Raw genomic sequence first — 262,567 nt, 5'->3', positions numbered from 1 at the left:
CTGCTGCATGCTACACACAGACTGCCCACACTGCAGGATGGCCACCCTTGGTCTAGACTAGAGTAACACAACTGATATTAACATTTCCCCATACACATATTTGTGAGCAGGGCACCAGCATAGAACTAATGCTGGAAAACCTTGTGACTTTATTTTTATCACCCAGCGCGGTCATGGAACAGAAAAATGCTAAGGATGAGATGAACTTTTTCTCCACACCTCTGCATCTATTCTGCTAACCACTTCAGATCCACAGGAGGCATGATAAAGAGGCTCACACCAGCTTCTTTTTCTTTAAGTTCTGTTACAATACAAATCAGTGAACAACTGTGCAATTGAATCACTATGGCACTGACTTGCACTTTCTCCTAGCATTGTTACATATTATAGGTCTTGTTCTTCCTACATACAAAGTTTAGCAGGAAAAAAGCATCTATATGTTGGATACTCTTAAGTACAATTTAAAGATTTGTTTGATGTTTTCAATTTGCACGTAGGGTTATGCTCCTTATCTATGGCCAATAGTCTTTATACAGCACTTTCCAAATAATACAACTAAAACATCCCAGCCTGAAGATTTGAGAGTGGCCACGTCTACACAAGCAGTTGTTACTGCACACTTATTTAGTACCTGCTTAACCAAGTACTAAATGACTGTGCAGTAACCGTCATTACTGCGCAGTACTGTTGCCACACATTTTTTTAGAGGCTATTGCACAGCAGCAACAATCTACTGCACACTAACTTGTTAATACCGCGCAGTAGCATCACCATCACGGTTCATGCCCAGCGATGCTATGATGCTGTAGCAATCATCGCTACTGTGCTGTAGTGTCGCATGTAGTAGATGCACCTGGTTTCCCATAAATTAGACCTGTTTGTTCCACTTATAGCCCTCCAAAGCCCTAGTGGGATTTATCTCCCCTTAGGGCGCAATTGAAGGACTGCAGCCCAAAGATCTGATCCTGCAGATGCACAAATGAGTAATGCTACTCAGGTGAATAGTTGTACTGGGTTATAACTTTCCATGTGTCTAACATTATGTGTGCAAGCATCTGCAAGTCTTTAGTATTTATTTTACTACCTCACTCTGGTGGGACTATTCGCAGTACCATTTATAGGTTCTGGCCCTATACCTTTAGAGTTTGGAACAAAATCTGCCCTCATTTATACTGGTGTCAATCAGGACTAATACCACATCAATATACCTTAATAACTAAGACAGAATCTGACCCTTAACGTTTATACTTCTTTGTCCAGGTTAAGATGTTATATTTTGACATTGTTTTGTCCTGAACTATTAACACTCAGCGTTGCTGACTACACAAAGAGCGTATTACTACTTTACACTGGGAACAGACTGATTCTCATTCCCAGTTTTGATAGGCCTTGATCTCCCGATATACTCAGCTTCTTTGCTTTTGCTAATCGTGTATCTGCTATACCTGAGAATTTCTTAGCTGCTCCCCTACGCCGCGCTTAGCTTGCTGTGCCTAGTTTCCTGTAGTCAGAGACCTGAGGAGCAGGTTTCACATTTGAAAGCTTGTCAAACTTCATCCCAACTACAGAGTTGGCCTAATAAAAAGAGATCCTCCTAAGAAATCCTTGCCCCTTGCACAAGTTATTTCTGAAATCCTTTAGTATGGGAAGCTGAATAAAAGGTCCCAAAGCTGAGCAGCAATGTAAATACTTTGCCATAATACATTTAGCAAATATTAAAGCAAACCACAGAAAGAATAAATGAATTTCCCAGTGGCAAAGCTGCTGGGGAACAAAAGAGTTTCGAGAGGGGAATTTTCCTGGCTCTTGGTAAATAAACATAACATTTTTTTTAAAACCACCATAAAATGAAACTAGTAAATCATAGGTTTAAAACAAGAGGCTTTGGACACAGCGTGCAATTAAAGGGTGATGCTCATTGCCACCAGATGCGGTGGAAGCTGGCAGGAAGAAAAAGGGACTGGCCAGATTCTTGGAGGAAAGGGCTTAAATCCCCGTAGGGAAAACAAATCACCCCCTGGCACCCCGTTCACCCTCTGCTCCCTGGCCCTGCAGACAGGGACCCGTGGGGCAGTCCCCAGGCTGTCTGCACACACCAATGCTTGCAGCCCAGAAGCAAATGTCAAAGCCCCGCTGCCCTGCACCCTCCCAGCCAGGGATAACAGGGCCCTGCAGGCAAGGGCTTTCCCAGCTGTTCTTCAGAGCAGCCTCGCCCAGCGGGACAAAAGCAGCCCGGCCCCCCGTGCGCGGGGAGGGGGCAAAAGGCGGCTCGAAGCGCGCAGGCACCGCTGGGATTCGAACCCAGGATCTCCTGTTTACTAGACAGGCGCTTTAACCAACTAAGCCACGGCGCCGGCCGCTACGCCCTGGCGCGGCGCGGCCCCAAGACACCGCAGCCGGCGGGGAGGGAGCGGACTCCGGACTCCGGGCTCGGCCCACGTGTGCGCGCGCCCGGCGCGGGGCGGACAGCTAGAGCGCGACGAGCCCCCGGAGGAAGGCAGCTGAGGACACGACACGCAAGGCGCTGCGGCTGGGGCACGGTGAAGGCTGCAGCCCCCGTACAGAAGTTTCCTGCGGCACGAGAGCGTGCTCCTGAATCCTTAGCAGCTCCCTCCTCCCCGGACGAGCCCGGCGCTGCCTGTGCCGGACTCCTGCAGCTAGCTGCGGCCCGGCAGCCGCAAATCCTCCTTTCTGCCAGAGCCGGGCCCATCCGGCCCGCCGCTGATCCCTGCATCGTGCGGTCACCGCATGGCAGGGATGAGCGTAGCCGGGCACGGCCCCAGCTCGGCGCGGCCACAAGGCCACACAAAGCTGTCAGCTGAATGCTGAGGTTAGCGATCCGGGGCTGCTGGCACAAGGGAGCGCTCCGCAAAAGGGGAAACTTTGTCTTAATAAAATGGAAAACTTCCTTTGCCCAAGACAACACGAACTCCGCGAGACCTAAAACCATCAAAACCTGCTCCCCTTCCAAGTGCAAGGCACATTTCTTTGACTCTCTCTCTCCAACTTAAAATACACCCGTGTATATCTATAGATAGATAGATAGATCTATATCTATATAGATATAGGGGAGAAGGATGTGGAGTGAAGTATCTTGTGGTAGTGTTGTGGTAGTCTAGAGATATAGATCTATAGACTACCACAACACTACCTCCACAGGACCTCCATCTAACCCAGGAGGTGCACAGCCCCACCAGTAGAGACGCCTTGCTGGTTCTGGTCTTGGCCATGGGCAACGACCTGGTGGGGGGACTACGGGTGCTCGGCCACCTGGATCATCGCCTGCTGGAATTCACTGTCCAGCGCAAGGTGGCGAAGCCCTGCAGCTGCCCTGGACTTCAGGAGGGCGGATTTCAATGAGGTAAGGAGATTAGTGGGGGAGACACTGAGGTCCCGGGGCGGGGAGGGGGAGCTGGGTGTCCAAGAAGAGTGGTCGTTCCTTAAGGAGACAATACTCCAAGCCCAAAGGGAGGTAATCCCAACATGGATCAAAGGGGGCAAGAGGGCACAAAGGCCCCCATGGCTCACCAAAAGCATCCGGGAACATCTCCAAGCTAAAAAGGAGGTGTACACCCAATGGAAGGGAGGGGCCATCACCAGGGAGGACTATACCTCTGTTGCTCAGGGCTGTAGCAGGGCGATCAGGAAGGCCAAGGCAGAGATGGAACTGGGACTAGCAACCCAGATCAAGGACAACAAGAAGTCCTTTTTTAAATACATAGGGAGTAAAAAGAAGGTACCGGGTAACATGGGGTTTCTGCAGGACACGCTAGGAAATCTGGTCATCGCACCAGACAGCAAAGCTAACCTATTTAACAATTTCTTTGCCTCCATTTTTCTGAGCAAGGATCAGGTCATCTCCCACACCAGGACCTCCCGTAGGCCCCAAGGGAGGCACACCCAGGCCTAGGGTCAGCGAGGACCTAGTCAGAGAACTTCTGGAGGGACTGGATGTATTTAAATCAGCAGGTCCTGATGATCTCCACCCCAGAGCGCTGAGGGAATTAGCAGAGGTCATTGCTGGACCTCTGGCACGGCGTTACGAGCTCTTGTGGTGCTCTGGTGATGTGCCGGAGGACTGGAAAAGGGCCAATGTCGTTCTCATTTTCAAAAAAGGGAGGAAGGAGAACCCAGGAAACTATAAGCCAGTTAGTCTTACCTCGGTCCTGGGGAAGCTTTTTGAGAGAATTATCCTGGCGCATGTCCGCAAGGAGCCAGCAGGGGAGATTATGCTTAAGGGCAGCCAACATGGGTTCATTACAGGCAGGTCCTGTCAGACCAACCTGGTGGCCTTCTATGACCAGGTCACCAAATCCTTGGACGCAGGTGTCGTGGTGGACATAGTCTTTCTGGACTTTAGGAAGGCCTTCGACACTGTCTCTCACCCCATTCTCATTAAAAACTAGGAGACTGTGGCGTCGACACCTACACAGTCAGACGGGTCACTAATTCACTGGAGGGCCGCACCCAGGGAGTGGTGGTGGACGGGTCTTATTCGACCTGGAGGGATGCAGGCAGTGGGGTCCCCCAGGGCTCGGTCCTCAGGCCCGCACTGTTCAACATCTTCATCAGCGACTTGGACGAGGTGGTAAAAAGCACCCTGTTCAAATTCACAGATGACACTAAGATGCGGGGGGAAGTGGGCACACTAGAAGGGAGGAGTAGGCTGCAGTCAGACCTAGACAGGTTACAGGGGTGGGCAGATGAGAACAGGATGGGTTTCAACACTGACAAATGCAGGGTACTGCACCTGGGGAGGAAGAACCAGCAGCATACCTACAGGCTGGGGAACACCCTTCTTGTCAGTGCAGAAACAGAAAAGGATCTTGGAGTCATTATTGATGCCAAAATGAACATGGACCAACAGTGTGGGGACGCGGTCAGGAAGGCCAACCACACCTTGTCATGCATCCACAGATGCATCTCAAGCAGGTCCAAGGAGGTGATCCTCCCCCTCTATGCGGCACTGATCAGGCCACAGCTGGAGTACTGCGTCCAGTTCTGGGCGCTGCACTTCAGGAGGGATGTGGACAGCATGGAGAGGGTCTAGAGGAGGGCCACTCGTATGATGCAGGGACAGCAGGGCAGACCCTTCGAGGAGAGGCTAAGGGACCTTAACCTGTTCAGCCTCCACGAGAGACTGCTGAGGGAGGATCTAGTGGCTGTTTACAAACTAGTCAGGGGGGACCAGCAGGCATTGGGGAAGTCCCTGTTCCCTCGAGCACTACCAGGAATGACAAGAAATAAGGGTCACAAGCTGGCAGAGGGTAGATTCAAGCTAGACATCAAGAGGCGCTACTTCACTGTCAGGGCGGCTAGGAACTGGAACCAACTTCCAAGAGAAGTGGTGCTGGCTCCTACCCTGGGGGTCTTTAAAAGGAGGCTAGATGAACACCTTGTTGGGGTTGTTTGACCCCAGTGCTCTTTTCTGGCGTGGCAGGGGGTTGGACTTGATGATCTGCTTAGGTCCCTTCTGACCCTACCAACTATGAAATTACCCTTCTGACTCTACCAACTATGAAACTATGAAAATAGCACAACAAGATATCTATATCTATATACTACCACAACACTACCACAACAAGATACTTCACTGCACATCCTTCTCCCCTATGTCTATATAGCTATAGACCTGTCTCTCTCTCTCTATATATATATACATACTACTACAACACTATAGATCTATCTATACATATATATACTACCACAGCACTCCCTCTATATATATAGGGGAGAAGGATGTGCAGTGAAGTATCTTGTGGTAGTGTTGTTTTTTAGGGTATTTTGTTTCATTTTGATATACATACAGATATCAAAATGGCTTAGCTGTATCAACTAATCTCCCCCACCCCGTGCTTAGTTGATACATACATATCTGTATGTATATCAAAATGAAACAAAATACCCTAAAAAAAACAACACTACCACAACAAGATACTTCACTGCACATCCTTCTCCCCTTGGGACAGAAGAGAACAAACAACATCATGTGACATATTAGTCACAGATTAATGTGCAGGGAAAGCAGCTGGATACTGTAATGGTGAGTACAGAGTATGAACTTTGATAGAGCAGAAGCGGGTGGGACAACAGGACAGGCAGTGCCACTAACCCGACAGGAAATGGCTGTAGGTAAAAGCAGACACTTCTGAGAATAAGGGGGAATATGGCAGACAGTCTTCGGAAGCTCTTAAAGCCATGAAACAAGCATGTGATCCAGTTCCTGAATTGCTTAATTTTATTATATGGTTAGGAATGTATTTTGCAAAATTAGTCTCCAAACAGGCTGTTTATTCACAAGTACTAAATTGGCTGAAATCCCATTATGATGTAGCTGCAGAATTTCCTTTTCTCTTTATTCTTTGTCCTATTTTAGAAAATCAATTCTGTTAAATAAGCAGCTATAATACACACTGGCTTTATAAAACTTGTATTTGCTACCACAAAGAAAGAATGTTTGATTTATTTTTCTTATTTTGGGAACTAAAAATACCCTTTCAAAGAAAATTTCTAACTATTCATATCTGAATGTCACACTATTCATGCACAAAACTCTCTATACTTAGCAATTGGTCTCACTATCTCAATTGAAAAACTGAAGAGCTTTGATTTCTTATCTGAAAGGGCCAAGAAGAACAAAAGGCATCATAAGTTCTAAAATAAAAGTACTACTTAATTAAACTAACCATTTTCAAATGTGTAGAAATTAGTCCAGAATTCCTATTCACATTTAAGACTACTTATTCCAACAAGGAAATGTGCATATACCATATTATATATTTTGAAAAAAACAACTCCAGTACACATCACACTGCATTTTCCTCAACCTTGTACAATAATGTAATGATATTTTAAAAGAAAAGGAAGAGAGTGTCTTGAATTTTACTGCAACTTGTCACCTAATATTTTATACAATATTTTATCCAGTAAAGCTGGATGAAACATGCCGTTTCTTAAACAGTAACTTGGATTTAACCTCAGGATCAATTTGTAGGGTCAAAATCAATGCCTACTGCTTGAAGGCACAATGAAAAACCATTTGCAAAGATCTTCCAAAGTACAATGAACAAAGCACAAGCATGTGTAATAAAATGGTCAAATGTGGTGTAGACATGAGAAGAAGATGACTTTGGGATTCCAGCTGTTGTTTCAAAGGCTCTACGAGAAACACATTCAAAAAGGAAGAAATCTACATATGTATAATGGATTCCCCTTTGTTTCTCAGCTTAATTACATTCCAGGCTGCTACATGCTACTTACTAAGGTAAAAGTTACTTTTTTTCCTAATAAATTCCTCTTAAGAGGACACAGTCTGACTACAGCTCATTCTCATATAATTACTGAATAGGGGTGGTCTTTAGAGGCCAACCCTGGGAAGTGCTGGAATTGTTCTGTACATGGCAAGAGCAGGTCTGTATTATACAGAACTTATACAGACCTCTCCTAGAACTATTTAATGAAGGGTAAGGAGGTAATTTTCTAGTACAGGACAGCATGAATTGTTTTCAGAAATTACGGCTTGATCTTGTCATGTTATATTAGGAAAATACTGCACACCTGATCAGTGAATCAAAATAATTTTTTAATGTAAAGGTCAATGTACGGCACAGGGGTTTAAAGGAAGTTCTTAGTTTTCTGTGTGCATAAAATATATACAGGAGTGTTGGGTATAACAGTGGTGGTCTAACGACATAGGCAGACAAGGCTCTTTGGGTAAATATGATAATTTTTGTTAGACCAACTAAATACAGTAGTTGGAAAAATAGTTCTTTGCAAGCTTAACATTTTTCCAACTATTTAATTGGTCCAATAAAAGATATCACATTTACGCAAAGAATCTTGTCTGCCTAAAATACATACAGGTATTCACAAATACGAACAGACATATGCTTAATATACCCCAAGTATTAACAAATAGACATTTCTGGGATGAATTTAGAGATCAGGAGAACATGTAGGTGGCAATGGCATAATATTTCTTGTTGGCATAGCCAGTCGACAAAATACACACTTTGTTACCACAACAGAATCATTGCATTGTAGAAGCGAGAAAGGCTTCTCACAGTCTTCACACTGATGTAAAAATGCAAAAAAAAAAAAAAAAAAAGAGGCTATTTCAGTTAATTGATTACACATGACAGACAGTATCAAGTTCTATTATTCATGCACAAACCTGATTTTTGAGCTTCATGTGCTTTAACTTCAATTGGAGCTCAGGCTCAGTCAGTCCTTGCACATAAAACTTTCTTAAATATGCATTTATCTTTTCTGTGGTTTGTAATATTGCATTAGCAAATAAAATATTATTTCTATAGCACTGGAAGTATGATGGGATTTTAGAAAACAAAGATGGGCTCTCTGCTCCAATCTAACAATGATTAGAATTACATTTTTATTTGAAATTAAAACTGAAAGCTGTTAAAATAGCTCTTTAGTCCCTCCTTTTGCTCTTTTAACTCCATTCCTCTGCTAAAGCACCTGATCCTTTGGATTACAGAAGCTATGAAACAGAAATAAATAAGCAGACCACAAAAATTGCCTTTTCCCCAATTCCTATCATATCATAAAACTACTGTTGGTGAAATCCCAACCCCACTGAAATTAATGGGAGTGTCTACACATTCATTAAAGTACTTTAGGTACTGCACATTAAATGTAGTACCTTCCATTGTGAGGTACTAGAAAAAGTCTATTTTAAAAAGCCTATTTTAACACTCATTACCTAAAGAGAATGTTTTTTGACTCTTTCATGAACATTAAAATAGGCTAATGCACATTAAAGCACATGTGTAGAGTGCCCAATGGAAAGGAGGCTTCAGTCCTTTTCTTACTGGCTTCAGTCAGACAAGGTTTTCACACAGCTGTATTCATGATTGTTGAATTAATTTCTAATGGATCAACATAGTACTATTTTGCAATTTATTATGCATAAAACTTCAAAAAATAAAGATAATGAAGCAGGTGTTATCTTTTGCCCCTAGGTGCTGAAATATTTCCAGTACTTCTAAAGACTAATAGTCTTTGTACAGACCTTAACTACATTTGCAAATCTCCATCAATTGATACTGTTATATGACTGTATGGAATATATTTTTACTGCTGTCACATTAGCAACAGATATATTTAAAGTTTAGAAAAATTGCTTTGGCTGGTTTTGAGGACTTTAAATTCAACAGGAAACTTTGATAAAAAGTAACAGATAAAAAATTAAATTAAGGATTATTTTCCATATTATCTTTTCATTTAGTTTTACTTGCTTCATAAAAAAGCATATAGGAACCAGCAAAATTGATATCAGAAATAATTGGCAGGGGACCTGGTAACTGGTTTATTTTGATGGAATTGAGGCTATTAATGTTAATTCTTTCTAAGTGTAATCTACTTTATAATCCACTTTACAAAATCACAGAAGACACACACACAAACCCAGGAGTTAATATATGTTGATTTATATTAATTAATATTACTGCCTGAGGTCAGCAATACTGGTAAATAACCAGTTAGTTACTTCAAAGAGTATCAGGCACAGGAAGCCATTTTTTTTTATTTGAAAAGCACATCAGATGGTTTACTGTTGTTTCTAAAAATGCAGCAACATTGGCACACACAAAATTTTGTCCAAATTCTATTTTTAAACAAAGATGAAGACTGGCAAGATTATTTTGAAACTTTCCCATCCCATTTTTTGAAATTCCCACAATCAAGTACATGATCTCTGCAAAGGCAAGAAAAAAATAAGGTAAAATCCATGTTTAATCCCAGCATCTTGATAGCATCTCTCCAGCCTTCATATTTTGTTTTTGAATAAAGAGTGAAAGGAAAAGGTAAAACCTGAACTATTTGTGAGCCTCTTTTCCTATTTTCTATCACTGCAGGTATATGATCAGCCTTTTCAATGTTCCATAATCTCAAAGTAGAATCCTAAAACACGGAAATAACAGCTGTTTAAGGGGGAAAAGCTTTATAAAGTAAACAAAGAACAAGTAATTCTGTATGTATCTTACAAATATTTCTTGAATAAGAAAAACATGTTTTTAAGCCTGTCATAATTTTGAAAACATAATCAGTCTATAGCAATCAAACTGGGTTTTTGGGTCATGCCAAAAATACATACCTCCATGTAACATTTATTTTAGTATTTTCTGTAATTAAAGTAGTCGTAGAACTACAACAGAAACATTATCTGGGCCAATTCTGTACTAAGCTATATTTTTCTCACATAAATGTTGAAACATATAGTGATATCCATTTTCCAGTTAGTTTCCTAAACCACATGTAGATTAACTGCTACCTTTGAGGAAGAGAGAATCCATTTCTTGTTGCTGCTAACTGCAACATCCATCACCCAGTCTCCATGACCCTGCAAGTAAAGCAAATTGCAACCATAACCCAAAGTAAGAGCTTCATTACTTTTATAGGTAAATAACTACCTTCACCATAGATTCAGTCTAGCATACTGTATGACGTACATTCTCTGTGCAAGCTCATTCATCCTCATAGTCAAGAGAACAGACACAGGCAGTCTCATCTTTTCTGCACACACTTGACACTGGCTATTTCTCATCTGTGGTCTCTGAAGGAGTAGAGTCCCAGCTAGTGCTAAGAGATGCAGTGTTGGCAACACACACACACACACACTGGCTCACTGTCTAGGAGACTAGGCTGCCAGTGATATCAGCAATTTGAGCTGGGGCAAAGCAGGCCTGGGCTGGCAATAGGCATGGTGGGGGTCCGGAAGAAGGCAGTCCTGGGCTCTGGGTGGTGGTATCAGGCAGCAGAGGAGCTGCCTGGGGCACAAGGGTGCAGAACCTGCAGAGCTGTGTTCTTAGGTGACAGCCAGGAGTCTGGCCCCCGCCCAATCACCACCTCTACGTGCATTTCAGCACAGTTAATTACTCCACTGTAAAATAGTACTGTCCTTAACAGTACTACCTTATGGCGGAGTTCATTAGTTTGCTGTGCCCTAATGCCAGGGCATGTGTAGATGGTGATGCAATAGTGATACTCTATGGTGGAGTTAATCAGTCTACTCTTCAGTAAACCACATGTGTACCTGCACCTAAAGTGTAGGAGAATGTTCAAGGCAGCCACCAGCAGCTTCTCCTAATTTCAGGTATAGGAAGTCAATTCAGAAGGCAGGCCGGGACAAAGAACTGCAATGAGTGGGTCAGACCAGGTAAGAGGTTCACACCTAATCACTAAGCACACAGAGATTTATAGTAGCATCCTCAGGTATCTTATCATAAGAACAGAAATCTAAAATGAAGAAGTGACTCAAATTGTGAAGTTATTCAAACATGAAAGGAAATACCAACAAAACTCCTATTGTTCAAACCAATTTTCGTTGAAATATGGGAAGTCTTAATTTATAGGTGTTTATAAAAAATGAAGGAATTAATACTCTTCTGACATGAATCAAGGGAAAGATACATTTAAAATGATGCACACAAGTTTGGCATTTAGAAAGAGCATTTAAAAAGTGCTTTTATTTTTAGTAACTAGTGTAGAATTTGTTTATATAGACACATGGATACTAAACTGGAATTCTCCATAGCTGCAGAGACATTAGCATTTAAACAGATGTCTTCTAATTTTACAGGAAATTGAGTTACAGATGGTGACTGCTGAGAACTGGGAAATTACAAGTGGCTGTTATGTGAAAAACCTGTACTGCAAGAAAATGTGTAGCTTGATAATAATGTTTCTCAGAGTCTGAACTGAAAGCCATTAAAGAACCCCAAACTGGATGGGGTATGATTGCTCAAAAACTTTAATTTGAATAGCCATAATTCAGAAAAGCACTTAAGCATGCGCTTAATTAAGCTAATGGGGCCTTGACCAATTATTGATAGTTCCTGAATAGAGAAATGTTCCTGAATAAGGAGTTACGTGATTTTCTGAAAAGGTAGCAAGCTATGTGTTTTCTTCAGGAAGCTACTTTCTGAGGTATTTTCAAAAGACTAGCCTTTTCAGAAGTCTTCCAAATGGTATTTTTGGCACACACAGAACTTGATAAGGGTAGGCTTGATTCTCCTTTCACTTAACAAGGCCCTTATAGCAATGTAAGTCAGGACTAAATAATTTAAAATCAACAGATTCACATTTGCACGGAATTAGCGTAAGAAAAAGAATCATACCAAAAGTTTCTCTTGAACCACAAAAGTCTACTCAAAGTAATGAAATGGAGATGACTCACTATTCAATTTGGGTAAAGTTTGTAACTGAACCTAGAACATACAAGCAAAAAAGTCAACCAGATTCTTTTGTGCAAAAAAGCCATAGACGTTTTCAAAAGACAGTTAAGCATAGCAATTGCAAATTTTATCTTCTCATCAATCCTCCCAGTTCTCATCAAATCTCCTGGTCGGCGATTGTGGTCAGCATCACAACACCTGCATTAGAGAAGTCAACCTGCAACTCTGGAGTTGGTGTCATCAGGTGGGTTTTGGCTTCTTTGACTACAACTCACACTTCCATGAAAGGAGCACCCTGGGATGGGATGGTCTTCATCTCTCTTCAAAAGGTAAGAGTCTGTTCTCTTACAGATTGGCTGATCTCCTACACAGGGCTTTAAACTAGGTTCATCATGGGACAGGGATGCAGACAACAGTGAGAACCTCAGATCAACAAACCACAAGCCATGCATTGGAACAGCCCATGTAAGTACTAAGGGACCCAATGGCCATCAGGACAGGGGGGCACCAAGAGCACCCATCAGGGGGCTCAAATACTAATGCTAGGAGCATGGGGAACAAGCAGGAGGAACTTACGCTTCTGCTTGCAAACAAAGACTTCGATCTAGTTGGGCTAACTGAAACTTGGTGGGACCCTACCCACAATTGGGCAATAAACATTGAGGGCTATAGGCTGTACAGACGAGATAGAGTAGGGAGAAAAGGGGGAGGTGCGGCTCTCTACATGAAGAAGCAATATACATCTTCCATAATCAAGATGGGATCAGAGGAGAGGCAAATTGAGGTATTGTGGGTCAGAATGCATGGGTGTCCAGGGGAAAGGGACTTGGCAGTGAGGTTCTACTACAAACCACCACATCAGGAGGAGGAGTTGGACATGAAATTCTCCAGACAGCACTCAGCGGCTGTATGGTCAAGGGACATGGTTATCAGGGGTGACCTAAGCTACCCAGACATCTGCTGGGAGGAGCAGTCAGCTAGACCCAACCATTCACGTAGGTTCTTAACCTGCATACAGGACCTCCACCTAACACAGGAGGTATACAGTTCCACAAGGGGAAACACTTTACTTGACTTGGTCCCGGCTACAGGGGATGATTTGGTGGGGGATCTACTAATACGAGGTAACCTAGGGGATAGTGACCATCACTTGACTGAATTCACTATCTGGCATAGGGTGGGAAAGATAACCAGTAGGGTAGAAGTGCTAGACTTCAGAAAGGCTAACTTCAGTGTGCCCAGGAGTTTAGTTAGCAAAGCAATGAAGAACAGGAGAATTGGTGAGATCAGAGTCCAGGAAGAGTGGTCATTCCTAAAGGGAGCAGTCCTAAGAGCACAGAAGGAGACAATCCCCTTGCATACAAAAGGGGGCAAAGGGGCCAAGAAACCCTCTTGGCTGAACAGGGAAACCCAGGAAAGCCTTGGGGCAAAAAAAGAGGAATACAGGCTGTGGAAGCAGGGGGTAGTTACCAAGGCAGAGTATACCTACTTGGCCCACACCTGCAGGAAGGCAGTCAGAAAGGCCAAAGCATAAATGGAACTTAGGCTGGCAACCAAAATCAAAGACAACAAAAAGTCCTTCTTCAGGTATATAGGGAGCAAAAAGAAGGTGCAGGGTACCATAGGCCCCCTACAAGACTAGGGCAACTAGGGACGGATGGGGGGGACAAAGCTGAGCTCTTCAATGAGTTTTTTGCCTCTGTATTCCTGAACTCGGATCAGGACAAATCTCCCAACTGGATCATAGACAGGCATAAAGAGGGAACCAGCCCACCAACTGTTAGCACCAACTTAGTGAAGAGACACTTGGAGGGGCTGGATGTGTTTAAGTCAGCAGGCCCAGATGATCTTCATCTAAGGGCGCTGAAGGAATTGGCCGGTGGCATAGCAGAGCCATTGGCACCTCTGTTTGAGCACTCTTGGTGCTCAGGTCAGGTCCCAGGGGACTGGAAAAGGGCCAATATGGTCCCTATTTTCAAGAAGGGGAGGAAGGAGGATCCAGGTAACTATAGACCAGTTAGTCTCACCTTTATCCTTGAGAAAACCTTTGAAAAAATTATTAAGGATCACATTTGTGAGAGTCCAGAGGGGAAAGCAATGCTAAAGGGCAACCAGCATGGATTCATAGCAGGTAGATTCTGCCTGACTAACCTTGTTTCTTTTTACGACCAGGTCACAAAATGCATAAACGCAGGAATAGAAGTGGATGTCATCTACTTGGATTTTAAGAAGGTTTTCAATATGGTATCTCATTATATTCTTATAGATAAACTGAGTGACTGTGACATAGATGATTACATGGTCAGGTGGGTGGTAAATTGGCTTAGGCGTCACACCCAGAAAGTGGTGGTGGAGGGGTCAGTAGTGACCTGGAAAGGTGTCAGCAGTGGAGTCCCACAAGGCTCGGTCCTTGGACTGGTGCTGTTCAATGTCTTCATCAGTGACTTGGATGAGGGCATGGAAAGCATTCTGTCCAGATTCACAGACGATACCAAATTATGGGGTAAGGTTAACATACCAGAGGGTAGGGAATGAATCCAGGCGGACCTGGACAGGTTGGAAAAGTGGGCGGAACAGAATAGGATGCAGTTCAATATGGACAAATGCAAGGTGCTGCACCTGGGGTGAAGGAATCACCAACATGCTTACAGGCTGGGGGAGGACCTTCTCAGCAGGACAGCAGCAGAAAGATCTTGGAGTCACTGTTGACTCCAAGATGAACATGAGTCATCAATGTGACAAAGTGATCAGTAAAGCTAACCACGCTTTATCATGGTACATGATAGCAGGTGCAGGTACATAACAAACAGGTCCAGGGAGGTGATACTTCCCCTTTATGCAGCATTGGTCAGGCCGCAGTTGGAGTACTGTGTCCAGTTTTGGGCGCTGCACTTCAAGAGGGATGTAGACAACCTCGAGAGGGTTCAGAGGAGGGCCACTCGTATAGTTAGGGGCCTACAGGCAAAGCCCTACGAGGAGAGATTGACGACTCTAGATCTCTTCAGCTTCCGGAAAAGGCTGAGAGGTGATCTTGTGGCCGTCTACAAATTCATGGGGTGGGGACAGCAAGGAATAGGAGATGCTCTGTTTACCAGGGCACCCCTTGGGGTAACTAGGATCAACAGCCACAAACTGACAAAGAGAAGATTTAGGTTAGACATCAGGAAGAACTTCTTTACAGTAAGGGTTGCCAAAATCTGGAATGGGCTTCCAAGGGAGAGCAGCACCTCCCCTACCTTGGGAGTCTTCAAGACGAAGCTAGATATACACCTGGCTGGGGTCATCTGACCCCAGCGCTCTTTCCTAACCAGGGCAGGGGGTCGGACTTGATGATCTGCTAAGGTCTGTTTCAGCCCAAATATCTATGAATCTGTGAAAACTCTGAACTTCTTGAAATTCATTAATTGTTTGGGTTCTTGGATATTTTCTGTTAGGAAGATAAACTGATAGAATCAGAGACATCCTTGATACAATCCAGTTTAATTACAAAGAATATACACTACATTTTGTTTGCTTGAACACTGTCAAAATCAAACAAGAGGCAGTTTCTTTGCTCAAAACTCCAACCTTCTTTGTACGCAGCATTCTGCACAAAATGATCCCCCGCTTTTACTGTCTCTCCAGTCCCCATTGCTTTCTCTTGCTGTCCGCTCAGCTTTCTGTTTGCCCCTCTGCCTGTTCTTTGGCTGCCTGCAGTGCTTCTGCCGAGTGATCCACACAACTCCATCAAACAATGCCCAGGACAACCCCCTCTGTTCATGTGTCTCAGTTTTATGCTTGCTTTAAATGTATCTATGTTCTGAAGGGTGGTAATTTCTATTACTTTAGTTGTCTTATTCCAGAAAGAGAGGAACTGCTTCTTAAATTTATCTGGATTAAGAGGTAGCTATCATATACCAGCTTCAACCTCCGCCAAAACAATGTTACTGCACAACTTTACAAAACTGTTTAAAATTACTGCTCTTGTGCACAAAGCCATAACAATTGCATCTATAAATAAAATGAACACATTTTCAAAAACAAAGTTTTAAAATTCTAGAGTAAGCTGTGCTACTACCACTGGAGTTAAAATTTTACTGCCAATATCATAATATACTAAATTCACTACGGCTGCTAGATTATATTGACACTCTTTACAACCCATATGCACAAGTTACTAACATTAGATACCTGAAGAGCATTTCAAGTGACTGACTTTTTATATTAAAAGTCATAGAGTTTATTCTTAAGCATCACAGCTGCCAGAGCAAAATCATGATGTAATAATAATGATCAGTACTCTCAAGCTCCGTTCAACAATTTTTCACTTAAAATAAGAATTTTTTTTTATTTAGACTCTGGTTTCAGAATGCGATTTCTTTAAAGTCTCAATAGCCAGTGTCTATGGGCACCCGTACACATGACAGAGCTCTGCTCCAACACGTGCTAATTAGTACACTCCAGCAGCCTCCATGTCACATATATTCAGTATCCCCACATTTCAAAATGGTGGTGGGGGTGCTTCAACTACAGTTTGTCAAACAAGCTTTAGTTAAAGCGCCCCCATCGCCATTTTGAAGTGTGGGACACCGAACACATGTAGCACTGCGGGCGCTTTAATTAGAGTAGCTCTCAGAGCCGCTCTAATTAAAGCACCCCCCCCTCCACACCGGAGCACATGTATAGACACACCCATGATATTACCATAGAGCAGTACTAAAGAAATTCAGTTCCATAAATAAATGCTTAAACTAATGTCTTTTCTACTTTAAAAGATGTAAAGCTAAAAAATTCAAATGAAACCATTAACTTGGTTTTTGCACTATGGTTCTACTTTTAGTATTCAAAGCAACCGATAAACTAAATCCTTCTGCCCTTTCATGGTAAAAGCCACTGTATTCTTCACAGTCTAAAAGTAATAAGTTTGTTTCTGTGGCAGTCCAATGTACAGCACAAGGTAATAGACCAGTCCTAATGTCACCAAAGTTGGATAATGCCTGAGCATTCTACATTTACCTCATGGGCAGATCCTTTTATTCAGGATAAGAGGATTTGCACATATTGTTAATCTGGAATAGCTACTTAAATTTGCATTCCATTTTATTACAGATTAACATATGTGGACAAGCCATTCCTCTTAAATAAGATGACCTACCCTGTTCATTTCTGATCATATACAATCAGTACTCAAACTTTAATGGGCCTTTCTTGAAGGTCTTTTCAAATTCCTAAGTAGGTAACTCCAAACACTAACTTAATGATGACATTTCCTGACTTTTGAGGGCTTTCCTTCGCAACCTTAACATTATTTTAATGTATTGTTTTGTGTCGATAAGTACACATATTAATACACAAATTAGCCATACTCTTGCTTTCTTGATGGAAGAAATAATCTCTCAAGAGAAACATGCAGTTCCAGTCAACACTATTGAACTGGTGGAACAAAAGAGAAATCCAGCAGTATGTTAATAATAGCTCTGACAAAGCAATAATTTTGCTAGTCATTATAACTGAATATGTTATCCCAAGAAATTAAAATTACACAAGTATATGGCATACTCCTATCTATAAGTATGAAGGGAGTAACCAAAAAGATACAGAGATCTATACATTAGTTAATATCAAATATACACAAGTGCTGCACCTTCTTACTAAAACGAGCAATCAAATAAGAACTGAATCAATACCTGTAAAGTTAGTTTTTTATATCCTGTTCTTATATCCCATACAGCTATATTTTTGTCATATGCTCCAGACACCACAAGAGATGCTGAAAGACAAGATTAGCATACCATATTAATTTGCTTTCTCATACAGACAAAAAATTTGACTCCTTCCAACAGTGAGTCAGACTATGTTAATAAAATTTAAATAATATACTGGTATTAGTCATGCTTTAACAAGATAGTGGAAGTCCTTTCTGCGGTTTTTAATGAGTACAGAAACCAGCATGAGATTAAATTTATCAAATATATAACTGAGCTTTGAGAAAAAAAGGATTTAAAAAAGCTGTTGACTTTGAAATTTGAGGAGGCATTGTAAAATAACAAAAGTTATTTTTAGGATTCCTATACTCTAGCTACCAAAAAAAAATCACATGCTTATCACTACAGGTTTTCTTGTAATGATAAGTTTTGTGCTTTCAACAGTTTATGTATATTCACGTACTAGGAGGTTTTCCAAACTTTTCCTGAGGCAAATCTATGTCTTTGACTGCAAAATAATAGTATATTCCTAATTTATGGAGTAGATAGTCAAATAAATGTATTATAGTAATCTAGTTAATTTTGAACTGTTGAACCATAATGATTTCAAGGTAGAAGTGATAATTTTAAACACCAGTGGTGTTAGAGACCTATCTGCAATTCAGATACTGCCCATCTAGTTGGTGCTATCGTGTTGTATGTTCTCAGTCTGATTTCCTTCCACAGATTCTGTACCTAACTCATTTAACTTAGAAGATTTGGTTCTGAGGTGAAACAGCCAAACAGAGCTTAAGCACTTGCAGTAGTCAAGCAAAGCAAAGTGGTAAGAGGATATTTAGCATAACAATAACTTAAAGTTATTTCCTTCAACTCTGGAATAAAATATCACAGACTAAATCAGGGGTGTCCAACCTTCTTGAATGTGGGGCCGGATCACGAACTTTTTATCACCCAGTGGGCCGGCGAGCCATATTCAAAGATGTCACAGGAAGTGGTATCATATCAGGAAGTGATGTCATGTGACCTTTGACACCAATGAAGTTGCAGGGGTTGACATGGTCCTGGTTGACATGGCATGCATGCCCAGGTTGACATGGTGTTGCAGGAGCCACTTGGCTACAACCGGGTTAACCTTGTGCTGAGAAGCCACGGGGCAAGGCCAGGGTTAACCTGGGGCCTGCCCAGCCTGCCAGTGCCATGCCCAAGTTGACATGGTGCTGCAGGACCCGCCTGGGCAGAACTGGGTCGGCACCAGGAGGAAAAGCAGTTTGTAGCTGAAGCCGGCTTCCCATGTGCTGCTGGGGAAGGAACGAGGCTGGCCAGGTCTGCACCGGCCAGCAGAAGCGGCGGTGGAGCCGTGTGCCACTCGGGACTGACCGGTGCAGGCTCGTCCCGTCCCGAGTGGCAAATGGCTCCACCGCCGCTTCTGCTGGCCGGTGCAGACCCAGCCGGGCTCCTCCTCCCATCCCCAGAAGCACATGAGAAGTGGCCCCCTCTGGGCCTCGTGACCGGGCCCGGAGAGCTGCAGCACCCAGGGGGAGACTGGCCGGGGGAGCAGGCACCACCTTGCTGTGGGGCCGGGCAGGGCAGGGCAGCAGGGCTAGCTTGAAGTGGGCAGGTGATGAGGCAGGCGCGGGCCAGCAGTGCCAGCGGCCGCTGCTTGGCCTCCCACGTGGGGCCGCTTACCCATGGGGGTAAGCAGCTCCCCTCCCCTCCCTGCCGGCTGGGGCCCATGGGCCAGCCCTGCCTGCCTCACCGAAGCCCTGCTGCCACCACCGTGGCTCCACCGTCGCCACGGCTCTGCACTCCGCAGCAGCGGCTCCACACTCCGCGGCTTCGCACTCCGTGGCAGCAGCTCCACACTCCACGCTGCCGCAGCTCCATGCTCCGCACCGCCACCATGGCCCTGCGCTCCGCAGCTCCGTGCCGCCGCAGCCCTGCGCTCTGCAGCTCCGCACTGCTGCCGCCACGGACCAGATAAAATGGCTTGGCGGGCCGCATGGCAGCCCGCGGGCCATATGTTGGACAAGCCTGGACTAAATGAACATTTAATTCTTCAGCTTCAAAGTTTATTTCATTCAGGATACAGTTACTACCTTGCAGCCAAGATTATCTAAGTTTGAAGCTCATAAGCCACATGTCCCACAAGGTGTTAATATGCAGGCCCCAGGCTCCTACCCAGCCACTGCTTCCCACCATCACTCCAGGTGCAGCAGCAGTTGAGGTCCCTGGGCTCCCCATCCATCCTCCCTTCAGCTTCCACTTCCTGTCCTCATACGAGGGGGCAGGGTGGAATCAGTGTTGCCAAGTCCACTTATCAAAAGTGGAACTGGTCTTTTTTTTTTAAATGTTATTGCAATTTTTTGAGAGTTGTGGGTTAATAAGAACCCCCTCTCTTTGAAATGGGTTGGACTTGTTTGGGGCTTGTTTTTAAAAGCAGTGCCATGTTATTTTTTTCTTGCAAGACTTGACAACACTGGGTGGGATAGGGCAGCAAGGTGCAGCCGAGGGCTGCAGGGGAGCCCGCAGCACTGTGCAGTAACTAGCTGGGAAGCAGAGATGGGGTGGTCAGTGTACCTGTGTGGTGTGGTGCAGTGCAGGGAGCTTGAGAGCCATGCTGGTGCAGGCTGTGCAACATGCAGCCCACATGGCATGTGACCACCTAGAAATTGGACAGCCCTCATCTAAGTTTTCTGAATATTAACCACTTAACACCTAGTAGGGTTAGTGTGCCGCTACAACATCTTACAAAGTCCATGAAGGTTTTCCAAAATATCAAAGTTCTTTTGGGCCTAGAAGGTACTGTCAAAAGATGTACCATGGTCTATCCCATTCACTATGCTTAACAATACTTAGTAGTTACTCTATATAGTGCTTTAAAATGCAATAACTTGTACTGGGATAATATCAATAAGCACTCCATTTCTAAGGTAGTGCAGTATTTTGTTTCTACCATATTATTTTCATCATGATCTTTTTACAGTAAATCTTGATGATTATACCAATTAAGCAGTGTTTCAGATGTCTGATTAAAGCAGAACATAAGATCATCAATTTCAATTTACATAGATTACGTGGGTAGCTATTTAATCAGAATTAAAAACATTTAATTTTGAAAGTGACAACTGAATTAGTCATATTGTTGGCATGCAACCATTGTGACTCATCTGAAATTTCCTACTAGTACATATTTCAAGATGTTCTATTATGGTCTTTAACATAACTCACCATCTTTGCTAAAAAGACAGGAACTAACAGAACCTTGATGACCTTCTTTCAAGACAATAGGTCCATGATGACGAAAGTCCCCTGTTTTTATATCCCAGATTTTTAAGGTTCTATCCCAAGATGCTGTGCACAAGTAACGGCCATCTAAGGAAAAGCAGCAGTCTGAGATGACATTGCTGTGTCCCCTGAAATATATAAGAAAACCACTGCAATAGGGTATTGTGATTTTTAAAACTATTTTGATATTTTAAGGGCCTAATCCTGCAACCACTAGCTAGTCTAAAAATCTAGAGGAACATTAAAGAATATTAACTTTAAGCATTTAATTAGTGCTGTAAAAGTCACTGGGACTAATTACATGCCAAAATCAAATACATCCTTATGCACTGGACCATGGGTGACTTGTACCTCCTGAGTCAGGGGTTGGGGGGCACTTACCCCCCAGTGGCCAATCAGTGACCAGGGGAGTGTCCCCCCTCCCCCTCCTGCGGCCAATCATGCCAACTGGGGTGGGGGTCCCCCTGCAGCCAATTGCACCGAACGGGGGTGGGGGGGTCATACCAACCCTGAAGTGCCAGTAGTGTGCCTGGAAGTGCCAGCAGTCCTCCTGGTGCTCCCACTCCCTGGCCGGTGCTCTCAGGGGGGACACCAGCACTCCTGCCTGCTCCCCCTGCCCATCGCCTAAGCGGGGAATGCTGGCTGTCACGGGGTGCACCAGCGCTCTCAGGGGGTGCACGTGCACCCCCTACGCATCACCACTGCACTGGACTGAAAAGTGCTCAACATCTTGCAGGATTGAATCCTAACTGATTTTTGGTGAGATTTTGTTACCTTGCTTCTTTTCACAGCAATATAGTAATAAATCCTCTAAATACTATAACATACTCCAGTTTCATTAGAAACAAAGGAATCCTATTGAAGTGTAGGGAGCTTGAGCAGACTCAATTAATCAAGTCTGCTGGAGCATGGAAATAAACACACTCCAGCAGACTGGCATCATGTACATCAGTGTCTCCATGCCAAAAAATGGCAGTGGGGCACTTTGAACTAAAGCTTTAGTTCAAAGTGCCCCGCCGCCATTTTTCAGCACAGGGGATGCTGATACATGTGACACTCTTGTATACTTCCTCAAAAGCATCCTTTGATCATTCAGATAAACAGCATCTATCATCACATTTCATGAAACTACACAGAAATTTGAACCTAACTAAACTAAACACAGTCAAGGGAAAAGGTTACCATTAAATTCCAATTCTGGAACCAGTGAGACCCAAGAAAGACATCTGGAAGTTCTAGAACCTGATAAAGCCTTTGCGATTCCCACAGTGTGCAATGGGGAAAGGGTTACAGGCATCTCTACAGGAAATTCATTGCAAACTGATTAAGAGGCTTATTAAAATGCTCCAGATTTGAGTTTCCTATTCTAAGTAAATTCCTAATCCTTCAAAGGGCCATGTTATTGGTCATTTTTATCCAGAAGATTTATGATTAATGTTTTTATTATACAAAATGTAAATGGATGAGTTCATTTAAAGCCATTGTTAATGTTTTTAATAGCAGATTTTATATCTTCATTTTTGTATACTTGTTTCTTACAAGAATTATAAAATTTTATATTTAGATAATGATTTTCATATAATATTGATTTCAGTTAGAGTTGTGGGGGAATCAGAACCTTTCAGGTTTGGGTTCTATACATGTATTCCAATGAAATGAAGCAACATCCTCCAGAACAAAGTGACGTGGATACTAAGACAGAGAGCCAATGGTAGAAAAGCCCTGTAATAACTTTATGGTAAGGATGAGCAGGATGGATTTCAGGTGTTATGGTTTCATCTGAAAGAGTCCTTACAATACATGCAATTTAACAACCTGTTTAACACAGAATGATGAAGGGCTAGTTTGAACCTGTTAAAAACTGATCTTTTGGTTGAAGGAGGTATACACATTTAAAACCTGACATTCAGACTTTGAAGTTTCATTTCTTACACACACTGCTATCCCATTGAAACTCTTCACCACTCCCTGTGATATTTTACCTTCTTCTCATTTGTTAATTGTTAGCCTATAATATTTCTAATCATTAGGAAACATCAGTAGCTCACTTATACTACAAAACATTACTGTACAATGATGGCAATTTTGGCACTCTGGGCAAAGGTGCTTTTGATGCTGGATAACAGGGGGGTGGATATGCTGAGCACCAAGAACTAGAGGTGTCCATCCCTGCAGAATGCTGCTGGCACCCCCTCTAAATCAGGATGTGAGGGGCTTTCTTACTTTCCCCACCCTACTTATACAACCAAATGCTATCATTTGCCTTTTCCATTATCCACCTTTTTATTTTAGTACCTAGAAACTCTGACTATTCTCTTTAGAAATGCTTATAGCTCTACAGATGTACCTCATATCTTATCCATGGCGCGAAGTATACACGGAACATCATGCTCAACCTTTCTTTGTATATTGTTTGCATATTTTTCACTTTATGTGTTGCCCTGTTTGGTTAAATAATTGGCCTGTTTGATTTTCATTTTCTCTATTACAAACTGTATCACAAATCTCTCTGGTACTTTTAAAAGGTATGCATGGCCCTTGATTTAGTTATACTACTGTTTCTTACTCATTAATTGTGATTGTGGTAGATTGTGCCACAGTATCCCAAAGCTTTATGGTCTTATCATATGAGACTGAAGCCACTCTCTGGTTATCAGGATCAAAGCAGCATCTTGTGACTGTGCTTCTGTGATGATCTACAACAAATAACACCAACAAGAGAATCTCAGAATTCTGCTTCTCTGAAAGCACTGTTTTGCAGGATTCTCAGATGTAGGCTTCAGAGTCCTACTTTGAGATGGGCCAAACTCCCAAGGGCTAAACCCATAAAAGGACTTATTAATTGCAGTGCATAGTGTTTTGGCCTCTACTTTTCAGATATAGCGGGTGTGTCTACATGCACTATGAATGTGCATTAGGCGTACCACGCAGTAAAACACTGCACAGTAAGACAGCCCTGGGAAAGCATACACATGTGCAGCCTCTTGGGAGCAAATTTGTTCCTTATGGGAATAGGCTGATCCTGGCCTCTTCCTGCCATGCTCTACCCCTGTAAAGGCTCTGGCCATAGCTGCCTTCGTGCCAGGGCACTCTTAAAAAGGCAGCCTTGCATGTTGTTCTCTGACCACATGCTTCTCCGTCCCAAAGTAGTCTGCAGCCTGCTGGCACAGCCGTCTACAACAATATCTGTGAAGCCTGTGCCCAGCATGCAATGGATGCTCCACAACCAGGCCACCGCATCAACGACCAGTGCCATGGGCTTCTGTTTGCCATTGCAATGACCGCCACCTTGCTCGAGTCAGCCTCAACCTTGTTTGCCCCCCACATGTTGTGTGGCCACATGCCCAGGCTCAGGCCCTGCCAGTGGCCTGCCCCCCCTGGCTGTCACCTACCAGCCTCTTAGCTGCCCCATAGACTGTGGCAGGGATGCTGATGACACCCAAATGGACACCACCGCAGGTGCTATCCATGGGGCTCCACCTCTGCCACTTATGGGCCTGCCCTGCCAGCCAGGACTGGTGGCTCCATGTCATCCAATGCCCAGGCAGAGTGGGTAACCCAGGAAGGGGGGAGGGAGCAGTTGCTGGAGGACCTGGCCACTGCAGGTGGCACTGCACCTTGGCACAAGGCCACTAGTGGGTGGGGGGTTGCTGCTGGGCTGTGGTGGCTGCTGGAGATAGATGGGACCAGACCTGGGGGCTGGACAGCAGATAGCACAAAGTTGGCCACTAGGACCAGGATGGTGTGCAGAACCCAACAGTCCTCCTCTGTGCCCTCCACTGCTCAGGCCACCGCAATGGCCTGCCACTCCTGCACCTCCAGCATCTTCCCAAGGGCAGTATGCCTCTCCTCAAGGGCCAGGAGCCTATCCCAGAACACACAGTCCTCCCTGTCCCTCTCTCACTTGCTAACGATGTCCTGGATGTACCAGGCCCACAAATCTGCCAGCTGTTCCTCTGCCGAGTGACCAGCCAGTCATGGCACAGGGCGCTGAGCTTCAGCAGCACCCCAGGCAAGCCCATGCTTCCCTATGTGCCCCATGCAACATGCACCGCCCCCTGGAGAGGTGTCTCTGTCTACACTATGAGTGCCTGACCCCTGTGGCCAAGGAGGAGATCACTGCTGCCATCAAGTTTCTCTGCATGTGACAGGACCCTGGCTGCCTACCTGGGAGGGTGCTGGTTGCTCAGTAAAGTTCTGCACTGCCTCCCACTTCCCTGCGTGTTGTGGGGGAGGCCTCCGGGGCCTACTGCACACAGTACCTACCATGTAGTTAGTTTACTATCTGTATTTACAGGTAGCAAACTAACCATGCAGTAGTCTAATTTACTGCACAGTAACTGCCTGCATGTGTAGATGGTGAGGCTTTACTGCAAAGTAAATTAGTCTACTGGGCAGTAAACCATCTTGTGTAGACACACCCAGTGTCCCTTTATAGTGGAATCCGCAGACCAAATTTAGACATCTAGGCTCACTATAAAATGCAAGGACAAAGTAAGGTAAATTGAACAGGACACACAAAGCCAGTATGTTGAGCAGAAAGCCATTTAACACTGCCAGTATGCTGGCAATGCTAATGACAGGATATGTTTAAACTTCCATCCCTCTCTCAGACTTAGGCACCTTACTCTGAGCTGTGAGGAGAATCCTTCTTCTGCTTGGGATTCACAGCCCTGATCCCTCTCCAGAAACACAGCAGGGAGCTGTTTTTCTTAGAAATATTATTGTCATCCTGCACAATAATGAATCACTAATACAAGCAGCACCAAGCTGATCCTGAAAAATCTAATTAAAATTCAAGAGCCTCAGAAGAGTCTATTACAGAAAACACTTGTAAAGGAAAGGAAAGAGATATGAGAAAATAGAAAACAAGTAACAGAAAGCAAAACATAAAGTTAAGACTCTGACCTGGACCCATTTGAATCCACATTGGCAAAAGGGTAAATGGATAAATATATCTTATATGAAAATCCAGATGTTCTGTAAACATTGCCACAAAGAGGACACTATTGTGCTATATCTTTTGTGAAATACTCTTACACATACAATTATCTCCCAACCACAAGTAAGGTTATTTGAATTTGATCTTGGGATAATATTAATCTAGCTTCTCATTTTTGCAAGCAATTAAAAATTCAACAATTGAACAAAAGTATAGCTAATTTTTAAGACTTACCTTGGATATACATCACCATTGTAGCACTTACTGCATCAGTAATACATACAGCATTTTCTTTGTCCAAGCCAGATACCACATACTTACCATCATAAGAAATATTGCATGAAGTTACAAGGCCTTCATGCTCTATTGTCCACTGAAGAAGAAAACAAGACATTTTGAAAGTTATTCTTAGGGACTTGTAATGAAATAATTTCCTATTATTTCTACTACAACCACTAAACAGGTTCAGGCAGAACAATTTTTATCACTGTTGTTTTATTTTAAATTACTTGTGATAAGTGTTTTCCTCCCTTATTTTAACCAACTTCCAATTTTGCTTTAACAAGAAATTTATAAACAGATAATGCCTCCCAATTTAGGTACTAAAATTCTCACAAATATTAAATGAAATAAACCTCAAAGTAGCTTTGAGGTAGGAAATCACCATTAGACCCGATTCACAGATGAAATAATTGAGATACATCAATTGTGGCTTGCCCAAAAATCACAGTTAATCACCTTTAAAGCTAAGAGTAGAATTCTAACATACCAATTTCTGCTACACCACATTAACCCGCAAAGTAACAATTCTGTACATTCTAATCTTCAGAAGCGTGATATTTCTGCTGTACATACTTTAATATCAATACGTACAAGCATTTTTCCAGTTTCCATATCCCAAGCTTTTACTGTTTTATCATATGATGAAGTTATCACCCTAAAAAACAGATGTAATTAAAATGATAAACAACATATCAATCCAAAAAGAAAACTTAAAATGCTATAAGGTAATAAACAAGAAAAGTCATCAATGGTGGAAAAAATGCCAGCAGTTTTAATTCTCTATTAAATCAATTGCACTCCTCACTCTCCAGTAATTTAAAATAGATTGATTTTTTTAATATACTACTTTACCTAAGAACTATACAGTTTTTGCTGAAGTTTGTTAAATTGCAAATAAAAGTTGGGATTTTTCCTACTAGAAATTAACACACAAAAATCATATCCTAATCTTTGTAGACAGACAGCCAACTCAATTTTATTTCTCATTATAACTTAGGCAGGCAAGGTTCTTTGGGTAAATCCAATATCTTTTATTAAACCAACTCAAAAAGTTGGAAAAATTCTTCTTTGAAAGCTTTCGGGTATAGATACCCCTTGTCAGGCTGAGGAAGCATCTGCAGTTGGTCTGTGCTCTTCCTGGATGGAATAGTAAAGCAACCAGAGGCCAATACATATACAAGAAAAACAGTCAATGCAAAGAAGATTTTTTCCAACTATTTGAGTTGGTCTAATAAAAGATATTGGACTTACCCAAAGAACCTTTTCTGCCCATGTCCTTAGACCAACACAGCTACACCCTACACCTCATTATAACTTATGTATTTATCACTAACTTTAAAATAGTTTTAAGGTAATCAAGATATGCTTGCTGTTATGATTCATAAGTGTCCTTGTCATTACTTGGTGGAGGTCTTATGGGTTGGGGTTTTTTGGGGGGGGTTGCATTTTCAGTAGTTGCTGTTGCTGGGTAAACCTTCTGTTATACATTGTTGTGCACAAACACAAAGCCACATTACATAAAAAAGCCATTCAATAAAGTTTACTAGAAACTTACAGGTTTCAAATAAATGGGAGCTTGTATAATTTTTTATCTCCCACAGCTTTCTTAAATATTCCTAGTTGTTTAAATAGGCATTTACACTGAATATTATGGAACATGATCATTATTCCTTATTAACATGAAAACGTCATTTTTCAGCTTTTGAACAACTTCCTATGTCACTGAATACCACTGTTCTGCATGAAAATGGATTTTAAATCCATTACAAGAATAAAAAAAACAGGAAGTCAAACTTCATATATTAATCTTCTGATTACCTAAAAATGCAATTTTATTTTTAAGGTCTTTTATTTGCATTGTACTTGTACTTACTTGTTATCAAATAATCTATTTTCTATTCTTAAATACAGACTCTATAGCACAAAAGGGCACATCCAGACTGTATACTGATTGTACTTTGAATTAGAAAGTGGTTTAAAGGACATTATATTATGAAACTGCCATTTTCAAGATCTTAGGCAAAAAGTTATTTTGCAGCTCTGCTGTTGGGGTTGCCAAGAGGGCTTGGTCAACTTTTCAACCTGACTGAAATTCAACTAAGGTATGAGCTCATGATAGCAATGTGCCAGAAATTATCCTCTTGCTTGACCTATTTAATGTCAATGTTAATGTATGCTGCAGTTGCTTTTGGTTATCAAATGTCCATGACTGGATAAAATGCAGCTCCTCTTTAAATAGCAGAATGACAATACTTCGATTATAAAACTACAGAATGTTAATAAGCAAGAGACAGGAGAGAATTTAAATGAAGATGAAGTTTCAGTGTCAGATTGTACCAATGAAGCAAGGCTAATTCATAATTATTAAAAATGTATTAAATGGTAAACATTTGCATAGACCTTTAAGAACAAAGAATAAAAGACATATTCCTTGCCCTGTGGACCTTACAATCAAAGATAGACAAGCTGTGTGCCACAAAAAAACCCTCATTGTAGACAGCAGTGCTCAACCTTCTGCCTACAGGGCTGTGCCACCCAGCCCACACAGCTTTACATGGGTCTGTAAATTTGGCAGAAGTGACAACCAGACTGCTACTCTGGAACCTGTGGCAATTGACACTGCCACTGCTCCTACACTGCCAAATTTCCAGATCTGTGGGGATCCCTGCAGGCTATATGACACAGCCCCACGCACTACACTGTACTGGTCAATAATAACTTTACTTCGTGATTGTTATTTCTGTCTGTGCTTATTTAATCGCCTTTAATACATCTGTCCCTGTGTAATTAGTAAGGGAATCCAACCATTCTTTCCTAACAGCTCTCTCTACCAATACTCAACTCATTTATTTTGAGTTTTATATAGGAATTTTTCCACTTGCTGTAAAAATGTAACATTCAGTCAAATAGCAGTATTTTTTGTTCTTTGATACAACTGAAACATCACCTTTTGTTATCAGGAGTCAAGCTGCACTCAGAAATAGGAGCTGTGTGTTCTTCTTCAAACACCTGAACAAGAATACCTTTGGCAACATCCTTGAATAAATCCAGAAGAGTTTGATTAATAAGTGCTTTGTTAGGATCCTGAAAGGTTAAATTGCAATATATAAACAATGAGAAGGAAAGCACGTGAAATCATTAAAGTTGGTCCCAGCTATAGGATCTGATCTAAGAATTAGAATGATTGCTATACCCATCCCTGTAAGGAAATAGTCTTTCATTTCTCCCACGCATCAGCCATCAATAAAGGTCACTGCTGGTCATACTGCCCGTCATTGTGATTGTTTCTTTATGTGCTCCCTGTGTCTGTCTGTACCCAGCTTTCTAGTCTTTGAAATAGGAACTGTTTTTTTGTTCTGTTAGTACAACATCTAGCACAATGGTAGCTCTTATGACTAAGCTTCCTGGGTGCTACTGCAACACAAATAATAAAGTGATACCAGCAAAATAACAAAAGCAATGGTGAGTATTAACTCACTCCTGATGTCAACTTCCTCTGCTCCTGTTATCATGCTGCAGAGCTTCTCAAGTATAAATTCTGAGATCAGGTTGATTCAGGCCACTGATTACATACCCCCCACTCCACTATCTTCTCTCATTCAATATAAAATCCCCTGGTTAGCTCTGATGCCAGCCTCTGTTAAAAATTTCCAGACACCTTTGTCCTTTCACTCATTCCTCATGCTTGGGAGAAGCTGCCATAAACATCTGCAAAACCACCTCATTATTCTCCTTCAAAACCTGTCTAAAAACTTGCCTTTGATAGGATACCTAACGGAAATGGCTACTTGAACACATTCTAAATACAGAAATTATACTCCGACACATAGTAATAATTTCAGGTTAAAATACCAAGGGAAATTCACACATGAGCAATCCTTTATTTGTCTGATTATTCCTGCTTTTAATGGGATTTTTAAAATCTGAATCAAGTCTTCAGGGTCAGGCCCTACTTGACCCACTGCATATTGCCTTTATTGCAAATGAACTTTTAGCACACTCCAATAGCAGCTGTGCAGTTTAATTTTTTTAATTTTTTTAACCCTCTCCCATTTGTACTTTGCACTATGGACTGGAGTCTAGATTATAAAGCAGCTACCCCTGTCAGAGCCCCTCATCTGAAAGAGCTATTGGGTTAAAATAACAGCTATTATACACATAATTGGAACTAAAGTAAATTCATTTTGCTCTGATGTTTATTTTCTGAATGGTTTAGTGGTCCAAATGCTGCAATAACTGACATTAGAGGCATCAGACATAACTGACATTTTCTCTAAGGCTGAACAAAAAAACCCATGATCAAACCTAAAATCTTGTTCTATTTTTCTGTTAGTGAAGGAAAGTCTTGCAATTAAATTTGTCCTTCTAGTTTTATCTAGTATGTGTATACTGTGTACCTTATTAATCTTAGTTTTCTAAAAGATGTGTGCGCTGCCAGTGAAGTATTTTCTACTCACAAGAGAAACTACAAACACTCCCTAAGAGGCAATCAATCATTTGATACCTACTCTTTCAAAAGAAACAGAGAAACTCTAAAGTGTAATTAAGAGTGTTCCTAGCTCTTTGTAATCAATCCTGAGCTCTCTTCTATGATGCTTATTAGGAAGCTCTCAATGTTAAGGGGGGGGGGGGGGGAATGCTCTTGGATGGATCCTGACAAGTCTGCATCATGCAGGATGTGTTGTATTAAAACACTTTTACATACATATGCTCCAAATAAGCAAGTATTATCAGACAGACTAATCTTGCACACCCCAGAAGAAAATGGGTATGGTTTTTTCTCTTTTAGGGGAATACTTATGGATCCCCTCTATCCATTTTATTTGAGAAAGATTCTTGGGTGATCTTAGCATTTTCTTGCTTTGATTTAAATATTTTACATGCAAATTGGGTTGCATAGGTTTTAATTAAAAATAGGAAAAAGATTCCACTTTAATAAATTCCTATTCCATGATGGGACGAGGCAGGTTCTGACAATTTGAGAGTGTTATTAAAATCTAACTATGAATCTCATAACCCATTGGGCTGTATTTACTTAGTTTCTATGACAAGTATTATTTTAAAAGTCTCCATGATTGCCTACTTTAGAGCCTTCTTACTTGCTTTACAAGATGGATGAAAAGTTGTCACACAGCCTAACTTTTGGATACCCAGGACAACAATACGGGCTACTATAAATTTTAGTAAAGCTTTTTTTTTTTTTGTCTGCTTCCAAATGTTCTGTCTTAAGATAAAATCCTGTGATAGAATTCAAGTACACTACGTTAGTAAGGAGGCACATCTCTTTGTAGCCATATCTGCTCTAGCTGTTAAGGCACTGCTCTGCTTTACTATCAGTATTTGAACTGAATTACAAACCAGCTCATATACAATAGACATCAGTACATGCAAAGTATTCAGCACAGCTAAATGGTGCACTGTTCATAAAAAGTCAAATACTTATGTAAGCTTAAATCTCTGGGCCATCTTGTAAAACAGGATTCTTGTGCATCTCAGCCAGGGAACCTTGGTTGCTGTGCCTGACATGGTTGGAATTTTAAGGAAACATTAGGTAGCTTCACAAAACTGACCAAGGGAATCAGAGGAGAAAGAAAGAAAAAGAACAGACAACTTTAGGCTTTAAGGAAAACAAAAATCAGCATATGAAAAGTATGCTGCATCATGGCCTTGCTGCTAGTTAAATTTATTGCCTATTCCAGTGTACAATCGCTAACCTCCACCATTCAGAGAACATGATGGAAATTATTTCATTACAAGCACTAAGGCACTAATCTAACAAAACACTTAAGTAAGTGCTTAGGGCCATAGCTATTCAGGAATGCTCTCAACCTCCTCATTAACAGTATAGAAGCTGCTCAACGACACCCACATTGAAAAGAGTTGTATCTTAACAATGATGTCAGTTTAATTGTTTTCCAGAAAATTAGTTAGCATTTGGGATATTTTAGTAGCTCGCTCTCTCACTGGCGTAGAAGAACCTTCCCCTCTATCTGCTTACAAAGAGTGCCCTTGGAAAGGCAAAGCCTATATTCAAAGTATGAAAGAGGAGTCTTATCATTTAATTGAGCCAGGGAAACAGTTTTGTTACTTTAAAATTCAATAATAACTGTTTAGATAGTCTACTGGTGATTCCTCATTTATGTTTATACATGACAATGCAAGCTTGAATTAGGCTTTCAGTGGCACTGAAATGTATTCATAACCTACCCAGAGTTTCACTGATCTGTCAAAAGAAGAGGAAAGGATTTTTGTGTCTTCGCAGCAGAAATGGCAGGAGCTCACAGCATCCTTGTGTCCTTGAAGGATTTTAAAGGGAATCTGTAAAAAAAAAAAAAGAGTTTAAACACATTTTTTTCCCTAAGGGGATACAGACCATTGGCATAGCTTGTAAATCCACAAGGGGGAGCCTGGAAATAAAAACCTGAGCAGAAACCCAGTTTCTATTTGCTTATGGGAGGAGATCAACTTCAAACCCACCTGCCTCTTCCACTAGACTGCAACGGACGTGGGACACCCCCGGGGGCTTTTCACACCTCCCCCTCGTGCAGGGCACGGCTTTCTCCAAAGCAGCTTTGTACCCTGGCATTTCAAACAGTCTGTCTTGATACCTTCAAGGAGGTGAAACCCTCCCCTGCCTGGGTTTACTCTGCAGCTTTTTATGCGGGCTTGTGCACGTCCTTCTCCAGCAAGGCCCCTGCTGCCACCTCCCGCCGGCGCTCGCTCCCGCGGAGCCCGAGGGGTTTCGGGCCCGGCACCCCCTGCCCTCACTGTGCTTCGTGCCCTGCCTGGGGGAAGCCTGGCCCGCTCCACCGGCCATGCGGGACAGGCTGAGGGGCCCTCTCGGCCCGCCCCACCTGTGCAATCTCCTCATGGTCGCCCCAGCGGCTCCCTCGCGAGGAGGAGGCAGGTGGCGGTGGGGGCGGCAGCAGCTCGCCCAAGGCCAGTGGGTCACCTGGGCCCGTCACTGCAGCCATCGCCTGGCCCTGGCCTCCGCCCTGCCCTGATCACGGCCCCGGGGCTCCAAGCTCAAAGGACTGAGGGGTCGGGGCAGGCGAGGCCTGGAGCCGCAACCAGGCTGTGGAGTCAGGGAGGCGAAGCCCGAACCCGCGGGCTCCCGGCTCGAGAGCCTCGCCCCTCCCGCAGGGCAGGGCAGGGGCACTGGCGTTTTGCTGAGAGGTTGCACAACGGATCTGTGTAGGGCGGTGTGGATGAGGGGGATCCCAATCCTGCCCCCGGCAAGGGCAGGACTAGATGAGCTCTGGAGGTCTCGTCCAGCCCCACTTCTCCAGGCCCCCAAATCCAAGGCACCCTCCTCCTTTTCTGTTGGGACGTCTCAGCCTCCTAGTCCCCAGCCCAAGGCAAGGGAATCGCACTTAAAATCCCTCCTCCCCCGACTCCAAAACGTAGCCCTCTGCCTGGCTTCTAAATCTTCAGCAGAGCGAAAACTCAAGGAAAAGGAAGCTTTTTCCATGCTTCCCCGTCTCCGCCAGGGCTTCTCCGGTGCTGCCTTGGTGAAGCTCAACTCGCTGCCTACACCAGGGTGGGCAAAAGGATTTAATCTGGCCCCTGGTGGGTGCCTCAGCCCCACCCAGCCCAGGCCCAGGGGCCAGTCCTGCCACCCCCGGGCACAGGGCAGGACAGGGTCAGCGCAGCAACCCGACTTTCCGCCCAGCTGCCGCTGCCAGTCCACCCCCTCCGCACCGCTGGGGGTGCCTGATGGAAAGGGTGGGCAGGTGGGGTCTCTATGGAGTCCGGCCCGGGCCGACCCCAGCAGGCAGGGCATGCTCAGCTGGGGGGATGGGATGGGGCTATGGGTAGGCGGGGAGCAGCATATCACAGCTCTGCCCCAGCCATAAGCTGGCACGGTCCCGTGATCCTGGACCCAGCCCCAACCACCTGCCCTGCTCCCAGATGCCGCTCCCTGCCCACCCACAACCCATCCGAGCATGCCCTGCCTACAGGGGTCCCAGCTGGTCCATGGACACCCTGCCCACCCAGTCACTCCATCCAGTGCCCCTTGCAGTGGGTACAGGGTGGATGGCCTGGGGCCAGATAGGACTACTTGCATCTCCCCAAAAGTCAGCAACCCCCTCCCCACTTGCAATAGCTCACTGAACATAAGTGGCCCTCCAGTCCAAATAATTGCCCACCCCTGACCTAGACTGCCTGCTGCCTGACATCCTTAAGTGATGCTTTTCCAGACATGAGGGAAGAGGAGCATTTAACTACTTTTTTATTAGCTCCTTTCACTTTCCAGCATCCTATCTCCTTGCCCTGGAGTATTTCTTATACTTAATACAATATAAACAATAAGGTGTAGGACTGGACTGAGGGCAGGAACCTGTAGTTGATCAGCAGATCATGGGAGAAGAAAGGTTTGAGACTCCTTGGTCTGTTCTTGGAGCGTTGAAAATGACCTGCTTAATTTACAAACTAGCTGCTAACAAGTGTAATAGCTGGTTTGGTAAGAATTTAAATGGATATAATCAATTATACATCTAGCAAAAAAAAAAAAAGTTACAAATTCTATGCCCACCTCAATTGTACCTGAAAGTTTGCAAAGAAGAATTTTTCCAACTATTTGAGTTGGTCTAATAAAGGATGTCAGATTTACCCGAAGAACCTTGTCTGCCTACACCTTACTTGAATGTTTCTACGAATTTTTGTATTCTAAAACTTTTCTCTTTTAAAATCCTCTTCTACTTTTGTATGAAGAGCCACACAAACAAAAATCAGGAAAACTGACTAATCAGAGAAAATGGCTCCTAAATGTTGTCCAAGGTACTGTAAACTGAAAATACAGAAAATATTTTCAGTCTAATCCTTCCAATTTGTATCTCGCTGAAAAAATATTGGTGTCACTAGTAGATTTTTAAAAAATCAGAAGCAGTGATTTTTATACTGCTGGCAACCTTTTAATAAGCAGTGGGATATAAAGGAAATTGTATGAGATTTATGGCTGCAATGACTTTTTAAACACTGTATTAGCATTCTAGCAAGAACACTTTAATTTTAATGTGCTTAACTAATTGGGTTTTGCACTGCTTTAAAATTAAGGTTTTTATTCTGCTGCTTCTTCGTTCTACCATTCTTGTAATGTAGATAGAATTCTAATTCACATGTACTCCTTATCCCCCCACTTTAAATCTTTAAAGTGCCTTTTTGATTTCTAAAGTTAAATGACAGCCTAAGTATCAACATCAGACCACAGCACTTTAAGTGGCCTGAATCCTGAAAATTTATTTTACTTTTAAAACTAGCCACAAAATATACTACCTTGAGATTGGATTTTTTTCTTTTAATTGCAACTGCAAATAGAGAATATTATTTTAGTCTCCTAATAGAGTAAAATAATGCAAGAATGTTCATTTTGTATGATCTGCTTTAAAAAATGCTTTATTCATGGAATTCAATCACATATCTTAGCATTATTTCATAGTTTGTATTATAAACAACCCTACGAGTTCAGTCTTCTTTGTACTTTAACACATAATTTCAACTTTCTTTAAAGTGCTACTGTACGCAGCAAGGAAAGATATAAACTTGTAAAGAGAAGATCATTGTTTCCCAAGACATTTTGGGGTTTTCAACATTGTCATCTTGTTAAATAAAACAAAAAATGTAGAATATGGTAGAAATACCGTGGTTGCATACTCTACACCCTTGGTGTCAAGCACCCCTGGGGCCCTAGGCCAGATCTGGACCACAGGGATCCTTGTGGGCTGGATCTAACCTAGGGCATGAGGTCTTCTGTAGTGGCCACTGTGGTGGGAACATGGACTCCCACAGTTGCAGCAGATGTGCAGGGTCCAGCAGCAGCACAAGCAGAGGTAGTGCAGAGTCCAATGGAAGCAGAGGCAGTGCAGGGTACAGATGGGGCAGGGGCAGCAGGAGTGTGGGATCTGGTGGCAGCAAGCCAAGCTGTCTGCTGATGGCCATGCCCAATGGAGCCAAAGGCCCAACTTTCAGTGCCCTCTGATAGCCCAACAGTCCAGATTAGAGAGACTGTGGGCCAAATCTGGCCTGCAGGCCATATGTTGGACAATCCAGTACTATAATCCTATTTTAAAATGTGTATCATGCAGAATGACAGGTCACATTTATTTACTTAAGAAATCATATTATGATCTACTACACAAAATTCTAAAACACATGGACAATTTTTGAAAAGCTGAGGAATACAATATCTAAGTGATAGGAAATGTTGCATTCTGAGTATCTGCAATATGGATAGAGAATGGAGTATATTTCTCTCTATAAATTCTGCCTACCTCACTTTCTAGTTTCACTTATTTCAGAAGTCAATTATGTTTATGTTTGCAGTAGGTAATTGGAGCTTTGAGACAATGATTAAAGTACCAGAAACACCGTTTGTAATGCACAGTTTATTAAAATACCTTAAGTCCCATTTAATTAAAATGTAGACACTTCATTATTCCTGTTGATAATGCAGTCACAAAAAAATCTAAGGGTCTTTCCAGCATTCCATAATTTATATGGATTAAAACTGCAAAGCATCACACAAACAGGTATAAATTTATGCTTTCAAACCAATTCAACATAAATACAATATTTACAGTGCATCAAACTATACACTACATATACATATTTGATCTACCATCATGGAGGAGATCAAGTCATACAGCGACTTCAGCAAACTACCTCTTCGTTATTGGCAGGTCTTTCAGCCTGAAAGAAAGACCATTTTGATTAGTTATAAAGAAAAAAATCAGAAAATGTATTACAGAGTTACAGAGTTTCTCAAACATCACATTTAAACAAAAAATGAAAAAATTGTAATAAAGATGCAAGATTTTTAGACAAATCTGAGGGCCTACAAAATGTCAGTTTGCCCAAGGAAGCCCAAATTCTAGTGCAAAAAATCAGACACAGCAGCAAATTTTAGCTGCTTATTTAGAAAATAACATTTAAAATACTTTTTTAAAATAAAAATACATTTTCTCATTTAAAATACTAACAAATTAATAAAGCTTTCACATGTTCCTAATATATTTTGGGAGGGAAGATGAGCAAAAGAAAGGAAGAGAATTCCAGTTTTTATTTGTATCCCTTTGTTCCAAATAAGGACCTATACCACAGTGAGCTCCCTATACCAAAGGAGGGTGAAGGTGGTACTCTGTACAACATGTTCTTTGGTCAGATGGATTACCTCCACTGAGCAAATCTCTGGAGTACAGTACATTCAGTTCAAGACCAACTTCCATTTTGAGTTGTTTTAGAACTGTATTTTATGGCTTAATTTCTACGCTACTGGTACTACTGTATTCAAAGCCTATAGTGTATAAAAATATTTGAGAGCAGAGATGTCTGAAGTTAGACCAACCAATTTAAATTTTGGTTTTGCTGAACAGGCATGCAAATGATACGAGAAGTTCTCACTGTCTGTGTAGCTGTTTCATATTTGAACCAGCAGATACCAAGTTACAAAAATCTTCTATTGAAGCATGATTTTCTCTGAAGTTTTGGTAACTTGCCAGGTCACAAGAACAGAACTAGCAAGCAGGGGGGTATAACACTGACCACCTCTGACAAACTGGATGCACTGGATTGCAGTTATTCAGTTGAGTGGACAGGATTTCAGCAAGATTGCAGCAGCAGACTCAGATACTGAGAACATATTCTATTGGGCACCAGGGAGAGATAGGTTTTGAGGCTGTTAATCTCGATTACATCCTCTGAAAAAACATGCTAGCAATAGGCTCAGCTGCTCAATTTCTACTCCGTTTATAGTACAAGGATATAAAAATCATCTCGTCCAAAATGACCTTCTTTAACTCAGAAGAAACTAGTTATCTGTTCAAGAACCCTTTTCCCTAGAGAACTTTATCTGAAAATTAGTTTTTATCAGGCACATCTAGATCCTGAAACCAAACATAATTTATCTTTACTGACCTGATTAGCCAAACTTGAGCCATTTTCTACACAAACACACAGTGCCTGATCCACACGTAGTACAAACTGATGTAAATTCTACTGCCTTCAGTGAAGCCACATCTATTTACATCAGGTAAAGATTCTACCTAGCGTTGTTGCTGGATTTGCAAGACTTTCAGTAAGTTATCTATTACCTCCTTAGAAGTTCGTGGGGTGATAAATCCACGTTCATCTCTGCATCACTAAGGCTGTCACTGCTTTCAGCAGTGTCAGAGCTACTGTTTTTCTCTGATTTTTTATTCTTGTGTTTTCCTTTGTGTCTGTGCTTCTTATGTTTCTTTTTCTGTTAAAAAAGAAGAATTGAGACCCTGTTAGTCATATATTTCTTAAGAAAATGGGACAAATTAAAATGGAAGTGCAAAAAGAGCAATTGCATTTTCAAGAAAGCTATTCCAGTAACTTCAGAAAGTAATCCCAAATTTAACTGAAACACACGAAATACTGGTTCTTGCACATCTTCAGCTGTGCAAACTTTAAACAATACAAGCACAAGTTCTCTGGAAGGCAAAGACCAAATACAACAAAATAAACAGATTAAGAAGCATAATTCTGCAGATTCAGCAGACTGCACACAAAGTGAAGATTTATTTCTTATTAATCTAAATAGGAGTACAGAAACAAATTTGAAAGCAAATTAAATAACATCAACATCCTGAAAAAGAACAAAGACAAGCACTAGAAAAAAAGCAAGAACACTATTTAAAATCCTACCACATTGGCTTTTGTTACCCCAATTTCCAAGGTGCTTCCCTTGGTTCACCTCTCATATGCTAATTTGGGGTGACTAATTTTCATAGATGTACATTTTCCCCTTTGGCCACTATCTGCAGCAAGTTAATCCAATGATGGATACCAGTGCTATTTTTGCTTTGACTTTTAAACTTCATCTTTCAACCAGTACTTCACAGCAAATACATAACAATCAACACAACAGCAAGCAAGAAAAGAAGTTCTAAATGTGCATTAATCACTGAGTAAAATACTGCAAATGTGGAAAAAAAAAATCAAAACATTTTTTATTTTCACACTGCTTTGATCATGATACTATTAAATGAGATGTCATGCCCAGTTTCCATAAAACAAACAGCTACTTTGAAAGCAGAATCCCTTTTCTCCCTCCTCCTCCCTCAGTAAGAAAGGGGAACTTGATTATTCCTTGTCTATCTTCAAATCGTGGATTATTTTAATTATGATATTGTATCTCAAAGTCTTCAGCACATATCTCTGTAGCATACAATACACTTAAGCCTATGATGCCTAAACTTCTAAAGGGAAAGAAGCACCCTGATTACAAAATGTTTTGTGTTTGAAGCTAGAGATTTCAAAAAGGCATCTAGGAGTGCTCCAAAATCCCACCTCAGCGTAAATTATAGAATTTTGTTTTGCTCAACTGAGAAAACCAGTTCAAAGAACTAAAAATATTGATCACCTTCTCCTTTTTGTGCTTGTGCTCTCTCTTGGTCTTGTGTTTTTCTTTGTTCTTTTTACGTTTTTCTTTTTGATTCACTTCAGAAAACCTTGTTAGCTGTACTGGCTCATGCTGTTGTACAGTATCTAAAGCGAAAATCAAATGTAAAGAACGAAGAACATTACCCAGTAAAAGACAAGAACAACCTGGATGTTAACTAAAATCATGTGCCACAAGAATACCTACAACTTGTGTGCAGAGTTTACAGATTAACTACCACACTCTTAAGGGAGATTTAAACAGTCTCTTATCTATTCCATATTTAAACAGGTAAGAACAGAGGCATACACCACCATAATCACAAAAATCTAAAAAGGTATAAAAAGACAAGTTGAAAATAATAGCTACACACTGGGTGCTGACAGAGATGGGGAAAAAAAACAAACAAAATCCAACAACACCCCCCCCCAGCATTTTACCAGAAGAGGAATTGCACCAGTTTGATTCAGCTCCGTGGCATTTGTATAACTCACATGCTTCAGCAGGGCTTTTTGGCACTTTCATCTAATAGATGATTGATAAATAATAGCTAAAATCTAATAGCTGATCATATAGCTAAAATTTAATTAACTGATTGAATCAGCTATTGCTGAAATCAGGGGTGGGCAAAATACAACCCACAAGGCCATTCTATTCAGCCTGCGGGGTCCTTAAAAAAAATATAGAAAATTAATATTTCTCTGTAGGACCCAGGGGAAGCCTGGTGGGCTCCAACAGCAGTGGGGCCTGCCTGGCCCTGCCCCCCAGCTGGAAGACCCAGGCAGGGTTTTTGGGCTGGGAGGACATGGCTGCCCCGTGCCAGAACCGCAGGTAAGGTGGGGGGGGGACCACACACACACACGACAACCCCGGGCAAGGAAGGAGCACGGGGGGGGGGGGGGGGAGGAGGAGGATATGACGGCCCCTCCCCACCCACACCCGGTGCCTGGCGCTGCAGCTGCTCATAGCCCGCATGTACCTACTCCAGACAGCCCCATGTGGGTTGCAAGCGCCTGCAGGGCGGGGCAACATGTGTGGTGGGGCCGCTTCCCCCTTCCCCCCCCGCTCAGCTTTTCCCTGGGCTCCTTCCTGGTTCCAAGACATTTGGACATTGGTCCCAAGATGGTGACCAGGGGGCGGGGCACCTGTCAAGGGGTGCGACCCCCATCACACATGGTTTTTTGTTTTTTTTCATATCTGTAAGCAGCCACTATGTTTATAGCAATTTATAAGTAAAATTATAGTTAGGTTAAATATGAATTCTGAATGAAAGGTCACAGCCATTATTTTACTACCACCATTATTTTACATTACTTTACTCTCCACCAGTTCACAACAAGAACTACGCAAGCTCAAGCCTTTTCACAGATATCAGCACACACAAGCCCACACTATGAATTTCCAAAAAAAAAACCCCAAACAAAATATTCTGCCAAAATATTCTAAGGCTTAAAAAACAGGTTTCAACCCTGTAACATTCAGTTGTATCTGTCTGTGCAACACCTAAATGAAGATGCAATCTGTACTTGGAAATACAGCTTTAAAAACTTAAATAAAATATATCTTGTAAATGTTTTCAGCATACAGAATTTATATGTTCAAGGTCTTCAGTACTCACCAGAAGAGAAAACTGGAGGCAATCTCGGGCCAAATTCCCTTTCATCTAGCTTCTCCTTTAAAGCAGATGGCATAGGAAGATCTGGCTCAGGTGTAACCACTGCATGGTCTAAAAAAATAACACATCTACCTTAATTCCAAAATTCCAGTGCTAAATTCCATCTATGCCTGGTCAGATCCTAAATGATAACTTTGTACTTGTCTGTGCAGGAAATTTACACTTAAAAAAAATAAATGAATCAGTCTTTTTTGTATGGAACTAAAACTAATTAAAGTTTATGGGGTACAACTTTTTAGTTAGCAATTTGTCATTTCATTTGTACTAATTAGATTGTTGACACTAATGGCTGAGACCTAGTGCATAGTAACAAATTTTTCAAATCAGCAAATAGACAGACGTCAGTAAAAATTGCTGAAATACAGCATCCCAACATGTCCAGAACAACAAACAAGCCGATACTAAACTTCAAGCTACTTCATGGTAAGCTATTCAATATACTGTAATACATTCTGTCAATGTCAACCTTAAAAACCGGAAAAAAAAACTCACTACAATATTCCACTATTCATTTTTACTCATTAGCAAGGGAGAACATTACTTTCTCCTTCACCTCCATTTGTTTTTGGTGCTATATGTATGGACCAGTAATAAAAAATAGCAAGAGATGTATTTTTAAACAACCGGGCAAAATATATTTTGCCATTATATTAAGTGAATATATTTTTCAAATGAATTCAACTTCTACTTATTTTCAATCCTGTCAAAGTTCCATCACTAAATAGTTATACTTTACCATTTATTTTGCACCTTACTTCAGAGTCACTGATGTTGACATTCCTTACAGAGAAATAAGGGAAATGAGGTCATCTATCACTCTGTTTAGGAAACAGAGGTCTTTGATAATGTCTCTCTAAAAACTATACAGAGCCTATGGTAAAGTAGGTAATGTCTATATAGATAAGGCATGATTCAGCATGGATTTATCTTGGACTGACTCCCTGCACACTGGTGGGATTATGCCAGTCAATTTAAAATTGAAGAAAATCATATTTCAACCAGACCAAATTTTATTAATGTCTAAATAAAATTACTAGAGGTTCATGCATGAATGTTACTTAATGAATTTCATAATTCTGAAGCAAACTATTAAGTACCACCTTGTACAGCAGACGAGTTATCTGGTGGATCAGCACACTTAGTACTTTCTGAGTCTGGCCCTGCAGCAGCTGTTTGATGCTCTTCTTCATCACTTTCTTCCTCAGAAGAGGATGATTTTTCATCTGAGGAACTGGCAAAGACAGCTTTAAATAAATCCATGGATGGTCTGCTTTCTTCTTCTTCTTCTTTCTGATCCACACTTTCATTAACTACCTGCATAACAGTACCATAATGAAAGGATTTAAGCACTCAGGAGAGGAAAAAAAAGTCCATCTCTATTAAATTAAACAAATGATTTCAACATCTTTAACAGAAGCTTTATTAGGATATTAGAACCATCACATTTCACTGTGAAACTGAAGTCCATAAACTCAAAAACTCTTGACCCAACATTTTAAAACCCAGAGTTAAACTCCTTTCCAATAAAAAACAAACAATATAAAGTATGCTTTTCTATATAGTTTGAACAGATCACTTGCAGTAAAGTGGAATACTAATACATTTTATTTTCAAGTCAGACTCTAAATGTAATTGCTTATGGTGAACTTAAATGAAAGAAAAAACCCTCTTCAGAATGCGCCTCTTTCCCCATTCAAAGCAGAGTAAAAGCAAATTCTATCCATGGAACTCAGCGGGGAAACCAGATGGAATTCAACCCCACCTGCTGGACTCATTCAGCCCCACCTGCTGGCATCATAGGTTTTACTATTCCACACTATACTTGCTGTCCTTGGGCGCATCCACATGTGCATATTAATACAATGCAATAACCTCTGGCACATAAACTGCTGTGCTTACACGTGCGCCTGGGACCACAATATGCTAAGCTGGGTCAGCGCAGCCCAGACTTGCAGAGGGCCCAGGGGTCAGCTTACCAGCCTGGGGCTGCTCTGACCTCGCTCAATATACTATGGAAGGGCTGGGGCATATGTGTACTCCAGTGCGGGGCTAGCCAGCAGGCAGCCCCTATGCTGAAGCACCCTCAGCCAGCCACATCAGTGTCTACATGTGGTGCTGCAGGGTGAAAAACTACACAGTAGGGTAGTATTTGCATTTACAGGTACTACCCTGCTGTGGAGTTTATTAGTTTACTCCAGCCTAATAGCCTTGCATGTGTAGATGCCAAGATGTTTACTGCAGAGCTAATTAGTCTACTCCGCAGTAATCATCTCACATAGACATGCCACTTGTATACGAGTAATAAACCACAATTCAGGTAAGTGCAAATTCTACACTTCCTCCTGCACCAAAGTGTGTTGAGTCAATGTAGTCTTCATAACAATTCAACACAGAAAAATCTATATGACCTCTCCACCTCTCTTCTAGTTTGCTCCAAGTTCATTGCTGGGATGGAGCAGAGGGACTTGCATAGATTCCCCAAATGGTGCTCACCCATAAAAATTTGGGCTAGGTCTAACAAGGTGTAACGTAAGTACATAAACTAAGATTTTATTTGATATTTGTTAATCCATTTTAGCTAAAGAAAACAAAATAACTAAACCAAAAACAGTAACTTTTCACTACTGAAGCTATTTCACTAACAGGGTCAACTTTTCAAACGGCTTCCATTGGAATGTCTGATTTTATATAATTCAAATAAAAGGGATAATAATCTCTTGTCTCACACTTTAAATTGGGTAGTTTGATACAAACCTGGGAAGCTCTAGGGGTTATCTACAGAAAGCCTCCACAAATAGTTACTGAATATAGCAGCAATTTATCAAACAATAGCTAGAGTTCAAATTAATTTCCTAATTCATATTTAGACCACATTCAAGCAAAATTTCACATTGATCAGATTACTCTGTCTGCCTTTTCAATAAAACAAAATGAATTACTTCAACAACATTTATCTCAACACGAGCTTTGAATTTTTCCCATATAGGACAAAGATTACCAAAACCTCACAACTTGTACCACTTCTACTCTTATTTCCAGTTGTCAAGACTACCCTCCAACTCATTATTCAATTAAGAGTCTTTGTGGCAACTAGGTAGACAAAGTTCTTTGAGTAAATCTGATATCTTTTATTAGACCAACTGGAATAGCCAGAAAAATTCTTTGCAAGCTTTAAGGTACAAACACCCTTTCTTTAGACAGAGGGAGCATCTGCAGTTATGTGCTCTCCTGGATGGGACGGAAGCCTATATTGTGGCACCTATATATCTTCCATGAAATGTGTTATGTTTTTAGTCGTCTAGAAATTAGCCTCATCTTTACAAATTGGCAGTCCATGGATCACAGCTGAGAATCACGAATACTGAAATAATCATTTATCTAGAGCAAAGAGAAAGTAAAAAATGCGAAGTTTCAACACTCTGTACTTTCAAGTCAATTTCCCAGAATCTCTAATAATCTCAAATTTGCTTCTCCCATAAGGGAATGGAAACTTAGAGTTTCTTTTTCATTGTTCTAGGGGGAACTATGCAACTGTACTTTCCCCAATTTCCTGCTGGTCAGAGGGAAAGTGCAGTTCACCTTCTATTTATCCATGACCAGAAAATGGATTCCTAGAATTCCAAGATCCACAGGATGTCAATCAGAAAAGCCTGGTTCCTTGACTTTGTTTTCTGACTTTCCCTTCTTGATAACATGATGCTACATGAACAATGTTGAGCAGAACTTTGCATGCCACTATCCCTGGCCCATCAGTGCTTAAGCTCAGAAAACATGAACCTGAGTAAGTCTGTTACAGCCCCAGGAACTGGTGTGTATTTGTGTATATATAAGCTGTTATGAAGTGAGGTCTATGTATTTGTAGCGCCTGAAACATGTGGAGTCCCAAGGACGTACTATGTAGGTAAAATACAAAGGAATGTACTATATGCACTTCCATATAGTTGCACCCAAATATAGACCTATCATCCTTCTTCTCCGTGTTGCTTGTGTGGCACTACTATTTTAATATCATTGGCTCTCAAAATGAAGGGTACTTCAGAACATAAAGCACAGCTATAGGAAAAGATGTCAACAACAAGAAGGATAAATATAAACATAACTGAAAATGTCAAACTTTGTGAAAATTTGCTACCTTATTAGGAAGAGCTTCATTTGTTCTGCTTTTGTCTTTCTCTGTTGCTGGTTCTTGTTGCTGCTGAACATCAACTTTTGATCTAGCAAGACTAATAAACTCACTGATGGAATCCTTTTTCTTTTTCTCTTTGTCAGATACATCCCATCTTGATGGTTTCTTTGGCTCTAAAATAGAGAAGTTTACCAGCATCCAGGTTAGTTCCATATTAAAAATGCTGCTTCATTTTGTGGTCTGTTTAATCATTTCATAGTACTTGGTCCCTCATTACCACTTATATTTTTTTTTTAATTAAAAACAAAAAGATCTATATTAACCTTTATATCCAGATGATTTAAATTAATACAATCCCAACTCAAGTCATTGATCTGGCCCTATGGTTACATCTAAATTAGGAAGCTTTTGAAAAGATTTTTTTCTTTGTTTATTGGAAATTAATCTTGGTATGGATAGTCCACAATGAAAATTTCAGTATTTATATTATTAAGTATTAGAGTTATAGGAATAAAATATCTCACTTACTGTTAGGATTGGTAGTCTGTTGCATTTTTTCATTTGTTGTTTGAGTTACAGTTGTTGTAGCGGTCTCCGGTAGAGTTAAGAAATTGAATATAGAATACTTGTCACGCTTCACTTTGGGCAACCCAACAATAGATGAACTGGAGGAAAATTAAACGTTTTGTTAGTCATTATTTTAATGAATGGATCAATGGACAACTCTGGAATCTCCAATTATCCACAGAACAAATAGAGCACATACATGTTACCCTGTCTGTTGGGATTATTTAAAACAATTTAAAATAATTCTCCCTAATAGGCTTGTCCCCAGAGGAGTCCCTCTAGTTTAGTTAAAAAGAATGCTTTGCAGCATCTAATCTGAGAACAAAGAAAGGAATATAGTCTCCAGAAATGTCAATCCAACATTTCCCTCAAAAATTATGAATTAAAAAAAAAAAAAAAAAGTATTTTGAAAGCATTAAGATCTTTGATTTATCATCTTACTCAGAATAGGGATCAGGAACATTAAATCTTTTACACAGCAGCTTCTCAGGATGCCACTCAAACTTATCTCTTGTAAGCTTGCCAAACATCTTCATTTTCACAGCAGATTCTTTGTCATCAATATCATTCTGTAAAAATTAGATATTTTTATTTTCTAGAGGAATATGAGCTTCTTGAAGTGCTTGCTATTGCTGTTGGTTTGCTGTAATTCTAGCAAGATAAAAGCACGCCCAAAAAATAAATGCTTAACTACTGTTATCAGAACATTGCTTTATATACAATATTTTGTTTCTAAATACCAAAAGAAATGCAGGGCAACAGAAGAGTATTTACATTGTTTATCCTACAAAAGATGCTTTAAAGAAACCGTATGTTTCTGGCAGTATTAAATGACTCAGGATTACTGCAAGTCATAAATAGCACATACCTCTTGGTCTCGAGGAACTTCTACTTTTTCAGTGTCATCTTCATACTTGGCTCGGGTAAACCTAGATGACAGGGTTGAGTTGGAGGATTTGTAGAACACTGCTGCACGAAAGAATTCTTCCTGCTCCCTTCCTTGCTCCCATTCTGTCATGCTTGGGTCTAAACAACTCACCAGAGTATCTACTACAAGTTAAGAAAGAGAAATGCTTAGCAGCCCTTTAGAATTACTTTAAAATACAATAAATTTTATGTGTGTTTAATTCATTTTGTGATTCTTTCAAACGATTCCAAAACTTAGATTAATATCTAATCTAATCCCATCTCTGTAAGTGTCCAATTAATGTGTACTTGAGTATTAAAAATGCTATGAACTTAGGAAGCGCGAGTAGTCCCTGGTTAATTCCATTCTCCACAGAGACGAGGAATGATTGTCCAAAACGATAATATTCGCATTCTATTTACCTAATTAATCTCTGTACTATTGATGTCTTTTTCTTGCCCTTTAAAACACATGGCAACAAACTCCGAAGAAAAAAAAAAAAGAAAAAAAAAAAGAAAAAGAAAAAAAATCCTGAAAACAATCTACAAATCTGTTAGAAGGTTTAGATTTCCATTTGGGTTCTCAAATTGACATTTTGGTCTCTAAAATATGTACAGTAATAAATACAGAAAAACTCTTAAAGTAAACTGTTTCTTTCCCTGGTTCCACAGTGTTTACAAGGAACATATTTTGGCTCCCATTTGCTTCTAGAGGAAAGACAAGCCAGTCAAAAAGCCAGATGATTTTCCAATGTGAGGTTGTTGACCTTTGAAGTTATTTTAAGATTTCCTACATTTTCATCTTATTCTACCAATAATGTATTTAAGAGGAGAGTTCTATTTTACAAAGTAATAGCCATGCTCCGAGTAGATAAACTAAAGATTAAAAGACAGATCCATTTATCCCAACAAGATAATTAAACTAGAAAATTGTCTGGAACATTGGTTCTTAGTTGAGGTATTGCAGCAGCCCATGGTACTGTAATGCAGGTGCTGCAGCAATGGCATCCAGGTAAAACTGCCCCACACACAGGGCTGCAGCACACAATACAAGACAAATGCAATAATCCTAAAGCAGGCATGACAGCTGGCTTGGACTACAGCTCTTCCCGGTCCAGCCCCCACAACCACACTCCTCCCAGAAACAGAGGCACATAGGACAGTTCCACCTGTCCCAGACACCTCTCTCCATAAGACACTATATATGGGGTTGGACCAGAAAGGTCTACAGCTGAGCTTCCCCTCCTGCCCACTTTAGGCTTATTATCAGAGAAGCATAATGCAAGAGGAATATATGCACATGCTTCCCAGTCTGGCTGTACATACCACACACGGGGCAACTTCATCTGGAGGCAACATCACCAAATTAAGAAGAACTGAGATAAGTCAAGCACAACTTTGGTTCTCAACCAAAGGTACCACCACATTCAGAAAAGTTAGGGAGGGTGACCTGACTCTGAAAAGGTTGAGAACCACTGAACTAGAAAAACAGTGCACCACACTGTCGGCATCTACCATTTGTTTGGTTTCTCTCTGCTTTGTTGGAATCTGCCTCTTACTCTCCAGGACCCCACCAAAGGAAGCCAATTTGATTAAAGTACCAGCTCAATGAATGAATACAGATAACCATACAGGGTTGAAATCAAGACTGTAAAAGGGAAGCAAGAGAACCCAAATATGTTGGCTGTTTAGCTGAGTTTCCTGGAAAACTTCACAGATGTTGAGGTCCACAGACATGGAGATTAATTGCTAAAGCCAAATACAACTGCTCCATTTTCCTGATACACTTGCACAGTAGGAGGGAAGATGTCATTAATTGCCTGAACATCACAGAAGAAAAAGAAATCCTTGAAAATAATCAAGAAATTTTTGTAACTGAGAATTCTCTGTGGTTGTAAGGAACAAAACATATTCCAACAAAAGGCTAATGCAACACTCCTGTGGAATTTGATCCCTTTGTGCTCAGAACAACAAGGTCTGATTACAAAAGAAAGGTTAGTATTAAAAAACAGTTAGGACACAAAGCTAGAAAGAGAACAAGAGGCATGTAATTTAAAAGACTGTAAGAGCATTGTATGGCCTATGAAGTTGTGAACTACATTAAGATACGATAAGAGAAACTCCGATGCATATCAGCAAGGCTCTTCACGCACCTAAATTTGTAGCTGTCCCACAGATGGAATTTCACATACACCAATTTGTAAAGTAGACAAAAGGAAAGTGTCATGGCATTCAGTAAGCAGAATTTGTTTGTTAGGGCCCTAACACAGTTGAAAATTTTAGAAATATTCCCCACAAAAAATTGTGCAGAAAGGTCATGACCATTTGTTAGTTACCTTTTTGTCCTTTTTTAAGGCTCTCTACATAGTTTTCATAGCGCTTCTGTTTTTCTGGATTTTTTGCAAATGGTTTGAAGTCACTAGAGCCAGCAGTTGCTAACGGCTCCCCCAATGCCATATGCCATTTCTGATGAGGGCTTTCTCGGGAAGCTGACTGAAATCTACTATGTATGGACTGCTGAGGCAATGGTTTTGTTTTCAGCTGTTGTTCAGATGCTTGTTTCGCTTCTTTGATTCTCTCTCTGTCTTTCTCTGACAAATACTCTAAAACAGAAGGAGCTGGACCTGAACAAAGAAAGAGCAATGGAAAATAAATGGAAAGGAGAAGTATTTGAAACTCTACCATCATGAATAAAAATATACTACACATTGGTATTATTCCCTGTCTAAACAAAACCATTCGTATGTAGAGGATTTTTGTATAGACATTCACAGAAAACACAAATAATCAGTGAAAAATCAATGGTCTAATCGTTAATATTATATGCTAATATTATGCAGAAAATCTCAAAGGGATGTTTTAAATGACCTTTTAAATACAGGAAGTGGCTTACTTGAAAAGTAACCTTTACTGCAAAGTTTTACTTTGTATATTATATATATTCACATTAAACTGTAAAAAGAAAATAAAAAAATAATCTAATATTACAAAAGCTTAAGCCTGTCAGTCTGTCTGTAATGCTTTATTTGCACTCTGATTGGCTGACAGAAACAGCCAGAGTGCTCCAAGCATGGGGGAGTGCTGCCATTATTCCGAAGCCATGTCAAGGATCGGACAAGGCGTGGGGGAGCCAAGGCAAGCGCTCCCACCCCACTCCCTGTAAGAGGCAGAACAGTGGCAGCATGGGGCGTTAGGTGGCGGCACTCTATCCCAGCCCCTCCACCCCGTCATTCTTGATGGACAATTGGCTAGTGTGTGTGTATGTTACACACACACACACGGTTGCATCTTGAGCACATGCACAATAAATTATATTTGGGAGTTAAATCTGCCAGATTGTGAAAGGTATTTTGGTTAATACAATCTGTGTCTTTAATTTCATTTTTAATTAAAATACATGTTCAAGACCATACGAAGTATATTCAAACTTGCAGTCTAGTCAGAGGTAAGAAAATCTAAAATTACTGTGATGAAACAGCAATTGTATCATCACATATGTACCTTTTAGAGCAGTTTCTCCTAACAAGTCCCTCCTCTGAGATGCATTCAGCGTATGCCTGCTTTGCTGTGCTGTATCACTCTCAAGCTTTCCAGTAGATTCCACCAATGCCTTCAGTAAGGAGGAGTTTTCACTGCAAGCTGTTATCACAGGTCGAAAGTAATGGACTGGTCTGTAACCCCTTGGCAGGTCAGGTGGTGGATAAGTCTTCCAGAACAAATAGAAAACATACTGACCACTGTCAGTTTATCTTATATAATTTAACAATAGAAAGGAAAGATGTAGAGTATCAGTTTTATACATGTACAGTATTAACTGTACAGTATCAGTTAATCTGAGTCAATAAATCAATTGTATTGTAATATACAAACATGTTTAAATTTGGAAAAAATAGTTACTGAATTGTCAACGTATAAAAATTACACCAAATCAAAAATTAACAGGAGTTAAGAGAGGTAGTCAGCCATGTTAGTCTGAAATCAGGTAGAAGTCATGGCAGGGTAACACCTTAAAGATTAACAGGAGTTGTAAGAAGTTAGCAATCATGTGCAGCTTTCAACTTTAATTCAAGAAAAATATTTTGAATATTGCATAATAGCTATTTCACCTTCTTTAATCGTGTGCATTTTGATATATTTAAAAATGCAATAGGTATCTTCTGGCTTCTCAAACACCTTCAGTTGCTCCACTTAAACCCTATTTTTCTTTCTCCCATAGTAATATCCTTGAATAAGAAGATACCTCCAACTGCAAAACTATATTCAATAGATTTTTCTTGTCCTCTGTTCTTTAGGAAAAATATTACATTCTTTATGCCTGAACTAGCCCATTCTACACTTATATCAATATAGCTTGCATTTAAAATGAAGTCCCAAAAGCAGGGTTTAAGCACTAAATTAATTTGTTACTGGCAGAATAAGTTGATTGTGGGGGGAGGAGGAGAAGGGGGGGAAAGGTGTCTTGACTACTGAGAAAACATGACGCTATGTTTGAAAGACATAGAAATAGAATATGTAAACTGTTCCTTTAGGTTAAATCAACCCAACTGTAAAAATAGCTGTCAGGCTCAGGGAGCAAGTTGAAAAACGTTTACCAAGTCCAGTGACTGCACAAATTTCAGGTTCACATTAACAGTCTGAAAAAACTTTAGTCCTGGTTGTTCTGGGGGGTTTTGCTGCTTGCCTATTCCTATTACAATATATTGGAAGGCATTAGGATACAGTAATAACAAGAGGACTTGCTGTTAAACTGTGTATCCCTCTTTGGTACTACATTGGAATTCTTTGCATTTTTGTTGCATATGCCATATAATTACTATTGACGTGGACAAGACTATTAATTGCATTTGAACATGCAATAGAGAAAAAATTAGATTAGCTAATCTATCTAAGAAAACCCCAAAAAACAAAACCTGGTTTACTTACCTTGCTTGGAGCTGCCGACTTAGATGCTAAAGAAAAGCCATCCAGAATTTTTCCAATATATTTTACTTCAGCTTCTAATCCTATTAAATGAGGATAATGTTACTCAGCATTTTCAAAGCCAACATCCTAAGACTTTTTTAATGAAAAAGTCAAAAGATACTAGGATTAAAGGATGCTGTTTCAGAGAACAGTGTCCTGTTTTTTTGTTTAAATTCGGCATTTCTAAACAGTTCTCAGGTTCTGTTTATGCCTAGGCGGGGTTTTTGGGCAACTCCAAGAGCAGCAAACACCAAACACTACGAGTGCCTGTAGACATGCTGGGAAACTGCTTCGACATGCTGTTAATTACAACGCGTCAGAACAAATGCGATTAATCGATTAACGGAGTCTGCTGGCATGTTGTAATTACCATGCTCCAGCAGCCTCCTGCATCTCGTGCATCAGCATTCCCGCACTTCAAAATGGTGGCAGGGGCACTTAAACTAAAGCTTGTCGAATAAGCTTTAGTTCAAGCACCCCCACTGCCATTTTGAACACTAATACACAAGACACTATGGCATCTTAATTAAAGCAGCTCTTGGAGCCGCTCTAGTTAAAGTGCCCCTCTACTCCACCCCATCTCTAGAGCATATGTAAATGTGTGCTAAAGGACCACCTTCCCCTACAGATATTAGCCCTCCTGTATAAGAGCTAGAGCTTTACTCCCATGACACAGACATTTCAGAAGAGGCACTAGATCAACTTCCAACTCTAAATGTACTGGCACAGCTAGACAAAGAACCAGCAACTTACAGCCCAACAACTTAGCAAGGCCATAGACTCTAGCAAGCAAAAAAGCACCAGGGGAGGATGGCATCTCAGCTGAGGCTCTCAAATACAGGAAGGCTAGCCTGCTACCACATCTTTATCAACTAGTGTACTGCTGGAAGGAAGGTCAAGTACTCCAGGACACGTGTGATGCTAACATCATCACTCTCTACAAGAAAAAGGGAGACAAGGGTAACTGCTACAACTATAGGGACATCTCTTTTCTCAGCATCACAGGCAAGGCTTTTTTGCCAGAGTCATCTTGAAATGCTTGCAAAAACTTGCTGACCACATCTACCCAGAATCACAGTGTGGATTCAGCGCAGGGAGATAAGTGGATATATGCTCCTTATGTCAACCACAAGGAAAATAAAGAGAACAAAATAAGCCACTGTATGTAGTATGTGTTGACCTGATAAAAGCCTTCGACCCCGTCAGCAGAGCAGGTTTGTTCAAGGTCCTGGTAAAGACTGGATGCCCCCCAAGATTACTCTGCATGATGTACTCCTTCCATGAAAACATGCAAGCCACAGTTCAGTTTGATGGATCAACCTCTGACAGGTTTGAGATGAAGAGTGGAGTGAAGCAGGGTTGTGTTCTGGCACCCACACTCTTTGGGATCTTCTCTATGTAGCTGCACTACACTTTTGATGGCTTGAAGGAAGGCATATACCTTCACACAAGATCAGATGGCAAACTCTACAATCCATCATATCTAAAGGCCAAGACAAAAGTCACCATCTATCAGTTTTGACAACACACTTCTTGAGGCAGTGAACAAGTTCCGCTATGTTGGATCCACAGTGAGTGACAACCTATTACTGGATGAAGAGCTAAACATGCACATCAAAAAGCCAGCTACCACTTTCAGCAAGCTCTCCAAACAAGTCTAGAACAGGAGTAAGCAACCCCTGGCACGGGTGCCAGAGTGTGGCATGCAAAGGCATCTTGCATGGCACATACACCTTGGGGTAGATGGTGGGGAAGGGGTCAGAACGGTGCTGCCACAATATGGATTGGGCCCTAGCCACACCAACGTCTTACAAGTCAAGTTTGTGGGTGTTCTTAGCACTCTGCCCGAAAACACTGCTGACGCCTGGTCTAGAACAAAACTCACAATCGAAACTAAACTGCTTGTGTACAAAGTCTGCGTCCTCAGTGTCCTTATGTATAGCAATGAGACATGGTCAACATATGTATATCAAGAAAAGAAGCTGAACAGCTTCTACCTGTGCCGCTTACAGTGCATCCTTAACACGAAGTGGCAGGAAGAATTACCAACAGAGAGGCCATTGCCAAAGCCAAACATTCCTACACTGCTCAAACAGCAGCACCTATGCTGGCTTGGCCATCTTCACAGGATGGAAGATGGGCATATCCCAAATGACATCTTGTCTGGGCAAATCACAGGTGGGGAGAGTAGGGAACCCAAAACTGTACTTCAAAGATGTCTGCAGGCAGCATATGAAGGCTTTGGAATCAACCCAAATCTTTGGGAGGTCTTAGGAGGAGACAGAACAAAGTGGCACTCCCTTCTCTATCATGGAGTCCAACATCATAACAAGAAATGGTCACTCAAATTGCAACAGAAACATGACTGAAGGAAACAGCCTATCAGTACAGTAGCCCCTAATACCATGTACACCTGTGACCACTGTGGCAGGATTTAACATCAGTCTTTATAGCCACAAGAGAAAATGTGCCACCAGTCAAAAGAATAACTGCAATATCCACCACCACTCGCTGATGAATGGATGCCATCATAAGAGTCCCATTCATTATTACTCTCTTATAGCAGCCACCTTTGGTGGCAATTTTTAGCTGTACATTTATGCAGTTTCACATTTTAGTTTTTATAAGCAGTTAAAAGTTGACACTTTTAATTAAAAACAATCAAAAACAGAGTTTAAGTTTGCTAAATGTAAACCATTCTGGATAAAATTATCTATGCCAAATGCCCAACCCAGGATGAATGTGTTTGAAAGAATGTGGCTAAAAGACCTGTTTCCAAAAATGACAACACAGAAAAACTAAGTCTAGCCCTTCTTTTTTTTTTTAAAAAAAAAATCTCATAATCATTTGGTTGAGAAGTTCTGTCACCTCATGCTTTAGAGCAGGGGCTTGACTTTGGCATGATAGTGGCTAGGGCCAACTTCAAAGCTTCTAAAAGATCTCTGTTCACACTACATACTGGGCACATCTACACAAGATGTTTACTGTGGAGCTGCCTAATTAGCTTTGCAGTAAAGTCTCAAAGTCCACACATGCAGCCCTATTAAGCCACAGGAAACTAATCAACTCCGCCACAGGTTACTACTTGTATTTACAAGTACTGTCCTACAGCGGAGTTCTTTAATGCACAGCATTAAGTATGTGATTATATTATTAAAGATTTTATCATAATGCATACATGCAAGGCAACTGAAATAAGGTTGCAGAGGCAATCTAAATTCTAGTGTATCCAACCTTTGTGTTCTTTTAGCAAAATTTTGGCATGTAATACTTACTTATTATCGACATATATCATACAACTTTGAAATGAGCAATGTTTTTCTGCATTTTCATTGTGAAGGTGTTTTTCATTTAGTACTTCTCCTGCTGTAGCAAATTTATCTGAAAACACATTTTCTAGCTGAACTGAGGTTTTCATTTACAGTAAAAGCTCTGTTATCTGGCATCCCCCGGGAACGGGGGATACCGGATAACAAAATATGCTGGTTAACTGAGTGGCCCGAACAGGCGTCCTTGCCTGTTCAGGCCGCCACTTCTTCTGCTGGATCCAGGGCGTCACTGCCCCCTCCCACAGCATTGCTGACACTCCCGTGGGCCCTGCACAGCCTACTTTGCCCCGGGCCGTGGGAGCTCGGAAAATATGAAAAGTACCACGGTGGGAACTTCTGGTTTCACTTTACCTTACAAGCCAGCATGCCAGTTAATAGAGCATGCTGGCTTGTAAGGTGCCGGTCAACGGAGCTTTTACTGTAATATATATTTTTGAACTTCTAGTAAAGGAAGAGGTTAGATAAAGTGATCAGATTGCAGGGCTAGAAAATAACAATCCTTATCAGATTTGGGAAATAGAGATGAGTATTATCTTATTTATTCCTACAGAGTTAAAACTTAATTCGGATTCTCTTTATTCTTACTTTTCTTGTTTTTATATTGGTTTGGTGCAGTCCAGCCATACAGTCCATCTCCAGGTTCCTCGTCTTTTAGAACGGTATCATATTTGGACAATTTTTCAGTAGCATAGATATCATCATCATCATCTTCTAAAGCTCCTACGCCAAAAGCCTGAAAAACAAGATTTCAGGTTTAAAATCATTAGAATCTGAGAACTTCAAATGAACTGCTTCGTCTTTAAAAAGTCATGCAATAGCACATATCTAGGCAGGCATACTCTCTGGTTGAAATTAAACTACACTCTTGAGACCAGCTCAGTGGCTTATACTATTGCCAAAATGGAGACCTACAGTAAAAAAGCAAACATGTTCTCCCGCTGCCCAAACAGTGAGGGACTGGCAACACTTGAGTTAGAGGTATGTTTGACCCCGTTTCTTGTAAGCAGCAAGATGAGCTTTCTAAAACTAACTGATACAACCTAAAGTCTGAGTGGAGTAACACAGAATAGCACTGTAACAATAGAAATATCTCCATTTATGGCACAAATGTCAATTGTTTTGAGTAAAAGTCTAGCCCAAGGACACACTAGGAAGTACCAGGTTTGGCCCTTGGGGGTTCTTCTGCAACTTTCTGAATACCAACAATGAAGAAAAGGTAAGGGTGTAAAAATATTTTAATTTCCCTTTCCTACACAAAATAACTATTGTAATAATGCAAAAAACCTGATAGTTATCTCCTTCAACCAAAAAAATGCAACTATATCTGAATCCTGAATTTAACTTGGCTTTTTTACTTGCCTAGTTAAATCACTTTCCCATCCTGTACTTCAGTTGCCTCATTTTAAATCTACTATAATTATCATCTTGCCTCTCAAAGTCATTTCAAAAGTTTCATTTATGTTTACGCAGTGCTCTGAGTCTAAGAAAGAAGAAAACAGACTAGCACAAACATGGTTATTAATGGTAATTGCATTTTCAATATACTTAAAAAAATAAAACTTTTGTTTTATTTTTGTATGGGAGAGAAAAATTATTTTAAACGATGCTGCAAAATAGTACATGCAACAACACTGCAACACTTTTACCTGGCCTGAGATACCCAGTTTTCTTCCTTTACGATTCCTCACATCACCAAGCAGATTATTTGACTTCTCAAAGTCATCATCAAGAAGATTAATGTGTTCTCCTGAAACCCCAAATAAGGCCAGGGTAGGGTCCAGACCCTTGTAACCAAGTCCATGAACATTCTCTTTCAAAGTCAACTGAACAGGCATTACATCTCTGGGTGCAAATGTCACATTCTCTGGCTGATAGTCATCCTCTTCACCCTTTTAGAAAATTAAAAGTCCATTACAAAACACAAGTACTTTAAAACCATACTATTTGGGTTGGTCTAATAAAAGATATCAAACTCACCCAAGGAACCTTGTCTGCCTTAAAACCATACAGCATTACAAATATTTGTTCCATGATAAAATTTACTTAAGACGACGCTACATTTGGAAAACTTTCAGAGTTCCCTAAACATCTGATGCCAAATTAGTGAAAGAACTATATCAGGTTTATGTTAAGGAGTCTTAAGCAATTTAGAAATATTCTGTCCATGAAGTAGGCTGTAGCCTTTGAAAGCATATGCCTTTCTGATGAGTTAGTCTTTAAGGTGCCAGCCTTCCCTGCCATGTGCCTAACTTCAGGCTAACTACCCTTCTCTCATTTTACTAAAAATATTACTTACAAGTGTACAAGTAATTTTAAAAAAAATATAAATACCAGCAGCAAGAACTTTTGCCTACACAATACCTCAGATCCAGACGCTCCAGGTGGTAATGCACAGCCATATATTTTTACTGTAGGATCTGTAAAAACGCAACAGCACCATATTACACTATAATTCTTTATTAATTATGCCTCAGTTAAACAAACACTAGAGCAAATGAAAAGTTTTTACACAGATAATCTTAATACCCAGAGGAGAGTACAATTTTCTGTTTTTCAAATTGTTAAAATTAACTGAACGTACCAGGTTGTTGCTTGTTTGGCTTTCTCTTGACTCGAGGTCCAACTCCTTGTCCTTCTTTCCATCCCATTTTTCGCAACAATTCAACACCAATTGTTATTCTACAAGAAAATGTAAAAGCAAAAATTTATACTGATGATTTTTTTAAATATTCACAGTGGAAAAAAGATAAACTTATAACAGTATGGATCAGGTTTTCATAGCACAGTTTTCTGTAAACACAATTCTCCAAGTATTATCTTTTGCCCATGTAGATTGCATACAGAACTACAAATGATATGCAGTACAAATTTGCATGTCAAAAACAAGCCAGGTGGATCTCTTTGAATATTATATTACATGTATAATATAATAAGTCACACTAAGCGTAGCAGTCAGATATGTTTCCTTGCCAATACAGAATTGCATTTTTTTAATCTGCTCACCTTGCAGGTGCTATTAAATCATCCAGCACACTGGCTCCTGGGATGGGTTCAGCTACCCCTGCAATCTGTCTAGCTTTCTCTTTTATTCTGTCTTTGGTTTTGGAAGCGAAGTCATCTGTTGTCGTAATTTCTTTAGGTGCTATCCCAAATTCACTAAGATCCTGAAGAAGAAAAAAAAAAAACACATCATGGAAAATTTCTAATAGGAAATAGTTTTTTCTTTATGAAAGTCACCTTTGTTAATTCATACTGAAAAGAAAAAGTAAGGCCTCTGTGTTTTATGTTTTAAAAGAAGTTTAAAAGGAGATAGGCGTTCAACTCCTACTGACTTTTAATGGAAGCTGAGCATTTCATTTCTTTAAACACTTTTGGAAATCCCAGATTCATCCAGTCCCAGTTCTAAGAAATGTATGTTATTTTTTTAAACTTACTTCTTCATCCATAAAATCTTCTGGTCCAAAGGCTGTTTTGTCTGCTCTCTTCTGACGTGAGGATAAAAAAGTTGAAGGTGCCCATCCTTTAAAGGAAACAAATAATTAAGCACACATATGATAATAAACTTTGAAAGCAACAAGGAAAGATTACATGTAAAGCTACATCAACAAAATATTTCTGCACTTACAGGCAAAGCATTCAGAGGGTAAAAGGTTCAAGGTTACTTTACCAGAGTGGTATTACCATTTGCAGGTGACAACAATAAAGAAAAGTTAGGTAACACTAGTTTACATTTATTTTCAGAAAAAAAAATAGTGTTTGTATGTTCTGAAAATAGAGCAAGGCTGAAAATCTTCCATAGAAGGAACTAGTTTCAGACACAGTGGGCATGTCTACACGTTCATTAATGCACCATAGTTACTGCACATTAAGTTCAGCACTTGTTACAGCGCAATAGCGCCAGTGCACACATTTTTTAGTGATGCTGCTGCACATTAGCATATTGGCACTGTTTCTGCCATGACATGTTACTGTGCAGTATTATTGGGCTACTGAGCGTTTAACGTCTTGTGTAGATGTGTCCAGTAATATCTTACCTTCTTTTGAACCAACAGTGTTGAAGTAGCCAGCAGAGAAGCCACCAGTAAAAGCTCCATGAAAACGTTTGTATCGTCCCTTTTCATCTCTAACAGTCTGCTCTTGAAGAGGAACTGGCTTCTTAATATGTTCACCTTCAATTAGAAAAAGAAATAACAATGGGAAAGTTAATTAACCTGAATAAAATATAAAACTCCCATTCCTCTCAACAACTGTTTTCTCCCTGTGACCAAGAACTGGTTTAAATAGGAGATACCTCTGACATGACAAGGATTGAAGTTTGCATAGTAGCGCTGTGCACTGCCAAAACTATTGAAAATGGGAAATTATTACAGCAAGAGAAGAAAAAAAAAGAGTAAGGGCACAGAAAACCAGTACAGATTACCTATTCTAATCTCAATTTCGTCAATGACTTCTTCTGTGGCCTTAAATAAATTAAATCCTATCTGCCTCATGAATGTCCTAGCCTGAAACTTGACAGAATAATACCTATCCACCTGCTTCGGACAGGGCGCTCTGAGGACCACATACAATGTTCTAAAGATAAAAAAGTGTTAAGTTGACTAATAATTGTATCAACCTGAAGTTGTAGGAAACTTTGGAAAACAAGATGTATGAAAGAGAGCAAGATAGATTTACACCTTATGGATAAACCAAAATATGTACATGTACATATACACATATGTATACAAACAAACACAAGTGCATGTGTATATACACATACACACACACACACACATATATAAACAAACACAAGTTTTCATGGGCTGAAGCTCACTTTATCGCATGCTGCAATGATGTAATACGATCAGCATCTGATGAAGTAAGCTTTGGCCCACAAAAGCTTGTGCTATATCTATATAGATGTGTGTATGTGTGTGAAAGCTTGTGCTGTATCTCTATTGATAATAGAACTATAGATATGGCAGAAGCTTTTGTGCACGCACATACTGTCTCTGGTTAGTCTCGAAGGTGTGGATCTACCCTGCTTTCTACCTGAACTACATTGCTTTGCTCAAGGACGAGTGACCCAGGTCTGAATGTAACCAGGGCACTGGGGGCTAATAAATGATCCTGGCACTGCCAATAGCCTGGGGGTGCTGCAGTGACAAGGAATCGAGGTCAGCTCTGCATCTGCAATCAGAGCAGGCCCTAGGAGACGGGTCGTGTCTCTGCGCAGAGGCAGGTGCCTGCTCACATTAAGCTGGGCACACGGGGCGTATCAGTGACAACACCACATTTTAAACAAGGAAACCCCAGTGGTTTCTCCACTCAGGCCGTGACAACTCGGGTAAGAGCGAGGGGGGGGCGACAGAGCAGGGACGGGCCGCAGGCCCCGGCCCCTGGCTGAAAGGCCTCCCCCGCCGGGGGTGGCGGCGAGGCAGCAGCGCAGTAGAGCGCGTTTGAGGAAACCTGTCCCCCGCCGCGCTCCGTCCTACCTGGGCCTCCCCCTTTCCCCCCAGCTTAAAGATTAACAGCGAAGCCTGGCGGGCGCGGCCCGAGCCAGCGGCTGCCTCCAGCGGCCTTACCCTCGGCCAGGGGCCGCAGCGCGATGCCGTAGCTCACCAGATCCTCCTCCTCCTCGCTGTCGCTGCCCGCGGGCGCCGCCATCTTCTTGCTACGGCGACCCGCGAGGGACGCGCCCCTCACGTGGGGGCGGGGCGGGGAAGGGGGCGTGGTCGGGAGCTGTGTCCTAGGGCCGTTGCGTCATCAGGAGCCGAGGGGGTGGAGCTAAGCAGTCTCCCGCGCCCTGCCTGGGTGCTGCCTCCACGTGAGAGCCTGACCCTGCGGCCGGGGCGTGAATCGTGCCAGGAGCCCTCCCATGTCCGTAGCCAAGATGTCTCTTGTTCCTGAGGGAAGAGGCCCATGTTGCCAGATGTACATTCATGATTGTATTTGCATGATCATTTCAACTCTTGTACCCTGGACAATGCACGATAATGTTTGAGCCAGTTAATTGATGCAAAACCCGAGTTACTCAGAGCGTCTTCATCTGCTTTCGGGTTTGCTGTCAGCACTTGCTCGGGGCTGCTTGCCCCAAAAAGAAAAGCTTTAACTTCGATGACTCCATTCTCACGCACTGCCACTTATTGTGAGCAATGTCAAATAAATAAGACTTATTTGCATTTTTTTCAGTGTATGATTGTTTTTCAGCAAACACAATTACTTTGAGCTTCTGATACGATAATGTAATATTTAAGACCTGGCAAGGCTGGAAGAGGCCCAATAAAATCCTTTGCTATCCCAGTCTCAGAGGGGACCAGCTGCAGCTGCAGTACCTGTCCAAGAAAAATACTCATCTACAGAAATCACATTCATTTAAATAAGCACAGTTTCCAGATCCCCACCATGTCCCTGCAGCTGTCCTGTCTGAGCACCAAGGGGGTCAGGTTGTCACCAGCTTTGTCAATTGGCACAAAAGCAAGCACCATCTTAAATACACAATTCAGAAAAATCACAGATACTGTTAGACTTGCTGGGTGTACTAGCAAAAATACTTTTTTCCCTTTTCTGTTTTTTTTACTCCGCTTAGCCCTGAAGGCTGCGTCCAGACGTGCAGGCACATGCAGGTTTTTGGCATCGCAAACCTCTTTGTGGTGCCACAAACTACATGCATGGAACGTTAAAATGTGCCCCACACTGCAAATGTACAGTGCAGAGGCAAAACTTGGTACTGGGATTTCCTAGTAGCAAAAAAAGAGTGCCGTGAAAATAAGTGGGGCAGGGCATGTGAAAATAACATGCACTGGAACAAACAGGCTTGGTCCTTCAGTGAGACACTCCTCCATTTGTGCCCCTGCTGCTCAAGCTGAGAGGAGCTGCGCAAGGGCAATTTCCCAAAGCGGGACAATGTGTGCCACAACAAAGTGCACATGCAGGGTTGTGCGCTGCGGCACAAAGCAGTAGCATAAACTTGTGCTTCTATTTGTGCCGCTGCAAGCGCACACCGCTGTGCCTCTGCAAGCGCATCTTGACACAGCCAAAGAGTCTTTCGGGCTGGATGTTTGAAGGCATCATAGATACTACGCTGAGACACGTAACAAAACGATCTCCACCACCAGAATAGTTTATGATCATTTAGACTGCAAAAAGTTTTTGCCATGTTGCCTGCTGCTCTTTGTTTCATATAGCGTCTCTAAATAATGTTACTAAGCTTTTTTTAAAATAGAAAAGGTCTGTTAGGCATGTAGTCTTATTCCCTCAGCAGGATTTTTCTGCTTCGCTGTAGTTGTACCTTCTAGTGATGTCCCTTCTAGTTTTAATAAAGGATGAGGTTTTCACCAGTTTGATCTGCTCTGCTCTCAGATACACCTGTGCAACTAGAATTTTCAAATTAAGCCTGATAGAATTTGGCCTGTTTTGTCTGTTACAGTGGTGACAATGTCTCATTACTCTGAAAAGTGATTCTGATACTTGTTAAATTCTCATGAGCTATGCATGCAAAGTGCGGGACTGCTATGGTCGCATTAAGAGTATTTTGGACATGAGATGCTAAAAATGTTTTCCATATTCCTAAAGGTATGGCATGACGGTGCATTTGGGTTGGCCTGCTGCAATCTCTCTCGTGCTTTCTAATCTACACCAAATCAAATGACATAACACAGCTTTTTCAGAGACTGTCAGAATCATATTATTGGCCAGATGAGGTCACTCAAGAGCAATCTAATCAATCCTTAGAGGTAAAAATACCATTTTTACAACAATTTGAACAAATAGGTAATGGAGGAAATCAAGGTGTTCCCATAAAAGAATGATAGTGCTCTGTATATTGTTCTAAATCAGTGGTCCAAAACACTGTGATTTAACCATGTTTGAGTGCTGTTTCTCGCTACGAAGGCAGTAACAATATCCAAACAATATTCAAACAACATACAAAAAGACCATATCAAAAGTGTGTTCCTGCTGAACCTGCTGAAACTTCCTTAGCCTGACAAAGAGTTTTTGAACCCGAAAGCTTGCTTAATAATTATTTTCCAACTATTTGGGTTGGTCTAATAAAAGATATCAGATTCACCCAAGGAACCTTGTCTGCCTATGTCCTTAGACCAACACGGCTACAACCTACACCCCTTCCTCACAACAGTCATGTCAAGAATATAGTGCCTAATAAGGACTCTTATCAGTCTGGACTGGACTGAAGAGCGAAGGCTAAGGGCAACCGCAACTTTGTCAAATGGATCTATTTTCAAAATCAAACTGTAAAAACCTGCTGGGCATGTACTCAGTATAGACAGGGAAAACATGGATTCCACCAACTTTCAGTCTTTAACAGAGAAAACTCAGAGCTCCATTCAGCCTAATTCTTTTGTTTAAAGTACTGCCCTACTCAAGAAGCGTCTGTGTAAAAGCTGTTTTGCAGTACACAACAACTGTTCTGTGTTTGCTGAATGCACTAGCAAAATTTTTTTTTTACTTTTTTACTCCTCCTCGCCCTCAAGAGTCTTATTGACTGGATGCTTAAAGACATAGATACATATAGCAGAAAAAATCTCTACAAGAATAGTTTTTAATGATTTAGGTTGCAGAAACTTTTTGCCATGTTGCCTGCTGCTCTTCATTTCATAGAATGCTTCTTAATAACGTTACTTCTTAGCTTTTTAAACAGTTGCTGTGATATTGTTTTCTGTACTTGATTATATTTTGAAAATATTAATGAGCTAATTTTTCTCTGAAAGAAAAAATGACTGTCGCTGAATTGTCTTATACTTTGAGCATCTTCTAAAATGTGGTGCAGAGAAAAATAATGGAATTAAAGCAATGACTGTTATTTTATTAATCATCATACATTTGTATTAGTAATACAAATAGTTTAATTGGATCAACTCTCTGTGGTACTAAGCACTGCACAAAGATATAGGTTGTCATACTTCCTCCTCTGAGCAATATGCAGTGGTTAGTCATCTCCCTGTGTAAAAATATTAGCAAAGTAAGCAACAATTGTTTATTTGCCAGACATACTGTGTTTCTAAGATCCTCGCTGCACCATTTCTATTAGATCTACAGTTCCTTTCATTTAACAAGACACTGAATTACTTTCAAATGATGATAATTTATAGGGGTTGAAATTAAACTAGTCTCCAAGCGGAAGATGCACCCAGTCACACATACAGCCAATTTTAATCATTAAAACAATTTTAAACTCTATCAAGTGTCCCACAAGATGTCAGAGACTGAAAATCTATCCAAATTCAAGGAAGGACTGCAGAAATTCATATAGGTTAGGCCCACCAGTGGGAATTAAACTTGATAGGGCTTCAGTCTTCAAATTGCAGTGCTATACCTAGTGCTCTAAATGCTGGAAACTGTAAGAGAAGAGGAACAGGGGGCAGCTCAGTCTGGATAGGCCTTTTATAAGTACTTTCTCCTTTAGCACCTGTTCTGTGGCAGAATACTGGGCTAGATGGACTTATGGTCTGAACCACTACAGTTTTCCGTATGTTCTTATATTAAATAAATTAGATAGCATGATTAGAAGAGATGTCCAAACCCTAGGGCATTCTCAGCATACTTATATGGATTCTTTGTTCATAAGATTATTCAAGATTTATTTTAGCATTAGTAATTTAAAAAAATTTAAAGAATAAAATACCTTTTCAAAAAAGAACAACTGTTGTAAATTAAGTAGCCCTGATTCCTTCTTTTTGTGGGACCCATTCATAAGACTAGAACAAATTACTGTGGGCACATCTACACGTGCACTTTAATGCGCAGTAGGCTATGTTACTGCACATTAAAGCATCATGTAAAAACTGTGACACTATGCTAATGTGCGGTAAAATAGTCTACTGTGCATTAAGCATCACTAAAAAAGCATGCAAATATGCTACTATGCATTAGCACAGCCTAATGTACATTAATTTAGTACCACACACTGGAGGTACTAATTTAATGTTCATTAGAAAAGGCGCATTAATGCACATGTAGACATGCCCTGTTAGGTGGATATATAATTGCTTAACTAGTTGTTAGCAAAGAGTAACTGTGAATGGATGAAATGTGGCAATGGCAGAAAGTTTTAAACTGGGTTCCACAGGGGTCTGTTTTCGGCGTGATGAGTATGACAGGCCCACACCTGGCTTGCATCCATGCCGCAGCCCAGGTGGCCAGGAGCAATTAAAATGGCCAATACCACATGGTTGGAGAAGGAGCCACTAGTTGACCTAGAGACTGGAGGCCATGGGCTCAAAATGGGCCTGGAAACCAGAGCAGTGGTGGGACATATCCAGGCACCAGGAATAGAGCGGAACATCCTCCCTGCAGCCAGAAAAGGTCTGGAACTTCCCCTGCTGGCTAGCATGCCCAGGGGAACAACACAACTGCATGCTAGGAGGGACACAGCTGGAGAAGACCCAGACGCACTCCTGGGCTGGCTAGAGGCTGGTCGTGCTTCCCAGGTCTGAAAGCTTCAGGTGAATGCTGGAGAATTCCTTCGGCCCCAGAGCCCAGAGGACAGAAGGGGATGCCAAGCCACCCACCACTGTTAATGGAAGTCAGCCCAGGAACATGCAGGTCATGTGGGCCAGGGAGAGGGCAGCCTATGGGCACTGTACTGGGGTGGACCCTAAAGGGAGGCCCAACAGAACCTGCATACCCTGCTAGGGTGGCAGCAGACTCAAAGTGCACCAACGGGGGACTGGTGGATACCAGGTTCCATACATGTGCTGCACGGAATGCCATGGGGCTGTGGCATACCTGGCCTAGTCGCTGGACAGGGAAAACCCCTAATAGCATGCCAGCCTGCTGCAAAGTCAATTTAACCCAAAGGAGGGAAGAAATTGAAGAATGCAGTGGGCACACCCCCTCAGGCTCAGGAGAGAGCTGCTCAGTGTGGGGGCAATGTTGCCCTGCCCACCAACCAGGCCAGACTCTTTTTGGTTAAGTTTTCTCTTTTGTGTTGCCATTCTCTATGAGAACAGTGGCGAGTACCCTGCAGTGTCCCTTTTCAGCAGCCCTCACTCCTGAGGAAGAAACCCATGATTGTACCAAGGTGCTGCCAGAATCCATTGTAACACCTGAGTGGAAAGGGACGGGGTGTAGGGGAGGAGGAGCCCGGCAGAAGACGTGCCAAGGGAGTCACCCCTGGGCCTCAAAGGAACCAATAAGCACCACCTCCAGAGGTATACTAATAACAACAAGTCATGGCGGGTGCATAGGCTCAGCTGCAATGGATCCAAGGCGGCAGGACTCAGTGTCACAGTGAGGTTTAACATTTTTATTTAGATGCAGGAGTAGATAGCATAATGATCAAGTTTACAGAGAACACAACAGCACTGAGAGGGTGTACAAACACTTTAGTGGACAGGAGTAGAATTCAAAAGGTTCTTGATAAATGAGGGAACTAAAATTATTTTCAACAGAGAAAAATGTTGGTACACTAGGGTGCTACACCAAGAGAAGAAAAACAATACACTAATACAAAATGGAAGAAACAGTCTGGGTAGCACTGCAAAAGATTTAGGGGCTATGATGGATTGCAAGTTCAACAAACTTGTCTGTAAATGCATTTTTGGGCTGTATTAGCATAAACATTGTATGTAAGGCATGTGACACAACCATACCACTCTGCTCTAGTTAGTGCTAAGTAATGACAGACTGCCAGTGGAGTATTGTGTCCTTTACTCAGCACCACCTTTTAAGAATGGTGTCAAGAAACTGGATAGAATCCAAGACAGTCAAGGAAGATAAAGGTGTCAGGCTGTAAGCTATGTGGAGAAAGGTTGAAAGTACTAGGCATGCTTAGTCTGGAGAAAAGGAGATTAAGGAGAGACTTGACAACAGTTTTCAAATATCTGAATGGCTGCTATAAAGAAGGGGGAAAACAACTATTCTCCCTTGCCACAGAAGGCAGGATCTAAGGCAATGGATTTAAACAGCAGCAAAGGAGATTTAGATTATATCTCAGAAAAGAATAATTCTTCATAACTATGAAAACAATAAGACAGTGGAAACAAGCCACCTATAAGGAAGTTGTGGAATCTTTTATAACCTTTAATTAAGGTTATAAAAAGAGGCTGGATAGGAATCTGTCTGGGATTGTTTAAGAGTAGCACATCCTGCATCTGTGCAGGGGGCTGGACTACATGACCCTTGACTTCCATCCCAATCGTGTGGCTCTAAGACATGTTGTTAGCTCTTACTCTCACTTCAGCCCAGTACTGGGTGCAGTTCAGTAGGCATTACGCACAAATCTTTTGGTGACTGACATCAAACCAACTTGTTTATTTTTTGTAGTCAAGGACAACAAGCAGTGACGGATTATGTACAGTATTTGACCTTCAAGATAATATATATTGTCATAGCTGTGTAATCCATTAGGCTATCAGTGGATGGCAAAATTATTCCTAACTGTTATATGAGAGCTCAATTAGAGCTATAAAAGCGTGCCAGTTTTGGTTTGCATAGGCTGAAGTAATGCTGGGTATACACCAAAACTCAGAACCAAATACAACCAAATGTTTTGGGGGTGTATCTACATTTCACAAATAGGCCTCTGTCATTTACAGTGAACACAAACAAATGCCCACATCAGAATATCGCAGGACTTCAATATGCTCAAAATCTGGATTTGCATGTTGTGTCTTTCTCCATTGCTATTGGTGAAAAACTTTCATGTCAGCTTTGCATCAAGTGATTTCCCAATCCCACATTTTGCTTTCAGATTCAGGTTCATTCAAACTTGAGATAATGTTGATGAAACATAATTAAAAACACCTGATTTTATTATGTTCTATGCCAGGGCTTCGGAGTTCCCAGCCACACACCTTGTGGGTTGTATGCCTCCTAGGCTACCTGCCACACAGTATACACGCTGCACTCTGTGGATCCTCCTGCTGTCACTGATGCCCACACAATATGCTGCAATGATCCCCCTGCTGTGCTGCACCAGAGTCTTCATGTCACTTGAACTCCCTGATCCCAAGCTCCCTCAGCCCCGCAGGTCATGCCACCCCTGCCCCAAGAGGATGGGCAGGAAGCAGATGTTGTAGGAGGGAGGGGGAGCCCAGAAACTCTGGTGACAGATGCAGGAGACCAGTGGAGTGGGAGTTGGGAAGAAGCAGCAACTGGCCACATGCACCTGAGGTTCATCAGTTGGGCCGGCCTGTTCTATGCTGATGAGGTTTCTATTCTGGAGGAGGTTTCTATTATCCCACATGATCTATAGCAGGAGTGTCAAACATACATACTGTGGCCCAGGTCCACCTTCTGAAGGTGGGTCATCCACCCTTCAGGGCTTCTCTCTGGCCAGATGACCCACCTCTGGACCTGATCTACCATGCTTCTGACCACAGCTGCTAGAACCACTGTGCTGATGTGACCAGCACCTAGGGTTAACGTCAGCCCTGCCCTTCCTTGCCACCAAATTTCCAGTTTTTGAACTCTAGACAGCATGAAAATGTGTAGTATGGTGGCAAGCAGCTGTGGTGTTATCCCTTGCATACTGGTTGTGCCAATACAGAAGCTCTAGCAGTGAGAAGCCCTGCAGTCTGGATCCAGCCTGCCAACTCAGTTGAGTTTGAGACCCCTGATCTACAATATAAGCAGGTGTTACAAATTTCTTTATCACACTGAAAGGAAAACATAACATTCAGCCTTGAGAGATTTCTGCCATTTCTAACTAGCAACACATTTTGCATTGATCTTAAACAGAGTATTTACAGCACCAATGATTTCTTCCCACAGACTTGGATTCTTTCAACCTAAAGGTGAGTTTCAGATAGTCCCTTGTTTTCACATTAAATATTTACCTCACGCTGTGCAGCTAGGAGGATGGAGTCATTGATGACTTGCATTTAATTTAAAAGTCTAAAGAAACCATGTTAATTTACATGCATAACCTTTTTCTCATCATTCTCAATTACGGAGAAGTCAGCCAGAAGGTTTGGTGGTCAAATTAGTTAATATGGGTTGTGGTTTCTTGTGTTTAGCAAGAAATTGATCCAAAAGACCTTGTAACTGCTGAATAAGCAAGTCTTCTCTGAGGATTTGATTTAAAGCATAGGCTTTAAGTAGCTGATCTTTGCACAAAGTGAATGTTAATAGTAAATCTCTTGTCTGCCTCATTTGGCACGTACAGGGATAAAAAATCTCCAGTTTCTTTTTTCAGGTTCAGTTTACCAGGTAGAATTACTTCCTGATTATAATGTTGTTTACTTTGTCCCTAGTAAACTCAGTTATCTCTTCCATAAACAATTTGCAATTGTTCTATCAGGTAGTGGGGATAACGTGTGTGATTCTAGTGCTTTTCTAAAACAGTGACATAGGTACAATGGTTTTACAACACGGAGGGTCACTCATTAATACCATGTCTTGCAATGAAGTAGTTAACAAGAATAAAAACTGAGAAAGGTTTTGTATGGAGAAAAGCTGGTTGAAACATCAATATTTGTAATGAAAGCTCTTATACTGTAGAATACATTCAAAGCTGAAAAAGGGCCAAGTCTACAGATAGATTTCAGACTTGTTCTTTTTCAGGGCAGAGTGCAGTTTGCCAATAAGTCTTGATACATGTATTTTTAAATCAATGCGTCAAGAAGGGGGACAAAATTAGTCTTTTTATTATGTCTTTATTTGACATAAATGCTTCAAATAGTGTATGATTGTTTGATTTTAAATTGAATGTGAATCATTAGCACACCATGCTAACATGAGTATTATAAACTTCTCAAAACAGGAAATATATATATATAATAAGTGATTCATGTAGAGGTGTATTTTAACCATGGTAAAGTCATAAAGAACATACAAACAGGAAGCATAGCAACAATATTAAATAAACTAATCTTTGACATTTAACCCACTTTATAGAAGAGATTAAAGACTTGATGTCTCGCATTATCAACTTGAATTCAACTGTGAGTTTTTCTGTTAACATCCCTGCTGTGCTATACAGTGAGGCAACCATATACAATGACCCTGTTTTCATTGACACAAAAGGTGTATTTTCACAGTAAGATAACTAACATGAGATAATTATCTTGCTATAAAATCTTAAGTGGAGCCAAATAATTTACAAATATTGATGTTTCTATCAGCCTTTCTCCTTACAAAAATCTTTCTCAGTTTTAATTTTTGCAAAGAACAATTTTTCCAACTATTTAGCTGATCTAATAAAAGATATCACATTTACTTAAAGACCCTCTTCTGCCTTAGTGGACACAAAGTATTTGTAGCACTTATCAAGAGGTAACTTGGTGAAGTCAACATCCCCATGGGTGACCTTGCCTTACTATATTGCAGTAAAACTGAAGTGCGTTTTTTTCCCTGTAGAGTTACAGTAGGATAGATCATACATGGTAGCTTTCCCTTTTTGGCAGTGCAGATACAGTCTAAATTAGCATATTTAATGTATTACTAACCATGATGCAACTAGAGAGAGGTAGTTTAATCATGTTAGTCTGAAGTCAGGCAGAAGGCAGGGCAGGGTCTGTAAAGTGCCACCCTGCCCTGCCTTCTGCTTGTGGCAACTAAAATGAAAACATGCAGCCATGCCTACTGCTGGTCCTTCAGTGCTTTCCCACAAGTCCCCTTGGCACTCTTTCTTGTGTACTGTCTCTCCAGCTATTTCAGCTCTGACCCCTGAATGGAAGTAGCCTGGCATTATACTCCTGAGTGCCTTTGACTGCTTGCAGTTTCTATAGATTCACCCATCTCCTGTACTTAAGACAAAAAATGCCTGTTAGTGAGCCCACGGATCAGCAGGTAACCACCTGGTCTGGCACCAGAATCTTGGTGAAGCTTTAGGCCAAACTGAGTAAATCCATAACTTTAACAGTGTTCCTCTTTAACTCCAGAGGAGCACTGAACTGCATAGTTCATAGCTGATCTCAGAATCAAGCAGACCAGAGAGCAATGCAAGGTGAAGATAGAGGGTAAGAGATAACAATAAGAAATTCAGTGCTGCCCTAGCAACATGTCTATTTTATGATGAACTGGACCAGTGAGCCTGAATGCTGATACCCATTTCAGCACAGCCTAATTTTGATTACTGTATCCATTTTTAGGCACTACAATTCAAGAAAGATGCGGGACAAATTGGAAAATTCAGAGTAGAGTAACAAAAGTGATTGGAGATGTAGACAACATGATGTATAAGGAAAGGTTGGAAAAGCTGGGATTATTTAGTCTAGAGCAGGGATGTCAAACTCACCTGGCCCCGCAGGTCAGGTGAGAGGTACGGGACCAGTCCATGGGCCAAATGAACAGTGCAGAGGTTGTCCCTGCAGGCCAGATTAGGTCCACAGACCTCCTCCCACCCCAGCCCTATCCATGGGCTGCTCTGACCAATGTGGGACAGGCACTGTGTGTGGCACAGTCCAGGACTAGCCACAGCAGGTGCTGGATCCAGCATATAGGAGACCCATGGATCACCCTGTTCTGGCTCTGCCTCCCTCCCTCCCCCACTTGTCCCACATGCCAGATCCAGTGCTTGCTCTGGCTGATCTAGGACTGTGCCATATCTAGCACCTGCTCCAGGACCTGTACCATATGTGTTGCGTGCCTCAGACTGGCCTGAACATATCTCAGACTGGTTGGAGCATGGGCTGTGTGCAGCATAGTCCTGGACCAGCCAGAGCAGGTGCCGTGGGTACTGATCCAACATGTTGGGGTTGATCCCCAACTGGTCTTGCACAGGTGCCACATTCAGCATGAATCCTGGAGTGGGCATTGTATACAGTGCATGTCCCAGGCCCTGAATGCAGAGCCAGTCCAGCACCCATTGCATGTGCCATGTGGGTCAGTTGGAGACCCAGGGCCAGCACTAGGGGCAAAATTATGTGGCTTCATGGGCTGGATCTGGTCCATGTGCTGTATCTTTGATCCAGACCAGGAAGAGTCCAGACCAGACCAGAGCAGGACAGAAGTGTCTCACCTTTGCTTTAGGCAGGATATTATGATATAGCCAGTCAGGTTTCACCTCACCTCGCTGCTACTCCCGTTGTGGATAGATGCAATGCCATTATGGTCATCCAAATCCTCCTTTTAGGTTATACTCCCTTAGTCTTCTACTCCACAGCTTAAAATGGCAGGCAAATGGAGGAAGACATGCTGCAAGCCTGAATCTTGCACAGTTGAATGCATTTTTTATTAGAAAATTATTTTGATAGAAAATCACTGATGCAAAATTAAAAACAATCTTTTCGACCATAAGCCAAGCAAAATGTAACTTGTAACATAATCCTTAAAGGTACCATCCCAAATATCCTTGCACATACAGGCATTCTCCTGCTAGTGCAAGAGTTGGTTTATTGCTGATCTTATTTTGGCCCATTTCTGGAGAATAATAAAATTGAATTAATTCAGTAATACCTCAGTAAAGGTCAGTAAATATCCCATGTAACCTTTGAGATTCCTAAGTAAAGGAAAGCCGTCTGATGTTGTCATTTACAATTCTTGTCCAGTCATTTGTCAGTTAATTGGTCAGAAGATGAAGAAAGATTTCCCTGTGTGCATAAGGAAATTCTTCTCCTGAGGGTAAGAATAACTGACTCCTGCATTCTGGAATATGAAGCAGTGTTTTGTATGGTTGCTATAGCCTGACATTGGTTTAACATAGCATCGCTACTGTCCTCAGGACAGGCCTTCTGTCCCATACCTCGCCTCCTATCCCAAAAAGAAATTTTGAGGAGACTTAGAATCGAAAAGTCACTTGCCATTTTTTTTCTGAAAAAACTCTTTGTCAAAATGTCAGATGAGGCAGAAGGTCACAGCCTAGATAACAGTATTCTTTTGAAATAAAATTGCTGCTGTTTAGATATGACCATGTCCAGAGAATGTGAAATTATAGGGAAGCTTGGGCACCAGCAATTTCTTTTCCCCCTTCTGTGTGGCTGGACTAAATTAGACCATATTAGACTCATCAAAAGATGGGAGGGATGCTCATGTGCTTGTGATCATGACAGTATGTATAAGGAAGAATCTTCCATAAAAATAACTCCAGGTTATTCCAAGCCTCTGTTTCCATGTGGCCCAATTCTGCTGCGGTCTTCATACTTATCAACCCTGACACCATGTGCCTCCTCGCTCCCCAAGGTGATGCGGGGGAGTGGAGCAGTGTCCCAGAGCTGGTGAAGCCTCACTTGGGGCAGGCAGCGGCTCCTCCCTGAGGTGAGGCAAGGCAGGGATGGAGGCTGGCATGGGCGGTTGGCACGGGCTCCGCTGGCTCCGGAGAAGTGTTCCACTCCCCGGCCCTGACGCGGGAGAGTGGAGCACTTCCCTGGAGCCAGCGGAGCCCGCGCCAGGCTCCCGCCCCAACCTCTCCTGGTGCGCAGCCTTGAAAAGGCTGTGCGCGGCCACACTTTTAGTTGTGCATGGCTGCACACACGCGCACCTTAGAGGGAACCTTGCCAGCACCCCCCATTCTCCATGGATGCCGGATAACAGAGCTTTTACTGTAACTCCCTAGGGCAGGCAGACAAGTTGACCCACAGCACCCTGTAAACATAAACACGGTGTGTTTTGGTGCTATGAATCCAAAAAATGCACCCAGATAGCTGTAATCACTTATCACAGCCAGATGCAGCACCTGTGGATACAGGACCTGACAACAGACATGGCTGTAAGTTTGTACTGAAACTACAATCACCTCGTAGTGGCTCAGGTTATCATACATTAACTAAGCTGTAACTGCTTATCCCAGGGTTAGTAAACAGCGAAGAATCAATTTGATTTTTGCTATTAACTGCACTGAAAGGAGGATCCTAGTCTGTAACACCAAGCCTTCTCCTAAACGCCTTCATGTCATTGGCATTCTACAGTAATAAAACAATACATATTACCAAAATCTCAGCCAGATCATCCAGAGGCAAAATAAAAACCTTTAAAAATATGGGCAACATAAAGCAAAACTCAGAAGGAAGACTGTGATATCATTATTCCTGACTTTTATTAATGCAACAAGAACAGAATTTGGCCATAAAAGTGCAAACTGCTATAGCCCCAAGTTCACATTCTAGAAGTTCCTACCCAAAAGAAGAGGAAAGACCAAAGGAAAGACATAGGAGAGACCAAACAACAACTGCGCACCAGAATGAACACACACCAGAAATCTATCAAAGACAAGAATACCCAAGTACCGGTGGGGGCACATTTCTCACAAGAAAACCACTCTCTCTCCAATCTCTCCAATCTAATCCTCAGAGGAAACTTACAAAACACTTCCCAGAGACGAGCCTATGAACTCCACTTCATCAACCTCCTGGATACTAAAAATCATGGACTAAATATAGACATTGGATTTATAACACATTATAACCTGTCTGACATCTGACTCCCCAGGTACCTCTCCACTATTCTTCCCCTTTCTCTCCCCACCACCCAGCCTGTCTCTCACCCATTAACTCCTCAATCTACATCTTCACTGACTGCCTATCTTGTATGCATACCAGCCCAGCCTCTGGCTTCTTTACTTTTCATCCCATCCAGGAAGAGCACACATCAACTGCAGAAATTTCTTCAGCCTGACAAAGGGTTTCTAAACCCAAAAGCTTGCTTAAAGGTTTTTCCCCCAACTATTAAAGTTGGTCTAATAAAAGTATCAGATTCACCCAAAGAACCTTGTCTACCTAAAATAAGGCACCCTCAAAAGCTTAATTCTCACCATCGTCTGAATCATGATCCTGATACAGCATCTTCCAAGTTAGAGGAAGTACAGTAGCTTCCTGGTTAGGGAAACATCTCTTTCAAAACCTGTTTGTAAATATCTCAAAATGTATTTTGATAGACTGTAACATATTTAATGCTACGATTCATTTAATGTAGAATAATGTTACTTGCCAATAAAAGTTACTGCACCTGTAAAGTTAATTAAATGAATCTACAGTGACTGAACAAGGAGGGGTTGAAGTCAGAGAATGGAGGCTGGAGTTTCTGATATTTGTGTAGATAACTAAAATGGGGAGAACAGATTGGGCAAATAGGATAGCACTGATGAAACATAAGGAAAGCTGGTTCACTCTCTGCGAATATACATCGTACTTTGTGCTTATAATGATGGTGTACAAATGCTGGTACTAATCTTTTTTAATTCAGTGTGACCACGTCTGGGCCCTTTGTTTCAAAGACTCGCAAGTTTGTAATGATTTTTTATAAATATCATTTGTTTTTGTCAGCTGGCTGGTTTGTCTGTAAAATATATAAGAAGTTAATTAAAACAGAGCTCTGCAAGATAAGAGGAGTATTTCTTTTGATAAAGAGCTTGATTTAGAACTTTCCAATATTTAAAATTTTAGCCAAGATGTATCACCTTTTTCTTAGGAGCCAAACTCACAACCAACCAAGAAAAGTTGTTTTGGTAAAGAAGCTACTGCAACAGATTGCTCTATTTTCTTTCCCAATAACAAAGATAAGCCTGAATGAAATGTCTGTATCCAAGTACCCAAAATACTATGGACACTAGTTTCAGATGCACAATTAATTTTCCCTCTCAATAATAAAACACACCAAATTTCCAAATCAGTGCATATCTGGAACTCTGAAAAAGTTTGTGGCCGGGGCCCACCTTTACTTAAGGCTGTTAATAGCAATCAAACAGATCTAGGACCATATAAAATAGAAGGACCCTTGAACTGGACCTAGTTCATCACCTCCTCCCAAGGTAGGATCAATCATTTCTCATTATCTAGTGTGCACTTAAAAACCTCCACATATGCTGCTAATATATGAAAATTAGGAATCAAGGGAGGACAAGATGAGAATGGCTGACTGCAGAAAGTCTCTGACAGGTTGTGGTGGATGAGGCTGGAGTTCTGGTTCTGGCTAGGAAGGGACTTTGAGGAGCAGTTTCAGTGGAGAGCAAATGGCAGAATCTGAATTGGAGAGGGTTTAAGGATGATCTAGAAGAGAACTCCAGACAGTGACTGCAAACAATGGTGTTTAATGAGCTGAAAGATAAAAGGACAGGGTTGCTGAGGTGATAACTAGAGAGGTCATGGTATTTTTTTTAAGGCAGAAAAACTAAAGTCCTGAACAGGTACAGCATTTGAAGCACTTCAAAGGCCGTTGTATTTCGAAGCACTGAAAAAACTGAAGCACATCAGCAGGGTTGTATGCAGCCAGGGGCTGTGACAGGGGGGTCCTCAGGCCTGCAGCTCCAATCCCACCCCCCTGCCCCCCTTGGGACCATCAGTGAGGACTCTCCTGTGTGCTCAGCCTCTGTCTTCTGATTCTGGAAGAAAAGCATGCCCCTTCTCCCTCTCCGCAGAACCTGGGGACCAGAGGCCCTGTGTCCCCTCATGCCAGAGCCAGCCTGGAGAACCAGGAGATGAGAAGCCCCCTTCCTTGGCTGCCAGAACCAGGAGACTAGAGGTAGAGTTGGTAGGCAGGGATTCCAGCTTCAGTATAACTAGGGTATAACTAGGGCACTGACTTGAAGGGAAGTGCAAACAAAAAACAGTAAAACCGCAGCTGCCACCAGGCTGGTTGGATGGCAACTGCCAGAAGTTGCCTCTTGCTTCTGTGAATCACAGCTGCCCCAGGCTCCTGGACAACTTGTTAGACCTTTGGATTCCAGCAGGGATGACAGCTAAACACACAGGACAGTGCTTACTGTGGGATGCTGGAAGACTGAGCACTCTGTAGAGCAGAATAGACATAACTGGAAATGCTTCATTTTGAAGCACTTCCAAGCAGTAGTTGTCTCATCCAGGGGCATTTTTGGAGTGCTTCATAGGGTATGCACATCTGCTTCCTGGCCCTGGGCAAGCAACTTCAAAGTGTCATCTGTTATGTCTGTCCAGGGACCTATGGCATGTTTATATTGTACAAGCCAAAGCCCCTGCTTGAGTGTTTGAGTGGCAGCATTGGTTATACGTGGGTAGAGACAGCAGTTGGAGAGCTAGTAATTGTATATTCGGGCTGTCCCTACATTGGAAGCTGTTATCCTGAGAGAAGACCTCAGGAAACATAACCTTGCTCAAAAAGGCAATTAAAAAAAAATTATTAAAATATATTATCCACATATATTTAGGTATATATATACATCCTCTATCATAGACTTCCATTGCACCTTTTCTTTTCCAAACCACCTTAATAAACCCATGCACCTGTTACAAGAACCACACCCGCTCTCCTGTGCCCCCATGCACCCACCCTCTTCCCTTCCCTAACCCAAACACAGTCTCTTAGTCCCAGCCCCAATTTGGGGTTTCCCTTCTCAGTTCATTCACAGTCCTTGTCGCTGTTGCTGTTGGTGTCGCTTTCACTGCTGCTGATCCTGTTGTTGTCCTCCTCGCTGTCTTCAGGGTCCAGTTGTGTCATTGCTCAAAAAGACAATAGGCAAGTCAGGAAGACATGCAGTGCAGTGCTGCTATTTGTCAGAATGACATCCTCTGAGCTGACCCGGGGGTGGGACATTAGCTGTGTGGTGTGGGCAATCCTACAACAGCTGCTTTGCCTTGCAAAAGCTCTGCTAAAACAGAGCTGCTTTGCCTAGGCCATCTTTATGACACTTCCAGATCAGCATAGAGTATACTTTAAAATTAATAAGACAGTTCTAAAACCAAATTCCTTCAGATATCTATGTATTTCAAAATGCCTTTGTTGTCCAATTTAGAATACTAACCTCCTGGGGTAAAGCGTCCACAGCTGAGGACAGGATGGTGATCCAGGCCGACCTTGACAGGCTCGGAAAATGGGTGGATGAAAACCTGATGGCCTTCAACTTTGAAAAATGCAAGGTACTCCACTTTGGGAAGAAAAACCTGTGGCATGCTGATAAGCTTGGCAGTGGTACACTTGCTAGCACCATGGCCAAAAGGGGCTTGGGGGTCATGACTGGCCACAAGATGAATGTGAGCCACCAGTGTGATGTTGCAGCTGGCAAAGTGAGAAAACTCTGGCTTGCATCCATGGATGCTTCTCTAGCAAATCCTAGGGTGTTGTCCCCCTGCTGTACTCAGCCTTGGTGAGGCCGCAGCTGGAATACTGCATCCAATTCTGGGCTCCACAATTTCAAAAGGATGTGGAGAAGCTTGAGAGAGTCCAGAGGAGAGCCATTCGCATGATCAGAGGGCAGGAAATCAGGCTTTATGATGAGAGGTTGAGAGCTACAGGATTCTTCAGCCTGGAAAAGCGCAGGCTCAGGGGGGACTTGGTGGCTGCCTATAAGTATATAAGGGGTGTACAACAGGATCTGGGAGAACACCTGTTCACAAAAGCACCCCATGGGATGACAAGGTCAAATGGTCACAAACTTCTCCAAGACCATTTCAGGCTGGACATAAGGAAGAACTTCTTTACTGTCTGAGCCCCCAAGGCCTGGAACAGACTGCTGCCAGAGGTGGTGCAAGAACCTACTCTGGATTCCTTTAAGAGTCAATTGGACGTTTATCTTGCTAGGATCCTATGACCCCAGCTGACTTCCTGCCCTTTGGGCAGAGGGCTGGACTCGATGATCTTCCAAGGTCCCTTCCAGCCCTAATGTTTATGAAATCTATAAAATCTCAGTTTTACTAGAAATTGAGTGCATTAATGAAACTGAGCTAAAATACCTTTTTTACTCATTGTCCTTTCCATATTTGCCACTACAGTAATTCTTGCCTGTGACACATTGTTTTTTAAATCTCTGTGGTACTGGCATCTTGTGTGATCTTTTGTATTAATTTCTGTGGGGCTGCAGTGGGTAGATGATGGAAACGGGGTGTAATGGGAAGGATTAGCCTAAATACATTGCACATTTTTTGGCTATCACATTGTCACGACACAGTATTGCTATAACACAAGGCCAAACCTTCTGAAGATAATGTCTACATATCTCACCACTATTATTTGATTGTGTGCCTACATCTGACACAAGCCTTTTACTACCTTTTGTTTTTTGGTAGTGATGGAGTAACAAGGGTCTTCTACTATTTGCCAAGAGTTAAAAAAGTCTATTTTTATATCTGTGGATTCCAGAAGAACTGCAGTTGAAAAAGCCACACAGCTCACAGACTTAAAATGACTGTATTTGTTATGTCCACTAAATTAACTTGTTACATCCCGATAGCAGAGAATTCAATTGAATGGCTACTTAGATAATGATGGATCATTTGAATGGAAAGTACTTCTGGAAGTCATGCATGTCTTAGAAGCAAGAAAATAGTTATTAAGATAAAATAGTTGGATCTGTCTTTGGTTTTAACTTGAATGGGGCCAACCAACCTAAATCAGTTATAATTAATATGAATTATGATTTCTCATGCAGAACTCATGCAGTTTTTCCTCATAACTCCTAATTGTGATTAAAATAATGGAAAACTCAAATGAATTTCAACACTGTCAGAACCTGACACCATGGTCCAAATGTCTGAACAACTATTTATAACAGCATAGCTCAGCTCCATTGGAATATCAAGCAAATGTGCAGATTATCACACTGTTACTCATGAACAACACAGTTCACGCTGTGTTGGTTTGGTATTTTAAAGGAGAATCGTAGCTAAAGTTAAAAAAGAAGTGATTCCAAATGCTTTCCCCTAGATAATGAAAGGCTGCTTTTGAAGATTTTCTCCCTGCTTCCCAAAGATTGTGACTACCCTACACTTTTCAAAGACATTGTTAGTCAAATACAGAAATTTCCATTTCTGGTAAGCTAAGGTTGATCATGAAATATTTTGCCATATGTGTTTTTAACTAGTACATTTCCACAGATCTACTTAGATTCTTATGGGAAGTGATAAACACATTATTTAGGGATTCAAATTTGAGAATAAATTAGAAACAAAAATCTAAATTTATCATTTAAGAACATTAAGTTTTAATTTTAAGTTCTGCAGATTTCTGCAATTTGAGGGAAAAACTTCTATAGATTTTTCTGCTGATTTCTGCAAGCCTGCCTTCTTACTTAGGTAAAGTGCCCTTTGACTTGAAAAGGAATTTGCCTGAGTAAAGCCTGGAGAACTGGTCCACGTGAGTAACAATCCTTAGATCTATAGACCTTTAGTGCTGCCAATACCACCCTTTAGTGCTGCTATAATCTATATTGTACACAGATAACACTCCCCCCAAAGCTTGTTTTGCTTTCATGCTTACATTTTGATGTGTCTATTCCAGTTCAGATTTCTAATAAATGAAATATGGGGAATTTCCACATTGTGTGATAAGGCATCAAATGAAGGAGGGCAATGCTTCTTGAGAGTCATAGCTGAAGAGGATTTTGGAATGTTTAATGGACAGACTTGAAAAGATATACCTAGAGCATTCACCTTTGTCATCATGACTAAAGGAGCATGTTTCACAGATTCATAGATTGTAAGGCCAGAAGGGACCTTGGAAAATCATCAGGTCCAGCCCCCTGCACCAAGCAGGAAAGATAACTGGGGGTCAGGTGGCCCCAGCAAGGTGACTGTCTCCTCTTGAAGATTTCCAGGGTAGGTGGTTGCACCACCTCTGGAGCTTATTCCACAGTCTGGACACTCTGACTGTGAAGACGTTTTTCCTAATGTTGAGCCTGAATTGATCTTCCAGGAGTTTGGGGCCATTACTCCTGGTTTTCCCCTCATTAAACAGTTGCTCACTGAGCCCTTGATGTACTCCCCTAGTGTAGTGGTAAGCTGCTCCCAGGTGCCCTCTCAGCCTTCTTTTCTTCAGGCTGAAGAGTCCCAGATTCCTCAGCCTTTCTTCGTATGGCTTGCCATGTAAGACTGACCATATGGGTGGCTCTTCTTTGGACTCTCTCAAGCTTGCCCATGTCCTTGTTAAAGTGTGGTGCCCAGAACTGGATGCAGTACTCCAGCTGCGGTCTCACCAGTGCTGAGTACAGTGGAAGAATCACCTTCTTGGTTTTGCTGGAGATGCATCGATTGATGCATGCCAAAGTATTATTTGACCTACTAACTACAGCATTGCACTGCTGGCTTATATTCATACTGTGGTCTATTATTATCCCCAGGTCCCTTTCATTCGTGTTGCTAGTCAGTTTGGTACCGCCAAACCTGTAGGTGTGTTGGGGGTTGCTCGTCCCGAGGTGGAGCACTTTACATTTCTCAACATTGAACTTCATTAGATTCCGATCCGCCCAACCTGCTAGCCTGTCTAGGTCTGCCTGTAACTGCAGCCTATCTTCAAGCGTGACCACGCTCACCCATAGCTTGGTATCATCTGTGAACTTGGCCAGTGAGCTCTTCACTCCCACATCCAAATTGTTAATAAAGATGTTGAAAAGTACTGGACCAAGCACCAACTCCTGCAGGACACTGCTACTCACTTCTCACCAGGGTGACACAGATCCGTTCACTACGACTCTCTGGGTCCTATCCTGCAGCCAGTTTCTCACCCACCTGACTGTCTCTGAGTGAAGTCCACAATCCTCCAATTTTCTCGCAAGGACATTGGTCTCACCAGCACTGTGTGTGTTACAGACTATAGACTAGTAGAACCAGGGTTCGAATTACACTCCAGTTCTTGGGAAGGTCTGTGGTGGTGGCAGTCAGAAGGAGCCGCTGCTGCCACCACGTGAGCTGCTTGGAAAGGCCTGGGGAAGGTTGGAGGGGGGGAGCTCTTATCTCTTATGGAGGGGTTCTTGTCTCCTATGGGGGGGACTTATGTGGGGCTTTTGTCTTTTATGGAAGAGATCTCATCTCGTATAGGAGGGGGTTCAGCCCCCTCCCCCCCCGAGCCACCTAATTTTTTGAACCTTGAGTAGACCCACATATGTGGTACAAGTATAAATCATTTAATCATTCAAGTAACAATCCCCAGAGAGGATGCCAACATTTTTCTCCAATTTCTACTGCCTGGCAGGGATGAAGTATGACCTACACTATTATATTATGTTTGGTAAGAAATTTGTTTCAAAAGCATAAGGTTCTCCCTTAAAACGGCCACTTGAGTTTACTCACTCTGGGAAGGAAAGCAGAGCAGGGCCCCGCACAAAGCATAAAGGAAACAAGACAGCTTCTGACACTGAGCGTAACAGGAGCCGGTAAACCAGTGTCGAGCGCACCAAGGCTGCAGTCAGGGGTAGATCCACGCGCTGCAGGTGCCCCGCTTTGATTCCTGCTCCACCCAAGGTTTTAAACCAACTGCCTGGCCGTGGCAGCAGCATTTCTAGCAGGGCAGTGCTGAAGGAGTCCACTGACTTCATGGCTCAGTGTCCTGTACCTGATCCCTTCTAGTACAAATGAAGAGTACTTCATTTGAGAGGTGTTAACAACCCTCTCTCCTTTTAAATGATCATGATGATCCATCAGTGGAGCCAGCCTTTGTCTACCACACTGCTGCCTGCAGGCGGTCGCCATACTGCCGCAGTCTGCGGGAGCACACACCGTTCATCCTGGTGACCCTGCTACTTCCCAGCCCTGGGGACTGTTTGTACTGTCATGCCTTCCACTGTTCCTGCGTGTCTCTTCTCCTGAATCATCCCGCCCTGGGCCCGGGCCTGTGAGTAAAGCTTCTAGTTTCACTGGAACTGGAGAAACACACCGTGTCTACAATATCATACGATATCATATAGTGAGAGTATATGACAGCAGTTCCCAAACTCTCCACACATTGCGCCTCACCAATTTAAACACGTTACAGCCTTTAATACCACCAGCACATTTTCCAGTTCAACCTTCTGTACCACCAGCACATTTTTTTTTGCATATAAAGTAAATTAGAATAACTCTGTTAACAGGGACCACTGCCAGGGTGTCTGCGTACCACGGTAGTGCCCGTACCGCAGGTTGGGAGCCACTTATCTTATCTTATCTTATCGCACGGTGAGGCTGCCCCTCCCCGCCTGCGCCCCAGACCCGCCCGTGGCCGCGCGGAGCCGTGACGGGGTGTCCCCGGCAGCCCGCACGCACCTGCTCCTCCCTGCGGCGGGGCCGGGGGCGGGAGCAGCGGCTGCAGCCGGGGCGGCTCCTCCCATGCCGGGGGGAGCGGGTGGCAGCGGAGGCGGAGCCGGAGCCGGAGCCGGAGCAGGACTTGGCTCCCGCCCGCTGGCAGCTCAGAGCCGAGCGCGCTGCCCCCGGACACGGACAGCGATGACGGACACGCTGCTGCCCCGCGGAGCCGCCGAGCCCGCGCCGGACCGCTGCTTCTTCCGAAAGGTGAGCGCCCCCCCCGCCCGGCTCCGGGCTCCGGGCTCCGCCGCGCGGGGGTCCCGCAGGTGCCCGCACGTGCTCGGCGGGGCGGGTCCGCGGGCTCCCCGCGAGCGCCGGGGCGTCTGTTCCAGCCCGGCTGCTGCCCGCCCGGCCGCCCCTTGTCCCGCTTGTAGTCGCCCGCCTCTTCCTCGGGCTCTGAGCTGAGAGCAGGAGCGAGCGCCCGCCCGCTGCTCTGAACGGTGTGGTGCGGTGCGGTGTGGTGTGGTGCGGTGCGGCTGTCTGGTGGCAGGAGCCACCTCGGCTTTAGTTTTACGCGACAGCAGTGGTGGCATTGAGATGGCACCGAGGACGCAGCAAGGTGGAGAGCGGCGCGGCTGACAGCCTTGGTCTTAGCTGCCCTTCCCTCCTCTCCTACCCGTGGCTTGGGGCAGGGCCGTGTGGGTGCAGAATGGCTCGGGCTTCAAAGCGGCGGTCCAAGGCTGAATCTGGGCCCGTGGCTGTAGCCCAGGGGTGCTCAACGTCTGGCTCGCGAGGCCTTGGAAGCTGGCGCACAGGGCTCCCCGTGGGTCAGGAAATGGGGCAATGGGGGAGCGGGGCAGTACTGCCACCCCTCTCCGCTGCCAAAATCCTAGCTCTGGCGTGGCTGGATTGGGGCTGAGCCATGCCCCCAACCTCCTGCGCAGCTGCATTGGACCTGCTGTGCCTACCCCAGGCGCTGGATTGTGTCCACCGGCACTGGGCATAGCCAATCACCCCACCAGCCAAAAAGTTTTGAACAGCACTGCTGTAGCCATACTAAGACTGTCCATTCTCTAAAAGAATTGGCATAAACATCCCCCTTTCCCTTAGTACAAGACATGCTTCACATCTGAACACACACATATCTTTTTGCAATACCTTGTGACAACTGTTTGGATTGTGCCCGTGAGACACACATGCCTTGCTCTGTGACAAGTACTTGAGCACGGCAGTCTCCAGGTCGCTCTGTCTCTGGAAGTTTAAATAGGTTTAGTGCTTTAAACTTGCAAAATACTTCAGATTTAAACTAGTAAGGTTTGAGGTGTACTTACCAGAACACTACAGGGAACCTGGTATTGCCATGCATATAGCTAGATGGGCAAAAACCAGCTTTAGCTCAAATCCCATTTTCTTGCTTCACTTGGTTAGTTCTCCCTTAGTCACCAGTGAGCAGCAGTCTCCTCTTGGTTTGTTTGTAGGTATGCACTGCATTTGCTCATATTTCAGTTAATTTACTATTAGTTTTCCAGCTGCTTTTCTACAAAACTTGACATCTCATGGGCTCTATAGGCTGAATATAATCAGGCTACAAACAAATCTAGTTTAAGAACTTTGAATAAAGATAAGCGGTATTTTATAAATTAGCACAGAGGTGATACAAACAAGGGTTAGAACAGTGCTGTTTTAGTTGGTGCTCTACCCTTTAATGAAATATATCATTAATGCAAGCTTAAAAAGTGGATTTGAGCTTCCTCTCAGTTAAGCTGGTCTAAGTCAGGGTTAACTCCATTAAAATAATTGGTGTTGCACAGATGTAAGACTTATGTAACCAAAAACAATTAAGTTTGTTTCCTTTTATATATAATGGGAGTCATTTTTATTTTCAAGTTCCGGCCCATTGTTCTCATTTTCTCCCCCTTATAGACAGAGCGTAAATCAGATCAAAATCTAGCTCACCATTTCAAAACATAAAAGAGAAGAAAATAATTACTGGTAATTTATCTTCAATTTTGCCTAAAGTGTGTGGCTGGACCAGATATTACTTAAAAGGAATTTGGGATTAGGTAAAACGGCAACTCGGAGAAAACCCTTTCTTGGCTTGGGCATGTAGAGGACAAAGGCGACCTTATTACAAGAGAGTTTCCTTCCGTCATCTATTCTAGATTTTTTTTTAATAGTTCATATATTAGTCCACAAATGTACTTTGGGTAAGTTTTTACCCTTTTTCACAAATCTGTCTGTTCCTGAAAATTACTTAAATGTAATCATTCTTGGTTCTGAACAAAGGGTTAGGGGTTTTGCAGAAGTCAAGACAGGGAAACCAAACCCTCTGGCATAGATATGGCCCAAAACCAATTAAATATGAACAGTACCTAAAAGATATTACACAAAAGAGCTAGGTTTGCCTTTGGCTTTTTAAAATAAAGCTGTTATATATCTGCAGAAACTAAATATTTGAAGACTGGCTTGTAAATTTTGTTTGTGTGTGTTTATGGGAGTTTCTAGCAATAACAAACCAGGACATTTTTTATATGTTAAGATAAATAAATAATAAAGTCTTTCTCACATATACAGTTGAATTATTCACACGAATGGCAGTGATGCTAAATAAATGTTATTACTTTGCACTTTAATAGCCCCTTAGGTGAAAGTATTTCAAATAGCTTCAAACAATTGATTAAACTTCCTTATGCAATAAGGAAATATATTCATTCCTCTGTTTTTAGGCATAGAGCTCTTCAGAAACTTGCCTAAAATCTCCCAGGAAGTCTGTGACTGCTAGGTGTTGTCATACTTATCATCAAAAACAGCAAAACAAATGAGTTTCTTAGTTTGTGGTACTTCGGTTTTTTTTAGGAAACCCTCGTGTAATAGGGTTCTTGTCACAAGAAGGCACGTATCTGCATAATTTGAAAGACCAAATGTGAAGAGACCCTCTTTTATTATCAACTTTTAAATCATAAAAACAATTCTGTCCACATTCCCAAGACACATTCTTGCCACTGTGCTTAATCTACCAACTCAAAATTATCATTGTGGGAAAGTGGTCCTTAGACACTTCTGTGATATGAGGCTTTCTTCCATTTTATATTTATTTTATTTATGTTCTTATGTTAATGGCTTAATATACATCCCCTCTCATAGGAGGAGGCTGTCAAGATTACAGGGTTAGGGGCATCCCTGTCCTATTTCTGGTATCTCTGGCATTTACATTCCCAGGTGTCAGGCTTTGTACCTCTATATATTCTCTAGTGCATTTCCACAATTTGAACACTCTGCACTGGTATCCTATGAATCAGCTGTGCCTACCCAGGATGCTTGACTGAGCTCTGGCTCCTGAAGGGTTTCTTTCCAGCATTATCGAGTGATAAAAAAGTATTTTTTAACCAACTAGCATACTAACCAGCCACACCCCCATCCAGATCTCACCATGCATGTCTGCAGCATTACAAGCTTCTGCTGGCCTGGGAGTGAATATTTAGCCTTGAGTCTTGAATTTGGATTTCTTTGCATGGTAGGCCATAGTGCTGAAGCTAGACTAGACTAGTTAGGGCAACTAGTTTAATGAACCTGTAAGTTCTGGTCAGTTTGATAAAGATATTTTGTATTACTCTTGCTTCTCTTAGAATTTTCCCTCAGTAAACCACATGGGTCAGCTTATAAAGACAAAAAACCTGTCCTCTACACCAGTCAGGGTAAAAAGAAGAGAGAATATTTAGTTCTCTCTACTACAGGGGAGAAGGGTACTGTAATTAGAAGGATAAGGATCTTGGCCCAAAGGCTCAATAATCTGCTCTGAATCAAAAGATTCTTAGCTAGCCCCACTAGTCTGTGCTCTGGGTTATCCTTTTTCTTGTGCCTTCTTCTATTTACCAGTGTGCTGCACCTGTGTCTCCACCAGGGCTTAACCGATCTGACTCTAGTCATTAGTAGCCAAGCAACCATTAACATTAGCTTTTACATAGGCATATTTATTTGCCTATTTGTCCTCCCAACAAGAGTCGGGGAAGGACAGAATGAATAGCAGAATGGTTAGCAAGAAAGGTTTTACTGTCCTTGTACGTCATTCATTCTAAACAAATCAGCACAATCCAACACAGGAAAATCTAAAGAAAGAAGAAATCCAGGCAGCCTTTTCAAAAATCAAATTTCTCTGCTCAAATAATACTACTTTTTGGTTTTGTTTGGAGTATGCTATTGTGCAGCTGGCTTGCTATATATATAGGTAGTTCAATACAGAGGTACTTACAGATTCTTACAATTTGTATTAAACATGTTTTACATTTAGGTACATGGAGTTTAAAAAATCTTGCAAGTGAACAAAGATTTGCATACAGTGCTATAACTGTTTCATTGTGCAATTATAGCCTTATTGCAGTCTTCAGAAGTTTGTCTGTACAATTCTTGCAAATAAGGTAGCCAAGGGGACATGGTTTCATTAGCTTAAAAGAGTACATTCTGGGTTTGGGTGCCTCTGGTCAGTTCTGTAAAGAGATTACTCTGTTTTAACATTTAGATAATGTTGCACAATCAGTTGCATGTGGCCATTTCTTGTTTGATAGTGTATCCTAGGAACAACTAATATACAGCTAATCTCAGTTGCTCAAAAAGTCATGAGTCTGGCTCCCAAGTCATTATATTGACTTTAAAATATGATTTTTTTAAGTGTATGTTTGGTCTTTGTATTTACCTTCTGGCTTTTTAAGCCTTTTGTGTTCATGTTTTCCTTCTTTTTCTAATTTTTTAAAATTAAAAGCTTACTTTAAAAAAAATTAAAGCTGAGATCCTTGTAACTCTAATTTAGTTGGAACTTGATGCTTCATCCTAAATCTTGCAGTGCATCAGGGTAGTTTGCAACATTGAACTAACACAATATCAAGACATTTTCAGTATCAGAGCAGAGGAAAATAAGAAAATATTCAGTATGTTCATTTTGGCAGAGTTTGGCAGAGCCTAGTCATACAGATAGTTACTGTGTAATACTATTCACGTATTTCATACTAGTGAGGTCAATGAAACTCCCAGCGTACGTAAAGATATCTTTAAGTATTTGCAGGATGAGGCCCTTGGCTTGCAGTAGGGCTTGACAAGCAGCACAGGTTACACTGGGCGGACAGGAATGCTTTATTTTAAGCAAGGCGGCACACCCAGTTTCAGCTCTGCGTCACCACTGCCAATCAGTGCATAGCTCATTTATCAGTTCAAACCCCCTGCCTCATGCATCATAGTTCCATTAAATGTAAATACCTCTTTTGATTGTTTGCCAAGCATTTGTGCAGTCATGATTGTGTGTACGTCACACTAGATTTCTGAAATTAACAGTAATTCATTTTTAAGTATTGTAGGTGCTGCCTGGCATCCAAATGAGTTACTTGCTGCTTTTAAATATGGGGACTACATTTTCCCCTTTATCCTCCTTTGATAGCTGCTGTCTTGAAAACTATTATCCCTCTATGCAGGTGGACCGTATATTGCATTCTTTCTGTCTAAGCACAATGCCTTATATGTTCTCTATAATGCACAGGGGATTGGGGAATCAGAATGCAGTGTTCACAATCTTGCTCAAAAATGAGTTGTTGCCCCCTCAAGCCATGTCAAGTCCTTTGGTACTCCAGATATGTCTATCGACCGGGCAAAGATTGCCTTAAAGTACCAGCTCAAAATGTTCTCATGGACTTGTAGCACCTACTTCCAAGAGAGCACATGCCACCGTCAGTAACCCTCTTCACTGGCACATTTGTATGAAATTCACATAAACCTGAGGAAATAACCCCACCAAACTCCTTATTTGGTGTTAGGCTACCCAGTAAACCTTTTGTTGTTCAAAGAGACATTAAGACCATGACGAAATTAGCTGTAAATTGTGGTTCAGTATTTGGAGCTAAATTATTTCTGAATCCATTGTTCTTTTAGAAAAATTGTGACAGCATTTAAGAGCTTGGATTATGTAATTTTAATGTATGTGAGGCAAAAGAAATGTAATTATTCGTGTCCAGTATAGTGCTCTGGAGTTTTTATGAAACGCATTCAATTAAAAGCTCTTGATTTCACTGAATTACTTTCAGGTTTGAACTTTTTAGGAAACATTTCAAGTTTAGCTAACAAATTCAAATTCAGATGACCATGGCAGAGATCAATAATATGGGTGTTATTTTGTACACTATTCAAAATAGAATTTAAATTATTTATAACATTTTTCATATTGATGATATTCAAAATATTATAAACATGTTAAGTTTTGGCAGTGAAATGACTACTTAATTTACTTATATTGCCTTTGTGCATTTGACACTGGTAATTCTCTCCTTAGTTTGGATACCAGGACCTTTTTTTCTGAAGGACGTACTCTTAAGCATCCAAGATATTAGTTATCCTATTCTATAGAGTTATACTATGTGCCAAGTGAAAAATGCCAAGTAACTTTGATAAAGATGAGAGGTAGGAGGAAGGTGACACAATCTTCCCTAAATTTGTACTTTGTGCAAGCCCAGGTATATTTCCTGACCTGAAATGTGACTGTTCTTTTGGCCAGCAGATCCAAATATTAGCTTGTTGTGGACCATTGTCAAGAGAAATTGTGAGTTAGAGGGACAAAATCTTAAACCTGGCTATTTTCAGTTCTGCCCATTAGGTTCAAAATTAATTATGTCAAAGGGAACTATGGCAAGTCTAAACACACAATGGAAATGATGTGTTTGACACACACAATGGAAATGATGTGTTTGACTTTTGTACTCTTTTTATTCTTAGTCATGTTTAATATACAACAGGCTGCAGTATGCATGGATCTATTTGCTCTATGTATTTCCTTCATTCACACTCACTAGATCCAAAATAAATATTTACAGTCAGAAAATCTGGAAGGACTAAAATTGAAATCTGGGCTTATCTCCAAAGCAGATATTCTTAAATTTTGAAGTATCTGCTTTGCAACTAAATTCATGCAACTAGTCACTTATTTACCAGTGGCTGATCAGATTTTAATTTCCTTGGATGTCATGAGAATTTAAAATAGTTATATTATTAATGTAAAAATACATTCAATATAGAAACGTGCGTACATTTTAGGGGTACAAGAGGTATAACTACTCACTAATTTGTTCTTGTCTCTACACTCCTCTACATCCTAAGCATCCCTGATAGAGGAATGAGGAATCTTCACTTTCCTACTTTTAAATCCTTCTGGAATAATATACTTTCCCTCTAAGTAAGAATTAGGTAGAAGCCCAAATGGAATACGTCAGTGTTATTGTTATTAAACAATGCTAGGCTCTGCATAGGCAATGTTGAAAGCACACATCATGTTTTCTGATTTCAGAGTCTGTGTGATCTCATGTTCTTACCAAAAATAACTTTATAGCTCACATAAATAGCATATAGTACAATTCTAAAGCATGTGTCATATGGGCCTGTCCTCTGGTAAGGATATATATAAAAAGAAAACCACATTAACTTCCTGATTCTTTAGTTTATCACTGATATACAACTAAGCAGAAAAATACAGAATGGAATGTTTGACATATATAGTTTATGAAGCAATAAAACTACTTGTGTCTTGGCAGAAAATATCTATATAAATTGCAGTTACACTCTGAAAATGTGATTCTAAAAAATGTCAGGACAGAGTTCAGAGTTCTGTGTTTACTTTCTTGAATTGCTGCAGTAGCAAATGTATTCAGTTTTCATGTAAAATTAGTGTACTTTTCTAATTGCCTGTCCTGCAGACTGAGAATCAAGGTATATTCTTTGCAGTACATGCATCACTACTCATAACATATGTCCTTCAGTTGGAATATAATCAATGATTTTACTGATGGTGTGTAAGGTAGAGTAGCATCCAGCCAGTGCTGTAGCAAGGAAGGGGCGAGCAGGGTGACTGCCCTGGGCACCAAAGCGAAGGGGTGCCAACGGGCACTACCCAGCCAGGGCAGGGCATAAGACAGAGTCAGGAGTGGCTCATTTGGAGAGGGAGGGGCACGGGGATGAGGGAAGGGTGGCTCCTGCCATTGCATGCACTTCTGGGCAAGCATTGGGGGGCTTGTGCCCCTTGGATCTGTGTGTGGGGTGAGGGTGGGCTGCCGCTGTGGGCTTTGCCCTGGGCACCAAACTTAATTCCTATGGCACTGCATCCAGCCCACTGAGTTGTGTGAACTCTGCAGAGATAACAGGAATATGGCTTTGTACAAATGGAACCAAACTATACCTTGCTGCAAAAGAAAAAAGTATGTGTGTTATAGGAGAAGGGAAGTCCTAGAGATAGAAAAATACAACAGGGCTTCCCCATCATGGGTTTTTTGCTGAAGTCATTGTCAGATTGTGTTTGTTCCCCATTGCAGATGCATGAAAATATACAACACTACACTAGCTACTCTACATCCCGTGCTCCTGTCCACCAGCACTCTAGCAGCTTGATTTCTAGTATAGCCAGCTTGTCCATGAATTTTCCATAGACAGCAGCTAAGGGACTCTGTACAGAAGGGAAATTTTACAACATGGTGGGTTCTATCAACAGATAATAAAATCTTGATCATGGGCTCCTTCTAGGGCTTGAGGAGCCAGACCTGTACATAGCCCTGCCATGCTTTCATCATGGAGATAAAAGTACAGTACAGCAGTGCCAGGGGGAGCACATCCAGTACGCCAACAGAGACATTACTGCATCGGGCCAGCCCTGTCTCCTTGTTCTTTCCACAGCCATGTTAGTGCTAGGACCCACAAAAAACTGTTTTTGCACTGAAGGACTTGCACAGGACTATATTGGTGGCTGGCACTGACATGGAAGGAAGTCTTTTTGCTCCATAATTTCCCTTTGCATGGAGTTTAATGTCACTGCAGTTTCCTCATTCTAGCCTTTTGTGTTCTTGTGTCTTTTGAGTTGGGGCTAATCAAAAGCCCACTGAAATCAATGAAAGACTTCAGGGAATTTGGGATCAGGATAATCTGAAAGGTTTCCCACAAATCTAAAATGTTTCCCACATGTGGTGTTTTTAAAGGGGATTTTAATGATGTCATGGTCCGTGCTCGCCTGGGCGCACACATGTGGTATATGGCACCACAGACCCGTCTGCAGCCCCACGCACCACACATACAGGTGTTCCCCGTGCTGCTACTTTGCAGCATGGAGGGTTTTTTTACCCCAGGGTCAAAAAAACCCATGCCAGAACAAAAGCGGGGCAGTGCACGTGGCAGCGCACACCACCCAAAACCGGAGCCTGCTGACTGGAGTCATGCCCTAGCTGTTGGCCAAGCCTCCTGCTGTAGGAGCTCTGTGCCTGCAGTTCTTGGACGCCCCCAGGTAAGGCTGCTGGGGCCAGCACAGTTGCTGGCCCAGCCTCCCCTGCCCCACCTGGGGTAACTTGCCACATGCCATAGAGCACATGGCATGGGTGTTCCCCGGGGATAAGCAGCAAAGGCACAAGATGTGCCGCTGCTACTTGTACCCAGGGAAACCACATGTTTCTGCTTGTCTGGATGTGCCCATGAAGGCTACCTAGCACACAGGAGGGCACTGAAGTCTTGGGATAGAGAGCAACACTATAACCAAGGATTGGAGAAGAATACAAAGGAGGATTGAGAATAGATACTTAGAAGTGGTTGAAGCAGAAGGGAGAGATAATACAGGAAGAGAATGCAGACTTGTATAATGTAAGCAAAGATGCAGAAAGCTTAAGACAAAAACCAGATGCTTCAGGTTGGTAGGAGGAGCAAGAGAAACCCTGCAAAGGAATGCAAAATTTTGAGTAAACAGGCCAAAGTGGATGGAGAGAAAAAGATCTTAGGCAGCTGTAAGAGAAGCAGAAATTATACAATACAAAATGGGGGGAAAAAACAAAGCAGGTGGAAAAGTGGTAGCAAAGAAAAGGTTGCGGGACAAGAACATAGATCAGCAGCCACTAGGATCAAGAAATGGCTTACATATTGCAATACTATGCCATATCATCAGATATAACAATCCTCCATTCACATTTAACTGCATCTATGTGTATAAACCAGCATTGAGTTCTCTAGCATTGCAGTTCTCTCTGACCACTTTCTTGCCTGAGAGATCTATCCAGTTGGCCTTGAATGAACAAAAAAGTCTGCTACACATCCCAGTTTTCTCTAACAAAATAAAATTAACTCCATCCACCAGCCTTCTCACCAGTCGATATGTGATAAAGGAGGACACTTACCGTGCACTGAAGTTTTGAATTTCTGGTCCCCACGGTAATTGGTTTCAGTGCAGAAACACATCAGTAACTAGAGAGTAATTAAATTTGACATGTTTTTCCGGCAATCTGGCAAACTTTTTTTTGCTGTAGATGTTCACACAAGTTTTCCTGCAACTTTACTGGATACTTTGTAAAATGCAAACTTCTCAAACTGCAGTTCGGCTTTCAATTACACCAGTGTAAATCTGGAGTGGCATTATGAGTACGTCTTCACAACACAAGGCAGTGCCATATGAACAAACCCTATGTCTTAGCTTATAGCGAATATATTTTCTCTATTGCCTGATCAATGATTCTACATTTGCCAACCTAAGACAGGACTAAATTTCAAACAGGTAAGGACAGCACCATGCACTATCAATATGATGCCTTCTGAAGTGCTGGTATTAGCATGCCTGTGCTTTCTGGATAAATGAATGCCTAAACAGAAATTGTTGGGAATTCTTTGACTTGTCAAAGCTGAGTTGTCAAAAATGAGATTAAGTTTGGAATAGATTTTCTGGTAAAACCAGAGGAGGAATTCACTGGAGACATGAAAGGCCGAGGTCTCTCAGTCCCTGTTCTGGATGACTGGAGAGATTGTTGAGGTCTGTCCCTCCCATTTGCCATTAAAAATTGTGATACATCTAAATCTTGTCCCAATGTAGAATACAAAAAAGTTGAAACTCTGAAAATTTTCATGGGATGAGAAAACCATTTCTCATCCAGCTCTACATAATGTGAGAATGTGAGGAAATGACACGGTGGCCATGTTCTCCGACCTTTCACTGTTTGGTTTTTTTTTTGTCATGATGTAGTTTTTGTGACAGTCCATCAGGAACTCAGGTGTATGAATCTAGTAGAACTATACTGAGATTGGCATGGTTTTTTGGAGTCACACAAACATCATTGACAATGGATAAATGAACTTCCTCTAGGGTAATGAGAAAATTATGCCGTGACATTTTTTATTTTATTTTACTTTGTTATCAATGAACTCTTTTAAGGTTAAACTATAAAGAATGTTCTTTAATCAAATTGGTTTGTTTCATGTTTTACACATTATATTTTTTTTGTCTTAGATGTAATTACAAATTGTTGTTGTTCACGCTTTTTGTTGTGCACCGCTGACAAATAATGTTTCCCTTAACTCCAGGGCTGTAACCCACTTGCTGAGACAGGCAGAAGCAAGCTACAAAATCAAAGAGCTATTCTAAACCAACAGATCCTGAAAGCAGTAAGGTTGAGAGCTGGTGCAGAAAATCTTCTAAGGTAGGTTCCCACTGCTCACTTCTGTTCTGTCTGAAACAACAACATGTTCTTTGTTCTCGCTGCCAGAGTGCCCTCCAGTTCCCCATCAGGCTCCTATGTGCTCCTGTACCTTGCAGAACACACTGCAGTTGGATGTAACAACTCAACAATGTTTTTACAACCTCCTTCTATAAAATCATTAACTGTTCCCAAATGTTTTATGGGCCTCCAAGGTGCACTTTGAAAGTCTCTATATTATAGCAACCAGGCATTGGGCTGGGATCTTAAATTACTTTGTTTAAAGACTACTGAAATGGTCCTAATTCCGTTTTGTTGGAATCTTTCATTGGACAGTGATGGTTGTTTGCTTGATTCCTGCCTATAAAGGGAATAGGTGAATATCTTTCTAATCATTGGGTCTGTGTCCCATAGTTAAAGAGGATCCCCCCAGTGCAGTTGAGTGTTAGCAGTCAGTTGTCTATGTGGCACATGGCCGATTGCTGCCAGCTGTTGCTGACACTGGATATAGATTTATGGTATTACCTTTAATTCTTCAAGTTGCATCATGAAAGAAGAGGGTGGGAAGGTGACATGCCAGCCACTGGGCCACAATATTCAGGCTCTTCTTCTAGGCCTCTCCCTGCAGAGAATCTCCAAGAATCTGTGAACACTTTTTAGTCTCCAAGAGCAAGCAGCCAGGGTTTCTTCAGAGAAGTAAAGATTACTCTTGTAATGCTTGCTTCCTTAAAGCTTGACTTTATTTGATTGGCTTCACATTTGCCTGCCACCCACTTTTCTCCTTGACCTTAGGAAGTGACAGCTTCTCAGAGGCAGATCTTCATTAGCATCATGGTCTCACTGACTTCCATGGAACTATGACAGTTTGTAGCAGCGGTACCTCCATGGCTGGCTGTTCTGGTGCTCGCTGTGCTGGATAAGACTGTAGCCTACATTTTGTTGAGAGAGAGAATATTTAGATTCGCTTTTAAAAAAAGCGGACACACTTTTTGTTGAATTGATTTAATTTTATTTGTATTAATGTCTAGGTGGCTCATGTTGGGACTGATTTTCAGAAGAGATGAGCACCAACTGAACTTCATTATTTCTGGTCATGCTCATCTTCTCTGAAAGTCAGCCTCAAAGTTGAGCTCCTTATATCAACACCCACTTTTGAAAACACACTAGTGACTCTAGCATCTAAGTAAGGAATGCTGAATAGAAGCCAGGTCTGGTATCCAAGGGCAACACTTTATTAAGGGCAAACCACATCTTCAATATCAAATGACATCAAAACTTATTCAGTCAGACTACTAAAACGTATATTGCTTACAGATGCCTCGGGTAAACAAGGTTCTTATAATAAACTGGCTATTGTGGGGTATTAAATAGAGCTGTACAAATCCAAAGTGCTCCTCACAAAGAGAAGAACACATACATTTCAGTTGTGTTTACATTTCTTCATTCTTCAGAAGCAGCAAGCCTGTCCTTTGTTCACAAAGAGCCTCTCTCAAGAAACTTGAAATGCTGGTTCTCTTACCGCTGGCTGAAACAAAAGTAATCAGATCACATCCTTCAATGAAAAAGACCAAACTTCCCATTACTTCTGTAGTCTGGGAGGCTTTGGCTAAGACTGAAACACGATTCCAGTCCTGCAGATCTTATGACTATTGTATAGTGCTCAGGGCTCTCCTTAGGATTCTGGCATCATACTTCCCTCAGAATCGAGCGGGCATTGCCTGTTTCTGGTACCTGCAACCTGTGTGCTTTCATATGATCCTACGTGGGTCGTACATGGAACAGGAGGTAATGCTGCTTGAGAGATGGCCTTATGTCTTTCAGCCGCATACATTTTATAATTCTCATGCTTCAGTGTCTGTGCTGAGAGGAGAATGCTATATGATAAGCTACTTATACAGTAGTTGAATTGGATTTGTGAGGTGTAGGTCTTGCCAGTATAATCCAAATGCTTTATTATGATTTTCATTATAAAACACTATCTAGATAAGAGGAATGATATACAAAAAAAATTATCTGGAGATCAGCAAGGTGTTTTACATTTTTCTTTTGTCTTCATAATAAAAATATTGGATAAAAAATTAGTCCCAGGATAGTAATCAAAATTTTTCTAAGCAATGGTGGTGTGTAAAGCTGGAGGAGGTGACTATGGAGGGGTCTTTAAGTCTGTTACAGGTGAAGGACTGTTCACAGATCTCTATCTGTATTTAGGATTGACCTTGAGGTTGCCCTCATCCAGTCTGAGCCATGGGAGCCAACCCTCCATATCTGTATCATACCTCTATATGAGGTATGCCTACCTCAACATTATTCACATCGTACTTCTTATTTACAAAGTGGAATTCTTTCAGAAACTGGTTTGTAAACTATGTGCCTCTCTTTCCTGGCTTGGCTCTGCTTAAAGACAGTAGAGAGAAGAAGTCAGGCACAGAGGCTGGATCCAGAGGCTCAGTCCTTCAGAGAGATGCTCTGGCTACTGGCCAGAGTATTTCCCCTCCTTTAGTTCTGGCCTGGCTCTAGCACACCAGGAGCCAAGAGAAGTGGGGAAAGGGCAGTTTGCCCAAAGCGAGGCATTTTGCCCTGCACTAAAGTGCATGTGCAGAGGTGTGCGCAGCAGCAAAAAGTAGCAGCACAAATTACTGCAACTGCAAGCACACACCTCTGCATATGGGGACGTGCCCAGAGAAGCTAAAGTCAGAAATGGGGTAATGAAGGCTTTCTGCTGGCAGGCTTTCTGTGCCGGAGGCCTACAGGGTATAGAAGAGTTTCAGAGTTCAGAAAGGGGAGGGCTAGGAAGCAAGCAGTGATAGGGTTAGTTGATCTTGTTCTTGGAAGCTCAGCAAACGGGGGTTCAGAGTGTAAATAGATCTTGTGTATGGGGTTGATGATGACCTTTAGGTTGACTCCAGTACAGACATAACCACTGTGACTTTGCAGAGAAGGTATAAGTGCAAAACATGAAGGGTAAAACAGTAGCAGCACAAAACTTTTTGCCACTGTGCATGCCCCCACCCATGTGCTTTGGTGCAGGGAAAAATGCCCTGCTTTGGGCAAACTGCCCTTTCCCTGCATCTCCCAGCTCCTGGCTTGGAGGCGGGGTGAAACTAAAGGAGGGGAGACACTCTGGCCAATAAAAGTTCACCTGCAGCTGCTGACGTGTCCATTCCCTGCCCATGTGACCAGCACAAGGTAAATCGTAAGCCATGGAAAGCAATGGTTGTCTGAACTTACAAGGTACTACGAGCTGGCGATGGGGTTCCCACATCTCGGCATGGTTCTTCGGTACCCACAACCGATAGAGGAGTCCCTTATCCCAGACCACCTGTTCCCTCTTATCTGGGGTGAACTCTGTCTCTTGCTCCTGAGTCATCTGCTGGAGTTCCTCCAAGCTGGGGTCCTCTAGAACCTCCTGCTTGAACTCCTCTTGCCCGGCTAAGCAATCAGCAGGGAGTTCTGGCGCTCCTGTAAAGAGTGCACCTTCACCCTTGGGGATGTCCTCTAACTTCTCCCCAAGAGTCTCAGTTCCCTCTGCCACTGACTGACCAGACTCCTCCCTGGGGCTGTCAGTTAACCCAACCTTGAGGTCACTAGTTTCCTCAATGGCTGGTGGCTGGTCGCAGTCAGAGGGAGTCTGAGTCTCTCCCTTCTCCCCCTCTGCCCCAGTAGCCAAGTGGGTGACCGGGCCCTGGGAAGTTTCTACTCCTCCCATCTCAGCCTTTCTGCTTTGTTGACAAGTCACCACACTAACACGGTAAGGCTCTAGGAGGTGGTCCTCCTCCCTTTCCAGGTATTTTAGCTCCAAAACATCACATCCCACCAGGATGGGAACAGGAGCCCCTTCCAGCACTCCTAGTTCTATGCACATCCTGCAGCCTCTCCACTCACTGGGGAGACGGGTTACTGGTACGTCGAATGGCTGAGCCCCCCACCCCTTGAGTGGTAAGGGTCCTCCCCGGGACTATATCCACAGGTGAAACAAGGTTGATATTGATTAAGGACACACTGGCCCCTGTGTCCAGTTCCCTGACAAGGGTTCTCCCATTTACCATTATATTAGTCCGGTGGGCAGCCATCACCTCCTCTGGCTTAGTAATCCTGTAGCAACAGGTACATGCCTCAGAGTGGCTCGGGTCTCCCTGCTCACTGTTTACAGCTGTTGCATGTCTGACTGGCTTGGTTTTGTTGCTTAGCTTTGGGCAGCTGGGCCTGATGTGGCCCAGCTCCCTGCAGTTATAGCACCCCCTTTTTTCCGACTTGGGTGGTTTGTCCAAATCTTGGCCCGCCTTGCGCTCAGCAGGAGGTGGCCCTCCCTTCCCCCCTTTGCGGAACCCCTTCTGTTCCTTCCCAAAGTAGGAAAGCTTTTGGTTCAGCCCCTGTCTATTTAGCAACAGCTAGTCCGCAATTTTTATAGCTTCCCAGATTGTTTTATGGCCCCTATCCTTGACAAGAGTTTTAATCTCCCTCGGGCATTTGTAATAGAATTGGTCCAGCACCATAAGCATGTCCACCTCCTCCATGGTGGAAGCTTCAGCTCTCTTCTTCCATTTCTGGTATGAGTCCCATAGCAGGGCCCCAAATTTGTTCATGGTCTTTCCCAGCTGGGAAATTTTTCTTGGAAGTAATCTGGACCTAACTTAAACCTTACATGCACTGCCTCTCTAAAGGTGTTGTAGTTATCTGCTGATTCCGAGGGCAGGCTATTCAGGACAATGGACATGTTGCCCTCGACCAGAGCAGCCATGTGTTTCATGAACTCTTCTTTTGGCAACGTCCATCGGCGTGCTTGGCTTTCAAAGTTGCTTAGGAACACTTTGTGATCATCCCCATCTTTGCAGCAAGAGAAGACTGGGGTGTTCAGTGTGGGGAGTGCAGCTGGGCGCCTGCGGTTTCAGCATTTGTCTGCAACCAGAGCACTGCCAGTTAGTGCTTGTGCTGGCGCAGGGGCTCTCTAGCTCAGGGGTGGGCAAAATGTGGCCCATGGGCCGGATGTGGCCCGCCAGGCCATTCTATCTGGCCCACCAGGCCCCTAAGAAATGTAGAAAATTAATATTTATCTGCCCCTGGCTGCCTGTCTTGTGGCCCTTGATGGTTTGCCAAAACTCAGTAAGCGGTCCTCCCCCCAAAATAATTGCCCGCCCCTGCTCTAGCTTCATGCTTGCACTGTTCCTTCCCATGCTGGCACTGTGTCTCCTCCCACTGGCGCTGGGCCTCCAGCTCCATCCTTTTCAACTCTAGCTCGTGCTTGAACCCGCGCTCTCGCTCCTCAGCTTCTAGCTGCAGCTGGAATTTCCGCAAGTCCCACTCAGAGCGTGGCCCCCCAGTGCCCCCCGTGGGTTTTGGAAGGACACGTGGAGGTGATCTTGCAGCCTGGTCATTATCACACAGGATCTTAATCAGGTCTTCCCTCTTCTGCTCCTTCCTCACTGGAAGGCCTCTCTTTCATCAGCTCTCTCAAGTCAGCCACTGTCATGTGGTCATACTCATCAGCCATCCTAGCTATCTACACTGTCAGTAGACCCAATGCCAAATTAGAAATTGTTTGCTCAAGGGTTTTCAGCAACTCTATTCCCTTCCCCAAATTATGCCTTCAGTACAGCAGGTTGTCAGATCCCACTGATACCACCATGTGTGGTGGGCCAGTAGCGGGTGCTGCTGCACTGAGCCACCCACCTCACTGCGCCTGACCACCTTCCAAGCTCCAAGTGCCTCCCTGGAGGCACCTCACGTCTGGCCAACCCCCTTCCTAGAGCACAGCCGCTAGCCTGGGGGTAGAGCTGCCACCATCCAGGGATGGGCTTGATTCTGGCACTGTGCCCCCTGGGAAACACAAGTCTAGTAGCCCTCGAAGGTACTTGACTCACTTCAAGAACTTGGGGTGCTTCCCTCAGTTGGAAGCACAAATAGTGGTCTCCCTTTGTCAGCCGAACCAAAAGGACCCCAAGGCATAATCTAGACCCGCTCCCAATAAGTCTCCCACACTAGGTACAAAGGAGAACTTTACTGGTTATAAGGAGTAGGGTTGGAATAGGGTACAGAGTTGAGTAGTATCAGAGAAATCACATAGAGCAAACAAGGTGGCTGGAGTAGCCTTTGATCACGTATCTGAGTTATTGCAAGCTATATATCTAGTTAGATCTCAGGTAGTTTACTCACAAGTATCATCCAGAGGCAGGTGGAGATTCCCTCTGGAGGCAGGCAGTTCCTTGATCATGAGTTTTGAGAGAGAGACCAAGTTTCAGATGGTCCAGCTCTTCTCTCTCTCTGACTCATCCTCATGGCTGCTGCCCCTTCCCCATGGGCAGTACTTAACTTATATAGCCCTTATGACCTCATTTACCTGGTCCAATGGAGGCCAGCACCCATTGGCTGTCAGCCAACCAATTTGAAATGCATCGCTGGTTGCTGGGCAGACTGGCAGTCTTTAGCCCACCAGGGAGCCCAAGCCCTTCACCCAGGTATGTAATGCTAGTCACATAGGCAGAGGGAGCAGGTTTCCCCACTCCCTCAGGAATGTATCCAGCTCAGGTTGCCTAAAGAAATAGGATAGGGTGTGTACCCTCTGCAGGGCCCATCCTAACCAAATTGTCACAGAGCAGAGTTTTTGGGGAGAAACAGAGGTGGCCTTCTGCCACACAGCTTATAATGAAACATTCATGCTTTCATGGAGAACTGTAGCAAGCATATCCTAAGTTGCAATGCCATTTATACAACTGTGCTTGTTAATTATTCAATTGACTATTTGGTTCTGTGCAGCTAAGTTAAAGAGTATCAATTCAAATGCAAATAAACATTTTTCATACTTCATAAAGTACTTTTGTGTTGCCAGTAAATTGTTTATCTTTAAGCAGCACTTATGATAAATATCTTCATGAGGTTTCTAGATATAAGCCAGTATTGTGTTGAATGTGTATGATTCATGCTAAAAGAAGGTGAAAATACAGTTACACCCACAAATAATCAGATAAGAACACATGCAGAAGTGCTTGTGGGGTTATTTTTAAACGATACATCTGCTGTGCTAATGGTAGAAAAGGATGTTGTGTGTGTGTGTGTGTGTGTATATATATATATATATATATATATATATATATATATATATATGAATTACAAATGGAATGAAAAAAATATCTTAAGCTTATTAGGAAAATAAAACTAAGGGGAAATCATATAACTTTTCTGATGTGGGGGGAAAGTGTTTGTTAAAAAAACTGTACTATCAGAAATCACAACGGATGATTAATGAGGTGTCCCGTGAAAGAAAGGGAGAGCTTTGCTTTTGATAAAACCAAGACGAGTATCTTTTCCTTTACAGTTAATTGTAGGAGAAGCCCTCATCATCAGCCCTAGTTTTCTATTTTAAGAACATGTTGAAGATGTAAATTTTCCTGGTCCACTTTTGTGCTTTGTCATAATAAATTTAAATCTTAAAAATCAGTCTATAAACATCAAGTATGTAGCAAACCTGCCATGTGTCTGCATGTTTCTATCTAAAAACTATTCCAGGTTCTGTCTTGGCAACAAACCAAACAAATTCTGAAATATGAGTTCTCACATCATCTCTTAAGAAAAAAAAATCTTAGAAATGCTGGGAATGTCAGTTAGGGGGCTCAACAGAAGTGATGTACAATACAGAGCCTGTTCTCAAGGAAGTCACAGAAATGAATTCTTTCTCTTTGCAGAGTAACCACCAACAACAAAGTTCGGGAGCAGGTACTTCTTGAACTGAGTTTTGTAAACTCAGACCTGCAGATATTAAAGGAGGAATTAGAAGGACTTAATATCTCAGTCGAAGTGTATCAGAATGCTGAGTAAGTGAAAAATCGACATTATTCCTGTATCAACCATCCTCTATTTACTCTCTGGGAATAAAACTGGTGCTGGATGAATGTGAATGCTGGACAATAATTACATGAAAGAACAGTGAATAAAGGGCAGACAGAAAGAGACATGTTTTCTGAGCACTGTTGACTAAGGGTTAGTCTGTGTATTTGCGTTTATCTTGGGAAAGGTATTCAAAATAATTAATTCTTAGCCCTTATCCTTCAAGATCCTGAGTTCTGCCTTGAAACTGGCCTTTATAAGAAGTGAGAGTACTTGGTCCTCTAGGGAGGTGATCAGCACCTGGCAGGATTGCCAGTGCCAGAATGGCTAACCTATTGAATGTGTTATGCAATGAATAGCATGTTGCACAAACCTAACAATGTGACATTTTCTCTATGGAAATGCAGTACATATAACAGTCTCCCTTTCAGCTGGAGATGAGAGCATCAGTACTGTTTTGAGCCTGAAAGCAGTATTTTAAGGGATCAATAACCAACAGAGATAACTACCAAAATGGAATTTCCTCAAATTTTGTGATTTGTCACTCAAAGCAGGATGAAAAGCTGAAATATCAAAAACTTTCATGGAATGCAAAAAAATATATAGATTGTGAATCATCAAAAAATTTGACATGTTTAGTCTAAAAGAAACATTTCTGAAATTAAACATTTAGTTTGGGGTCAATGTTAATTTTTACATCCTCCTGAGGTCTCAAGGTAACTCATAGGAATTATAGTTGCCCAGCTGTCATGCCCTCATTCTTAGAGTTACCATATTTCCAGTTTCAAAAAAGGAGGAGACCTGTTGGGGGAGGCTGTAATATGATTGTGGGGAAGGCAGTGATATGCCCCCTATCCCCTGGCCTCTCTGAAGGGGCAGGCACTTCTCCCACCTTCCTGCCCTGCCGCAGCCCCAGCACCCAGAGAGATTCCCCCAGCGCTGGCAGGCACCTGCCCCTCATGCACACCCATCCCTGACACCACCCAGCAGCCCTCAAGCCCTGGCCCTCCAACTTCTGCCCCCCACAGACATAGCTGCCTGGACTGCTGGGATGCAGGAGCAGATGCACGTGATACCCTTACCCCCAATCACCCTCCCCTGCTCTCCCAACCCCAAGCAGCTCCTTGCTGGGGCATGCTGGAAAGGGCCGGGAAAAACCTCGATGCTGAGCAGAGGCAGAGCAAAATCCCGGACATCTGTTGATATTTTAAAAACCTGCCTGGACAGAGATGGGAGGACTCAGAAAGAGGACATATCCAGGACAATCTGGATGTGTGGTAACCCTGCTCGTTCTTCCTTGTGGGCCTTACTGCCAGCCAGATATGCCTACATGACATTGTGAGGTCTCCTTGTAGATGGACTGCTATCTTGGTTTGTTGTGGGAGTCCCATGAATCACTGCAGTGAGTTAGTCACGGAAGCAGTGTCACAGAGGAGAATGCTAACAAGAGGAACCCAGAATTATAGCTACCATGAGGCAGAGTGATTATTAACCTAAACCAAAATGAAACTGGTCACTTTTCCCAAAGTGAAATTCCACGAAAAATTGCTCTAATTCTCCATGGCAATTTTTAACAAAACTCCATGTTCTGCTTAGAAAATGTTTTGTTCATAATGTGAAAATCCTTTATATAATTTGACAAGTCAGATTATACCACAGATGTAGCTGGAAAAAGGGAAGTACAGCAGTATTGAGAGAGGTGGGAGAGAAGGTTTGTGACAGATCCCAGAAATTTAAAGGGCATTTTTACATGTGCCTTGGGATACGGTGCCAGGCACTTTGATTAGGAAGCCGCACTAATTAAAAGCACTCGTGCATCACATGTATCAGTGTCCCTGTGCTGAAAAAATGGTGGTGGGATGCTTTGAACTAAAGATCAGCAAATGTGTTTTATGTCAGAGCACCACAACACCATTTTTTCAGTGTAGGGACGCTTATACCTGTGATGTGGAAGGTTGCTGGAGCTTGTCAGTCCATGCTCCTCCAGACTCGATTAATCAGAGCAGATTAATTGAGTCTGCTCTGATGTGCTGGATTTCCATGTCTGTAGGAGCCCAATGAGTCCTTTGGTGGATCATTTAAAATCATTTTACTGTTTCAGGGAAGGGTTGCTGATCCTGGTCTTCACAGAGGCAGCATTGCTTAAAAGTAGTGCACTGTTATTTTTCCCACTCCTACCTCTTTTAAACAGCATTTAAAAAAAAAAAAGGAAACTGTTCATAAAGAGTCCCAAACTGCAGGCCACATTTTATGTACAGGTTAACTAAGGCTGAATAAAGGTGGCATTTGTAACTCCTGTCTCTCTCCTTAATTATAGGCCTTACTTTTCTCATAGGGAAGTGGGGAAATCCCAGGAAATGCTAAGAAGGGGGGAGCCATGTAGATGAAAAGGGTGGGAACAGGTATATTTTCACTTTAATGAGAACCTCTTTCTCTTCCCTCTTTGACCATTACAGGGGACCATATCTCTGGGCAGCCAGCATATAATCAGGGAAAGGAAAAAGGAAGTTGGGAAAACAGACAGTATAAAGTATTCCCCTTTCAGAGCAGCAAACGTTTAACCTTCTACTTGCCTACCATTAAATGGGTTACCCCCAACCTGGCAGCCTCTAGGGTCTTAACAGACTAAAACAAAAAGTTTGGGACATGAAGCTGTCATACTTCCAGCCAAAGACATAACTGAGAGTCACACTCTTTTTGCTAGAATGAATCGACTGGGATGGTACAGAAACAGAGGTTATGCTTAAGGCCTGAAAACTGGAGAGCCAGTCCTCATTATTCCTGTGGCTGTCAAAGCTATTTTGGAAATGCACTAGGAGAATCACCACTCTTCTCTGTAAATCCAGTGATTTTTTTTCATTGTCATGAGGTCATGTTGCAGTCTTCTACCTAGTAGTAAGCTTTACCAGTTAAGAGACTATCCTGTCTCCTGTTTTAAGCATGATGGCTTAGAGAGCAATTGGGCAACAGTCCTTCATTATACAGAGACCTCTTGCTTATCAGAGATACTGTTTAGTGATACCTTGGTGAGACCATCTTTGAAGAAAGAATATAATTTAGGGTTCTTTATTACAAAACATGGGTTGCATGTCAGGAAGACCTAAACAGATGAAACACTCCTTTTTCCCCAAAAGCAAAAAATGAGAGTAGAATCTGTCCCAGAAAATTTTTGATGAAGCAACAGGAACTTTGTAAATGCAACCCCTACTTTTGTTTTTTGTCTGTCTTGGTTCTGGTTGACTGCTGAATATTGTGCACTTGCCAACAAGTTGACAAGTGTACTTGTCCCTAAGCACGTTTATGTGAATGCTCGTAAGATTGTAAGAATACTATTAGTATGTCCCTGGTCTGATACTGGCCGCGTGGTCGAAGGAGATTTTAATTTTCCCATAATGAATCCATATAAGCAATGGATTTCTCTATTCTTAATCTAGGGATTTGACACTTTAGTGACTAAAAACCAAAACTATATTCTTTGAAGAATTGTCTTAGAGAAACAGTGGCGTGCTGAAAATTGTACACAGCCTCATTAGTTTAATTAACATGGATTATGAAAGACATGAATTAAATCAATAGGTCTTTTCTTAGCAGCTTGGTTTCTATCAGTTTGTTTTTCCAAATGAACTATTGTATTAGCACTGCAACACCAACTAGCTGTTCCTTCCAATTTCTGGTGAGGTGTAGGCAGTTTTCATTATCTACTAAAGTTTATAAAAGTATTTGTGCCCCGCTATCATGGGGCAAAGCTGTCAACTCCACGAGGAGGCCTCTCTACATGCTGGCCTAAATAAGCACTGATTTTTGCTGCCCAAGTTCTTCATTACTCCCCAGCTGTCCCTGCCTATTTTAGAATCATGCCAGTCAATTCCAGGGCTTTCCTCTAAGGAACAAGGCTTATGAGTAGATGGCATTGCTGCTTCCTGCACAGACCGCATCACCAGAGACAGGCAGCTTAGGTTCTCCTAGCTTTGCTGACTGGGAGACCATAAATGAATCATACCCTTAGTGTTTGTAGTTAAAATTAGGTCAGTTTAAACAATGATTACAAAGCGAGTCGTACATTTGCAGGAAAAAGAAAAGATTGAATAAACTGTTGATTAGTTGTGCCTCAGACACAAAAAGGAGGCACTTTTCCATTCAGACTACTATCTATCTACTCAACACACTATACAACTGGTGCCTTTTCTCCATGAAATAGGATTTTTTTTTATTTAGAGAAAGACATATATAAACAGATTTCACATTTGGGGCTAAATGCTTGCTGCTGTCTCTCTTCATATGAGATGTCCTACAAGCAGACTCCTAGTACTCGCATCATATTAGCCAGATTTATCCCTAGATCCAGATGGTTGTTTTTTCTCAAGGATCAGTTTTTTCTAGTGTTGCTATTCCCTGCCTTATCACCTTCCGCAGTAATGTTTTGTGGGCTGCATTCTTCCCTGACCCTAACTTTCTCTAGGAGTTAGAGTATTGCACATTATTTCTTAAAACATATCCTCTGACTCCACTTGTGTTAGATCAGGTCAGACCTTCCATTCACCTGCACTAGAGACTAATTTCCATCAGTGGCTGATGCATGCAAATGAGGATGCTTAAGCATAAAAAAATTAGCATAGGCCTTACCTGGGCATGTCTCCCTGCAATGGCAGAGCTGCTTCTGGCTCATGTGGCTTACAAAAACAAAGGAAAGTTGAATCTACCCTTTCTCTTCTCCTTGGTCATTTGGGGTAGAATAACTCAGCATGGCAGGGTTCCAGAGCAGACTTTATTTTGTTGAGGTCCATGCTGACCTTTCCACTTGCAAAAGAGTCTTGATACAACTGGGCTCTGGCTCTCCTCCAGTGACCATGTTGGCTGGGTACAGCTTGGGCGGGGAGAGAGAGTCTTCCTTTTCATTGCAGATAAACTTCAGTTGCTGCCTACCCAGATAGGGGTCAACAGCTCCCCCTACTCACAAACACATTAGTGGTGTCCTAATTTATCAGGAGACACGCCATGATATATTTCTTCTCCTTCATATGCTTCTTTCATTCTTGAAATAGGAGCATGCATTTTGGCTGTTTATGTTGCTTTTTAAAAAAATAAGGAAAATACATGGTGTGAGGCTGAACAATTATACTTAATACTGCCTAGTGCAAAGGAAAAGGTGCATATTACATGGATATTTATGAGGAAGCCCAGCCAGTGGCTATGTAGAGAAAGAGGGGTACCACTGCCAAATGAGCAACAGACAACGAGGGATTAATTTTCTGTTTTGTCTTTTCTCTTGCCACAGAGAAGCTTTCAGCATTCCCTTGATACCGCTTGGTTTGAAAGAGACCAAAGAAGTGGACTTCACTATCCCCCTTAAGGTAAATTACAAAGAGAGAATATTTAGAATCAGTTATTTAACATGTAGGAAAATTGTAGAGCAGTTATGTTGGAAGAGGTGTAGTGCTAGGTACACATTCTAAACACATTTTTCTGTTTTATTTGCACTAACCTGATTTTAATGTGATCAATTAAGAACTTAATACATTAAGACATACCCAGCATTTGATATTAAATCTTCTTAAGGGAAACAGTCCCAGTGACTTCAGTAGCATGACTCCAGATGTGCACCTTTCTGAACAGAATTTTATCTGTTATTTTATGTCTAGGCTACTAGTGATGATGACTTATTCTTTTTTACAGTATCCAAAAGGGCACTGGGCACTCCATAGTTCAAACCAAACCAGGTCCTTCTCCAGAAGATTTTACCATCTGGATGAGGATCAGTTAAATAATCTGGTTGCACACACTTTTGTGCTTTTTTTTTTAGGGCAGTTGGGGGATGGTTTGGCATCCAGACAGAAAACCCAAATGTATCAGTACTCATATATGCCTAGATTGTCTCTTGTGAGGGGCATAACCAGCCTATGCTGGGCAGGGGAAGCAGAATGAGATGCAGAGGCAGCTGTGATAACTCTGCACTCCTGGGACGGGGGCAGCCCCATCTAACCAGGTAGGGCAGTTTTAAGCATGTTTTGCACCACGACTTTCTAGGTCCAGGGACCTGATATGCAGAGTGGATCTTGTTTTCTCCCCATTATGTAGGTACTTTCCCTAAACTAGTAAAATAACATTATACCTGAGAGCAAGGATTTCACTCAGACAAAAAAATGCCATCTTTAATATGGATTTAAAGGTGTTCTCACACTTTCATGTTTTTGATTGCACAAAAGAATTTTCAGCAAAGATTATAAAGGTCTTCCCTTTGGCACAGGAGAGTGCGCCTTTTATAGATATTTATTTTGGTGGGGTTGGCTGTGGTTAGTGTATCTGTGTTTGAATTACATGATGAAATCCTTGGAAGGAAGGCTGTTTTTGTTTCATTTCCCTGCCTCTGGCAATCAGCAGCCCTGCTCCACGGAGCAAGTAAACAACAGCAGCTTTACTAAGCCAAGAGCAACTCAGTTTCAGAGCTTCCCAGAGTAACTTAATCTGCATTCTTCCAAGCAAAACGCTCACTGGCTTCAATGGGAGTTTTGTCTCAGACAGGAGCATAGATTGGGACTCAAGGAGAATTTGGGTTTTCACTGAAAGCTGTGGTGTAAGCTCCAAATGCTCCTTGTTGGGAAATGATTGTTTGAATCAGAAAAAAAAAATCTTCCCTTTTCTTTTGATCATTTTTTAACTTTACAGTTCAAATTCAGAGAATGATATGAAAAGTGACTTCAGTTAAGGACCCTTAGACTAAATTAGACTTCTATAAATACATTCTGTACACAGGCCGGATCCTGTCCACAGAGCCATGTTGCCTGGCTCGCAGGGCTCCACATGGGTCTGGGAACTTGGCAGTAGGGGAGCAATGGCAATTAACACTGCCAGCACTCTGATGGCAAATCTCCAAATCCTGTGCAGCTGGATTGGGCCCAGGCCCAGGCCCCATGCAGCTAACTTGGGCCCTGTGTGGGGCTGCAAAGTGCACTTGATCAGGCTCACAGATCAGACCTGGTCCAAGGACTGACCTGGCACCACTTACCGAGCCCGTGAGGTGAAAAGGTTGGGCACCTTGGTGTAAACTGTTTAACTTGCATGTTGGGGATCCATGGAGTCACAATAGTGGAAATCTAGTAGAAATAAAGAGATCACACATCCTTCTGTTAACATGCTGCATTAAGACTACTGAGGCTACTCTGTGGATGTGTAAGGGAGTCTGTCTACACTGTAGAACATAGGCCTGTGTAGAGATACCCGAGCTGGGTATCTTATGATCACTTGACTCCTTTGCTGTTTGTAGTTTAAGTGTTTAGATGTCGCTTACAAAAGAGCAGGTTGTAAAACAAGTGGAGAAGATGTAATTACTGTTCCTTTACCCAGACTGGCATCCCTTGTATCTGATACCAGATCAAGGACGCCCGTCTACCTGCTCCAGAGAGCTGCTCTAATTAAAATGCCTGCCGCATCTCATGTATTCCGTGTCCCTGCATTTCAAAATAGCAGCTGGGGCGCTTTTTATTAAAGCTCACTTGATGATCTTTAGTTAAAGCACTCCTGCCACCATTTTGAAATGTGGGGACACCGAGTATGAGATGCTGCAGCATTCTGCTTAGAACGGTCTAATCCGAGCATGTCAGAGCACAACCAGCTTCAAACTGGCTTCTCTTAACTTTTTATACCATCACATAAGTATAAAACACTTGACTTTTGTTTCCTAAAAAACACATTCCCCTTGTTGTGAAGGGGAAATAGTTTTTAAATATTCAGGACACCATTCATAATTGCAGAGAAACCTATTGCTTTGGTTTAAATGTTTAAGGCTATTCCCATATTTTTAGGATTTCATCCTGGAACATTACAGTGAAGACAGCTCAGAATACGAAGACGAAATTGCAGATCTTATGGATTTGAGACAAGTGGGTTTGAGTATTGCATGTTAATCTCTTTAGACAGTTCTAATCTTGCAGGTTTTAATTAAACAGTAGCATCAGATTATGTTTCTGTTATCCACCCTGGCAGGTAACTGTGCTGGTCAAAGGTTAGCTTATTCTTATTTACTTTTCCTCCACACATAAGAAGGCAATAATAGGGCACATCAGATGACTGCCTTCACACCCTAACAACTTTACAATCTTAATTGATTTTAAAAAAGGCTACAGAAAGGCATGAAAGAGTCATTACAACGTGACTGAACCCACCAATTAGACCCAACCTGCAAATTCAAAACTTTATCTGTAAAATATTTAAATTGTAATGGGGGAGGGGAAGAGAGAGTAAAGAATTTTGAAGTGAGGTGTGAAAGCAGTAACAAAATTAGAGAGCTGCAGCAGAAAACTAAATATTTCTAATTATTAGCCATTTGTTAGATTTTCTTCAGTAGTTCAGAAAATACCTAGTGTCCAACATAGGAAACCAAGTCTTTTTCAAAGTGTGATAGAATTGTCTATCATATACTACTAGCCTGTGCTTTTGGGCCAGATGCTGCTTTCTGTGTACTGCACAACTTAGCTGTTCAGAGCTGTGTCCATACATCAGGGCTGAGCTTTTGTCCTGAATTTCTAATTCCCATATTCTGGACATTTTCATATTATGCAAAAGTCCAGCTGCTTTCAGCTAGAGCAGAACTCTGCCCTCACCGTAAACATTTATTCTGAAACGAAACAGAATTCATTTTGTGACACTGCCTTTGTTCTTCAAGGCCTGCCGTACTCCCAGCAGAGATGAAGCTGGCATTGAGATGTTGATTAGCTATTTCAATCAACTTGGCTTTATAGAAAACAGGTTTTTTCCACCTACCAGATACATGGGGATCTTATTTACATGGTAAGTTGTACTTTCAATTTTTCAACCCCCGCAAGTAGAATATTGTTAAACTAATTCTATCTAATTTGAAACCATTTTTTGTACAGTGCATGTAATGTTCATATTGATATGCATTTAGTACATGCAGTAAAGGTGAAGGAAATAAGGCCCATTTTATACCGAGAGTAAGGTCAGTAATAAAGATGGTAACATTGGCTATCTGCTTGCACAAGGGACTGAGGGTAAATTAAATCTTCTGCACGTGCTACTTGGACTTTGGGTCCTGGCTGATAGTGCACGCAGCAGTGGGCTTCATCTTCTGTAGTTACTAGGTAGGGCTGCTTTATCTTCTGTAGTCACTAGGTAGGGCAGCTGAGCCAGGAGACTACTGTAAATTGTTGGGGGTGCTTCTGGGGTGGTGTATTTCCCTACCATATAGGAGCAGAATTTGACTCACTGGATTTAAATCTTTTACTTGTGATGAGGAACTGAGGTGTACCCACCCTTCAGTCAAGGAAAAGCTGTTGAAGTTCTAGTCAAGCATTGCAAAAAGGGCCAAAGTACGTTTTAAGAAAGTTCCAGTAAATCCACAAGCTAGCTAGCTCATAGCACTCAAAAATGCACTTGCAGTACATACAAGTGAATATCCTGGCCTTTAGCTTTAAATGAAGCATGATAAGCATACAGAGCTTGCAGCTCTCAGAAAGCAGAATGAAAACATTGTCTTTCTGTGTTTTGTGGTCCGTCTGGCACATTTAATCTCATTTCATTTTTTTCTCCCCCACCAAAGGTACGATTCTTTCACTGGAGTCCCAGTCTGTCAGCAAAACCTGTTGCTAGAAAAAGCCAGCATTTTATTTAACATTGGAGCCCTCTACACGCAGATCGGTACAAGGTGTAATCGACAGACCCAGTCTGGACTTGAAAATGCTGTTGATGCTTTTCAGAGAGCTGCAGGTACAAAAAAGAAAAAAAACCCTCCAAACAAACAGCGGTAGCTTGCTGGCATAATGCAATACCAAGGAGAAGATTTCTGTGGAAGTTTTGGGCTTAATTTTTATGGTGTCAAGTTTTGTCCTCTGACAGACAACTATAGTTCTTGTTCATTCTTAGTTTTAGTTTCACAGTGTCTTAGACAAAAAAAAAGCAGCAGGAGTGAAACCTGAAGGTCCTAATGAAGATCTGGAACTAATCTTTAATTAAACATTCCTTGCAACATTAAACTAATGTTTCAAAACCTGGAGCTGCAACCTGAACCAGGTTGATAAAGACAAAATGAATACTGTGGTTAATAATTAGTGAGCTGTAATTTGAAGATGTAGGTAATAGCTGTACATTAACCTTTTAATTGTCCACTCTGTTTCACCAGTGCAACAACTGGAGTCAGTGTAGTTTTGCTGGTGGAACATCTGAGCAATGGTCCTGACATTTTAAATTTTCAATTTACCTTTAAAAAAAGAAAAAAAAATGTAATATCTCACAGGATGTTTATGAGCCATATAAAAATCAATGAGATATATGCCATTCTCTCTAAATGAGCAGAATCAATGGCCATAATTATATATTCATAATATTTTTATTCTGCTACATCAGTAATAGAAATAAAGGAGAAATGCATCTTCTCAGGTAACATTCAGAGAGAGCTTTAATTTTCATTTGAGTGGGTTTTATAGTGGACCCCTTTATTTCTTGCCTGTAAGATCCTTGCATGAAAGTTATTATGTAAATATAAAGGTATCACATTACTAAAAATATTTCTAGATGTTTAGAGGCTGCCAGCTTTAATATCTATGTTATCAAAATGTGTTGCAAGATGATAATTATAATGCTGGACTTTTCAAAAGCCATCATAGCTGGCAACTACAAATACAAAGTGTATTACTGTAATACTGCCAGTTCTTGTATTCAAAGAACTGCACACAGATTTTGAGAATACGCTTCATGCATTTTTAAATAGATTTTTGTCTTGCTACTCATCTGCCTAAAAAGAGGTTTCAGCATTTATCATATGAGGTAGCAGAGAGAAATTTCCCTTTAAATAAATCACTAATTAGAGCATTAGTCATGTAAGTGTATTTGTAGAACTGTGTTAGTTTACAAACTGGAGTATGTCATCTGCAGCCAAAGTAGCATATCTTTTTGCAGACTAGTCATTGTACTTGTGCATGGCTCCATAGCACTTTGGTAACACAGCATACAGTGTTCCAATACAGTACATGCATCTGTAGTAGCCATTCTGTGCAGCTAGATACAAGTAGTAGCACTGATTCAATCCATAGCAAAGCCCTCTCTCTATGCTGTAAAAAAGTCATAAGACAAAGGAGAACCAACTCGTATATCAGAAAGCGAGGGTGGTTTTCTGGACTTTCTGAGCAAATTCAATTTCTAAAGGAATCTGAGAAAGGGGCTTAGCTCAGATGGGCTTGACAGATATTTCAGAGCTCAAGAGCTCTTTAAAAGAGCAGAGTATGGCACCGATTACACTTTGTATAACTGCAGCTTCTACCTCTGAAATGTACGATCATAGAACTAGCACTAATAATAGGAGCATAGCAGGCTGAACAGGTAACAAAGAATAAAAAACACTTGTGATAAATGGGGAATTTCTAGGGCACCCAGTTCTGCCTTGATAGTTGTGCAGTAATACTGGGCAATTAGCATGCGAGTGGAACTTGATAAACCAGTTGGATGAGATGCATGTTGAAGGTTACATTTTAATCCCTGAAAGTGTTACTAACTGTTTACACTACAGTTAATGTTTGTTTTAGGTTTCTAAATGATCAGAATTGTTTTTAGTTGAACTGGGTTTGAAGTAGAATCTAATTTTACCCTACTGAACATACTATCTATCCCTGTTTACTTTTGGGCCAGAGCAGCTCTAGAATCCAAGCACACAATGACCCGGTATCCTTTGCGGTACTTGGTGTCAGTTCTTTCCTATGGGTCCTTACCCTTGCTTCCTTTTCAGAGTCCTTCAGATTTCTTCTCTTAAGTAAAACCTCATTCTGCTTGGTCTCCAAGGAACTGTGATGCTCCTAGTTGAGCAGCACTCCTCAGAACAGGCAGACAAGTCGTAAGCAAGTCAACTTTTGCAGCTCTGGTGAATGATAACATAGGGAATTGTGGCACATCCTGGTAATGCAGGACACTAAATAGTAGATCAATTTAATTGACTATTTACCAAGACTCATTTGGGATGACTTAATTTGCCTTGAACAGTCCCTAGAAAGTACAGTTTCAAATTTTGCAGTTATCGTAGCAGGGGTGTAGGTTGTAGCCATGTTGGTCTAAGGACATAGGCAGACAAGATTCCTTGGGTGAACCTGATATCTTTTATTAGACCAACCCAAATGGTTGGAGAATAGTTATTAAGCAAGCTTTCGGGTTCAAAAACCCTTTGTCAGGCTTCGTTCAAAAACTAAGGGTTTTTGAACCCGAAAGCTTGCTTAATAACTATTCTCCAACCATTTGGGTTGGTCTAATAGAAGAGATCAGATTCACCCAAGGAACCTTGTCTGCAGTTATCTTATGTGTCAGTCATAATTGTTCACTGTTTAATTTAGCAGTGAAGTTAGCTGTTCACCTGTTTTCTTCTTGTAATTAGTAAAACATGTTAATATTTCAGGAATCTTGAACTACCTAAAGGAAACATTCACTCATACACCAAGTTACGACATGAGCCCAGCTATGTTGAGTGTACTAGCCAAAATGATGCTTGCTCAAGCTCAAGAATGTGTCTTTGAACAGATCAGTCTCCCTGGAATACGCAATGAGTTTTTCACACTAGTAAAGATGGCCCAAGAGGTTGCAAAGGTAAGCCATGGGACTGTTAAATCTACAAAAAGTGCTCTCTTTTTCCTTCCCAACCCATCTTCAAAATCACTACTTCAGATCTGTATCGATATTGGCAATGTATTAAAATGTTAAAGAGGATTTTTAGCATTCATTAAAATTCTAAAAAAAACCTAATTTGCAAGCTGAAAATGTGAAGGATTTGTGGCAGGTGGCTGGCACAGTATTAGAAAAATTAGCTTACAGGGCTATAGGTTCTGACATATGGAAATACTTGTATAAGTTTAACATTATCCCTGTAACAGATCAGTTTATTAACACCACATCCCAACTGGAAACCTATCAAAACAGTAACTAGACACTGACTTCATTTTTTGAATGTGTATGTGGTTCACTTTAGCAGGCTGAAGTATGTAACTGTGCAGTTCTCCCAGAAATTAATTGACAAACTGACAAAATGTCTAGTTATGACCACAGGGAGGGATTTTGTAAGCTAGACTGGATTTAGTACAGCAAGAAATCTACTGTGACTGTTTAAGAACAAGAACCAAGTGGGTACATCTACATATTCATTAGTTACTGTGCATTAAGTATAGCACTTGTATAATCAAGTACTAAATCAATGTGCAGTAACTGGCATTACTGTGCAGTAGTGCCAGCATGCACCTTTTTAGTGATGCTACTGCACAGTAGCCTAATAATACTGCTCAGTAGCATATTAGCACCACTTATGCTGACATGCTACTGCGCAGTATTATTAGGCTACTGTGCAGTTAGCATCTTGTGTAGACATGCCCAGTGTGTCCTAAATTAGTCTGAGTGGAGATTAAGATTTGAAGGGTCATTCTACTAAGAGGTCTTTTCACCAGGTTCCACCAGAAGGAGGTGATAGTTTCTTATGTAGTACCACTGCATCCCTTCCGCATCATCAGATTGCTAAATGCTGATCTTGCTTTAACTTTCCTGCAGCTGAAAGTGCAGCTGGGGTTGGCTAAAGAGCCAGAACACCACAGTGTTGTTTCACTGACCCTAACCAGAATCCTATGTGTAGTGGGGGAATTGTGGTGGGCAAGAATTACTAGTGATTCGAGGTGTGGGGGCAGCAGAACTGTTACCTAGATTCAGCTAAAAATGAGAACAATGGCTCTTTCAGAGAAAGAAATGTGAAAGTTAATGGAGGTTGGCAACACCTGGGAATGGGTAGGCTGTACATACCTTCAGGTCTGCCTGAGTTAGTTCACATCAATTCTTAAGCCTATACAAAGAAAATTAACCAAGGCTTGGTATAGTGTCTGAGGAATGCAGCTGTAGTGCTTCTAGCTGAGGAGGCAGCACATGCAGAGCTAGGTCAAGTATCTCTGCATGGTGCTGCTTTATATCTTCTAGATATACCTACAGTGCCTACTGTAGTCAAGGTTCATAAGTTACCCTGCCAGCCCTGAAGAGCCTTCATTGACGAAACTTATTTCACAGTACGAGATGACCTAAAGCCAGCTTTGAATGCTGTTTTCCAGAATTCAGGCACAAATTTATCAGTAACCTATTTGGCTTGCTAATGCATCTGAAAGGATAATCTGTTTATAGGTTACAAAACATTGTATACTATTAGAGAATATTTATAGAACATACAGTAAAAGCACAAGTATCAGATAAGACCATACACAGCTGTACAGAATTATTCTATGTTCCAGGAGTCTGTTCAGTCAGTTTCAGATTTCATTTTCCCCTGATACATGGTTTCAGTCATCCTTTTAATTTTGGCCATCCAAATCATAGTGCTTTGTAATAACCTAAATTTTCTTTTCTCCTGTATCTCTCTTTCCAACTAACTAAAGGATGATGATATCTGGATTCTCATACTTAGATTATATGTTTTATTGCAGGTTGGAGAGGTTTACATGCTTGTTGACACTGCAATGAATCAGGCTCCTGTCAAGGAGAACATCCCCTATTCCTGGTCAAAACTGGCACAGATAAAATCAGACCATTACAAAGCTCTGGCACACTACTTTGTTGCTACCATCCTCAGTGACCACAAGTGTAAGAATACCTTGTTTTTCTGTATATACAATGTAAGCCACTAATATTAAGAAATGGTTGTCTTGGGAGCAGGACTAAACATTGACAACTCCGTAGGTCTCTTACAGTCTCTCTCTAAAATCCCTTGTGGCCTTTATCTATTCATCCATTTTCCCCCTGGAATAGAGGTGTAATGATTAGCTAAGGTTTCCAAAAAGATTTGAGAAATGTTATGTGCACTAAATTATTCACAGTCAGGCTGCAGACTAGTTTTTAATGTAAAAGTTAATATAAGAAGCTTGACTCTCCCCTCAACCCCCTGCTCCACAGTTTAGATGGATGTTTCCAGAGGATTAATACTTCCGCCCCTAAACAATCAACCTGAGTGGAGTGAGATGCAAGCGAAAGACTAACATGGCTAATTTTATATTTTAGTGCGTTCCACTGATGATGAAGACCAGCAGGAAAAAATCTGGTCCCAACTGTATGACCACATGCCTGAAGGGCTGACAATTCTAACCATTTTAAAGGACAAAGTTCAACGAAAACAACTAGGTAATTTCAACCTCTATTCAAAGTATAACACAGCAGAAAAGTACTATACAGAAACATTTTAATATTGAGATAAAAATATATTATTCACTATATAAAAAGGGTACTATGCAGAGATATAAATATGAACTAAACCTTGAAGCTCACATAGCCAACATCTGCAGCTATAAGCATGTATCAATTAAGACAAACTAAATTTTGGACAAATAGTCCAAAAATTAGGAAAAATAGTCTCCTATTCAAAATGACTAATGGGATTAATTGGGCTCTAAGTTTTATTGTCTAGCCTGATTAAAATTACTTGAAATGGGGAGCAGGATTTATCCTAAATTTTTTTTGTGACCATGACTTTGAGAATAATGATAAAGTTCTAATTTTTGCAAATATGTCTATATTAGCAACATATAAATCAAATCAGTTCTTAAACTTGGGCTGAGCCTACAGGAGACACCAGTGTCTGAAAGGGGCATGGAGAGGTGTTATCCCCGATTGATGCAACTGTGCCAGGAGAAGCTCCTTTTACAGATGCGGTCATATCAGCACTTTTACTGGTGTAGCTTGTTTTGGTTGGGATGTCAGGCAGATGGGACTTTACTATATCAGTACACAACACAGCTTTTCTTGTATAAAGGCATAAAAGTGCTTTACCAAGATAGTGTACTCCCAAGATAGTAAAACAATCCTGATGCAGAAATGGTCTTACTTTAAGTAATCCCTGGTCTTGCTGGTGATCTCACAGAGGGCTGCTCAGGTGAATAAGGAGCACAAGATTGGGCTTTCAATCTTTACTTCCTACAGGATAAAGTGTTTGAAGATTGTTAATATCATCTTAACTTTAACTGTACTTTTATGTAGCCTTTTGGTTCCAAGATTTCTAATAATTTTTGCTTCCTCCAGGGAAAGCACACTTACGCAAAGCCATTGTTTATCATGAAGAAGCACTGAGAGCTTGTGGTCTGTGCAGAAAGCTTCGAAATATTGACATTCTTCAAGAGATCCTAACAGTTGCTCACAAGCGCTCGCTACTCAAGTACGCTCAGCAGGAGCAGGAAGATGACTTCCTGAGTCTCATACAAGCTCCGGACATCCTTCGTAAGTATCTCCATCTAAAAATTAACATTTTTTAAAGTGACTAGGGATTTTTAGGCACATTTTTCACAAAGTGGTTGGCACCTTGAAAAGGGTCTGGAAGTAGATCTCAGACTTTGTGGTTAAAGAATGAGCTTCATGGAGAAGTGGGGTCTGGACAGTCTGGACACTGTTAATTTAAACAGCTTTTCTGCTAATCAGATTTAATGTTTAGGAAATAATAATTAGATACCTTTTAAAACATTTTATATATGGTTTTTCATTAAAATTAAAGGGATATTTTTGGAGGGAACTCTTGAATATGCTACCAAGGAACCTGAACCCATGGTAAAGGATGGAGGAGGAGACTGTATGAAATCAGAATAATACAGTAGGAGACTAATCAGGAGTAAAACTTGGGCATCATGCATGGAGTAGAAAGATTGGTATGGCCCCAAACATAGAGAAGCTAGAACTTTTTCCCAAATAAATCTCCACAGTGAAGATATCTGCAGTGTGTGGGTGATGTGTTGGCATCCTTAGTTTCTGGAAACACACTTAAATAGTCAGCACTTTCTGGATTCATACCAGTGAGACAAGCTTCTAAGTTCTACAGTATTTCAAAATAAAAATTACATATCAGCTATGTTTTTTGGGTTACTTCATATTACCCACATGCAAAGAACAACTTAAGATTTGACTACCTCAACAGAACTGAAGTACTTCAGATAAAGGCCTTTGTCTTGCACAATACATATATAAAGAGCCAGAAATTCATTTCGCAAGTGTTGCCTTAAACAATTTTAACAGGTAGGAGGTGGAGAGGCAAGTCCAGTAAACGGCAAAAAGATTATAGAGTCAATAGAAGGTTCACTGTGTGCACCAGCACAAAGGTATCAGTAAAAAAAAATGGTGCAGTCTAGATACTCTAGTATTTGCATATATTTCTAAGTTACAGACTGGACCTATGAGATCAAATTTTAGCAAGCCTTCTGAATTGTGTCTTCATATATTTAAACAGTTTTGTTTAGAAGGTCTCCTGAATACGCATCAGTCTTCAGTGAATGGCTTTCTACATATAGAGGACAATGCTTATGTTCAGAGAGTACATATTTGTTAAGTCTGGTAATGATATAAAAAAGATTGCTAGCTTGATATATGTAAGCTTGCACTATTTTGGCCCATCCTGTTAATAGAAGCATGGTCTCTGGCACTTGATCTAGCACTTAAGAGAAAACTAACATATGTTTTTACATTTTGTTCTAGCTAAAACAGAACATAAAGTGGACATGGTTAGTCCTCAGTTGTCCAAGGTGAAAGTCAAAGACTTCTTTCATAGACTGGTATGTGAAATTTAATGTACTATTTGTCACTTCACTAAGGAGTGTTCTACCAGAAAGAGAAATGTGTATCGCTTTCCTTGAAATAATGTGTGTGTTTCTATAATGCAAATATTTTGTTAACAAGCATTGAAAGGTTGTTCTTAGCTCATATTATCGTTTGGTCTGAAAGTCTGAGATTAAGTGGTCATTGAGCTAAATTTTTCCCCATGTCATTTTATTTGAGATGGGATTTGTCCCACTGTACATAGAGAACCAGAAGGCAATCATGCCCAACTTTGGGTATGGAGCTCTTCTTGTAATAGAATTGGGGTGTGCAGCATGAGGAAGGTAGTGATGTGCGCACTCCACATGACACAAAACAAACAGGAAGGAATAGGAGATTAAAACACCTGATGCTTTCTGGAACAGCCTGCCCTCCCTCTGAAGGGGAGGGTTGTGGAGTTTACTGAATCCTGCAGTAGTCACCTTGGACCTGGTCTAAATTACCCAATGCATGCACTCTTGCCTCACTCCAAGTCTTCCTGAGAGGTCCTGAACCCCGTGATAGGACTGTGGATTTCATGCAAGGTTTTGAGGTGAAGGGATACATTTCACTGACCTTCCTTCTAGTGAAGCAGGTGGGAGTTTAACATTCAAGTCCCACAGGCTTTATTAAGGATTGTAATTTAAAAGTGAGAGGCTATCATGGAAAGGAGACAAAGTTAGCCAACTTACTTGCAAGCAATAACGCAAGTCATTTGCCTGTTGCTTTGCTTCCTGCAGGGCCCGTTATCAGTGTTTTCAGCCAAGCAGAGATGGACAGCCCCTCGCACTATTTGTTTCCATTGTGAAGATGGGAAGTTGGGATTCACTCTTAGAGGGGGTGCACCTGTGCAGGTTCATAGTCTTGATCCAATCTGTTCTGCAGCAGTAAGTAGAATATTGCTGTAGTCATATTTTTTTCTTTAGGTTCTTCCCAAGTTTTTATGATTTTTTTCAGTCTAATTAAGATGTAGGCAATAGTAAGGCATTCAGATAATACAGTGTGCTGTTAACAATTTAGTTTTTAAAAAGCTAAATATAGCAAGTAGCTGGAGGGAAAAGTCTTTAAGAGGAGAGAACAGGGAGAAAACACAGTGGGTAGAAAGGAGGATTAGGAAGCAAAGGAGGTGCATGTTGGGGGGAATGGAAATAGGCAGTATTGGTGCCTTAAACCTATTCTTCCTTTTTTGTGCGAGGGGGGTGGAGGGAGAGAGAGATGTAAAGATTGTTCTGTGTAGGTTTGCCCCAGTCTACAAGTGGAACTATAGCAGAGTGGGAGATTGAATCATGAAGGTTAGATACAAATAACAAATTGAAGAGTAAAATGAAGAGGGTGAGGAAAGAAATACAAAGGTAAAACATTAAGTAGGAAAATGCTAGGGAGGTCAGAGCAAGAAATAGTTAAAAAAAAATATTAAAGGGTTTTAGAAAAAATGTAGAAAGAAAAATGGATGAATGGATTACAAAATAAAAGCTGAGAAGATTCAGTATTTATACTGGACTCACATTAATACATAGGAGCTTACAAAAAAGGGTCCATGTTGCAGTTGTCACTTTTTATTAAGGCTTTTGTGCCATGATATCAAGCTTTATACAGAACTGTAAAGGGAAATACCATTAGATATAAAACACCTGATATAAAAATGGGATTTATATTATTCACAGCTTCAGCTCATGCTACTATGATTTTTTTTTTTTTAAATAGTCTCTGGGTCTGAAAGAAGGAGACTATATTATTTCAGTTGAAGGAATGGATTGCAAATGGCTGGGAGTAAACGAGGTCTTGGAAAAGTTAAAAAGCAAAGGAGAGCAGGACACTGAGATTCAGGTTATAAGCTGCCAGGATACAACAGCTTCTATGGTAAGTAGAAAGGTGGCCCCTTTTCAAGTCTGAAATGTATTAAATAAAATGGGGGGAAAAAACCCAGTGTCTGCCACTTAGTGGAATCTTTCTTAAAAGAATAAGCCACGTCTTAGCATCAAACCCCAAAAACCAGATGTTGAAAGGACTGTACTATGGATATTTTCTGCCACTTTATTAGCATCTCACTAACTTCAAAATTGGAACTGGACTCCATGTAAAAGCTTTTTTCCCCGTTAGCTATTAAAATTAAGTCCATGTGCACGTTTACTGCACAGCCAGGCTATTGTGAAGTGGCTAACATACGTATGATCATGATGCGCACAGACTTTACCACACACTGTACCACCGCTTGTGAGAACTGCTAATTATTAGAAGCAAAAGTGCTCTGCCTGATGCAATTCTAGTAACTGGCAGACACGGTATGTGACATTTGTCCAATCAAGGGCTGAGTCCCTACTGTACTAGTTACTACTCACGCATTTTAACAAAAAATCCTTACCCTGAGATCTTTCAATCAAAGTAATCCATCTCTTACTACTAATCAGACTGCCTAACTACAAAAACTCAAAGACAACTGGTGATATAGTAGGTTAAGACACTTACATTTTAATGGTGTCAGTTTCTCAAATATGCAACAAAAAAGTGCAAGCATCAATGATGTTCCTTGTTCATATTTAGATATTGCTCTAATATCTAAAGATGGCTTGTTGGTACAGCTCTTGAGTTGGTGCAGGTCTGGAACCCACAGGGTGAATGACAGTCGCCCCTGCCCTCCTTTTTTTCCCTGACCAAAGACCCTGAATTCAACGGTGGGGAAGGAGGTAGAGGGCAAGCAGTAATGGTGTTCATGTAGCTTTGGAGCTGTGCCGTAGGGGCAAGCGTACATTTTAGCAGTTATTTGGGGAGCCTGTAGCATACAAGCTCAATTGCCTTAACTTTGACCTTACATGAAATGAAGGCCAAGCTGGAGAAGTTTTACTTAGGGCTACAGAATCATGTAGATTCAACAGCTGCATGGTAGCATCTTGTATGGACATCTTTGTGTTATCTTGCATTCTTATCCTTAGATTTCTGCTCAACCCCCTGGTTTCCAGCATCCTCAACTTTTGTATTAGCTGGTCAAGGGTTAATGGAATAGTTTAATACTGCCAACCAAAGATATATAAAGTCAAAGTTACTTAGTTGCTATAGAAGCTTTAGATTATAAAGTAATGATCACAAGATTTAAAAATGTTAAGCTCGAAATAACTCACGAGAAATAATATCTGTAGTGTAACGCGATAAAAGCACCAGTAGTTTAGCCAAATCTAATGCTACATACTTCCTAGGTTTTCTCAACAAACTTCAGACACAAGCTGGCACTCAGTATTGTTGTCTTAACAAATGGCAAAAGCACTTCTGTTGTGCTTTGGCTTTGTAAATTGTTTGCCAGTTTCCTTGGTTTAAGGCCCTTTCTTTTGGTCACACTGAGCACATCTATGAAAAATGCTAACTGCACAGTAGCATCATGTGGAAAAAACCGCGTTGAGATGCTACTGCGTGGTAGCGTCACTTAAAAGGCGTTCGCCAGTGCTACTGAGCACGAAATAAATGCCCAGTAATCATGGTGTAGTAGCATCTCATGAAGATGAGCCCACTTTGATGGAAATATTTTGCTGAAATAAAACCTTCACTTTCCCTTTCCAGCCCTTTGTGGGACAAAAGGCTGGAATCCAGTGTAATCAACTTGGGGTGGGGCAGTGGATAAGTTCTTTAGGGGGATGTCTGCATCTTTTGTTGCAGGAAAGTACATCTTTTCCTGTAACACTGGAGCAGGCATGGTTGTAAGTCTGTAACTATACAAACTGGATGCCTGTCCCCTCCATCCCTTCCCCAAAGCACAAATTCCCATAAATATCTTTATGCAAAACCCATTTATTTAAGCTTTGCAGATGAGTTCCAGGACTGCCACTGTGATTCTGAATGACAAAGGAAACTGATTGGCAGAAGGATTCACCTCATTACATATTCTTTTGAATGACTTGCATCCACATAAGCAAAAATGTGAAGAAAAATCAGCACTTTAGCTTGGCTTGCATTCAAGTAGACTGCAGCATTCTTCTTTGTTAATTACGCGGAGTCTTGGAAAACTATTTGCAAGCTTTGTAATCTTTTGTTATCTTCAACATGTCTGACCTCTCATGGATGACTGAGTTTTGTAATGCTTCTTCTCCTCCTTCCTTTTCCTACAGCATAATAAGAGTGCGACTTACTCTGTGGGAATGCAAAAAACATACTCCTTGATTTGTTTAGCCATGGAAGAGGATAAAATTGACCACAGCAAGAAGACCACAACTTCCAAAGTCCCTTTTCTAAGTTGGGGAACCAAAAATAGGCAGAAAGCTGCAAGCACTTTGTGCCTTCCCTCAGCAATAGCTGGAAGTTCTCAAACAAAGAAGCTCACTTCTCCCTTTACACTTCTGAACACTGAGAATTTGTTGTACTGATTCTTTCCAAATAAAATTGTTGTCTAAATGTGAAGCTTTCTGAACACAAAAGAAAGAAAAAAGAAAACCCATCTGTGCAGACCGGAAATGTGAAGTATATACATAAAATGTCCAGACATCAGTTTCTTTAACACCTGTGTTAATCCAGTAAATGTACTGTATATGCACAGGAACATAACTGAAGATCAGAGGTTGGCATGAATTGCAAAAGTATTTTCTTAAAATCCAAACCTACATATAGTGTTTAGACCGAAGGAGAAGTAGTGTGGGAGCTGTTGGGAAATCATTTGTAGAAAAATTTAAATTCACTTTACTTGAAACTTGATTCCTTCGGAATTTCAATATGGGATACATTGCAACTATTATTGTTTCTGTGCAAGCTGTAAGACATATTTATTTCAGTATCTATGTATGTAGTAGTACTGAAAAAAAATTAAGGATATTTTTAAAGTTTAGGAGTCATAGGAGTCACTAATGATCAATTTAGATTAAAAAATACTAAATTACCTAGAGAACAAACAACAGGATCAGTAAAAGGACAGTTACTGTGCACTTGCAATGAAATTTGCCTTCTAAAAACCTGAAAACAAGATCTCCCTATACATCCTATAGCACGACTCAGTTTTGCCCTGTTTGAGAGCTCTGAGAAATAGCACATTTCATCCTAGAAAAAGAAGCATCCTTGCAAAGGCCTTATGTTCATTAGAAATAGACCATGTTCCCAACTTGAAACTATTTAACCTACAAATTACAAGCTTTGTATTTTTGTTGAAATTAATGATAGTTGAGGAACAAATCTCAAAGCTGATTCTCAACATCTAAAGCTAAAAATCTGCATAATTCAAGAGATTATTTGCAAGGCACTTTAAAGCTAGAGTAGTTTGAAAATGGCTTTCCAATCAATCAAAAATAAAAGTTTACTGTGTAGGACCCCCTGTGAACTAAATGCTTTATAGACATACAAAAGCAGAAAGTAGCTAACAACTCAATAGTAAGCTAGGTGCAATTTGGGAAGGCAAAATATGTAATTGTGTGTTAATTTCTCTGTAAGTTTGTTATATTTTCTATCATTTAAAACTGAAAGTTGCTAACACCTGTAGTGTTAGACAAGGATGCTATCTACAGAGTAGATATATGCTGTTTGATACTCAAAACACTATAAATAATAGTGGGGAAATGTGTGCGTGCACATGTTGAAAAATAAACTGGATACAACTTTTTAAAATTAGCTCACTTATTTTTAGGTTTCTTTGTTTTAAAATAGTTGTAAATATTTTAAATTAACTTATTTAAGCTGCTGCCATTTACTAGTAGCATTTTCATTCTGCTATAGATAGGATGATACAGTATGACTTACTAGTTTGACTGTTGACTATGTTATGCACATACCGTAAATGTTCTTCACATATGTTTTGTAAAGACCACAACTGAGCTAGCAAACTATGTTATCAAGCAAGTTGTGCAACATTGGAACTTGGCCTGTAAAGTTAACTCCATTGCAAAATAAAGAACTGTTAAAAATTTTACAAGCTCTCTTTGGTCATTTTGTATAGTCCAGTTATCTTAAAATGAATACATTCTATTTATATTTTATGGAATGAATCATTCATGCATATCCTAAGATGTTTATTTTATCTAAATTAAACAAGATTGCCATCTTGGGCCACTACAGAAAAGCCAGAATTTCCAATGAACTTTGGTGGTAGGTTTTTATACTAGTGACTGCACCTTGGATAAAATGCAGAATACTGAAACTCTGACATTCCATGCAACAGACATCAATATTTGTTGCAAATGGATTTTCTAATAAGAACAAGTTACATAGTGATACATTCTTTACTAAATCTGTAATTGGTTTCCTCTAGCATTTTCATACCCCTCAGCCCAACAAAAGAGAATTAATAAAATATCAAGTTGTGGGAGGAAAATGGTCTTTACATTTTTTAATCCAAAACATTTTACCGCAAATCAATCAAACAACCAATCATAGACTCTGTTCCTTGTGTACTTCACAAGAAACTCAATTTTTCTGTCAATTCACAGGACCCTTAATTTGCCTGACAAGAGTTTAACCAAAACTATTAGGATGTACCAGTTTTACAGCAAATGTTTACAAAAGTCTGTACAGCACAAGAAGTTGTGTCCAAGATGCATTTAAAATTGAGCATGGCCTAAAACCCTTACAAATGTCCACCCACAACAGACGTCTACAGCTGTTATAAAATCCTTAAAACAGAGGTTTACAATAAATTAGCAGCTCAGCTCCTAACTTCATTAACACTAATAGTCACTGCTTTAATTACCTACCTTCTTCATCTACTTAATCTACTGAGCAGATGGCCATTTAAAATATTAGAGGCTTGTCCTGCAGCACCAAATAGATAAACAACCAGAAAACACACGTCAAGTCTTACAGTTTTTAAAGCCTATAATCTCCAGTGTGTGTAGGTGAGGAAAGTGGGAACAAGTGGAACTTCACATAAAATTTAATCAACCAGCCAGCCAGAAGACAGCAATAACTCATGCCACAGTTCCAGGCAACTTGATGTTTGCCATTCAGTAATTTTCATCGTTTCATTGTAGCTAAGGCCAGGAGGGACCTGAACAGATCATCTAACCTGACACCCTGCCACAGGCAGGAATGAATGCTGGGTTCACAAGACCCCAGACAGGTGATCATCCAACCTCCTCTTGAATTTGCCCAAGGTAGGCGCGAGGACCACTTCCCTGAGAAGTTGGTTCCAGATTTTGGCCACCCTAACTGTAAAATATTGCCTTCTGATCTCTAACCTAAACCTATTCTCCATCAGCTTATAAACATTGTTCTTTGTCACCCCAGGTGGTGCTGGGGAGAAAAGGGCTCTACCTATTTGCTGTTGATCTCCCCTGATGAGCTTATAGGCAGCCACCAGGTCCCCCCTCAACCTCCTCTTGCTGAGGCTGACCAGGTTCAGGTCCCTCAGTCTCTCCTCGTAGGGCCTGTGCTGCTGCCCTCTCACCAAGCAGGTGGCCCTCCTCTGAACCCTCTCCAGGCTGGCCACATCCCTTTTGAAGTGTGGCGCCCACTACTGGACATAGTACTCCAGCTGTGGCCTAACCAAAGTTGCATAGAGGGGGAGTATCACCTCTCTGGACCGGCTTGAGATGCATCTTTGGATGCATGACAAGGTACAGCTGACCTTGCTGGCTGCAGTCTGGCATTGGCAGCTCATGTTCATCTTGGAGTCAATAATGACTCCAAGATCCCGTTCTGCCTCTGTGCTTTCAAGAAGGGAACTCCCCAGCCTGTCTGTATGCTATGGATTCCTTCTCCCAAGGTGCAGCACCCTGCATTTGTCTACGTTGAACCCCATCCTATTCTCATCTGCCCACTTTTGTAGTCTGTCTAAATTGAGTTGCAGCCTCTCTCTCCCTTCAAGTGTGTCCACCTCGCCCCACATCTTAGTGTCATCAGCAAACTTGGACAGTGTGCTTTCCACCCACTAGTCCAAGTCACTGATGAGGATGTTAAACGGTGGGTGCCTGAGGACCAAGCCCTGGGGTACCCCACTGCTCACATCTCACCAGGTTGAGTACAACCCGTCCACCACTACTCTCTGGGTGCACCTCATCAGCCAATTTTTTACCCATCCAACTGTGCAGCCATCAATGCCACAGTCGCTTACTTTATTGATGAGGATGGGGTGAGAGACAGTGTCAAAGGCCTTCTTAAAGTCTAGAAAGACTACGTCCACAGCGACACCATCATCCAAGGATTTAGTTACTTGGTTATGAAAGGCAATCAGGTTGGTCAGGCAGGATATGCCTTTGATGAACCCATGCTGATTGCCCCTGAGCATGATCTCCCCTGCTGGCCCCCCACAGATGTGCTCCTTGATGATTCTCTCCAAGATCTTTCTGAGCACTGAGGTGAGGCTTACAGGCCTATAGTTACTTGGGTCCTCCTTCCTCCCTTTCTTGAAAATTGGGACTGCATTAGCCAGTTCCCAATCCCCCGGCACCTGGCCAGATGACCACAAATGCTCATACAGCTGGGCCAAGGGCTCCGTGATGACCCCTGCCAGCTCCTTCAACACTTTTGGGTGGAGGGCATCTGGACCTGCAGATTTAAAAATGTCTAGCCCTTCCAGAAGATCCTTAACTACATCTGCGCTGACTGAAGGCCTGACAGAGCTATCCCCAGGATTGCCCCTACCTCTGCTAGGTGGGATGTCCCGGTCCCTGTTCAAGAAAACAGGCAAATAAACTGTTAAAAATATCAGCTTTCTTGTCTGACGTAGCCACAAGATTACCATTTGCATCTTGCAGGGGCCCTACATTGCCTGGTGCCCTCTTCTTGCTCCTAATGTACTTGAAAAAGGACTTTTTGTTGTCCTTAATCCTGGACGCTAGCCTGAGTTCCATCTCTGCCTTGGCCTTTCTAATAGCCCTCCTACACTCATGGGCCAAGGAGTACTCCTCCTTGGTGATAGCTCCTCCCTTCCACTGGCTGTACACCCCCCTTTTAGTCCTCAGGCATTGATGAATGCCCTTGCTGAGCCAAGGGGGTTTCTGAGCACTCTTACCCCCCTTGATTCTCTCACGGACTGTTATCCTTTGGGCCTGGAGGATCGCCCCCTTAAGGTACGACCATCCCTTGTGGACTCCCATCTCCTTAACTTTCTGGGCCCTCAGTGCCTCCCCCACTAGTCTCCTAAGCTCATTGAAGTTGGCCCTTCTGAAGTCAAGGGCTTTAGCCTTGGTGTAAGCCCTTGACACCTACATTGGATAGTGAAATCCAGCAGGTGATGCTCGCTATTGCCCAGGTGGTCAAGGACCTGCAGTCCCCTCACCAGGTCATCCCTCGTGGCCAGGACCAGGTCCAGCAAAGCATTACCCCTAGTGGGGCTGTGTACTTCCTGGATAAGGTGAAGGTCCTGTAATACAGCCAGGAGCCTACGTGAGCGGTCAGACCTGGCTGTCTGTTCCTCCCAGCAAATGTCTGGGTAGTTTAGGTCACCCATGACAATAACATCCCTTGACATAACCGCCTCCATAAGTTGACTGGAGAAGTCCTGGTCCAGCTCTTCCCCCTGGTTGGGTGGTCTGTAGTAGACACTCGCTGTAAGGTCCCTTTCACCACGCCCCCCCCTTGTAATTTGACCCATAGTGTCTCCGCACGACCCTCCTCTAACCCGAAGCTAATCCTTGATGATGTGAGGTGCTCTTTGACATAGAGCACAACCTCCCCCTCCCCCCCCAACCTTTCCTCTCTGTCCTATCTCTTCTATATAGGGTGTATCCCTGAATGCCCGCTGCCCAGTCATAGGTAGGGTCCCACCAGGTTTCTGTGAGCCCTACTAAGTCTGGGTTCTTACTCGCAATCAGGAGGCACAGTTCCTCCTGCTTACTCCCCATACTACAAGCATTAGTGTAGAGGCACTTGAGGCCTCCTGAAATTTTAAATATTTCAAGCTAAATCAAAAGCTTACTAAGTCTGTTTACTGGCATCTGCTCTAGTAGCAGATAATATATAGGGTATAGACAGATGTAATAACTGTACAGATTTCAAGGATATAGACAAACTGTTAAGATGCAACTGTTACGTCAGCATGATTCTGTAGCAATACAAGTGTAGCAAAACTATTCCAATTAACCATTTCATTCAGGGACAAATTTAGGGTGATTTAGCCAACTTATCACACCAGAATCATGCAAACCTACTAGGATGCATGGACCTACAGGGAACAGGGAGCCAAGACCCCATCCATTCTCCACCTCCCCCTGCTCCCCCTCACCAACACAAAAGAGCAGCTAGGCGGTAGAGCCTGCTCTTTCCCTATGTTCTGACCAGAAATGCCCACACAAAGCACCACTTTAGGGATTAGCCTCCTTAAACTGGTACATGGAACATGAGATAGTATCAAACAGGTCAAGTCAGAAAAAAAGTTTCTCTTCATAGGTAGGTAAAGGCCAGTATAAGAGAGGGAACTGAAGCATGAGTCTGCAACATTTTTCCATGCAATTTATGTGGATGCTAGACTAGGCATCATTTCCATCTTGATCTAAACAAAACAAGCTTGCAGAATGTTGTCCTGGTAGCAGCCATCTTGTGCTATGGAGTAGGTGGATTAGAAAAGGGACCAATGGAAATTAGAATGGAAATTTAACAATGTAGCACCACTGTCCAATACAGCCTTTGTCCTTGTTTTTTTCCAAACGTTAGTTCTCTTGTTAAGGCAACCAGGACAAATGGCATGACCAAGGGATGCAAGACTGGTTCACAAAGGAGGCTTATAAAACAAACCAGATGCAATTAATACATAGGGCAAGGGTGGGCAATTATTTGGGCCCAAGGGCCACATACGGAGTTTTGGTCAGCTGTTGCAAGGTGGGTCAGCAAATCAGTGCCGTCTGTCCCCACCTGCCCCACAACTCACCGAAACTCCCTATGGGGTAGTGGGTAGGCAGGAACAGTGTCCAGTGTTCAGGAGTGGAGTGTGTGTGTGGGGGGAGGGGGCTGCTTGGATGCTAGGTCCTGGGAGCCTGCTGTGAGTGAGGGGAGGAGGGGAGGGAGGGGAGCTGCCCCAGGCAGTGCAGTCTGTGCTTCTCCGTGGTACTTCACATGGGGCTTAGCTCTGCCTGCTTCTGCTGGGGCCCTCCTGCACTATGCTCCTACCAGTGACTACAACCCAGTCAGGTGCTGCTCTGCACCCCCCGCCTCCAGTTCTAGGATCTGGAGTAGGAGCCCAATGTGCCTGCTGGTACTGGTGCAGCAAAAGCAAGAGGAGGAGTTGCTGCTGGAGGCAGGCAGTGCGGAGCAGCACCCGGCTGGATGCAGCCACACTGGGAATAGCCTGCTGGAAACGGCTCCTGCTCCTGCCCCAGCACATGGGGCTCCAGCTCCAGGGAAAGTGGCCAGGAGCTGAAGCCAGAGCCCCAGCACTGTGGCAGGAGCCACCCAGCTGAAGCTGCTCATCTACTTACCTGGAATAGTATGGCATGGCATGGCATGGCGAAGCAGGGGCAGGAGCAGCAGCAGCTTCTGGTGGGCTGTTTCTGGTCCATGTGTTGCTCTACACCCCCTACTTCCAGCAGCAGCTCCTCTTCTTGCTCCATCCACACCATTCCCAGCAGGTACAGGGGGCTATAGCTCCAGATCCAGCAGCTGGGAGCTGAAGCCAGAACCTTGTGCGCTGGGGTAGGCTATCTAGGCACCACCTAGCTGAAAAATACTTGCCTGGTGCAGCATAGCACAGTGGGGGCAAGATCAAAATTAGGAGCCACCGCTGGAGGCAAAAGCATGAAGCAGCACCCAGCTGCAGCTGCACCAGGAACAGCCCCGGCAGCTGTGTGCTGGCTGGGGCCTAGACCAACAGGCACCAGGAGAAGTCCAGCGTATGCTGCCTCGGTGCTAATGTGCAGGGCATAGCCCCATGTGGAGTGCTGCAGGGAGAGCCACAATTCAAATTCAGATACCTGGTAGGCCATATTCAGCCTACGCGCAGTATTTTGCCCACTTCTGACATAAGGCAAGACATACAGCTTGAGTTCATCTAGAGGGAAACAAATGACAAGGTATAAGGGACTGCATATTCTGCTTCAGAGAAAAATCAAGAGAGCTCCCAGGATTTGTGCAGCGATACCCATCCACTTATACATCTGCTGAAGCTCTGATAACACATGCACACTTGTGGGGAGGATGGAAAGACATCACAATCCATACTATTGCAGAGCAATTCTCTATGTAACATAACGACAGGTGGGCAAGCAAGACGCCAGCCCTGGGCACTAATAGAGAGGAAGCGCCATTACCATGGCAACAGCAGTCCATGCACGGGGAGGTAAGACTCTTCAATGCTTGATGCACCCTCCTCACCTCCCCCTGGCAGCAACATTTCTAGAGATGCTTCTGTTCCATGTTGTTAATTTCTGCTGAGGGGTTTGGAGTAGTAAAGGAGGCCAATGAAACAAGCCAAGTAACAAAAAAAGAAAAAAAAACGCAAGCCCAGCCAAGATTCTCCTGCTACTAGTGTCACAATGGAGGCTTTTGGGATGGAGGATGCTCCACCAACAGTATGGTCAGAAATGGTATCAAGTGGCAGTATTTATTTCAGATCAGAGCCACAGAGAGAAGCATTTCTTACTTTTTGCACCTTGAAACATGCTCAGCAAAATAGCTTTGCTGAATCTTTTTTTCTATGTTTTCCAGTTTGCAATGGAGAGGACCATTTTCAGGGTCTTTTAAGACTTCAGCACAAATGCAACACTAAGTTGAAGACAAAACCACAGGCAGCTTTTTCATAGTTACAGTTTCACATTCCACAAATAAGAGCATTGGGTGTTGGCACTGAGCAACACAAACATATCAGCACTTAACCTGCCCGGTAACCCCAGCCAGGCTGCCAAGATTTTAAGAGATTAGAACAAACTCCGAGGGTGAAGGAAAAGGCTGAGGGCACCTGACCACCTTGTGTTCTCTGGAAAGGAAATTTAATATAATTTTTCTCCACTGATGAGTCAGAGAGGAAAAAGGGGAGTAATTTCAATACTGCAACTTCAATTTCCCCTTTTGGTGGCACATCTTAGCTGTGTAGTGAATATAGGTTCAAGGGCAGTAAGAAGAGCTTTGGCACTATGAATGGCCAAACAGAGATATACAAGGCCCTAACATGCATAGTTTCCAATCATCCCAACACTCTTAAATACATGAATATTGAATTTGCACTAGGAAGTCAAACTATCCCTTTCCAAGCAGTTTCACCATCTTCCATAATACTGTCCCCCTCCTATACTTAGGGTATTGGATTCTAGTGCAGGAGATATTAGACCTCTGTTTGCATATAGAAAAAAACTATGTATGCATGTTTTCTCATGTATCAATATAATATTCCACGAGCGAAGCTTAATCTAAAAGGAGTTAAAGTTCATGGCTTTCTGTCCTCACCTTAAAGCCAAGGAAATAAAAGTTCTGGAACACAGTTTAACCTGCCCAGTGAGGGCAAGCAGCACATTTCCACTAACAGCAACAGATTCTACATCTTCACAAGAAACTTCCTTCTGCCTCCTGCAGGTAAGGACAACAGTCCCCCTTCCAGAATGGTGCAAACCCACAGCAATCACCTCCAAGCACTGGACTGGTTAATACACTTGAGCTACAGTTTTTGAGACCAGCTTGTACTTTGTTTCAGTATAAATATGTTGAATTTTTATGAGCTTAACAAAGGCAAGGACAGGTTGTTACATCTGAAGTGGATATAAGCAAAAAATTTCAAGTGAGCTGCACTGCCCACCAGCCAACCAAGCAACACAATTCACTCACAGCTTACCCAAGATCTAAAACACTACAAACTGGCAATGGATATTTTTGACCAAACAAGTCTGCAACCACCTAGAAACCTCCATTAAAACAAAACAGGAAGTTTCCCTATCTTATAAATTAGAAAGAACTAAAGTAAGATGCTCTTTGTGTTTCCAGCTCCAGTTGTAGGTCAGTCTGACTGGACTGAACAAGAATTTGCCAGCACATTGTCAGAAACTGGAAGTGTTTAACTCCTTTAATTTTATGTCAGTGCTTAGAAGAAATGATTCCCTCAGGCAAATGATAACAATCTTCAGGCAAGCTTAATAAAATCCCAAGGAGGGCGAGCATTTAGTGAAATGGGTCACTTTGTCAGGCACTGAACCATAATAATCCCTTATGAAGACAAGGAGACACGATGGCTTATTTAAGACCACACGTCCCAGAGAATCCATTACATTTTTGGTGGGGGGGAGGGAAGAAACAGGATCTGTGTACTTATAGCTACCAAGGAGGAAAAATCCTGGCTTTTATATGATTACTCTTTAGATTCCTTGGCAAGTAATGCTACACATAGGATTAACTGTCTTTTTGTTCTATTTGTGCAGCACCGGGTAAAGCAAGTTCTTGGTCCTAGGAACATCTATTTGTATTGCTTAACTAGATTTCAGTATCAGGACTCTTTCTGTGTCAGGTTACTTCCTTCCCATGCTCTTTTCCCCTTTAAATTGATCTCCTCTGCTAGTGTGAGCTGGGGAACATGGCATTGGTCTTGGCACAAAAAACCCCCACAATGATCCAGGTTCTGTAAACCCATGTTATGTGAAACCATAAACAATACAAAACACTTCCTTTCCAAAGCATTCCAGGATAACTCTGGAAAGGAAATGAAGCATGATGTAATAAACTACCAAGCTGCTGAACAGGTAAAACTACTTCTGTTCCTACTGTTCAACTTACAGCCCCATAAAAAATAGGTTAGTTTTATATTTCATCACTACTGCTGTACAGATAATTCCTACAGCAACTTCAATTTTGGTAGTTTTAAGGCACTTGAACTTCTCTTTTGAAATACATACCCTAAGAATTTGTAATACTGTTGTTCTTCTTTTGGGGCAGGATACAGTATAATTTAATATATGTTTCACAATACATTAAAAATTATTACAATTAGGGGATTTACACACCATTTGGTCTCCCTGACCAGCAAGCTATGTTCACCCTAGCTACTGTGCCCCATTTGCTGCTTTCTGTTCCTCTTACCTCAAGCCATTCTAAAAGGTTACCACCACCAGTGTTCCCTCTAAGCTGCGTACATGCGCAGTTGCAGACAATAAAGAAAATCAAGCCGCACAATAACTTTTTAATGCTATGCATGGTGGCGTACTGACCGGGGGTGGGACGGTGATGGGCCACGGCCCCTGGGCACCAGCTGGGGGGGGCAGGGGCATCCTGTGCCATAGCAAGGGGGCACCACCGCTCTCCCCGCCACTGCCACCAGCTTTGTGTCCGGCCACTCACCACCCACCCCACCCTGGCCACAGGCTGCTGCAGGAGTGGGGACGGGCATGCAGATACCCGTGCACTCCCAGCCAGGATTGCTCACGGATCGCTAAACCTTAGAACACTGACTACCACAAGGAGTACAATTTGTCAAGATCAGGTATCACTCTCTTCAGCACAACAATTCTTTATTACTTATAGGTCTCTGAGCATAACTGATCTTCTCCATTGTTATTAAATGCAAAATGAGTATCCTACAGTTTATCCTTACAAAGCAAGCAAACAAAACAGCTAGATAGACCAAAATACACTGCTTGCCAAGATAAATGAAAGTATCACTTTTTTGGCCTTCTGTTCATGGAAGGGCACATCCCACACTTCCTAGCACTCCATACATTTTTCTACCCTGCAAGATGTCTACCTGTCCCCCTAGTATAAGATCAAGACCAGATAAGTGTGGTTAGACCAGTGGTAACATGAACCAAGTAAAATCTCTAAATCCCTGCTCATCTCTCCAGTTGCAGATCAGGGGTGACAATGACCCCACAGCATGCGTGCTAGATGGCAATAAACAAAAACAGAGTTTAAAAAAAAAAATTCAATCCCACTTTGAATGCATAACAGCCCCATCCAAAACAGAGAGCACTTGCATCTGTCTGTGACAGCAGCAAGCAAATGTTAATTTGTCTGTGTGAAAAAAGCATAAATTTGTTGTGCTACTGTTTGTCCCACTACTTGCTCAAGCTCTTGAACAGACGCATTGCAGAGCTGGTGGATGCTTCCAAATCGCTGCAAGAGAAGTAGAGCTTTTGTTTTCCCAACACCTGGAATCTGCTGGACCGTCCGAAGTATGGATGCGTGGGTGAGCTGGGAACACTGCTTACGAAGAAAGGGGTTACTAGTGCGATCCTTGCTTTGCTCATGGACCTGAAACACAGAAGCAGAGGCAGAGCTCCCTCTAGTGAGGGACAGATTTTGCTTTCATCAAATCATTTCATTCAAATTGAAGAGGGAGTTTCCCAGCCTTCCTGAAAAATCAGGCACAGCTTGTAAACTGCTTCCTAGAACTAAGCCATATCTTTTATCAAACAGATTGTAGGGAGTTAGAGAGAAAGAGCAAGGGCTGATGCTTCCCCTTCCCCAGGTTATAACCAGGGAACTTTTTAAAATCTGAAAATTGGGGATTTTTTTTGTATTGGAGAAAACCAGGATCCCTGATTATAGCCCTCAGCTAGAAGAGTCAGGTTCAAATCCTTCCTGTTCCCAAGGAAATCCTTCCTGTCCTCCTCCCAGTAAGTGCCCTGGCCACCTGAGCTCCAACCCTCTAGGAGTGGGCTGGTCAGTCTTTCCCACTGAGATGTTCAGCTTCACAAGGAATTCTTAAATATTCACTAGAGCAGATAACAGAGCAGGTCTCCTTGTACCAGGGGAGTCTCCTCACCACTAGACTATGGAGATGCATGCTCTACCAGTCCCCAAAACTGCATCTTCTCTATTGAGGCTATCATTCATTAGGCTCTGCTCAAAGTTTCTCCAGCTGAGACTGGTCTCTCCTGTCCTTTATTGACTGCACTTCCTCACTTTGCTGACGGGAAAGCAATTAAACGAACTGATCAAGCACTCATCGTGGCAAGCATGGACTGCTGCTTTAGACAGACCAGCCAAGCCTCATAAAAATGTTTTCCAACAGGCCTCCTGAATTAGCCTCCTAGTCCCACCATCTGCTTTGTTTCCCTCAGCATCAGAAAACAGATAAAAGAATAAAGCAGATGGAAATAGAATGACAGTACCAGATCTTAAAGGGGGTCTCCTTCAAAGTTTCCTACTTTTTGAGGACTTAAAGCTCCTACAGTGAATGGATCAGACTTCAAAGAAACCTTCTAGCACATTTCAACAGCACTAATCAGCAGCTTGGAGGCAGAGAGGGATCTTGGAGTCATAACTGACTCCAAGATGAACATGAGCTGGCAGTGTAACGAGGCCATCAACAAGGCCAATCACACCTTGTCGTGCATTAGCAGGTGCATGACTAATAGATCAAAGGAGGTGATGCTCCCCCTCTATGCAGCACTGGTCAGGCCGCAGTTGGAGTACTGTGTCCGGTTTTGGGTGCCACACTTCAAGAGGGATGCGGAGAATCTGGAGAGGGTCCAGAGGAGGGCCACTCGCATGATTAGTGGCCTTCATGATAGACCCTACACAGGGAGGTTGAGAGAGCTGAATCTCTTCAGCCTTCACAAGAGACGGCTGAAGGGAGATCTTGTGGCCGCCTATAAATTTATTAGGGGAGGTCAACGGGGAATAGGGGATGCGCTGTTTACTAAGGCACCCCAGGGAGTGACTAGGAATAATGGGTGTAAACTAGTTGAGAGTGGATTTAGGAAGAAATTTTTCACAGTAAGGGTGGACAGGATCTGGAATGGGTTTCCAAGAGAGGTGGTGCTATCACTTAGCTTGGAGGTCTTCAAGAGGCTGGATAGTCACCTGGCTGGGGTCATCTGACCTCAGTCCTCTTTCCTGGCAGGGGGTCGGACACGATGATCCATTGTGGTCCCTTCCGACTCTACAATCTATGAATCTTCAAGGCCACACGAAGGAACCTGAGTGATGGTCTCAAGTTTGGCACCTCACTCCTATGCTGGCGGGAGAGTGCTATGATACCTCCACGCCACATTCAATACGCCAACCAGCAATGAAAGCATGGAGGAAGCGGAAGGGACAGCATACTGCTCAGTCTAGAGACAGCAATGATACGTTTTTAATCTGACTGGTGTTTCCCCAGTAGTGCAGGAAGCAGCACTTACTAGCTGGATAATAAGCTGCGAGGCTTCCTCCTGGTTGGCCACGGGGAGCAATGTCATGCCAAGCTCCAGTACGACAAAGTTCTGCATAGCTGGAAAGTACTGATCGCTTGTTGTGGTCCTCTCCACCATCACGATCCCATTCAGATTGCTGGCCTTCGAACGGAGGAAAGCAGCAGCAGCAAATGGGTCACAAACGGCTTTTCCACGAAGCTTCCTATTTTCCCTGCCAGAGCCACGACCCAGCTCTGTTCCCCTCACTTCACTCACTACACAACCCAAACTGGCCACAATGCCAAGTTCAGCAGCTGCCAAACAGCACCATGAGCATGAGGAGGTAGGGCAGAGCAGGGGAGGAGAGGGGAGGGGAGGGGAGCCGAGCCCTACCCAGGAACTTGCCCCAGGCCTGGGAGTGTTTTGTGGGCAGCGCTGGCACGTCTCAGATGAGAAACGTGAAGCTTGCAGTGGAGTCTGCACTACAGAGGTGGAGGGTGTCCAGTGCAGCCTCACACCAGGCTGGGAAAGAAGTGCTGCCTTTGCAGACACACACAAATCATCACCAGAGCTTGGGGCTCCTCAGGAAAAGCTTCAGGCTAGACAACTTGGGGCCCAGAGCGGCAGGGAAGGGCAGGATGACAGACAGGACCAGTGTTGTTGCCCCTCCCAAAAGAGCGGGTGGGCACTCACACTCCTGAACTGGGCCAGGCGTCTTCGGAAGCCATTTCCCGCCACCACATCGGCTTCAGACACGTACAGGACACAGGTACCATGGGGCAGGTGGAAATCTACCAGAGCCAGGTCCTCCTCCAGGATCAGCCGCACCGGCCCTGCAAAGCACGCACAGAGTTGTAGAAAACGAGGGTGGGAAGGGACCTCAGGAGGTCACACCTAGTCTAACTGCCTGCTCAAAGCAGGACCAGCCCCAACTAGATCATCCCAGCCAAGGCTTTGTCTAGCCGAGTCTTGAAAACCAAGGATGGAGAGTCTATGACCTCTCTGGGTACCTGCTCCAGCGCTTTACTACCCTCCTAGTGAGAAAATTCTTCGTAATATCTAGCCTAAACTTCCCTTGCTGCAACCTGGGACCATTGCTCCTTATTCGGTCATCACTGAGAACAGTCCAGCTCCATCCTCTCTGTAGCCCCGCTTTAGGGAGCTGAAGGCTGCTATTGAACCCGGCGGCTCAGGCAGCTAGAGCCCCAGATCAACCCCCCTCCCGAGGGCCCAGCTGCCCACTGCCACCGTGGCCGGACCTTGCAGCCCCCGCACCAGCCGCGAGCCCCTCCACTTCTCGCTGCCGACCACGTGCCCGTAGGGGACCCCCGCCGCCCCCGCGCGCACCGACACCCCTGCGGCCATTGAAACTCCCGCGGCGGCGCGTGGGGGCAGCGTCCAATCAGCACGCGGCGCCCCACGTTGCGTTACCGCCCCCTCCCCCAGGCCCCGTGACTGACACGGGCGCCTACCAATGGGACTCGAACCTCACCCTCACCCCCGCCGGCCAATGGAGACCGCGGAGTGCGGAAGCGGCACTCTCTAACGGCAGGTTGCTAAGGTGAAAGGCGGAGGGAGTAAGGTGAGCGCTGATTGGAGGAAGGGAAAGCTGCAGCCAATCTGGCGTGCGCTTGTTGCGAAGCCGGTTGTGAGGGGCGGGGGGGAAAGCGTCTGAGGAGGAGGAGGAGGAGAAGGTGGCGGCGGTGGCGGTTGGTGGCTGCAGCCTCCCCCCCCGCCTGAGCTCATGGCGCTGAGTTTCAGGAGAGGCCGGAAAGGCCCGTTTGTGAGTGTTGTCCCGCGCGGTCCCTGTCCCGGGCTGGGGGCGGCACGTGCAGCGGGCGGAGCCGCGGGCGCCTGGTCCCGGGGCGGGGGGGAACCAGCTACTTGTCATCGCGGTGTTAGGGATGAGGGGACCCGAGCCAGCCCTGACTGCACTGCACTCGCGGCCTCCTGAGTCACACAGACACCACATCATCGTTGTTATTATTATTATTATTATTATTGCATGCACTCACTTTTTTGGCTAGCGGAATAAAAACCAGCAACTGAGCAGTGCAGTCTGGCAGTGCAGGGTGCTGTCTCGCTTGTCACCCTCCCTTTCATATCCCACTGGTCCTATGGAGGCCTCCGCGGTCAGCCCCTTTTCAATCATTTCGCTGAAGCAGAAGGATGGGTGCGGGCTCAGATGCCGGATATAAATCGACCAGTATTTCTGGAGACGGCGGCAGCTGCTGAAGAACGTGGAAGAAAGAGAAAGCTGTTGCGGTGCGGTGGCATAGGGTTGTGCGTCGAGTCAGTTTGTACCGCTGCCTTCCCAATTTGCGTGCCTGGCGTTTTACTTCCACCGCAAAGAAAGGGAAAGCTGTTTGTGGCAGAAAATGATCCCGTTCCCCCAGACTAGCGAGTCTCGCTCCAAGGATAGGATCTTAAGTTTGACGTGGCAAATCCCATGTCATAGACCTGGGGAGTTGATGGCTTTAATCCTCAACAACAACAAAAAAAGTGTTATGCTATCGTATGGCAACACTTCATGAAAGTAGGTTATAGATAATAGTAACGTTCCCCTACCACTTATATTAATCAAAATTTAGTTTGAAAGTAAGATAGAGGAAGAAATTACTACAGGTTTCCCTCAATTTATGTGGGTTTTGTATATGTGAATTTGCTCTTATGCGATGACCCTTCTTATACTCAACATTTGTTATGTAAGAGGTAAATTCACTCTTACGTGTTTGGCATAGGTGCCCCCCCCCCAGCAGGTAAGTCTGTGAGGAGAGGGGAAAGGGCCATGGGGCCAGGACCCCACTCATCCCTGCCCCTGCTGCAGTTGCTCTGGGAGTGGCTGACACCAGCTACCTGTAGCTGTTGGGCTGCACTGTGCCCTCAACCCCCTGGGGCTCTGCCTGTCCCCACTCACCCCAGCTCCTGGGCTGTGCCGTGCTGTGGTGCAAGCAGGTGGTGTCAGCTGCTCCCGAGTCTGCTGCACCAGAAGCTGGGGTGAGTGGGGATAAGTGGAGCCCTGGGGGGTTCGGGGCTGCAGGTAGCTGGCGTCGGCTGCTCCTGGGGCCACTGCAGCAGGCTGGGGTGAATGGGTAGAAGCGGAGGGCTGGGGCTGCAGCAGGGAGCAAAGCGGAGGGAACTGTCAGTGCAGGCATGGGATGGGGGGCGTGGCTCTTGCTGCTACCTGTGCCCCAGGAGGGCTGTGCTGGGCTCTTTCTGGGGGGGTACATGCCCCTGGATCTGCACGCGGGACAACAACACACTGCTGCTGCAGCAAGCAGTGGCACTAGGCTCTTGCCAGCGCTTGGCGGAGGGACTGGAAGGGCAGGTTGGGGGGTGCTGTGGCAAATTTTGGGATGGCAGTAGCCCCCCTCTCGGCCGTGCCACCCACCCTGAGCACTGGGAAGAGCCTGGTGCTGCCCCCAGCCCGCAGCGGCAGGCTGTTTTCCTCCCACGCACAGATCTGGGGGCATGTGTCCCCCGGTAAGAACCTGGTGCAGCCTCCCAGCCCATAGCCTCCCAGGGTGCACGTAGCAGCAAGAGCTGCACGCCCCCCGACGTGCGCCCCACACCCACTGATAGTTCCCTCTGCTTTGCTCCCTGCTGCAGCCCCAGGAGCAGTGGATGGGCTGCGCCGATTCCCCCCTCCCCCCGCTTCCTTCCCTAGTCCCAGCCTTACTCCCTCCCTCTTTCACCATTGCGGGAACGTATTCCTATTTCTTACATTATAAACTGGGTTCCCTTTATGCAAATTCAGTTTATGCACAGTTTTCTGGGAATGCATGTACCGCATAAATCAAGGGAAACCTGCATATCTTTTCATGTTGTTCTCTCTGTGACCAACTGACAGATAAACACTGCAGTTTATGTCCTCTGTAGTCCCACCAGAGGGAGGATCAGATTGTGGTATTCTTGGGAAAGCAGGATTTAAACTGATAGAAGCTGGTCCTTTTAGTACCACTGCCCCTCTGTCACGCACAAGAGTGGGCTTTAAGGGAAGTCTGTAGTTTAGAAACTCATTTTTGTGGACTAAAAGGTCATGGAAGAACCTGGTTTTGGTCTTGGATGAATCGCAGATCTCTAACCAGTGTCAGCATCTCTTAATACATTCCTAAAATTGCCGTACTTGGAACCAACTCATTTGTGCACATTAATTTGCATGTAAATGTTCTTCCCTTTTATGTTACTTTGTATAGTTAGTTTTTATGCATGTTCACAGTTTTGTGTAACTTCATTGTGATCCTTCAAGTCATTGCCAACTAACTTTGTTTTAAATTGTTTAGAAACATATAGCTCATGGCCTGGTCCCTGCTGCTACCATAGCTCCTAAACCTGCAGTTCCCCGCACCCCTCCCCCTCGTAGTCCAAACCCTTCTCCAGAGAGGCCCAGGTAGGTTTTAAAGTTGTGTTTTTTTATTTTGCATCTTAAGTTTCATAATAACAGTAAACAGTAGAACCATATGATTAGAATAGTTTAACTTCTTTGCTGTAGTTCTTACCTAAACCTTTTCCTAATTAGAATATTTTCTGTATGGGATAATATGTTTATTCAAACTGCTACTATCTATACACTTCTCATCTTCTCAAGTACTCTTAATAATTAGACCCATATCTTATAGACTAATATATACGTAACTCCTGTTGCAAAATCACTGAGAAATTACCTGTGAAAATGCCGTGTAAGATGGGTCTAATGTTGGTTTGATTACCAAGAGGGGCAGAGATTGTATTATTTCATATTTTACTATATGAGGATGAAAGATACTATATCAGAAACTCCAGGCACATTGGTTTTAAACTTTGGTATGCATTAATGTGTAATTGGAGTACAATAAGACTTTATAAAAGTTGCCATTTTATTTAAAGACTGTTTCCAGAAAACAGGATGTAGATATTGAAGACCTACAACCCATCCAGCATCCCAAAACAAAAAGTCAAATGCCTTTAACTTTAAGAACCTAATGCTGGTGCTTCCACACAGAAAAAGTTCCCATTATGTTGTTTAAACAAGCCCTAACTAAGACTAACTGCACAAGTCAGCTTATATTGTAAAGAATGAGGCCCTCTCCAGAAGCATGTACATATATATACACACAAGGAGTTTTTTGGGGGCTCCTAACTTTTGTGTTTGCAGGATCAGAGCATTTATTTAAATTCACTCCAAATGTAAAGAGGCATAACTCCATACATGTCAAGTGTACACGCAGTTTGAGCAATGAGTTGAGAGAGAGAGAGGTCCTGTAATTAAATTTAATCTTTTGATTACCTGTCCAATCCAGGTACATTTTTGTTTACTCATTACCACCAACAGGACCCATATTATGAAACACTTGTTAATTTATTTTATAACCAAGATAAATGAGCTCTGCCTATCAAATGGCTAGGATTACTTTGTTATTAGGGCTCCCATTATAACAGTATAGTATTTAAGTGACATTAAATGAAGCATGGATATTCTCTCTCTCATTAGCTCTTCTTTGGGAAAAAGCCTTTTTGAGGCATAAAGTAAGATTTCCTTTCAAACGGTTGCAAATGTTTGCAGTTATTTTAACCACAATCTCAAATTAGAAATCATAAAAAAAGCTATGTGACAACAATGTAATACATCTAATTTAAGAACAAAATGAAAAAAAAATTAGAACAAAAATAGAAAAAGTTCCCTACTTTACTACGCCAAGGTTTTCGTCAGGCGTAACTTTAAAAGAATGATGCCGCAACCTGAAAATCTTTAAGTGGCCTTTTGTCAAATGGGAAAAATGTATATTTAAAAAAAAAATATCTTAAGTAGGCATGAGAGAAAAAACCATGAACAATCTCTACTCTTCTCCCAACTTCTACTGCCCTTTGACTTAACCACCTACAGCCAGGACACTGCATAGAATAAAAGTGACTGCCATGTTTAATTTCTTTTTACATTTTCTCTTTCTTTTCTATGTGTTCCTCTTGGCTCCTGGTCACTTTCCAGTTTCCCTCCCATGTGTAGTATGTTCCTAGACCAGGGTCGGGCAATTATTTCAGGCAGAGGATCACTTACTGAGTTTTGGCAAGCCATCAAGGGCCACATGACAGGTAGCCAGGGGCAGCTAAATATTAATTTTCTAAATTTTTTTAGGGGCCCTGCAGGCCAGATATAATGACCTGGTGGGCCGCATCCAGCCCGCGGGTCACATTTTGCCCACCCCTGTCCTAGGCAATCCTAACTCCTTTCTCCTCCTCTGGTCTCATTAAGAGTGGTTCCTATCATGATTCTTACTTGGGTTTTTTTTGTTTTGTTTTAAACTCTCTAATCCTATTGTCTCCTTTCTCTTCATTTTATCTGACTTCAGAATCTTCTCCCCAAAACAGGCATATCCTACTGTCCTATTCTAGCTCAGAGTCCTGCAAAATTAGTTAACCAGCATGAAATTGCATAGCAAAAGCATTGGAGTAGAGAATAAAAGGGACTTACAGACTTAAGTATCTGGACATTGGTGTTCCAACTCATCATTTATCAGGAGCACTTGTCATTAGGGTCAACACTTGATACTGTAGAATATGCATCATAAATTCTGCGCTTGGTTTCATATATCCAGCTTGAGTTGGGGATTTTCATTTGTGAGACAGGAAAATGTGACACAAGTCTCATTTTACCTTTGATTTCTACAGCATTTTAATACAGCTGAGTTTGTGCCTTAATTGTCTCTATGGTTTTGTGGCTTAAATAAGTCCCCTACGTTCTTATTTGATCGTTAAACTTTGTCTGCTGTAGCTTAGTTAGTGAAGGTACTTAAAGATGCAAATAAAAGCTGAGCCATAGAGAGGAGGGAAAAAAATCAATGTTTCATTTTACCATTGTATTTTGGTCTCTTCTAGATCCGCCTTGGCAGCAGCTATTCTAGTGACAACATTAACTGGACGTACTGTTGCTATTCCTCAGCCTCGGCAGAGATCACTCTCTGAGAGTGATTCCACTTGTTTGGAACAAGAAGGCTTTGAGCCCTATGCCACCATCACAGAGCTCAGAATGGGGTAGCGTACACTTTTTATTTCAGCGTCACTCATTAGACATGTAATCTGAGAATGAATTACGGAATCAACTGAGTCACTGGCACCATCACTCATTTAAACTTATTTCCACCCCTCCCCCTATCTGTGCTAAACTGAATCCAGAAGCCCTGTCAGTTTCTTCTCCTTCATTTTAATTTTCCCATAAGTCAGTGTCATAGTTGCAGCCTCCAAAAGACAAGGTTTGGAGAGTTGCAGGCAGCAGTAAAATTTTGACTCTGGATTTCTACCATCCAAACTTCATTTATACAGAAAACTACCCATTAGGGAATTCTTCAAGTCATTCATCAGGTAATTCCTCAAGGTCATATTATATTCTTCACAGTCTATGCCATGCAGTAGTACTAGCAGTCCTGTCTTCATTCTGGCATTTCCATTAATGTACAAGGGAAGATATGCTTTTGTGCCTAATTCCAAGTGTCATGGGTGTAAACAGGAATGTACACCGTTGAAAGTCTTTTTTTTACTGTTAAGAAACTTGGGTTTTGGTGTTAGATATCTGCTGTTAGCTCTGATTCATGTATTGTTTGACACGTTTCTACTTTATTAGCTTTTAAAAAATCAGAACAAGCTTTACATTTTGTGTTTTAAAGTGTTTTGCACTTACAGGCCCAATTGGAAGCGGGATGGGAGTGAAAGATCACCTGTGCAGTCTCTGGAAGTGTCAGGCAATTTTTGTGAGGACGAGGATATGGATACTTATCTTTCAGACATAGAAAAGGAGCCAGAAGCCAGCTATCAGGGTACAGAGAAAAGAAACGAAACCTTTAGCAACGATGTCATTTATTCTGTTCCTTACAAAAATAAACAGGTAGGCTCCTTTAATTTCTTTTTTTGGCGTTTTAATACAAACATGTATTTGAATATCTTTTAAAAAGATATTTCGTTCTATTTTTCTATTACATTTTATTTAGTTTATATATATATTTTGCTTTGCTTACTACTGCTTGTGAATGAAATGTTCTTGGAGGATTCCAGTCTCACTAATTTCTTATTAGGATGATTTAGAATTTGCCAAGGAAGATGTGATTTCTTAGCACCCTACAAAATATTTAGTGGATGAAACATAGGTAGTCTTCCATGAGCAATCTTCTGGGCCACATGTTGGGAGGCTAGGTTTTCAGAAGGCTGCAGTCCAGCCTTATTACACCTGCAAACTTGCAGGTACAATTGACAACCTGTCAGTCTCTTAATGAGATGTGCAGATTCAAAGACTGGGCACAGATCAAAAAGTTAACAGTTTAAGTTTTCACATCTGGGCATGAATTAGAGTTGATGGATTCTAACTTTTGGCACTGCAGTTCTTGAATATTTAGCTTCAAAATTTACTAATAGATCAGAGTTATTCAGAGTTCACAAACCTAACCTAGTATGTAGGTGCATGGAGGAGGGTTAGTTTGAGCCTAGGTCACGTAAATGATAAACACATTTTGTAGTTTCCAGAATTATGCACACACACGTAACACTAAATCTTCAAAGACTAATACTGCAAAGTTAAGAAATGCTGGATTTAAAGTTGCATATGAATATGCTTTAGGATACAGGCAAACCCCTCATAACAGTGTTTTAATAAGCGCTATTTCACGGTAGTGCTTATTTCACTTTGATACCTGGTTTCACTTGGCGCTCATGGGTTTCGGTATCAAGCAGGGAGCATCAGCAGCACGCAGCCTCGTCGCCATCTTGCTTCATCGAAAACTATTGTGCTCTGTGCTCTTTCATGCTCTTACGTGCTTGTGTCTCTGTCTTGCTTCGTTTTTTGAGTTGAAATCAATCATCATGAGTCGGAAACGTGCAACTGACTCTGCGACTGCAAGTGCTGAGAAAAAACAGCGCAAAAGCATAACGCTGGAGCTTAAATTGGATGTCCTGAAGCGAATTGAAGCAGGGGAACGCCAGAATGAGGTCTGTAGAGCGTTGAATTTGGCTGGATCAACTGTTAGGACCATATTGAAAAATAAAGACAAAATAAAAGAATGTGGTAGAATTGTAACTCCTTTGAATGCTTTGAAACTCAGTAGAAGTAGGGCTCCAATCATGTTAGAAATGGAGAGGCTGTTAAGTGTTTGGATTGAGGATACAACTCAACGCCGTATGCCCTTGAGTATGCTGCTTATTCAGAAGAAGGCTAAGAGTCTTTATGATGATTTACAGAAAAAATTACCTCAGGGGTCTGCTTCTGAGCCTTTTATTGCAAGTAAGGGGTGGTTTGAAAGATTTAAGAGGCGCAGCAACTTGCATAATGTTTCTATTCAGGGGGAGGCTGCTAGTGCTGACACCCAAGCAGCTTTCACTTATAGAAATAAGCTTGTAGAAATCATTGAGGAGGGGGGTTATACACCTCAACAAGTTTTCAACGCTGATGAGACCGACCTCTTCTGGAAGAGGATGCCTTCTAGGACCTACATTTTCAGGGAGGAGAAGTCAATGCCAGGTTTCAAGGTGTCCAAGGATCGACTTACTTTATTGCTTGGTGGTAATGCTGCAGGGGACTTTAAATTGAAACCATTGCTTGTATACCACTCAGAAAACCCCAGGGCTCTCAAGGGGCATCTTAAAAGCAGTCTGCCGGTCATTTGGAAGTCTAATAAGAAGGCCTGGGTCACAATATCAGTATTTCAGAGTTGGTTCAGGGATTATTTTTGTCCTGCAGTTGAGAAATATTGTGCTGAGAACAATCTGTCCCACAAGGCACTTCTCATTTTAGACAATGCACCAGGGCATCCTACCACACTTGATGACCTCAGTGATAATGTTAAAGTTGTTTTCCTGCCCCGAAATACCACCTGCATCATACAGCCAATGGACCAGGGTGTCATTGCTGCCTTTAAGGCTTATTACATAAGGAAAACATTTGCCCAGGCTGTCAGGGCTACAGATGGAGAGGGTGCTCCAACCCTAAAAGAATTTTGGAAGGGCTATAATATCCGCAAGGCAATAGATAACATTTCAAGTGCCTGGGATGAAGTTGCCTCCAAAACAATGAATGGTGTCTGGCGAAAGCTTTGGGCAGACTGTGTCCAGGATTCCCAAGAGTTTGAGGAACCAGTGGTGACAATTCGGAACAATATCGTTGAGCTTGGAAGGAAAATTGGATTTGATGAACTCGAGCCTGAGGACATCCAGGAGTTGATCGATTTCAACAGGGAGGAATTGAGCAATGAGGACCTCATTCAAATGGAACAGCAGAGAAGCCACGAAGAGAAGGAAGATGTTCAACCAGCAAGGGCCTTAACCAGCAAAGGCATGGCTGAAGCTTTCAAACATCTTGAAGCTTTTCTTTCCTACTTTGATGAGAATGACCCTGACATGCAGCGCAGTTCTGCAGTTGCAAGGGGAGTTAACAATGAAGTCAATTGTTACAGGCTGCTTTACAATGAAAAGAAGAAGCCCAAAGTGCAGCTATCAATGGATTCCTTCTTCATGAAATGCACAACTCCTGCTTTAACCCCTGATGCCACCCCTCAACAAAATCCTCAGCCAAGCACTTCAAAATCCACTGAAACTGACACTAATCCTGACGGCCCTGATTCTGAGTGCTGAAGTAAGCCAAAAGAGCAAAAGGTGAAAGTGTATCTGTGCATACAGTTCATTACTTTATTTTGTAATTTTAAACATTATTTCAAAGTGTTAAATAAACTATTTACATATATTTAGATGTCTGAATTCATTGTTGGTTTGTTTTTTTTTAATAGTACAAGTGGGGAGCCTTGGGAACAAATTATATTTATTTACATTTCTATGGGAAAATTGGTTTCACTTAATGGTGTTTTGCTTAGTGCTCGGTTTTTTCTGGAACCAAATAAGAGCTCTAAGCAGGGGTTGCCTGTACACTACTCTGGGTATGAACCCTGCTTTATTGTTGTTGATTGATGTTGATTTTACTATGCACAGAATGTTGGTGTATTTAATCTCTATACAAAGTTATTTAAACATTTTTTCTATGCAAAACAAATCAGCAAAGAAGTGTCACCAATCGGGGCCCACTATCTAACTTGCTTGGAGGAAAGAAGGAAGGAAATGGTGAAGGAGAGTCTCCATCCGAGGGGAATCCTAGTATCAGACCTTCTGAACATGGCAGGTGTTGCTGTCTGTTTTATAAATGCATCTGATGAGCAGGGATCCTGGTTTTCTCTGATTAAAATAATCCCCAATTTTCAGATTAAAAAAAGTAACCCAAAATTCATTACAAAAAAAAGTAATCCAAATCCACATCCCACGGCTCTGCCCTGCCGCCGCTCATTTAGGTAGGGAAGGGGGGTGCGTGGTGGAGGCACTGCACTGCCCCAGTAAAGCAGTGCGCAGCGACAGAGATGCTTTAGCCTCCCCATGCCTCCCGGACAAGCCATGGTTTTGCTCCACCGAGCGTTGGCAGCTGCAGGGCATGGCGGGGGCACATACCCCTGGATCTGCATGGGGCGGGTGGCAGAGCAGGGGCTATGGGGGGGCTGCAGTTACCCTAAAATTCCCCATAGCCACTGCTGCACCAAGCAGATCTGGGGCACATGCCACTGCCATGCCCTGCCACCTCATCAGGGTGGAGCAAAACCGTGGCTCGTCAGGGAGGCTGGAGCAGCTCCGTTGCATGCCACTTGTTCAAGGATACCGGGCCTTGGTTCAGGAACCAATCCCCCATTTATAACATTGTTTCCTATAGGAAAATTGGTTCCGAGTTGCAACGTTTTGACTTATGACACAATTGGTTCTTGAAAAACGTGTCCTAAGTCCGAGGACTGCCTGTAATATACACATTATAGTGATAAGCACCATAAAAAAGCCCAGGAGGAAATTTAATAATTGAAAGAAGGATTTGATAAGACTGCAATAAATAGGTCAGAACTACACATTGTTCAGCAAAAAAACCAAAACAAAGTATTGGCTAACTGCTGTTTAAGTAAGCACCATCCATTCTGCATACTAAATGAGGGAGGGGATTATAAGGAAAATAGTACATGAGTATGCACTGAGAGTATATCAGAATGCCTATGTACAAAGGTTTAAATTAAGGTTGTACTAGAGCAGACTAATGCTAACTTCACCTGGTGTTTGCCTTCCTGCAGTCCCCTGCTTTATTCAAGCCAGCAACATTAGTCTACCCCAGTGCAGCCATAGTGAAGTGCCATTGGTGATGATGGCAGTCTTGATTCTGACAATTCCATAGTCAGTGCTTAACTTTGCAACTGTAGTAATGTTTTTTGTTTGCAATATCCAAGGTTTCTTAAAAGGAAAAAAAGCAGCAAAATGGAGATACAAAGAGTACATCATGCAGCATCATATTGACACTTGCATTGCAGATTAAGCAGAAGAATTTGAATGTTAGCTTCACTACATAGACCCCTACCACTTCGCATAACAAAGTAATTGATACCAATAGTAATCCGTAGTAGGTTATGATCTTCTGTATGAGCCAGCCACAGAGAAGGACAACTTACAGTGGGTTTTAGTAGAATTTGCTGACAGCAGAGATCTAGTGAGGCTTGGGAATCTTGGGTTTTAGTCCTAGGCTTTTTTGATCAGGCTCTTTTTTTCCCCATCCATTCCAACCAGTTTCTTTCCCCAGCCTATCTTCAAGCCAGTATCTTTTCCCAATCCAGCTGGTCACAGTCTCTCTCCAGCTTCTGATCCAACTCTAGCATTCCCCTCCACTGAGCTGGCTTGTAGTATTCCCCAGCTTATAGTTTCATAGTCGGTAGGGTCAGAAGGAACCTGAGTAGATCATCAAGTCCGACCCCCTGCCATGGCAGGAAAGAGTACTGGGGTCAAACGACCCCAGCAAGGTGTTCATCTAGCCTCTTAAAGACCCCCAGGGTAGGAGGCAGCACCACTTCTCTTGGAAGTTGGTTCCAAGAGAGCTTAATTTTCCTCATAAGCTCCCATTCAGCTTCCTTACTCAACCACTTGCAGCCTCCTCCATTATCTGTCAGTACTGGTGCACCAATACTTCAGTCCATATTATATCAGCAACGATAAAAGGAAAATTGACATTATCAACAATCAGCTTTCTTTGGCTGATGTTGCCAACAGTGTTGCTGATTAAATGCTGTGTGCATGCATGCATGCAGCTGCAGCATGGCACATGGCCAGGAGTGTAACCCAGCAGCTTAGAGAGCAGTGTCCAGACACTTAAGTTGGGGGGGGGGGGAGGTGCAGATCGAGGCCCCCCCAAGAAATGGGAGGGAGTAGGGCTGGGGCAGGGACAGGTGCTGCATGAGTGGGGCAGCCCGTGGGATGGAGGTGCAGCTCATGTGGGAAACAGAAATGGTACCATGTTTAAAAAATGTAGTTTTCAATTCCCTGCTGATCAGAAGCAAGCTGAGAATGGGGCCCCTCCACCAATCAGTGGCAGGAGGGCACACAAAGGAACCTGCAAGATTTAAAGGAGCTCCAGTGCCATGAATCCGGCAGAGCCCTACTCATCTAGAAACAAGGGTTTCTGTCTGGTAGATCTTTCGTAAGAGTCCAGTTCAGGAGCCATTTAACATTCTTTCCACTACCAACAAGCTTACGTACACCTGCCTTCTAGTTATTTCTTCTGGTCCTAATGAGCTTCAGCTAAAGAATTTACCCTTCTCAACTAGAAGCCCTGGCAGTTTCTGTGGTATGAGGCTCCTCTTCCTTGTCCCCTATTTTAGGCTGTTAATCCCTTCCCATCTTAAAAAGAGCTTAGTTTGCCAAAAAGAGTTAGCTGCCACAACTCAGTGGCAAGCATACTACTTGTAATCAAAATTTCTACTTTTATAAATCAAGAGATAAAATATATGTTATTCCTAATGTAATAGGATCGCCTGCAATTCTAGTAAGTTGAAAAAATGCATCCAGTGATGCATCTACATCACCAAGTTCTTCTTTTGAGCTCAGATCTAGACTAGGAAATTAATCTTTGCCCTGGTGACACAAGCATAACATTGTTTTATGTAAACTTTGAGAATCTGACATTAACTTCCTTTATTTCTGTTATGAGTAAATAATTTGCAGTTCTGACCATAAGGTGGCACTATTTTCATATTCCATGTCTTTCTTTATAACAAAAATGCCAGATGAAGTCAAGTTTAAGATAAAATAATTAGTTTCAACATTCTTAAATTCTTTTTACATCTAATACAAATGTCTAGGAATAGATACTGTTATGATTATTTGGCCTAATAGTTGATTTAATCAGCTGTGTTTTGATGCACAAAGTTAAAGAAACAGCCAGTTAGTAAAAAAAATACACAAGCTGAATATGTCCAAAACTTATGTAATCATAATAAATAAAAAAAAGTTAAACCCCCCCCCCCCCCACATTATCTCACTAGACAGAGTTCCTTATTTGCTTGTTTATTTACCAAGATACATAAGGTCCATCCCCGCCCCTCATATTCTAGGTACACATACTAATGAGCTTATAAATACCAGTAATTTCATCACCCAAAGCCACTTCACAATACAGTACGTTTTAATACTGTACATCACCCATTGAACAAGTTAAGACCCAACATTTTCATAAAAATCTGCCTTCAGCCATCCCTAACCAGATTCAATTAATCCCTTCTCCTGAAAAATGTGAGAAAATAGGTGAATCTTTGCAGCATCCACTTAAGACACACTCATTTGTCCAAGGGTCGTTTGTAGAGATGGAGCTGGTGGCTTGCACATCTTTGCAGATGATCACAGTTTGCCACAGTCACCTGTTGAAAGGGGTGGACTTTAGGGAGTCTAAGCCCAGACCACAGTTAAAAACCACTTGTTAAATTTTACATGGGATATTATATTTGTATAATATTTCTTGTGTCAGAAGTGCCACTTCACATAGTTTAACAGATAGCTACATTCTGTCAGCTTACATTCCTGAATTTTAGGTTGTAAACTTCTGTAGAGAGCATTATAATAATTTAACCTTGAGGCAAAGAAGACCTGGGTGATGGTAACAAGGTCTGCATCCAACTATTTAAGTGTGAGATACATAGCTTGCAAATTCTTAATCTCTTTGGCATCATTGTTTCAAAGTTTAGTCCCAGGCTCAACTACCCAATTGTTTTGCTTTACTATATATCATGAAGGCTGTTTCTTAAATTTGAAGTACTAAGAATGGAGCAATGTCATTATCTGTGATAGTGTCATGGTTATGTTTAACAATAGAGACCGATTCAGAATCATACAATAGATTTTTCTATGTTGTATATTTGGAGTGTCTCTATCAGTGAACAGGTTCATACTCTTAAGATGCTTTTAAAGTACAAATGAGATCTTTGTGCCAAAATGATATTAAACATTCTGCAGGCAGAGAGGAAGTAAGAGTAGTAAAGGGGCAGCAAAATGCTATATTTGTGAAAGGGAGCAGAAAACACCCCACATGAAGGCAATAGTGATCATCACCTGCTGGATTTCACTATCCAACGAAGGGCGTCTAGGGCTCACACCAAGGCTAAAGCCCTTGACTTCATAAGGGCCAACTTCAATGAGTTCAGGAGACTAGTGGGGGAGGCACCGAGGGCCCAGAAGGTACAGGAGATGGGAGTCCATGAGGGATGGTTGTACCTTAAGGGGGCAATCCTCCAGGCCCAAAGGATAACAGTCCGTGAGAGAATCAAGGGGGGTAAGAGTGCTCAGAAACCCCCTTGGCTCAGCAAGGGCATTCAGGAAGTCCTGAGGACTGAAAGTGGGGCGTACAACCAGTGGAAGGGAGGAGCTATCACTAAGGAGGAGTACTCCTCGGGCCGTGAGTGTAGGAGGGCTATTAGGAAAGCCAAGGCAGAGATGGAACTCAGGCTAGCGTCCAGGATTAAGGACAACAAAAAGTCCTTTTTAAGTATATTGAGAGCAAGAAGAGGGCACCAGGCAATGTAGGGCCCCTGCAAGATGCAAATGGTAATCTTGTGGCTATGTCAGACAAGAAAGCTGATATTTTTAACAGTTTCTTTGCCTCTGTTTTCTTGAACAGTGACCAGGACATCCCACCTACCAGAGGTAGGGACAATCTTGGGGATAGCTCTGTCAGGCCTTCAGTCAGCGCAGATGTAGTTAGGGATCTTCTGGAAGGGCTAGACATTTTTAAATCTGCAGGTCCAGATGCCCTGCACCCAAGGGTGTTGAAGGAGCTGGCAGGGGTCATCACAGAGCCCTTGGCCCAGCTGTATGAGCATTTGTGGTCATCTGGCCAGGTTCCAGGGGATTGGGAACTGGCTAATGTGGTCCCAATTTTCAAGAAAGGGAGGAAGGAGGACCCAAGTAACTATAGGCCTGTAAGCCTCACCTCCGTGCTTGGAAAGATCTTGGAGAGAATCATCAAGGAGCACATCTGTGGGGGGCCTGCAGGGGAGATCATGCTAAGGGGCAATCAGCATGGGTTCATTAAAGGCAGGTCCTGCCAGACCAACCTGATTGCCTTTTATGACCAAGTAACTAAATCCTTGGATGATGGTGTCGCTGTGGATGTAGTCTTTCTAGACTTTAAGAAGGCCTTTGACACTGTCTCTCACCCCATCCTCATCAATAAAGTAAGCGACTGTGGCATTGATGGCTGCACAGTTGGATGGGTAAAAAATTGGCTGATGAGGTGCACCCAGAGAGTAGTGGTGGACGGGTTGTACTCAACCTGGTGAGATGTGAGCAGTGGGGTATCCCAGGGCTCGGTCCTCGGGCCCCCACCATTTAACATCTTCATCAGCAACTTGGACGAGGGGGTGGAAAGCACGCTTCCAAGTTTGCTGATGACACTAAGATGTGGGGCGAGGTGGACACACTTGAAGGGAGAGAGAGGCTGCAACTCAATTTAGACAGACTACAAAAGTGGGCAGATGAGAACAGGATGGGGTTCAGTGTAGACAAATGCAGGGTGCTGCACCTTGGGAGAAGGAATCCACAGCATGCATACAGGCTGGGGAGTTCCCTTCTTGAAAGCACAGAGGCAGAACGGGATCTTGGAGTCATTATTGACTCCAAGATGAACATGAGCTGCCAATGCCAGACCGCAGCCAGCAAGGCCAGCCATACCTTGTCATGCATCCAAAGATGCATCTCAAGCCGGTCCAGAGAGGTGATACTCCCCCCCTATGTGACTTTGGTCAGGCTGCAGTTGAAGTACTGCGTCCAATATTGGGCGCCACACTTCAAAAGGGATGTGGCCAGCCTGGAGAGGGTTCAGAGGAGGGCCACCTGCTTGGTGAGAGGGCAGCAGCACAGGCCCTATGAGGAGAGACTGAGGGACCTGAACCTGTTCAGCCTCAGCAAGAGGAGGCTGAGGGTGGACCTGGTGGCTGCCTATAAACTCGTCAGGGGAGATCAACAGCAAATAGGTAGAGCCCTTTTCTCCCCAGCACCACCTGGGGTGACAAAGAACAATGTTTATAAGCTGATGGAGAATAGGTTTAGGTTAGAGATCAGAAGGCAATATTTTCAGTTAGGGTGGCCAAAATCTGGAACCAACTTCCCAGGGAAGTGGTCCTCGCCCCTACCTTGGGCAAATTCAAGAGGAAGTTGGATGATCACCTGTCTGGGGTCTTGTGAACCCAGCATTCATTCCTGCCTGTGGCAGGGGGTCAGGTTAGATGATCTGTTCAGGTCCCTCCTGGCCCTAGCTACTATGAAACTATGAAGGAAAAAAGAATAGCCAGTAAGAAAGAGGGAGAGCAAAATGTGTGTGGCACTCATATGCAGTTGACATGTAAAAAAGCTGAAATGATACAATCTTGATATGTATTCTTGATTCTCTAAATCAGTGGTTCTCAACCTTTTTTAGTTTCAGGGCACCCCTCCATATTTTTTTTTAAATTTGGCAGCACCCTGGTTGAGAACCACTGTTACCTCTGCTTACTTCAGTGGTTTCAGCTGGATGGTGCTACAGCTGCTGCCTCTACTGCAGCCAAGTAGAACTGCCCATGTACCTCATGTGGAGCCAGACCAGGAAGGTCTGCAACAGGAGCACATGCTTCTACCTGAATTAGGATTATTTGATAAACCTAAAGCAGGCAGGAGTGCCCACTCTTGCCACAGCCCTTCCTGGTCTAACCCTGCATGGTCCTTCTGGAAACAGATGCATGGGGTACACAGTTCAACTTGGTTGCAGTGGCAGCAGTACCTGTACCAGAGCACTCATGAAAGACTTTTGTGGCACCCCAGTTGAGAACTGCTGCTCTAATATGCTCAATATAGTTTTATGAAACCGATATTTTAGATGGAATATTATGTTTAGAGCTGTGGTTCTCAACCTTTTTAGACTTGATAGTTGTGAGGCACTCCTTGGAAAATGCAGCTCTTAGTTTTCATTTATTTTTAAATTACCAAGAAATAATAGAACAGTTTTTTATTGTAAAGAACTCAGAAATACTACAACAGGATAGAATATTTTTAACATTATGGATTCCTATTTGAAATCTCTCTCTTTATCTTGTGAATCATGTTTGCATGCGTAACAGTGCTAACATTGCATGGCATTCCGTGACACCCTTGAAAGGATCTCAAGGTGCCACAGGGTGCCATGTCATTCTGGTTGAGAATCACTAATTTAGATGCTATGCATAAGTGAATAAGATGATTTTACAGACTTAGTGGTTGGAAAACATAATGGGGGCCATTACTGTGCTGTGAACAAGAAACTACCACATGTTCCTATTGACTCTTAAGAATTGTTGGTATCTTAATTTTGTTTTTGTATAAATCAAAAAGTATGTATGGCACATAGTTTAATTTATCATCTTACATTATCTTAAAACACTATAGTGCAGTACCCCTTCTAGAGAGTGATGTCAGCATTTACTCTATGAAGATATCATTGTATGCGCATGCCTATGTGTATGGGATATTTTTAGGATGTTTTCTGGATTTATGTGTACTAGAGATACTACCTTGTAATGTTTTTGACTTAGGAAAAGCTTCTAGCCTCTCCTGGCATCGACATGGGTGAGAATGAAATTTCCTCTCCTGAAACTGCAATTCAAACAATAGTAGACCAGTCAAATGTACAAGTGGAAGGTAAAGTTATGTTTTAAGGTGAAGTGTACTAATCTTTAATGTGTCAGAGAAATAAAACTCTATTTTGTTTTTGATAAATTAACCTTACTAGAATTCAGTTTTTAGTATTTAAGGCATTTTAAATGACTATCAATAAAATAAATACTGTTAAAGAACTCAGCCATCTGCAAATGAAGATTCTGCGTTTGGAATTTAGTGAACACTGAGGTTTATGGTTGTATTGGAACGGAATTCAGTTTGCATGCTCATATATACTGTAGTCCTTCTGTACTTAAAAAATCCAAAAAATAGCACATTTTTATGTTACAAAAGATACTAATTTTACTTAGGGTATAAGAACACAAAGAAGTTATTACTTTACCTGGTAAGCTAAGGTACAAAATCATACTCCGTGCTTTACTCTGTATCTGCAGTTCCGTAGCTGGTGTCCTCACACTTACCCTGCAGTAAATGTGAGATTTCTTACCCCACTTTCATGGAAGGGTAAGCTACTTGACATTTACTGTAGTGTAACAGCATGCAGTGGCAGTTACTATCTTTAATTAACATACCATAGGTCCTGCTCTACCTTACACAAACAAGTATACAATAAGGTATCTTTTAAATAACTTTCTTAGCATAATTACTCCTTAAGTAAATGGGAGGTCTGAAAATCTTCAGTGATAACATTTTTCAATCAGAAGTTATTTTATGGAAACAAACTTTACCTATATTTTTTATAATTTTTATTTTTTTTATTTTGCCTAGAAACAAATACTTGCAAAACGCAAAAATACTGAAATACTAAGGAAAACATAGTAGCAAGTTAAATGACTGAAACCTTCCCCCAACATACTATATAACTGTTTTTCATTAAACAGTCATTGAATAAAATGGATCCACCGGGAGCAAGAATAGAAACAAAGGTTTTTCCTCTCCCAGATGAGTCCTAATCACTGAGTTAAAGCAGTGATTCTCAACCAGGGTGCAGCACTACATACATCCATAGTGTTAAAAACATTCTGCCTGCTGTGGTCTTTCAGAGTTCTTTGCAACAGAAGAATTGCTCTTTTTCTCTAGTCAAAGAATTAGTGGAAACTAAGAACTGTGGCATTTTCCAGGGGGGTCTTGAGTCTAAAAAGGTTGAGAACCACTGAAAGTAATTCTCCATGATGCTTTATTTCTCTGTGCCTTTGAGTCTTGAATGCTTTTCCACTATAAAAAAAAAAAAAAAAGAGCTTCAAATAGGGGAGACGGGGTAGAGGCATTCTATAACAGCCTGTAGCTAGGTGGTTAGGGTACTCTCCTCAAAAAAGAGGTTTGAGTTTGAAATATGCTTAGGCTAAGGACATTTAATCAAGGCTCCCACTTCCTGTTTGAATGCTCTAATCAGGCAACCTATAGCCTGATCTGGCCTGCAAAGAGATGGAATCTCGCTATTGGCAGCTCAACTCAGATGATTGCAGCAGGTTTGGAGGGGGCATTCCCAAGGTCCTGCAGCCCACCCTGCAGTAGCCAGGGTACCAGAGATGATGTCCCCAGAGACCTAATATCAGCTGTGCTCCTTCTATTCTCTCTGCTCAGCTCTCTCTGCTCTTTGCCATTGTTGAATTTAACCCTTTCCATCAGTGTTAGCTATTTGAATCAGCAGGCAGCTTGGGTGCTCTAGGGGAACAGAGACTTGCAGCTCATGGTGGGGGCTGGGTTGCAAGCAGTAGCTGGCTTCTGTTTTGACTTCTAAACTCTATAAAGAAGGGCAATGATTCTCTTTCTTTGTTTTTGAATGAAGGTGGTCATGGCTACTTTATTTTGTGTAGAACTTACTCCTGTTGGTATATATTGGGTATGTTGTCAGTATCCAGCACTATAATAGCTATGTAGTAAGCAGGGATCCTGGTTTTATCTGTTTAAATTTCAAGTTTTCTGATAAAAACGCAAATTATTTGATTTAAAAACCCCAAAATCTACATGATATATTTACAATTTTAGGGCAAATTGGAAGCCTACCAGTACCTCAATCATTGTAATAAAATAAGTTCTAAATACCTATACATTTTTGCATTTGATTTGGGGTTTTTTAATCATGAAAAGTCAGAGGTCTCCCTGCCCCCTTTTGCTCACCAGGACACGGGTGCAGATATGGCTGTCCTCCCTCACTGCTTTGTGGCACTGAGCAGCCCTGATATACTGGTGCCCTGCCCATGCCGTTGCTTCTCGCTTCCCACCCAGGCCCTGCTGGTGCCTTTCATTCTGCACCCACAGTCTGCTGGCCCTACCAGCGTCCCTCACTCCCCACCCACAGCCCAGCCTTGCTGGAGGGGTGCCCCAACTGCCAGGGCTATGGGGCCAGGGACCCAGGTCCACAGCCCCCTGCCCCCACAGCTACAGTTGAGCCCTGGCTGCTGCCTGGGGAGGCAACAGCTGCTGTGGCTGAAACCAAACATGGAACCCAGCTCCCCCTCCCTCAAGGGCGGCACGACTGGAGTGGAGCTCATGGACGGGGGCAGATGTAGGCTGCCTGCTGTGGGCTCAGGCTCCCTGCCCAGCTGCCCTCCTTCCAGGGCCTCTGTAGCCCTGTAGGACCTGATATGGCAGGGTAGAACAGGATGGGGAGGCTCAGTATCACTGCCAGGAGCCCTGCACTGCCCGCCCAGCAGCAGCACGGAGCACAACTCTGCATCCCCGCTGCTTGGCACCTTGCCATGGCATATGGTTCCAAGCTTCCCCGTCCTGCTCTGCCCTGCTGCACTGGGATCTCACCCGCTGGGCTGCAGAGGTCCTGGAGGGAAGGCAGCAGGGCAGGGAGCCTGGAGCCACTAGCCTGCTTCTGCCCCTGCCCCACACACATCTGGGGGGGCATGTGCCCCCCACATTCCCACTGGGAGTGCATGCAGTGGCAGGGAGCCAGCCCCCATCCCTGCCCCCCAGGCAAGCCACCTGTGGTTCCATCCCACTCCCCAGCTGGGCCTTGCTGCCACGCATTCTGGCCCCAAGCCCCACACACCACTGAAGCCCTGCCCAACTCCCTTCCTTCCTCACTATGAGGCCTCAAATCCCTCCCCTCATGCCCCTGCCCAACCTGCAGGGAACTGTGGCCAGCCTACAAGGGGAAACCTACCATTTCCCATATTTTTCTCCTTTAAAGGAGAAAATCTGCATTTTACTATGTTTTTCTTTGGTGAATGGAAAACCCAAATCCCTGGTAATAAGGGAGAAGGGAGTAAGAACCTTAACTCAACTTTGGAACATTTTATGTCACTTTTATAATGTAATTATTAGTAGGCTTTGGTGTCAGCATCTATTAAAGGACTTTATGAAGCATCCACCAAGAATAGATTGCTTTGCTCCAAAATGTTTGGGAGTAGAAGGACATTAAATAAGGGCATATATAGCAAGTAAGGCAGAATCTTTGAAAATGCCACAAAATTGTATTGGCCTTGATTAGAGAAGCAGTCAGATTAAAGCCCAGTAAAAACAAGAGAAGTCTTTCATTTGGGCTTTGGATGGAATCCTGAATAAGAATACTAAGGCAACCAAGAGGAGGACAGCAATCAAACTTATCATCCATATCTGTCTCTGTAGTGTTAACTAAAATGAGTGTAATGTCCTAGACGTGTTTCTGAACCTTTTTAGAATTGTTGCATCCCTGGATAAATGTGAAGCATCCCTCAGAAAATTCAGCTCTTAGTTTTCACTTATCATTGACCACAGCAAACTAATAGAGCAATCCTTTTTTTGCAAAGAACTCAAATTACAAAACAGGGCAGAATATTTTTAACACTACAGATTCCTGTTTGAAGTCACTGGGTGCATCCAGACGGGCACGAATGTGCGGTATGTGGTGCCACAGAGGCTGCTACTTTGCAGCGTAGTGGTTTTTTCCAACCCGGGGACATCCCAGGGTCAAACAAAAAACTCACACCAAAAAAAAGTGGGTGGCGCATGTGGTGACAGTGTGTACCACCCAAAATCAGAGCTTGGCCGGCCAAAGCTACACTCCGGCTACTGGCCAAGGTTTCTGCTGTAGAAGTGTCACGGCTGCAGCTCGTGGAAGTCCGTAGGACCCCAGGACCTGAGGTAAGGCTCCTGGGGCCAACACAGTTGCTGGCCCCAGCTTCTCCTACCCCACCTGGGGTAACCTGCCGTGCACCAGAGCACACATGGCATGTGTGTTCCCCAGGGACCTTGTGCCTCTGCTATTTGTCCCCAGGGGAACTGCTCATTCCTGCTCATCTGGATGCACCCACTGGGTTTATCTTGTGAATCATGTTTGTACACTTGGCAGTGCTAACATTGCTATGACACCCTAGTTGAGAATCACTAGTCTTAGGGTATAATGGAAGAGGGTGCACATTTTCTAATTCTTGTATTTATATTAGAATGAATTTCTTAACATCTTCTATATTAGCTTTTTATTTCCCCAAGATATAGCCTTATAATTTTACATGCTTGTAAGAATTTTTGTTTTGAATGGATTGAAATTTATAATTTTTTTCTTTAACAGAAGATGAACTTCCTGCTTTGATTTTAAAGGTAAGAGTACTATGAAGATAATGATTTGCAACGCGTTCTTTTAAAAAGTGTTATCGATGCCTGATGACTAAGAATCACTCAAATGAAAAGTGCTTTGTTTCCACTTGAGAATCTTTACACCAAGTAATAGTGCTAATCATTCATTTGAAATATCACAAGGCACATATTATAGACAAATGGCATAAAGGGATAGCTTTACCATTTAGTGAAATACAGCCACTCCTGAAGTAAAACACAGCAACAATGCAGGACATAAAAATATTACATAACAGATTAGGACAAACACTGAGGAAGAAACAGCGAAAACAGGCGACATTATGTAAGAACAAGAAGTGGCTCTGAGTCATAAAATTCAGATTATGATACAAATTTCACTGAAGTTGAGAGGTTTTGTATCTAGTGTTCTGGAAGGGCCCATTTCCTGTGTCTTGGAGCACCTCTGCAAGGGACATGAACCCAAATGATGTCAAATGCTAATTCTCAGTGGGCACATGTACACATGTGCTTTACTGTGGAGTTGACTAATTAGCTCCGCAGTAAAGTGTCACTGTCTATATCTGTACTGGTATTAGGGCACAATAAATTAATCCTCCATAAGATAGTACTGTTGGGGGACAGTTCTCTTACAGTGCAGGAAGTGACTGTGCTGAAACAGCATGAGTAGATATTAGAGAGACTGGCTGGGGCATGAGGGTGCTAAAGTGCAGGGGCTTCCTGCTGCCTAGCCATATGGATTTGCAGGGTCTGCATCCTCGTATCCCAGTCAGCCCCTCTACTGCCTGACCCTGCCACTCAGAGCCCAGGGCTGACCCCCCACCGAGCCCTCTGCCACCTGACCCTGCTACTCAGAGTCCAGGGCTGACCCCCAACTCTGCCAGCCCAGTGCTGTTCTACCCCAGCTCAAACTGCTGCGGTCCCAGGTGCATGTGTAAACACTGTGCCTGGGAGCAGTTAACTCTAGCACAAACAGGTCCAGAGTTTATTGTGTTGCGTTAATTTCACGTGTGGATCCACCCATTGGTTACTATTCTTCATCTGTTTAGGCCTTATGGTTCTCCTAGGTGCCAATGAAATTCAATGTTTTCTCTTGTGAAAGTCATTATCATATTGTGCAATCCTGGCCCTCTTATAACATAGAAGAAATACCTCTTACATCAAACACTCCAGTGCATATGAACATAAGGATGATAAGGCTAAGTACACCTTGACACTTCCTATATTTAGAAATTATACATGCCATATCAGCAAAACAAACTGAAGAAAATGTACACAACAATCCACAAACTGACAACTTCTATACATTTTAAGATATCAAAATTAAAGTGACAAAACAAACCATAACTCTGAAAGTAGCTTCAGTTTCTTGTTGTCCTAGTAGGCTGGCAACAATACAGTGTACACGTAGGGAGGTCTGTAGGTAATAAGAAGTAGCTGGAGGAGATGGCTACCTATTACTTTGTCAGTTACTTTGCTGAAGATCATAGAATCATAGAAAATTAGGGTTGGAAGGGACCTCAGGAGGTCATCTAGTCCAACCCCCCTGCTCAGGGAAGGACCACCCCCAACTAGATCATCTGGGCCAAAGCTCTGGCTAGCCAGATCTTGAAAACCTCCAAAGATGGAGATTCCACTACCTCCACTACACTAACCTGTTCCAGTGTTTCACTACCTTCCTAGTAAGAAAATTCTTCCTCATATCTAACCTAATCTTCTCTTGCTGCAACTTGAAACCATTGCTCCTTGTTCTGTCATCTGCCACCACTGAGAACACTCTAGCTCCATCCTCTTTTGAACCCCTCTTCAGGTAGTTGAAAACTGCTATTAAATCCCCTCTCAGTCTTTTCTTCTCTAGACTAAATAAGCCCAGTTCCCTCAATTTGTCTAGGTCACTCTGAATCCTAGCCCTACCCTCCAGCATATCTACTACTTCTCCCCAGCTTGGTGTCATCTGCAGACTTGCTGAGGGTGCACTCTGTGTCATCTTCCAGGTTGTTGATGAAGACATTGAACAAAACCAGCCCCAGGACCAACCCCTGGGGCACTCCACTCAATACCAGCTGCTAACTAGACATCAAGCCATCGGTTACTACTTTCTGAGACCAATGTTCCAGCCAGTTTTCTATCCACCTTATAGTCCATTCATCCAGCCCGTACTTCTTTAGCTTGCCTGCGAGAATGTTGTGGGAGACCGTATCAAAAGCCTTGCTAAAATCAAGGTACACCACATCCACTGGTCTCCCTGAAACCACAGAGCCAGTCAGCTCATCAAAGAAGGCAATCAGGTTGGTCAGGCATGATTTGCCTTCGTTGAATCCGTGCTGACTGTTCCTAATCACCTTCTCCTCCATGTGTTTAGAAATGGATTCCTTGTGGATCTGCTCCATGATTTTTTCAGAGACTGAGGTGAGGCTGACTGGTCTGTAGTTCCCTAGATCCTCCTTTTCCCCTTTCTTAAAAATAGGCACTATGTTTTCCCTTTTCTAATGATCTGGGACCTCTCCTGATCACCATGAATTTTCCAAGATGATGGTCAATGGCTCTGCAATCACATCTTGCAACTCCCCTAGCAGCCTTGGGTGCATCCCACCCAGCCCCATGGATTTATATGTCAGCTTCTCTAAATAGTCCCTAACCTGTTCCTTCACCACTGAGTGCTGCTCACCTCCTCCCCAAACTGTGCTGCCAGGTGCAGTAGTCTGGGAGCTGACCTTGTGCGTAAAGACTGAGGCAAAGAAGGCACTGAGCACTTCAGCCTTTTCTTTATCCTCTGTTACAAGATTGCCTCCCTCACTCAGCAAGGGACCCACACTTTCCCTGATCCTCCTCTTGCTATCAGCATACTTGTGGAAGCCCTTCTTGTTAGCCTTCACATCCCTTGCTAGCTACAACTTCAATTGCACTTTGGCCTTCCTGACTTCATCCCTGCATGCCCGAGCAGTACTGTTATACTTCTCCCTAGTTGTTTGTCCAATTTTCCACTTCTTATAAGCTTCCTTTTAGTGAATTAGTTCACTGAAGAGTTCCCTGCTAAGCCAAGCTGGTCTTCTGCCACACTGACTAGATAGGAATTCTCGATAGATTTTGCCAACAAATACTACTTGACTATACAACTGTGACTAGCAAGTGGTTGCTAGCACTGTGTAGGGATTTTTAGTTTGTTTAAGCACTCAAATATTGGGGAAGGGTGGTACAGTCTGGGGGCCCCCATAGTAGAAGGGGCAAGGAGTACTAGGGGACATTCAGCCTCCAAACATTCAGCTGGACAGCCCTGGTTTAAGAAGTCCTGGTCTTAAAATGCTCGGGGGGAAGTACTTTAATTAAAGCAACTCCAAGAGCCGCTCTAATTAAAGTGCCTGTAGCATCTCGTGTATCAGCGTGCCCACATTTCAAAATGGCAGCGGGGGCGCTTCAACTAAAATATCAAATGAGCTTTAATTAAAGGGCCCCTGCTGCCATTTTGAAGCGTGAGGACACTGATGCATGAGACACAGAGGCTGGCTGGAGCGTGCTAATTAGTTGTAATTACAGTGCATTTTAGCAGCCTCCAGGCACACCTACAGACACCCAAAGTTTCTAAGTTCTGAAAACTGGTCTCTAAACAATACAGCTGCCATGTAGATGCATTTATAGGTGCATTCACGTAGGCATTCATTTCAGTGGACCATGCAACTATTGTGGGCACTATTATAAGCAAATGTCCATCTGTCCATCCTTCCTTTCGTCTGTCCTTCCCTCCTTCCTTCTGCCTTTGAACTTTTCCTCCTTTTATCAAGGATTAGCAATAAGAAGAAAAGATTTGGTATAGCCACTGGTAAATACTACATAAAGCACTACTGCTATTCTGTTTTACAGGCAGATAAGCTTATGTGCAGAGAGATTACTGTATTTACTCAAATCTAAAACTAGGGTTTCTTTCCCCTATTCAACATGAGAAAAAAAAAACTCATGTTGGATTTGAGTACAAGGTGGTGCGGGGTGGGGCAGGTGGCTGCTGTGGCTTTGATTCCGATCCTGATTTAGGACAGGAGTCTGTAGGAAGAAGGTGGACTGTGTAGCAGGCACCAGGGGATGCAGGTGACAGTCACAGGCACTGCTGCAGTAGGCCAGCTACAGAGGGGACAAATGATAGAGGCCGCTTGCCCCTCAACCCCACTACTGCGTGCACCCCTGTTGCCTCTTTCCCCACTGCATTTAATACAAGCCTTTGATAATGTGATTCTGTACCTGAAAAATTTCAACACATTTTCTATATATAAAATCTTATTATTGGAGCAGTTGTCTTGAATTCAAAGTTTTCTTAGATTCAGGTAAATACAGTAAAATTGCTTGCCACCAACAGGAACAGAGTAAATAAGACGCTGAAATAGACTTATGGACCGAGTTCTTTTTTAAAGGCCACAATTTTCCTCTTATGGTTTATTTTGCCATCAGGTTATATATGAGAATACCCAAATATGATTAGAGTGAGTGCTACAGTATTGTAACTGTATAATAGTTCATTCTTACATGTTTGCTAAATATTATATTTTCTGTTTTTGATAGCGATGCTATTAGGTTCCTTTAAAAACTAAACATATTCTCTCTCTCTCTCTCTCTCTCTCTTTTTTTCCTAGGAGGAAAAATTGTCAGTTGAAAAGCCACTAAGTGAAAAGCCTCCACCATCCCCAGGTTCTATCATTTTATGTTTAACATTACTATTAATCCCTTTACTTTAGAGATTAAATATACTGAAATTAATTTTTTAATTTTTACACTTTGTGGTTGATTTGGGATAAAGTTATACTTCTATACTAGAGGTAGTAAAATGTTGACTACTTTGTGTATAAGAGCAGTAGCTCCAGGCTTTTCTTTGCATTAGCTATTTATATATGTTCTTATTTTCCAAATGTGAACAGAAGTAGTACATTTTGGCTGATTGCTTATTTTAGGTAAAGAAAATAGGTATTGGCTACCATCACGTTTCAGTGATAAAATCACATCTGCTGATAAATTAAAAAGCCATTATTTGTATCAGAAATAAAGCATGTTTACCAGATCTCCCAGAGAAGTAAGTTACAGATAGAGCTGTTAAGAAATACAAAGCCAATAGTTAACAGTCCAGTTGAATTAATATTTGTTACATACAGTAAGGTATTATTGTCACACATGTTCTTCCCTCTACTTCCCAAGTCTGTGTGCACTAGAAAGTGTTACCATTGCTACTTGCATAAATATAACTGAAGATAAAATGAGGCAGTTCCTGCGTACATAGCACTGTTTTCATTGACACCCATTGCTGACTCTGTGGATTGTTGCATTTATTCAACAATTCCAGGCATAATACCCTTCAGGTTTTTAATGCATAATCTTCATCACATAATTACATATTTTCATGTTTATGATCTTTCATTTTGTTTCTTTTACATGGTTCTGTCCTTCGCAGATAGCTGGCACAGCCTTATATTTGCTAAAGGTTAATAATTCCTACCATATCCAATTACAGTCTAGTGGCTTCCATATAGGCAAGCCTCTTTTTCTAATTATAGCCACCTCTTACCTTTGAACAGGTACAGCTAGCTCCGTGTTCTTCAAGTAGGAACTTCTGCAACCCGTTATATAACCTAGGCTAGATTTAGACATATGCACAACTGTCTTATTCTCAGGGCCCTTGTTGTGGAGTCTGATAATGAAAGCAGGGGATGGATTCTAACCTTATGCCATGAGAACTCAGTGTGCTAACAAAAGTGTAGCATGCCTAACCAACCCATCAAGGAAACACATTCTGGTTGCTGGGATAGGTATTGCTGTGGCCCCTTTGTAAGTAACCACTTGTCCTTCTAGGGAGATGGTTAGAGAGAGAGATCTTCTTTGGGCAAGTGGGAGTAGTGCAGATACATTCCTGTTATGCAGCTGCTTTCCCACTTCATATTTTTTCATAATCTATGATCCCAAAATCCTGTGTCCTATGATTTTATTCACTTGTCAAATATTCACTGCTTAAAGTAATTTAACATAGATTCCACTTAGCTGACATTTATTATCCTAGCTAATAAAATTATTTTTGGTAATACAGTCATGGGAATTTGTGAAAAGAAGTTTATTTTTCCTTTTGAGCTAATAACGTAGTGCAGAGAAATCTGAATACCACCTAAATACTTTGTTTTATGTACTATGTTTTATTGATATTATTGATAGATGTATCTGCTCGGGCACGACAAGTGTGGATGGGTAAAACTAAAGAGAAGTTCCAAGAACTAAAACAAGAAAACTGGTCTCTAAACAATGCAAACCAGACCATGTTGTGGCAAGTTGAGGAATTAAAACAACAAATGAAGGAACTGCAGGTAAAACTTAGGAGTCTGGAAAAAGAAAATGGAAAACTTAAAGAAGCTGCAGAGAAGCCACAACGGGAAGGTGAGGAATAACTTTAGAATAGGTTTAGTTGAAGGAAAAATTCATTTTGTTTTAGTTTTCTAACTTCTTCAAGACATATCCCCTCATTAATAGACTGTCCACATAAACTGATCTCAATAGTTGTCAGACAGAAATAGTTCACCAGGATAACAGTGTATATTCTGCTCTTTTTACTAAATAACTGCTAGTTCTAACGAGTTCTTTGATGTCTGAAGTTTCATAAAAATGTCAGTGCTCAGGGGGCACTCTGAAAGTTCTACTAGTAGACCAGATGATGTTAGAAAATTATTTTTGAGTCTTTTATATTCTAATAAATAGTTTCACTATAGATGGGGTTCACTATAGATGGGGTTTTTACCTGCAGGTCCCTGCATCCCAAAGCAATACATTAGCATTATTACTCGAGTTAAAGCAAAAGCTGTAATAACAGGAAGCTGTATTAATATTTTGTAACTGGTTAAAATGCTAAGAAACAGATTTTTTTTGTTATTTTCTTCTTTGGAATCTGATTAATTTATAATCTGTTTATTTTATTGTGTACTTATACAGTTACAATACTTGTCAAGATAAGTTACCTTATAATTTTTCTATCTTCCTAAAGATTTTTAGCATTTCGCCAGTTAATGTGCAAGGGTTATGTATTTTCGCAGGAGTATATTGATTTATTTTTTATTTTTTAAATGTAGAGGAAGTTGCAGAATTGCTTTCATTAAGACAACAAGCCCAGGAACTGGTGGATGAAAATGATGGTTTGAAAATGACCATTCATCGTTTGAATGTAGAATTGAGTCGTTATCAAACTAAATTCAGGCCATTGTCTCAAGAAGAGGTAAGTTTTCTGATTATAAATACAACTGTTTTTTTGATTGTTGAAGATCCTCATTCTTCAAGATCCATGGTGCTCAGCCTTTTTTTTTTTTTTTTTTTTTTTTTTTTTTTTTTTTTTACTAGTCCAAACATTAATATCAGAAATGGGCCTTCCTTCCTTTTCCATGTCCTTGTGACAAGGTATTTAACAGAATTTGTTGGAATCTGACAGGCCAGCTATAAGTTCTTCTGCTATGGCTTTGAGCTTGCAACCTTGAGCCATGAGCCTTAGTGCCCACACTATCTCAGCCCCCAGAAATGCCAGGGGACAGAGAGAAGAGCATTATCTGAACCTGGGGCCAGATTAATCTTTTTGTGGGCCCTAGGCAAATACACTATGCTCCTAGTTGCTTTGTATAGGGCAGCAGCCTGCAGCCCTAGAAGGGAAAAGGAGCCCGGTGGCGTGGCTGTGGCAAAATAAGCACAACTGAACCCCTTCTCACTGACCCTATGCATCTGCCTAGTTTGCCTATCCATTAATTTGCCCCTGCCTGAACTCCACATGTCTAATGTGCTCAGTAGTTAGTAGCATGGGCTTTGGCCAGAGCCACTGCTTTTTTGCAGCTTCAGAGCCCAGGGGTGAATCTGCTGCCACTCATCTCTTCTTTTTTCTGCAGCTGAATTCAGGTGGAATGAGTGGGTGGTAGTGTTGACCGCTGGGCTCCAGAGTTGTGAACGTGGTGGTCCTGGCTTGAACCAGTGGTGACATACTGATGAGCTCAGAGATGAGCTCTGGCAGGGGCCACAGTGACACGCTGACTGCCTCCAGCCCAGGGACCATATGTTGAGCACCACTGTTCTAGATTGAAATATTGACTAATTGCATAGATATTTCATGCTTTGATGTTGTTTTGAGGAAGATAAGAAGTAGTGATTTTTTTAATGGTTATACTCATACCAGTGATTTTTTTTCAGTACATAGAAATTCTGTATTAACTATACTCTAATTTGTTCACATTTCAGAAACCGTATAGCATGCAGTCAGTACAACTTATTGTATAATTAATGTAAAAGGGAAACAATGTCTGTTTGTTTCTGATATCTTCAGTTGGTCGCATAGAGAGCATGTGTACAAGTTCCTTAGTGCTTTGTCTATAAAATCTACTGAATGATCCCTACTTATAAAGGAACATAGCACTGGAAGGAGGCTCCTGGGCCATCAGTCCTAGTCTTCAGCATTCATGGGTAACCATTTTGCCCAAAGGGTTTACAAAGATCATTCTCTCCAACCTCTCTCATATGCCACTGCTGTTGGGAATAGTCCCATTCAAGTCAGGCTTCAATCCTTAAATCAAAATGCCCATGTAGAGTGCCACAAGCTTCACTGGGACTTAGCAAAGACATGAGGGTCTGTCCACATAATTTGTATTGCAGGGTTGAGGGGATTTGTTTAGCAAGGTGTGTATTACCAAGTCACTACTGTAGGAAAAATAAATCTTAAAATTACCTGTTTTATCTTGTGGGCGGTGCTGGATCTTCTTGTATATGACTTCAGAAGGTCAACTCTTCCACCCATTTAAGAGTAGATCCATCACTATTACTGCAATCTTTCAGACTGTTCACTCCCTCTGGTGGACCATATAGAGGGCAGTCAGTTAGTATATGTTGGGCTGTCTGATATCCTTTGCCACATGAGCACAATGGTGAGTTTCAATTCAATTTATTAAGGATTCTGGCTAAATGCCATGCTCCTGAAAATGACATAACACACATATACCCATATTATAAATAACTTTGAACAAAGTAACCAATTTACAAATATTATACTAAAAATAGAGCCCACCAACATAAAACCATTATTAATATAAATATAGTAGTAAATCAAGACATGAATCTATAATATTATTGTACACAGATCCAGAATTGAGACAATAAATCAAGTCTAATGTTAAAATGTGTCACTCATATCAGTAATAAAGAATATTTAACTCGAATCCCCTCAGCCTTGAAAGCGAAAATTGCAAGACAGTTTATTATGTTTGGATCCGTTTACTGTAAAAGCCAGATTAATTTCTGTGTTTGAGAAGCGTATCAATTTCTGCAAGTACGGTAATAAATAGGGTCTCCTTATGTTATTATATGAAGAACATTCTGGTACTCAGTGAATGGTATCTTTCACAACTTCTAGACAGACTGGCAACATCTTTTAGCCCTTGGGATAGAAAATCTATGTCCAGCCAGAAGAGCTGTGGACATCTGTTTGGTCCTGAGTCTAGTCAAAGAGGATCACCGTTTATTATTGAGATCCAACTGTAGATACCTTTCTCCCCCCAATCTAATTTCCAAAGAGTATATAAAGAGGCAGTGCGAGTAGCCCTAGCTACTACAAAATCATTCTGCCTGGCAATATGTCATTATCCTCTGGAAAACCCAAACCTTTTCTATGTGGGAAAAAGATCTTTCATTATCTTTGAGATAGTATCCCATCCCAGAAAGTGCAAAAGCAGGAAAGAAAGGCTAACCAAGGTGATTGGAGAGGAGGGGGATTATTAATATCTTCTCTGTAGCATAATTTAAGCAGACAAGATGGTAAAAGGGGCAGGATCTTAAACCAAAATCCCACCATTTGAATAATAATATTAGTTAAAATAGAATCCATTCCTGTCTTTAATCTCAGAAAAGATGCAGGCGTTGAGGGAGGAAGAGCCCTAAGAGACTTGTTCTGAGGTATGTCTACATCATTACTAGTGGGATAACCCCATTCTTCAGTGCCATATAAGATCTAATAGGTAACTTTGGCTTTGTACGCTGATATAGGAGCCTGGACTGTTTGCCCTGCTGTGGTTTCATAAAATTTCTTTATAGCCACAACTGACTGGGCTGCCTTAATTTTAACTGACTGAATACGATGCTTCCGTGATGGAGAAGCTGTGATAAGACACCTAAATATCTATAGGTTTTGACAACTTCAAGTTTGGTTCCCCCCCATATTCCATAAATATTTCATCACACTGCTTCCCCAATAAATTATGATAAATCCAAAATAATGCATCTTTAAGTTACTTTGTCCACAAAGCAACTCAAAAGTTGTAATAGCTCTCTGTAATCCAGTAGGAGTTCTTGAGAATATGAGTGTCATCTGCATACATTAAAATAGGAATTGGGGTTGCTAATAGTTTTGGGGATGAAAATGAAGATATTTCTAATAATATAATTCATGTAAAGATTAAATAATAAAGGGGCCAAAATACAAACAGGGGTTAGACAAGGATGTATGTGAATTTTCTGTGTAAGGTCACCATTCAAGCCCCACCTAACTTGGCCTGTGTATCTTTATAATATTTTATCAACAAATGCAAGAGAGAAGGGTCAGTCCCATAATTTATCAGTTTCTCCCAAAGTTTATTTCTGTCTATTCTCTCAAAGGCTCTTGTCAAATCTACAAATGCAATATACAGTGCTGGTTTGCGCATTTTGCGTATACTTGCGTCTCAAAAATTGAAGATCAAATATGTTATCAATAGTGGAATATTCGTCCCTAAATCTGGTCTGATGTTCATGTAATAAGTTTTCCCCTTTTACCCATGCTATGAGATGATATAACAGATGGCGCCCAAAAATTTTACCTGAAATGTTTATCAAATTTATAGGGTGATAAGATTCTGGTTTATCTTTCAAACCTTCCTTGAGAATCGGTACAGGAATACTCCCTTTCCAGAAATATGGGATTTGGCCCGACTCAGTTATAGAGTTACACCATTTTTCTAAGATCAGAGTCCACCATTTGATGTTACCAATGTAAACTTCCACCGGTATTCTGTCTGGGCCTGAAGCTTTATTCTTCTGTTGTGCTTTGAGGAGTTATGCTAATTGATCCTTTGTTACCTGATACTTAATTGTATCGGGGGGGGGGGGGTTATTACCCCCAATGGTGAGTTTCTAAGGCCCATTTTATGTTTGATTTTATTGAAGGTTCCATAGCCTGATCGCAGTTGATTCAGGTTTACCCATGCCTTATGTGGGAGTTTATGACCAGGAGGTACGGGGATGGTAGTTGTATGTAGTTGTGTAGTGGGGTGTAGTTGCGATTCCATTGCTCTTCTGACCTTCTCTGGAACCTTGATGACAGCATGGTGTCTCCTACTTCCTGGCGGATACTGGTAGTGGTTTTCTGCTTCTTAGAAGTTTCTGCGTTTTTCAATCATGTCATGTAGTGGAGGTTCTTCCTGTTGGGCTTTGGTTGCCAGGTCAAGCAGTATTCCAGGCCTTTTGATTTTATAAGGGGGGATTCCTGCCAAGATCAACATGTCTTCCCATTCAGTGTATACCAGAAAGCCACTTTATTGTTCATAGTGCAGAATTCAGGGTAGTCTCCAGTTTTCGGGTGCAGGTGCTATTTGCCCACACAGGGAGGTATTATTTCACTAGTGCGTAAACCATGGCTGGTGTAATTGTTCTCAAGGTAAGAGAAGTCAGCTCCCCATGTTGTACCAAGATAATATCAGAACATTCTGGATCTGAATCCTTAGAAAGAAAGCCCTGAGGAAGCTAAGACTAACAGGGAAAAATGCTCTCCTTTCTGGTTTTCAGGTTATTACTAGGCTTCTATTCACAACATTTATTTCATATGTTGTAACAGTTTGTAAACTCCAAACAAGCTGTGCACAATCAAACCACATGCTCTACTCCCCCAGCTACTTCTCCTCCCACACTTGCAAGCATTGGTAGACTGAAGGAGGCCTTAGGACTCTTTGTGTTCCCTGCCTTCCTCTTAGAAGCAGTTCTCTGCAAGTGTTAAAACCTGAGGAAGAATGTCTTACATTCAAAAGCTTGTCTAACTTTATCCCAACTGTATACTAATTTCTGGACCCCTGTAGCTACAACATCATTCTTACACTATTGTAAGATGTTAGTTGAACATTACTGCCAGTCCATAATGTTGCATCAGCTGTAGAAAAGATGTCTGAAGTAACTTGAAACTCATATTTAAATTTCAGGCAAATTGTCACTTGATTTTTCCATCAAAAGGTATAACAAATGGAAAATCTGAATGGTTGTGTAACTGATTTACAAAGTAAATGTTGTCAGGGAAAGTCCATCAAGCTGGGAAAATGCTTCTGCTTTAAAAATATTCCATTTAAAGACTTAGACTTGACATTTTAGCTGTTTTGCTGTTCTTTATAAGGAAAAAATAAATTATATGCAAGCTGGCAGTTCTGTTTAGCTGCTCCTCCTTTTTCCACAATTCACTGCTATCCATCCACAGCAAATGCTGAAAAGCTCAGTGAACTGTGATTGAAACTTCTATTCACTAAGCTGTTTACAGAAGATGAAACAGCTAATCTGCAGCAGAACCACCTTGCCACCTGCTAATTCTTCTTGACAGCAAATCCCACATCTGTACTCCCTAGAGATACTTCTATTCTTCTTGATATTTCTCAGCTAAGGCCTTTTTGTTCTTATTGTTCCTATTAGGGATATGAGAATGACTCTGAGAGTCAGCTGCACTTCTGTATCTTAAAATATATATTTTTATAGTTGCTGTCAATACCATGTGTATTTTAAAGTGTTTATCACTGTTTTGAAATAAGAAAGTAGTAATCTAAGGAAAGTAGAAATGCAAGCTTTACCTATGAAGCTGCCAATATATATGCAGTGACTTGTTTGAAAAGGCAAGTGATTAGCTAATGGCATACAAGTATTTTATTCTTTCCCTTGCCTCTTTTTTAGTTTAATTTCATTTAGACTTAGCTGGTCTAACCAAGGATACATGGATTTAAAAATCTGAAGAAGATTAAAGACCAAATGCCACAGATCTTACATAGGGCTTGATGCTGTGGGAAGTAGTATTAATGTGTCATGGATTTGCAGGATGTGAATAAAGATCCTTAATCATGTTAAAATTCTATTGACCTTAATGGGAATTTTGTATGAATAAAGATTTAAGCACTTGACCATCACTTTCATTCACGACATAGAACTATTAAAAATTTAAAATACCAATTACTGAACACAGAACAAGTATTATGCTCGAATCTTCAAACTAGAAGACTAGTCATCCAAGTTGTTAAGAAAGTCAAGGCTATTTTTCTTGTCTTTTGATATAAGAGAGAGAGAGAGTGTTACAGATCTAAATTCCAACCCCACCCCCTGAAATTCCTAAAGTAAGTACATCGTGTATGTCAGTTGCCAAAATCCATCTTTTAAATGAAATGTTTTGGAGCAGGGGTGTCGAACATAAATCCTGTGGGCCAGATTTGGGCAATGATGAGCTCCATGGCCTGGATCCAAAGGTGGACTTGTAGCCCATGAGAAGCCCCACGGTCTAGGCCCTACCTACTTGAGTTTGACACCACTGTTTTCGAGTATTATGAGCATAAAAAATTCTTTAATTTGTAACCTTTTTCTTTTATTAATATATATTATTAAAAGGGAACATAAATAAGAAACAAGAGCATTTACTTCCAAGGGTGTGTGTAGATGAAACAGGGGCCCTACTAAATTGAAGCAGTGGGTTTTAAAAAACACCACTTCAGTTTAGGTCTGATTAAACCCCCATGTTGTGCACACACCCTGCTGACTTACCTGCCTTTCTGGCAGGGAGGGGAGGGCGAGCTGTCGGCAGGTAGAGCGGTCCCTGGGGTGGGGGAGGGCTGGTAATTTCCACTGCAGCAGCTGCACCCCCTCCCCCCAGGCGGCACCTGCTCACAGGCTCAGGCAGTCCCAAGGGGCAATGCAGCCGCAGTCGCAGAGGGAAGCACAAGGCCCCTATACAGCTCAATCAGATAGGCAGGCTCCAGGAGGAGGGGGAAAAAAAATCAGGCTTGCTGCTTTTCTTGGGCAGAGCTGCTTTCCCAAGCTGCTGCCAAGCTTCCTGCAGAGCCATGGAGCTGCATAGATCCAGGTGCTTCTCTCCACAGCTGTAGGGGCAGCAAACTAAAACTTGTTGAAGGAGTTTTTTCTCTGCCCCAAGTCATTTAAGGCGCATTATGCCACCGAATTTCCTACAGCAGCTGGAATTAATGCGCAATATGCCGCTGAGGTGTGCAAACACCAACACCATTAAAGCGGTGCAAAAGCATTTAGCCCACTTTAAAGTGTTATTCATACACGCCTCTCGTTTCATCTACACATGGCCCAAGAGAAAAACTGGAATGCCACACCCGCTCCACCCGCATTCAAATTAGAGTCTGTTCTAAATATGTAAGTTCCTAGAAGATGCATATATTTGTAAAGGTATTAAACTATCTACACAAATTCATCTGAAGCTTACAGTAATTTACTTCAGAGTGAATTATAGTGGATGTCAGAGATGTCAAGCTGACACCTGAATATTTACAGATATAGATACGGAACAGATTGAGGATTAAATGTTCCCAGAGAGTGCTATCAACGTTCTCACTATTACAGAGGGTTATGAAGTAAGATCATATCTACCTACGGCTCTGTTGAGATCGCTACAAGGGATATAAACAAATGCTAATGATGATGGAAAATATCATGATTTCTGTTCTTGACTTCCATTCTTGCTTATTATTAATTCTAAGTTGTTATTTAATGACAAATTATCTAAGCTGGGGCCCTGTATGTCAAACACTGACTCGGGGGCGTGCACAGTATTGGAAGTTGTGTGTCCCGTGGCTCTTGGCTGTGTCAAGTTTTTGGTTTGTGGATAGAAGGGTTAGGAAATTTGGCCATTAAACTTGTACATATTAGTAAATAGTGTACAATATTGGCAGCATTTTAACAATATTAATTCTAGTTACTTCTTACGTGCTTAAAAGAATGGTAGTTATTTTCCTATTTAAAAGTATGCAATAGGTCAGATTGTATAACATTTTAAGAGCTTTTGATTTTCTGCTGAGCACTACAAGATCACCTGCACTATGTAATAAATAATCATTATACCTTATATTACAACTATTTAAAAAACCCCACATACACAAGTATTAATTTGGTAATACATAAGGACAAGAGTTCATTTTTCTTTTTTTGAACATTTCAAGTGCCATCCAGAGACTCAGAAAACCCAAATTCAACTCCCTGCTTGAGCATCCTGTCAAACAGGGAGAATAATACTGCACTACCTCTAAGGGGCTATGAAAATAAATACTTTAGAGATTGATATTACGGTAATCCAGGCCACATAGTACAATAGATAGTCTGAGTCTAATGGTCTCCTTATTAATGCTTAATTGCAACCCTGGTTGCTTAGATTTTTCTTCATAGAATTAACATATGAAGAAAATGTTTTCCTCACCATGGTCTATTTCATCCTATGTTTCTGATAATCCTTCTTCTCATGCCAAACAATTCCTTTTATAAGATAATACTCATCTTATTTCTGATTGATAGAGATTTTTAAATGAAAAATTGTTAAATTCTTATGTACTGTAGAACTAGCCTGGATTAAATTACACTTTACACTATCAATAAATATTGAAAGCAATTTTGTTAAATTCAAGTCCTGTCTGTATTGCACATGTAGAAACCTGAGCCTGACTGGGTGCAACAGTGACTGAGTTGTCTGGCTTGGCAGTGTACATTGTTTGGGGCTTTCAAAAGCAGAATAAGTTCATTTTAATTCCATTTTTTTTATAATTCTCTTAGAATCTGCAAGTCAGAGGTCTGCCCCTGAAAGGACCACCACCCCCATGGCTGGTAAGTAAAGCAATATTTTCTTTGCTGTGTATTGATTAATTTTTGCATCTAACATTAGTTTTTTCTAAACAAGTAATTTCCAAATTAGTTTGAAATACTTATATTTAAAGCATACTGCTTGGTTCTAGTGGTGAAATATCAGATCTTGGTGGCTTCAAGGAGATAGGTGTTTATGTTTGTATTGTGATTTAATATGTGCAAGTTTATTGAAGTTAGTGTAAACTATGAATTTTGTAAAATAACTTAGTTTGATCTGTTAAGTATTACGTAAATGCTGCTTAGTTATTATTTTTGGAACACAATAGTAAGATGTGTGTGACCGCCAACCCTCGAATAACTGATCACGTGCTACCTTGGCTCACGCACGGAGAGATATTCTCCCTGCAGCCTCCCCGAAAAATGCTGTGCTGGTGTTCCCTCCACGGGAAGCTTTCCCCTGTCCCGCCTGCCATGACTTGAATGTTTCCTAGTGATGGGGAACTGGCTAGCCCGGGGTCTTCCACGGCGTGGGGTCCCGGTGGTCACTAGCAGGGCTCTGCCACCCCTACACCCCGTCCTCACGCCACCTCGATGAGTTGTTCCAAGCTCGCGACCCTGTACCTCTTCTTCTGCTACCGTAGGGCCTCTCGATTAAATGCCCCTTTTCAGATGCTGATGTCCGGGTCCGCCAGGCTTCCTCTGTCTTGTGTTTGTCAGCCTTACTTGTGGGGCCTGTGCTATCCTGGGAGAAACTTTGTCCTGCCCTCAGTTTGACGGGCTGTCTAACGAATTTTGCACCGCCTCTCCCACTCCTCGACCCCTTTTCTCCTCCTCACCCCTTCACTTGGGGAAACTAAAATTAACCTGTCAAAGGAACAAAAACAACTCCCTTCCCAGGCCTCTTACCTCAGAGGCCCTAGGTGTCAAGCTCTCTACAACTTGGCTAGGAGCGAACGCCTACCCGGGTTTCCTTTTCTCTTTTCTCCTTTGTCCCTTGGTTCTACAGCCCTGGGCTACCTCGTTCCTCTGCTCTCTACAGCATTCCTGTTTGGAGCCTGCTTCGCTCCCCTGTAGGTGACCGGATCTCCTCCTCACTCAGGAGGGACCGCAGAGTGCTGTGCCGTCTCTCTGGCTGCCTCCACTGTGGTTCGCTCTCTGGGCAAGGCTTGTCCTCCTCCCTCCGACCCACGCCACTCCCACCTGTGGAGGCAACTCCTGTGTGGCGTCTGTTGTTCTCCCCGCCGCTAGGACTTGTGCTGGCAGGCAGAGCTGCTGTCCTCTCACCTCCAGCGCTAGTAGCTGGTTCCCAACCTTTGAAGTTGTAGCGGGAGTCAGGAGCTTCCTTTGGCTCCTTGTTCGCCATTCTTTCTTCCTGGAGATAATCCCAGGAGGAGCCAGGCATCCCTGCATTCCCCAGGTCCTTCCTCTCTCTCCCATTCCCTCATCTGTCCACTTCTTTTATCCCTGTCGTATGGGGCTCTCTCATTATGTCACTGGCCGGCCGCAGCTGAATAAAGGCGCGGCTAACGAGCCGCACGGGTTTTTCCTTTGGTTCCTGTCGTGTCGCAGTTCCTGTTGAAGGTAAGTTGTTTTTCCTTATTTTTTTCTCCCTGTGTGTTTGTTTTTCTCTCCTGGGACAATGTGGAAAAACGTTTATATATAAATAGGAACAAAAATAGCACATCTCTGAGCAGGACAAATAGCATATTTTATTCAAATACTGTAAAGTAGACAGTAGGGCTCTGCAAACATTTATTTTTTTTTAAAGAATGCAATCATAAATTAGTAACAAATACCATATAAACTATATTATTTGTAATACCCAAAGAAGAAAAAAATTTACATGCTAGCTAAATCTGAAATTCAAGATATTTCCTCCATCTTCAATTAATCATAAATGCTCCAAAGAGTACCGAGAGGCAGGAAAGGACTTCCTTTGACTTCTTAGGTGTAATGATTAAGTTCTACTTATTTATTAATACTTCTTTAATACTAAGTAGGGGTGCACTGATAAAGATTTTTGGGCCTGTACCGAGCCCTGATTATTAACGAGCCGTATCAGCCGATACTGATCCAATTGTCAATATGCGGCCTGGCAGCTTGGAGAACAGTCTCTGGCTGCTAAGTCTGTTTGGGGGAAAGGGTGTGGCGGGGGGAGATTGAGGCCCCCACAGTGATGGAGGGAGTGGGTAGGGACTGGGGCAAGATCAGATGCTGCCCAGCTGGGCGGGGTGCAGGACAGAGCCATGAGTGGCTCATCTGGTGGGTGTGGGGGGGAGCGTGCACCCCCCCACATTTGTGGGCAGGGTGAGGGCAGGTTGCCCACTAGGGCCAGGGGCAGTGCTTGGATCTTCCCAGCAGGGGACTAGGCCAGGGTTGTGTTCATTGTGGGTGGCAGTGGCAGCACTGAGAGAGGGGCTATGGGGGGGCTACAGCCACCCCATAATTCACCGTAGACCCCCTCCCGACGCAACTGCTTCACAACTGGAGCACAGCCCCGGCCCAGCTGCCCCTGGCCCCAACCTGTAGCTGCAGCCTACCCTTGCCCCACGCACAGATCCGGGGGGCACATGCCCCCCATTTCTCCCCCAGCGGTGCATACACAGGCGGGAGCTGCCCCCCCTCCCTGTGCCCCCCAAAGGAGCGACTCGCAGCTCTGTCCCACACCCTGCCCTAGCCGGGCAGTGCCAGCCCCAGCCCCATGCCCTACCTCACTGCAGGGACTTTGATTTGCACCCCCCACACCCCTTCCTCCCAACAGACTTACCAGCCAGATGCTGCTCTCCAAGCTGCCAGGCTAGCAGCGCTCATGCTGTGGCTGCGCATATGCATGCGGCATTTATCAGCTACCTTATCAGCCACATCAGTCAAAAAAAAGCCAATTGCCAATAATGTCAATTTTCCTCTTATCAGTGCCAATACGATATGGACCTAAGTATCGGTGCACCTCTAATAATAAGCATATAAATTGTTCCATTGGCTTCAGTGCGAGTAAAGTTAGTTATGTACAGGAACATTGGTAGGACTGGAGCAAATACAAGTTACCCACAGTGCCAGGGGATACAAAAACCTGACTTTAGAATTTGGCACCTGAGTGATAGAAAGACTTTTGGCCTGCAGCCATAGCAGCTTCTTATAAAGTTTTGTCTGGCCTCATGAAATAAACAGGGTTAAACATGGTCAATACTTGGCTTAGGAATTTCCATGAAAAGTTTCTTGAATGTGCTATATGTCAGATAAGATGAAAAAGAAATGTCTGACCCCTCATGGTATGTAAAGATGTATTTTTCTATGAGGTAGGGATGTTAATCCTATTAGTTAATTTCAACATTAATAATTGATTTCTACGTACCCAAAATTCCCCTACCACTTTTAGTTTGTAAGGGTATTCATTAGTTTTTCCTTTTTTCTTTGAATATGTACTGTCATATAATTGTTACTTTTCAGTGACAACTACAAATATACCATATTTTATTGCACACTACACACCCAAAATATAATGTGTAAATTGCTTTTGAAAGATAATGAATTAAAAAAAAAAATCTTTCCTTGGGGTAAATAAATGAGGTTACAAACAGACATTGCCCTTGTCCCAGGAGAAAATGTTTTCTCACAGAACAAACTGCAGTTGTTCAAATGTCTTTGTCGCTTGTCACAGAACTAAACCCCTAAACGTTAATGGCATAAGAGGTGCTAACAGTTTTTCCAACACTATTGTGAAGGGTGTTTGAAGTGTTGTCACTCAACATTATCCAGAGACAAGCAGGCCAGTCAGTCCTCCAGTCAGTCCACAGTGTATTGTTTTATCCCCAGTCCTGGCCTCTTTTGAACTCTGTGCAGCCACTCTGGCTCTGATTGCAGAACTCCACTGCCTAGAAGCGACAGGCCCCAGGTGGCTACCCTTGCCTATTAATTGCCCTGTATGACTACACCAACCATTTCATGCTTGCCACCTACCGAAGATCAACTTCAGAGTCTGCATCCGCTGAACCAACTGCAAACACTAGTTACCAGAGACCTCCACTGACCTAATCATCCAGTTGTTGGGGAGGTCATCAGACCCATCCACCATCCATTGAGGCAAGTTTGTACTACCGTATCTCCCCCCCGGTGCCATAGCAATGGAGTTTGGCACTCAGGGCAAAGGCCACAGCAGCAGTCTGCCCTCACCCCGCGCACAGATCTAGGCAGGGCACACGCCCTGCCCCCATGCTTGCCCAGGAGTCCTCATGCCAACCCAGAGGAGCCGCTTGTGTCTCCCTCCCATGCCCTGCCCTGGCTGGGCAGTGCCTGTTGTCGCCCCTTTGGTTTGGAGCCCAGGGCAGTCCTCCCTCTCACCCCCTGCTTGCTACAGCACTGCTCCCCACACATCCATGCATTCTTCCTTCTTTCCTTCACCATGGCTTCTCAATATGAGTGCAGCATTCTAAACTAGCATGGTAGCAACTGGACCCAGCCAGAAGGTAATCGATCTTGTCACCATCTGGGATGAGATAAAGAAGTAGTGGGCAGCCTGGTCAGTCCACTAAAACAAGCAATCTGAACAGAATACAAAGAAAGTGGTGGCCTGAGGACATGACTGTGAGTAAGGCCAGTGTCAGTTCAAGTGCAAGGTACTGTAGGAGCAATTTGCAAGGACATGGGATGGCAAGCATGTATCGGGCGCACACAGGGTCATGTGCGCCTACTACAGGAACCAACCATCTTACATCTTTGTGGTCAATGAGACAGTCATGTCTAAAAATATGATGGACACAGCAGCCTGCACTGTCCAGGAGAATGACAAGGACTACAGCATGACTGGGGCTGAAGACACGCAGCTCTTGCAGGCCATCACACCAACCTAGGCAACATGCCATTGACAGCCTCGATGTGGTTAGGGAACCCTAGGCTGACAAACCTCTCCATAGCCTCCTGTGGGCAGGCAACAAGTATAACACCACTGAATCATAGAAAATTAGAGTTGGAAGGGACCTCAGGAGGTCATCTAGTTCAACCCCCTTCTCAAAGTAGGACCATTCCCAATTAGATCATCCTGGTCAAGACTTTATCAAGCCGGGTCTTAAAAACCTCCAAGGATGGAAAGTCAACCACCTCTCTAGGTAACCCATTCCAGTGCTTTACCACCTTCCTAGTGAGAGAGTTTTTCCATTTCCAACTTAAACTTCCCTTGCTGCAATTTGAGACCATTGCTTCTTGTTCTGTCATCTACCATCACTGAGAACAGTTTAGCTCCATCCTCTTTGGAACCACCTTTCAGGTAGTTAAAGGCTGCTGTCAAATCCCCTCTCCTTCTTTTCTTCTCCACACTAAATAAGCCCAATTCCTACAGCCTCTCCTCATAAGTCATGTGCTTCAGCCCCCAAACCATTTTTGTTGCCCTCCACTGGACTCTCTCCAATTTGTCCACATCCTTTCTGTAGGGGGGGGCCAAAATTGAACACAGTACTCCAGATGTAGCTTCACCAGTGCTGAATAGAGGTGAATAATCACTTCCCTTGATCTGCTGACAACAGTCCTACCAATCCAGCCCAGTATACCATTAGCCTTCTTTGGAACAAGGACACACTGCTGATTCATATTCAGCTTATCATCCACTGTAACCCCCAGTTCCTTTTCTACAGAGCTGCTGCCCAGCCAGTCAGCTCCAGTCCTGTACCAGTGCATGGGAGTGTTCCATCCTAACTGCAGGACTTTGCACATGTCGTTGTTGAACCTCATGAGATTCCTTTTGGCCCAATCTTCCAATTTGTCTAGGTCACTCTGAATCCTAGCCCTACCATCCAGTGTATCTACTGCTCTCCCCAGCTTGGTGTCCTCTGTAAACTTGCTGAGGGTGCACTCTATGGCATCTTCCAGGTCATTGATGAAGAAAACATTGAATAAAACCATCCCTAGGACGGACCCCTGGGACACTCCATTCGATACTGGCTGCCAAATAGACATTTAGCCATTGATTACTGCTCTCTGAGTCCAATGCTCCAGCCAGTTTTCTCTCCACCTTACTGTCCATTCATTCAGCCCATACTTCATTAGCTTGCCTGTGAGAATGTTGTGGGAGACCATATCGAAAGCCTTGCTTAAAATTAAGGTACACAACATCCACTGGTCTCCCCATAGAGCCAATCGTCTCATCAAAGAAGACAGTCAGGTTGGTCAGGCATGACTTGCTTTTGCTGAATCCATGCTGACTCTTCCTAATCACCTTCTTCTCCTCCAAGTCCTTAGAAATGGACTCCTTGAGGATCTGCTCCATAAATTTTCCAGGGACTGAAGTAAGGCTGACTGGTCTGTAGTTTTCTGGATCCTCCTTTTCCCCTTTCTTAAAAATGGAAACTATGTTTGCCCTTTTCCAATCATCTAGGACCTCTCCTGATTGCCATGAGTTTTCAAAGATGATGGCCACTCTGCAGTCACATCAGCCAACTCCCTCAGCACTCTTGGGTGCATTCTGCCCGGCCCCATGGATTTGTATACGTCCAACTTCTCTAAATAGCCCCTAACCTTTTCTTTCACCACTGTTGGCTGCTCACCTCCTCCCCAAACTATGCTGCCAGGTGCAGTAGTCTGGGAGCTGACCTTGCCTGTGAAAACTGAGGTGAAAAAGGCAATGAGTACTTCAGTGTTTTCTACATCCTCTGTCACTAAGTTGCCTCCCTAATTCCCTAAGGGACCCACACTTTCCCTGATCCTCTTGGAGGATACTGACGTACTTGCAGAAACCCTTCTTGTTAGCCTTCACGTCCCTTGCTAGCTACAACTCTAATTACACTTTGGCCTTCCTGGCTGTCGCCCTGCATGCCTGAGCAATATTCTTATACTCCTCCCAAACTGTTTGTCCAAGTTTCCACTTATAAGCTTCCTATTTGTAGATTACTTTAACGAAGAGTTTCCTGCTAAGCCAAGCTGGTCTTCTGCTATACTTGCTAGTCTTCCTGCACATTGGGATGGTTTGTTCCTGCACTCTCAGTAAGGCTTCTTTAAAGTAGAGCCATCTCTCCTGGACTCTTCTCCCCCTCAGACTGGCTTCCCAGGGGATCCTGCCCATGAGTTCCCTGAGTGAGTCAAAGTCTGCTTTTCTGAAGTCCAGGGTCCTTACTCTGCTGCTCTCCATCCTTCTTTTCCTCAGGATCGTGAACTCAGTCATCTCGTGGCCACTTCTGCCCATCTACTCGTACATTCCCCACCAATTCTTCCATTTGTGACTAGCAGGTCAAGAAGAACATGGCCCCTAATTGGCTGCTCCAGCACTTGCACCAGGAAGTTTTCCTCAACACTCTCCAAAAACTTCCTGGATTGTCTGTGCACTGCTGTACAGGCAGTCCTGACTTACGCCACAATTGGTTCCTGAAAACTGTGTCTTAAGTTGAAACTTCATAACTCAGAACCAGTTTTCCCATAAGAACGTTATAAATGGGGGATTGGTTCCTTTATAACACTTGATACAGCTGGTAAGTCCATTGTGGTGGAAGGAGGATGGGGGACAGATCAGCACGCCCATGGTGAGGGAGGGAGGGAGGGAGGGCGTGAGGCTGGGGCAGGGACGGGGGCTGGGGCAAGTGCTGCCCAGCCAGGGTGAGTCAGGCACGGGACAGAACCATGACTCATCCGGGGGGGTGGGGTGGCTCCTGCTGCTGTGTACCGCTGGTCCAGGAGCTGCTTGTCTGGCGACTCCTGCTGCTGCTCCTACCTCTCCCCGTGCACCCTCCCGGGTGAGTGGTGTGTGCCCCTCGATTTGAGTGGGGCTGTGTTCCGGGTGGGTGGTGGCGTCGCCCTTACCACGGGGGTACATGCCCCCCCACACCCCTTTCCTTCCCTCCCCCCTCCCCTTCCACCACAACATACTTACCAGCTGGACGCAGCTGTATTGAACATCATAAAGTCAAAACCTGTGTCGGAATGTTGAAACAGGGTTTCAGTTTATAAATGTCGTAAGTGCTGTTCATCATAACTCAAAATCGTAAGTCAAGGACCGCCTGTATTGCATTCCCAGCAGATTTCACGGTGATTGAAGTCCCCCATGAGAACCAGGGCCTGTGATTGGGAAATATCTGATAGCTGTTTGAAGAAAGCCTTATCTATCACTTCCTCTGGTAGTCTATAGCAGACCCCCACCATGATGTCATGCTTGTTGCTCTGTCCTCCGACCCTAACCCAGAGACTTTTGACAGGCCTATCTCCAGTTTCATATTGGAGCTCTGAGCAATCATATGGCTCTTTTACATAAAGCACAACTCTTCCTCCTCTTCTTCCCCGCCTGTACTTCCTGAACACTTTATACCCATCCATGACACTGCTCCAGTCATGCGAGCTCCCACCAAGCCTGTTATTCCAATTGTGTCATAGCTCTGTGACTGTGAAAGGACTTCCTGTTCTTCCTGCTTGTTTCCCAGGCTTCTTGCATTCATGTATAGGCACCTGAAGTAATTAACTGGTTGCCCTGATTTCTCAGGAAGAATGAGAACACCTCCTCTGTTGCCCCCTGCTCCAGGCTCTTCCTCCAGGTTACCTACTTTCCCACTTACCTCAGGGCTTAGGACTCCATCCCCTGGCAAACTTAATTTAAAGCCCTCCTCACTAGGTTAGCAAGCCTGTCTACAAAAATGCTCTTCCTTCTCTTCGTCAGGTGGATCCCATGGTGCATGGGGCCACCACACGCTGGATCATCAAGAACATCTCCCACACTGCCCTTCTTCATTTGTCAACTTGCCGATGCTCAAATGGTTTGTCACAGACCAGAGGCTGCCTGGGGTCATGAGCTTCTGTATAGTGATGGCAATGCATTTTTCCACTGATAAGAATGTCTGCATTCTTGTTGTCTGCTGCTGTATGGGTGAGACAAGCTTTGCCTCTCCATGAAGGTGCCCCTGGACAGATGGAAGTTTGTGCACCATCTGCTTATTGTCCCAGGTGACCACAACAATCTGCTCCTACCAGTCACTGCTCATCTCCCTGACCCAGAAATATAGCTCCATGGTTTGGAGCTGCTAACCATGTCTTCCAAGCCACAGTGTGCTGACCTGCAGACAGAACATTTTCAGAATGGCAGCTTAGGTTTAGGAACGACCGGGCTTGGCAGCGAACACATGCATGAGCTTCTCCCTTGGAAATACTGCTTCCTCACTCTTGGCATGAAGGAAATAATGATTATGGCTATCAGAGCAGGCCAGCGGTGACTTTCCTGCCTAGGTTTTGACTATATACACAGCTGATGGTGGTGGAAGTTCTAGGTCGCATTCAGTGGTAACAGTACAAATGCAGCAGAAATGCAGGCACGAGGCCAGGGTCACAAGTTGCACAGTGAATCGCACCAGAATCCCTCCCACAAAAATTCTGCCACCCACAATTTGAACATCCAGTGGTTGTTTTTCTGAGTGCTGATACAGTAAGGGGAAAATCTACAGATATTTGATCAACACAAAAATCACTGAGATGTGGACCGGCGTAAGCTGGCAGAAGAGTGGCTGTGCATTCAGACACACAGCAGTTTGTCTAGTTTTAGGCCCCACACTTGAAGAAGGATGTGAACAGTTTGGAAAGAGTCCAGAACAGTAACAAAAATGACCAGGGGCCTGGGAGACGAGATTTACAAGGGGAGGCTGAAAGAACAAGAGTTATTTAGTCTGGAAGAAAGAAGATTGGGAGGGGAGCGGAGGAAGAGAGAGAATTGATAATGTCTTCAAATACCTGAAGGGTGATCCAGCAAGGATTGGGCCCCAGGGGCAGCCATGTTGCTCTCTGATGGCCACGTGTCTCCTACTCTGCTCTGACCCCCTGGATACCCTCTCTTTTCTTTCCCTTCCCATGCCTTGATGTAATTGGTTGATGTGTAATAAGAGAGGCTGCCCTTGGGTCCCAGGTTGGGCTCTTGTCTGTCCTTTGGGTAGCAGATCCCTCTTGGACCCTGCTTGTCCCAGTCCTGCTTCTCAAGCACTAAGTGGGCCCTCTTGGCCTGTCTGTGTACCTAGGGTGTCAGTCGCTTTAAGGGCTATTTATGACCTCCAGCTGTCTCCGGTCACACCCATGCTTCATAAATGTTGTGGCAGAATGCCATCTCTGTCTCTCCTCAAACTCTGCTATCAGGTGGGGGGCCAATCTGACAATTTGGTTACCATGGCCACTACAGAGGTTAGACACCCCTGGCTCCATTGGCTTCAGGTAACCCTGAGTTCTAACCTGAGCTGGATACTGGTCAGTTTTTCACCAGTCCCATGGGACAGCCCTGCCCAGTGTGGGTCAGGGAGGCCCGGGTGAGGGAGATTCCTTGCTCTCCATCAAAGCTGACCTCGTGAAAGAACACCTTGACAGGCTGGACACCTTCAAGTCAGCCAGCCCTGACGGTTTACACCCAAGGGTACTCAAGGAGCTGGCAAGCATCATAGCTCAGCCCCTGGCATGGATCTTTGAGAACTCCTGGTGCTCTGGTGAAGTGCCCGAAGGTTGGAAGAAGGCCAATGTCATGCCTACCTTCAAGAAAGGGAAGAAAGTAGATCTGGCAAACTACAGGCCCATCAACCTGACCTCTATCCTGAGGAAGGTCTTGGAAAAGATTATCAAATAGTCCATCCTTAACAGACTAGCGGACGGCAATATCCTGAGGGATACCCAACATGGGTTTGTTGCGGGTAGGTCTGGCTTGACCAATCTCATTTCCTTTTATGACCAGGTGACCTGTCACCTGGACAAGGGGAAGAGATTGATGTTGTATATCTTGAGTTCAAAAAAGCCTTCGATCTGGTATCCCATGATCACCTCTTGGCAAAACTGGTTAACTGCAGCCTTGACCTCACCATGATCCGCTGGCTGGGGAATTGGCTCCGCAGCAGGACCCAGAGGGTGGTGGTTGACAGAAGCCAATCGTCTTGGTGTGCGGTCACCAGTGGGGTCCCTCAAGGTTCTGTCCTAGGGCCTATACGGTTTAACGTCTTCATCAGTGATGTGGACATTAGTGTCAAAAGCGGGCTGGCCAAGTTTGCCAATGACACCAAAGTCTGGGGTAAAGCATCCACACCTGAGGATAGGAGGGTGATCCAGGCAGATCTTGACAGGCTCATGAAATGGGCGGACGAGAACCTGATGGTGTTCAACACTGAAAAATGCAAGGTTCTCCCCCTTGGGAGGAAAAACCTGCAGCATCTGTAGTGGTTAGCACTACAGATGAAAGGGACTTGCGGGTCATGATTGACAACAAGATGAACATGAGCCTTCAATGTGATGCTGCAGCTAGTAAAGCGAGCAAAACGCTGGCTTGCATCCATAGATGCTTCTCAAGCAGATCCTGGGACGTCATTCTCCTGTTGTACTCGGCCTTGGTGAGGCCGCAGCTGGAGTACTGCATCCAGTTTTGGGCTCCACAATTCAAAAAGGATGTGGAGAAGCTTGGGAGAGTACAGAGGAGAGCCACATGCATGATCAGAGGTCAGCAAAATAAACCTTATGATGAGAGGCTGAGAGCCATGGGACTCTTCAGCCTGGAAAAGCATGGGCTCAGGGGCGATCTGGTGGCCACCTATAAGTTTATCGGGGTGCTTATCAGGATCTGGGGGAACATCTGTTCACCAGAGCACCTCAAGGGATGACAAGATCAAACAGTCACAAGCTCCACCGTGACCAATTCGGGCTGGACATAAGGAAGAACTTCTTTACTGTCCGAGCCCCCAAGGTTTGGAATAGACTGCTGCCAGAGGTGGTTCAAGCACCCACTTGAAACGCCTTCAAGACGCATTTGGATGCTTATCTTGCTGGGATCCTATGATCCCTGCTGACTTCCTGTCCCTGGGCAGGGGGCTGGACTTGATGATCCTCCAGGGTCCCTTCCAGCCTGAATGTCTATGAAATCTATGAATACATTTGCTCTAAGGGATTTTGCTGATATTGCTCTACCCTGTACCCTATTCCAAACCTACTCCTTATAACCAGTAAAGTTCTTTGTACCTAGCGTGGGAGACTTATTGGGAGAGGGTCTAGATTATGCCTTGGGGTCCCCTTGGTCTGGCTGACTAAGGGAGACCACTATTTGTGCTTCAGACTGAGGGAAGCACCCCCAGTTCTTGCAGTGGGTCAAGTACCCTCAAGGATTACTTGGCTTGTGTTTCCCAGGGGTACAGGGCCAACCAAGATCAATCCATACCCTTGGTGGTGGCGGCATTACCCCCAGGTTTGCAGGTGTGCTCCACGAAGGGGGTTGGCCAGACGTGAGGTGCCCCCAAGGAGGCACTTGGAGCCTGGAAGGTGGTTGGGCACAGTGAGGCGGTGGCTTAACTCAGGAGGACCCTCTACTGGACCACCACAGATGTTATCAGTCAGTCACTCTCCTCAAGCCTCCTTCAGCCTTTCAACCCTTGTTGGGGCCTCAGGCCTTCTGGCCTCTGCCCCCTTCCTCAAGCTGGGGCTCTGGACCTGCTTTCTGGGCTCTAATTCTAGTCTCACCCTCCTAGACTCTGGTTTCACCCTTTTGGGCTTCTTGGCCTTTTGAGCATTGGGCTGCTGGCCCTGGTTCTCATCCCTCTTGGGTCATGGCCTGAGCCCTCCCGGCTTCAAGTCATCTCCATCTTACTCCTCTGGGCTTTTGGCCCTCGTTTCACCTCTTGGGTTCTGGCCCTTAGCCCTCCCTGGTTTCAGGCCATCTCTGTTGCCCTTACAGCTCCGGCTTGGGCCCTCTTAGCCACTTGTGCCCCTTGGGCACTGTTGTGACCTTTTCCTCCCCTTGCAGTCACTTCCAGTCCACAGGTATAAAGCTTAAACAAAAATACAAGGCCACTGGCTACAACTAGAACTCCCCTTATACTGGGTCATACATCCCTGCAGACTATTAGCTTCTTACCTGCATTTCCCAAGGCAGCTCAGGTAGCAGTCAACCATCCTGCTCAGGAGTTCCTCTTTGCCATCTGCAGGGCCAGGCTGCTCAGGCATTGGCTTTACATGCCTCTAAAGCCCCAACCATTCCTGTCAGGTGGCTCTCCAGCCAGCCATAGGGTTTCCATTCTGGACTTGATAACCAGGCTGCTTTCAGGACAATTTACTGCTGCTACCCTTCCTGCTTTAGCAGTGTCCCTGCTGCTCAAGCAGGTCTCTGCCCTATTGTACTATTGCTAGGCAGCCCTTTTGCCCTATTGTACTATTGCTGAGCCCAGCAATAGGCACTCACAGCCTGCAGTTCCCTGGGCTGCCTGACCAAGCCATCCCCACAGCCATTCGACAACATGCAGGTCTCCCCCTGCCCCCCCCCCCCCCCCCCCCCCGCGTTATCCCTGCTGCTACTTCTGTCTTCAAGTAATCGGAGCCGCTGACTCCCTGTTACAGCTATTATAGAAGATGGAGATGGGTTTTTCTCTTTGGTCGTAGGGAATAGGACTAGAATCAACAGCCTCAAGATGCAGCAGTGGAAATTTAGGTTGGAGATTAGAACCTAAATTTTCTAAACCTAATTTTTTTAGAACCTAAAACTTTCTGACTATGAGGGTAGTCAAGCATTTGAAAAGGCTATCTTGAGAAGTTGTGGAATCTCCATCCTTTCGAAAGTGGGTTAGACTTAGCTGGGATGGCTTGGTCAGGGGTGCTCCTGCCTTGAGCAGGGGGTGGACTAGATGACCTTGTGAAATCCCTTTCAGCCCTACTTTCCTACAGTCCTAAACCCAACTGTAAAGGAAATGTCAACATGCCAATCTCATGACTTCTCTATTATGGCAGAAGTTGCAGCATAACTGGTTGTGGGACAAATACGATGTCTATTTATAACGTTAGTAGCAGGAGCTAGGGAGCAGAGCCTGCTCATTGTTCTGCTTACAGAGAGTCGTGCAGATTTAAATTTCACTTTTGCCCACAAGCAGCAGAAACTGTTCTTACTGTATGTCTCACCTGTAACATGTACTGCAGCTTCCAGCAGCTGGTTATTGGGTGGAATGTGCATGTTGTATACAAGAAAAAATGGGAGGTCCCTGTTCTGTCCCTCAGAGTTTGCTCTCAAATGGTTCATTTAAATATTTCTGCAAATGCATTTTGCATAGTTGCCAAGGAGTGTTTGTACTACCCCTACACATTTACCTGCACAGAGCATACATGCTGAGCAAAGAAATAATTCAAACCAAGTGAGTGCATAGAAGTTCATTCAGTGAATTTGCCTTAAAAGTAGCCTACCTCCTGGTCCTTTTTTCTCTTCCACACTCAAAACCATAAAGAACCCGTGGAAGCTGAACCCCACTATTTTTCAATTAGCCAGGACTAAAATATATCAAATGACCATTCCCTCCCCAGGTATGGCTTTTCTTATTTATGTATATTCATGACAGCTAGAATTTGGCTGACAGGCTACAAAGTACTGACTAAAATACTGGGTCATGTCCTGGGAGGTACACTACTGAGCACTTTCAAGTGCCTTTTAAGGTAATGATATTCTGAGTTTTCTTAATCTGCCTGGGGTATCTTTCATATTGCAAATTACAAGCAATCTGATAAGCTAGTGGGTACCCTGACCTCCCAATGGAATCTCTTGTGGATAAAGTTAGTGAGAGTTGAGTATAAAAATCAAGCCTTACTTCTCTATGTACAGTATAAAATTAGTTATCATCAACCTTAGGCATTATATTGGCCTGTGTGTCATGTAGAATTCTGCATTAGAAGCTCAAGAAAGAAATGCAAAACTCCGGATCTCGGTTCAGAGACGATACCTTTTATTAGACCAACTAAGAACTTGCAAAGAAATTATCTTTTTCTGCAAGCTTCATGCATTCATTTTACTTAAACCAAGGTTTGAATCTGTTCACATGAAAAGTTAAATATGGAACAGAAAAGGAAATCTAAAATATTTATAACATCATGCTTTTGAATATATTTCCATAGATTAAAATGCTTTGGCTCTTTTTCTTCAGTTGGATATGAAATATTTGTCACCTCTCCTGCTGGCATATGAAGACAGAATGAGAGAAAAGGATGATTTAAACGTTGCGCATGAGGCAAGTTGGCAATTTAAAAAAAAACAACACTTTTTTTTGCAGTGAAGTTGAAACAAATAGGAACACAACACAAGCTGCTGAAGTCCATGTGGGGACCCTGTCAACACCGACTAAGGCCTAAAATTAAAGCTCATTTTGATTTGGTTTTGCTTGAATACACATTGGGCCATTTTCTTTTCTGCCTGATTGCTCTATTTTGTGAACATTGAGCATTCAGCACGCAGTACAAAAATGTTATTCTCAGAATGAAAACCAGAGTGAAAGTGTTCCATGGAGGGATCTAAGGTGTAGCTGGGGTGGAAGGAATTCACCCTCCTATCTTATGGGGAAACCCCCCCTGAAAGGTTGAAGTGCAGCCCTTCTGTAGGTATGTTCCAGTCACAGGCTTTTGGGTTTGACAGAGTAGATCTGTTTATGATGGTTTAGTCTGTGGACAAGTGTTACATTTGAATGGTCTTAAATAGTTACCACTCCAGTAAAGTTAACTAGGGCACTGCAACAAGAGCAACAGTCCCAGATGGTGACTTGGGTGGGAGGTGTGGAAAAGTAGCTGCCCTGGGTGCCCAGCTGCCTTGTTAAGTCTCTGGACCACTTACTCTTTCTGCTGTCTGTAGGAATTCCTGGTCACTGTATCTGTGGAAAAGTGACTGGTTTGTTTAAAGCCATCACAGAACCTTCCTATAGAAGTGCACATAGATTGCAGGGACTTTCTAGAGCTATCAATATTTTCTTGCATATAGCATGCCTCTGCATATAATATGCACTCTGGTTCTAACAGATGTGTTGAAGAAAAAGAATCCTTACCTTCCAGGACAGATGAATAACTAATCCAGCGCATCAGGTCTGGGTCTGTGTGCTGGGCTGACTTCACATCATGGATCTGGGGCCTTGTTTCAGGTCTGGCCATGACCCAACCCCACACACCAGCCTGATATGGCACACCAGGTCTAGGGCCACATGATGGGTCAAACTCTGCACCTGTGTCAGGGCTGTGTGCTGAGTCTGGGGCTACATTCTGTGTCCAGCCACAGCTGGACCCCACATACTGAGTCTAAGGCTGTATTCTGGGTTCAAGGCAGTGTCCAGTGCCGTGTTATCGGGCCAGGGGTTTGGCCACAAATCTGGCCACAGGTCTGGAAATTTGGCAGTATTAAGTGCCACAGCTCCTAAAGCCACAGCAGTTAATACAATGATTGCTACCCTGCTGCCAGTTTCCAGATCTGTGGGGATCAGTATTTCTTGCATATAATGTTCACCCCAGGTGATACCTGTTTTATGTGAGAAAATACAATACAGTCTTTGAGCAGAACTCTTCATCTTTCATACTGAGCATCCATCCTCACAAGTATTAAGTTGAAAGAGAACAGGATACATCCAAGGCTCTGTTACTACTGTATGTTTACCCACTTTTTTTCAATAATCAAGTATACTAATAGTTATTAGTAACATTACTGTATTTACTTGATTCTAAGATGACTTTGCATGTAAGATGACACCTAAGTAATTAGATTCTAGACATGGAAAATTATAAATTTGTTTAATTTTCCATGTCTAGAATCTAATTTTTGAGCGAGTTTCTTAAATTTGTCCCTCACTGCTTCAGGAGGGTAGGCAATGGGAAAAGGAAAAGCAAGGGGGCAGATGCAGGGGAAGCAGAGGCAGTGAGGAAAGAATGGACGAGGAATAGGAGGCAGGGGCAGGGAAGGGGAAAGCTGAGGTAGGAGGAAAACATCCTGCCCCTCATCCCATACCCTCCAGCTGACTACTACACCATAGTTTACCTCCTCTTCCTGTTGCTTTCTCTACTGATCCAGAGCCACTCCTGCCCCATGTTGCAGGAAGCAGCTATGCTGGGAACCTGGTTTAGCATCGTACAGATGTCTTCCCTGCCATCCTCCCTATGCCTCACCCCCTTCTTTTTTCTCCCCATGAAAAGGGAAGTGGGGAAAGGGAGCAGAGTTTGGAGTAGGGCACAGCTCCCTGCAAAGCTACTTCTTGCCACATGGGGCAGACTGGAGACCAAAGCAGCAGCCACATGCAGACTCCTCCTCCCCTGCCTTGGCTTCCTCCCAACAAGGGAGGGGAGGGGGGAAGAAGAGTAGGGGTGGGGGAAGGGGAGAAATCTGGTTAAGGAGCAGACCTGGTGCTGCTTCTGCTGTCGCTGCCTGAACTGGGCTTCCTGCACTGTCATTTCTCACAGTTGTGATACTTGATTCTAAGATGAAGCTTTGTTTTCCCAATGATGAATGGGGGAAAAACTTCCTCTTAAGTACCATATTTACTTGATTCTAAGTCCAGTATCATCCATTTTCCAGAACTTGGATATTTCAAATTATCTCAGGCCAAAATCTGACATACAAAAGAGTATATATTTTACCAAATTTTATTTAAATTAGTAAAGCAATTTGGTAGCTAAATGTGCATATGCTTCCTTAAGCAACGTGTATACTAAGAAGCTGAATTAAAAGATGGATAATAAGTAAGCCAACATGCTGCTCTTCTATAGGTGACATAAGTGTACTCATGATGTGTATCAGTGAAATTTTTTGTGATAAAATGAAAATTAAGCAAAATATATGCATTTTGCAATTTTTTGTGTGGATTCATTTGCATTTCAGAAGGAGATGAAGAATTTTAGGGTACGAGTAGAAGAACTGGTGAAAGAAAATGAGCAATTGTACCAGCAGTTAAATAAAAATAGTGCTACTACCTCCAAGGAATGGCAAGTATATTTCATTATGTTATTAGTGAAAAAGTACCCTAACTTGCTATGTTTTTCTGACTTTTAAGACTGAATATGCCCACACATAAGACAATGACATTTTGCCAAAGACTTCAAGGACCAGGATTTCATCTCATATTGAAAAAAATGGTTCTTCAGCTCTATAAAGAAGTGGAGAATAAGGAAGAAGCAGACTACAATGTGCAGTTAAAATGAGCTACCAGTGCTCTCTGGTTATGAAAAAAGATGTATGCAATTCTAGGAAAACATCAGGAAAGGTTCTTTCAGTACAAATTGAGATTTATTTGGTGCCATTATACAAAGTCCTATTGAGACCTCATCTCAAATAGTGCATTCAGTTCTGGTTTCCCACGGTCAAGAAATATTGACACTGAACCAGTTGTAGTGAAGGTCTGCTAGGATGGGGCAAGGAAATGGAAAGCCTATTTTATGAAAGGAGACTAGAAGACATTGGCTTATTCAGTCTAGCAAAACGGGGTGAGAGGTTGCTCTCTATTGGTATACCGGGAATAGGAGTGGAGATACGAGACTAGGGATTTTCTTGGCCAATAGCAGTAGCCAGTTATTAACCAGTCATATCGGCCGATACCAATCAGATAACTGGGTTGAGTCACACTGGGCTGGGCCAGGCAGCTCGCTCTGCCTGCGCCAGTCATGTTTGTGGAATTCGATGCCTTTTACAGCGCCCACTCTACCCCAGCCCACAGTCATTACTGTGCCAGCACCTGGAACACCACAGCAGCTGCTCCAGCTCCAGCCCAGCCCAGCCTGCCTATGAGGGAATGGGGGTGTATTTGGGGTTACCCTGACTTGTGTGAGAGAACCCTCGCATCCAGGGGCCCCAGCGAGAAGGCATAATTATCGGAGAACATTATTGGCTACAATGGCCAAAAAAGCTGATAGCCAATAATGTAAATTTCCCTTTTATATTAAGTGTAAATGTAGAAGGGAAATTGTCTTTTCCCAGATTGGTGCTGATCTGATAGGCAACTGATATATACTGGTGTAGCTCTATACCAGAATGAGAAAAAAAAATGACTAAAGAAATCCATTTCTGGAACAGCCTTCCAACTGAAGGAGCAAAGCAAAATATCTTAACTGCTTTTCATGCAGAATTTACTAACGTTATAAAAGTGATGGTATGATATGGTGCCTGGGACAGCCTTGGATTCAGTGGCCCAGGAAGTCCTTTCTAGTCTATACTCTTAAATCTAGTCTATACTCTTAAATAGCTGATAGAATACTAGGGTCCAAAGACTTTCAATGAGACTTAGACTCCTTAGGGCCAGATGTAAATTCCAGAAAGCTGGGTGCATTAGGGCCTGGTTATTCCACCTTACACTGTGAGCTGCATAAATGTTTATGGGTTATCTTGAGTTGGAGCAGTCACACTTCAGGCCAGCAGGGGCCTGGATGACATAGGTAAGAATCGTCCCCCTTCCCCCACCCCAACTTCCATTCTGGGCTTCCCCCCTGCCCCTTCCTGCCACCCCTGGGGCTCCTCCCTGCCCCTTCTGCTTACTTGTGGCTGCTTGTACTGTCTATCCTAGGAAAGCAGGCAGGGAATGGTTAACCTGCTGCCGAATCTCTACCATCACTGGCAGGCTACTGCTGCTCTTCTCCAGGCTGAGCCCTTCCAAAGACCAGCAGTGGCAGCTGGGCAGGCAAGTTAACCCCTCCCTGCCTGCTCTCCTGGGACAGATAGTGCAGGCAGTTACAAGTAAGCAGGAAAGTAAGGGGGGCAGTGAGTGTACATCTGGGGTGCTGGGGAGGGCAGAGGGGGCAGATAGGGTGTTTACAGTAAAGTGTAGCCTAGGCCCTAGAGTGGTGTGCACCTTAGTGTAACACGAGATGGATAACATGGATCAGAGATAATCCTGTCCTGGAGTGATGTAACTTTGTGCTGCCTAATGAGTGCTTACAACTAGTTTTAGGTGTTAATGTTCAGGCAATCCAGGTGTTAAGGCTTCAGGAACCACTCCAAATTACTATGCAACAAGGCTCTTAATGACTTAAGTGCTTACAGGAATTTTCTTTAAAATTCTGCTACATGTCTTTATGCATCCTTATGTGTTTAAATATATTGTAAATGCATTTGTAATTTCCCAAGACATTTTTGAAATTGGGATTTAGGCTCCTAAGTTAGTAAGATGCTTTTGAAAATGTTTTCCCACATTTTATAGGAGTTTTACCATACTTCCTGAATTCAGTTTTGCAGTTATGCAAGCAAGTAGGTTTCTACACAAGTCAGTAGATCCAAATAAACTATATTGGAAATTTTAAAATTGATTTCTGGGAGGTGGCCTGTAATGTCAAATACTCTGCTACAGCAACAGCTTTGTTATCCAGCACCCACGGAGAATGGGGAGTGCTGGATAACCAAATATGTCGGTTACCTGAGAGGCCTGAACAGGCACCCCTCCCACTGCATCTGGTGCGCTGCCGCCCCTCCTACCGCATCAGTATGTTGGGGGACAGGGATGGGGCCCTGGCCACACTGGGAAAAGGCTGCTATGCCCCAGGCCGTGGGGGCTCGGTAGAAGCAGAAGTGCCACGGTGGGCACTTCTGGTTTCACTTTGGCTGTGTTGACTGGCATGCCAGTTAGTAGAGCATGCTGGTTTGTAAGGTGCTGGATAATGCGGCTTTTACTGTAGTAGGAAAGTTTTAATGAGATTTTTTTCTATTAATTAAGATTAGTTAAGGTCTACCTAACTACATTCTCTGTGATCTTTCCTTGGACTGTAGAACAGAATGATTTTCAGTCATTTTGATCTGTTTTGAAGTGACATTTGTATTCAAATGGTTCACTGATTTAATAAAGTGGACTAACCATTTTGCTCTATAAAACCTCTTAAGTTTGTAATAAATTGATTCATAGACTAATTATTTTAATTCACCTATTTTACTTGGTTTTAAGTTAATTCTAAAGCTAATCAATTTTATTAGAATTGACCTTGTTTCTTTTAATCTCTTAAATCATAGGTATTGTTTCACTGTGACTTAACCTTTTATAAATGCTGACGTTTAGATTTTATGTGGAACAAGGGCAGCAGTTGGAAAATGTTTTAGGACCCATGTAGTAAAGAAAAATATTTTCCAAGGACACTGTCTTATAAAGTTAGACAAGTAAGAAGCATATCTTATGTGGAAAATATAATATACTATGGCATTATCATATAAGGGTCTGATCTTCATTAATTTTTTCTGTTATTTTGGAAAATAAAATACTATTTTATGTTTTAATAATTAAAATATTATTTTGCAATAAATTAGAATCTCAAGATATTGTCATTGTGTCTCAGTGCTGAGTACAGTTTTAAAATTCACTTATTTTTCTATTAGTTTTCTGTTCTTCAGACTCCTGTTGTAGGGCAGAAATTGCTAATACATTTTGGCACCTATACATGAGCAGTGAGGCTGCTCCAACGCGCTGTAATTACAGCTCTGTGACTGGCTGGGGCGCAGTGTGCCTCAGTCTGGAGGCTACACATGCCTCAACGCAGTGGCTCTGCAGTGAAGCCCCCACACATTGGGGTATGCAGAGACAGGGAAGCAGCCAGTCCAAGGCTGCCTGCTCGGGGGCTTTGTAGCGCGTGGAGACAGGAGACCAGGCTACAGGCTGCCTGCTCCCCTATCTCTTCATTGTCCCGGTACTTGCCACTTCGGTGTGGGTTGCGCTGCTTTTTTCCCCCCCAAGATTTTTTTTGCTACCAGAAAATCCTGGTAGCAAATTTTGCACTGGCACTGTGAAGTAGCAGCACTGTACACTGATTAATGTGCAACTTGTGTGGTTTATGTCACTGCATATCTGAATCCAGCTTAGGGATCCAATTTTCCAGCAGAAACCATAGTAATCATACAGGCATCTACGATCATAGCCATCATAGTTTCATTATTCAAGGGCAACTACAACTGAACATCATGATATATTTGGGTAATCAGCAGCAACATGAAATAAGTTCACAAAAACTCATAATACATTTATATGATAAATAGTCATTTTGTCCAATGTACTCGCAAATCAAAACAAGGACAATGTTCTCACACTATACATACAATCAGGATACAATTTTATCTTGTTCTGATCACATGAACAAACCTTTTTGTAGTGTTAATATTGTCACCAGAAGTCCTTGATAAAAGTTCAGTCCTCTGTTATACAGTAGGATAAAGTTTACTTTAGCTAATGGAGCCTGTTGTACTTTAACAAAGCTTTAATTAATAGTTCACCTAATACCATCCCAGTGAAATGCATCTTATTTTCTTTAAAACATCCATATTTCTTATTTCTCTGTTTGTATCCTGGGCAATATTCCTCTACTTTTAAGGTATCATATCAGAGCCCAAATACTTCATTAAACCTTCCTTAAGAGCAAAAAGACTTTGGTTGGCTTCCCTAAAGGCAGTATTGAAGTCCAGCACAGAGCTAAGGGTCAGTTCTGAGCTAAGGCTACATAAGTTTAAAAGGTGGTCTTCTCACAGTCCCATAAATCTATGCAACTGTTTCAAGTTTTATAAATCAATGTGAGCTGATGACTTTGCAAGTCTTTTGGACTCTGTCATGGCATCCAGTTATTAGGCAAGTAGCTTTCATTTCTCTTAACCCCTGGCATATTAGCTAGATATACTTTTCAGATATATATGATTGCATTTTTCTCTTTTTACAGGGTGTCTTTCTACAGTCTCAGAAAATTCAGATTTGTTTTCATCCTTCCAAGTTTTAAAAACTATTTTTAAAGAGGTATTTTCCCAGAAAGTTAAGAGTATACTCTATCTTAATTGCATAGTGGGTTCAGACATTGTTCTCAATGAGTTTCCTGAATGGAAACCTAATTTAAAAAAAATAAGTTTACACAGAGATTATTTGTGTTGTTTCTTTGACTATTTAACTTAGTATTTGAGAGGTACTTACTTCTAAATTACTTATCACAGGCAACAGCTACAAACTCAAGCCAAGCTGGTCTTGGAAGAAAATGGAGTGTTGATGAAACAGCTGGAAATTCAACAAGCTAAAGCAAAAGACAATCACAACCAACATATCCAAGAAGGTAGGAGAGCTTTGATTGCTGCTTACTTTGACTGTGGCAGAGAGAATACTACAATTTTAATTGCATATGTACTGCTAGGTCCAAATAAAGCCATTATACATGAAACTGTAGAGGTTATTTTCCTTTCTGAGAATATACTATCAGAACCAAAAACGTTCATCAGAAAGTACTTTTTCTACTAGAAACAGTAATCAGAACTATTAAATGATATAATACATCACAACTTGCTTGCCAGTCCTCCTTTAGTTTGTTCCCTCCCCTTACTGTCAGATGCTGCTCTGGCTGCTCCATCCTGGTGCCCAGAGCACAGCATGTAGAAGCTCAGCCCTTGCCCGGCCATGCAGGAGTGTTGGTGCTGCTGATCGACCAGGCTACGGAAGGAGCTTCTGTGTGCTCCATGCCTGGGAGAGTCCCCAGCCTGAGCCAGAGCATTTAACCATCATGACTACACAGGAGCAATAAAACAATATATGTGACTCTTTTTGCCCAGTTTGTTGTTTTAAAGCTTAATCTAACAAATCATTGCACATTCCAATAAAGCTGTATTTGATTTTGCTTTGATTTTAAACTGAGTAATATAGTGTTTAAAGACTTACTATATCTGTAAATCTAGTTTCTCTTTACCTAGAGAAAAGTATGTTGTTACATGTGATGGTGCACATCCATCTGCACCCCTCCCTTCAAAATCCTAAATCCACCCATGGTTCTGGGTTCATCTTTGTGTACATGACAGGGGTTTTAAACTAAATTCAGATTGAAATGGGTGTTCCCTAAATAAATCTTTAAGCTTCCCAAAAATCAAATCTAAATAAGTCCTCCTAAACCCAACAGTTTAAAATTAAGTAGGAGTTTCTCATCCAACCTGTCCTGGGGTTGGGATGAATCAAAAACCTTCAAGAAAATCACCAAAAAACAACCAGTATTTTTCTAGAATACTCATATCTTCCAAACAGCTCCTTCAACATGTCTCAAACCTTTTGGGAAAAATACTACCCTGGTATGAGAACATGCTTGTAAATTTCAGGTATGTCTGTTTAGGTCTGATTTTGGCAAAGGCAGAAGTTGATGCATAAGGCTTAAAATAAAAGAATTTTTTCCTTAATCTGTCCATAATAATTTGCCAGCTAGATGGAGCAGTGATATATACTGCAAAAAAAATAGTATTTAATATGACAAGGAACATTTCCACAAAGCTTAATAGCATCTACAAATAATGTGCAAGTGGTTTCATTGAAATATTAAGTGCTGTTGTATTGAATTTTTCTCTCCCCCAAAGTTTCTAAATTGACCAAACAAATAATGATGTTGGAAGCTAAGAAACAGAGCCAGGAAGAGAAGATATCAGAGTACCAAAAGAAGCTGGAGGCTTTACATGCTACATGTAAAGAGCTGAAAGACAAGCTGAATGGCAGAGTGACAGCAGAGAAGCATTCTGCTTTGGTGAATGAGTTAAAAAGGTATGTATACCAATAGAAAAGTGTCAGTCGATAAGCCTGCTAATCAGATCTCGCCCCCCCACCTCTGCCCCTAGCAAGTCACCAAATACACAACAAATAAGAAATCCTCTTATTTCCATTTTCCTCTTCCAAAGGAATAAAGCCAAAGGAAATATGTAGATGAGTTGAAAAGGACTTAGGAGCCCATTGCTTTGATGAATCCAGTCCAATCAAACAAGTTTGAGTAATGGTCTCAGTTTTACTCTGATGCAGCAATATTTTTGCTTTGTACAATTCCTAAACTGTGACTCTTAATAATAACAATGAAATGTAGTTAAACTTGCAGTACAGGACAGTATAGAGAATTACAACTAGTTATTTCTAACCAACCACCAGTGTTTTGAATTTATGCATCTCAATTTATCATAAAAGTGGATGTGTAAGCTATTTTAATGAACCAAAATTATTTTGCTGTTCTTCACCTGAAGGCTTGTAATAATTTATAGCTTAATTTATTTGACTATTAAAGACCATATTTATGAGTTTTTTCCCAGAAGTTGTCCAGAATGTAGTGTATTAAAACATTCAACTAAATTATTTGTGTTTAAGAACAGTGGAAAGGTATTCATCTCTTGGCTTTGTATGCTCCTGAACAATCTTGTAGACATCTTTTTACCACAGCTAGTGATTCTTGCAGTTTGTGTTTTAAAAGTTACCCAAGAAGAGTATACATTTAGATCATAAGGAGTATGTAGATGTAAATTCTTTTAGAAGACGGGTCAGAGGCATGCCTGTTTTAGTGCCAGAAGAATTATATATTTATGCTTTTTTGATCATTAGTAGTAAAGGTTTGATATCTCTCTCTCTCTATATTCTAACACAAGTATCTTACCATAACTCATCTGTTTTTGTTCAATTAGATATTTGATACCTGTTCCTTGTCATTTTTCTGCAGTCAGTTACAACAGGAAGAGGAAAACCGAAGTGCTGAGCTGAAGGATCTAATGGAAAAGCTAGTAACACTGCAAGCACACAATAAGAGCTTGCTTTTAGAGAAAAATGAGTTGGTGGCTGACAACAAAATCCTTGGAGCTGAGCTGGAAACAGCACAGAAGACAAACAGGTTCTTCTGTTTATTTCTTCACCAAATTTGGACATCTGCTTCCCCAAAACACTAATATTTCTAAAAATAAAGTAACAGAAATATTTTCTGAGAAAATAACGATCTCATAACCTCTACTAGCCAACAACATACACTCAAAATTGTACTGCTTTTACCTCCTGGAAGTTGTCTTTCCATTGAAATATGGTATAACTTCCAGACTACCTATAAAAGGCCTGAGTTTTAAACAAATCGAAAAAAAATAGAGGAAAAATAAAATGGCTTAATTTCCTTATCAACTGCAAAAATAATGTGTTTGTGTAGGGATCAAAAGCAAATTATCAACCTATAATTTAGAGTATTATCCAAATCTTTCAATACAGATTGAAAGCTGATGTGCATAAAACATACACGTTTTTGAGGTTTTTCTACGATAGCAGTTCTGAAACTGACATTTTCCTCTTTTAACTTTCTACTAATTTTGTAGGCGATCACAGAAGAAAATAAGACTTCTGAAAGAGCAGTTAGAAGAAACTATGGAAAAGGAAGTGGCAGCCCACCAATACCTAGCAAACCTTATCAGTCTGGCAGAAAATACAGTTCAGGAACGGGATCATCTTATACTTTTGGTAATTTCTTTTAGGTATATTTTGCCTAATTTCCTTTATTTTTATACAGCAAGAGAGGGAAATAAAACTATTAATACAGATTAATATTTCAAAACTTAATGGGCCCCATCACTTTGGGGTGGCTGGAAAGAATTAACAAAAGGAGATGATTATAGATGAGTCTTTCAAAGCAACTTTGCCAGTTCCCAGGACTATGACCAGAAGGCATGTAATTTAGGCTCTAAGGTAGATAGTGTCCAGCAAAAATCCCACCAGAACAAACTAGTCCCAAGTAAAGCATTCAGAAAGACTGGATTTATTATATTTTAATGCATTCTCCTCTGGCAGCCTGTAGTTTAGAGGGTCTGATTATCAGTCTGTGCTGTTGAGAGATGATTTCTAGTTTAGAGAGAGGTTTGCTGCCTTTGTGGAAAAGCTGCCACTTAATGCCAGAGAGGAGTTTGCCTTCGTAGCTTGTGGAGGCTAGATGCTCCAAAGATGAATTGATGGACAACCCCAGGCACAGCCAACACATCTTCTTGTTTGCTAGGAACGATGATGGTCATATAGATTTTATTTTCACCAAGGGCAAGGATCAGGGTTTCCCTATGAAATGCAGAATTCAGTGGCAAATCTTCCTTTCAAGGGAGGAGGGTTGTTCATTGCCAAGATGAATAACGTACTTCATACCTTGAAGGACCCTAGAACAGAGGTTTCCCAAAAACTGGGTAATGGCCTTGTGGCAGGCTGCGAAGGGTTGGCTTCCAGGTCATGGCACAAACTTTAACCACTACTAGCATCAATTCTATGCCCAGGCCATGCCCATACCATGCTGATTGGCTGGGCGAGAAAGTCTTCACTTGGCCAATGACTGTGTCTTTATCTTTTGAAATTGGACCATAGTACCTGTGACTAGTCACTTCCATATCATATACAACAGCTAAGAGATGGTCAAGCAAACTTCAGTGCATTGTTTTTTTTGGAAAAAGTGCTTCTGCAAAAAGCACTCTGTTTTGCACTGTCCCTCTGCCTATTGAGTTTGTTTTGTGTCATACACTGCTTCCGATCCTAACAACCCTCCTCCCCGACATAAAAATTAAATTTAAATAAGTAAATTATATCATTTCTATACCCGGTCTGCCAAAATTATTTGAGTGAGTTTGCCGGTCCGCAGTATAAAAAAGGTTGGGAACCACTGCCCTAGAGCAATACTCTGTTCTCCAAGTTCCTGAAGGAAAGCAGTTTTATACACCTCCCCCTCCCCTTTCACCCCACCCCACAAGACCAACCCAATAATCCTCTGTTTTCCTCCACTACAGATCCTCTGAGCTGCCTAAGGAAAAAATAACTATAATGTTAGCCTTTCCACAGGTGACAATCTCAACCTACTTTAAAAACATAACTAAAAATAGCCCTTTTGGGAATCTCCTGACCCACTTCAGATGCGCTTGGTCTTATATTGCCAGAAACCTAGTGGGTCTCAGACTGTCTTGGACACTGTGCAACAGCTCATTCATTCAGTGCCTACTCAGTCCTGTCCCATTTCCCTCTTCCTGAAAAGGTCTCACTAGGTCCTATTAAAACCAGCAGACCTTTTCTTAGCGGCAGTAGAAGTGCTTCCCTTTCAGCACTGGGAAGTAGTTATTACAGCAGTTACTTCATAATCTTGATGAGAAAAGGATAGTGACCCACCCTGAAGAAACTGAACTTTGTTAACTAAAGTCCATGACAGCCATCATAAATCCCTCCCTGCAACTGGTTCTTATCTCACAGCCTTCAAGATACCATTTCCACATTTTTATTTTACTACCACACAGGAAATACCTGAGGCCTCTGGTATGTGAGGAGCACAGCCAATACAAAGACTTCCTTTTTAGACCAGTGGAAGACTGAGATTGCTCCCCAAAGTGCTCTCAGCACAGGAGCAGAATTGGGAAAGTTGTCCTCTCTGATATTGCACTTTATGGTTCTACTTTATTTCTATTGAGAAAACAGTTCTAATAAGCAGTAACAATTGATTTTAAGCGTTCAGTAATTCATTCAGTAGATGAGTGGAATTATGTTTCAAATTTTGAGTTTCTTTGTACACATACACACGTGTATATGGCCTTGTTTCTAGTAAATCATTTCGTTTGTCCACAGGAACTTTCATTATAAATTACATTTGGTTTAATAATTACTGTATTTGGCAGTGTAAGAAAAGGGTAATTATCAACCATTATGTCTTATTACTAGGGCTGTTGAATGATCGCAGTTAGTTGCACAATTACAAAAATTATATGCAGTTAATCACGACTTTAGTAGCACAGCTAAAATCTCAAAATTATGTGCAGAAAAAAACCCCTCAAAATTATGCAGGTACTTTGTACGCTTGGGGGCAGGGGTATGGGAATTTGTGAAGGTGTACGGGGCTGTGGATGTGTGTGTGGGGTTTCGAGCCTGGGGAGGTGGGGTCTCCCCATGCCCTGGCAGGATGCAGGGTACTGTGGATCAGGAGTAAGGGGCAGCAGCAGGGCTGGGGGGGCTGTTGCTTGGGAGTGACGGGCAAGGCCAGGGCATGGGCATATCACTGCCCCCTACAAACATATTCTACCCCTACAGGTGTCCTCTTCAAATGCAGTGTGGTAACCCTACAGGAATGCAGCTCCACAGTGTGTAGAGCAGCATCCAGCAGGTCAGTGTGGCGGGGAAGGAGCAGGGGCAGATCAAGGTCCCCAGTGAGGGAGGGAGTGGGTGGGGGCTGAGGTGAATGGGTTTCAGGGCCAGAGTGGGTTTTAGGACAGAGCCATGGGTGGCTTGTCTAGTGGCACGGGAGAAGTAGCTCCTCACAGCTGCGCGCACATCCAGGGGAGGCGTGGGGGGCAGGTGCCCCCGGGATTTGTGTGCGGGGGCTCTCTGCCATGCTGCCTTTGCCCCATGAGCCACACGCTGGCCACGGCAAGAGGCGCAGCATGGCATTCTGTGGCTCCCAGGGCAAAGGCAGCAGGGTGCAGATCCCCAGCCCACAGAGGGCACAGCCTGCCTCTGCCCCATGCACAAATCAAGGGGGGCACATGCCCCCATGGCTCCCCGATGGGTGCACACGGTGGCAAGGAGACACGCCCTCCCTGGATAAGCTGGCCACAGCTCCATCCCATAACCTGCCCCGGCCCTGGAGCCCCATTCACCCCTGCCCCACTCCCCCTCTTCCCTGTGGGGTCCTCGATTGCCCCCCCCCCCGACCCCTTTTCCTCCACAGACTTACCTGCTGGGCACTGCTCTACACACCACTGGGCTGCGTTCCTGACTGTGTGCAGGCTGCGACTGCTCATGTCTCTGTGTCTCTCTGTCTGTGTGCAAGAGCCTTGCATCTTTCCTGCTGCAGCAGCCTGGAGCCTGCACCCAAGCTGCCCTGCAGTTCGCTGCCCTGCACTGCTGCCCTGCTGGGGAGCCCAGAGGCAGTGGTGATGGTAGCAGAGCTGAGTCCAGGCACAGATTCCAAAACCACAGGTGCAATTAACATGTTCAAAAATTAATGCAAGACCCAATTAATACATTAATCATGCACGTTAACTGTGATTAATTGACAAACCTACTTATTATCCTTGGTCAAGTGTCAAAGTTTTATTATCCTTGACATAAAGAAAATAATCAGAGAGAGTTTAAAACGATTATATACAAAAAAGCAATCCTGCAATAGTCCATGAACAACTAACTCTGAAACCTGATCCCTCCCTTGAAAAAACCGTAACCAGGAGATAACTATAACTGTCTGAGAGGAGAGAAAAGCTCAGTGAGGTTTCTTTGAAAAGCTTTTCCTCAAATCTTTTCTTTTGGCAACAGTGTCCACTTATGAAAAAACCTGGGCAGCCTGTCTTAGTTTTCCAACTGATTGCTCAACTTCTTAGCTCTGTAGGAGGCCTGACTGCTTCTGCATGCTCTGGGATCTCTAGCATTTTCTTTTAATTCAGAAAGTGTTGGAACTGAATTTCTACCTCCTGTTATCCCTGATGCTGCCTAAGAAGTGAGATTCCATATTGGGAAGAAGCAGCAGCAAATGCAGCTTGGAGATGCAACTTGTTAAATGTTGTGTAGCTATCCTTCAGCATTTGTATGGGAGAGGGAAGGGTCACTTAGAGACTTGCATTTCCTCTGGTTGCCATTCTGACTATGCACAGAAGACCCATGTACAAGAGTATCTCATGGAAAACCATGTCCTCACTGAGATGTGCCCAGGCTCTTGGAAAAAGCATGATGGCCTCAAACTTGCAAAATATGCATATCCTTACCTTTACTGTTTGCAGGATCACAGCCATCATGCTGATAAACAAATCCATCAACAATGTAATATGGTAGTAACAAATTATTTTGAGCTATTTTGATGGTTTAGTAACAGTGTTGAATTCTAATCCCGATTTACAGCTGTCCATATCACACTTCCATTTTATTACATGATCCAGCTGCCACAGTAAATCAAAGTAATATTCTACAACTGAGCACAAAGCTCAAAGGATTTTAGTTCTGCTACTGAGTTTTGATTTTTCTGTAAAAGGAGATGTGTTTCTGGAGCAGACAGGAATGATGTGTGTAGTTAACATGTAGTCAGGCTTCACTAATCCTAACCCAGCTATTTCTCTCTTGAATGCTATCAGTGATTAAGGAGTTTGTTTTAGGGTTTCAGGATGTTTTCAAGATTTACAGTCTATGCAGTTTTTTGTTTGTTTTCTTTTAAATCTGTGCATGAACATACTGCCTATTAGGGCTGTGCAACATTTTGACAGCCGTTTAGTTCCAGATGTTTTTCAGCCTGTTTCGGCACCTGAAACACCAAATTGGGAATGGAAGGCTCCGAAACATCTCCAAAACAAAATGAAACCATCCAAAACATTTCAGAAATGTTTCAGAGGTGCCCCTGGGAAGAATCTGGCACAGCCCTGAAGGCCTCCTTTTAAAGTGCTAGGAGACTGGGGCCAGGCAGGGGATGGGACCATCAGGGCTTCTCCTGCAGCTCCCCACGCTGGGGCAGAGGCAGGCACAGCCAGAGGAGCCATGGGAGAAGCCCCCATGACTGCCCTGCCCAGCCCCAGCCTCCCAGCACTTAAAAAAAACAAGCCCCGCACTCACCAGCTGTAGCAGTGGCGATCGGGGCCTCAGAGGGATCGTGGCAGAGCCCCCCTGCACAGCACAGGGCAGCAGGGAGCGCCTCCCCCTCCCCACCTAGCACCTGCAGACAGGTGCCCCACGGCGCAGGTGCAGCGTGGCTCGGCAGTGCTCTGCGCGCTGTCTGGGAGCTGGGGCCACTGAGTCTGAGCAGTGCTGGGCTCTGGCACAGCGGTGGTGTAGAGGGTAGGGCTGAGCTTTACTTTATTATATAATCCAGAATCCTAGGAAGCAGTCTTGTGTGTTTTCCAGCCAGCACTGACCATTTTACAAGACATGATGGCTGATTTTCAGTCAAGTTCTGCCCTGTTATAGGAGTTAACGTACCTTGTAGATTTCACGAAAGCCTTTGAATTGACAGAGCACTGTGCCAGGATCTGCACTAGGAAAAAAAAAAAGATTAGTAGAATGTGGATTGCTGTTTTTCTGCATCTCATTTATTATTCTTACTTATTCATTTATTTCAGTAGTTTCCATAAATATTAAATGACTGAAATATTACAGGAGGCTTTTACATTACAAGGAGCTACTAACTTAGTTCACTGACATTTACACTCCCCTCAGGCTAAAATAAGAGCATGAAAGCAAGTAATCCTTTTAAAGTCAGTGAACTGAACACATAGGGTTTTTTCAGTCATGGCACAATGCTGAAAGCCCTACTGCCATTGTTACAATTATTTTAATTGAATTCAGTTATGCTTGCACTGTTGATACCATTACAGTTAAAATTATGTTAACATTTTTTATTAAAAAGTTGGTATTTTTCAGGAGGTTTTTATATTTGGTATAACAGCTTTTGGATTTAGCTGAAAGCAGTTTTCTACAAAGTGACTTCCGTGGAGCCATGGATCCAGCTAAGGATCTGGCCCAATATCTTTTTTAAAAATTAGGTGTTTCTTCAGAAACAGCCTTTCTACATTCCCTATCTTGGGCTTGCTGTTGGAATGTGCCAATATGCAGCTTGGACCAGTTCAAAGACCTCAAGAGTGTAAATGGGTAGATCATCTTGAACAACTCCAATTATAGGTTACAAACCTTCATTTACTGAGCATAACATTATGTTTGTTATGGGTACTACATGTAAATATTGTAATGGTGGCTGTATATAGTGCCTAATTCAAACACCTCTAAACAGAAAGGAGGTTCTGAGATTTGTAAATTAATTTTCAGTTGTCTGACTTCTGATTTGGAGGCAAATTTTGAGGTTAGTCATATAAGATGCTTTTTTAAAAATAAGTATTTGAAAAATAAGATGTATTTTGTATTTCAGAGAGTCTTAACTTGTTTGAAGGAACATATTTAAAAAAAAATCCCCCCAAAATTAAATGAGCTATACATATCACCATGCTTATCTTCAGTATTTGTAGATGAATACTTAATACTTATTTCTCATGTCCTCAAAAATATTCAAGAAAATTCACACAAAAGATAGTCCTTACCTAGAGAATTATCCAGTCCTAGTTTAACATGACACTATGCAAAAGCAAGTCAGAAATAGGCAAATGCAAACAAGAGGGGGATGGGGAGGAAAAACAGGGTGACTAAGAAACATACTCACATCTTGTTTGTTTGTTCTCTTCTCTTTTAATTATCATTATTTGTTGATTATCTTCCCTCCTCTTTGAAGTTATTCTCTGAGAGGAAAAGATTGCAGTAATTAAGGCAGGAGACTATACATATGGCCTTCTCTGAGGTTTCACAATCAGGATAGGTAAAAATTGATACTTAGCGTGGGAAAATGCTGCTGGACTCTGAAGAATTTCTCATAGGCTCCGAGATCAGGCTTTGGAACTGACCTTATTTTTGTAAGTTATTTTGGAACCCTGACCACGCCTGAAATGCTAGAATAGAGGATTTAGTTTGCTATGGAGCTGGTACATTTTAGAAATGTTTCCAGATGGCAGAATCATTATTCTTTGTTCATTTTCAGAGGATGGAATTTATTTTCCAGACAATTTGTTAGGAATTTACAAGGCTAAATGCAGTTAATGCATATGGTGCTAAAGGTGGATTTCCCATCTGCTTACAGGCAATCCCCCCACCATGGTGCTTTATTTTAACCTTCATGCACCCCCCCCCATGCTGAGCCCAGTGCATGCCCATAGGCATTGCGTTAGTTGGACCTGGCTTGTCCAATGTCTGTATAGCTTGCACGCCCGCTTCAGCGGGGCTTTTATGTTGCATTTATTTAATAGCTGATTAAATCAGCTATTAGATAAAAGTGCCAAAAAGTCCTGCTGAATTGCTTGATCTATACAGACACTACGGAGCTAGGTTAAACTAACTTGCTGCTTCTTCCAGTACTGCGCAGGTTTTTTGGTTTATTTTTTCTACGTCAGTCTGTGCCTGATGTGATTTGAGCAGAGAACTATATCAGGACACTGGGCCACATTTTCAGACTCTCTTCTGAACCTGAGACCATAGTTGTGTAAGCTTTGCTTCCTTCCTCCTGTTTCACATGCACCAAAGCTCAGAAAAGAGAAAGACTGAGCACATGCCTGAATGCCATTCTCAGCCTCTGTCACGCTTCTTGATGTGCATTCAGGCATCCTGTAAGCTGGCAGTGCTGCCTAATTGCTGGCATTTGCTGTATGTGGAAGCAGTTGGGAATGACTTCTCAGTAATACTTCCAGATTCAGCAGGGAATTAGTGTTGATTTCTGTTCCCAGTTTTGCTAGTGATTCAGTGTGAGATTTTATGGGCCAGCCACATACTCTCTCTCATCCCTAATTTCTAAAATGCTGGTAAATAATACTCAGCTATTTCACACACAAATGCCATTAAAATGACATATATTTGCAGTTTGCTTAGTCAGTCTTTGAAGTTTGAAAATTAGAAAATAGGATAAGCCCCCACAGAATTCTCTTTTGGCCAATTCCACTTTTTTGTAGAACATTGCTCCCTTTACTGGTGTCCTGTTGCCACATGATGGCAGAAATGCATTATCAGATTAGACTGTTATAACAAGATACATTTACACAAAAAATAAAGATTAACACAATGCTAAAGTAGCATTTTATGTCAGTGTTGCAATCTTTCTCCTTTTCTTAAAAGTATCAGATTATGAAAGCACATTCATTTATCTGTTATGCTTTCAGGCTAAGTGCTTGGAAAATGAGAAGCATGGTGTTCTCGACAAAATAATAGAAGGAAATGTACGCTTAGGAAGACTAGAAGAGAAAGTTAAGGTAAGCAGGCTATACAAGTCAAGTGTTTAACATGTATATCTGGTGCAGGTTATTTTTATTTTTGAAAGGTAAGTACTTTATCCAGTTCTTGCCAGTATATTTTTTGTAATAACATGTTACGGCTTTTTCAGAGTGCATTTTATAAAATTAACTGGAATGCCAGTATATTTTTCATAATAAAAATATTTTAAAACTGTCCTATGCTATTGTATGCATACACTGTACTAGCTCTTTGTGGTCTGGTGATCTGCAGGAGCTACAAAATGATAAAAACATGGAGATTTTATTTATATTTAATCTCTATAGGATATCTTAAATTTTCATCTTTTCACAAGTCTTTAGGCAATAGTGAGATGTGTACTTTAACTTGAAGTCATATTAAACTTAAATGTAGGAGAATTGAGATGCAAATGTTTGAGGCATTACTGCTGTCCAGATGTGATGGCTGGAGTTTCAGCAACCTGGATATTAATTTCAGGAAATTAGAGCAGTGTTTCCCAACTTTTTCCAGCCCAAAGCACACTTACATTAATAAAATTTTTCCGTGGCACACCTGTTGAGGCATTCCCCATCCTCATACCTGTTGTAGCTCATTGCTATGGCAAAATTCCTGGGCACACCTGTTCATTTCTTATGGCACACTTTTGTGCTGCGGCACACTGGTTGGGAAACAGTGACCTAGAGCATGTCCAAAGGTTAACCAAATGGGTAGGGCCTTATCTGCATTGCTCACTCAGTATAAGAAGAGCTAAATTGCCTCACTTTAGTTTTCATCTACTGTAAGAATCATCTACAGGACAACTTACCAGTAGCAAATCTCTGTCCCATTTTACCTTTCAGTAACTAGTTTTTGCACTACCCTGTGGTGTTGGGCAGATGCTAGAAACAAATAACTGCACCAATCTCCTGGTTTTCCTATGCTTTCACAAGCTGTGAGCCCTGTTACATTCTGTCTAAGAATGCACTAGACAGCTTTCTCTTGCAACCTGTCTGGACAAGTTAGTATACAATTCAGAGAAAAGGTATTTTTTTGGCTTATTTTTTCAAATCCAAAAAGTTATTACTTTCCAAGTACACTCATGTTCTTGCCCCTGCATGGAGCTAGGTTTGAATCTGACAGGAATTGTTGCCACAATCCATGCAGTAATACCAAAGGAGGCATCTGTTTTATTACTCGCATATATTAGTGATATTTTATCCCGGTGTTACTTAAGGGATGATCTCACTCCTTAGCAGAACACTGCTGATTTCAGTACAGTCTTCCCTCAGGCTCTGCTTCCTGCCTTGATCACTCAAAGGTAGTTCAGATATTGATGGTAATAAATTACTTGCCTGCTTTACTTGGTTTGCGTATGCATCAGCAATTTACCATAACCTCTGTTACTTAAATTTTAGGTAGGCACTACCAGTTTCACTTTTGCTTTTGGAAACATTTATATAGCAAATGAAACACCTTAATTACTGCCTTAAAATAACATGCTTTGTTTTGTGTAAATTCACTTTTATTTTGAATCAGATGGAAAGACATAAGTTATGTACAATTTTCATATGCTGTTAAACTATCTATATATTTTCATATGATGACAGAACAGCTACTTTAATAATCTGGCTGACAATGTAAAAAGCCACACAGTACCGCATCTGTATCATTTACATTTTTTTTTAGAGCTATTACAAGTGTGACAAACATCACAAGTCTCTAATTAGCTCAAGGTGGGACAAATTTTATCCTTTCCATTTCTTAAGCGTGTATGCCTTGTTTCCTGTGTAACCTTAACTTAAATATTTGATTAAATGGAAGGAACCTGGGATTACGCTGGCAGTCAGTCTAATTTTGTTTACCTTTATATGATCTTGGCAGAAGGCTTTTCTTAATTTACAATAGCTCACCCCTGTCAGAATGCAGTATTTTCATACCTTTTAAATATTTTGAGCAACAGGGGCTTCTACATATTACTGAATAGCATTTAAAAAGGTTTCAGACTTTGCACAAATCACTTTTTGTTAGTGTAAGAAAGAATGGAATAATGTCAAATACGATTTTTAATGAAAATGTAAATGTGTAAGAACTGCTAGTAAAAATCTTGGAAGCAATTTTATTAATGTTTTTCTTTAAATTATTTCAATCTGTGCTCTATACTTGAGTGATTTATTAAACATTTCAGTCACCACAGTCACTAGAAGTAATAAAATCATAAATGCTTGGAACTTAAACAGGGAAGTTGAGCATAAACTAATGGCAAAATGTTTAGTTCTTTGCATGTCCAAGACACAGGAAGCAGATTTAGGCCACAGTGATTTTCTAAGATAAAGTTGCAGTCAGTGCTATGCATGTAATTGTATCTGAGTTTTGATCAGCCGTCGGTGATGGAGCACATAAGAACTATAGTAATTGCACAGAGAATTTCAGTACTTTTTGAAATTGAACTTGAGTAATTATGGATTCAAAATCACTGATACTTACTACATTTTTAATGTTTTGGTGTTTTCATTTTTTACCAATATTTACTGATGAATTCCCTTACATTTTTATTGAAGTTATTTGCTTTTTACTGATTTACCAAGTGGACAGGTGGGAGAACCTGACCCTGCTACCTGCAGTGGGCACTGCACCTGACCACTCCACATGGGCCCACGGGGTTGGAGCCACTGCTCAGGGGTGCAAGCCTCCCAGCTCTGACCCCGGGCAGGGCGGGAGGTGCCAGTGCTGGTGCTGAGGTTGGGACCGGGTTGTTCCGCCCCCAACCCCGGTGTTGGCCTGTGTGCCACTCCCCCCAGCCCCTGGGCTGTGCTGTGCTGTGCCGTGCCGTGGTGCAACCAGGTGGTATTGGTTGCCCCCCGGAGTCGCTGGGTTAGGAGAAGTGGAGACAAGAGGAGCCCCAAATTGTTCAGGGTGCAGCACTGCCTAGCAGCTGCAGGCAGCTGGCATTGGCCACTCCTGGGGCTGCTGCAGCAGGGGCTGGGGTGAGTGGGGACAAGCAGCACCCTGCCCCGGGAACAGCTGACACCAGCTGCGGAGGGAAGGGTAAATCAGTGGGTCCAGGGCGCAGGGTCATGGCTTTTGCTGCTACATGCAGGCTGGGGGGCTGCACTGGGCTCTTCCCAAAGGATACATGCCCCCGGAACTGCACACTGGACGAGAGCAGGATGCTGCCCACCCTGAGCACCAGGAAGAGTCCAGTGCTGCCACCAGCCCCAGCAGCAGCCTTCTCTCGTCCTGCGCGCAGATCTGGGGGTACATGCCCCCTGGGAATAGCCTGGCTCAGCCCCCCGGCCGGCAGCCCTCCTGGGGCACACATAGCAGCAAGAGCTGTGTCCCCCGTCCTGCACCCACTGACAATTCCCCCCACTTTGCTCCATGCTGCAGCCCTGGAAGTGGCTGACTGGCTGCATCATGCCCCTCCTCCCACCCCTTCCCTAGTCTCAACCTTGCTCCTTCACTGCTACAGGAACATATTATTATTTTCCCTGATTTAAACAGATTCCTCCCCCCCCGCCCTTTCTTTTATTCCGATTTCAGCCTGGTTTTTATGTTTGGAAAAGAAACCCTGAAATATTCCCAGATTTTTTTTTTTTTTGGAAAATAAAAACTGAAAATGCAGAACACTATAAATTTTACAGTGCACACTGCAAGATAAAAGATGGCTTTGTCAGAGATCAGCTGGGTTTCTGAAATGTATATACATATTCAGCAGGTTATGCAGGCCTAGTCTGTAAGATTATTATTTACTATGCAAGGAAAAAAAACAGCAACACATTCCATTTGAAGTTTTAATTGAGCTGTTTAATTTAATTTAATGAGGTCTGTAAACTTTAGAGTTAAATACAGTAACCTGTTCCTTTAACGCAGCCTTGAAGGGCTTCCATAAAATTCATATCTTTGGAGCAGAATAAATATTTAGTTTAAGCTATTATATTATTATAAAGTTATCAAACGTAGAAAATGGCTAATGTAAAGGAAGCAGAAATTTAGTATTTAATCTGCAGCAGGGCTTGTCAACTGAGGGTACGTGGAATGGTCCTAGTGGGTACGTGCAGGCAGGCGGGGATGGAGCGCCACCACCCACTACCCTGCGTTGCCACATCCCAGAAGCAGGGCCAGGGAGGGCGAGGGCTGTGGTGTCCCTCTGTGGGCTGCACAGACGCCACCCAGCCAGCTGGATGTGGGGCGGAGGGGGGAACTGCTCATGCAGCAGCTGCCGCCCACCTCTGCATGCGAGCTCCCTACCCTGTCCCCGCCGTCCACCACCACCACCAGAATGGGTACAGTTCTTAAAAAAAGGTTGAAAACCCCTGATCTACAGGATCCTTGAGTGAATTAATGCCAGGACATTCAAAACAACCTTAATTGCTGTATAATGAAATCTGTATTTGAGAAACATAAAACTGTAAGAATAAAACAAATTTATAGAAGAATCATGTCTATAGTTTTGCTTATAAATAAAATTTGTACATTCCTATCAATACCTAGTCAGCATCTACCCAGTTTTCAGATAAGTGGAAAATAACTGTTCATATCTAGCAGACTATTAAAAACTATGTTAATTATTGACCTCACGATAAAAGGAAGCCATTACTAAACAATGCAATATGGCCAGGAATTATTAGATTGTAATAACATTTGGAAGTTTAATTTAAATTTAAAAAAAAAAATCATTGAAGGACAATTAAAAAAAAAACGAGTCTCCCAAAACCAGCAGTTGCCAGCAGTGTGCGTTAACTAATTTTATCGTGTGTGAAATTCATTTCTTATAAAGAGACAGTTAATCTGAAATCCAGTGTATTTTTAAAAAGTAGTTTGTGGCTAGTCTTACCTCTAAATACTGCTAGTTATTATTGTAGGTTTACAGTCACCTTCCTATATTTAAGGGTTTCTTACTAGTTGTTTTAAATAGGGAGCTTGTACATTAAAAAAAAAAAAGAAGGTGAAACTGAGTAATTGGCTGTGGAGGAAATCTGAGTAGATACACTAACTGCTATCAAGTGCTAAAGACAACAGAGCCGACTCCTCTTTATTTTTACTTTTTCATGTCAGCCTTTCAACAGTGAAGAATTTACAGTTAAGTAGAACAGGGAGGAGACTGTTCCTTCAAGAACAACACATTATAATATAATAAATAAGTTGCAAAGAAAGTCACGCTTGTTAAAATGACTGGCATTTATACTGTGCCCCAAGAAGCATTTGGATAGATGAAGAGTCATGGTAGGTAATTCTAAAATTCTTCCAGTAGAGCTACAAAATCATTTGCCTTAATTTTTTCCCTGTTTGCATGCTTCTATGCTTAACAGATGCATCCCTTAAAACAGCCAACCCAAGGCATGCTTGCCATTTGTGGCCTATACAGTCACTATGAGTGGCATGTGAGGATTAGGAGCAGGGCTGAGAGTGAAGGGGGAGAGGAGCAGATTGGGGCCAGGAGCTGGAGAGGAGTGTTGTGGCACTCTTACTCTGAACAGTTCCCACCTGGAGCTTGAACAGCGGGGTTCATATCCCCCCACCCCCACCTGCTTGGCTGCTTTGCAGTGAACTCAGCTAGTGCTGCTATGCAGAAATAATCCTGTGCAGGCATGAGCTCAGGGAAAAGCTGTACCACCCAGCTGGAAGGGTGGAGAGGGGAGTGGAAGAGGCCTTGCTGCCTTACAGGAGCTGTGTGCAGGTCAAAACCAGCAGCACTCAGGTCTTGGCTTCCTCAGGACCAGTAAGACCCCACCTTCTCGCTCCCCATTGTCTGCTCTCAACAACTACTGCAGGGACTGCCCATTGTGGAGGTGGTGGAAACGGAAAACATGCTGCTTCAGGGGACCCTGGTGATACCTTGTAGGCACCTTTGGTGTATAGTTGCCAGTAGGTGTAAGTCACCCTGTCATTGCCACGGGCTCTGAAGGCACCACCTCAGGAGGCCCTGTAGATGCCGGTGCTGTTCCATTCCTGGGCATGGAGGCACCAGCTGGTACTGAGCTACTAAACTAAAGGGAGCACCCTGTGAGGAAGGCAGGGCCCTGCTTGTTCTGTCCCATGGGAAGTGTAAGACCTGAAGCTGTTGCTGGGCACGTGGCAAATCCATCACTGAAAGTATCTTTAGATGCAGCCTCACTAGGCACCTCCATGGAGGCTGTCTTACACCTGTTACAGCTGTGGCCATAACATAACAAAGCCAGTGCAGCTGATAAAGGACACAGACCAGCTCTGGACTTCCTTGCTAACAGTGCATACACAATAAGTGCACAACAGTGTTTTTCCAGACCGCTTTAAACAGTTTAAAATAAATACTTTTATTTTTTAAATTTTTTTCATTTTCGGCTCCAGAGAAAGCAAAACAGGGATGGTCAACCCACAGCACATGTCCCACAGGCACCTGCTGCAAGCCCCAGATGCTCAGTAAAGGGCATGCCAAAATGGAGGCAAGGAGGCTCAAGCCTCTGGCCTATGGGGAGTAGCAGCAGGATGCTTCTGCAAGAGGAAGTGTTGCTTCCAAGAGCCAGGTTCATTGGCCCTGCAACTGCTGCCAAATTAACAGCTTTAGATCTTTGGCGTTTTTTTTCACGTCAGCAGCCCTCTTCTTTAAGCAGCGTCCTGCCAACTGCTTTGCTCTGGGTAGCCAGAGACTTGGTGCCCGAGGGTGTAGACTATGCTTCTGGGGGGCAGGGATCAGAGAGGTACTTGTGGAGACAGGGGGCTTAACTTATGGCATGCCTGCCAAAAAGGTTGGCCCTGCTGTTTTAAATGATGCCAACTAGTAATCTTCTTAAATAGCAGCAAATTTCCATTTACTTAACTGTATTTTATGTCATGTTATGTGACTCTTATGTGAAGGCATTAAACATTTTACAAAAATAAGCTGTAATTTAGGTGCAAATACACTGTCAACTTATTTCTAAAAGATTGTTGAATCCAAAATACAAGAATAACCTGAAGAAATAAAGACTCAACTGTTAAAGAACATTTGAAAAATCAGAATGAGAGCTGTAATTATAACAAAGAAGAAAAACAACAAATACATCTAAAAAGCAGTAAAAATGAAAACTAACAGTTTCTTAAAAATTGATTGTAAACAAACATTATTTAAGTATGACTTAACCAGTCAAAAGTAACTTCAGAAAAGCTTATGGCAACATACTTTGCAATCTTAATTATAGTATAACCAGAATTGTGATTTTTATGTCTTTGTTATGAGAATGGTAAATTTTTTTCACATCCCCATTTCATGTCAGATAAACTAACCTACTAAATAGAGGCTTGGACAAAATGTGTTCACAATACCTAATATAGGGAAAGAAAAACAACTTGCGTATTTTTTGGAGAGTCCAATTATTGCACATATATGACAAAAAAATAACCATATGTTTTGGTCTGAGCACATTTATAATAATGTTTGTACATTTATTTTTGGTTGCAGTAGTTTTTAGTTACCACAAGCAGCACAACTTCTTACCCAGGGCCATATTACATTCTCTATTTTTGCAAGTGGGGAAGACAACAATTCAAGACAACCAAGTACAGAGGGTGTGGGAGGGCAGGGGGGCTCTTTGCATGTGATTCACGTGTGTTATTTGTATGAGCACTGAACTTCTTGATAGAAGCATATAGCCTGAAGCTATGCTGCTCTGTATGTGTATGGTGAATACAGTGGGAGCCTCAACACTGTTCATGGGATCACTGAAAAGCAGTGATAGGTATTTCCCAAGAACCAAACATGTTAAGCTATTAACTAGTCCAGGAAACCAAAATCTTGAGCAACTGAGCCATGTTTTCTGAGGTATAAGAGCAATCTGTGATGCTTAGGTTTTTTGAGGCAGAGATTGTCTCCAGTCCAGAATTGCACATTTAAAATTATAAATAAAAGTAATGAATAAACGCACTTCTTTTACAGAGAGGCTTTTGTGACACTTGACAGTGACTATTACTGATTATTTGTGTTGTAACATTGCCTCTTACCTTGGAAAAGAGCATGTTTCTTTGGGTTTTTGCTATGGTGAATTATTGCATTGACAGAAAAGACTATAAGAAACTAGATTGTAAGAGACATCTAGTCCTAAAATTAAGGAGAAAATTTACTGAGAGTTAGTTAGGAAATGGTAGCAGTTACATGAGTAGGGAATGCATCCATAACAACCACCATGCTTGTACATTTTTAAAAAACATGATAAATTCATGAAGTTCACTTTTTGGCAGACTTATTATGTCCCTTAGCCCTGCAGGATCAAGCCTGCATAATGGATGAAGAGATTGCCAGGAGACTGTCTGTGGGGCTCCTTCCATCGAATTACAAAAGGTATTTGAGGGAAAGGGGAAAGATGAAAAAGAGTGAGTCTTGAGTGAATACATATAGCACAGGGGCCAGCAATTATTTCAGGCGGAGAGCCGCTTACCCAGTTTTGGCAGGCTGTTGAGGTCCACATGGATAGCCCTGCCCCTTGACAGGTGCCCCGCCCCGTGGTCACCATCTTGGGACCTATGTCCCAGGGCCAGCACCGGTGAGGCCCAAAGCAGGGCACAGGTGGGCAGGGGTCTGTGGAGCTGGGCTGCATCAGCAGGAAGAGGGGGAGCTGGCCCAGCTCCATAGAGCCCCTGCTGACTAGGATCCTGGGCTCCTGCCACCCTGCTCTGGGCCCTGCAGGCGCTGGCCCCGGGACACCGATGTGGGCCCTGTGCTCCCGCTGGCTCCTGCCCCCACTCACACCCGGTAACCCCCAGGCCCGCGGTACAGGTGGAGGGCAGCGCACAGCCCCAACCCTCTGCTTGACATCAGGGAAGAAGGTGGTGCTGAACACGGGGAAAAGCGGCCCCTTGCCCACCCCGTGGCTGGTGCTCTTCTGCAGGTGCTCGCAGCCCACACAGGGCTGTCTGGAGCAGGCACAGGCAACCTCACATGGGCTGCAAACAGCTACAGCATGGGACACTGGCCATGGGGTGAGCAAGGGGCAGCTTTTCCCCCTACCCCACGCTCAGCTTTTTCCTGGGCCACTTTCCCCCAGGCTTCTTCCCTGCTTGGGGTCCTCCCCTGCCCTCCCCCCTCTTTATCTGCTGGCAATGTTCCTACTAATGCAGCCCAGTATGCTGTTAGGATTCTTGGCAACAAGGGCACACTGTTGACTCTCATCCAGCTTACTGTCCACTGTAACCCCCAGGTCCTTTTCTGGAGAGCTGCTGCTTAGCTAGTCAGTCACCAGCCTATACCAGTGCATGGGATTGTTCCATCTTAAGTGCAGGACTTTGCACTTGTCCTTATTCAACCTTATGAGATTTATTTTAGTCCAAATTCTCCAATTTGTCAAGGTCTCTCTGAATCCTAGCTGTACCCTCCTGCATATCTACTACATCCTTCTGCATATCTGCTACTCCCCCACCCCTGCCCCCCAGCTTGGTGTCATTTGCAGACAATGAGGGTGCAATCCATCCCATCTTCCAGGTCACTGAAGAAGATATTGAACAAAACTGGCCCCAGGACCGACCTCTGGGGCACTGCACTTGATACTGGCTAGACATGGAGCCATTGATTACTACCTTTTGAGCCTGACGATCCAGCCTGTTTTCTGTCCACCTTACAGTCCACTCATCTAACCCGTACTTCCTTAGCTTGCTTGCAAAAATGTTGTAGGAGATGGTATCAAAAGCCTTGCTAAAGTCAAGGTATATCACATCCACAGCTCTCCCTGCATCCACAGAGCCAGTTATTTAATCTTATTTAGAACCCCTTTTTGTGAAGCCATTTTATTCAGGCTTTGCTCCAGAGAATGGGTTTTAGCCTAATGGTCAATAGTTTGGCCTAGCTGTAGGCTCTTTTAGAGCAAGCAAAATAACCCCCTACATTTCTGCTGTATGTGGTACAACGTGAATTATTTTTTAATTTTGAGTCCCCTCTCTTTCCCCCCTCCCCCCCACAGGAAAAAAAATATCTGGAATTTAAATTAATCTTTCAAAATTTTAAACAGAAACATTTGGTGTCATCATTACTTCAAAATTCAGTGGTTCATTACCACTAAAATAACAAGGCATCAAGCACATAGGTTTTTACTACATTGATTCTAAAGTTATGTACTTTTAAGTGAATTGCAGTAGGAAATAAGAATGGTTTTCTTCAGAAATGTTACTTATTTGTAGGTTTGGGGATTTAGCAGATAATTATTTTGTATGCTTCTGTATAAAAAAAAACTTAATTATGCAAACTGCTTTGCAGTTAAATTCTGGTTTACAGTAGAACCATACACAATTCAATTACCTTCTTATAAAATAATACTTAATATAACTATCAAACGGGCTTAATAAAAACGTTCCAAAAATAAAGCAACCATTTTGGCTTTGGGAATTTATATTAATGAAATAAAATAAAAAATGGAGTTGTATTTTTCTAGGAATTGACCAAGTAATTATTTTAATGTACCAAATATATTTTATTAAGCATACTTTTACTGAACATTTTAAAAACAGTTTATAAACCCATTTCTACTTTGGCATCCTTTCCATCAGAGGATATTTCAGAAACAGCTAATTTCTAAAACATTCTTGAAAACACTATTTCACTTGTCCCTATAAAAACTTAGTTGAACTGCCTGCAAGTTTGTTTTATATCTTTAAGATTTCAGCAGTAACTATGACTTGCTAAAAACTTTACTGAGGAAAAATACATTTTTGGATAGTACGTTTTACAAATATTTATGGCACTTTCATTTTCCTTTTAGAAAATATTTGGCTCAAATCTTAGGGTTTTGTATCTTCATTCTTTCCCTAGGAATCATAAGAAAGTACCACACACTTGAAAAAGCTGACACTTAAAAGGTGTTTTTATAGCAAGTTGGAGTTGGAGTGTTTCTGATACTTGCTCTTTAAAAAAATGGTACCACCACCATATTGTAGAAAACAAAATTTCATTTTTGTAATCATAGTTTTCACCAGTGATTTCTAGATATACCAATCTTTAAATGCTGGTTATGAATATATACCGCTATTAAGAAACTACTACCTTTATAGTAAAAATTATACTATTTAACCAGTTTTCTAGTATGTACTTGTTTTGCTTTTTAAAAAAAATAGATTTTTTTTTTGCTAGCTATAGCTAAGAATGGTGACCAAGAGAGACTTAAAATCATACTGCAACCATTTTAATAGACCATAATGTTAAATGTCTCTAATTATATCATTCCATTTCAATTAAAAGGTACAGTTTGATAAAGTAACACCTGTCAACTTCTTGAAGAGCAGTCACACATTCCCTGGCAAAGGCATTGACAGAAACCATACACAAGACAGATAGTTAGACTTGATGGAACAAGACTGACACACACAATTCCTAGGGTCACTTTCTGAATCACCAATAAATAGATTCCAAGAGGCAGTGAACCAAAATAGAAAAATCCCAGCAGCCACACCAGTATTCTGGGTACGTGATTACACAGCTTAGAGAAGAGATCTTGGTCTAATTGACTGTGAGAACTTAGAGATACTGAGTCAAGGCTATGGTCTGCATAATAATCTGAGATAGTGTTTTGGCTTGGAGTTCTTGTGGAGTCTCTTTGTACTTCCATGATTGTAATTACTAAGCAGTTTGAAGATCCATGGGAAGGACTTGAGGAAGCCAAGTTTTTGGGTGTTAAAACTACTTCCTTACAGTCAGAATTCCAGGCTGTTCTGTCTTTCAGCGCTAGTTTGGACATAATGTTTGTATCATTAGGGAGTCCTTCCACTTCATCTTCATGCAACTCTGTCTCATGGCGGCAAAATGGACAACTAATGCAAAGAGAGCCATCTCCTACGTGCAGTATTTTAGTCAGGCATCTAGCACATACCCTGTGGAGACAGTCCAGGATTTTGGGTTTACGACTGTGAACATTAAATCTCTGGTAACAGATTTTGCACTCCAGTTCATCATTTGGCACCTTCTCTTCCCCTTCAGTGTGAGGGTAACTCATCTTTAAATTAGGCACACTGTCAAAAAAAGAAATCAGAGTAATAAGATCTCGTACCTCTGAAAATCCCTTAAGGAATTAATAAAATCATTAATTCTCTTAAGAGTAAAGTCTAGTGATACTTATAAAACTTTTAACTTGAAAATGGTTACTGTTGCCATTATAACCCACCCTTTGTTTTCAGTTTCATTTTACTTAGCAATCTGAGTGTTTACATTAGCCACTACAGCAAATATTCCATTCACTGTACACATTTCCTGGGTCACTGACCTTTCTGTACCAATGCAATGTGGTCTTGAAACCAGAACATAAAGACAAGAACATGGATGATCCTGTTCATGTTCCCCTTTAATAAAAGTATCTAAGTGGGGGTAAGAGGAGGGGTGCATATGTGTTCAGCTACCAGATCATTAGTCTTTAGTCTCACTTTATATGCTATGTTTCCTGTTCCTTTAGTAGTAGGGGCCAACTTTTTGGGTGTGCTACAGATTAAGCCTCATGCCCTCCCTGGGTGCTGCTCCAATCCCCTTCCTCTGCCTGATTCACTGCTCTGCTTTCTGCTCCCTGGCCCATTTGCCATGCGGTACACATTCTGCAGATTGGCCACCCTTGCACTACTGAATCCCTGTCTAATTAGGGCTTCCCCTTTTTCTTGAGAATGGGTTTTGGAGCCCTTGAAAATGCAAGGGCTAGCATAGGTGTCAGAACAAGCACACACACTCAATCCTTTATTTTTGTCTGCCTGTTTCTGTCAAAGGCATACCCCTCCCCCCCACGCCCACACTGGTAATTTGCATTAAAAGTTATTGTACAACATTATCTCTTTTTTTTCCTTGGCCATTTGGGTGACCACCATAGGAGTGATTTTTCAAAATATGCTTGTCTGTGTTCTGTCATCCCCAACATATGCTCTGCTGACCAAAGTTGCTTGGATTTCACTACAGATGAACCAAATATGGTATAAGAAGCCATCATATTGCTTGGCCTGAGCCAGACATTATGCAGTTATATATAGGCAAGAGTGTCTAGATAGATCAATGAATGGATGATGAAATCATGACAGGTAACAAACCTATTTTTCCATACTGGGTGACCACTTATTGAATGCTGTTAACCACACTTCAGCAGAAAAAAGGACTTTGAAATTTGAAATGAAATTATGGTCTAACATTGACAAGTGTTTATAATGTGCTTTGCCTTGAAGACAGATCTCATTATCATGCATAAATGCTCCTGGTACACTGTTCTGTGAGTCTGAAGCCACAAAAGAAGCTTCACAGTTGCTCATTTTACTGTGTTATGCATATACTATTATTAAGTAGGTATAGCATAGGGTTCAGTCCAGTTTTCTATCAAAACGTCCAATTTTTTAAAGGAGCCAAAATTAACATATAGATCCTGCAAACACATGGACACTTAAGTACCTTTATAAAGATAAGTGACCAATCAAGCTCATTGTGACCGTTCACATACGAAGTTATATGCAGGACTGAGGCCTACAAGCATCAAGTCTTTTGACTTCTTATTTTATTTTAGGAACACCATAATCATGGTACACACCATTTTTTATTTGCATTTACCAATTTGTGTTGTCAGGTATCTTAGCAGTTATCAATTACCTTACCAAGGGGATTATTCAAACTGGTGAAGTCTTACGGTAATACAGTATCTACATATTTGATAGGGATGTAAACACAGACTTAGGTGAAATGTCTACCAAGATATAAATATGAAGAATTACAACATAATTAACAAGGGAATGAACTGAACCTCATATCACTGCCAGGGTTCCTTCTTGGGTACAGAAATGGAAAGAATGAAGCCACCTCTCCTGCATACCCAGCACAGAGGCAGCCCCCAACAGCCATAACAGCATCCTCATGCCTCTATTCTGGAAAATTAGCTTCTTTGCTTAACGCATGCCACTTTGGAGGGTTACTTTGTGGAAAAAAAGTACCTGAAGTATGCAAGTAAGCATACTAGTTACATTTAAAAAACAGAAAATGTTTATATGAAATGTTTCTTGAGCCTAGAAACCCACATTCTCTCTGCAGAAGGAGTTGTTTAGGAATAATTGGTATTTTACTAAATGTTTAGCTTTTTTAAATCTCTCAAGGCTGGAAGATAGCTTCCTTTTTCAGTGCTGGGGGTGGGGATTATGGTTAAAACAACTAGTTTACTTTTTTCCTCCAACTGAAGCATGAAAAGGTTAAATATACTTTGCATGGCAATTGCCATTTATTTATTCAGCCTTTAGAAATCATGGCTGTGGAAAACTATTTGCTGTACTTATTTCTTCATTGTAATATATCCATATAGTTATAATACAGCAGCGTGATAGCAGATTAGGGATAATTAACTGTCATTCATTACCTGGCCAGAAAGAAACCATTTTGCAACCAGAAATACTTAAATTTTCCTTAAATCTTGGAGTAAGATATAGGCCCAATTGAAGTCAGTGGAAATTTTCTATTGACCTTAACAGAGTCAACATTTTATTCCTTGTCTTGAATATTACCGGGAATGATGCTGTCTCCTGGGCGACAGTGTGGGGCTTTCATTCCTTTCAGTCCCGAACAACATATAGTGGCAGATAAGCCTTCAAGGTAGTTGCTAAAAACCAAAGCTTTGCATCTCTTCTACAAATTCATAAACATGCTCTGGGAAAAGAAAATTTTGAAGTCAGACTGAATGGATATTAGATGAGCTTTTTCTTTCTTCTTCCCTTTCCTTATATCTACTTATCAGCCTTTCAGATAATTTGGTACTAGTTGGATTTCTAGTGTATGAGGAGTGTATAGTAACAGCATTACACATATGCCTGTATTTATTAATGCTTTTTTTTTTCCTCAGACTAATGATCAAGATGGGAAGATCTTCCTTTTCTTTTTGAACATGGGAGATTATTGCTACAGGGTGCTGCCATGAGCACACTGTGCCATGCCACTCCACATACTCTGTTCTCCAAGTGAATGTAGTAGCCTTAGTATGGCTCTGGGCTTGTGTCAGTAAGCTCAATAGCTCTACTAAGCCAGGAACATTACACTGAGGTCTTAAATTTAATGTTAATTTAGTTTTCTGTGCAGTTTTAAATTTCACACTTGTGGGCTGAGTGCTGATGACAGGCACATCATAAATAAATACATATACACAAATACAAGACAAACATTTTAATGCCAATTTGCAATTACACTGCAAAAGTCAATGGCAACTTTTGACACTTAAATACATACATAATCTCTACATCATCATTAACCATTCAAGTGTGAATTCAGTTGTGTAATAGAGACCCTTTCCACTGATTTCAGTGGGCTTTGAATTAGACTGGTAATGTGTGTGCATAACAGCAGTTCTAGGTGTTACAAGAGCTGAGCTCTTCATTTCTTGCTATGGAGATTTAAATCTCCATCATAAATTCTGAGGAAGTAGTTTTTTCACTGAATGCACAGAGTGCATTCTGCTGCAATGAGACCCTCACCTCTGTATTTTTAGGTACTCGTTGACTGCTAGAAATCCAAAAGCCTTTCTTTTATGTCCAGTCCTGATTTCAACATAAGACAATGTAAAGGTCATTCCAGATGTAAAGGCTGCTTCCAGACATTAAAAAAAACAAAATAAAAACAAAGCACCACACTTTACCAGAAGTAGCAACGCATTACTTTGACCTAGCTCTGCAGCGTCTGTATAGATTTGGTGCTTTTATTTAATAGCCGATTCAATCAGCTATTAGATAAAAGTGCCAAAAAAGCCACAGTTAAGCATCCAATCTATACAGAAATTGGGCGAGCTGGGTCCAACTAATGCAGTGCCTATTCTGGGCAAGCGCTGGGCTCAGCGCGGCACTGTGCTGAGTTAAAAGTAAAGCACTGTTTTTTTAACGTCTGCAAGCAGCTGGATCTCAGGATACTGACAAACAAGAGCCTTCAAAGATGGATAACAACAATCTGACAACAGAAGGCCTAAGGAAGGAAAACATAACTTGCCAGAGCTTCAAAAGACTAATTGTCCTAAAATTCTAATATATCAGAGACCAGCCTGGATGACCGTGATCACAGTGGGTGTGTCTACATGTTCATTAATCTGCCTTTAGTAATGCACATTAAAATTTAGTCCCTCCATTGTGAGGTACTAGAAAAAGGCACATTAGCCTATTTTAATGCACATTAGTGAAAGCACGTTTTTTGTGATGCTTTAATGTGCATTAAAATAGGCTAATTTGCGTTAAAATGCACCCAGTGTGTCCAGTTAGGAAGAAACCAGAAGTCCAAAACATCTTATTTTCTCAAAATTAAATATTGTATCCTACTATGTACAGAGATTTGTCTACCAAGTAGAGCTATGCATATCAAAGGAACCCTGAATCAACAGCAGACTGGCTGAGCACATCAGTAGGCTAGGCTTGGAATGGGCCTTGAACCAGGGCATCTTCGTTCTAATGGTAAACACCTCACATGACTTAAACTTCAGTTCTGGCAGCAGGAGCAATGCAGGGACACATCTCTACTTCACAGAAGAAACCGTGGAAACAGATGGCTCAATAGTAAGTAGCAGGACTTTCTCTTCTGCCAGTCCTAGCACAAACGCTGAAGAACATTAGGAAACAAAGAACCTAAATTAGTGTCATAGTACCTTACAGTAAGACCAGCTACTTTGACTTCTCTGTGTAGCTTCTCAAATGCACACATTTACCTAGAGACCATAATTTCTTTCTGACAGGGCTCTTTTGTATTTCAGTCCTCACCAGTGTCCATAACTATATGGGCCTTTTTCTCTGGAAGATGCACATTTCTAACCTGAAGATGAAAATCTGCTCTTACAGAATAATGAACTGCTTTGTCAAGGACTTGCTTCTGATATGAAGGAAGGCAAAGACGACACCAAGAAGCTCCAGTGTACCCGTGATCCTTGATTTCTTACAAGCCAAAATGAATCTTGAGTTTCAAACCATCTGATAGGCCCCCTCTACACTGACATGTATTGCACAATTAACTGAAGACCAGCTACATGTGCAAAGGAGCTATCACACAATAAAAAACTCCAACCACCTATAAAGTTAGACCTCAAAAATGTGTACTAACCTCATAGTTGCTTGCTCTCAAGCTTTAATTTGTATGTTGGCAGGGATCCCAACCACACAGGTGCACCATGCCCAGTGTAAAACCTCCAGGTCTTGGGGATTGAGGCTACCATGATCCCTTGGGCTAAGGGGTGCAAGAAACCACTGGGGCTGGAGGATCACCACAGGGTGATTCCCCCTGTTCTGAGAGTGCAGGTAACCCCTGGGGCCAGAGGATCACCACTGTGGGGTACATGGGCTGCCCCCATGCTGATAGTCTCTCAACTGGGGCACATGGGGATTTAGTTCCCTTTGTGCTGGCAATAAGGAGCGTAGCAGGAAGCAAGATTGTGGAATCAAGCATTAGATCCCATCATACCTTCACCTACATATGTTAGAGGGGGCTATAAAGACAGGCAGGTATTAAAGCTTATGAATGTTCTCTATGTCTCTTGAATCATTCTCTGGTTTCGCCAAGCAGCAAGACTGGCAAAAACAGTGAGACTGTCTTTATAAATGTAACAGTTTCTGTTATCATAGCACTTGCAGCTCAGTGATCTTCAATCTATGGTATCCCTCACTTTTCTTCTTCAAAATTAATGCATTTTCCTCCATCTATTATGTCCCTGTAGCCATTATTCAGAGTCAGGATACCTGTCTGCAATTAAGCATGATATTGAACTTGTCTTTAGGACTCCATTTCAAAAGCAATTGAACTCTCATATGAAATTAACGAAATAAACCACCATTACATGAAGGTGATGGTTCTGGTTTCTGTACAAGTGCTAATTATTTTCTAGGAAGATGCTTGTAGAAACTTTGTCTTTGAATCAAGCCAAGCCACAGGTCCTCAATAAAGACCCCAAAAACACTAGTACACAGATTATGTGCACACTATTCTTAAGGGTATTTAGTTTCATTTTTAAATGAACAGCTTATTTATTATTACTGTTACGCCTGCTCTTCCAGCCCCCAAATATTTCTATTTTTGCTCAAACTTTCAAAAAAAATCTCCCTGTCAGGCAAAGATACCTGAAGAATTGTCACATTGAAAGTGACTTACAGAAATCAAAGTGTATTTTATCACAACACGCTAGCAGGTGTCTCTTAGAATGTGTGTCTTTTGGTTCTGCACAGAAATGCAATAGGCAGGTCTGAGGGCTGAATGATATGTTCAGATTGACAACTTTGTCTAACTGAGTTACTGTGGAATAACAAAAATGACAGCACTTCTATAAAACATAGCAGTTTTGTGATTCAGAAGACATGTTTTTACTTTCAGATACAGAAAATCAGGAGTTGGCAAATATATACTGAAACGATGTGCGCATTAGAAGAAATTCTAATATTTATTCCAACACAAATCCGTTCTTATGCTTGTAGGGCCAGACTTTCAACAACAGACCTTTATATAGGAACCATGTCTGAGGGCATGCATCAGTCAGGTTTTGTTCGTGCAAATTCTGACTTGCATAGTGACAGCAACTTTCAGAAATTAAAAGTTCTGTCAGTATTTGTGCTGTACCATGGAGTGAATGACCATCATATATATACCATGGATCTATCTGCCATTCTCTTATAGATTATGTTTGTATTGGAAGTTTTAATATTTAAGTACAAACTAATTCAACTACAGTTATAAGTAGGGACCTACTTAAATTGCAGCAAGACACGTTTTTTGCAGCCCTCTCTCAGCACACAGAGCTGATTTTGTGGTGGCCCCGCCCCTTGGCACTAATTGGCAGAGAGGCCCAGGGGGGAGACCACCATCTTGATTGCTGGCTGCTCTTCCTCAGCACTGGTTGTCAGTGGCGCTGGCAGGGGGAGGAGGGATGAGGGGGCAGCTGCCATTTTGCCCACTGTCCTTCATGCGGCCCTGCCAGCTGGTGCCTTTCCCTCTTGGCAGTGAGGACCAGTGGCTCCCACTTGGGGAGCCAGCATTTTATTTTTATTAAGGGTTGGGGGGTTTTTTAATTGTTTTTATTTTGTGGACAATCCCGGATTTCACGGTTTCCACAAAATCTGTGAAACCAAGAATTAAGTAGGTCCCTAGCTATAAGGCTAGTGTGGAGAAGGCGAACAAATAGGTACCTTTAGAAGTTAAGCATTAAGTTGAATTAGGATGAATAAACTTGACTTTCTCCAATGCATGTTAAAAAGACAATGTATGTTTTTGGTTCTATGTAGCAGTTACAATTTTACTTGTAACTTCATTTTATTTGACATATTTTCTTTAAAAAGAAATGAGATGTAAAAGTATATTTGCATTTGAAATACTGAAACCCCATATCAGAATTTCTATAAGGAAGGTTAACTCAGTTGTATTTCACGTACTGTGGATTGGATCAGTCATGTAACATTCGTGGTGTGGACTATTTTGTATAACAATACTATCTCAAGTATTTTCAAGGAGGCTGAGTTGATTGATTTACCAATCTTAACTTTTCAAACCAACTAACTAAAGCTAATTAACTTTAGGTCACACCCTTACTTTTACTTAATGAGCCATCTTGTTGGCTATGCTGAATTTCTTCATTATTTAGGTACATTAGTAAATATACAAGAGACCGGGGCCTCAGTTTACTGCATTTAATAATACTAATGCTTTATTGTTGGACAACAACATTTGCCCACAGATCAAAGCTAATTTACACAATTATTTAATTCCTCTGTTATCTGAATTTAGTAGTGTGAGGGGCTATAAAATGTCTAACAGAACAGAAGTCTGGTGATGGAACATAATGGATCCCTCAAGAACAACGCAGATGTTTAAATTTATGTACCTTTTAAATCCCGATTTTAGGATGAATCTGCAAGGTAGCAAAGGTAACAAACTGTCCATATAACAACCTCAAAACAAAAACTTGTCTACTAGTTCTAGTGTTGCAGTGGTGCTCAGAGGGATTATTTTTCACAAAAAAGAAATCAGTCTCTAAATTGTTTGCTGAGAAAATATAAATTCAGCATTGCAAAATTTATCTCCAGTTTATAGAAATTTGCAATTTTTTTTAATATATATATTTTGCATGTATATTTTTTTTGAAAGAAAAAAATGTCTCCAGTTTTCATGGAAAAAGCTTGCAAGGTGGCAAGTAAAAAAGGATTAATGTTGTTAGTTTAATTTCAGGCTTTAAAGGAAACACCAAGATTTTGGGGACCCAATTCATGATTTATGAAATCTTTAATTTGTTATTCTCCAAAGTTAGACAGAGACTAATTTGTACTGATGTTCTAATTATTACAAGCAGACACTCCCTTCACTTTCTATGGAACTCCTTTTGTAATCTGTGGGCCTGCATTACTATCAAGGCCTAATGATCTGATTTTCAGATACTAAGCAAAAGGATGCCTAATTGCTATTGCAGTCAAAAGGATTTGCAAATGTATTGCAATTCAGAAAAATCAAACTTTAAAGCAATATGGCATGGAACTATGTAAAATATGCCAAGGCACAAAAGGTAAAGATCAAGTAAATGACTACTCCAGAAGGAATTGTGGTAGGGGAAGCTGCTTTACTGTAAAGGGGAAAAGACTGAACATTTAATCAGCTGCATCTAGAAGCCAATGTTTTTCATGACAGCCTGTTAAAACTTTAATTGGGTCCAGTTTTAAAGCCATTTCATTATTCTGAAGATTGATTCAGTATATTTTATCCCTGCAGTATTCATGAATATAAGGACTGCAGTAACTAATGAAACTCTGGATTACCAGTTGTCATAACGCGCCACTTCAGTCTTAGGCCTCTTAAATGCCCAATGACAGTTCTGTCTACTTACCCTTAAATGTTGTCAAAATAATTGTCTGTATAATGCTCACAAATGCGTGACTTCAACCTCATTTCATGACTGTAATGATTGCGCACAGTTCTAAAGCCATTCCTTCTTTCCTGCCAACTACTTATCCATTGGCCAGTGCTGACCAGCCACTAAGATAACTTATTATTTTTCACACCATATGCAAGGACCACATGAGACTTGAAAGTCTTCTGCATGTTGTTGGTATTTAAGCCCCAAAGTCTCTTGATTGCTATATGGGGATATGATAGGGAGAGTGGAGGTAGAGAGGGCATTTTCTACCTTTCTTATTGAAGGTGGCTTCCTACTCCATGTGCAGGCTTTTTGGACTACTGCTCTGAGGCATCTAACTCTCCCCATGCTCTTTGTGTATAGCGAAGCAAGGTGCCTAATTCTGGGTTTGGATTCCAGTCTAGAGGCTCAACACCTAACTTGTAGACATGTAAGCTTTTATTGCAGCAAGCTGACAAGCAGAATCTAGCCTTAATATCTAGATGCAGAATTTAATATTATTCAGTTCTGTACATTTATGTCCAGAGAAACTGAAATGTTCAAATGGAACCTGTAGCATGTGCCACATACCTTAAAATATATTTTCAACTAACATGCATGATTCCCATTGTTGCCCATCATTCTATACTAGTTCATCCTCATCTCTTTTCAAGATTAAGCCTTGATAGATATAATTGAATTTGCAGGAGATGAGTATTTTTAAACCTTCAATTCACAAAGTAAAAATTTTCTAGTTCTGCTGCGCTTTTCACGCAAGATTCTAATTTCAGATCCATACAGATGTAGTGAGGGAGGCCTGTAAGTCTGACAATCATAATCATGACTTCACCTTCTGTTTGTAATCATTAGCAGGAAACAACCTACATAAGATTTCCTTAAACACAGTTTTGTCACAATCAGTGAGAGGGATGCGCATAACACTAAGCTTTCTTAAGTCAAATATTTCTGACAGTTCCACATCGCTACGATATGCTACATATGATATAACAGAAGTTGACTTGGAAAACCAGATTACATTTCATACGCAAAATATTTTTTCTATTCTGAGGGTACAAATGGCTTGTATCCAAAGGAAGGAAAAAATCTCCCCAGGGCCTGCATTAAATGTTCATTCAGTTGTTTGTTAACTAATTTAAGTGTTTGGTTTTTTTTTCTGTACAAGTTATTCTAACCACTGAGTTGTTCAGCTATGTACAGCATTCATGTAAAGGAACAAAACATACTTTGGTAGTATGAAAATAAAACCCTTTTCTTGTACATTTAATGTTATTAGGAAGCCAGCCTACTTTTCTCTCCTAGCTTTAAGACTACAGAATTGATAAAGTACAGGCCCTCTAGAAGTATCTGCTTCTTCACATTACACACTGATAATTAGTCTTGACTGGTGAACAAGTGGATAAGCAACACGTGCTGTGAAGTGTAGCTTTGCATCCAGAATACCAAATCCCTATTTGTTTTGCTGCTGCTATCTATCATTTTCACCCAAAAGACAGACCTCGGTATAATAAAGTATTCAGACCACACAGTTGCCATATATGCTGTGGAAATCATACACTTATTACCTACTGACTAATAAATACTTAAAAAAAATTATTTGTGTGTGACCTACCTGATTTATTTGAGCAAGTCATCCGTGATGTAAAGATCAAGCCACAGTGATAAAGGAATGTTGTTAGCTGGCTATTTTGCTGGTATTAATTATCCTCAGTACCACCTTATATAACCATGCTTTTCCCATAATCTTTAACTCACAGGTGTACAAAAAGAAAGCAGCCGGGAAGCTCGGAGACATCAATCTCAAAATGACTGAGCAAGAGAAGGAATTTGCTGGGAAGACTGCTCAGTACCAGCAAGAAATGAAGCACCTCCAGCGGCTGCTGCAAGACAAGCAGGAAACCCTTGACGAAGTGCTGCAGCAGAAAAGGTAAGGCAGTCACAGCCAAAAACAAACCAATTAGATCTGACTGGTAAAAGGGGGACAGCTGCTCAGCTGCAGGCACTTGCTTTTCATCAAAGCCCCATCTAGTAGATTCTGGGTATATTCTCTCACTCATGCCTGGACTATATTGAAAAGAGCTGAACTCCCCCTTCTGATTGTCCTCCTCCTACCTCCAGGAAAAAAAAAAAAAAAAAAAAAAAAAATCAAGAATCCAGTTTATTATGATAGATTTCAGCTGGTCTTAATACCATAATTATAGAAAAAGCTCCTGATGCCTCATTGTATCTCAACAAAAAATTAATATGTTCAATATCAATTTGAACTCAACCTTTAATTCTTTTAAGTGTCTATAAATCACTAAGTTGTATGATAACTTATTTAAAAACATTTTCCATTGAGGACTGAAGCACAGTTTTTACTGACAGTTTTCTGACTAATGGGAAGTGAAAGCAGTGAGATGAGTGCGCAGTTATGCAGGGGTCCGTTTTTGGATGATAAATACTGACACTTTGTTGGTATACCAAGATCCACTAATGTAGATTGACAGCATGAAAACTATAAAGGGAAATCAAAATAATTTAACAAATTTTGATGAGATTATGACTGTTAAAGTATCTTATTAACATTAAAGAGTGTTTTTAAAGAGATTTTTCCTTCTAGTGGTGGAAGACTTCATAGCACATTGTCATTATCATAAAACAACAACAGTAGGAGAGAGCTAATTAAGCAGTTATTTTTTTTTTCCAAATCATTTCAGCCACTGTGAAATAATGGATTTAAAAATTATGGAAACCAATGCTCAGTCAGTCCCATCTGTGTCTGCAGTATCAGCAGTTTTATTTTCTTTGTTCATACAATGCCATTAAATGGGATTAAATAATTAGTAACTACATAAACACTTTGATAGACCTCTGAAAATTGATACAGAATATTTTGATCCTTTCTGATTTCTCTGGAGACTGTCAGTTTGAAGTCTTAACTAAGAAAGTACCTCTTTTCCATCTATGCTCAAGTCAACATTTTTTTTTGAAAGAGCAAGCAATTAAATGAAGGAGATCTATATAATGTACATAAATTCAAAGTGCAATTATGTGGAACACTTTGGTATTGGCTATATGCCCAAAGAAAAGGGGGGTTAAACTACTCAACCAAAAAACCAGTTGCAAGTATAATTACTTCAAATATTTTTTTCCAAGGATAAATCTCACTTTGCTTAAGTCACTCTTCCTTCTGAAGCTTGAATTGACTTTCTTTTTTCCTGATAAAGTGCCTCTCAAATAAGGTAATTAGTTACACCCTGAAGAAGCTGCATCTATGTCCAGCATTATACCAATGAATATTAATGCTTTTTTTTTTTTTTTTTTATTTAGCAAGAGTAGTAAGGAAAGGCTGGTTCATGCAAATATTCACAATACTAATGTCACAAAGAGAGATGCTTTGCATTCAGGCAGACTCTTTCATTATAATAGTATGAGTGCTGACTGCCTTATTCTGATGCTTGCTAAATCTTGCCAGCATTTACTGGAGTACAAAATGATAAACAGCTAATAAAGTAAAGCTTTTATATTAATTTTATATTAATTTTCAAATACATAGATTCATAGATGTTAGGGTCGGAAGGGACCTCAATAGATCATCGAGTCCGACCCCCTGCATAGGCAGGAAAGTGTGCTGGGTTCAGATGACCCCAGCCAGATGCCATGTTTTGGTTCAACTCTCCTTTTGTTATATTTTATTTGCAAGAGTTGTATAAGAATCTAAGTTGAAGCAAATAAATACTTATCACTGAGGGGCAGATTAATTATAAAAATCAAGAATATCCCTTTTATTTTTAACTATACAGATTTTTTTAAGTTTGGTACAGTGAGCTTGGTTATTTAAGCTCAAATAATTTGTATGGCCTTTCATGCAGATCTTAAACATTTTATTTTCAATAAAACTAGATAATTTTAGCTTTGGGTTCAGATAGTGTATTATCAATAATTCAAATAAGCATTTAAGAAATAAAACTAAACACTATCTGATGTCTATCTGGCACACAAATTAAAAGTTCATTAATTCTGTCATCTGTCAGCTCCACATATTTCTGGCTTTGTAAGGTTTATCTCTGCCCCCTCTCCCAACCACAGACTGTCAAGAGGAATAAGGCGGAAGGAGAAATTACTTGTAGGTTAGATGTCACTAATCATCTGTAGCTTGGCAACCAGCATCACTAGTGCTGGGACAGTAATGTACCGATGTAGTTTCATTTCCACTCAGCACTATTCAAGCAGCAAATTTGCAGTCCAGAAAATTGTTTTCAGCAGACAGAGAATTCTAATGTGAATTTAAAATAGTTTATTATAAAAGATAAAAATATTCTGACTACTGTTTAAACTGAGACTGAAATAACAGACTGAATGCAGAATTTAATTGATGTTATAATTAGTAGGCCAAGATTTTTTTTAATCAAGAAAGCTAATGCAATTAAATATTTAACTGAAGGTAGGTTAAATATTTGGCTAGGAAAAGCTGGTTTGTTTATGTATTTATGTTTCAATAATTGTTCTTTTGAAAGACAGTAAATCAAAGCAAATGATAATTGTAAATATGTTTATTACATAGAATTGTACTCAAAAGAAATATGCTTAGGTGAAGAAGACCCTGGGCTGATGCAGTGTCCTTTACTTACACTATTGAATTGCTTTCATTCTGGGGAGCTAGGAGCCAGATATAAGCTATGCCTTTTGGTTTTTGAGCTTTTGTGAGAGGTAGTTTACTTAGAAATAATACCATAAATAAATGCCAATGTTCTATTTGTATTAGAGGTCAATCCTTGAAAGCCATGTCTTGAAATGAGACATTCCTCCTGGGGCAGGACTCTCAGATTTCTATAATGAAGCACATTTACCCAGTGGCAGCAACAGGGTCTCTAGAAATGGAACTGCCATTCTAAATCTGTCTACATTAAAAATACTTAGATGAACACACAATGAATTATACAAATATATAGCTATGTTAAAGAAACATACAACATTTTAAAAAGGTCTTGCTATTTCTTGAAATAACTATTTCCAAACAGTTGCCTTTCCCAGTCAGTGTGCCCAGTTAAAAGGGTCAGGAACATATTTCAACCCAAGTATTTAATATTAAAGACCCTGATTTCTTCCTTTTACCACATTATCATTAAAAATAAATGACAAATGTACGTGCCTGGATATGCTTCCTGCAGCCTGCTGTAATCACCAGACCACGGCCCTCCTGGAGCCAAATACAGAATCTGGGTTTCCTGTTACCTGATATTTTGCTGCTCTCTCATAAATAGCTCTGTAACTCACTACTAAAGAACTTAACATTGATTTTATTCCTTGGAATTATAAAAATAAAGATACCAACTAAAAAGCTGGCTAGGCCTTGTATAGTTTGATTTCAAATTCATAAATATACTGCAAATTGACCAGAAAGTTGAGATATATTAATTTCAGATTTAATTCATATATAAGAATAATACAATTTTTAGGAATGACAGATTTGCACACAGCAGGTTTTAATTAGCTGAGGAACAGTCATTCAGTGTTGGGTCATTTCATTTTTGCAGCTCCACGTCAAGTGCCATCAGTTACTTATAATTCTTTAGGCTGCTTTGACCTAACTTGTTTCCTGCAGCATAACATGCATCAATCTTTGCAGAGGCTCTCATCACATCTTGGGAGAGCTCAACTGCAACAGAAACTCCTAGCACACTGCTGGCTTTCTAATAAACATTTATCTCCTCCTTCTCATTTGCTTCCTAATTTTGTCCTTCAGCTTCATAATTAGTAGGTGATCACTGGAAATGCTTTCATAAATCTGGATACATTAATGCGTAGCATTTTATGTAACATTTAGAAGCTCAATTCTCCACTGTCTTGTACCTGATATAGTTCTTTACCACTGTGAAAAGTAGCAGCACAGGTAGAAATGACTACACAAGGTGCCAGACTGGAGAATCAAACCCATAATACCTAAAGCATTTTGCAAACATTAATTTATGAGACAAGTGCAGTTTTATTTTTTAAAAAAAATGGGGAAATTGAGGTACAATTAAGAAACTTGGTGAGGTCACTATTAGATAGAATTAAAACTCAGCATTTCTGGGATATAGGCCAGATCTTTAGTTAGTATCATATCCAAATATTCTAAGGGTTTGTGCCTGTGAACTACTTACCATGAGATAAAAAGGGAGTGGGTACCACATATCAGCTACTTCAGGGAAACTCAACTTTCACTTACCATGGGGCAAAGTTCTAACTGTAAGCACTATATCACTGAGGGCTAAGCTGATACCATTTAACTTTCAACTACAGTGGTGTAAGTGCATGTATATAGGCACTTAATGCAGAGCTGTTGATGTTCAACATCCCTTTTGCCTCGCTGCCATGGTTAATGTACCCAGTTCCCTAAACAGAGTTGTATGTACGTCAAAAAAGAATGACCGTCTCTTTTACTGATCTACTGAACATCAGCATTTTCTTATCTTTTTTTGCATAGTGTTGGAGTGATGTCGTAGCCATGATGGCCCAGGAAATATGCAAGAAGCAAGGATCTCTCTAGGCAAGGTATCATTTATTGGCCCACATGTACGGTTAGGATAGATGCAGACAAGCTTTAGGAAGTAGTGCGTTCATCTTCAGGTCACCTTGTCTTACTCTATCCCAACCGTGCAGTTGGTACATTAAAAGATAAATCACCCACAGAAATCCTTAACAGAAAATCCTCCACAGAGATCTTTTCATAGTCATTTGAACCATATGATACTTTTTTGCTCAAAATTTTTATATTTTTTTCTTTATAAAACGTACATACCAAAAACAATGTTGCGCTTTATAAAGTATTGCTAATATAAGCATTCTTCTTACTCAGCATTGGTGCTTTAGCATCCTAGTGTTTGCTTGAAGGCAAAATCTTGGGTCCAGTGAAGTCTATCGCAATGTTACCACTGATTTCAAAAGTACAGGATTTAGTCCTGTGAGAAATGTCTGCCTCCTTCCCCCACCCCCCATGTGATAGCTTCTAAAGAACTGACTTGCAAATAGTAAATTCCTTAAATCTGACAGATTGAATTATCTCCCTTTAAGGCAATTCCTTTTTTCACTATTTCTTAAGTTCCAGCTTTATTCCAAAAATATTATAGAAATTCACATCAACTTTCTGCTTTACTAAATGCACAGGATTTGGTACTATATTCCCCATTTAAAATAGCTAATATTCATAGCAGGGCTATTGTTTATAAGGCAGGTCTATCTATGAATCATCCATTTTCCTCTCTTAAATGAAAAAGATTATATCTGAAACATGTAATCTAAGTTGTGAATGTAGCTGCAGGGTAAGAATCAGGTTTGTAAATGCCATCCAGTCTTATTTGTCTCAGAATAGTGTTTTCTTCCTTGTGTGATTTTTCTAGGTCACACCATATTTAAGCATATAAAGGCTCTGCATTGGTATAATATGTAGCAATTTGTTGCAGCTGCTGTACTTTCAGAAGACATGGCATGGCTCTTGCACATATAAAACATGGCTTCAGAGTTTGACTAAAACAGCCTGTTTATCCTCAGAAAAGAGTCAGCAGTTTAGAAACTTTGCAGTCCTACATAGGTTGGTAAGATGAATCACGCAATTTTACTTTAGGCTCTCAGATGAAATTACCAATAACAGTTTGGTCTTCATGATGAGATGCTTATGTACAACAGAGTGAACTGAGGTAAATCACTGAACTGGAAGGCTGAACTAGCTACTGAGAAACTGAGGCTGAATTAATTTGGGTCAGTGAATGAGAAAAGCAATGAATTCTGTTAAGCAGAGTCTACCTCAGCACTTCTGTTGTTTGGTTTCTCATCTTAAGACATTAATTTAATATTAATACTCTTTAATATCATATGCGATATTAAGTCTTTCTAATTAAGCTTAGTTGAGATTGGACTTGAATTTTCACCCTTAATTTAGGCAGCCATATACTCATGAGAAGGGACCTACCTAATTCACGGGGGCCATCCCGCGATTTCGCAGGCAGAACACGGGCCCAGGCAGCCATTTCATGGGTAGAGTGCAGCAGCCCTTCTCCTGCCAGAAAGTTTCAATTCAAAATGTGTGTTTTAGTTTCAGTCATCCCTTCATCACTGCCACTTAATCTAAGGTTTCTGCTCTTGAAGTGTATTCATTGTCTAATTTGGGAAGGCAGGCCCCATAATCTTAGCATTGCAACAGAAAAACTTGTGAATTCTGTTCAGTTCTTAGCATTTTCCCGTCTCATGTAAATGATTTAAGAATCCGGCCCTCTAAGCAATTAACAGATGGTTTCTCTCTCAGCTCTTATGCACGTTGTTTCCTTTTAAGCAGGGTTTAAAGTAGATCTGTTTATTAGAACAGTCATTTTTCAAGTTTCAGATGGAAAAGAGAAAGACAAGTGTAAGGCAAACACTCAAAAGGAGCAGTTAGGACAGAGACTTCAAATAGAAACAACCCTGCACTATTGGGAGAGAAGGAGTTGAGTAATTCAGTGCTGGGACTGAAGAGAATAGCAAGATGGTCAGAATGTAAGAGGAGAAAGGTGATTTTAGAGCAGTATTTTGAGTAGACTATTTGGGCTACACGGTTTTAGTTAAAAGAGGCATCAAAACTCACTTAGCTGCTGGGATGGGAGTACTGCTGAGACAGTTTTTTCTCTCCATTTCCTCTTCGTCTTTCTTCGTAAAATAATTTTCAACAAATTGTTTCTTGCTTACTTCTTCTCCAGCAGTTCTTCATATTATGGGACTGAGCAGTCTGTGTACAGCTGAGAGTCATATAAGAGAACCAAAGCATAAACTGAGGGTATAATATACTGTCTATAAACAAAGTAAAATGTTCATTTTCTTAGTTTAACACCAAATCAGGCAAGCATTATATAAATTAGTCTAGATTTTAACTGGTATGTATGTACCAGTATTTTAACCGGTATGTATGTACTGGTACTCTATACAGTCCACACACATTCACACAGACTCTATGCATATATGAGCGAGAGAATGAAGACTTAGTGGCCATTTGATCCAAAAGGAAAACTTCAAAACATCTGAGGATGGCATTTCAGCATACGGGAGATCTAAACAAGTGCATAACTGAACATAATGATTGATTGTGCTCATGATGCTCCAACACCTGTTATATTCCTGTATAAAAGCTGGAAATCATGCAGGTCTTTAAATGAAATAAAAAGACAAATAGTAAGGGCCTGGTGCATACATCCCATTATTTGCATCAGTTTATTCCTAGAAGGCACAGAAATCTGACACCTTATGGATAAAGCAGCAACCAAAACAAGCCAAAGGCTTCTCAGTTCTTTTATTGAGATAATTTAGGAGGTTGTGAGACTATCAAATATCATATAATACTAAGCAAAACCACAGTACTTGCTTAGTTTTGATGATATGAATCAATTACTCTAGCAGTTTAGAAGAAACCTTGGGGCAGAAACTGACATAAAAATCACCAGACTCATTCAGGTGCTGTTAGACAAGAAGATATTTTGTGTGTGCTCTTAGCAGATGTGACCATAGGGCAAATGAGATGAATTCAAATTGGATATCCTTCTTTCCTTGATAATGGAGATTCTTTATAGAGCTCATCCGCCAGAGTTTTCATGTTTTACTTCCCAGAGCTAGCAGTGGGCAATCATGATTTATAAGGTTATTTTGTTGACATGTCAACATTAACTAAACGTTGTTCTACCAAAGTTAGAGTCTAACATATAATGTTGGTATTTGAAATGAACCTGTGAGACTGGTGTGGTGGCAGTGTAAGTGTCACAGCTCAGGAGCAGCTGGGATCCATTTTCTCAGAGCTGAGTGTCCTCTGCAGGTAGCAATTGTTCAGCTCTGATAGGAGGAGGGCAAAGGGGCAACTTTTGAAGACAGAGCCCCGGGGCTTCCTTAAGCAGAAACTTTTTTTTTCTGTCTCCTGTAGAAGTGCCATATACATGAATGCTCAGAGAAGGCGAAAGAGCAAGTACTATTTTTTATATTATATATAGGGATAAATCCACCTTTCATTTTAACACATGCAAATCTCATTGATTTAAATGAGGAGTTTTACAAAGAGAGATTTGGACACAAAAGATGAACCCAGAAATAAAAGAATAGGAGAAAAGAACTCTATTTTGATCATAGACTAATAGTTCTGGATTCCCCCTGAAAACATGCGTTTGAAAGGACTGGTACAAGGTAACTTGTGTTTCTGCAACTTAAATCACATCCTCTTTGCATGATACTTATGCTTGCTGTCACTTAAAAGCACTAGAGACCAATTTAAATCAAAACTCTAGGCACTCAAATCTATGCATGATAATTCTGCTGTATTTACTCAGATCACACTATAAAAATGCAATGTTAAAGAAGCATTTGATTTGATTTTTTTTAAAGTATTATCCTCTACATTTTTCCCTAGGAAAGTAGAAGGTGAACTTGAAATAGTATGGGAATCAACTTCCAAAGAGAATAGGAGAATGAAGGAACTCTTGCATAAATCTCTGGAGAAGAACAACATGTGGAACACTGTCAGAGTTTATGAATCTTACTTAGATGAAATCTCTGAGAAAGACTTAGTTTGTGGATATGATTTTAACTACTGTGACGTGAAGCCTTCATCAGCCACTAAGAATCAAAGTCAACAGGAACCTCTGGGTTGAGGTCAAAGATGTTTCCACATCTCACATGTGAAAGATTGATCCCAAAGAAACAGAGTAAAAGCTCAACGACAAACACGACCTAGCAAGACAGCATTTATCCTCTTTGATGCTATTATACTTGAACTCATCAACATAGCATTCTCTCCAAGGTAAAAAGTTACATTTTCAGTCTAGATTTATTTTAATAATGCTGTTGAAGCTATTTGATAAAAGGCCATTCCTAACCCAGGAAAAATGTACAGTACCATAGTCACCACAGCGTGCCAGCTCTACTTACCAAATTAAAAACTGATAAATAATTGCCACACTCACAAAACATGCAAATATTGCTACAAAACAAGTGAATAAGCGATTGAGATAAAGATTTCCTACTTGATAAATGATGCCTAAGTGTTTATCAAATGGTTGTCAGTTTATAAAAAAAATCCAACAAAATTACCTAAATTTCCAAAATATGGTATTTAATTTAGCCAATATGTGAGATATCTGCTTTGCATCTGTTTACTTTCCTGCTGATAAATGTTTTGAGATCCTTATATGCAAAGTTGTTATTAGACTGCATTGTTTTACCTGGATCTTTATCTGTGCCTGGGGAAGACGGGAAGTGCTCAATGTATATGCACTTGGACAAATCACTAGCACGATCCCGTGATGCTGCGTGGCTGTCCGAGTGCGAGGTAGTTCTGTGGCTGCTACTGACCAGGCGTAGCGTGACCCGATCAGCAGAAGCACGTTTCCTGCTGGAGCCGTGCTGCCAAGGGGACTGAAAGTGCACAGATGCATGAGTTAACCTGAGGATCAGGCTGTGCCCTCTGTAAACTCTTTAGGGAATAATTTGCAGGGAACGCTGCAGACTTCTTCTATCTAAACCCCTCCCACAGCTTTCTTTGCAGCAGGGGACAATCACACATTTATTATCTTTATCAATATTTCTGCAGCAGTTGCACAGTGTTGCTGAAGAGCCAAAACCCAATGCTGACATTGTGCAGGGCTCTTTTTCTGGAGTTCATTTGTTTTGTTTTTCTACAAGCTTTTTACTTGTTTAATTATATTACCATAGCAAAAGAACTCTGCTTATGAATAGAAAACAAAAAGGTGTTAAAAACACTTCTTAGCAGATGTAAAATTACAAGCGTGCAGTTTCTTATTGCTTAGGAGTAGAAATTCAACAGGACCACTAGAACAAGGCAAACAAAATTAACTTAAAATTAAACATTGAAAGGAAAACTTAAACTAGCATCAACTTGAGAGCTTGCTCTTATTTCCTGCAGCGTTCTTCTTATATTAGGGCCCTGACTTGTGTATCATCATTCAAACAGGGGAAGGTGCTGAAACTAGTGATAAGAAAGGAAAACTGTACATCAGTTTTACCCTCCAAATTGTAGAACAGCTCCATGAAGTTCAGCTGCAACAGTAAGTCTGCAGTGATTTTATATGGAAGGCACCCAAATCCAAAAGGATGAGAGGCAGTACAGGACACAAAGGTATTATACTCGAGTCCTATTGAAGTCAAGAATGACTTTTTTTTTTGTATTTTGTTCATTAAACCTTGCAGCAAAGTCAGTCATTTATCCGAGTTCCTAGAACCTGCTTAATTAATTTGAGAAGTAATATGCATGATGTCTGTCCAACATTATAATGTATAGACTATTACACAATATATGCCTTTTTGGGTTTATAGCCAATTGAGGAGTGAAAGCTATCCCAGTTGTGACTGGTTAGAAGCTAGGCGTGGAATCTTCAAATTCCTTCAATTTTCAATTCCTTTGTCTTTCTGCTCCCATTGAAACGGACAGTAAAATTCTCTAGAAATTCATGTCTTGTTTCTTCCTTATTTTGTATTCTCCAGTTCTCATTTCATAATTTTTACATGCAACATTTTTATAATGTAATCTTGTGTTTGCCTCCTCCGTGTATTACCAACCTCATACTGTATACAAAATATTTTTAATTGACTATGTAACAATTAATAAAAACACTGTTCTTTAAAGAGAAATTCACACTCTAGGAAATTGTTGCAACAATTAAAATTTGCTTTTAAGAAAACTTAGAGAACATGATTGCTTATTCCCACTTGGGCCCCAGTACCACGTTCTGTGAATAGTATAAACCCCCATTATAGAATACATTCACAAACACACACCAGGTGTGATAGAAAATATAACATTTTGCTTGAAGAGTCTCTCTGAGTTTAAAATTAGCACATTGATTATGAGATCATTTAAGACTACAGAATTGTCATGGTGAACAACTGAAAACATCTTGGCACAGTATGAAACGTTAAGTGATATTTATACAAACAATTAATGAGAGATTTCTGTGAATTCTCTTGAGATTGATGAAAGAAAAGCAATAACCTTGTTTGCTGGGGAGGGGGTTGCAGGTTGCAGCTTAAAAGCAGTTGATTTTCCTCCAAATTGCACTCTGACAAAAGATAATCTTAGGGTAGATTTTTTTTTACATTTATGTAAAAAAGGTACTTTGTATTTAGAGTCTGTTTCATGCCACATTCAAAAATACATCAGTTATGTTAGGTAGCATGAACTGTTGATCTTAAAACTAGAATCAGTCTTATTGCACTCTTAAAATGCATTCTTATTATAAAGAAGGCTATTATTGTGAAAATGTTATTTCAGTTTGAATCACTGTTGTTTTGAATATTCATCAACACTTGCATAGTGTGCAAAATACAGTAAGAAAGATGAAAGAAAAATATCCAAAATTAGAACAAACGAGATAATATAGGAGTTAGTGGACTAAGACAGTATATAGCTACTTAAAAGTAATCAAATACTTCATCCAAATCTTAAACAACAACCATTACAACAAATCCCTGGCCAAGTTAGGCTGAATGGTTCTCACCAGGATTTATGCAAGTCAAAAGTCTTAACTTAAATCTAGAAAATACAAGTGAACTACTCCAGACCGAATGAAGCCCAGGGACTCTAAGCTTTGAGCTGTTACCAAGTCTCTCCAGCTTGAGACCATTGAAGTCTTGTGTTTACAATGAATACAAGAGTTTTTGTTCTAGATTAGTTTGTTGTTTTTTTTTACTTTATTTCAAAATGACTGACATTTAATTTCGAACTAAAGAGAACTCATGAAAACAAATCAATGTTAAAAAGAAACTAGAAAAATAATTACTTATGCCATGAATTTAAAAAGCAAGCACATAAGTTATTTTATATTAAATGATATAAACAGCACATAAATTTCTCTCTATATTCATATATATGCATGGGCACACACATACACATATCATTTTAAGTTACGTCCCAATTTGTAAATTAGTTATTTTTTTTTCTTGGGGGGGGGGGGGGGTTGTGTTCTTCTTTTTGAGGACTTAATTTTATAGACAAAACATGCCAAAAAACTGCTAATGTTGATTTGTTTTCACAGCCTGTCTTTAGTTAAAATTAAATGTCAATCATTTTGAAATTAAAAAAAAAAAACCTCTCACTGCATTCATTGTAAATATGAGACTCTTCAGCAGTCCTGAGATGGAGACATTCAGTAACAGCTGCAAAACCCCAAATCTAAATATAAACTGTCTAGAACAGGGGTCAGCAATGTTTTTGGGCCAAGTGCCAAAAACACCTGCAACCTTGACTTGTTAGCATGCCAGGAGTGGATGGCAGGGAGCCACAAATGGCCCAATCCTTGTCGTGGCAGCACAGCCATGGCCCTTTCTCTGCTGTCAGACCTGAGGTGCATGCATCAAGCAAAATGCCTTTGTGAGCTACACTGGCACCCATGCCAGGGGTTGCTTACCCTGGTCCAGAACCTCACAGGACCTGCAGATCCTGCAAACGCCCATAGATATTATTATCTACATTTGTATAACCCAGCCAGAGCTCCAAGACCTGAAGTGCAGCTCTTGTGTTGGGTACTGGTTGTTATATCACCTTCTTCATGTGCTCATATAGCCACTTCTATATTTGTGCATTGTGATGCCCAGAATTTAGATGAATCAGTGCATGCTCGTCTCACTAGGGGGCAGCAAAAACAAGGACTTCATCAGATGATCATGCTGATGTATGATGCAGGACTGGTCACTTGCCAGGAGTATGCACAAGTGTATGAGCCCCTTAACAAGCTGGAACCGCAAAGGGCAACATTTGGCTGCATGCCATCATTTAAATGGTAAGGTGAAAACAATAGAGAGCATACAACTAAAGGGAAGTAACCCAGCTGTCCAGCAAAGCAGTGTGGGATACCAATGAAAAGGACTTGGTAGGTGTGCTCCAGCTACTGTAGGATGGGAATGCATTTTTATCTACTTTTGTTGTGGATAAACTCATGCTGCATCTCAGAACACCCTCTTCCAAAAAAATGTGTGGATGCAAGATACTTTGTAGTGAAAGAACTCAGGCTAATGTGCAACAAGGCAAGTCTTCATAGTGCTGATAGCATATGCTGCACTATATGTAACCTGGGAACCAACTTGCAAGCTTTATAAACAAACAGAAAATTATGGCATCTCACCCTTTAAGAACAATAGCCTCTGTGGCTTGCAGATCAGATGTACTCAGCTCAAATGCTGTAATCTTAGTTGTAAAATGCACGTGCATTTGTGCACTTCCTTTACACTCTGTGAACGTTATGCATGAGTATTTCTATGTGGATTTGGATGGCCCACATCTGGTTGTATGCAAGCAGCAATGGATTTTGCACACATACTTTTAGCAGGTTTGTATCTTTTACTGATCTATGCAGAGTATTTTAATTAAGCAGATAGCTGGAAAAAAAACTTGAAAAGAACCTTTCTTTGATTTGTAAACAGCTCCAGGGCTGATTAAAATAATTAAACAAACACAGGCTAATGTTAAATAAGGACACTTAAAAAAATTACATTTAATGGTATATGCCATTAAAAGGATATAAAAATAATAAGCATCTTAAGAGAAAAGGATATTGCATGCTCATGTTGAAACTGCATCTGTTGAAACCAAAGGAAAGACATTTTTAAATTCTTGTGGAGCGCTGACCCCAATGTTAAGAGCCTGTGAAAACTATGCATTAAAAGATTCCTGATGAAAAATCCTAATTGCTGACATAAAAGCGTTAAAGTACATTTCCCAAAGCTTCACCAGTGCTCTAAGATTGAAAATAGTTGGCTGATTTCTTACCTAGCAAATATATGCTCATTAGTTGGTATGAATTTTTAATGCCACAAATGGACAATAATTCTGTAGAGCAGCGGTGCTCAACCATGTTGCCGTGTGGGCTGGATGACTGGTACAGAGGTGAGGTCCAGAGTGCCAGCCTGACCCCACATGCCAGATCCAGCTGCAGCCCAGCTGTTTACTGACCAGAATCTGGGCACCAAATCTGGCTGCGACCTGGCCCCACACACCAGCGCGTGTAGCTGCATTATCTGGCACGCAGGGCTCACCGTGGGTCTGAAAATTTGCCAGAGTGGAGCCAGAGTGGTGGCAGTATTAATTGCCATGGCTCTAGAAGTGGTGGAAATTAACACTGCCACTGCTCCAAGGATTCAACTTGTGGGCTGAAGGTTGAGTACCACTGCTATAGTGCAAAATAAGGTCCATTGATTTCTCAACATTTTGCAGCAAACTAATTTTTAATTGAAATGAGAACATGGTTTATTCATTATTCAACACAGTGGTCATTAGATCATATTTGGTCATTAACTTTTCAAATTGGTATTTTACTGGCTGCCAGCTTAAAATCACATGATCTATTTACAGACATACAGCACAATTTAGGCCAAAAAGGGAACCAGTATTCAAGCTTCATTATCTAAAGATACTGATCTAAATCCATAGTTAGGCTTCCCTTTGTATGGATTTAGGCACAGCTAGCCTCATGTACCCATTGCTAAAGGAAGGAGTGTAGAAATCATAATTTTTAACTTGCAAACTGTGCCTATGAAGTCATGAAAGATAGGTAAGAGACTGAATGCATACATGATTGTGTATGTATATTCATAATCATGGTTTCTGTACACAGTAAGAATATTGCACAAAAGTGTACCATTTAAACAAAATAATGTAACTTCTATATATGGGTCTGTATAATTGCAATAATCAAACAAATGTGCCATGATTTAGGATTTCATGGAGGCCATGGAGCTGGAGAAAAAGGGTCCTTGATGTAAAAGTCTTGTCTGTTCTTCAGAAGCAGTTTATACACAAAAGCACAGCTGTCAGGGTGTATCCTGTCACAAAGCCCAGGATACCTTTGTGTAAAAATCTGATCTAGTGCTGCACAAGCAGCAGAAGTACAAGTGAAATCTTCTACCACATAATTTATCTGAAGGGCTGACACTAGCAATAAACTCTTGGATATTATTATTTATTGAGCCTAGCTGCTACTCACAGCTATAGAAATGGGGTGTGATGGGTAAAATCCCTGTAGGAGTCAAATCAGAAAACATTAATACATTAAACAAATTTCTGATCTGTAGTGCTATAAGGAGCTTTTTAGGATTTCTTCATTTTTATGGAATATTATTGAATGGCTTCTCAGAAATCTTAGCCACAGCTACAGCTATGGCTTTTAACATCTAGCAGTTTGGATGTGGACCAGCACTGAGAATATTAGAGACATGTCACCTAAGTGGCCTTAAGTCAATCCACATTTTAATATAGTTAACAGTAGAACAATAACTAAACGTTAAGAAATAATTTAATTTGATCACAGATACTTAATGGATCAGTACAGGGAGATGCAAAATCCTTTCCTCCAAAACATTCCGGTCTGCTCCATGGCACATTGAAGAGGATTCACCTATGTAGAGGCTAACAGCAGTAGCCTTTTGGCTTTTAGAGAGCTCTCCAACAAATTTCTGTGGAAGGCCTGCTTGCAACTAACCAGTAGATAGCCTGAGACCTGCCTCTGAAGAGTACTGGAGACTAAAGGAATTGCTGGCAGTTTGCAAAGACTCAGCACATTCTTGGTGGGCTACGTGCTGCTGGCTTCATCAGCACAGATCTGGGCATAAATGTTGCCTATAATTTTTAAATGTAAATGTGGCCAGACTTGTTTCCATCCACTTAGATTATATTTCACTAAGACACATGTATAATGGGATAAAGGCTGTTTAAAGAAGCAAATAGCAAACTCTCCCTGCCCAGATATACCCCAATGCTGGCCCAATGGCAAGAGAAAACTGAGCTATTTAAAGCAACACACGCATGCCCCCTTCCCCCACAAACTTCAAGCTATTCTGTTCAGTCAGTGCTAGCACTGATAAGGAACACCGTGATAGCCTGACAGATCAGCTTACTTTTGAAGCAGAGCTTTTACTTTAAAAAAAAAAAAAAAATCTTGAGAAAAATAAATATCTAGGGCTGTCAGTTGGGGGCTAATGGACGCTTTGGTTAGAGGCTGACTGTGTCGGATGATTTGGCTGCGTCACTTGCTGTCAGGTATTGATCGAGGCACTGCTGCAGAAGCGGCTGTCATGCATACTCTGGTGGATGAAAAAACCCAAACAAAACCCATAGTCATTTTCATTACTTTCGCACATATAATCTTGTCCTGAGGGGACCTTCTGATTTCTCTTAGTTAGGAACTATTTTGGAATTAGGGAGAGCTCAATTCCCTTGTTCAGCTCATATGTGATCTTCAACTTGAAATATGGAGGATCTAGATTAGATTTAATCAGGTTTAAAATTACTCCAGCCCAGCTCAGTCAGTATCCAACCATCTAATGACATCTTCTGTTTACACAACAAAATTACAAGGTCATGACAACTTGATTAATGCACCTGCTTACCCTGACAGTGGGAGGGAGCAAGGGAGGGGGCATTAAAGACAGTGAGGCTTACAAATTTTAAAGAGGGACTTATATGGCTTTTCAGAGTAGATGAGACCCAAGCCATAACCCACTTTCTTTTATCCTATTATAATACACTTAAAATTTGTATTTTTTTCCAAATATGTTTTTTTCTTGGAATATGTTTTATTGGATTAGTCAGAAGTAAAACAGTAGGAATGTCACACCAGGTTTAAAAAAAATAGAGGAAGTATCTGTTTAGATGCATAAAACTATACATAAAAAAATCTTTTTACATGTATTTAGCCAATAAAGAACTGCTGCCAAGTAGTACCTGTATAAACACACAGCACTGTGCCACAATGGGCTCTGGATCCTGATGAGAGATGATGGATCATCTTTGTAGCAAGTCTCAATCCCCCAGTGTTTGATGGAGAACATTTCTGTGGCTCGTTTGTATTGCACTTAAAATTTGAATGTGTGCCATTCAGCCCAGTATCAGGATGCACAATGCAGCTTTCAATGCCCCCATGTGGGAAGCCTGTGAGCTCACCCCTCAAAGAGACATTTAAAGCCACACTGTGCAGCCCAGTACATGGTCCATGGGAAGGGCATGGGTGGGCTCCCCGATACCCAGTTCTACACTTTGGTACAGAAGCCACAGGTCTGGGGCACGTGCAGCTGAGCATTAGGGAGCTGGGGTTGGGGATCTGAGGAATTTTATCCCAACTGCACAATCATTTTAACATTTGTCAGGAGCCAAAGAGCCACCCTGGTACTCCAACTATAAATGAAGAGACCCATATTGGGTCATTTTCACCAGTACGAGTGCTCATACCAAGGTAATTATAAAATATTCACAGTCTTGGCTGATATCGGGGATAGAAAAATCAGTGCAGTGTGGAAAATTAAGTTACTCATTATCACTACATTTCAACTAGCTGACCTAATACCATGTAAAGTATGGCTTAGTGTGTCAAGCACATTTGAAAGTCAACTAGTAACAATAAGAGGAGTTTTTAAAAAAGTCTTTTTATAGATCTTGTTTTCCAGAGGATTTGTCAGGATTGAAAAAAAATTGCAGCCATCCCACATAGAAAATATCATACTCGGTCAAACCAATGGTCTATCCAGCCCAGTCTCCTGGCTCACAATGGAAGTGGTGCATGCTTTAGGAGAAAGAGCATTAACCTGGTTATATCCAGAGCTGTGGTTTTCCATCTGTAGTCCACAGACCTCCTAGGGGTCTGAGGACTATGTCTAAGGGGTCTGGCAAAGGATGACTATGATCAATCAAATATGTGAATACCCACACTTATAATTCAAAGGCAGCCTCAGTTTGAAATTTCCAAAGGGGGTCTATCTGCAACTCCATACAAAAAGATTTTAGGGCTCCACAAATGAAAAAAAAAGGTTGAGAACCACTGATCTAGAGTGATCTACTCTATTCATTACCTTTCCTGGCATTCACCATTATTGGTTTAGAGATGCCAAATGAAACATCTCCCACTCTTTTGTTCAACAGCTATTAATAGACCTATCATCCATGAATTTGTCTTGTGAGCCTGGCTATGCTATCTTCCTCTTCCACCTCCATCATTTTGGTTGCTCTTCTCTGTACCTTTTCCAATTCTACTACATCCTTTTTGAGATGCAGAGACAAGAACAGTACATAGTATTTATTATGTGGGTGCACCATGGATAATGGCACAGTCCAACACTGTCTATGCCCCAGGCAGAAACACATTTTTGAATGCAGTCATTTTTATTTTTAATGAAAAATCAAACTGAAAAATGAACCCAGTAAACAGATAGTGGCATTCACGTTAGAAACAAAATGCTTGCATCAGTGCTTCAGAAAAAGCACATTTAAAAAAAAGATGACCGACTTGCTAGGCAACATGTTTGCACAGTGCCCAACATATTATGGGTACTACCACAACTCATAATAGGAAAATATCCTCCTTTCTTCTATTATTTAATGGTGTAGCCCAGGTGTACATGGGTTTGTACTCCCCTCTCCAATTGAGGGAATTATTGGCAGGGCAGTGTGTTGTGGAGGGACACAGCAGTCCAGCAGCCACCTCCGTCCCCTATAGAGTCAGGTCCAGTCAGTCAATTACTTAACTATATACAAATGTATTACAACAAAACCACTAAAGAGTAAGGACACAGATATTATACACACACACACACACTTTACAAAATAATAAACCCTATACCATACATACATATACACACATACACATGCTCACGCATGCATCCCCCCCAGTCATTATGCAAAAATACAAGTGAACAATATAGCAACCCAGAACAAAGGATATTAATTGGGCAACCTTATAACTATAAATATACAAACTACTACTACAACTTATTCACATAAACTGTAAGGCACAGTCTACAAATATAACCACCAATCCTTAAGCTACTTGGGTGCCCTCCCAGGCAGGTGCCCCACTCCGAAGGTACCAGTACAGGAAAGGAGGTGGGTGGAAAGAAAAGAAGAGGGAGACCCCAAAGACTCCTAAGCCCCCTCTAGCACCCAGGAGCGGCCTATGTGGTGCCCCTTCACACCCCTGGGGGACCCTCTCTCCAGGGTAACTTACTACTCCACAGTCCTGGAGGGTTGCCTCCCGTTCTCCAGGTCGAGCTGCTGGGCTTTCCTGCTGCCCAACTCTTGCTGCCTCCGGCCCAGCTTAGGGCCACATGCACCGCTGTGTGTAGTGGGCGCTTCGCCTTGCGCTAGGGGTTAGAGGCCAAGGCAGCCTTGTGCAGCACCAGGGCTCGGTCTGCTCCCGGACCCTCTGCGCAGCATTGTCTGCACTGAACTGCTGCCCCATGCCACCAGCTGTAGACCCGAGCCACCTCAAGCAGCTCCCAGGGTCTCGCCCTCCGTGCAGCGCCTCCTGCACCGAGCTCCCAGCCTTGTTCTGGGGGTTGAGGACCTGAGCTGCCCCAAGGGCTCCAAAGATCCTGCTCCACGCACTGGCCTGTGCACCGTGTCTCTGACCGCACGCCAAAGGTTGCAGACCCAAGCCGCCTCACGCAGCTCCCAGGGTCTGGATGCCACATGCTGTGCTGCACACCGAGAGCCTAACTGCTGGAGCTGTCCAATGCTCTCTGCCGATGGAAGTCTTCAGGGGCTCTTCCAGGCGACTGCTTTGCCCTGCTGAGCAGCTCTCCTCAGCTCTTCTAAGACCTGCTCTTCTCTCTCCTCCGTCCCCAACGCATCTCCCTCCTGCTGGGCACGCAGCTCCTTTTATACGCTCCAGGGCTCCGCCCTTGAAGTCTTCTGGACCTGACAGTGTTGCAGTCTTCAACCAGGTCTGGGGAAGCTCCTCTCCCCCTCCCCTCAGGAAAGGGGCATGACTTCTCTTGCTGCCTCTTGATTGGTGGAGCCCATCTACCAGTCAGAACAGCTGAATCTCAAGCCTGGGATTCAACCCAAGCTCTGAAAGATAAGCCTGCTACAATGGTATTCAACTAACCTGTGTCAGGAATACAGATATGCATTTCCTGGATTCGGCACTCTTAGAGACAGTAAGAGGTGGCCTAAAAATGGGGGCGGGGAGGAAGGAGGAGGAAGATTACACAGCCTCATACAGGCATTATGCATCTACCAAAAGAACTGTCGCTCTTCCGTTACAAAACCACAAGCAATCATTCAGTTTCTCCCAAGTGAAATGTCCCCTCCCAGAGAAAGATCTTTCAGACGTCTTCCATTATTTCACAAGCACAGGGTTCGAACTATGGGGGAGCTTGGGGGGCAGAGCCCCTCCCCCACATAAGAGATAGGAGGCCCTCTGCGGGCCAGTCAGTACCCCTTCCCTCATTCCCCTGCAATAGCCTGGAGCCCATGCACCATCACGCACCTAAGTAGCCCAGGCAGCAGCTCCTTCTGGCTGCCACCACCAGTGGCCCCAGCCCTATGGTATTGGCAGGGACCTGCGCACACAGCCCTGACCCCGGCCAATTTAAAAACCATTTTTTGCAGAAAGAGAGTTGAAGTGTAATTTGAACCCTGCACAAGCATGAATGTTAGCATGGTCCTTCCCAGTCTGATCAGGGAGTGGAAGAAAGCTGCAGGGCAATGCTCCCCATCTTCCCCAGACTGCAAACTTTTCATTTTGGGGAATGGGCTGAGGGCTTTGCCCCAGTACTCCCCTTCCCTCCTCTCCAAATGGGTGATCACTACCTGGGTGGCAGAGATTGAGATAGGAAGGCAGGAAACTGAGCTTGGGGAAGTTCCGCACAAGCCCAGTTCCTGGCCCCACCACCTTTAAATATGATGTGCAGTGCCCAAGCTGGGTCGGGCACACAGCAATTTAAAAGCCCATGGGGCCAGGAATTGGAGCCAGGTGAGCTCCACACTTCCCCAAACCAGAAAATGCCTTGTTTGGGGTACGGACTAGGGGCTTTTCTCCACTGCTCCCTTCTGCTCTAGGACCAGTAGCAGGGAAAGAGTCACTGCCCATTCCCCATACCTGGGTGTCCTCTGTCTGGGAAGTAAGGGAATCCTTTCCCCGGCAAGGAATGGAGCGCTCTGCTCCCCAGACCTTCCCAGACTGGGATCACCTGGTCTTCAGAAGGCGCTAGGAGCAGGGAAGAAGAGACAACTGCAGGCTGAACACCTGTACTGCTCCCTCTCCCAGAAAGGTTTTTAGTGTTGGAAATTTCTAGAAATATACACCTATTTGTGGTCACTGTTTACAGCAATGGGGGCCACCTTTTTGGCTTTCCTGAGTGCCCCTCCAATCCCTTTCCTCTGCCCAATCTGCTGCTCTGATTTCTGTACCCTGCCCTACCTCCCACTGTGCTTCCTGTCCCCTCCCCAATCTGCAGCGTGCCACACAAGCTATCTGGTGTCATTTGTAGCACTCCTGCTGAAGGTTAGCCATCCCTGGTCTACAACAAATTAAAACACAACCTAAAACAGAGAAAGGAATGCTAATGCTGTGAAGTGCTGATACACTAACACTGAGCATCTGAGCAACCAGTAAGAATCAGAAAAAATACTAATGGGACGGTCTGGGCAGGTAACATTTACACTGGTATAATATGCATCAGTTTTACACTATCATTTGGAGCGTATGGTTGTGCAGCTATCAGAGTAACTGCGTGCAAGAGGGGGCTATTACAACATCTTGCCCTTGGCTAAACTAACAACAGACCAGCTGATAGGTGATTCTTCATTAACTATCAGAACTTGTTTGTCGCTGATGTTTTCTCATGAATTGAAATGGAAGTTCCTTCCTGCTCTTGAAAAGGAACCTTCCCACCTTGTTAGACAATGCTAGTTACTAGATTCACATTACTAACTCTACCTATGCTATTGCTTGAGGAGATACATGGCGGACCTCTGAGAAAGCCTAGGAAAATTAGTGAGGTGGGAAAATGAGAAATGGTTAGAAGAGCATAATCGATACATATAACTGATGTGTGAAGAACAAATTAAGTGACTAGAAGAAACTAGAAGAACTAAGGAAAAAAGGGACTGTCTACAAGTAAAATGAAGAAGAAAAAAATATTTTCTGTAACCTTTGAACTACTTTACACTGTAAAATAATAAATAATAAAAGCTGAGGAAAGAAAAGTCAAGGAAAGCTTCTGGCAGAGTCTCTGGGTTTGTGAAACAAACACCCAGAAGTAGTGGTGGAAACTCAAAGATTGGCTGCTGCACCACTTGAACAAATTAATTCCTTGCAAATTTATGCTGTTTCAAGCCATTCCACACTTTATGGCCTGTTAGAAACCTCTGGAGACAGCGAAGGCTGCGATAATGGATTATAAAAACAAAGGGCTACTTTTCTCTCTCCATCCAGGGTAATTTACAAAGAAAAAGTTCTGTACACATCAAACCTGCAAAGTGTCATCATGCTTCAGTGCTCACGACAATTAGTTCAAAAGTTCCCAGGTGTTTGCCTTGTATTATGACCAAGTAACTGGGGTATTTTTTCATAGCTACAAAATCATTTCTAACCATATATATCTTTGCTAGTACAGCATCAACATTTTAGTTTTGATTTTTCTTTTATAATCAAAGTTGATTTTTCCAATGTATAAACAGAAAGCATCTAGTTTTCTGTTTTCATGGCACAGTGGAGTGCAAGTCCATCACCCAAGGATTTCAGCCATGAAGATAATACAAATAAATAACTAGAATCCTCTTCATGTCCATTTGAAGCAAAAACACTGCCTTAATTATATCTGTATATGTGGGTAACAATTATACTTTCTTATTTTAATATTTTACTCTGGTTTTATAAGTTTGTTTTTTTATTATAAGGCATTTTAATAAAATAAATGAAAGTTAAAGGTTATAAAGTAAGTTTGATTGACATTGATATCTTAAGTACTTGAGAAAAAAAACGATCCAGTCTTAAACAACAGCATCACTGATGCTTTGTCCAAAATTTCACTATGCCCAGTTAAACAAATACAACAGTTCCTTCCATATAATCAATTTAATTCTTTCTGCTAGTATTGGATCTCTGTCACAATACGGCCACCCCTGGGATGGCTGTGATGTCCCTAGGGCACCGTGACCGTGCAAGCTCTGCGCTATGGGCGCCTACTAATCTCACCCGCCACGTTTTGCTGTCAGAAATGATGGATTGGGAGGCTGCCCTCGAGTTGCTGCTCAGTCACAGTACTGACAGTTTCCCTGAAACCCTGCAGGTTGCTGGACCCCTTTATTGGGTCCCACACTCGGGAGGTGTCTTATGATACCCATGTGCCTTATAGGCTAGATACACGGCTCCAAAACCACCCCTTTACCATGCCCCAAGCCTCACAGATGGCATTCACACGTGGTCTCTCTGAGGCCCTAGACTAGCTAGGCCTTCAGTCATCGCTAGGTTTTCCACAGCCCTGCGTCTGCACCCACACTGGCGCTGGGGTCTACTCGCCCCCTTTGTCAGTGGGATTCCCACACTGTAGTGGGCCCCCAGTGAGGCCTCCTCCTTCCCCAGTAGCCTCAGCCCAATCCACTGGTTTATAAACAGAATTCAAAATATGAGCCCCTGGGCTATAACATAATAGAAGCAGTTCAGGGCATGCTCTGTCCCTTTAAAAGAATCAATCCCCCCCTGCCCAGCACTAAATGCCTTGTAGGCCCGGGTCCCTGGTGAGCTCCTGGAGCCCCTTAATCCTACCCGAAGTAGAACAGGCAGTCAAGCATCTCCAGTTAGCATCTGCTTTGAGACCTCCTTCCCCCTTGGCTGCTGACAGAGAACTGACCCTCTAGTCCCAGTCCTGGGGTTTATACATGCCCAGGGCCCTGCCTCTGCCGGTCAGCTGACCACCAGCAGGTGCAGGCTAATTCCTTCACTAGCCTGCTGCCACAGTAAGGTGCACCTGAGGGGTTCCTGCTCCACTGCTAGGGCCCCTTCCCTACGCAGTTTCTGCCCTTAAAGAAGCAGACACCTTAGTGCCCTGTGACAACCTCATTCGTTCTTCTCCCTCTTGGTAATCTGATCCTTAAATTTCATCATCTTTCCAAAAAACTATAACCATTCTTTTCATGTTGATGACTGGACAGAAATTCAAAGCATTTGCATCCTGTCCATGAGCTGCTACTCCTCATTAAGTCTTGTTACTGCTTCCTAAAAAGAAAAAAGAAACGAAATATTTACTAAGAAACTGCAGAACATTTACAGAAGATCAGCATGTGGGTCCCTCCACACAAATAATTTTCTGATGAAGAATAGGAAATTTCAAACAAATATAATCTAACAACAGTAAGCTTGCCATGTAGCAAACAAAAGTACTTCTAGAATATATGCAGCATTAGTCCATTGTAAGTTTTATTTCCCTTTTGCAGAAAATGTCTTGCTTACAAGAACTTTTTATAAGTTTTCGAGAACAAAGTAATATATTTGGATCATATAGTTTTTATCATCTAAAACTAATCTATAAAGAGAAAAAAAAATAAAGAGAAAGATCATACAGAAAGAGGCAAAAATTTTATTAGGCTAAGCATTTTGGATGTTCCTGTGGTGAGCTGGTAGGGGTTGCTCCTTAGTTGATCCACCCGCCTCACTGCACCCGACCACCTTCAAGGCTCCAAGTACCTCCCTGGGGGCACCTCATGTCTGGCCGACCCCCTTCCTGGAGCACACCTGCAAGCCTGGGGGTAACGCCCAAGGTCTGAATTGATCTTGGCCCTGGGCCCCGTGGGAAAAACAGGCCAAGTAGCCCTTGAGGGTACTTGGCCCACTGCAAGAACTTGGGGTGCTTCCCTCAGTCTGAAGCACAAATAGTGGTCTCCCTTTGTCAGCCAGACCAAGGGGACCCCAAGGCATAATCTAGACCTTCTCCCAATAAGTCTCCCACACTAAATACAGAGGAGAACTTTGTTGGTTTTAAGGAGTAGGTCTGGAATAGGGAACAGGGTGCAGCAATATCAGAGGAATACATTAGAGCAAAAAGTGGCATGGTAGCCTTTGATCATAGTTTCATAGACGGTAGGGTCAGAAGGGGCATGAGCAGATCATCTAGTCTGACCCCCTGCCATGGCAGGAAAAAGTACTGGGGTCAAACAACCCCAGCCAGATGTTCGTCCAGCCTTTTTTTTAAAGACCCCCCAGGGTAGGAGCCAGCACCACTTCTCTTGGAAGTTGGTTCCAAGTCCTAGCCACCCTGACAGTGAAATAGCGCCTCCTAATGTCTAGCCTGAAACTACCCTCCACTGGCTTGTGTCCATTGTTTCTTGTAATTCCCAGGAGTACTCGGGGGAACAGGGACTCCCCCAATGCCTGCTGGTCCCCCTTGATTAGTTTGTAGACTGCCACTAGATCCCCTCTCAGCCTTCTCTTTTGGAGGCTAAACAGGTTCAGGTCCGTCACCCTCTCCTCGTAGGGCCTCTGCCTTGCTGACCCCTGTTCATGCGGGTGGCCCTCCTTTGGACCCTCTCCATATTGGCCACATCCCACTTGAAGCGCGGTGCCCAGAACTGGATGCAGTACTCCAGCTGCGGCCTGACCAGTGTCGCAGAGAGGGGGAGGATCACATCCTTGGGCCTGCTTGAGATGCATCTGTGGATGCATGACAAGGTATGGTTGGCCTTCCTGACCACGTCCCCACTTTGTTGGCCCATGTTCATTGTGGCATCAATGATGACTCCAAGATCCTTTTCTGTCTCAACACTGGTGAGAAGGGAGTTCCCCAGCTTGTAGGTGTGCCACTGTTTCTTCTTCCCCAGGTGCATTACCCTGCATGCATCTGAGTTACTGCAAGCTATGTATCTAGTTAGATCTCAAGTAGCTTACTCACAAGTATCATCCAAAACAGGTGGAGATTCCTTCTGGAGGCAAGCAGTTCATTGACCATGAGTTTAAAAAGAGAGCAAGTTTCAGATGGTCCAGCTTCTTTGAGAGTCCTCAGCATGGTTGCTGCCCCGCCTCCTGGGCAGTCCTTAACTTATATAGAACTTATGACCTCATTTACCTGATCCAATGAAGGCCAGCAACTGTTGGCTGCCAGCCAACCAATTTGAAATGCATCACTGGTTGCTGGGTAGACTGACAGGGGGTCTAGTCCCCTCCCAGTCATGATTAGAACAATAGTGAGCTTAAGCCCCCACCCAGGTGTGTGAGGCCAGTCACAGGCAGAAGGAACAGGTTCCCACCTCCCTCAGGAATCTATCCTGCTCAGGTTACAACTCAGGGTTACCTGAAGCTGATGGGGCCAGGGGTGTCTACCCTCTGCAGTGGCCATGGTAACCAAATTGTCAGATTGGTCCCCTACCTGATAGCAGAGTTTGGAGAGAAACAGAGATGGCATTCTGACACAGTTTCCATCAGTAACTTTGGGCACTCCCATAGTAATACTGTGGGAACTCCTCAACCAGCTGACAGAAGATACTGCATCCTTTTGAAATCCAGTGTTGTACACTGAATTTTGATCATGAATGTTCTGCCCAATTATATACTGATAGCAGGTAGTGAAATCTTTAAAATTAGTTATGACTTTAAGGTCAAAATCTTTTTAAAAGTAGCATCTAATTTTCTATTTATTATGATTGTAGACAAAAATGATAACAGATGTAAAAAGTTTAACATCCAACCACCATAATTGCAGGAATAAAATTAGAGGGCCAGCTTGAAGCTTCTTTGATATTTGTTTCTAAAACTGAAGAAGGGGAATTACATACATTTTTCAGTATATTTTGAAATAATGACCAGAAAAGATCATACACCCAGAAGTAATTCCTTTGTCACATAATTATAACATGCAACAGCTTGAGAGGTTTTAAAGTTGTTCAAACAGCCATTTGCTTCTTTCTCACCACCATTTTGGAGTATGCGGAGTACAGTAACATTTCGAAAAGCAAGCACTCCTCTCTAGCCAGAAACAGCCAGGCTCCAAAGTCTTCTCACATAAAAAATTAATGCCATTAGATCTGCAAAACTGAATCAAGAGTGTTAAGGGAGCTTCCTCTGGGATTGCATCTTCCCAGGTAGATAGGCACAACTCTTCCATTTAGAAAACCCCAGAGCACTGTACTGATCAAATGGCCTTAGATTAATATGGAGAACATTTTTTTGAATATCAAACCAAGACCATATCTTAAAGTTACCTCACATTTAAAGAGGTGGTTGTCTAGAAGTGGATGTCTTAGGTTTTTCTTTGGTTTTAATTTTTCTTTCTGCAGCAAGTTAGTTTTGCCAATACCAATATTCTTTTATATAATTTTCAGTCTTTTCACAGGCACTCCTGCTTGGCTGCTGCTGGTCACTGTCCAGGCTGAGCCCAGCTCTACACAGGCTGGCTGGAGCAGCTCTGGAGCACCTCTAACAACTGGAAGAGCAGGAAGAGGAAGGGAGGGAAGGGGATGGGATGTGCCTCTGAGCTGGGGGTTCTTACCACTGTGAGGGCCTAAAAAGGTCCCTGACTGCTGCTTCCATGGTGCAGTCTGCTCACCTTCATCAGCTGGGGGCTGAGGGAAGGATGCTGGAAGTGGGGAGTACAGCCACTCCAGCAGCACTGATTGCTGCCCCAGCACCTCTCTTAAAATCCTGGGTCCACTTCTGAAAAAAGATAACAGAAAAAACTCACTGCACTTGGTCAAAAATGCATTAATTCATCTAGATCAGCTGACTTGTTTTCTATTTTTAACAGAAGGGGGTTTTTTTGTCCCTGAAACACGTAACTGATAAAAATTTACAAACTCAATGAACTAGTTTTGGTCAGTCATGAACCACGACATTCTTACATATTCACAAGATTTGTATTCACATGGATTCTTATGTATGATCTATATTTTAAGAAGGCTTGAGCATATCACTTGCTTCAAAAGCTGCTGCCACTGAGTACAGCACCTCTCAGAGCTGGGTCTGTATTCATCTTTCACAACAGCAGGGAATTGCAAAGGTAATTGAAATTCATTCATTCTTAACAGCAGGAAATCTCAAAGTAATTGATTGCTGAACTCTTTGGTAATTGTGGTTTCAGGCATTTATTACAGCAATGTTTATGCTACTTCTGAGTGCTCTAATAACCTGGAATAGTCTGTTTACTCATAATGAAATAGTGCTGTAAATTGTGAATCCACTCTATACATACAATTCTGATTTAGTTACTAATGCATTATTAGTACCACCCATCCTTGCAAATCCTTTTTGCAGTCACAGGTTGTACAAATAGGTAAGAGCACAGAAGCAATATTTTTCTTTACAGCTTAATGAGTATGAAGCTTTCAAGGATTCCTTACGTGTGTCTTCAGACAAGCTGCTAATACAGCGCACAAATCAGTGTCAAAGGGCTCGGGTGGTGCGTATTATACAGAACTGCAGAATCAAAATGGATATATAAAACAGAGGCCAAGACGGATGTTTTATTCTTGCTGTGGCAGCAAGGGATAAGACGTCACAGAGATAAACCCAATGCCATAAGTATTGAAGATTAGATTTACGGACTAAAGGAGCTCAAAGTTCTATGTGCTATGAGCAGGACTGAGTCAGACCAGAAGCCTGGGA

General features: G+C 42.1%; 6 protein-coding genes, 2 long non-coding RNA genes and 1 other non-coding gene across 23 annotated transcripts; 3 read left to right on the top strand and 6 right to left on the bottom strand.

The window, feature by feature from the left end:
• Positions 1–2,280: 2,280 nt before the first annotated feature.
• TRNAT-AGU (transfer RNA threonine (anticodon AGU)) lies at positions 2,281–2,354 on the bottom strand. The gene has a single exon. It is a non-coding gene; the product is annotated as a tRNA-Thr (tRNA).
• A 3,861-nt stretch (positions 2,355–6,215) lies between these two features.
• Positions 6,216–33,644, bottom strand: WDR88 (WD repeat domain 88). 4 transcript variants are annotated; one of them, XM_014595563.3, is made up of 11 exons: positions 33,242–33,628; positions 32,595–32,705; positions 29,335–29,423; positions 26,979–27,042; positions 26,340–26,478; positions 23,730–23,859; positions 21,107–21,291; positions 17,861–17,943; positions 10,292–10,360; positions 9,832–9,921; positions 6,216–8,073 (listed from the first exon to the last, which is right to left on the bottom strand). In XM_014595563.3, the coding sequence occupies exons 1-11, from the start codon at positions 33,359–33,361 to the stop codon at positions 7,936–7,938; spliced, it is 1,218 nt and encodes a 405-aa protein (XP_014451049.2). In that variant the 5' UTR covers positions 33,362–33,628; the 3' UTR covers positions 6,216–7,935. The 4 variants fall into 4 exon arrangements, 3 of the variants coding, with proteins under 3 accessions (XP_014451049.2, XP_059569846.1, XP_019348515.1); XM_059713863.1 differs by having other exon boundaries at positions 26,427–26,478; XR_002091964.2 differs by lacking the exon at positions 6,216–8,073 and adding an exon at positions 12,138–12,227 and having other exon boundaries at positions 9,902–9,921; positions 33,242–33,642.
• LOC132243605 (uncharacterized) lies at positions 12,234–14,498 on the top strand. Its single transcript, XR_009455287.1, has 3 exons — positions 12,234–12,438; positions 12,546–12,659; positions 14,367–14,498. It is a non-coding gene; the product is annotated as an uncharacterized LOC132243605 (long non-coding RNA).
• A 3,108-nt stretch (positions 33,645–36,752) lies between the features above and the next one.
• On the bottom strand, positions 36,753–61,041 carry GPATCH1 (G-patch domain containing 1). 2 transcript variants are annotated; one of them, XM_006274300.4, is made up of 20 exons: positions 60,919–61,041; positions 59,389–59,523; positions 58,789–58,874; positions 58,358–58,518; positions 57,936–58,033; positions 57,716–57,771; positions 57,001–57,243; positions 55,940–56,087; positions 51,987–52,066; positions 50,565–50,769; positions 49,400–49,687; positions 47,026–47,207; positions 46,599–46,726; positions 46,119–46,255; positions 45,597–45,763; positions 42,565–42,778; positions 41,408–41,515; positions 39,772–39,896; positions 38,477–38,625; positions 36,753–37,076 (listed from the first exon to the last, which is right to left on the bottom strand). In XM_006274300.4, exons 1-20 carry the CDS (start codon positions 60,998–61,000, stop codon positions 37,046–37,048), a joined length of 2,823 nt encoding a protein of 940 aa, XP_006274362.3. In that variant the 5' UTR covers positions 61,001–61,041; the 3' UTR covers positions 36,753–37,045. The 2 variants fall into 2 exon arrangements, with proteins under 2 accessions (XP_006274362.3, XP_059569843.1); XM_059713860.1 differs by having other exon boundaries at positions 60,956–61,013.
• A 22,218-nt stretch (positions 61,042–83,259) lies between these two features.
• Positions 83,260–125,844, top strand: RHPN2 (rhophilin Rho GTPase binding protein 2). 2 transcript variants are annotated; one of them, XM_006274299.4, is made up of 15 exons: positions 83,260–83,403; positions 94,483–94,598; positions 102,272–102,400; positions 107,689–107,764; positions 110,213–110,290; positions 111,073–111,197; positions 111,967–112,133; positions 114,802–114,989; positions 116,852–117,008; positions 117,423–117,542; positions 118,437–118,631; positions 119,874–119,950; positions 120,713–120,859; positions 121,677–121,832; positions 124,067–125,844. In XM_006274299.4, exons 1-15 carry the CDS (start codon positions 83,338–83,340, stop codon positions 124,319–124,321), a joined length of 2,052 nt encoding a protein of 683 aa, XP_006274361.1. In that variant the 5' UTR covers positions 83,260–83,337; the 3' UTR covers positions 124,322–125,844. The 2 variants fall into 2 exon arrangements, with proteins under 2 accessions (XP_006274361.1, XP_014451054.1); XM_014595568.3 differs by lacking the exon at positions 120,713–120,859.
• Positions 125,845–135,275: 9,431 nt separating this feature from the next.
• Positions 135,276–139,407, bottom strand: FAAP24 (FA core complex associated protein 24). Of its 2 annotated transcripts, none has more exons than XM_019492930.2 (4): positions 139,392–139,407; positions 138,593–138,732; positions 137,909–138,061; positions 135,276–136,031 (listed from the first exon to the last, which is right to left on the bottom strand). In XM_019492930.2, the coding sequence occupies exons 3-4, from the start codon at positions 138,035–138,037 to the stop codon at positions 135,783–135,785; spliced, it is 378 nt and encodes a 125-aa protein (XP_019348475.1). In that variant the 5' UTR covers positions 138,038–138,061; positions 138,593–138,732; positions 139,392–139,407; the 3' UTR covers positions 135,276–135,782. The 2 variants fall into 2 exon arrangements, with proteins under 2 accessions (XP_019348475.1, XP_014451048.1); XM_014595562.3 differs by lacking the exon at positions 139,392–139,407 and adding an exon at positions 139,159–139,306.
• A 155-nt stretch (positions 139,408–139,562) lies between these two features.
• On the top strand, positions 139,563–244,891 carry CEP89 (centrosomal protein 89). Of its 7 annotated transcripts, XM_019492921.2 has the most exons (20): positions 139,565–139,682; positions 142,183–142,289; positions 144,752–144,907; positions 145,553–145,754; positions 156,787–156,892; positions 161,376–161,404; positions 166,018–166,072; positions 167,579–167,797; positions 168,484–168,626; positions 177,215–177,265; positions 192,112–192,195; positions 194,814–194,917; positions 199,872–199,987; positions 201,264–201,444; positions 202,379–202,546; positions 203,013–203,154; positions 211,371–211,460; positions 233,981–234,150; positions 238,675–238,742; positions 242,605–242,692. In XM_019492921.2, the coding sequence occupies exons 1-19, from the start codon at positions 139,644–139,646 to the stop codon at positions 238,691–238,693; spliced, it is 2,181 nt and encodes a 726-aa protein (XP_019348466.1). In that variant the 5' UTR covers positions 139,565–139,643; the 3' UTR covers positions 238,694–238,742; positions 242,605–242,692. The 7 variants fall into 7 exon arrangements, with proteins under 7 accessions (XP_019348464.1, XP_059569837.1, XP_059569839.1 ...); XM_059713854.1 differs by lacking the exons at positions 238,675–238,742; positions 242,605–242,692 and adding an exon at positions 242,125–242,201 and having other exon boundaries at positions 139,564–139,682; XM_014595596.3 differs by lacking the exon at positions 238,675–238,742 and having other exon boundaries at positions 242,605–244,891.
• LOC109284471 (uncharacterized) lies at positions 169,698–210,126 on the bottom strand. Its single transcript, XR_002091946.2, has 3 exons — positions 209,831–210,126; positions 208,600–208,654; positions 169,698–170,355 (listed from the first exon to the last, which is right to left on the bottom strand). It is a non-coding gene; the product is annotated as an uncharacterized LOC109284471 (long non-coding RNA).
• LOC109284470 (E3 ubiquitin-protein ligase RNF182) lies at positions 221,698–242,133 on the bottom strand. Of its 3 annotated transcripts, none has more exons than XM_059713859.1 (3): positions 240,805–242,133; positions 225,883–227,947; positions 221,698–223,383 (listed from the first exon to the last, which is right to left on the bottom strand). In XM_059713859.1, the coding sequence occupies exons 2-3, from the start codon at positions 225,945–225,947 to the stop codon at positions 222,642–222,644; spliced, it is 807 nt and encodes a 268-aa protein (XP_059569842.1). In that variant the 5' UTR covers positions 225,948–227,947; positions 240,805–242,133; the 3' UTR covers positions 221,698–222,641. The 3 variants fall into 3 exon arrangements, with proteins under 3 accessions (XP_059569842.1, XP_059569841.1, XP_019348471.1); XM_059713858.1 differs by lacking the exon at positions 240,805–242,133 and adding an exon at positions 233,836–233,985; XM_019492926.2 differs by lacking the exon at positions 225,883–227,947.
• Positions 244,892–262,567: the final 17,676 nt, after the last annotated feature.

Source organism: Alligator mississippiensis, chromosome 10, assembly GCF_030867095.1.
Source record: "Alligator mississippiensis isolate rAllMis1 chromosome 10, rAllMis1, whole genome shotgun sequence".
Lineage (NCBI taxonomy): Eukaryota > Metazoa > Chordata > Crocodylia > Alligatoridae > Alligator > Alligator mississippiensis.
This window is presented reverse-complemented; position numbering and strand designations above follow the sequence as displayed.

What these genes read in the sequence shown, in the direction of transcription:
- WDR88 (XM_014595563.3), bottom strand. Translation starts at nt 33,361, where the DNA reads ATGGCTGCAGTGACGGGCCCAGGTGACCCACTGGCCTTGGGCGAGCTG. An exon ending in CTGTCTTTTTAGCAAAGATG is followed by an intron (nt 17,944 to 21,106) that starts GTGAGTTATGTT and finishes CTTGTCTTTCAG; the next exon opens with CATCTCTTGTGGTGTCTGGA. An exon ending in GGATTCTCTCTTCCTCAAAG is followed by an intron (nt 9,922 to 10,291) that starts GTAGCAGTTAAT and finishes TCCGTGTTTTAG; the next exon opens with GATTCTACTTTGAGATTATG.
- CEP89 (XM_014595596.3), top strand. Translation starts at nt 139,644, where the DNA reads ATGGCGCTGAGTTTCAGGAGAGGCCGGAAAGGCCCGTTT. An exon ending in ATCACAGAGCTCAGAATGGG is followed by an intron (nt 144,908 to 145,552) that starts GTAGCGTACACT and finishes TTGCACTTACAG; the next exon opens with GCCCAATTGGAAGCGGGATG. An exon ending in AAAGCCTCCACCATCCCCAG is followed by an intron (nt 166,073 to 167,578) that starts GTTCTATCATTT and finishes TATTATTGATAG; the next exon opens with ATGTATCTGCTCGGGCACGA.
- LOC109284470 (XM_059713859.1), bottom strand. Translation starts at nt 225,947, where the DNA reads ATGTTGTTCGGGACTGAAAGGAATGAAAGCCCCACACTGTCGCCCAGG. An exon ending in AGGAGACAGCATCATTCCCG is followed by an intron (nt 223,384 to 225,882) that starts GTAATATTCAAG and finishes TTTTTTTGACAG; the next exon opens with TGTGCCTAATTTAAAGATGA.
- GPATCH1 (XM_006274300.4), bottom strand. Translation starts at nt 61,000, where the DNA reads ATGGCGGCGCCCGCGGGCAGCGACAGCGAGGAGGAGGAGGATCTGGTG. An exon ending in CTGGAGCGTCTGGATCTGAG is followed by an intron (nt 57,244 to 57,715) that starts GTATTGTGTAGG and finishes ATTTTCTAAAAG; the next exon opens with GGTGAAGAGGATGACTATCA. An exon ending in CCCCACGAACTTCTAAGGAG is followed by an intron (nt 37,077 to 38,476) that starts GTAATAGATAAC and finishes TCTTTCTTTCAG; the next exon opens with GCTGAAAGACCTGCCAATAA.
- FAAP24 (XM_014595562.3), bottom strand. Translation starts at nt 139,264, where the DNA reads ATGGCCGCAGGGGTGTCGGTGCGCGCGGGGGCGGCGGGGGTCCCCTAC. An exon ending in GCTGGTGCGGGGGCTGCAAG is followed by an intron (nt 138,733 to 139,158) that starts GTCCGGCCACGG and finishes CGTGCTTTGCAG; the next exon opens with GGCCGGTGCGGCTGATCCTG. An exon ending in CGCAGCTTATTATCCAGCTA is followed by an intron (nt 136,032 to 137,908) that starts GTAAGTGCTGCT and finishes TCTGTGTTTCAG; the next exon opens with GTCCATGAGCAAAGCAAGGA.
- RHPN2 (XM_006274299.4), top strand. Translation starts at nt 83,338, where the DNA reads ATGACGGACACGCTGCTGCCCCGCGGAGCCGCCGAGCCCGCGCCGGAC. An exon ending in ATGGGGATCTTATTTACATG is followed by an intron (nt 111,198 to 111,966) that starts GTAAGTTGTACT and finishes CCCCCACCAAAG; the next exon opens with GTACGATTCTTTCACTGGAG. An exon ending in AGTTCAACGAAAACAACTAG is followed by an intron (nt 117,543 to 118,436) that starts GTAATTTCAACC and finishes TGCTTCCTCCAG; the next exon opens with GGAAAGCACACTTACGCAAA.